General features: G+C 35.1%; 12 protein-coding genes and 1 long non-coding RNA gene across 17 annotated transcripts; 5 read left to right on the top strand and 8 right to left on the bottom strand.

Annotated features, from left to right (window-relative positions):
• Window positions 1-67,333: 67,333 nt before the first annotated feature.
• Window positions 67,334-68,474, bottom strand: LOC126752836 (uncharacterized). The gene is made up of 2 exons (XM_050463830.1): window positions 67,921-68,474; window positions 67,334-67,858 (listed from the first exon to the last, which is right to left on the bottom strand). Exons 1-2 carry the CDS (start codon window positions 68,243-68,245, stop codon window positions 67,389-67,391), a joined length of 795 nt encoding a protein of 264 aa, XP_050319787.1. The 5' UTR covers window positions 68,246-68,474; the 3' UTR covers window positions 67,334-67,388.
• Window positions 68,475-69,997: 1,523 nt separating this feature from the next.
• LOC126752807 (uncharacterized) lies at window positions 69,998-71,008 on the top strand. Its single transcript, XM_050463795.1, has one exon. It carries the CDS (start codon window positions 70,136-70,138, stop codon window positions 70,898-70,900), a length of 765 nt encoding a protein of 254 aa, XP_050319752.1. The 5' UTR covers window positions 69,998-70,135; the 3' UTR covers window positions 70,901-71,008.
• A 1,644-nt stretch (window positions 71,009-72,652) lies between these two features.
• On the bottom strand, window positions 72,653-74,762 carry LOC126752968 (phosphatidylinositol-glycan biosynthesis class W protein-like). The gene is made up of 2 exons (XM_050464021.1): window positions 73,655-74,762; window positions 72,653-73,585 (listed from the first exon to the last, which is right to left on the bottom strand). The coding sequence occupies exons 1-2, from the start codon at window positions 74,520-74,522 to the stop codon at window positions 72,906-72,908; spliced, it is 1,548 nt and encodes a 515-aa protein (XP_050319978.1). The 5' UTR covers window positions 74,523-74,762; the 3' UTR covers window positions 72,653-72,905.
• Window positions 74,763-75,901: 1,139 nt separating this feature from the next.
• LOC126752851 (phosphatidylinositol-glycan biosynthesis class W protein-like) lies at window positions 75,902-77,570 on the bottom strand. Its single transcript, XM_050463847.1, has 3 exons — window positions 76,667-77,570; window positions 75,997-76,140; window positions 75,902-75,942 (listed from the first exon to the last, which is right to left on the bottom strand). The coding sequence occupies exons 1-3, from the start codon at window positions 77,475-77,477 to the stop codon at window positions 75,902-75,904; spliced, it is 996 nt and encodes a 331-aa protein (XP_050319804.1). The 5' UTR covers window positions 77,478-77,570.
• An 89-nt stretch (window positions 77,571-77,659) lies between these two features.
• LOC126754056 (EGF domain-specific O-linked N-acetylglucosamine transferase) lies at window positions 77,660-80,245 on the bottom strand. Its single transcript, XM_050465927.1, has 3 exons — window positions 78,600-80,245; window positions 78,316-78,533; window positions 77,660-78,260 (listed from the first exon to the last, which is right to left on the bottom strand). Exons 1-3 carry the CDS (start codon window positions 79,641-79,643, stop codon window positions 77,834-77,836), a joined length of 1,689 nt encoding a protein of 562 aa, XP_050321884.1. The 5' UTR covers window positions 79,644-80,245; the 3' UTR covers window positions 77,660-77,833.
• A 53-nt stretch (window positions 80,246-80,298) lies between these two features.
• LOC126754058 (uncharacterized) lies at window positions 80,299-81,725 on the top strand. The gene is made up of 5 exons (XM_050465929.1): window positions 80,299-80,446; window positions 80,521-80,674; window positions 80,738-80,844; window positions 80,904-81,081; window positions 81,142-81,725. Coding segments are annotated over exons 2-5 (870 nt in total). The 5' UTR covers window positions 80,299-80,446; window positions 80,521-80,673.
• Window positions 81,726-83,268: 1,543 nt separating this feature from the next.
• LOC126754057 (uncharacterized) lies at window positions 83,269-85,449 on the bottom strand. The gene is made up of 2 exons (XM_050465928.1): window positions 84,585-85,449; window positions 83,269-84,151 (listed from the first exon to the last, which is right to left on the bottom strand). Exons 1-2 carry the CDS (start codon window positions 85,348-85,350, stop codon window positions 83,520-83,522), a joined length of 1,398 nt encoding a protein of 465 aa, XP_050321885.1. The 5' UTR covers window positions 85,351-85,449; the 3' UTR covers window positions 83,269-83,519.
• Window positions 85,450-86,251: 802 nt separating this feature from the next.
• Window positions 86,252-97,670, top strand: LOC126754055 (probable phosphorylase b kinase regulatory subunit beta). 4 transcript variants are annotated; one of them, XM_050465922.1, is made up of 18 exons: window positions 86,252-86,398; window positions 86,465-86,625; window positions 87,245-87,663; window positions 87,750-87,879; window positions 87,957-88,108; window positions 88,174-88,346; window positions 88,413-88,788; window positions 89,133-89,159; window positions 90,901-90,915; window positions 91,417-91,452; window positions 93,775-93,879; window positions 94,688-95,117; window positions 95,241-95,383; window positions 95,461-95,928; window positions 96,003-96,151; window positions 96,395-96,664; window positions 96,727-96,802; window positions 96,875-97,670. In XM_050465922.1, the coding sequence occupies exons 1-18, from the start codon at window positions 86,379-86,381 to the stop codon at window positions 97,061-97,063; spliced, it is 3,339 nt and encodes a 1,112-aa protein (XP_050321879.1). In that variant the 5' UTR covers window positions 86,252-86,378; the 3' UTR covers window positions 97,064-97,670. The 4 variants fall into 4 exon arrangements, with proteins under 4 accessions (XP_050321879.1, XP_050321880.1, XP_050321881.1 ...); XM_050465923.1 differs by lacking the exon at window positions 90,901-90,915; XM_050465924.1 differs by lacking the exons at window positions 89,133-89,159; window positions 91,417-91,452 and having other exon boundaries at window positions 86,253-86,398.
• Window positions 97,671-101,334: 3,664 nt separating this feature from the next.
• LOC126752137 (uncharacterized) lies at window positions 101,335-102,130 on the bottom strand. The gene has a single exon (XM_050462713.1). The coding sequence runs from the start codon at window positions 102,013-102,015 to the stop codon at window positions 101,629-101,631; it is 387 nt and encodes a 128-aa protein (XP_050318670.1). The 5' UTR covers window positions 102,016-102,130; the 3' UTR covers window positions 101,335-101,628.
• Window positions 102,131-107,524: 5,394 nt separating this feature from the next.
• LOC126752971 (uncharacterized) lies at window positions 107,525-109,507 on the top strand. Its single transcript, XR_007666073.1, has 2 exons — window positions 107,525-107,741; window positions 107,975-109,507. It is a non-coding gene; the product is annotated as an uncharacterized LOC126752971 (long non-coding RNA).
• A 7,403-nt stretch (window positions 109,508-116,910) lies between these two features.
• On the bottom strand, window positions 116,911-209,363 carry LOC126754009 (piezo-type mechanosensitive ion channel component). 2 transcript variants are annotated; one of them, XM_050465837.1, is made up of 39 exons: window positions 209,269-209,363; window positions 208,193-208,544; window positions 163,597-163,773; window positions 162,022-162,292; window positions 161,745-161,950; window positions 160,563-160,689; window positions 160,363-160,482; window positions 160,137-160,299; window positions 159,295-159,429; window positions 155,368-155,427; window positions 152,757-152,945; window positions 152,452-152,649; window positions 151,838-152,388; window positions 151,387-151,756; window positions 149,639-149,812; window positions 149,063-149,561; window positions 148,213-148,996; window positions 147,995-148,152; window positions 141,968-142,024; window positions 138,571-138,633; window positions 137,596-137,732; window positions 134,998-135,204; window positions 133,773-133,893; window positions 133,445-133,575; window positions 133,111-133,184; window positions 130,979-131,233; window positions 130,495-130,527; window positions 128,805-128,915; window positions 126,461-126,596; window positions 126,020-126,300; window positions 125,865-125,936; window positions 123,828-124,166; window positions 123,621-123,765; window positions 122,131-122,510; window positions 121,314-122,067; window positions 121,197-121,251; window positions 120,851-121,049; window positions 119,084-119,225; window positions 116,911-118,921 (listed from the first exon to the last, which is right to left on the bottom strand). In XM_050465837.1, exons 3-39 carry the CDS (start codon window positions 163,658-163,660, stop codon window positions 118,751-118,753), a joined length of 7,932 nt encoding a protein of 2,643 aa, XP_050321794.1. In that variant the 5' UTR covers window positions 163,661-163,773; window positions 208,193-208,544; window positions 209,269-209,363; the 3' UTR covers window positions 116,911-118,750. The 2 variants fall into 2 exon arrangements, with proteins under 2 accessions (XP_050321794.1, XP_050321795.1); XM_050465838.1 differs by lacking the exon at window positions 159,295-159,429.
• Window positions 209,364-218,994: 9,631 nt separating this feature from the next.
• LOC126754010 (galactose-specific lectin nattectin-like) lies at window positions 218,995-220,540 on the top strand. Its single transcript, XM_050465840.1, has 4 exons — window positions 218,995-219,211; window positions 220,016-220,068; window positions 220,154-220,262; window positions 220,317-220,540. Exons 1-4 carry the CDS (start codon window positions 218,995-218,997, stop codon window positions 220,538-220,540), a joined length of 603 nt encoding a protein of 200 aa, XP_050321797.1.
• A 1,640-nt stretch (window positions 220,541-222,180) lies between these two features.
• LOC126754011 (perlucin-like) lies at window positions 222,181-223,036 on the bottom strand. The gene is made up of 4 exons (XM_050465841.1): window positions 222,920-223,036; window positions 222,738-222,841; window positions 222,573-222,681; window positions 222,181-222,502 (listed from the first exon to the last, which is right to left on the bottom strand). The coding sequence occupies exons 1-4, from the start codon at window positions 223,020-223,022 to the stop codon at window positions 222,282-222,284; spliced, it is 537 nt and encodes a 178-aa protein (XP_050321798.1). The 5' UTR covers window positions 223,023-223,036; the 3' UTR covers window positions 222,181-222,281.
• Window positions 223,037-224,054: the final 1,018 nt, after the last annotated feature.

Below are 224,054 nucleotides of genomic sequence, written 5' to 3'. Positions count from 1 at the left end.
ACACTCAAACATGCACATATTTCGGTGAAAATATGGCGCCTGACAGCAGTTTATATAATAAATATACCAGCAGTTATATAACAAGCGTTATTTTCCACAAACAGTGTGGCATTCCAACAAATATACTCGCATATATATAGAAGACAAACACACACAGACACAAATATACAGTTATACACATATACATCCATTCATACACGCACACATTCACCCAGCCTTTCATTGAATGGCAATCGCGCGTGAAACATAGTTAGTTTGTTGCCAGGCTATGCGCATTGTTTCAGCTCCAACTTGATGCCATGCCACACTGGCAACTCGGCACTGATATATGAAATGCCACATTGTCTTGCCACAGCATATTTTTTGCTATTTTTTCCTGCCGCACTGCTAGACGTGCACTCAATCCCAGGCGCTGTTCCATGTCGCTCTGTTCGGACCACACTCGCTTCCCTTCCATTTATACTCGTGCGTGTGTGTGTGTGTGCGCTTGTTGACTTCACAGTCGGCCATTTTGAATGTGACGCTCACCTTCAGCCTATTACAAGCCACATACTAGTGTTTTTCATGCCATGAATTCCTCTACAAGCGCTCCCCGACTTGTTTATTGTTGGCTGTATGTGATTTATGATTCAAAAATAAATAACTGTTTATTTGTATGTGTGTAGTGTGTAAATGTGTATATTGTGGTTAATAAAACTAAATATAAACACGTAGTTGCATCTATTTTTAGTGGCTGTATTTATAGTAAATCGATAAATGCCACGCGCAATGTAACTTTTCTATGAGTTTACAGCAACTTTCTAGTTGCAAAGCGACACACGAAAGTTTTCAGTTTAGCGACAGGCTTTGAGGTCTCTGTGTACAAAATATTGATTGAAGTCGGTCCCTTAAGTGCTTAATACCATCTAGACAGCAAGGTAGTAGGGCGTCTAATAAAAGGACATCCAATTCGACGTTCCCTTCTTTTTAAAGAAAAAACACAAAAACTTCAAATTTAATGGGGAATGTTTATTATCATTCAAAGAACATTCTTTCGCATTAATTTTTTGAAGTTTAAATCTTTCAAATGTTGACCGCAGCTATGTCGCAGATGGTCTATTCATTGAGTCCAATTTTCGATGACTCGTTCGAGCATTTCGACTGCTAACTGGCGAATGACACGCGTGATGTTTTGCTCAAAGGCCTGAATCGAAACGGGATTATCCGCATAAACTTTAGACTTTACATATTCCCACAGAAAATAGTCTAACGGTGTAATATCACACGATTTTGGTGGTCAATCGATCGGCCCAAAACGTGAAATTATCTGCTCACCGAAGTCATCTCTCGATAAATCCATTTATTGATGCGATGTGTAGGAAGTAGCGCAGTCTTTTTTAAACCAAATGTCGCCGAGATATAAGCTTCAATTTCACACAAATAGCCAGTTATCACCAACGATCTCCAAAAAACCACCAAACGTTGTTTTTCTGGATGAAATGCCAGCTCTTGAATCTCTTCGGGTTGCTCTTTGTCCCAAATGCGGTAATTTTGGTAGTTTAAACACCCATTGAGGAAGAAATGGGCCTCATAACTGAACAAAGTTTGGGAATGCTGAGCGGATTCAGTTCTTGCTCAAGCTGTATTTTGGATATTTTCAATTTAAGATCTCGAATTTATCAGCTATGGCTGCTATCCGTATATATGTATTCTTCAGTACGTGCTGGACTTGGTCTATTCGGTGAAATATAATCTAATATATGACACTTACAGCAACGTTAACTCAGCTATTAAATCCCGGTAAGCCGGCGCAAATGGCAGTCATGCCCGTATTGCTGCTGAAGAAGGTTTGAGTTTGGTTGGATCGCTGGTGATCGAAATTTTTAATTCGGACTGGTACTGTCAACAATTGGACCATCTGAGGGAAGCAACTACTTACACCGACACAAACTCTTTACTACCTATTCCTGCAAAGTTTTTTACTAGACCCTATATAAAAATGGGTATCAATGAACCCTTTCAGGGATAATTCGAAGCATGTCGGAAGATTTTAATGATTCTCAAGCACCAATATTGTTTTTTGTTTTGTATTGGGAAGGTATCTTAATGGTCTTAAAAATATGTAGCGTAAGTGCCATCCCCAGCTTATCTGGGCCACGGTCATAATCCCTAAAATATTTTTTGAACCTTATTTAGCTGCATCAGCACCGAAATTGAACTAGTTAATCTTAGATGTCCACAATATAGAATTTAGCAATCTAACATTAAGTTGCTTGAAGACTTGATAATGACGAGGAAAGTAGAGCCAAGTCCTTCTCCACCTGGTCTTTCCAACGGATTGGAGGTCTTTCTTTTCCTCTGCTTCCCCCGGCGGATACTGCGCCGAATACTCTAAAAGCTGGAGTGTTTCTCAATTGCCTATTCAGTCCGAAGTGGTATCTGTTGGCAAGAACTATTTTATCCAGTAGTAGATTGAAAATGTCTCACGATAGGGAGTCGCCTTGTTTGAAACATCGTTTGGTATCGAACGGCTCGGAAAGATTCTTCCTCCCGGAGCTTTTGGTATTGCTTAACGCCAGTTTACACAGCCAAATTAGTTTTGCGGGGATAATCTTTCACACAATACGCTCGATAGAACCTTATCCTACCTCTTCAAAAGGCTTATCCTACCGTAGTTGGCGCAGATTGTGGGGTCTCCCTTTTTGTGGATTGAGCAAAACACAGTTCCATATTTTACAAAGAAGCTGATGTATGCTCCTTATTAGTTCAAATACGGCGGCGATATTTGAATAGCTCGGCCTGCAATCCATCGACCATCGCGACTCTTTTGTTCTTCAGACGGGTAATTTCTATTTGAACTTCTTCATAGACGGGCAATGGAACATCCGCTCCATCGTCATTGATTGGCTTCACCATCTCCTGGTGTTATGCTTTCACTGCCATTCAGCAGGCTAGAGTACTGTTCCCTCCATAATTTCAGTATGCTTTGGGCATTAGATTATAGGTTTTATTTTATCGTTTGTCCGCGGTCGGAGTTATCTCTTCTTTAACAATTGAGTTGGTTTCTAAAACACCATATCCGTTATTAAACCCATCTCTCCGTGAGTTAAGATCCTGAGTGAGACAAAAATATATACTATATTGGCAAGCAATATGTAATCTTCGAGAATTATCGTAATTTTAAAGTTTTTTTTCGATATTATTTCAATTGGAGGATAGTAAAGGCTCTATTTCCGGAAGAATTTTTTGCAAACCTGTCATCTTCCTTCTTATTCCTTCTTCCTAAAATATTTAATATATCAATCAAAGTTCGACAGTCTTTTTAGCCGTAACTAAGAATCTGTTAATGACGGTTCCCTCTTACCCTATCGACAGTCAATAACCCAGGATTTGTTTCAGATTTTTCGCAGCTTGACGACTAAAACTGGCATTACACTGGTTTCAATTTCAGTCCATTAGATAGCTGAAACTTCGTGCTTCAATGTGTTGACGATGGATTCTTCTACAGGAATACTTTTAATAGTAGTATACCTGTAAATATTTTGGTTGATATATCTAACTCTTAAATATTTATATCTCCCCCCTTAATTCACTTAATTTACTGTTACGCCCATTTCTACAACGCATTAAAAATCGAAATCATTGTGCTCATTAAATTGAGATGCAAATTTAGATATCGCACAGCAAAAGATCTCATTGACGTGGCCATCCGCAAATCAAATTAAATCAGCAGCAACAAAAAAGACTCAAAGTGCTTATATAGACCAGCGTCGTGCAGAGGGAAGATTCAGTAAGAGGGTGTTTCAATTGCCCTCAAATACAAACATATATATTCTTATGCCGTTATGCACTTATTGCAATGACGCAAACTTGCCTGGCGATGCTTGGCGACCGGATATTATCAGTGAATTACGCATATATTAATGCAAATGATGGCAATGCGGCCCCCTAACGCACTCAGCCATTGACGCCCTCCATCACTGTATACCCAACTACTCTGTGGCACAGAAGTTGAAAGTGGGCGTAGCATGCAACAACTTAAATGAAAATGTCTGCTAGTTAATTTACCGTTATGAAGTTGTACATTATTAACTTTTGTCCTTGAATCCCGGGCAACGGTTGCCACGCTACGCCATGGTCACAACCACCTGCGCTCAATGCCACACGCACAAACTCCCTCCTCCGCACACTTGTCTCTGTATCAATCAGCAAACTTTGTTAAGTGAATAATCAAGTTTTTTTTTATTTCTGCTTCTTCCCAAATTCTTTTGCGTTGTGGCGGACATTGATGGCTTGAAAAGTTTACGAGAAGTTCGGAAAATATTTATTAAACTTTTTTTACTTTTTTGGGAATAACAAAAATATTATTTTATTTAAAAAGAAATATTAAAGAATTGAAGATTAAATGTCATTTCTTCCTGAAAGTAGTTTCTAATGGTGTAGAAAGAGGAAATCTCTTTAGAATTGAATTTTTCAACAGCAAAATCATTCGGCATAGATAGGAATATGTAATAATCACTTGGTGACAGTTTCGGACCACAAAATGGATGCTTAAAAACCACCCAACCAAAGGCTTCTTTCGAGTCACTATCAATGGCTGTACCCTGGCGTTGTACTATTGGAACACGGTTCTTCTCCTATTGACCACCTCTGACTACTTTTTGGCGATTGCTTACTTCTGTTGGTCCAGTTATTATTAAGTCGGATCCAAATGAAGAGTTTGGTAGCAGCTAATACTTAATGATTCTTGGCCACTATTTGCACCAGCTTACGGCAATTCGATCACGACTGTTTTTGCTTGATGTTGTCACCTTCCTTTACCAGTAAACCATCCCTTTCAGAAATGCATGAATTCAGTTGCGATTCACCAGCTATTCGTCGGTGAAGATTCGGACCAATAGGTCTTTTTTTGCGTTAACTCATGAAACTATGACTGCAAGTTAGGTTAGGTTAGGTAAATTGGTTGTTTTCTCATGTGGACACGAATAATCCCACTTAAACTGCTAGAAGCCTTTGTCTCCTGAGATGTTCATAACTCCTAGCTGTTGGTCTAAAAGTCTTTCACATATCGACAAAACACCTGGAGTTTCTTTTTAACTGCAGTAGAAACCGCTTACGCGGTTATAGTCGAGTTATAACACCAGCTTCGTATTGCAATGTGGCGTCAATTGGAGATTCCAAGCGAAACCACCTGGTCTTCCAATTTTCCACCTGGTCTTTCCAACGGAATGAAGGTTTTCCTTATTCTCTGCTTCTCCCGACGGGTACTGCGTCGAATACTTTCAGAGCTGGAGTGTTTTCGTCCATTCGGACGAGATGACCTAGCCAGCGTAGCCGCTGTCTTTTAATTCGCTGAACTATGTCAATGTCGTATATCTCACACAGCTCATCGTTCCATCGAATGCGGCATTCGCCGTGGCCCACGCGCAGAGGACCATAAATCTTCTGCAGAACCTTTCTTTCGAAAACTCGTAACGTCGACTCATCACATGTTGACATGGTCCATACCTCTGGTCCAAATAGGAGGAAGGGAATAATGAGTAACTTATAGAGTCTTGTTTTTGTTCTCAATTGCCTACTCAGTCCAAAGTAGCACCTGTTGGCAAGAGATATGCTGCGTTGGATTTCGAGGCTGACGTTGTTTTTGGTGTTAATCCAGGTTCCAAGATAGACGAAATTATCCACGACTTCGATGTTATGACTGTCAACAGTGACGTGGGAACTTAGTCGCGGGTGCGACAACTGCTTGTTTGATGACAGGAGTTATTTCGTCTTTTCATCACCTGAAGTTTGCCTCTAATATATTGAGGCGGCTTATATCACGTTCCACTCTAGGCCAGAAGGCTTGCGCAATCCCATAAGTGCTGATTACTGACTAACGGTTGCTAAGTTCGGGCGAAGGCAAAGGGACCGAATGAACAAAGACAGAGAAACGCCTGCTCATTACGATCCCAATGGAATTTGGAATGGGTGCTTTTTCTTGAAAGCTTTACAATTTCCAACGATTCCGCTGTGACCAGGCATCCAGAAATTTTAATATGGAAGCAGCTTGATGCTACTGCTAGTGAGGTCATGCAATCTCTTACTAGCTTTGAGCTAACTACCAGTGAGCCCAAGGTCTGGATAGAAACTCTGCTATCGGAGTAGATGCATACCTTCCTAAACATCTTCTGCTACCTTGATGGCTACCACTTCTTCTGGAAAGACACCACATTTTGGCAGTGTTGCCATCATAAATCGAGCTTTTTTGTATCCATCCTTATTTAAATGGTTCCAAATAGTTTGTTGTGAAATATTTAGCTCCTCGGCAAAGGAAACATTACAATCGGATTCGGAAATTTCCATCATTTTACCGATAATGTTGAAAATTGACCTTCCAGATCTTTGATATCAAAATTACTGGAATTGGAATCGACGAAACCGCATGATTGGCTGGAAGATGACCATAAGCTTTTCAAATTCTCAGACACCTGTCTTGTCTTCTCGAACTTATTGAAAAAACCTGTAAAATATGGCGGATTTCCTCTTTGCTGTTGTCCCTCTTCGACTCGGGCTCAAACAATGCTGAGACAAGCAAACTGTCTGTCTGTCTTTTTAGTGCAAAATTCTATCCTTTTAACGGCAGATAGCGTAATCCGATCATACTGGACGATACCTTTTTAATAAACCTCTACCACAGTTCCATTCTCAGTCGAATTTTACGAAGAACCGAATAGAGCAATCGTAACTACATTCACGAATCACTCGTTTGCAGTATCGCTACGGAACGAAACATGGAAGACATGGTTTAGACGATATTTTAGGTTTGTAGTATCCTCATAATATTAATGAAGCCTTCTTATAATATCAGATTTCTCCATGGTCTCAGCGCAAGTCGTTTCCAGCCAGCAGTTTAACTCTAAATACCTCAGTTTGCATAATAATTTTATGGCGAGCTTAAAATTTAATGCACATAAACAGCTTTTATTAATTATCACTGAATGAAGAGCGCATTAAGACATTTTACCGGTATTCGCACAAATTAATAAAATGAGATTTTAAGCCTCACAAGCCTCCAGCTTTACAAAGACAACAAAACAACTTGCCTATAGCGCTTCACTCCCGCTCCAAACCATCAACAGTGATAATACATTTGCTAACACCCAACCAGGCGCGGAAGGCACATACAATTCTCACATCAGCGTGCAAAGCTACAAAAGCGTGTCGCTCACACTGCCGAGTGAATGATAGCTGCTTCAATAGCTAAAGGGTTGCACTCACTCAAACCAGCATTGCTGACACTTGTCAGGGACTTACACCTCCTGTGCCACCCAGTGCGGCGAATTGTCAACACCGCGCCAACACTCCACTAATTGAAGCCAAAGAATTACGCTAAATTGTATTGTCTTCCATTCTTCCGCGTTCGCGTATACTACCGTTGCCGCTGCCATTAGCACAGGATATTTGTGTTGCTCGAGGTAGTTCTAACGGTAGCTGCAGCGTTGTTGGCAGCGCATTAAAATGCTGGAAAATCTACGTAATCCTTGATAATTTCGTTAATGGCATTAATCACTCGGCGTTGAGTTGAAGCGACGTTCTTGCTAGCCGAAGTTGTTATTGTAGTTATATCAGTGAAAATTATACGCATTCGGCACTGCGCTGATTGTGATTTCAATTCTAAATTGCTGTTTCGACAAAATTTGACTAACAGGTTTCATTTAAAGGATTTCGAGGATTAAAAAGAGAGTTCTTCAAAGCAAATGTTGCTGAGTGAGCGTTGTAGGTTGTAAGCGATAGTAAATATACAACTACATTAGTGAGCCGAAAATCATCTCCCCTTCGAAGAGGTTATAAAAATCAGATAGATCATTGTAGATACTTGATTATTTCTACACTGCTGTTACTATAAACTGAAATTATCTGTTCTGGTTTGACAGGTGTTTCGTAAAATCCTGCGCATTTTCCCGTAATTGCCTTAATTTGATAGTATGTAATGAATTTACACTTAAAATTTAACTTCAAGGCATTCCTCAAAACTCACATTCCCGATGAAAGAAGAAAGTTCGGCATCATCGCAAAATTACGATTTTTATACCCTGAACAGAATCTATTGAGTTTCCACGAATTATGTTATCCCCAGAAGGAGGCGTTAGAGATCCTACAAAATTTATATGTATGAAGGCGAATATCGATCTGAAGTTTTTTACATGTCCTCTTCTTTCCAAGAAGCTGCTTTGTCGGTACCGAAATCTGACCAATACTGCACAAAGCTGACATATAAATGGACCGATCAAAATCAAGTTCTTTAATGGAAACTTTTTTATATATGAAAGGTATTATAACAGGACTTTATGATCGCACCGACATAAAACAAAGATTTAGAGGATTTCCTTCTTTTATTATCTGAAACTTCTGTAGATTTAATGTAGAGACAATTTTTTAAAAACATATTTGAAATGTTAAAGTGATTTAAAATCGTTCAAGATCCGAGCTTAACGTTTTTGAGATCTCTACCAGTTCTAGGTTAAGGGGTTGGGTGGGTTTTAGAGGCACAAAAAAGGTATTATTACGATTTTTTTTAATATAAATAATCATATATTTCAAAAATATAACATGGCATATCAAAGGTACATATTTGAACAATGTCTTTTGAAATTTTGATATAAAAATGTTGCAAATTCAGCCGTTGAGACTTCATTTTTTATATAAATAATCATATATTTCAAAAATATAACATGGCATATCAAAGGTACTGTATTTAAACAAAGTCTTTTGAAATTTTGATATAAAAATGTTGCAAATTCAGCCGTGACAGCAACCGATGAGTCGTTTGCGAGTTTTCGAGAGAAAAATTCTGCGAAAGTTTATGGTCCTTTGCGCGTGGACAGAACGATGAGCTGTACGAGATATACGACGACATTGACATAGTTCAGCGAATTAAAATTGGATGAAAAACCAAAAATATTCGACGCATTAGCAGACATATATATAAATCTCATGATTCAACAAAGGAAAAAATAATTAAAATTTTAATTTGTTCTTAGACTTTGAACAAAAAATCTAATTTTTTGGTAAAATTTTCGAAATTTATTCGCTTAAAAAACAAGTTGCAATGAAAAAAAAAAAATTCTACGTTCAATAACTAGATATTGTTATTTTAAAGATGTGTACACAATTCGAACTAAATCGGTCCATAACATCAAAAACACAGGTTTGAGAAAAACGCATTTAAAGGCGGCGCACTTAGCCCAGCTAGCCTCGAGTGTACAAGTTCTGAACGCTGTATCACCGTGAGTATTACTCAGATCAAGGACCGAGGATCAAAAAATCGATTTTTTGAAAATTTCAAACGCACCTATCTGAATCTTTTTCGACTCATTGTTAAACCTGTCTTGCTGAATTTTGGTATTATCTTTTAAACAATCGAAAAATGGGCAGAGTGCATTTCAAGAAACTGAGTTTTTATTGACAGCTCCAGCATTTTATTAAGGGTTTCTGCATTTTTATACTCTTGCAACATGCTACGGAGTATAGTAGTTCTGTTCACCTAACGATTGCTTGTAGCACCTAAAATTAATCGGGATAGATGTGAAGTTATGTATAAATGCTCAAAATGACGAGACGAGTTGAAATACGGTTATTTCTTTATGTACTGCCCAAATGAGTTAAATCAGATGAAAACCACGCCCACTTTTTGAAAACTCATATTTTGAAAACTACTAAAAGTGTGATAACTCCGCCAGAAACATGAAATCTTACACCCTGGCTGGTACCAAAGCGTCCAATAGGAGCCGGTGTCAAAATTGGACAATCCAAGGGTCGAATTCTATATCTCAGAAACTGCTAGATAAACTGGGTGATCCAATTTTGTACATACTATTATTTTGATTTTCATGTGTTTTGTTGTTTGCAAGACGTTCGTCTAAGCTTTTGCCACTACATTCATTCCTCGGATTTCCATATAACACCTTTAACAACCTCGAATGGGCGAAATCGGTTCACTTAATAACCTATAATTTTGTACACAGCGTTACTGAGTTGTCACATTATTATACTCTCAATGTCTTCATAGTTTTATTAGGGTTATATATACATACCAAACGTTGTGAAATCCACTATTTTGGGATTTCTGTCCGTCCGTCCGTCCGTGCAAAGATATGGACATCATGATGAAACTTGGTGTATTCCTTGGCTAGGTTAAGTTCGAAGATGGGCAAAATCGGCCCACTGCCACGCCCACAAAATGGCGGAAACCGTATAAAGTGTCATAACTAAGCCATAAATAAAGAATTATTTGTAGGGGCATAGGTGGGGTCGCCCCCTACTAAGTTTTTTAAACATATCTCGGAAACTACTATAGCTATCTCAACCAAACTCTACAGAGTCGTTTTCTTCAGGCATTTCCATATACTGTTCAAAAATGGAAGAAATCTGATAATAACCACGCCCACCTCTCATACAAAGGTTATGTTGAAAATCACTAAAAGTGCGTTAACCGACTAACAAAAAACGTCAGAAACACTAAACTTTACGGAAGAAATGGCAGAAGGAAGCTGCCCCCAGGCTTTTTTTAAAAATTGAAAATGGGCGTGGCGCCGCCCACTTATGGACCAAAAACCATATCTCTGGAACTACTAGACCGATTTCAATGAAATTCGGTATATAATATTTTCTTAACACCATGATGACATGTACGAAATATAGGTGAAATCGGTTCACAACCACGCCTTCTTCCAATATAACGCTATTTTGAATTCCATCTGATGCCTTCTCTGTATAATATATAGTACATTAGGAACCAACGATGATAGCGGAATAAAACTTTACACAAAGACGGTATTTGAAAAATATGTAAATGACGTATAATGAAATTCGATTATCACTTTATCAGTATAAAATGTTCGGTGACACCCGAACTTACTTGTTTTTTTAGTTTTTTCGAACGTTGCGACCACTATTTTGGAATTTCAAATTTATGTAAGCTGATAACTAGTCTGAATCATTTGTAGGTAAGTAGGTCGGCACTTTTACTTTCGAGCTCAATTAGCGACATTTTGTTACAATATTCTTAAAACCTTGTCTCCTTTCATTGCCCTATCTCATTTGGTGCCCCCAATCATCATCATATTTAATATGTCCTTAGTTCTGGTCTTGTCAAATGTCGGCTATATCTGTTTCGCTACTTTTCATTTGGCTGTAGAATTCCATTTGTTTGTTTAGAACTATTTTTTTTTTAATTGCATATTTAGCTTCCTCTTGATTCTTCATAGCAGGCACGGTATTGTCTTTACCTTGTTGCCGAAAATATTCCTGTGACCGGGAACCCAAATTATGGACAAGGGCAGTTGTCCTAGCAGTGACCTTAAAGCTTTCCTACATTTGGTAACCGCGCTAGAGACATGCCGCCTGGCTATCTGTGTAAATGGTAGCTCTTTGTATCTACCCGTAGTATTCAGTAAAACTCCACAGACCTTCTCTATGCCCAGTACTTCCGTTTGGAAGATGCTAGTTGAGTTTGGTAGACGAAAAGTGAGAGCGAGAAATATAAAGATCACCGGCGTAAACCCTCGCCCTACTAAGCAGCCCATTTTGGACCTGTCCATGTAGATTGAGGTAGTATTGTCCTGAGTTCAAACCACTTTTTCATTCATGTCTGGATGGTATTATTAACCGCAAGTCACAATTGAAGTCCAACCTTGGGAGGATATGGTCGGATCTATTTCGAGCTGATTCAAGATATTGCTATGTTCATAACTTGTTCCAACTTCCTGTCTGCTCGATTATTATAGCAGAGAATGTTGCTATTTTTTGTATGAAAACATTTATAGACAATTGATGCAAGCGCATACTAAGCGTATCAGTCGGGCATGGCCCAAGTATTCCTTGCAGGCTCTCTGTATTCCATTCAATTTTCTGATATTATATACTCACTTTACTGCTGGCCACCATACCAGAGGTTCATATGAATACATATGATAAGACTTCTTGGAAGTTACATCACAAATTTCGGATCCTAGTATTCATCCAATGTCGCTTCGGCGCCGCCAGAATCAAAGACGAAAAATAGGATACTGGATATTATTGCGTAACTCTGAAGACATTTTAATATTCTGCTATACCTCTATGTCTATGTATAAGCAATGTACTTCCGTAACCACGTTTCAAATCCCTAAACAGAGGTCTTGGCATTTTCTGATTCAGTATTTCCAAGTCATTTTATGTGGTGAATGGATTTTTTTATATTTTTCCAGTTTTAATGATACTAAGAATCGTTTGGAAATTTTTTTAAAGTATTCTTCATTAAATAATTCTGGGAAGAAATCTATTTTAAAGTATATTTATCGACGTTCTATAGAATGCCATGCAAATTTATTTCCAACGCTGAAGAGCTGACTACAGAATTGGCTCCTCCTTTGCATAAATCAAATCAAAATGTCCTTGCGCACCTACGCATACAACGTTATGAAAAAGGATACAGCTATAATTGTGTGCTATATAGACGACGTCAGTGCAAAGGTCACGCATACACAGCCAAAAAAGTACACACACGGGCATAAATACCGAATAAAAACACTAGTAAATGGCACTGTAGAGCTTGCAACCACCCAGTGGTGAACGTTTTCATGTCGAAATGTAGACATAGATGTGTATGTGCCTCCCTCAAGGGTGTGTATGTGTGTGTGCAAGCGCTTGGCTACATTGTATCCAACTGTGTTGGCGCTGCGCACAATCCTCTTGCGCCAAAAATGCTCAAGGCATGCATAACCGCACAAAGGGATGTTCTGCGTCGACGTAATTCACCACACCCGCTCCCCAAATAACACACACTTTTGTGGTGTTGGTTGGCAAAGCTTTGCCTGAAAAGAAAGCTTTCACAATTTTTTCACCAGCCATGGTGACAACCAGCCGATTCGGTATAAAAGGCGTTTGCCAATGCATGGTGACCGCCATTCCTACCAAAAAGGTTGAGTCACGCGGTCGAAAACAACAACTGGCAGTTTCAAGAGCAAAAGCAAAAACAAATCAGCTAACAAGGCGGTACTTTGCCGACGGCATTTCAGCAACAAGCAAGTTCTGCAACTTTTGGCGCGCATACTCTCCTGCAACTCGTCGTCGTCTTCGTCTTCGCTCGGAAAATGAATATCGCTGGGAATATAAAGTTTTATCGCGGCATAATCGCCTATAGGCTATCGCTAATGCTACGCACTCATCGCAAATATCGACGCATCGCTTAAGTTCGCTCAGCTGTATTGCGAAAGCTTCTAATTCGAATTTTGGTCGGACAACTCTTTTTGGTCACGGCTGATGTATCGTCAAATATCATGAAAATTTTAAAGCACAACTCAATAGAATATCATATAAAAACCATATCAAATATTTCGGTTTAAATGAATACGTAGTTATAGTATATATGTAGCAGTAAGTGGCATAAGTATGTGTAAGAATCTAAAAGAATGTAAGGATAAATTTTGGAGCAAAGTTTTTGCTTGTACTACCATTTCTAAGGTCTGATCTATTATGAATAAATATAGTGAACGTTTGGATAAAATAATGTACTTATAAAAGTTTTCTTTAACATGGGTTTATGCTGAATTGGTATTCAAAATCTTTGGTTGTGGTTGTTTCGAACACCCTTGAGAGCATTATGTGTTTTTATGGTGTATAGGTATCCAGATTTCATTAATTCAGTCATCTCTGCCAAGGGTTTGACTCAATTCGCCACTTTGTTAAGTACGTCTTGTTATACACTTTTCCAGTCGTGGATTCTTTGACAGCGTATTGGTAGTTAGACCGCAATTGATCACCTCTGCGGCTCATCAAGATGAGATTGACGTAGATCCATATCTCCTTGCACTAATTTTCATGTGAGTTTGCCGTAAAAAATTCAATTATTTCTGAGTTGTACCTAGTCTCGGTCATATCGACAATGACCGATGGTACGTCACTGGTGCAGACCAGTTAGTTTAGGAAACTCCGAATAAAAAAACGTTAATGGTGTCGAATATTAGACCTCTCTGAGAGAGATAACTTTAGATTCAAATTATGTTATTACTAGTGTTATTTTGATGTTCATCATGTCTCCGCTGCATAAAATGATCAAATATTTCCGAAGATCGTTAAATATGCTAAATCAGACCCAAGTTTTTCTTCTGATAAGCTCTCTAAATCAAAAAAAGCTTCCTTTATGGTTGGTTGGTATCGGCAGGTTAATATTAAATTCAACGAAGCTGTAACCACTACTTTTTGGCCACTGCAGTCATCTGAATCGACTTTGATTGCTGAAGAAATCTTCCTTAGTTTGAAGAGTTCCCTAAGGCTATATTAATTTAACTTCAATACAGAATTTAGACTTACTAGTCTCTACGATCCTTTACTAATCACTCTATAAGTTCACGATTACTAAGAGCTTGCATAATCGCTGTTTGTACGGCGCTGTTCGTCCTTGTACGTAATGCTTCCGAAAAAAAATTTCCTAAGAGACGAACTATAGATTATAGAGTTCTCGACGGGGAACTAAGCACATGAGTGAGTAAAAACTTTAGTGGCATGGACAAAGAGGTGGATTATGTCTGATTTCCAGTTCTGCAAGTTAGTCTTAAGGCTTATGTCTTAGTCGATTTATCAGAACACCATATATACCACATTCTTGCAATCAGGAAGTCACGTAGATAGAAATAAAATGAGAGTTCTACAAATTCCAATATTCTTCTAGGTATTATTGAGGCGTTATAATCTCTTTTCGGATTCAACCAACCAAGGACCTTGTTCCTGCGTCTACAGATTGCTGTGCAGCCCAGCATCAGGTGCTCGGGAGTTGCCGGCTCCATGTCACAGAACCGGCAGTTTGCACAAGAGGCTGTATCCGTGTTAAATACTTCTTGTGCTAAAAGTGTCCGGGATAAAATGCCAGAAGTAACCGAAATTTGTCTCTCGGTAGATTGATTGCGCTTTTAAACCCAGTTAGGTTAAGACTACCCACTAGAAACTTTGTCTGACCCATGCCTGTGAGTTGTTTCCAATACTTTTCCTTATCCATTCTCATCTTTTGTGGAGAAGCTCTTTTGTATTATGGATACCAACTGTGAAGAGGTGTACTTGGCTCCGAACTGATAGTTTGTTCAGCAGTTCTATGTACTGCTGTATCATTGCGATGTTATATCGTAAGCTGAGGTCGCTTAAAGTGCCGCTTGACTATCGCTGAGTATGGCAATATTTTTATTGCGACAGTTGCATTGGAGATTTATTTCTGCACACCGATTTATAATAAGGACTTCTGCTTAGAGAAATCTCATAAAACCTCATATAGATATGAAAAGTAGGCTGTCCTGCACCAATGTCTTCGGACGTTTTGGAACCACTAGTGTACTATTTAATAGTTCTATCCCTTAGTAGTAGGGGACGCATGGAATTACTCCATTTAGTTTAACTTCCCTTACCATTCTGCTGTTATTTGAAGCTTTGTATGTTTGTTGTTTGATTGATAACTAGGTCGAGCGTTGTGAATTCCAGCACGACTTCTAGTGCTGCCGTCGGACGTCTCCACATTGCACCAGACGCAGGCAAGCCCTTGCAGTAATGATAGTTGAAGTGCTACCGAAATCTGCGATGCCTTCTAAGCCTAAGGAACCAAGATTAATTCTATTCCCTATTGCTATATTCTCCAATTTTCTTAACCCTGAAGTATTTTTCCTGCAGTGCTAACAGGCTGCTTGAACAGTTAAGCAAAGAAGATGTTGGCGGAGTAAGATCAACGGAGCCTCTTCTTATTTCTGTTTCTTTTAGAATACTCCTAAGTCTAATTCCTTTGTAACTTGAATGGGTTGTGTCTCTAATATTTTTATTTTATTCTGTTAAAAATGCATGACTTTTTATAATCGGTTGGGAATTCTCTAGTAAAATAGGGTTTTAAAAATTCGATCGCGGAGTGAAGCTTCCAATTCATCTCCGCAGCTGTTGTATACTTCAAACACGGTTCATTATTCCTACCCCTTTGGGGACACAACATAAGAAACAATGTAATTTCAATCAAAAAATATATCCGCTTACTTAGTAGTAGAAGTGGTTAAGGCTAAACTGTTCAAATGATAAAATGGAGTTCAAGATATGTATATGGAGTTTTCCTATCTATCATCATTCTTGGAATCTAGGTTTCTCAAATTTATTCCCTTTATCTATTCTATATAAATATACTCAAGAGATCATAAAAATATATAGTACATACTTTCGCAGTTTCGCCTTTACATTTTACACAAAGCAAAACCTGCCATAACCCCTCAGCTCACCTCCTCTCATTTGGCCTTTTCCAACCCAAGCCCACTGCAGCTTCTCGGTAGCGCAAACAATTTAATAAAATGCCCAGACATAAAAGTAAGCAAAACATAAAATCTGTTTCGATGGCAAAACATTTGCATATGTCAACAAAAACAAGGCGGAGCTGGGGAAAAAGATTTATGTACACTATGTGCGAGTGGATACATTACCGAGCTTTAACATTTGAACTTGCAGCGTAAAAAACTTGAAATGTTGCAACAACAACAAAACCCGAATATGGGAGTAAACAAAAGAGATACAAAATTGAAATTTGAAATGTGAAAAGTTTAATTACAGTACACGGAGAGCCAGGGATGCGGTAGCAAAGCCGCAACAGTGAACCAGAGCGGTGAAGAGAGAGTTGGAGATAGAGAGAGGCAGGGCACAGTTTTAGGACGCACGAAGATAGATGACTGGCGGCTAAAAGGGATGACAAGTGCCAAGATATTTATTGACTTAGTGGGCGATGAACTAGTGCGTCGCATAAGTTAGACACAAAAATATATACTCTACATTTGTGCTTATGTATTCGAGAGCGCGATTTTATTGTTAGCTTCAAATAAATAAACAATTTAAATCACAACAAGCTTTGTTCGAAAATTGCTGCAGCAATTTATACCATTGATATGCATTTAACGGTATCTAAGTAGGTGTGTATTTATATATGCTTGTTTACCCTGTAGCGCTTTGCGTTGATATGTAAATTTTTGCGCCGCCCACTGAAAATGTTGCGTAACTCGCTGCCACCGTTTTGTTTGTTCGCAAACAAATTGTGCGCCGCACTTATGTGTTGACTAAGTCCTTGCAATCCTTCGAAGCCCGCCCAGCTTTCCTTTACCAGCACACAGCCAGGCGCACGTGTACGCTCCGGCCTTTGTGCGCCGTATTTGTCTGTTTGCTAATCTCTTGATCGAAAAATTATATGCCTGGCAGTTATTAGGCATGTCGATTGCGCAAAAAAATATTAATAAATGAATTCTAGAAATTGAAATTCTTCTTTTCAATTGGCAGATTCAAATATTCGTATTAACATAAGTAAATAAACACTTTCATTAAAATGATTTTTTTCTGTTTCTGTTCTTTCCTTTTCTGTTTCTGTTTTTGAGCCAAACGGTATGTAATTTCTTTTAAGTATAATCGATACATTTACAGTAACGAAAAACAGATCAGTCCGGTATTCCAACTCACAGCTAGTCGGTCAGAGCTCTTCGCTTTAAATATATATTGGAGGCATAGCACTGAATTACAACCATAGTCACTTCGAAAAGACCTAATCAGAGGCAATGTTCAACAAACTTTAGGTTAGGTTAAAGGAAAATACAGAATCCTATTGAATATGGTTCAGAAAAGCCGAAGAAAAAAGCTGTTCATATGATTTATGGTCAGTCCGCTATACCTACATTTTTATTCAATCCTAACAACGAAAGGAATCTTAAATACGAAGTTAAGTGAAGTCCTACTCCATTTACAGATCCAACTCAGTGTTCTCTTGTGTCTTGTTGTAACGAAGGCAAATATTACCTCAATAGTTTTGAGGAATACTGTCGTGTTAACAGTCCTTGAAATCCGGGTCCGTTTTAATAACGTTGAGCCGATTGCCGATAACGTTGAGCCGATCGCCGAGATCTTTTTGAATGTTCGCTTTTTTACTCCGAAGCGGCTTAAAAAAATTATTTTAGAACTTTTTCAAATCGATTATCTGCTAACCGTCTTTTCCTTTCGGAAGTGTCTTTTTCATCTTATTCAAAACGGGACTATCATCTGCTGTTTGCTTCCGATCTGCTACGTTCTGGACGACTGTGTCTCGCATTATCTATATATATTCGCAATATTAAGATTTTTCTGGCCGGGAATGAATCGCAAAAGATCAAGTAAGCTTCTTGTCCTTGTTCTTGTAGTATTTTTAAAGTTGCAGGGGTTCTATACGTATAGATAGAATAATCATGATACTACCTCCTTGACTTTCGTGCTTTTTTGAAACTGAAGTTGATACGCCTCGGCTCTCATCCGAGTCATCCGAGATTAATATTGAAACACCTTGGTTCTCATATAGGTACATCTACTCATCCAGGAAAATTATGCGGAATCAAACTCAAATTAGCGTTTTTGTTATGAAATGAGTCCGCTTTGTCTCTACGAGCGAACTGAGATCCATCCTTAAAATAATTTTACGCAAATGAGTTGACCACAACTTTCCTAGTTAAGCTCCGTATCGGAAAGTAACCTTATCTCCTAATCTAGTCTAACCTCTTACTAATTTTATAAGAACTCGTTCCGCGTCCGAAGTCTCTTTGGTGCTCCTGTGAAAAATATTCATGACTTATATTAAGAATCACTATATCTCGATCTATATCTTTGAAATTGTACATCGTATAACTCATTCCGCTCATTGGAATGCGATATTCGCCGTTATCAATCGCAGTACTTTTCTCTCAAAAAATTCGTAACGTCGACGGCGACGACTGTTTGTTTGGTAACGCGAAATATTTCGTCTTGTCCTGACTGAAGAAAGTAGAACTAACGGCGCGGTTGTTGAGGCCAATGATATCAATATCATCGGCGTACGAGAGCAGCTGTACACTCTTATAAAAGATTGTACCTTCTGTATTTAATTATGTAGCTCGTATTATTTTCTCCAGCAGTAGATTGAAGAAGTAGCACGATAGGGAGTCTGGGTATCGAACGGCTCGGAAAGGTCCTTCCGATCTTGACGGAGCTTTTGGTGTTGCTCAATGTCAGCTTACGCAGCCGTATTAGCTTTTCGGGGATACCAAGTTCAGACAAAGCGGCATAAAGGCAACTGCATTTCTTGTTGTCAAAAGCTGTTTTTAAATCGACAAAGGGGTGGTATGTGTCGATCTTCCTTTCAAGGGGCTTTTACATGATTTGGCGTTTAGTGAAAATCTGGTCTAATAAGGTCCACTCAGTTCGTTGACGGTGGTCTTCAGTCTTTCACATCTTATAAGCTATGTTGAGTAGGCTTATCACACGGTAATTGGCGCAGATTGTGGGGTCCCCTTTTTTAGATTGGGTAGAGCGCACTTACATATATTCCAATCGTTGGGCATGCGAACTATTCGTTCAGTTTTAGAGATATGGATCTGAAATCTTGCACACGTTTTTTTCTCGCCAAAAAGTTACCCATTTGTCGGAAACACGGATACTAGACCTCCATAGGTTATAGCTCTCATACAAATTGACCAATAAAAAACAAAGCCCTTGTATTTAAAACTTGTTTATTTTACGAAATATCTTCCGAAATTTTGCTAGATTATTGTTGTAGGCAACCCTACAATCTCCGAATATATGTAGTTTGAATTTCAGTTGGTAGCAAACCGTTGGCCGATTACGTATTTAGTTTTGAATATATAGTAGTTGCTATAAGAACTGCACTTTTGAAGGGTATTATAACTTCGTTCCAGACGAACCTAACGTTTTTTCTTGATTCCAGCAACTCTAGCGCTCATTACTATATATTAAATAAATATCTATCTTTATCGCAACAAAAACAACAAACACTTGTAAATTGCTACTTTTAAAATTTAATTTTGTTGCTTCGGTAAATATTTGCGTACACATTGTTTATTGCTGGTATCGCCGATAAAGGCACACCCAGCCGCACTTAACATAAAGTAAGCAAAGCACAACAACTACAACAGCAACAGCAAATGTAAGCAATCGCAGATAATCACAAGGTTTTTAATAAAGCCATAAAAAGTAAAGAGCTGCCGAGCTATAGCCAAAGTACATTTGAAAACAAATAGCGCTGACGATGAGAAGGATGAGTGGTGGGTCGTGGTGAAGGTGGTGGGTTACGCACTCGCCAAAATGAGGGTTAAACGGCATGACGATAGATGATAACGGAATGGAATTGATGGCAGGGCAAATGCATACATGAAGCTACAGTGCATACACACATACATAGTATATATGTATATACATATGTATATATGTATTGGTATGTATGTGTATTAAGTATCTCTATTTATACTGATTTCGTTGGCATTACACCGTAGCCGTTTACGGTTTTACACTTTAACCACTGTGTCACCGGCGTAACCAGTGTCTAGTGTTTGGTCGGTTTTTATTGTTGTTGTTGTTGTTTTTTGCGGACTTGACGTTGAATTGATATTGATGTTTTGTCATGTTGTTGCTGCTGGTAGTGCATTAGTTGTTGTTTTTGTTGTACTTGATGCCTCACCATTGAGGTGTGACTTGTGCCACACACCAATAAACACACACACACACACATACAAGCGACATAATTGAATTGTTTTGTTCTAGGCACAGCCACAACACTTGACATTAATTGAATTTCTCGCTCGTGTCTCGACTTTGCCGGCATTCACAGCTTTTACGCTGGCCATAAACAACTTTAGATAGCGAGTACCGTTAAAATGGCGCTTTTATCAGCAAAAAATCGTGCCAAATGCATCAGTCACAGGCGCTAGCAATATCAACGTCATAACATCATCATCATCAACTTGCTCTTAATCATCATCCTTCTAATCATCACTCTCCTCTTTATTCTTCATCTTTTCATCACCATCATCTCTTCTTCTTCGTCTTTTTATGCAATGGCCACTGACTTTTGGGCGCGTTCTTCAAGTTTTAGTCTTCGTGTTGCCTTTTCTATTAAATTTTTCCTGCTTCTTCTTCTTCCACGCCTCTGTAAATGAAATCAAATTTAATTGCATCTGCGCGTAATAGAAAAGTTTAGAATGCTGATAATTTAATTTACCTTCGTGTACCGAGCCAAAATTTGCGCCACGCTTTGCCAGCAGCTTTAACTAGCACCTGCAAGTATTTTGAGAGAAAAAAAAATTTTGAAGAAAATTAAATTCGAAACCTCAAGTTCCTAACATTTTTCGCTTCCAAACTCGTCTCTCACATTATCACCAATTTTGTTACGCTTCATTCGCTGCATTTCGCTTGCCACAACCAAAATATTTCGCCTTTTGAAGAATATTCTTTTGGCAGCCGCAAACTGTCGCGTCATATTAAGGGGATTTCCCGGAAGCGTGATGTTAATTTGTAGACCAAAAGTTTCTCAAGTGGATTTGCAGCGTCGCGTACGCGTTGTTGCGCTTGGCTTATTGCTGCAGAAATGCAGTAGGGTTGCCTATATGATGCAAAAATGGTTATTTAAAACTTTATGAAAATTTTTTTCTATATTTTTTGTTGGTATGTACATCAAATATACTGTACAGTATCAGCGTCTACTTTTGTCTAGCCATGTTTTGATACCCAAAATGACACGTCATCGAATGGCTGAAATTGGAAAAGCCGGTGAATACATATTTATATTAAAAAATATCAAAAGACCAAAAAAAAAATACTCTTTTCTTTTCTTATTCTCTATAAGGCCTTAAACTAACAATACAGCTTTAATTTGGATACCTTTAGTACCGTCAAAAAAGGTAATTCTTTCCAATTTTATTATGGAAGAATAAAAACGGATCACATCCGATTTTTTTGCATATATATTAAGAGGTATTATTGAGCTACAAACTAAAATTATTTTATGTCAAAAAAAAAATGGCGGAAATATCAACGATCCCGTTGATTGACATATTTTTGTGGCCGTCAACTTCCTGGCTAGGCTTCTTATCCGAAATGGAAAAAGTTAAGTGCATATGTAGTAGAGAGGTTTTGAGAATTTCGAAAAATCCGTGATGTAGGCCAGGATTTTGAAAAAAGTGCATTTTTACCTGTGCTTTTCGAGATCAAAATGTCAAAATGCCATTTTTCTCGGAAAAGCGCTCTATCAAGCACTTGAGTGTAAAATTGTCTACAAAATACGCTTTAGTTCAATAAATCGGTTAAATAATTCGCTTGCAATTTTGACGGCCGAATGAAAAAAGTTAGTTTCGAGGAGACGAGCCTCAAAGTTCTACTCTTGTATAAACCGCAGCATGAAGTGCAATGGTTCTAGGTCCTATTTCTTCGAAAATATTTAAAGTAAACCAATGAAACTTTGGGACTATATTTTTGAATAGTTTTTCAATTGATTAGAGCGAAAATATTTTTTTGTAATTTTTTGAAAATTTTAAAGGTATCTCCCCGCTTAAATATGTTATAAGACTACTCGCATTAGTTTCTCTCGTTTATCAAGACTAAATAAGTTGATAAACTTCGTTCGTAACTCTACACAAAAAACTTTAATGACCAAAGCGCCTAATTGTAGGCAACTTGTTTTATTTTTAAATCTTTCTGAACTGATTTAAAGAATTAACCGTGAACGTTTGAGTCGCTTATATTTTACTAAGACTCAAAAAGCCGCTGAATTGAAAAAATATTTGCTTTAGTACTGAATCGGTAATAACTTATTAGGCTGCCGGATGACGACCGTTTTTGGTGTTAAATTCGGTCACAATCATTTTTCGATGCAATATTGCATTAATATCGTATAAAAATCCATGACTCCGACCATTTTTGACGGATTTTCTCACGCAAACGCCTCAATGCGGCCAAATAGAACTCTTTATTGACCGTATATTTCTACGGAATAAATTCATGTTGCACCAAACCATGAATATCGAAAAAAAAAAAAAATGAGCATTTTGAGCGACTTTGGCGTTGTTTTTTTGGTTTCGGCTCGTTTTTTCCCTCTATTCCCTCTATTCTATCTATTGACTTGTTTACATGTCAAATCCATAAACCCATGTCTCGTCAGCAGGTATAATGCTCTCCATCAATATGGAATCGGAATTCGGCCGATCAAGCATGCCCAAAGAGACCACCATCAGTATTCTTTTTGAAAAAAAAATCAGCTCTATCGGGACGAGTCCAGCAAGAACACGTTTCTTACTCAAAATATCCACCAACATCATTCTAACGGACTCTTTAGCGAACTCGAACTCTTTTGCCATCTCTCTAACATTATATCCTTCACTATTTTTTAAATATTTTCATCAGTTGAAGAGGTCTTAGGTCGTCCAGAACGAGGCATGTCTTCAACGAACTCTGGACCGTCTTTGAAGGCTCTGTACCACTCGTAGGCTTGTATATTTGATAAAACTGAATCACAGTAAGCCTTTTCCAACATTCGCAACGATTCCACACACGAAATTAGGTTAGAAATACTTTGTTCGATATCGATCGCCATTTACAAATTACACACATATCACATTCTTAACGTTTGATATACAATAGGGGAATACTTTTTACGGAGTTGGTCTTTTTGACATCTGTACTTGATTTATATTCCGTATGTTTTGAAGTTTCATAGCAGACTTACTAAGGAACAACGTTTCGAATTTCTGCATCCAATATTCGGTCGACATAATCACCCAGCAGAATCGGAATCACGGATCGATTTCATACCACGTTTACTCTAATGGCTAATATGCATTCTCAGAGACTGTGAAGCAGAGCATTGAAAAAAAATCCAACTGACTTCGTCCGCCTCGCAGTAGATACGCTATATTCTTAAAAAGTCACTGGTTGGTATGTTCTAGGGTGAGCGGAAATCTGCGGTCCATATTTCTTCTAAAATGAAGCCAACCATAAAGTTAGTCAATGTGGTAATATTATTGCCTTTTTGAAGAAATTTGGGCTAAAGATAGTTATAGGTCTATGATTTATGATAGCATAGAACCATGATGACTTATTCCTGCCTCATTTGGAGGAATTCTGTATTTTTTGTAGGGTTATGTGTAGTCGCTTGCCTACGAGACGTTTAACGCCTGGGAAGACAATATTCAGCGCATTATTGCTAAAATACGTCCCAAATTATTGCCTCTTGTTTCGAATTTATCGGAACTAGTCGCAGCGGTCAATTTTATAATAAAATGGCAAAATCTTACCTTTATATTAAAGCTAAAATTTTTCCCGAAACATTAATTATACGCTCTTCTTCAAAACACCCTTTGTATCCGCATTGATAATAATTTTTTTTTATACTCTCGCAACAATGTTGCTAACGAGAGTATTATAGTTTTGTTCACATAACGGTTGTTTGTAAGTCCTAAAACTAAAAGAGTCAGATATAGGGTTATATATACCAAAGTGATAAGGGCGACGAGTAGAGTCGAAATCCGGATGTCTGGCTGTCCGTCCGTCCGTCTGTCCGTCCGTCCGTGCAAGCTGTAACTTGAGTAAAAATTGAGATATCATGATGAAACTTGGTAAACGTATTCCTTGGCTCCATAAGAAGGTTAAGTTCGAAGATGGGCAAATTCGGCCCACTGCCACGCCCACAAAATGGCGGAATCCGAAAACCTATAAAGTGTCATAACTAAGCCATAAATAAAGATATTAAAGTGAAATTTGGCACAAAGGATCGCATTAGGGAGGGGCATATTTGGACGCAATTCTTTTGGAAAAGTGGGCGTGGCCCCGCCCCCTACTAAGTTTTTTGTACATATCTCGGAAAGTACTATAGCTATGTCAACCAAAGTCTACAGAGTCGTTTTCTTCAGACATTTCCATATACAATTCAAAAATGGAAGAAATCGGATAATAACCACGCCCACCACCCATAGAATGGTTATGTTCAAAATCACTAAAAGTGCGTTAACCGACTAACAAAAAACGTCAGAAACACTAAATTTTACGGAAGAAGTGGCAGAAGGAAGCTGCACCCAGGCTTTTTTTAAAAATTGAAAATGGGCGTGGCGCCGCCCACTTATGGACCAAGAACCATATCTCAGGAGCTACTAGACCGATTTCAATGAAATTCGGTATATAATATTTCTTTGATGACATGTACGAAATATGGGTGAAATCGGTTCGCAACCACGCCTTCTTCCAATATAAAGCTATTTTGAATTCCATCTGATGCCTTCTCTGTATAATATAAACATTAGGAACCAATGATGATAGCGGAATAAAACTTTACAAAAATTAAATTAAATTTACAAAAAAACGTAGTATGAATTCTCGATTATCACTTTACCATGCGAGAGTATAAAATGTTCGGTGACACCCGAACTTAGCCCTTCCTTACTTGTTTTATTCTGGTATCCTTTCCTTTTTATTCATCATACTTATCTACTTTGATACACAAATATTAAATCCGGAAAGATTTATACTTATTCACTTTGAAGCTCAGCGCCGATGAGACGATTAATAAAATGTATTTTTAATTCAAGTTCTCTTTCTTTATAACTGGATACTCTGCTTTAAAAAAACAAAGTCATTTAAATATTCTTATCAGCTGCACTCCAACTCTCCGCCCCTTCTCAGCGCAAGTACAATATTAATTCGTGCGACAAATATTCGATTACATTTAATTGAATTTTTATTTATTACATTTCTTTTGAGTTTTTCTTATTTTATTTCTTTTTATTTTTTGGTTTCTTTTTTGTTGTTGTTTTTTTTTTGTAGGTTGGCTTCGTATTTACGTAATTGGCGCGTAGCTTGAATTGGCAATTGAAAAAATTGTATTAAATTTCCAAAGAAAAATCAGCCAACGATGCGCGACGACGAGTAAAGTAAGAAAACGTGACGAAGCAGCAAATCAGCAAGAAAACGGTATATTCAAATTACACGCGACTCACAGCAACCGCAGCATACTTTTAGGGGTAAAAGCAAGTTGGTCGTCAGAAATTTCTTTCTTTCGCCATTTTTCATTATTAGCCTATTGATTGCCAAAGAACGAGTGTTTTTGAAAAATTCGAAAAAAAATGTTAAGTGTCAGTTACAAAGAGGGAAATGATGATATTTTTATTAAATTAATCTAATGAGATTAGGTAGAGAAAAAATGCGTAGAGCTTTAGTGAGAAAAGAAAACGGATTATTAATTAGTTAATCATAACTAAAGTATTTACAAAGATTTTTCAATATATTCCCAGAAAATACATATATTAATAATGCATTAGGGTGGTTAAAAAAAAAAGTTTTTTTCAGATTAAAAAAGAGTTAGTAGATATCTCATAAAAGTTCTCTCCAAGCATGAGCTCTTAATATTGATAGAAATTTCGGAGCTTAAAGTAGAATAAATAAATTTTTTCATACTCACCCTGATGTTTAAGTTTTTTACCTCTATCTAACATAGGTCTAACTCTCTAAGTACGAGCTCTTGATATTAATACAAATTAAAAATAATTTTTTTTTTACCTACCCTAATGTATAAGTTTTTTGACCTTTATCTAACAAGAAATCTATTTCTCCAATCACGAGCTCTTGATATTAATAGAAATTTCGGAGTTTAAAGTAGGAAAAATAATAATTTTTTTCTTACCTACCCTAATGTATAAGTTTTTTGACCTTTATCTAACAAGAAATCTATTTCTCCAATCACGAGCTCTTGATATTAATAGAAATTTCGGAGTTTAAAGTAAAAATAATAATAATTTTTTTTCTTACCTACCCTAATGTATAAGTTTTTTGACCTTTATCTAACAAGAAATCTATTTCTATAAGCACGAGCTCTTGATATTAATAGAAATTTCGGAGTTTAAAGTAAAAAAATAATATTTTTTCTTACCTACCCTAATGTATAAGTTTTTTGACCTTTATCTAACAAGAAATCTATTTCTCTAATCACGAGCTCTTGATATTAATAGAAATTTCGGAGTTTAAAGTAAAAAAAATAATAATTTTTTTCTTACCACCCTAATGTATAAGTTTTTTGACCTTTATCTAACAAGAAATTTATTTCTCTAAGCACGAGCTCTTGATATTAATAGAAATTTTGGAGTTTAAAGTGGAAAAAATAATTGATATTTTCCCACCCACCCTAATGCAAAATTTCTTTAACCTTTTATCTCATAAGAAATCTACAAAATACTATACATGATATATTTCTCATATTTTCCTTCATTATAATCATATTTATTGCCAACTTATTTCTTTTATAACCTAACTTTTCATATTAACGGTGATATTTCTGTTAAAAGAAAGCTCTTTAGTTCGCTCTTCTAAAAGTGTCACCACAAATTTCATGAATAATTCAATTACGAACTCAAGAGAATCGCAATAGACACCGCACAAGTACATACAACAGACTGTCCGCATACTTAAGCACATGCGCTCACATAAACATATAAGCTTACCCACATACATTAACATATAAATAATATTACCTGTTGATTGCTCTGCCAGCACAAAAACAACAAAACTAAAATATGTCTGTTCGACCTTTTAGTTAGGGTGATTTCTATTTTGCTCACCAATTTCTCGCATAGTATTTGTTGTTTATATGTATACTTTTGAATGATATAAAAAGCTACTATTTTTACGGTGTAAGCAAGTGAATATTTTTGCATGGGTTTTTTATTTCATTTCAATATTAACAAGAAAACATAAAAAAAATCACAATTCAGTGCAAACAAAAGTATTCAGTCCATTAAATATTGAGTTGTCTCATTTTGATCGGGACACCCAAATAGCACACTTTTCTTGATCTGCAGCAAAAAAGAATGTCGTATTTAAAAATGAGATAACTTAGTTTGTACAATTATTTACCTGCCTAGTACTTTGTAGAATAGCCTTTACTTTTTAAAACTGCATCACACCTACGAGGTAATTCACACCTTTGGCATTTCTCCAAAGGAATAGAAAACATTTTGTTTCTTCCCAAAGTTCATTGCAGTTCTTAAATTTTTTTTGCCCAATACCTTAACATCGTTCCATAAACAATAAGGTCAGGGCTGATATGTGCCGGCCAATCAAGAACTGATTTTTTCTTTATTACTTTGGCTGTATGTTTTGGGTGTTATCCTGCATAAATATCCAGTTTAGCGGCATGAACTCAAAGGAATATGGCTCCATTGTATTCCTTAGTATTTCCAGATAAGAAAACTTATCCATATTACCGGTTATTTTTACTAATGGTCCGACTCCACGCCAAGAAAACGATCCCCAAACTTTCAAGTTACCTCCACCGTGTTTTACCGTCTTTGTAGTGTACCGGGGATTGTATGCTTGATTTCTTTCTCGGTGAACAAATGTCTTCCCATCAGGTCCAATCAAATTAATTTTTGTCTCATCAGAAAACAAGATTCTTTTCCAGAAATCTACGCCTTTGCATGTATGGGCGTTTGCAAATGATAATCGTGCTTTAATATTTTTCTGCGACAGTAGTGGTTTTTTTCTGCTGACACGCCCATATAAATCATTTTCATTAAGTCGTCTTCTTATAAGCCTGCTTGATACATTCAAGCCAAATTCTTCATTTATTTCCGCCGCGATTGTTCGAAGGACTTGAAAGGATCAAGCTTACTCTTTTTGACGATTACTTTGTATGGGCTGTTGTTTTTCAGGCATCTTTCGCATTTTCTTCCTAATTAGCATATTTGTCTGATAATACATTTGATGACGTTATACACCATCTTTCTAGAAGAAGCTAGAATTTCTGCAATTTCGGTTTGTTTTTTTCCTTTTCGATAAAGGTCCCAAATAATTTTTTTTTTTCAAGTGAGCAGTGAGGTCCTCTACCCATTTTCTTCCACAATAACGATTTTAACGAAAGAAATTATATTTTTAAATGCAATTAAAAAGAATTTATTGAAAGCACTAAACAGTAACTGTCTCAGTTGACGATGAAAACAAAAATGCGCTATTTTGGTGTCCAACGGAATAGTATGCAGATTGAGTAAAATAAAGCAAAAACAAATAAACACAAGGGATAAGAATTTTTTAAGTTGTAAAAACAGAGAATAACAGCACAAGAATGGCATAAGAATATGTACGACTATCTCTTAATTTTTTATGGGATAACAATTAATATAATGCATACTAAAGGTGCGCTATAAGATTGTCATAGCTGTATGTATATTTTTGCATACTGCACGGCGTACAAGCTGAATATTTGACATGCTAAATGCCAGCTGAATATTCGAAAATGAACGCGCACAATTCGTTAACATGTCGAACTCGTTACAACAACAGCAATAAACCGAAATTCCCACAGGTCATATAAAATTTATTAAGTGGTAATTCACACCCACTGAGGTGAGAAAACATTTTTTTTTCTTTCGAGGAGGGGAGTTGCTTGTTATGGCATATAACAAACAATAATATGCACTGTTATATTGGGCGCAATAAGTGACTTATTATGGATTTTTTGTATGTTTAGTAGTACTGGTGAAAATGGTGTGCATGGTCGGGAAAATATGTGACTACTGTCCTCGAAACCGCGAACATAATGAACGCCTGCCTTGCTTTTTAGATTTACATTTGTCTTTATACTTTGCTCTGATAGGTAAAATTTAGCTTAGATATTATGTATTGCTCTTGGATAAAAATTTAAAAGCAGCTACAGTAGAAGACTCAGGACTGCGCTTAAAATCTGATTTGATGATATCTTTTACTCTAACGAGCTAAGGTTCCATACCTTTTTGAAAAATCCACGCGATGCTTAGATACTATAGTTTCATACTAACTTTTTTTCTCAATATTAATTTGAAATCAGTCAGATGAGGCATTAACTACCGATTTCTGGAAGCTTTGTAAAGTGTAAAGTTTGCCGCAGAGCTTTGGAAATAGTCTAGAGTCTCATCTTGAAATAGTAAGACTTTTTAATTAAAATTTCGCACTAAAACTCATTCGTCGAAATATTTGCTTTCTAGGTAGGTCTGACTGTCAGTGACATCTGTGCTATTAGGTACATCAAAGTAACAATTAATGCTTAGTATACAATTGTCTTTTTGAAGTACTTAAAGCACATTAGGCGATTTTTACGATAACTAAAATTATTCAACAAAAAAGGTCCATTAAATTTTGTGTGAATCAAATTTCTGATGCCGAAACGTTCAGAATGTTGGAAAAGGCCTTCGGTGATAATAGTTTGTCGCGAGCAAGTGTTTTTGGTTGGTAAAAATTCTTCAAAGAGGGTCGGACGATCAACTGATGATCAACTTGTCAATAAAATAAGAAATGTGTACTTAAGAATCGACAATTAACAGTCGGAGATCTGCCTGGCATCGTTGAAATATCGCAAAGTTCATTGAAAACTATTTTGAAGGATCATTTGGCCCTAAACAAAGTGAAAACACAATTGATTCCAAAATCACTAAATTTTTTCGAAAACAACGTTTTGTTAACGTCTGTGAAACAATGTTTTCCGACTACAAGGTTGCCATAAAACATTTGGCTGGCGATGAGTCTTGGATCTATGTTTACGACCCGAAAACAGACGATCAACACGTTCAAGCGGGTTAAAAATCAAATTTACGTTGACAATTTCCTTGAGACCGGCCAAACCGATTTTGAAGAATAAATTGAGAATTTTCCCTCTAAAGTTCCGACTTCATTGTACGTACCACTCATAATATAGAGGATATATTGCTGGAAAAGTTCCTCATTGCTTTTTTAACTCCTGCATGGAAGATTATATGTATATATGGAGCCACCGTACTTGTTCTCTGCATAGGTAGGTGATATCCCTGGATATACAAAAGTCTGAAATTATTCCACAATTTTTAATTAAATGATAATGTCTCAATAAAAACTGGAACATACGACGTCTTCGGTTCGAATTTTTAACCTTACTGAGCATTAAAAACTAAATTCAAAGCAATTCAATTTCACTTACCAATTTTTAAAAATAAAACGTTGCCACCTTATTTACCGTTATTTTTATATTTGCATCTACTCATTCCCGCACTCTCTACCACTTTATTTGCAGGCTTTGCACGAAGGCGGGCGTCATGCCAACAAAACGATTTAATGCCACTTCACGTAAATTCAATTTGTTCGCTGATAAATCTTAATTTGCACCTGAGCGTGCTGCGCTGAGCGCGCCTTAATACACCGGGCGTGCAACGAGACACTTCACACCACAGGTGGCAGGTAACCCTTGGCGGCGGCGGCGTTCGACATTACACTGCTACAACAACAATAAAAGCACAAACTACTTGCCGAGCAGTGGAGCACACGCCAGCAGTGCCGAGCGTTGATCCATCTAAAAGCTTACCATAATGCCGCTAATGCCACAAGCTTTCATCACTCCACATCCAGTTATATAACAACAACAATGCACCAAATCGTGAGTACGTTCCTACTTTTATAAATATTTCTCACTACTTCAATTTCAATGTACCGTTTGTATTATTTTCTGCAATCTGCGCACCCTCACTCCTCAATAACTCAAGTGTTTAGGGTATTTTGAGTATCGGAACGTGCCACATAAATGTTTTTAAGGATTTTTCTGCATCCCCCCGCTACAACCCTCTGGCAACACTAGTTTGTGTTTCTCTGAAAGCTAGTAAAATATCTCCACGGTGGTTGGTTGTGTTAGACTTTGCATTTCCATTTCGATTTTTGTGTTTTTACAACACATTTCTTCTGTTTTATTTTTATTTATTTGCTGTTATTTGTATTTTTATTGTTTTTCTGTGATTTTTCCTTTGCCACCGGCATTAAACGCTGATTGTTTTCAATATTTTTCGATTTGTGTGTCAACTAAATAGGATTTCAAACATATTTGTTGGTTCTTACTTCCACTCTCTCTCTGCAGAAAAAATTACTTAGCCACTAACTCCCGTCACGTGACAGAAAATATATGTAGACTGCGCAGTTGAATTCCATATTTGTATGTATGTATGTGTCACGTTCCATTTTCATATGGTAATTGCGGAACAATTTGCCTATATTTAGGAAACTTTAGTTTTGATACCAGCCTAACAGTATCCCTCACAAATACAAAAGATTCCTTATAAACACTTTGATCGGTCAGTTTGCTTTAGTGATAACATCTACAATGCTATAGTAATCTGATCGTAAAAATTTCTTCGGAGATTACATTATTGCCTTAGGCAATAACCTATTTCGTTGGACTAGTGCACTAGAGATACGCCATTGTTTCCCTGGTGCCCTGCTCCAGACATTTCCTTCAGTCCTCCCGTTCTGTCAGCCCCATCCTGCGGGCGCGTGTCGCCACCAGACAGTGACCAGTCAGTCTCTTCTGTTGAATACCAATAGGAATTGTACGTATTTTCGATCTACCGTTTTGCACCCAGGTAGCTCTTTCCATCAGGCGATTGATTTTCTTCATCATGCTTCTGGGTTTCTTAATGTTGATCACGTTTTCGGATGTTAGCCGTACACCATTCTTGGCAATCTCCTCCTATATAGCAGGGAAGCTGTTTACTTCTGGCAACACTTTCCACTGCTACCCTGCTGCCCAAGACACTTCTGGCCGATATGTGATACGAGGTTACTGCCTTGATTGCTGTTTGGCTGTCTACATAGGTGTTGACTGTAGATTTGGCTGCAGGTGCATTAGAGGCCATCTCCGCGGCTTTCGCAAAAGCAAAGACACGAGCATGAAATATACTGCAGTGATTCGGCAACTTAAAAGGTTGCCTTATGCCTAACTCTGGACAATATTTTTCAGCACCAATTCCATCGCCCATTTTCAAGCCATCTGTATGGGTGTTTAGAGTGTTGCGCGTAGCTAAGATACCTTTTACGCTTTAACGATTCGGAAACCATCGAAAACAATTTAAATGAAAACCGCGGAAACATCTAAAATTATAGAAAACTTTGTCCAAAACACTGTCGTCTCTTAGATGATGGTCTCGAACCTCTGAATATATTTCTGGTTACAAATCTCTTTCATCGCTCAGAGTGGGATCCCAAACCTCTGAAGGTATTTTTGGTACTAAAAAAAGTTTCACATACGCACAGAATCACCTTAAATGTTTTGGTCCGCTCCAACTATAATACATATTTTTTTTATATTATCATTAGAAAGAAGATATCTCTCCCTTACTAATTTTTATTGTTTCAATGTTATGTGAATATCTTATTCCGAACTGCGACACCTAAAACAAAAATCCGTTCTTGCAACGCTGCAGCTCATCTCGGTCTCTCTTTCCTGCTGCGACAATATTCTCACTCCTTAGCGCCAAGCGCCATTTTACATTTTGTGTGGACATTTCAATTAGGCTAATGCATGTTTAAGCCATTTGCTTGATTGTCTAATGCATTGTTTGCGCTGTTAAAATGGTCACTCAACTGCCATGTGTTGGCCAAACTGGCCGTTTCGTGCCATTGGACACATACTTTCATAACCACTGGCGGCTTTTTATGCTCACACATGGAAAAAAAAGCTCAGCAGCTGTGCTAAGAATGCTCTCAAATATAATTGTGGCAAAGAAGTTCATTGCCTCTGGTCAGTATGCGACATTTAAAGTTAGATAAATGCTTGTATGCGTGAACTTTACACATAAAAACTTGTTTTACGTTCCAATATGGTTTTTATCAGTGCTGTGTGTAGACATTATTGTACCGTTTTTCGATATTTTTGGTGTGAAGTTATTTAAGTGATTATTTATCTATTCGGAATACATATTTTGCAAGGTCTCTAGATTATCATAGCCACTGGTGAGAAGTCTTCCTCTCAATATCTATGCAGGAAGTAGAATTCGTCACGTTTTGAGTTCTAGGTTGGTTAGTCATATGCTCGAAAACAAGTTTTGTGTGAAGGCTAGGGTTCTAGAATTACATTATGCACTATTTTGATATCTGTTTTGTAAAAGGCCATATATATTTCTATAGTTTGTTGTGACTTGAAAACTGTCTATAGATATATCGAAGATTTTGTAGCGAATAAATACCGTCAAACCGCTCTAAACTTCATATTTTCCATAAATTCACTTAAATATGTACCCAAATTCATGGAAAAAGCATAAAAAGCCTTGTAATATTAGACATAAATGGTATCACAATAATTTTGTCTATAATTCAGAATTTTCTTTATTTTTTTTGGAGAAATTTCGGTATAATTTTTAACTCCATATTCCAACACTGATTTCCTGCCTTTTTCACTACTTGTACTTTAAGTATCTCTTTCTTTTGTCACAAAATTGCAATTTCATTAGTTAAAGTAGCATTAAGTCTACTATTCTCTTCTATTTTGCCATTTCTGACTTACTTCACTGCACATTCAAGTGAACGAGTATTTTTTGGCGCATCTACAAGACACTTAGCAGCAATTGTGAAATTGGCTTTTCTTGAGCGCATCGACCACTTGGTTCAAGATTTTAAAAGAATTTACTTCAATTGCATGATGAGAGTGATAAATATATGAAATGAGCTCATATTTGCGGAGTCGAAAAAGTTGGAAATATGCTAGGAGGGAACATAATTTCTGGAGCACATTCTTTCGCTTCCAAAAATACTAACCTGGTATCGAAAGCAGCAAAATCGAGTTGTCTGCTTCAAAAAATATTTCTTCATGATTTTTAAAAGAGTCTCAAGTTTTTGATTGTCAAAAATTTCAAATCTTCTCACAGCAAGAAATTAAAAAAAGCATTTTTCAGCGCGTTTTCAACCTCATGTCATTTTCACTTACTTCCGCATACTAATCACTTCTCACTTTCCAAAAATTATGCCCCACCAAAATATGTACACATAAATTTTAACGGAAATCTGCCGCATCAACAATTTTTCATTGCAACAATTTAGCATTGCATAGACACCCACTGCGCTTCGGCTACCCACTGTTCTCGGCACAGCAGTCAGTTATAATACATGCATATAGCCCTCTCTCTGCGTCCACTTACGCTCGCCAACCTGCCGGCGTGTCTGCCTGCTGTTTGGGATGCAAAACCACAAGAGCAGAAAAAGCGCAATCGTCAACATAAAATTACAAATCGCTCTCTGGGGGGGCGCCATCGATACGACGCTTGTCGCGGGAAAGTGCGAGTCTCCATCACTCACCCGACAACCGTTAACAGTTAGTCACTTTGCTTGGCAGTTTGTCGCCCAGTCGCTGGCAGTTCATCGCTGGGCGGCATATTTTATTACCGACTTCAAGCGGCGCTTATTAAAATGCTCAATGGCACTGCTTCGCACGCTTTTGTGGGGGAGATATTTATCTACGCTCATTGATAATCGTCCCCAGCAATGTATGTACATATAACGAGTATGCAGCAAAACTCTATCGGCTTGTTGTTAGTATCTTGCTCTTCACTTTCTTCGACTGACTTATGCTCATTTTTAGCAGGCGAAACTGAAGATGAGCCATTCAAAGTGAAACCTTAAACAGCGCGACAAAGACAATCAATAAAAAATTTACTTTTAGCTGACGTTTTTCTTTTTTTTTCTGATTCCGCTTATCGACTTTTTTCAACGTCTTGCAACTTCCGTCATAAATATCCTTACATTTCTCTTCCCTTTCCAGCTCTCTTTTATTCTTTGTTGTTGAACTCGTATTATTGGAATATTTTGCATAGTCGAGTGGCCATATCGTATTCATTGTCTTACATTACAGCGTCTCTGTACTCCATAAATCAGTCAGTCTAGCCGCAATCTTGAAGTTAAAGGATGGTCGGGCGGTTTTTACTAGCTGAATATTTGCATATACTTATTATATGACTAAGTGGCGATCCGAAACCTCCATAGCATAACCTCACATATGTTTGGAACTTGTGTAGAAAATTAACTAGAACATTGTCAGTAGCTTCCTGTGCATCAGTCTGTTAGCAAAAGTCAAAAACTTTCAAAACTCAAGTCTCTAGATTATCCTGGACTCAAACGATCGAAAAAGACTGCCCGAAGCGACGTTATTTAGGTTTTTATCACCAAAAGTAAACCATTCACCGATAATAGGCCTCCTCAATCCAACCATGGAACGTAAAAGAAGACCCCGAATGTCTCTCAGACTCAAGTTTTCTCTAGCTTATTTTGAGCCTAGACGATAGAGAAAGCTTGTCCGAAGCGGCATTACCTTTGTTTTTAAAATCAAAGGAGCATCCACTGACATTAGTCCGACTTATTCCAACTATGGAACATAAAAGTAGGCTCCGAGTGTCTCGCAGTTTATTAAATAGTTAGAAATTTCGAAAAACTTAAAGGAACTTGTGGAAATAGAACAAATCGAAATGAAATAATACAAAATTCGGTAAACACTCATTAATCTATCAATCTACAATCCCTTGGTTAATTTGAAAAAGCCGTGAGTTCCAAACCAGGTCGGTATCGTCTTAAGGTGAAACATATATTAACGAATTTCTCGTAACTTCTTAAGAAACACGTATCAAATCGTAATAAGACCTGGCGGTTTTTCAATTCTATCATTGGAATATTAAAAATGTTTGCCAAACAAATTATTTATGCCGATTTTGTAAGGAGTCTCGAAGGAACTGAAAAAAATCGACCAATGATTTCTAAAAACTGTAAAATTTGTGTGATCTTTTTTGAAAAAATATCTTATACAAAAACTGCTTCTTAAGACCCTTAAACTCACTCTCTCCCAGCAAATAAAAAACTCCAATGCCAAAAATAGCTTCGTACTCTTCAAAAACTCCATAAATATCCTTTCCTCTCTGGCGTGCACCGTTTTTATTATCTTCGCCGTCGTCGCACATTTAAGTCGACATAAACGCCTTTTAATCTACTTAAATGTCTTTGCCTTGAATTTTGAATAACTCACCAACGCAGCTTTCTTCACTTACCCAGAAAGCATCACGTCTTTGCGTCCTGTGCCAGCGGGAATAAGCCTTGCGCCGCCTTGCCCAAATGGTGGTCGCTTAATGGGAATTTATGTATGCACAACTCCACGCAGCCGTGGTATCACTGACAGGTCGCAACGCGGCTTTTACTCCTGTCCTGACTACTGACACCCCGCTGACTATGGTTTCTCGCTTTGTTTTTGTGACAAATTCGTAAACATGTTTTGCGCTCTTGTAATTGTTTTACATGCGCCGGTGACATGAGTTCTTATTCGCTTTTATTTGATTAAATCCCCCGCACCGTTGCCGTGATACTCTTGTTTTGTCTACGACTTCTTTTCTCCTTTTGTTTTGTGGTATCTTAGTTGATGGATTAAGAAATACTTATGAGCTAAGTAAGAGATTTGTAAAGCTTTAAGAGGTAGTGCTATTTTCAAGAGCAAAAAAAAAATTTCTCTCCCACACATATTTGTAGTAAATCGGAAATAATTTTTTTTGTATAGCCTTAAAGAATCCACAAATACTTGAGTCATATGCTATAGATATTGTGTGCTCGTTGTCTTAAGTATGGCTGCTTGGGCAGTCTTCAATCTATAGCCAATCAACTTAGAACATGTCTCACACTTCTGCTATTGCCAATGACTATGAGTGATAAAGCTTTTGCTAGAAAACTCCTTCCTATAATATCTGTATATAGGTATAAGTGCTGCCATCGGGGACTCAGTTAGCGCTAGATGCGCCTGCACCTACAATTTTGCTATCCCGTTTCATCAAAGCGCTCGAACCATTTGGTGCTCGTAATGAAACTACTTGTATCCGTTATGCTTTTTGTGGACAACCATTCAAGGTGCAGCTGGACATTCACAGAAAAAGTTGAAAGCCGTCTGCGTATTCCGTTCTAGCTTCCAACTGCGGCACATACTGTTTTAAGGCAGGTCTATTTTTAGCACATGCTCTCCAAAAGACCAACGCTCCGTTATAGTAGCTGTAAGTCTGTATACATATATTGTATAGTACTTCTGGATCTAATTACTAGACCCTTAATTGTATTCTCGTCACAATAATCTGAATCTCAATGAAATTAGAATATTATTAAGCGTCTCCACAACGATAGCTGAGAGCTCAGGTTCTTAGAATAAATCGAGACGAAATTATTATTTGGAATTCAGCCGGTTAAAGCATGAATTTTAGTCCACTAATTGTGGGTGCCAATCAATAACTTAAAAACAATAAAAAAATACTAGTACATATACGAGAACCGATACCCAGAGCAGAATAAGCTTGACTAATTCTCTGGTTTGAAACTCCACTAAACTTAATACAAAAAAATATGTTCTACGGACCATTATCTCAACAAAGAATATAGTACTAAACGTATACGAGTTATGAGATGAATCCTTTAAAGAATCATTTCTAATTAGAACTCTCTTTAGACTTGATCCAGAACCAGTCAATCATTTAAACCAAGGTATTGTTGTGCAATGCCAAAGCTCTTACATATTTTGGAGCGATACTAACTAATCTTAAGACCCTACGACCAGACCCTTTAAAATTACCGTCGACATACTAAAACCTCCTAAGCTCGAATAACAATAGTGTTCGAGAATGTTATAAAAGTTCAGACCCAAAGAAATTACATAAACTTCAGGTATGCATTTAGGTAATGCTGCCTTAGTCGTGGTAGTGGTTAGTGTCAATCAATAATTAGTTTTCGCTGGTTTGAGTTAAGAACCAAAAGAGTTGATAAGTGAATATTTTCTTACCAGTTAGGTTCTTCTCGATACTGATTTAACCCAATGGTCGGAGAGATTTTGTTATGTTGAAATATGGTTCCTGAAATCACACGCTCTTTATCCCACCGGAACAATTTCTTAGCGAATTCGGTCGTTAGAGCTCTTTCAAAATCACTTTTTATCCAAAGATATCATTGATCTTCAAACGCTTGGACTTTCTTTCTGGATGAATGTTTCTAGAAAGAATTCTCACGGAACCTGTTAACTATCAGAAACCGTAACTGCTTAAAGTCTTACTAAGTCGACAAAAGAGGTCTTCTGAGAAGGAATACTGCAACGAAGTCTAGACAAATGAACATAATACTCTGAGTCGACTTAGGCGGTCTTTTGACCGAAAATTCGACATTATTTTTGGTACCTTATTGTTTAAATATTAATATTAAAAATGTTGAGTTCAACTAAAATATGTGGATCACTTCAAATTATAGAAAATGAGCGAGACATCGCTTACTTTTAAGTAAAAGTTCATACTTCCCAAACTACTCGACCGATTTAAGAGACATTTTTTCAAGCATTCATAAGATTTTCAGCCCTCCGCTGGACTTTTCGATCAGAAGGCACGTTATCTTAATTAAATTAAGCGAAAATTCAGTTAGCAAACTAGCATGTGTCGGTTCGAAGACTCTTATTTTAACAAATTATCGGCTTCGAATTTACATTTTCTTAATTGTTCTTCTATTTTCTCAAATATGAACTCTTTTCCAAGATTTTAACTCAATTAAAAGAAAAATATTTTCTCTATTAAAAAATCAATATTTTTAGAAATATCATAATTAAGCAGCGCAGCTGTGCGGTATCAGCATATTTGCGCTTAAATATGTAGTCCTCTTTTGTGGTTGTCATTTTGGCTTCCTCTCGAAGTCCTTTCATGGTATTAGCTGCGGTTTCTATTTCATTAATGATTGCTCGTGTTTGTAAGTATGTGTGTACAAAAGCTTTAGCAACGTCTGCAGGTTTCGCTCAAAGGAAATTTTCTAATTAAATTTACATAAATACCTTGCATGTGTGCGTTTGCTTGCTTGCGAGATTTAATTGCGTTTTTCCGCTTTGATGCGCTGCAATGGAGCCGGGAGAATATTTGGAAATTCAATACGATTGTAGGTATTGAACAGTGTTAAATGATAATTAAAATGTTAAAAATATATTTTTATAATTTTTTTAGAATGAAATTTTACTTTTTATCTTTTTATACCCTAAGCAAGGTATATTCAGTTTTCCACGTAATTTTGTACTACTCAAAAGGAACTACTAGTCTTATCAGTTTTTGAGATGTCGACCTGAAATTTAGCACACGTGCTATTCTCCCTAAACGGTTACTCTTGTATCGGAATCGCCGATATTGGCTCACTATAGGATATATCTACCATACAAACTAACCTATAAAATGAAGTCCTTGTATGAAAAACTGTTTTATTTTACAAGATATGCTCTCGAAATTTAGCATGAATTATTTGACATTGCTACAATCGCCAAATAAATTGTTCAGATTATTACCATAAGACATTACTACTTTGTATAAAAAAAATTTCAAAATAAATTGTTCAGATCATTGTCGACTAAATTGTTAGCATATATCTACCATACAAACTGATCAATAAAACTCAAATCCTTGTATGAAAAACTTTTTTATTTGACGAAATATCTTCACGAAATTTGACTAAGACATTGCTACAATCTCCAAATAAATTGTTCAGATCGGTCGACTATAGCATAAAGCTACCATACAAACTGATCAATAAAACTCAAATCCTTTTTAACAAGATAAGCTCACGAAAACATCAGCTTAAGACATTGTTACAATCTCCAAAAAATTGTTCAGATCGGACTATCGACTATATCCATATAGCTACCATGCAAACTAATCGGTTAAAATCAAGTTGCTATACGCAAAACCATTTTATTTGACAAGATATCTTCATGAAATTTGGCAAGGGTTATTGTTCAAGGCAACACTACAATATCCGAATATATTGTTCAGATCGGATTACTACAGCATATAGCTGCCATACAAACTGACCACTCAAAATCAAGTTAAAAATCTTTCTTTACCTTTTATATTATACGAAATGCACCTGTGAAGGGTATTATGGCTTTGTGGCAGTCAAAGTTAAAACTTTAACTTGTTTTTGTAATATTTTTTAACCACACTTTGACCTCTGACCCAGTGGCTGAGCTAAACAATATTGCTGAAAACTAAATCCCAAGCAAATAAAAGTCATCGTGATTATTCCCAAAAGTTCAATTTAATGCGGATATTAAATACCGTTGAAGAGGATAAACGAGTAATCACAGTCTTCGCCCGCCAGCAATTCAAGCGCTGCCGCACAGAGGCAAACAAGCATTACTTTGCAACACTGCGCCTGACTTGTTCATGCATATGTATGTGTATATGTTCGTCTATGTGTGTGTGTGTGGCAGCGAGCTTAGTAATATTGAAACTGTGTGTAAATAACCGCAGGCCACGCGTGTGTGTGTGCTTGCAACCTGTAGGCGCTGGAGAGATGAGAGTGTGTGTGTGTGATACCGTTGTGTGGGTGTGTGTGTGCACTTTAACGCTGTAATATGACCTGCTGAAGTTTGTTATTTTGTTGATTTAGCAGATTCATGCTGTCAATCCATCAAACCACCCACTCAATCATTCTGCTAAACGCTACAGCGTGCTGTCCGTCCGTCGGCAATCGTGAGCGTTGAATTCGTTGGCGCGGACTGTTGAAGAAATCTCGATATGTTGACAGGTTCATATGTTACACCCTCCTTTTTATACATAAATACCGCATACGTATGTATACATATGTGTTATATACAAAATAAAATTCTTTCGCGCGCTTGCAACAAGCGTTTACCGTTCACTGTCTCAGTAGCTATCGCGTGCGAAGAAATTGTGGAAAAAAGTGGTAAACACGTTTATTTGCACGTTCGCTCGAATTGTTTGGGTTAAAACAACTGGAAGGAGTCATGATAACAAGCAATAAGGTGCTGTGGTTGTTGTTGTTGGTGTGTGGGGTGGGTGCTGCAAAAGTGGTTTGTGATAGGCAATATGAGTTAATATCAATGCGATTCAGTGACTTTTAATGATTACTTTTTGCTTGAATGACCTTTGACACAGGCCACCCTCATCATTGCTTTGGTGATGGAGAAACGGTGGTTATTACGATTGACAGATAGACATTCATACAAATAGAAATTTATATCTGAAAATGTTTTAAATCTTTTTAGAAAAAATATACAGCCATTGCTATCAGGCTCAGGGAGTTTAATTTAGAATTAAATAGTCAACAAAACCTTGAAAAAAAAAATAGAGAAAAAATAAAAAACCTGGTATGTGTACCAGGACCATACCCAGAGCAGAATAGGTGTTGAGCTTGACTACTTCTCTGGTTTGGAACTCCACTAAACATAATACAGGAAAAAATATGTTTTACGTACCATTATCTCAACACAGAATATAGTACGAACGGTCCACGAGTTATGAGGCGAATAAGCATAATCTCTAATTAGGGCTCTCTTTAGACTTGACTGACTGACTTGGAAAGCGAATCGGTTAGCATTCCGTTAAGCATATTAACCAAAATATTAGTATGCGGTGTCGAAGCTCTTAAATATTCTGGAACGACAGTACCTTTTCTTAAGCTCCTACGACCAATCCTCTTAAAATTACCTTCGGCATACTAAAACCTCCTAAGCTCGAATGACAATAGTGTTCGACGATGCCATAAAAGTTAAGTCCCAAGAAAATTACATAAACTTTCGGTATGAACTCAAGTAGTGCTGCTTCAGTAGTAATAATGATGTTCGAGAGATCGTGCCACAAAAAAGTTCTTTGAAGAATTATCATAACTAGAATACTGCCGAAAGTTTCATGGTATTTCAACAAATCGTTCTCAAGGTACCGGTCTGGTACTGAAGACTCCACTTTGTATCTCTCTATTTTTTATAATGTGAAGAAGTTGTTCTAAAGACTGGTCCCCCATCCACCGTATTCGCCAGCTTTAGTCACCAGTGACTATTATCTCTACCCCTGACTCAAAAAGTGACGAGCAAGAAAAAGATTTCAACCAACTGATGAAGTCTAGTTAGAGAGGGGCGTCTATTTCGCAGGTCTCGAAGCTTAGCGCTATCGAATGAGCATCGAAAAGTTTGAGAGCCAATGCTACAAATGTTTCAATTATTTTATATGACAGTCATGTCGATAGTTTTTAACACCGTTTCTGCACAAATGAGCTCCCGATTCTCATACGGACGCGAACCAACCATAGTGAGTAATGTACTTAACTCAAGAGTTATGGACATCTTACAGTACCTAAGTTTTTTAGAATGGAAAGGATGGATAGTCTGAAAATAGTACGGAACTAACTTCTCATCATATATTAAAGCCCTAGCTGGTATCTTTCAGAGCCCAGTACGCTAAAGGAGGTCCAGATACGTGCCATACTTTAAACTTGACAAAATCCGAAGTAATACCGAAAGCTTAGCTATCCTATTATAATTTCTCAGCTACTTCATCCAATTGTAATATCTCTTATTTCAAAAAAGATGAGAGCTTAAAATATTTTGACGAGGCCTTTTAGTATTTGCAATGAATATATGAAATCAATGGCGCTTTTAGAAGTGGGAAGGAAGGTATCGTTTATGTCATACTTATGTAACTACGTTGTAAACCACTTCAATATTGTGTTCTCCACACATTTAATCACCTCACAACGAGCAACCCCGCGCTAAATCTACCGAATACAATAGAAGTACAGCTGAGTTGGATTTACAACGGGAAAGGGAGGTAGCAGAGATTAGACGGCGGTGTGGGTGAAAGGAAAAATCATAAAGTTATCTTCATTACGATGACGCAAACAAATTTTCAAAAACACGGCGATTACGTGCTGACGCTTTTGTTACGCTCGTCAAAAGGCAAAACGAAGACCAAATAAAAAAAATATATGTGAGCATGAGACTGCCTGCCAACATCCAAGGAGATCAAGCAGAGACGCGCGTCGACAAGGGGGGTTAAACATATGACTACAATGAGTTGTGGAACAAAGCGTAGACAGGCCGACAGACACACGAGCTGCTGGATCGCCAGTAGAGCAGACTGTTGATGAATAGGTGTAATGGGTGGTTGCGAGTGTGCGGTGCGGCTGGGTGTCTGGCTGGCTTGATGACTAGCTTGATGGTAGCATAATTGATGCACTCAAGCGTAAGTGATTAGATTCATTATGGCGGGGAATTGGACAGTTGATGGTTGTGAAGCCTAAAGCTTATGAATATCTATATTTATACTTAGTAACGCTACTTGGTGACGTCGTGTGTATGTATGTATGTAGTTTAAAGAGCGTTCAAGTATATGCAAATGTGTTTTTACGGACGATTGTTGTTAACTTTTAAAGGTAACGGCACGTGAAAAGTGGCTTTTCAATATTATTAGGTGTTGTTGTGGCTGCTTGAGCCAAAAGTGGCAATCGTAGAAGCTATTTTGACTGAGTTGCTTTCAAATCCGTATTTCGGTTCGTCACTGCGAAGGTAGACTATAGCTCGTAGAATACCTTTAAGTTGATTTTAATTCATTTCTGAGATGTATTATATTAGTTCCATCGAACAATTCCCACAGTAACCGGTTGTAAGGTTACCGGAATTAATCCGGATTTTATCCGGCCAAAGGCTGTATTTTGGCGATCAAACTCTGTTTGGATCGCTAATTAGTAATTTGAGTTTGACAACCTATGGTTTCTTCATATCCTCCTCATCCAAAATAAACAATAGTTCCATCGGCCGCCTTCATAAGCCTTTTTTACTATATAAGAGGATCTGAGAACGGCCGACTCGACCCAGAAACCACAAAATCGATCTTTTTAGCAGTTACATTGGTTCTTACCTCTGCACCATATAATATTCAGGGCCTCCAGACTGATAACATTTTCATGGTCCTTCTGATTTGACAACAAAATCTTAAGTTCCAAACGGCCAACAGTTTTTTTTAATACTCTAAACAGCAGAGTTCAATAACGGCACTTAAAACGTCCAACAATGTAAACTCAGCTTCAGTGTCAGCTCTCGGGGTGTCATCATCATCCATTCTATTGGTAGAAGTAGGGCTTCTTTAATAAAGTGGTTTCACGGACACTTTTCCTGTCTGACAGTTATAAATATATTACAAATTATAAAACATAAAGACTATTTTGATAAAGTTTTGGAATTTCGGTCTACTTGTTTGACTACGAATCCGACTCCATTCACCGAAATATAGCAGTCATCCGTTCAGCAACAATTACAAATATAAAATACTCAAACAGCACTCAATACTCCATTCCAATCCAACACCATAAAAGTCATCGAACGCCAAAGGACATTTTAATGTAACTTCCGGTGGCGCCGCTGCTACTCAGCACACACGGCTCATCCACCGCCGTCGCCCGGCATTGTGTCCAGAGCGCATTCTACCTTGAAAAATGATGGTACGGCGTGCGCTTGTGGCGCCACAGCAGATGCACTACAATAGCTTTTAGCGACGTCCTTTTGCTTTTTGTAACTCACTCCTTGCCGCTACGCTTTACTCTCGCCGCGCTTGCCGTTCGCCCGACCGTCTCATCGTGTGCATTTTGTGGCATTTTGGCTTTTGTGTCATTTTTCATTTTGCGTAAAAAATCATCACAGCAAAGTGGTTGCGAAGCGTGTGTTTTATGCATTAGGCGAGAGAGAAAAAATGAAGCGTGCCGCAATGTAATGAAAGCGTTTTAGAGAATGTATTTCGAAGGCACTGAAGCGAGTGGCAAAATATTAATATACACGCCAGGCAGGTGGGTGGAGGTAGCGGTGGTTGTAATGCCACGCGTCAATGCGGCCAAAGGCAAAGCAGCAGAAATATGGTGATAAAGAAGTGGGAATGTGGGAACATGCTCGTATGGGTACATATGAACATATACTGGGCAAAATGTATATTTCCTTGCGGACCGGACTTCTGAAGATCTAAACTTTACGCATGAGAATGGTTCGTACACTAGGACTATACTCTCTGTACCTCAACTGTATCTTTAAACAAAAAAATAAGAAAAGGATAGCATAGTGAGTTCCTATTTAATCTATAACAGGTCAATTGAAAACACCTCGACCTACCACAGCACACCACATTTTCTTAGAAAAATGCGTTTTTTTATTCAACATAGTTTCCTTCAAGGAATTTGTCCTTTGCTTTAAAATATCACTCAGTTTCGCCTATCACCTCTTCTTTTGACGAAAATTTCTTCCCAGCGAGCATTCTTTCGAGACTTGAGAACTGGAAATAGTCTCTGGGGATCAGATCTGAAGATTACGGTGGATGCTGAAACATTTTGAGGCCCAATTCATGGATTTTTGCCATAGTTTTCACTGACCTGTGACACGGTGCATTGGCTTGGTGAAACAGCACTTTCTTTTTCTTCAAATGCGGTCATTTTTCAGCAATTTCGTCCTTCAAACGGTCCAATAATGCTATGTAATGGTCGCTGTTGATGGTACTTTCCCGTTCAAGGCAGTCAATAAGAAGTATTCCATGAGAATCCAGAAAAAACAGACGCCATAACCTTGCCAGCTACGCTTAGGTTCGGATTCATCGTGTACAGTCCACTCGGTTGACTCTCGATAGGACTTCGGAATAAACTGAAGGAACCATATTTCATCTATTGTCACATATCTATTGAAAATCTCTGGTTTATTACGATTAAACATCTCTAAAAACCGCTCCGAATCTTCAGCTCGTCGTTATTTTTGGTCAAGAGTGAGCTCGCGGAGCACTTATCTTGCACCGAGCTTTCTCGTACCCAAATATTCGTGAATGATATGATGTCTATGATCAGTTGATATCTTAAGAGTGTCTGCTATCTCGAAGAACTTCACTTTTCTGCAATCCAAATTTATTTTGTGGATCTTTTTCGATGTTTTCGTCGGCAACAACCTCTTACCATACCAATCCTTGATGGTTCATTTTCCTGAATCAGACTGCATTTAATATCATCACTCAACTGCTAATAAAGCAACAAAAGTGATTTCTTTCATTCACTGCCTTTTTCTATCGTTTTATTCCTTTTATTGTTGGCAAAAAATTGAAATTTAATATGACGATTTGCTGTGCAGCTACATTCTATGCCATCAATGGCTTGTTTATTTTGCCATAGTTTTTCCTAACATTGTTGTTGCTGCTTGTAAATATGTACATATGGATTTGTTAAAGTCTTCTTTGATGCGTGTATCCGCATTTCGTGCTTATTATCGCCACAAAACGCCGCCTGTCTGTCTGCCATACTGTCTGCCGCATCTTTTTCATCCGTCTTGGCGATTTATTTATTTACTAAATCTGTTGTTGGAGCTGGAATGCTTGCTGGCGGCGTTCACAGTACACTTCCGTATTCATAAGCTGTAGGTGTGTATGTTATGCCCTGTAGGAAAAAATTGGTTCGAAGAGTTCAGAACTTTTATAATTTTACCGAACTTTCAGTTGAATATTCCATGTAGAACTCATGTGCCAATTAGAATCCCAGTACTCTTTCCTATAAGTTACTTAACAGTTTCAGTTTCACAATAGCAATATTTTTTACTCAATGTTGCTAGTGATATGTGACTGGATACCACTCGGCTGCACTTCTATTTCCATGAATGTGTAGGCGAAATAATAAAAACGAACTAGTGCTAACATAAATCTCCCAGAAATTATTTTCACAATAAATTTTCCTACAGGGCATTATAGAAGTATGTATGCAATATTGTATTTTGTTTGTTGCTGACTCGATTTTGTTTACATTCGCAAGTTTATTATTGCTTTTAGTAGCAGTTTGCCGCTTCTTGTTTATTTAGCGCTCAGCTTAGTCTATTAAGCAAGCTCAGTGCTACGGCATTAAGCGGTATTTAAACGTGTTTACGTGCTGTGTTTAGTGTTGGTGTCGAGTTTCTTGTTCCCTTTCTAGTATCTACTAAACATATTAATGAAAAGACTCATCCGAAATTGATTGACGGGAGCTCATACATACTAATATAATGCTGTGTGCGGTTTCAAGGATCCAAGTTCTCTTTGATAAAGACATGTTTCAAACTCTCAACCATTTTAGTTGTGTTCTGGGGTCTAGAATACTATTTTTCTAAGTAGCCGCTGTCTTTGAATTCGCTAAACTATGTTAATGTCGTTGTCTACTCAGTCCGAAGTGGCACCTGTTGGCAAAAGTTATTCTGCGTTGGATTTCGAGATTGACATTGTTGTTACTGTTAATACTAGTTCCAAGATAGACGAAATTATCTACTACTTCAAAGTTATGACTGTTTGTTTGATGACAGCCCTAGTTCACTACCAGACCCATTTGCGTCGCTTCCTTATCCAGACTGGAGAAAGCAGAACTAATGGCGCGGATGTTAAGGCCAGTAGCTGTGCACTCTTATAAAGGATTGTACCTTCTCGATTAAGCTCTGCAGCTCGAATTATTTTCTCTAGCAATAGATTGAAGGAGTCGCACTATAGGGAGTCGCCTTATCTGTAACATCGTTTGGTATCGAACGGCTCGAAGAGGTCCTTCCCGATCCTGATGGAGCTTTTGTTATTGCTCAACATCAGCTTACACAGCCTAATATTATTTTGCGGCATTAAGGGAGCTACATGATCCTTATCAGTTCTTCGCCGCCGTATTTGAATAGCTCAGCCGGCAATCCATCGACTCCCGCCGCTTTGTTGTTCTTCAAACGTGTAATAGCTATTCGAACTTCTTCATGGTCGGTCAATGGAACATCCGCTTCATCGCCATTGATTGGGGAATCGGATCATTACTTTGTGAATTATATCATTTTGAGTGAAGAGACTTTTTTTATGGTGAAAATATGCATAAATAAGACTTTCGCGTGTTCATAAAATATTGCTTTTTTTTGGCTTGATAACGAGATCCTGTAGAAACGGAGGTCATCTCCCAAATCTACTTGTCCCTTTATATTTCTTAAAAATGTGTAATCGAGTAGTTTGCGACATAGGTGGCCGGGTGGGGTGTGAGCTCTAATTCCGACCAATCGAAAAACTTCTTTTTTGTCGTCCTTTTGTAATTTAATGTTGATCCATCCCTATAATTGCATAAAAACTACAATAAATTAAGATTTAAACTATCATGAAAATAAAATAAGACTTAAAATGTTTGGATCATTAAAATCTCTAATGAAATGTAACATGATAACTATGAAGCGGCGCTGCTCTCACTTTTGTCACACAAAAAGAATTTTGATTGACATAAATGAAGAATAATCGAATTTCGCTCACCCTCCACTAAAGAGACACAGCTGAGTGTCTAACAAAACTGACTCAGCGTTGGCGCGTGCTACAATTACATGGCTGCTGTCATAGACCGCATCCTCCCCACACCGCCACTGCGTATGAGCGACAGTAATTAGTGCAGCGGCAAAGTGCTGAATCGGAAGCGTAAGCGAAACTTTATTTGGTTTCAGCTTTAGCTCGACAAGTCATCATAATTTTATTTCGCCTTATCCTTTTGATGCGTTTGACTAATTACTTTGTTGCGGAAAAAGTTTAGCTGTTTTGTTTTGCGCTTCTTTTTTGTTCTAGCTTACTCTTCTATCTCAGCGCATGAAATTTATGATTTTGTTTGGTTTCACCGCGGTTATGTGTGTCGGAGCACTTGGTTGTGCTGCTGGGAGAGGGGGAGCGATTTGTGGCAGCAAATTTCCGTGAGTAAGCGTAGCGGATTTTAGATTAATGCTGGTTTCATGTTGTTCACTGTAATCAGTTAAGAAAGTGTTGATACAAGAGTTGATTATTTATCATTATTGTGGGCGGAGATTCATTTCTCTCAATGAGGATATTAAATGTCAACGAAAAGAGTTTGTTATTAATGGATGACTGGCCTCAAGAGTTTCGTTATTGAAAGTAGAAAAATTTTGTTATTCTTTCCTGCATTATTTTAATGATTTTAAAATTGGAAGTCATTTGATAAACTGCATTAATGACTAAGTATATACAAGCTAGTTCACCTAAGGTGCCTTATAAGTGTGGTTTTAGACCTGAAAAATACACCATAGACCAGATTTTTACAATACGTCAAGTCCAGGAGAAGACTCTTGACTAAAAAATTGACACCCATCCTTCGATTTCAAAGCCGCTTTCGTCAGCGCTCACAAGAGCTGCCTATTTGACTTCATATCTAAGTATCTAAATAGGGTATACCTGCGAAACTTATACGGTCATGCATAGGTATGTTGAGCACAGCCATCAGCTCTGTCCAAATCGGGAATGACCTCTCCAATCTAATGCTGAAAACATTACAAGTACCGCTAATCTAAACCCTAGTGTTTTCTATAAGTACAATGCTAATGCGATACGCACATGATATTAACATCTAGGCCTTAACAAAAGAGCAAAGTTGGATTTGGTGGTGGGCGATGGACAAAACAAAGTACCTGGAGACCACACACAAAGTTTTCTCGCCTCTTTGAAACTTCATCACTCTTAGCAGCTAAAAAATTTGGAAAAGTTAAGAACTTCGTATTTCTCGGAACCAGCATAAATTTCACCAATGGTGTAAGTCTTGAGATTAAACGCAGTATAACTCACACCAACAGGAGCTGCTTTGGGATCGGTAGGTAATTGAGAAGCAGATTCCTGTCTCGACGAACAAAAATTTCGCTTTATAAGCCTCTCATTATTCCCGTCCTATTAAACGGCGCAGCACGAAGACGAACCGAGATGAGAAAGCACTTGAAGCATTCGAGAGAACTTTTCTCCGCAAGACGTTTGGAGCATATAAAATATGATGTTTCAGCGAAAAGTATCTTCCATTCGGGACCCATGGATAAACAACGGAAGCAAAGTGGACTTATGCTTCCAATGGAAGGACCAAGTTCATAGCGACCTTTCTGCACTTGCGATGTACAACTTGAGTGACCTCCGAAAAGATAAAGGCAACTGGGAGAGTTTTGTGTTCTGGTCCCAGACAGACCCAAGTTTGTAGTACTATAGAAGGAGGAGTAGTTCACCTAAGCTATACAATTCGTCGGCGAAGCACTGAAATCAGCATTGTCCTAAGCTGGTTGAACACTTTGAGTATAACTTTAGCTTTTATATGTACATATATACCGTATATATCTTTCTCGACTCGATATTTTATGTTCAACAAATCCTCTTGCCAAAAGAACCTGATCTATTGGACAAAACTCAATATTTTTACAGTCCGCGAAGGTACAATTTTGGATGGTTTTGGCAAAAAAAAATATTACTCGATAAAATTATGAAACCTTTTTTGCTAAAAGTAAATATATCAAAAAACAGAGAGGTGTAACTAGAGATCTCTTCGATTCCATGTTATCATACATATTATTTACGTTTGAGATTTTTTGATTTGATCCGAAAAGATTATTATCGTGGAAAAATCAGATTTTTTAGATTTTAAATTGAACTTTCTTCTTCTAAAACTTGATATAAAAACAACGGCGTCTTGTGAACATTAAAGTTTATGAGCTAATCAGCTCCAATGAGTTATTTTATTGTATCGATCTTTGATACGAAAATGCTATATTATATCGGAAAAAGCATTCCTCACGAAATAATTTTAGGGTTGGTACTAAAATATTTTCATGACATTTTCCACAGGTTAGGCGTTCAAAACCCTCTTCCCCTTTTGAAGTTATAAAGTATAATTTGCTACAAAATAATTGCAACAGATATACTAATTATATTTGAAGAAAAAAGCAATCAGATTTATTTAAGATATATTGGTCTGAATAACCCTTTCTAAGTAAAAACATACATATATATGCCACATTGATATAAAAGACCATTTACCCAGGGGAAGACAGGACAACACCCACAATAACAAATCTCCCCACCAAACTCGGCAAGTATTGCACGAAACATATTATTATAAGATACGAGTATTTGAATTCAAATACACCGAGTACCGCAATAATCCACAGAGAAGAAATTCCCTTAAAAGGTTTCGATATCAACGCCAAAGTGCCTTTTCACACATGAACGATTATGGGGTGAACGTATGAGTATTTGTATTAATAGCATATGTGTTAGTCTACCCTGTAGGAAATTTTGGCAACAACGAGTGGCTTTTGTATCGATTTACGCTAATTGTATACATACTCGATTTATATAAAAAAAAATTCGAATACGACTGACTATGAACTTTATTAAAGCATTTTTGTTGCGAAATTCCCGAGTAAAGTATATGGTTATAGTGAAAAAAGTTTCTGAAAATTCAACGTTAAATGTTCCAATGTTTGCCTTTCATTTAGCCCAATTTTTACCGATTATATATTGAAAAGTGTTGTAAGAATGCCCAACTCATTGTCAGCGTCATTTGATACTAAGTATATGATAATTATAACCACGAAAACACATTGCGATTATTATATTTCATTCGAATACCTTATCAGTTCACCGTAGAGAAAGTTTCCTCTCATACACATTTTCCAACTTTAGTTCAAACTATTGGTATAATAGGTCAAATTTCCGAAAATAATTTTTGGAATTTAATGGTAGAATTACTTCTCATCAGTTCAGTAAGTTAAAGATTATTGATTATCCATTATTTTTTTTTCAATGTTTTACTAAATTTGGAAGCATTAAATTCCCATTAGAATATTTTAAGCGGTCTCAAAGACTTCATCAACACCTTTACTGTTATTCTTGTTTATAAAACTAGAAGCATCGTTCCTCGCTAAATTTAGTTTTATCTGAAGATTAGTCAAGGTATAACGCTGGACATTAATTCTATTTATGATGTATGTCTCTCAATAAAATTTTCTATTTCTGAGAATTTTTTTCTTGTTAGAAACACTAGCTCCGCTATCAGTTCTTGGTGGGTTCTTCTACGGAAAAGCTAGAATTCGCTGGGCTATCAACGGTTCCTATGTTGTCGCAGGATCCTTTTGGCCCGAGACCGATCGTAAGAGTTCTAGTGCGCTCTTTGCCCTCAGTAAGGTTGGCCTTTTTCTTGATTGCCCAACGTTTGCGAATCAAGGCTAAAAAACTTGGGAGTTCATACTTTCAGACATCCCATTGAACCGTTGGGAACCGTAGAAATTAACACCTCTGTGCAAATTTGTATTGACTACTAGACGCTTTGCTGATTTATAAGATCGAACACAGGAGTTCTATAATATTTTTATGGCTTGATAAAGGACTTCATACAGTAGTCTTAATGCGATCTCTGATCAGTCATCTAACCTAATCTAACTAACTCTATGATGCGGTATTTTATGTGTGATAAGCTTCGATGTTATAATTTTAATAATTTTTGCTCAGAAAGGATGCTAACTGATTACAAATGGGTTGCTTATAAAGCAGTTCAAAGATTTCTAAGTTTTTATACGTTTTTCCTAAAGGGTAGTTACTGACTACTACTTTAACGATTGAGTGACGGATGAGTGACGTTTGGCATGGTGGAAGCTGGGCGATATATGTACATATGTATATGTATGTAGACATGCGTTGAGGTTCGTACGTGAATGCAATGTTTGACAGTCGTTTTTTTATAACGGTGAATCACGACCAAAGCGTGGAACAGTTAATGGTTAACGCGCTGCGGTTACGCTTACGATTCTTTTGGGGCAGCACGGAGCTAAGGAAAAACAGAAGAAAAAATTAAATGGATAAGTTTAAGGAATGAAAATTTAGAAAAAAATAAAAGCAAAAATGCTGCAGGCAACACAACAACGCGCTCATTTCATTTAACGGTATTAAATGCATACGACTTGTGATAGCGTCGAAAAAACAATAACAACAATGCATTTGAAATCTAATAGTAACGCACCACTAAGCAGCAATAACAACAAAAACAAGTAGAAAAACTTGCAACAACTAACTGTATTATGGGTTTTTGAGAATGCGAGACGTACATATGTATGTATATATATATGTGTGTGTGTGTGTGTGTTTGATAATAGACCTCTTTCTGTAAAAGGTTGTTGTGATTCTTGTTTGTAGATTGCAGCTTTTGTTGTATTCTTTTGGATTTGCCTTGTTTTGCGTCATTTTTCGCAATGTTTTGATACCGTTATATCAAACACGAACACTTGAGCGCCTGCCAACATTTGTCGAATTCGGCTTTGTTCGCAAAAAAAAAATTGCAAAAACGCGCTCCCCTAACTCACCCTCCCGCTCAAAAATGTTTGCCTTTAAAGTTTTCTATTTTTATTGCATGCTCGTTGGAAGGCAGAAAGAAAACACAAATCGATTGGCGGCATCACATTACTAAGAAATCTACACACACTACTCGTGGCCTATACAATACTGCAACAACAACAACAAAAGCCTGCAAAGAAAACATTAACAATGAGGGGAAGGGATAAAAGGAAAGATGGCATTGCTTCCGCTTTGTGGCAGGCTCACTTTATTCCGCTTTCTTTTGCTTTTTTGCAAGCATTGGCAGCGTTGACACAATCACAGTTATTTTTTATAGATATGTTTCTTTTTGCAATCCTATACTTCAGAGCGCAACCTTTGTAGGGGGTAGGGGTAGAAAATCACACAAAATACAAATTAATCTTCTTAATGTTACAGCTAAATTTATTACGTGATTTTTAGCCATATCAGCAGATTGATGACAATTTATTTATAGCTGTTGTTGCTTTCTTCCTCAAAGCTTTTAACACAATTGAAATGATTTGCCAGCTTCAAATGCGTTTTTGAGTGAAGCAAGTAATTTGTGGCGAAGCAAAATTGTGCGAAATTTACTTTTTGTTTGTGTAAATTATTTTAAATTGATTTCATTATTACTCGCTCTTTGCCATAAGGCAGTAAATTATACATTTTTTCAGAGACTTTTTGGTTTCAGCGTGGAAGAAGTGGGAAATAAGGAACTGGTGAGGAGGAAGGGGCTTTAACCGCTTGCCAAGTCAGAAATTCAAGTCGTTAATCAAAAAATGTACATTTACAAAATTTAAAGTACTTTAATAGCCGCTCATTAATTTTGAAAAATTTTGAATTTTCTTGATACCGTAAAAAAATAGTTTTTTGTGAATGAATTTACTCCTCAGTGTGGCTTAAAAAGTCGAAATTATTATCAGAAGTCGTATTCCTTCGGTCATTACCTGGCAAATATATCTAAGAAAGTCGTTTTAAAATTTCATGTCAAAACTCGTTTAGAGACTTGGGAACCGATTACACTAAGTTTAAAATCTTGCAAATAGCTTGCTATATCTGAAACTATGTGATAGATCAATTTCAAATTTTCGATTCGGTGGCTGGAAATAAACATTCACTTGAAACATGAAATCTATTATATTCTTTATATAATTTATTGCAACGTATAATAGTATTGTAGTCAGTTCGTATGGAAAATTTTCACAAAACAAAACGATGTGGGCCAAGTTTTGAGTATCTTTCGATAACTTCTTCTGCAGTGACTTCACGTTTTCAAGCGGCGAAGTGACGAAAAAGAGCGTCACAGGAAGTGTGCAGAATCGCAGTTCTTCAATGTTTCCAACGCAGTAGTCGGTAGCTTGTTGTCTTTTGACTTTTGCCTTTGCCCTCAATGGCACTGCCAGTGATAAAATTCACCCTTGAGCTTCAATTGTCGCATGACGTCATCATTGTCCAAAAAGCCTTTGAATCTATCTACCAAGTGTCAATAAGATTTTCCTTTTCTTTCGTTTTCAAAGCACATACTTTTTCTGGAAGCAGCAAACTCAGTTGAAATTCATCCAATACTTCTTTAGAAAAGCGCGTCTTGAAATCTTCGCTGATTGTATTCAACAGAGGAATGTACGCTGAGACCCTATAGTATTATTCTTCGCAAGTTGTCACGCAGAAATTTTTGCGTTTTGTTTGTAGGCCGCAGGTTCTTGGTTTTTCTCCGTCAACCTTTAGTCCTGCCGCTAATTTTTTCATGTCTGAATAAATGGATCGAAAATGCTCCTCAGCTTTTTGTCTTCGATTTCGGAACGGTACAACCAGCGTATCTATCATATTCGATGCCTTTGTCAAATCAAACGGTTTTTTCTGAAGAACACGCTCAGTGAATGAGTTAGAGATAGAATATCACATAGTCAAAAAATCCCAATTATAAAATCAAATTTGTATACGACTGCGAGGAATATCGTTGCTTTTCTTTTTACTTAAAAATTTTACAGCGTAGTATAATTATTAATAAGCCATTTCCCCCTTCTCAATCCCCACTGCTCCATATAAATGAACAATTCTTTAAGTTCCCAGTGAATATAAACCCCTTAAATCACCTATGTATGTTAAACCACAAGTTCTGACTCTTTCATTTCGAATTCAAAAATTAATAGCAATTATATAAAGCTTTAATCATTCTTTTAAAATCATTTTAATTATCTTTTCATAAAAAAAACTGTTTCTGCGCTTCAGCAATTAGTAAAGACTTTCACCTACAGGGTGAAACCTTGTCAGAATGCCTTCACAAATTTACAGAAATACCCCCCACAATTGTCCAACTATAATTACTCTAGAAAATAAAGTATTCGCGCTGTTTTTGAAAGAAAGTTCGGCGGCGCATTTACGTCACATTTAAAGACTTTAAAGATCTAACACCATTGAAAGAAGGATTTACCTACTTAACAGTAAGTGCCGTAGATCTCAAAATACGGAGGATTGAGCAGATCTCATAATGTTCTCAAGAACATAAATTTTGATACCAAATCTAAAATAAATAAAACAGTTTATAAAATTCGGTAGTATGGTTTATATTGAGCCTGCAGGCTTTTTTTTTTTAAATAGATGAAGTTAAATCGGAGATCAACATTATCAACACCTTTCGAGTTCTAAATAAGTAAAAATAAGAGTTGGCTACATTTTTTTTAGTATCCGACACCTTCCGAGAATTTTTACTTTGCTTTGATTGCTTTAAAGTAAAATGTATTGCTTTCTGAGGTTTGGTGAGGTCGTTGGTATGTTCCCTGCTCAGTATAAATGATCGGCGTGACGAGCCGACTCGATTTAGCTATTGCCGACTATTTACCCGTCTGTCTTTATATACGTGTACTATGTACTCAGTTTTTGAGATATCACTTTGAAATTTCGCACGCGTCCTTTTCTTTCCAAAAGTGGTTCTTATGATCGGAACCGCCGATATGGAACCACTATTGAATACAGCTGTCATAAAAACTGAAAGATTAAACTAAATATCTTGTATGGAATTGTGTTTTATTTAACGAGCAATGTCCAACAAATTGGACACGGATTCTTGTCAAAGGCGAAGTTGTTCAGATCGGCTCACTGTAGCATCAAACTGCCGGATAAAAATCAAGATAAATGTATTTTTATACTCTTTTATCCTTTCAGAAATACCCGTGTGAAGGGTATTGATTAACCTGCAGCCGAAGCTCACGTTTTTCCATGTTTTTCTTAGCATTAGTCTCAAATCCTTACATTTTCTGCTTTAAAATATTTTTACTCCAAACTGTTTCATCTACATAAACGATTTTAAATAAAATTATTGGAGAAGAAAACCTTCACGAATTTGTGTTCTTATTAATATTGATTTCCTTCTCATACGTATATGTCCCTAGACCTAAGTATATTTATAAATTTCTGAATACACGACAATCAATTCTTATTGTATCCACTTTTATATGATTTCCTGCTGAAGGTGAATTTTCATGCACAATTCATCTTCTGGCAATTTTGATGCGTTTCTATGGCCTCCAGCAATAAATTGGTTGCCCCTGCCTCACCGTTGCAGACACTCTCACACATCAATAAATTCACATACATATATGTATGTGTGAATTGCGTAACTATGCAGCAGCATTTATTGCAAAACGTTTGAGTAGTGCCAAAGCACCCAGCCTCTGCTCCAAGCGGATATGCCACCATAGCAACGCTTAATCATATCACCTTCCACACGATTTAACCCAACTCAAGCGCTGCTGGCGGGGGTAGGAGGCTCATAACGCAAAACGGAAATGTGCTCATAGAACAAGCAATAAATGTGTAGCAGCAGCAGGCAAGCAAAAAAATCAAATCCGCTAGGCAACTGGCCATTACAACACTTATTCCAGCTCAAACGTCATCTGCTCCCTGCTGAAGCTTCGACCAATCTTTTATTTTAGTTTCACTTATATACGTATGTCTGTCTCTACGCTGATCTTTGCTTTCGTTTTGCACATTATCACTTCACTTTGCTCGCATTTGCTAAGCGTTCGCACCGGAAGTGCAACCATGACGAAAGATCCAGCGTTAAACAACAGCTTAGTGTTGGGATGTAAAGTGTTGTATAATATTTTAGGTATTATCAGCTTGTTTGGAGTGATGATTTAATGCGTTTGTTTGGTAATACTTTAAGGCGTTTGCAGGCATACTTTTTAAAAGGGTTTTCGTGGAGCATTGAGAATAAGCATTGCCAAATGTGGTACGTTACTTGGTAATCTCCAGAAAATCAATATATAGCAAGAACTTTTGATTATTCCTCCAAAAAAGCTGACCGAATCTAGAAGAGTCAATCTCCAATTAGAACGTAGACAACTCAGTGACCGAATATAGAAGATAACCAAAAACTTTGCTTACCTCGGATTCTCCGAAATAACGCTTTTTCTACAAAGAAGGCATATTTCAATTTCAAATTTAAATCGAAAATCTAAGTGAGGACAGAACCTGCTTGACAGATTGTAACAATTTTTAGTTCGAGTCTTGAACTTAACACACAAATGGAGGGTTTCCTTATGATGGCTGTAAGTTTTATGGGTAGCTTTCTTATGTCATTATGTACAAAGAGACTTAGCAACTTCTATTGAGGAATAACCGCTATTAGAAATAAGCCTTTACGACTCTTATCGTCTTGAAAATAAAGTTTTGTGGTATTCATCTTGAACTTACCGAACTTATAAAAGGTTTAGCGATGATGATGGCTTTTATAAAGATGCCGTAGTTAACACGCGTCACCTTGGGCCGGCAAGACATTGAGAAAATGGTCTGAAGACTGGACAAGTTCTGTCGAGATGACACTGTTGTATCCTTAAGGTTTTGTGATATTAGTCGGGAATGCTCTTAAGCACCCTTTCAGGACCCGTAAAATGCTGGTTGTCAGTTCTAACGATTAAATGACGATTCCACCGTTTTGAAAAAGTAGAGTGTGGATGAAATTGACCTATTTCGTATCAAGGCGCGTAGTCTTTAAATAAGTTTCAGTCCTTTGCGTCACCAGATGGAGTTCAGTTCCTAGTCCAAGATAAGTAGTCATGCCTGTGCTTGAGTTTTAACAGACTCTGCGGCCTCACTATCGATACCTCCTCCAGTGTTTCATACCGTAGGGACCCCAGATGCTTATAGCGTAGTCTTGCCAATGCGTGACAAATGCACAAGAGATGCTCCACTGTTTACCTGGTGGCCTGCTCTAAACATTTCCTGCAGTCTTCGTTTGCCGCCACCAGACAGTGACCAGTTAGTATTCCGATCATTTTCGTACAGTCTCCTCTATCGAGTGCCAATAGGAGTTTTGTGTACTTCCGAGCTACCGTTTTGCACATGACTTATGCAGTCTTACACGCAGATAGCATCGTGTTTTGATTTTCTTTACCATGTTTCTGTCGAGATCATCGTATAAACAATCCATCCCAATTTTTATCACGTTTTCAGATGTTAGCCGCACAACATTCTTGTTAATCTCGTCCACTATTTTGTTGACTTCGAGGCCTTTGTGACGTGGCACCCAGTTCTTACTTCTGGCAACACTTTCCACTGCTTCCCTGCTTCCCAAGACACTTCTGGCCGATATGCGGTTCGAGGTTACTGCTTTGATTGCTGCTTGGCTATCTACGTAGATGTTACCTCTGCTCGAAATACATATACTGCAGTGGTCCAGCAACTTAAAAGGTTGCCTTATGCCTCACTCTGGACAGTATATTCCCGCATCAACTCCAACCTCCATTTTCGAGCCAGCAGTATAGATGTTTAGAGTGTTGCGCGTAACTAACATACCTTTACGCCAGCCATCTTTTCCTATGTTTACTTTGAACCTTATTTCCCAGTTGAAAAGTGGGGTCATGTTCAGTGTTTGCTCAACCGCCATTACCAATTGAGCTATGCCCGAAGGTTCTATAAGTAAATTTCCCCTGCAGGCAGTAGTCGACCCGCCAATTTTGCTGCGCAGTTTTCAGCGAAGAGTTCAGGTTTAGTACTAGTTCAAGAGCCGGCGTTGGAGTTGTCTTTAAAGCTCCCATTATGGACAACGCTGCGAGCCTATAAACCCTTTCCGGCTTCTGGTAGGATCTGAAACAACATTTCACATTCCTATAATCAGTAGATCTAGTTGCCGGCAGCTAGCCTTATTTGATATATTTGGCAATGACTGGCTTTAAAATATTTATGTATGTTATTCGATTGACATGCATGCATTCACCAATATTTGCTGTTTTGTCAAAATGCTTTGAATATTCATGTCTTTAATAGAAATTTGTCGCCCCAACTTCGCTGCAAGGCTCGTGCCGCTTTGACAAATATGGAAATACATACGAACACAGAGGCTAGCTACCAATGTACATACTCGTAATACGAATGTTCATTATGAACGGCTTAACAGATTTCCCTTGAGAGGCACTAAGCCTTTTCACATATGAGCATGAACAACAACAATAATAACAATCACATGCTGTCGTGGGGCGACAAAGAGTGCGAAGTTTGAAGGACACTCATATTCATACACCCAGTGGCAGCTACACAATACATAACTTTGATAACTTTCCGCTTTTTGTATGACATATTCTAATAAAGTCGCAAGAATTTGCTCCGAGTTAGTCAACAGTTTTGGAGAATGCTGAAGAGCACTCACAAAAAGCGTGTAGAATTGAGAAAATGTAAATTCACGAGTGAATTGGCTTTTTTCTTTATAAACGGACTATTCAGTGCGCTTATGTGTGTGTATCTGTGTGTATATATGTATTTTTTTAAGCCTCTAAGTGTGTGAGTATGTATGCATTCTCGTGTGCTTTGGTGCTGATTACTTCTAAGCCCTGCTTTAATGAGCAAAATCGGATTTAATGCGTATAAAAAATGTAAGGCAAAATAAATAAAATGATATGGTGATGCACACACGCATTATAGTATATAATTGCGAAAGTAATTGTCGACAAATTTGTTCATCAATCATAAAAGTGACCACCCCGGTGGATAGATGCGTTTAAATTTCAATCTTGTGAATATAAATGCATATACTTATGCACATATATATGTAATAATTTAGTGTCGATCCCGAAAATTCGGGTTTATAATTTCGGGATCCCGAAATTTTATTTTGCTTAAATGCACGAAAGTAATCATATTTTACTCACTTTCAATTAGTTTTGACACTTTTACCCAAACCCCATATATAATATTTCAGAACTCCAAGCTTGCTCTTCTTGAAGATCTCCTTCTAAGTCAAAAAGTTCACTTGTCTCTTTTTCACCTACATTTCTGGGACCAGTCCACTGGCTTCTTAAAGCTCATAACAGTTTCGACCCGTAAATATAGTTATTCACAGAAAACCAAAAATGTCGGATCTACTTAAGTCAGTTGAAAAATGTTCAATATAGTTTCGGCGTAACGCAACTTCGTGGTCTGTCTTCCGTTCAGGGTATTATTTAGCCTCTGGAAGGTCAATTTTTTGTAACTCCTTAAATAGTTAAGCACTCTTTCATTAGTTTGCTGTGAATATGTCGGGTCGTAGTCTCTATCTGCACAAATTTCTCCCTGGATATTTCTTAAAAATATCAAAAAAATATCAACTGATTTGGAACATATCCTATAAAGGTCGTATTTGCCGATGAAAAAAAAATTAAGAAATCATTATCCTGAGCTCGGGCCAAAAAGACTCTTCTAGGGAATGTTCAACTATTAATCCCAACATAAATCAAAAACTCGAAATATATACATATACTCTATAGGGTTTGAACGTAGAGCCCATTCCTCTTGTTTTCTTACAGGTGTCAGTAATTCAGTATTTTCAGAAAAAATGAGTGATTAGTGGCTGTGCGAGGACTGTTTTAGCTTCGGTACCTACCTTCGACCTTTCTGCCTTCAGTAGTTAAGACCGTACCATCCGCATGAAGCACGGCTAAAAACCTTGGAAGACAGTGAATTGGAGACGTTGCTCGATGAGCATCCATATCAAACGAAAGATGAGCTTGTTTCAGCATAGTGAGTCACCCGCCAAGCCATTTCAAAGCGACTACTTGAGCTGAGAATGATTCAGAAACAAGGAACTTGGGTTCCTTATGACCTCAATACTAGGAACGATAACATGCATGATAAGGCTCGGCCTCACCTTGCCAAAGCCGTTAAAGGCTACGTGGAAACGATTAAATGGGAATTCCTGCCCCACTCGCCATATTCCCCAAATATTGCACCATCCAATTATTATTTGTACCGTTCGATGGCACTTGGTCTGGCTCAGAAGCAGTTCTACTCAAAAGACATCGAAAAACGACTTGATTCTTGAAAAGCATGACAAGATGAACGGTTTTACCTAGAACTTAGTTGCGCACTTAATAATAACTTTCTAATCCCGAAAAACTCTTTCAAGACACTAAAGGTACGAGCTCAGCGTAGTCACCCTCCAAATCTAGTACACGACATAAATGATCGCTGGTAATTACTAGGTATTCATATTCATATTTATTTGTGGTAACTGGCTGTTGCCCATTTGTCCGTCCGCTACTATTATGTTCATTGTCATGTAGTACATAATGGCTAAAAACATCAAAATAATAATTAACGGTAATATGTTAACACAAAAAACGGTAGCACAGGGTTGCATTTCGCTGCTGCGTCGACAACTGACAAAAGGCATTTCCGCTTATCATCGGCAACCATCAGCTGAGAAACGGCCAAACGCACGCAGACGGGGCTAGACACACGGCTGATTTACTGATAGGTATTTATACAAGAATATCTTCTCTGTGTGTGCATGTGTGTGTGCTCGCCACTGTGGTAATGAAAATAATCTGTCATCAAAGTGAAAAGTCCAACAAAAATACCTCATTTCGCTAGCTCCATCCCCGACCCACGTCTTGACTACCATACAGGCAGTGCCGGCGTACGTTTTCAGCTCATTTATTGAGTCGTCTAAAGGCTGGGAACAGGTGGGCGTAACCAAACACACGAAAAGCAGCACGAGCAAACAACAACAATAACACAAAGTTACCAAACTCATTCCCCAAAAGCGTAAAAGATGGTAAAGACCGTTAAACAAAATTGCTGCTTAGTTTCCAAAAGCTAGCAATGGCAACAACAACAAGCAGGAGAAGTTGTTAGGCATAAATTCGCTCGCCCAACACACGACAATAAGTTAATGAATATGATTACGTATCTGTGACTTTTTCTATTAACTCAATATAAATCGTCACTTTGTTGTCGAGTGTGAGGAGATATGGTGGCCCTGCACCATGAAACCACCGAGCAGTGAGGGTAATGTAGTGTGCGTACAGAAGTGCGACAACATTTGAGGTGGTGTGTCACACAAAAGGGTTGCTTCCGCTGTCACTCTTTCTTTTGTACAAGTACATTCTGGTTGATGTGTATTTAGAGTTACGTGCCCCGGGTGGACCGAAAAGTGCTACGAAATTTGTTAATTTATTTTAAAACCAAAAGAAAACCCTGTAAGGACTGAAATGCGATTGGAAAAGTGGTTTCTACGGAAATGTTAGACCTCTATGTATAGTATGTTTATGAAAAAGATTTAGAGGTTCACTAACGAGAAACGGCTATGAACTTGCAGCAATTTCTGTGCGCTAAATCGATTTTTTACTGTTATAACCAATTCACTGTTAGAGGTCCAAAGGCTCGACGAAGAGAGAGAGTTTCCAAATCACACTTATTTTCAATATACTTGTATGTACCTCGTTTTAGACACCATTTTTGCTGAAAACTACAATCCTCGTTCTAGAGACTATAATTTGCCAGTATGCGTTTCAAATACTGAAGACTTTAAGAGATAAAAGTCTCGATCTTCTTACTAATATTATCCACTAAGGTACCCTAAGTTTTTAGTTTTGTAAAATCACCGAGAGTTGAAAAAAACAACGAAAAAAAAGAAATCGGATTCGTAATAAGATGTTATCATAGTTACTGTAGCAGCATAAAGCATTCCCCTAACCAGACAAATGCGGAATACTGGAATCGGACGGAGTTCGTTAAGGTAAAACTCACCGATCCAAAAACTGTTAGGTCGCCGAAACAGCCCTTGGTCGGCTAAAATCCGAGTCAAATTCAGTAACGTTGAACCGGCTGTCTTGGGAATTGGGACGTAGTCCGTCGCCTTGTCATTCAACTTTCTGAAAAAAATCGGAATAAAACCCTGACTCCTCTAGTTTTGATATCAATGTAATCGGCGAACGCCAACAGCTGTACACTCTTATAAAGGATTGTGCCTTCTCGATTCATCTCTGCAGCTCGAATTATTTTCTCAATCCTTGTCTGAAACCTCGTTTGGTATCGAACGGCTCCGATGGGATACCAAATTCAGACATAGCGGCATAAAGGCAGCTCCTTTTCATGCTGTCAAAAGCTGCTTTAAAATCGACAAATAGGTGCTGGGTGTCGTTCCTCTTTTCACGAGTCTTTTCCAAGATTTGGCGATTGGTGAATATCTGGTCAGTTGTTGATTTTCCAGGCCTGAACCAACACTGAAAGGTCCAATCAGTTTGTTGAAGGTGGGCTTTAATCTTTCACACTATACGCTCGATAGAACCTTATATGTGATGTTGAGGATGCTTATCGCACGGTAGCATGGTTGGCGCAAATTGTGGAGTCTCCCATTTTGTGGGTTGGGCAAAGCATACCAAAATTCCAATCGTCGGTTGCTTTCATCCGACCATATTTTACAAAGAAGCTGATGCATGCTCCTTATCAGTTCTTCGCCGGCGTATTTGATAGCACATTTATTCAATTTGGAATTTTTTGAACCACCCTTTCGACAAAACGAATAATTCCCAGCGAACAATTCTTCCATATTGCATGGTTGTTGCCTTCGGTTACTATTTACGGAAATTGCATTTTATACGAAATCAGATAAAATTATTGTCCGTACGCAACTCATTTATAATGATGACGCAAACTTAAAGGGAGTAGAGGAAGTAACACATAAAACCAAATTCATAGAAATCCAAAGCCATTTGAAGACAAATAATTGAAGATTTTTAATGCAGATTTCATCAGCCATTTGCAGGACATAAAACAAAGGCGAAGTCATCTCTGGAATTCGTTTTTTTATACACTCGTGATGCAAATTTTAAGACTTCATAAATAAAATCCAGCAAATGAGAGCCACTTACCTACCACTCCACCCACCTAAGCAAGTCAATCAAGGAGTTTAAGGCAGTCCAGTTTAGTTAAAGCAAAGCGTCCATTGTTTGAATTGTTCGTTGCCTCGGCGTATGCTGTGATTACATTTGAGATAGAAGGAGCGAAAGAAAAATCAAATAAAATAAATGAAGAGAAAATGCGACAAAAGTGTGAATTAAACGTCTTCAATGGTCATTTACGCCTAATCCGCTTCTTTTTTCCCCGCCTACACATCTTCATTCAATAGACTATGCGCCGTCTGCCCACGCCACTGAACGCTCTAAGCCGCCACACGCTGCCTCGCTGGGGAAATTGAATATCCTCTGCGCTTCCTTTTGGTTTAACCTTAACCTTTGCTGTTTGTGCTGCCTTAGAGCGCAAATCCGACAGGACAATAGCAGTAATTTTTGTCATTTCCTTAATAGAAATCTTATCTGTAACGAAGTATCCCAAACAGGTGAAAGCGGGGAGGCGAGAGAAGGCATGATATTGTCTGACTCGTAATTTAAGAAAAAAAATTGTAGAAGAAAGTATGGAAGAAGTGGACTTAAAGCAATTTTGAACTTCTTGGACCTTATTATTTCTAACACAACTTTTTCTCTGCAATAAAATCACAGTGATTTTCTATATGAAAATTTATTTCGAAAAAAATTCACACAATTTCGTAATGTTACAAGCCATGCAATCAATAATTCCACAGTGTCGACGGCACAAACTTTAATATACAATTATCCATCTCATGCCAGCACATCCACACACGGCTCCTGCGCCTCCATTTCCATGCCGAACATCATACAAATACAATAGAACAAACGATCGATAAATCCGCACACCGGCTCATCGAGAAACGGCCCAAACACCGAAGGCGTTATGCGCTCATTTTCATTGCTGCGCATACGCGGCGTCAACATATCCACCACACGTTTCGGCAGCAACGCGCTTATGCTCTCACAAATTTGCGTTTTCAGACTGCCCGTATTGCTACCGGCACGCTTCAGGCTGAGCGTTCGTTTCAACCAATTCTCATCGCCACCATTCGCCGCCACATTCATATCCATGCTGGCCGGTGTTGGGCCGAGCTTGCAAAGTGATTGCTCCGTTGCAGCCAATTTGAAATCCTTACCACCCATTTGTTGTTGCAATTGTTTGCGATGATCACGATCCAGAAAGACGACGTAACTCTCGCCACGTCGCACACACGAACAATGCTCTTTCAAATTCGGTTCGCCAACTTCATTTTGTACTTTATTGAAATTTTTTGCACATAAAATTTTTATAATTTGATCATTGAAAACCTTTCCCATGTCTTCTATAGTTTAGAATTTTTATTTATCGACTGACTGCTTGAAGGGAAACGCTTGCGCACAAGTGATTATTTTGGGTTGCTGCCGGATAAAAGTAGTAGAATAGTAGGTTATGGACTATAAGAAACGATTAGGAAGCTGTAGTCAACTTAACTTTGTTTAAACCTTTATTTATAATCTTAAAAAGGCTACATTATTAGTTGAAGAATTTCGAGATTTTTTTTTACTCATTACTTTTATTTTTAGGTTAGGTAATACCGAAATCTCAAAATTTTAGAATAGCATCACCTGAATTCGGGAACAAAATTGGTATGAGCGAAAAGAGGAGATTCTCCAGAAGAAGTCGACTTGTCTGAAGGCAGCTCCTTTTTGTGCGGTCAAAAGCAACTTTGAAATCGACGAAGAGGTGGTGTGTATTGATCCTCTTTTCGAGGGTCTTTTCCAAGATTTGGCGCACAGTGAATATCTGGTCAGTTGTAGATTTTTCAGGCCTAAAGCCACACTGATAAGGTCCAATCAGTTTGTTGACGGTAGACTTTAATCTTTCAAACAAGACGCTCGATAGAACCCTACATGCGAAGTTGAGGAGGCTTATCGAATCGGATTCACCATCTCCTGGTATAAAAGCATACTGCATACGTCTGGAGAAATGTTCCCTCCATAATTTTAGTATGCTCTGGACATCTGTCAGTAGATCTCCTTGGGGTGTTCTACCAGAGTATGCTCCGGTCTTAAAGCTTCTGTTAGTCCCCGCATCTTTTCGTAGAATTTTCGAGCATTATCCCTGTCGGTCAGCTTGTCAAGCTCTTCATACTCACGCATTTTGGCATCTCTTTTGCAGAAAATGCGTCTCGCTTTCCTCTTCAACTCCCGGTATCTATCCTATCCCGCATGTGTTGTGGTCGATAATAATGTTGCGAGGTACATACATAGACAGTCTGTTTTCTCGCCACAGTGACATGGCTCTCCTGGTCGCATCTTTTCCTTGCCATTTCCGAAAACTAGTGGTTTCGTTTACAGCTGTACGTAAGGAGCTTGAAATGTCGTTTTATACATATTAACGTATTACTCAGATATCAGCTGGTTGCAAGGCTTGAAGATCGATTGAGGAAACGATCTCGAACTTGAGCAAGGCAAAATTTTAGCATGAAATTGTGTTGAAGTTTCATGAGTCCTAAATCCTAAATAATTGTAAAAATACCTTACGTTCGTTAGTCTGTTCTTCAATCTTCGCAGAAATACTCATATGATCTCATACTTAAGCTCTCGAAAGCCACAAAATACACGTTTAACTTTCTTAAAAATACAAGTACATTATTTGTATATATTTTTAGTTTTTAGTTTTTAACATAATGAAAAGTAGTTATAAATACCGAAATACTACATATATAGTGGAGATATAAAATCCACCGGGTCTCTCGCACCCTTTTCGCTTGCTTCCTTAGTGTGAGGGCAAAATTTCGAATGGCATTATAGCGCCATTTTGTAGCACGACGAAGATGACTTGTGGCATCCGTTGCTTCTCAAACTCCGACGGATGTGTGCACACATTGGAGTTTTTGAATATCTCATAGACTTGACAGCCATTATCTGTGGAATGTAGGCGTGCCCACAACCATTTTGCCTTCTGGCCGTCGCTTGATGGAAAGGTCAACATTTGTTTTAACTTTCGGCAGGCCAGTGAGCACATCGAAAATGAACGTTTCAGCGGATTCATTGATTTGGGTGGTTCAAAGATTTGTACATGCGAAGCTAAGCTACTTTTCGACGAGCGTGCCGACGAGCTGCCACAACAACAACAGGGCTTTTTAGAGAAAGTCATCGTTTGTGCAGTGCTGGCCCGGCATTTGGGGCAAGTGCAGGTTTTGGTAACTTTCAAGCAACTCGGTAATTTATTTTTGTCCTTGGTATCTGTGAGCGAGTTAAAATAAGATCACTGAGTATCAAAATCTTACTTAAATCGCAAAACTTACCAGACGTTATGACCGTACTACATTTACGACACGGTCTATGTGAGTTCGGGCAAGACACTTGCGACACGGTAAGCGAAATATCGCTATTGCTCGAGTCCAGCGATGGTGTGGGCAGGTGCAGAAACTCCTGTACGCGTCGTGCGCCCATAAGATAGAGCGCACGATCGATACCCGACACAATAGTCTCATCTGGAAATGGTCCGAAGGCGTCGCAGGCTGGCGGTGAATTCTTTTTTAATGTGCGCGCTATCAGTGGATAGGCAGGCACCGGGTCTTCTGTCGCACATAAAGCTGTGCAAAGATTCTCAAGGTTCGCTTGAGCCATATAGCGCTTAAATAAAACTGTGTCACGACGACAATACTTAAAAAAATTTTGACTGTTAAAATATTTGTGTCCGTTCAGATGGTCTCAGCTGAGTAGTGGTGATTGCGGTTCCGTTCTTATATGCAGTTAAAAATTTTGGAAGATCTTAACATATTTTAATATATGTTGTGAAAAGAATTTTGACGAAATTTTGTATCCCAAAAGGAATGTGACGTTTGACAGCAAACGAGTTTAGAGAAAACATCAAAACTGGTCGAAAAGAACACGGATGATTTGCTGTTTATTTAGAAAACCGATTATGGTTAACAATGAAAACGATTGTTGGGTGCAAAGTGAATGTGGTTTCGGAGTGTCCTAAAGTCTCGTGTGTTCTCTTCTGATAAGTGGTATTGAATGATTTTACTAACGAATTCGAGTCTTGCATCTACTATAAGTAATTTTTAATTTCCTATCGTTTCATTGATGTTAAAAAAAGCTTCCAAAACTTGTTCGCTGACTCTGAGCAGATCTACTATTCTCTCTATGTTTTTCAAAACTTGCTTCTATAACTACAGTAAATACTCTCGAAACAACGATTTTTTGAGACTCCCCAAATATCTGTGGGATATTCGTGAGGCCATGATCTTCAACACTGACCACAAACTGCAGATCAATAGATTCAAATCTGGACTTCCAGCCGGAAAATCTTCTGTAGCTATGGACTCAGGAATATTGGTTTCAAGCCAATGCTGGATGGGTTTTAACTTGTGTGCCGAAGCAAAATCTTGCTAGATGATCCATTGCTCTCCATTGAAGAGAGTATTGCTTATATGTTTTATCATGCTTTCCAAAACATCTTACTGTTACTCTTTTGCCCCAGTTTTAACGCCTTTTTCACAGAGGAAACCATAACCATAACCCTTGGAATAACATTTTTTGCATTTTCGGAAGATTTTTTCCGTTTTGTTTATTAAAAACTTCCTGAAAAAGGTTTTCATCTGTAAAAAGGATAATTTTAAGGCCGTTGAGATTGTGCCACTGAAGAAGTCGCTTGGAGATGTTGAATCTAATTTGCTTCAAACGCGTTGTCAGAAGGTGACCAGTTAACCGACTGACCGACCGACCGGGAGGCTTTCATGTGGAGATCATCTCAAATAAGTCTTGACATTGATCTGGTCGATATTTCCAATTCCGTTTACTTAATTTTCTGTGTTCTTAGTATTTATGGCAAAATTAAGTATTTGTCCAAATTCTTATTATTTCTGCTCACTTATCCCAGGAGGTCATGCGGTCCCCCCGGTTGTGTAATTTATATAACAGAAACGAACCGTATTTAAATCCAAACCCCCCAGCAGTTCCAAATATTCATTCGGTGTTCAGCGGAAATTTTTATTTTGATCAGTACTATTTGTAAAAGCTATAAATTTCTATACCGTTATGCTAAAAGCCTTGAACGACGAACTTTTTGACATATTTAATAGTCCTTCATTGTTGTTTGACAACATTTAAAATCATTGTAAGAGAAATTAACAGTTACAGAAAATGTCGTAAGGCCAGCTGCTCTAAAAAGCTTTCGGTGGAAAGCTTACTTGTAAAACTTTTTAGACTTTTGGCGGAAGCGCATGCTGCAAATCCAAAAGCTTTTATAACTTTCGTAATTAAAACAAATTTTACAGATTAAAAGACGGTGGTATTTCCGAAAAAGCTCCTTCGCTGGCAACACCATGCTACCAAATATTAAAACAAGCAATGACAAAATAAAGAGACGGAAATGCTTTCAATATATAAACTTTCAATAATCAATATTAAACCGAGATTTCTTCGCTTGGCAACGTAGACCTTGCTTTTCACATTAGTAGTAAATGCCAAATATAAAGTAATTTGTTAAAAAAAAAAATTAGATAAAAAATAATGTTAATAGAATTGAATCTTCAAAATTTAACGCAAATCTTCTGGACCATCATCTTTGTGTTAAATTTGTATGTAGTATTGTTGTTGTATCGCATGTCAAAAATATACCGTACCGAGAGGAGAATTAAATTACTTGAGGTCGCCAACATCAAGGAGCACATCGAATTTATGCGTTGTCGTCCGGAAAAGTCCACATCGTCCGCCTTTTCAGCAACGGGCAATTTCACCACACGCAGCCGCTTTTTCGAACAATTTTTAGACTCGGAACCGGCGCAGCTGCGCTCATGCATGCCAATACGTTCCAACTTCCGTTCGAACTCCTCAACCACGGCAGTCGACGAAGACCCCGATGAACAGCACGAACAACGTCTCCGAACACAAAAGCAACATCAAAGCCAACGTACGAAACAATTGCAAATGGAGTTACAACAAAATTATAATAAAGCGCAAAAACAACGCCATCAGCAGGAACAACTGAAGACACAGCAAAGGCCGAATCAAACGCGTTACCGCTGTGAGGGCAGTATAATGAGACAACAAGCCATACCGCTAAGGGATCCCAAAGTATTTGAGGAAGCAAACACTGAAGACGCGTCTTACAACTCCAAAGTGGACGATGAACATACGCTCTATATATCGGACAGTTTCGGACGTGTGGTGCATGAGATCCCATTTCGGGAATGTGATTATATGGATGCACTGCAAGTGGTGTTGGGTGATCAGCGTTGGAAGATCAAAAAAGCATGGAATGAACGCTCCAATTGAGCATTGTTTTCTATCCGAAATAAATTCTGCGTCGTATATGTATGTTCTTTCCTATAAGCTTCTCGTTCGGTATCTTAAATTATGTCCTGTTTTGTGTGTTGCCTTTGCGAGTACTTGTCTCGGATAAGTTTCGGTAGTAATAAATGATGAAAGTTCAATTATTTATACAAATGTATTTAGTGAATACCCGCGATGAGATTAGGAAGTTGTTCTTGAGTTGTCTTCTTCTTCTTTCCTGGGTTGGGATGTATATAAATTATACAAAATTGACACAACGTATGAAATACACAGAAGGAAACGTTGAAGATCCTATAAAGTAGTTAGTCAATTTACACATGTCCATCTGTATATACTCAAACTACTCCCTTGGTTTTTGAGATATCTATCTGAAATTTTGTGCACATCCTTTTTTCTGCAAGAAGCTGCACATTTGTCGGAATCTCGAATATCGGAGCTCTAAAGCTTATAGCTACCGTAAAAACTGATCTCTCAAAATAAAGTCTTTGTATGGAAAACTTTTTTATTTGAGAAATTATCTTCATGAAAATGGGTACATACATATTATTGTACAAGCCAGCGCTATAGCGTTTGGATCGGATCACTATAGAATATGGTTGTCGTTCATACTGACCGATAAAAATTAAGTCCTTGTATGGAAAACTTTTATATTTGACAAGATATCTCCAGGAAATTTGGCAGAGATTTTTGTCCAAGCCAGCGCTACAATTTTCTCAGAAATCGTTCAGATCGGATAACTATAGCATATGGCTGTCATACAAACTGACCGACAAAAATTAAGTCCTTGTATGGAAAATTTTTTTATTTTGCAAGATATCTCCAGGAAATTTGACAGAAATTATTGTTCACGACTGCACTACAATCTTCTAAGAAATCGTTCAGATCGGATAACTATAGCATATGGCTGTCATACAAACTGACCGACAAAAATTAAGTCCTTGTATGGGAAACTTTTTTATTTGACAAGATATCTTCAGGAAATTTGTCAGAGATACTTGTATATTGTTCAAGCCAGCGCTACAATCTTCTAATAAATCGTTCAGATCGGATCAGATCACTATAGCATATAGCTGCATTTTAAACTGACCGACAAAAATCAGTATTAAATTCCTTTTATACTTTTTTATGCTACAAGAATGCGCCTAAGAAGTATTATAGCTTCAGTGCAGCCGAAGTTAATTTTTTTTTGTTTTAATTATCCCTATATTTAGGTAAAGTTTCTAAAACTACAAGACAATTGGGTTTCATTGACGGTGATAAGCTAATTTGCTCTTATCACCCTATCACTAAATCTATTGGCTGGTATCGTTATAATCGGTGTGTTGAAGTACACTGAGGGTATTGCCTGGTTTTTGTGTAATCGATGTCATAAATCTTAATGTATTACATTAACTTTCAAAAACAAACTATGTGACCGTAGGCTGGGGTAGATTATGAAAGTTATATAGGCGGATTACGGCAATAAACTTGTAATCTATAAATACCGTTGCCACGAAGTACTAAGTTAAACAAAATAACATCATGAGGACAGAGAAAACCATTATTATCGGCCCAAAAAGCTCCAACCGTTTCTCTTCAAATTTATAATTCATGCTTATTTAGATTTTTCAATACTGAAGTAATCCAGCTTTTATATACAGTTCTTGTGAATATATCTCACATTCCTAGCTAATTCAAACTGGAGCGAAGTGAAAAAGTATTCTTAAGCAGCAGAAATAAAAATTACTACGCAGCTTAGGATTAATTAAGCACAGTTCGTTTTACAACTTTATTAATTTAGAAGATTAGCTTTTCAATATTGTTATTTTCTGTCACTAAATACAATATATACAATAATTTTTACAATAGATATAAATACAGCCACAACTTTGTTCACAGATATAACGTAGATAAAATCCACACACATATTTATTTACATGTTAATATAACACAATTTTATTTTATATACTTAAAGAGTTCTTCTTGTTTGTGCACGATATGTAAATTATTATGCTAATCGAATATTAAAACGATATAGTAGTTGAACGAATCCGATCGATATCAGCAAATAAATGGTTAATATAAAAATACTTTCGTTATCATATCGTTCACTTGGCTCTAAAAACATATTTACAAAACCCGTAAGCACATTGGCTAATAGGAAAAACGTTAGACCGTTTTTATTTACTGCTTCCACTAGCGTGGGTAGTATATTTGCACTCGGAGTTAATGCAGATTCTAGTAATGGCGCCGTTGATGTATAAGTCTCGTCTGTTGTCTTACTGTCCCTAGTTGACCAACTTATATTTAAAACCAAATGAAATACTATCATGGAAATAAAAATCATAGTTAGCGCTATGGCTAAAATCCACACTATATAGCCCAAATTGCAGGTAACACGCGCAATTGAAATTGTAAATATACAGCTAATTACAATCAGCCAAAGTCCAATGCTCGCTAAGCCAAATGCTCGTAATTTATTTAGCAGTACTTTATAGCTCACAAGACCGTCGCTAACACGTAGAGCTTTACCAATCACAATTGATATCAAATATATAACAACGAAACCGGGCAGTGAGAAAATTCCTTCACGATTCGCTGGTACAAAAGCATCTCGGGGGATATGACCGTCCATAACAAATTGTGATATGTAAAACTGAAGACTATATTCGTGTATGACCGCGATTACTATAATATACAAATAATTTTTTTTTTTTTTAGTTTATATTACAAAATTTTTGCTAATGTATTGCTTACCCGCACCAGTGGCGATATGTGCCGAACCGCTCTTTACAAGCCCACTAAGTGAGGAACCCAATAACTTAGTGAGCCCCAATGTAAAGAAAGCGTTCAAGTGTTGTCCATATTCATGTACATCTTGATTATAATTTATATGTAATATAATTAGAGTACGCGAAAGACCCAAAAAGAGTAACGGCAATACAATGTACATAACACGTTGAAAGTCTGCAGGTTTCTTTGGTGGTCGCGATACGGCGCCCATTGCGAAAACAAATAATCCAATGCCAACGTCCATAAGTCCAGCACCATAACGTCGTGTTTTTCGAAAATCTTTCGGAAAGCACGTAAAATCAACTGCCAGTATACAAAGCGCTGTAAGCAAATTTATAATTGCACGAACTAAAGTCAAAACGTATGATCTGCTACCGCCCAAATTGTAACACTGATTTTTAAGTGTTTTTGTTTTATAATTGTGATATAATGTCACCAAAACATAAAGACCGAAAACTATGAGCACATAACCAACATAACTATTTAGCACATTTACAAACAACACTGTGGGTATAACAATTATTACGAATTCGATTATAAACTTCCCGAAAAAACCGACAGGCGTTTTCTTTTCCAACTGTTGGCAGGCAATGCGCGCAATCGCAAAGAAAAATACAACCGGCATAATCGTACATAGAATGAATAATACATGGTAAAATGTTTCCCAATATGGTATTTCATATTTTCCAGTGAGATGTTTAATTAATATTGAATCTATATTGACGTCGTTTTGTATCATATTCAAAAATTGTTGTTTCTTCGAACAGAGGCACTGTGGTTCTGGTGCGCCAATAGCGCAGAACTCACTGCCTGCTCTTTCAATTCGTGCCATTTTGTTAAGTGATAATAAACTGTTAGTTTACTTCGATAGCTTTTCACACGAACAATTTTGTTGTTATCGTAGAACTGTATACAAACAATCCGTATTTACATGTTTTATTAAAGTTGATGATATTAAACAATAAATTTGCAGCAACGAATTGACCAGTCCAACGGCTGAAACGAATCCCATTTCCTAAATGTAAATAAATACAGCTGATGAGCAGTGTGCAACAAAATAATTCGCTGATAATACAGCACAGTTTGTGGTGATTTTCACAGTATCGTGGTAAAATTGTCTTCGCATTTGTAAAAATGTTATATTCATATGTATTTCTTCAATTTGCTTGCTAGTTGTATTAAACAGTAAGAAATGATTGTAAAAATAATAAACAATAATATTGACCTATAATAATTAATTATAAGTAGCCAAATACGTAAACCAGTTCGCATACCTCACTTTTGTTTCAATAATTAGGGACCGAGGGAGCATCGTTTAACAACACTGCTCAGGTATTGCCAGACACGTAGGACTCTTATGTGACTGTGATTATATCCTCGGGAATACCAAAAATTTAAATTAACAGAATTCCGTTTTGTATCAAATTTATGAATTTATTTCAATTTTTATTTTTCACTTTTAAATCACTTGTTTATTTTGCCTTGATCTTTACTTACTACACAAACTCCGAAGAAATTATGCAGATCGGACCACTACAGCTGCCATACAAACTAACCTATAGAAATTGTGTCCTTGATGGAACCTTTTTATTTAACGATATACATGCATACTTTCAAAATCAAGTTTGAAATTGATTCTTTTGTATTTGTGAAGGGTATTATAGATTCGGCGCAACCGAAGTTTTTTCTTGTTTAAGTTTTTCTGAAATGCACATTGCAAAGTCAAACCATACATACTTACATATATGCATTCATATATACATACTTTCATACTTGTGAGAAGTCATACATCAAATTAAAAGTGTCATTTAGTTTTATTAAAATTTTGAACAAAGTTAAGCATTTTGGAAATGTTCCAGTTATTGTGTATAAAATAGTGCAAATATGTCATTCTGAAAGTATGCAAAATGCTAGAAAACCACTCAACTGTGCAAAAAATGTAAGTTACTAACAAAATTCTGTTAAAAAAATAATTAATCCTAAGACTAATATAATTTTAACAATTTTGTCTTTATAGCAAATATTTTACATTATTCAGTTTAACTTTAGGATAAACCAAATTAATAAAATATGCAAAATTTTTACAATTGCTTTGTATACTAACATCAAAATATTTATCTTTTCCTACGAGGAAATGAAATATTTTGATTTAATATCCGATATAGTGGAGCTAACATTTTATATGCTTCCAAATTATACAAAAATTAACAATTATATAGATATACGTAATTTAAAATGATGTAATAAGGAAACTATACCAGTTGCAAAAAGCAAAGAATTGAATAACATAAAGAAAGCAAATCTACCATCCAGTATCATGGGATTAACAATAACATTGAGGCGTGCGCTTAAAATAGTTAACACGAAAAATAAAAATCCATTCTTATTTATTGCCTCTACAATCATAGGCAAAAGGTCTCTATAACGTGGTATATCCGAAGTCTTCAATACTGTTCCATAATATATCTCATAATAAGTATCGTTTTTATCTAAAAACCACAATGTATTTATAACTAAATGAAAAACAACAATGGATACAAAGGTCATAGTTAGTGTCATTGCTAAAATCCATAAGACATATCCAGCATTACAGGTAATATGTGAAATGGATATTGTGAAGGCACAGCTAAACACCAATATCCAAAGTGTCACACAAGTTAAGCCAATTACTTTTACTTTGTGTATAACGTCATAGTAGGATAAAATTATATCTTGTACACGAAGACAGCGACCAATGTAAACGGATATAAAGTAAAGTGCTACAAAACCAGGAAGTGATAGCAAGCCTTCACGGTTCTGACTGAATAGATTGTCACGTACATAATCTGAATCCAAAACAACATTATCGGAGAAAACTCGTAGAGCACACTGATGTAGAATCAAAAGCACTGCAAAGTAAATATTTTAATAGTACATATTTTGTTAGATTATTTTAAATACATATGTATATTAAATCACACAATTTTCTAAACTTACCCCCTCCGACATAGAGCTGTTTACTGCGTGACTTAAACACAGAACAGTAAAAAGTGCCAATACATTTTGTCAGTGCCAACGTAACGAATATATTCCAATGCTCGCCATATACATTTTCATCATGGCTATATATAATATATTTTGAACCGACATACTCGCCTAACCACAAAAGCACTAGCGCCGTTAAAGTGCGTCTAACTCCATATATTTTATTCTTATTTCGCTCAACGGTCGCCATTGTAAAAACATAAAATCCCGCTAGCGCATCTTTTAAGCCAATACTATGGCCATGCGACATTTGAAAATATTTTGGAAAACATTGAAAATCCTCGGCTAATATACAAAGCGCTGTTATCAAGTAGATTGTAGCACGATTTAATGTCAAAATGAAGGGTCGGCGACCACCCGTAATGTACCAGCGTTGTTGTGCATTGGTTTTATAAATCATAAATAATGCGTATATTACAGAAATAGCGAACACGATAATTACAGCATAAACATAATGATGTAGCACAATTACAAATAACACTGTAGGCGCAAGAATAAATAGGAATTCGTAGAGGTATCGCTTAATGGAATCGGGGTGAATTATATGCGGCGTTTTCTGACCAAAGACGCGCGTAATCGCAAAGAAAAATATAACGGCCAGCAGGGACTCTAATATAAACCACACGTGGTATAGTATTTCCCAAGATTCAGCATGTGTTACAGTTATTTTTGGCGCGGGTGAATCGTAGTCCTCAAACGGAAGAACTTCGGCTTCTACATTCCATATTGGAACTATAATTTCATCATCATCCCCAAAGTCCATGATTTCTGCTTAGTTTTTCAATCCGCTTCCAATCATACGGTGATAACTAACTGTAACATCATATTTTCTCTCACACATTATATTTATGTCTTGCTTTTCTCACTGCTTACAGAATTTAAATATGAAAACACAATGTGTAAAAAAAGCAACTACCAAATTGTAAAAACAAAAATAGTGTTACCTTTACTATAATAAATTAAAAAAAAAATTTATTATAATGATGATGAGTCAGATAAAAATTTTAGTTAAAAAAGGTAAATTACAAAATAATATAAAAAAATTTATATTATTTTACCACTTAAATTTTATTCAAAATCACAATTACTTAACTTCGAAAATACTGCATATATAGACCTCTACAGCTCTTCTTTTGGCTGTAAAATCTGTTCGCCCGCACTATGAGTGGTTGGATGGTTGTTATTTTGCTGCGTTTGAAATTTCTGGTACTCATTATGTGTATATACTAGATCGGCGGCTTTTGTCACAAGTCGTGTGAATTCTTTTGTATCAAAACGATAATTTGTGAATTTTGCATGGGCTCCCCCCTGCGGATGATGACCTTCATCTTGCGGATAGAGTAGCTCTTCACGTTCCCATGTAATATAATTAACGCCACGCAGACGCGCCAAATCTTTATAACAATTAGGGTCTTCACAATTATACAGCTCGAAAATTGTAGCCCAATTCGGCAAGAAAAGCAGGTGGGTTAGTCCTGCACCATGCATGCCTATAAGTACATCTGTGTTCCGCGTTATAGCCAATTGCTGACTGAAGGAGAGACCCCTGAAAATATAAATGCATAATTAGATAATGCCTTAATAAATATTGTTTAAAAAACCTTTCAAACGAAATACGTTGCACGTGATAGCTGCTGTTCGCACCGATTTCTTCAAGCAACTGATCCTCATTTAAAACTTGTCTATACTTTGTGCGACGTGATAAGAATGTAATACGTAGTTTAGTTTGTGGTCTAGGTGGACGGAAAGGTATTTGTAAGCGATGTAAAATGAATTCGGAGAAGGCACGAAACAGACCGCTACCTTGACAGCCATGAATCTGAAAGAATTTATGCCAGTTACAGTAAATAAAAGGAGTAAAATTTCGCAAATATCATCAACTTACCAGAGGCGTGTTATAAAACAAGCCAAATATCATACGTGGTAAAAGAGGCAACACCACATTCCGAAAACATACACGTTTTCCTTTAAAATCATTTAATGTCCATATTGGATTGTCCGAAAATGCCTTAAATGTCTCAGCAAATGGCGAATCGTAGGGATATGTTTCCCAAATCAAAATGCGAGAATCTGTATGAAACGCTAGCGGGTGTGATTGATTCACGAAAAGCGATGCGTATAAATTGAAAAAATCGCAGAAATGATGATACATATTATAAGTAGCATCGATTTTCAGAATAAACGTGGGCGTATCAATGACTAAATCACACGCACCACTTGTCATTAGTGATGTGGGTAGTTCATCAAAATTTCGTAATTCTGGCGCCCAAGACTGCAGTGCACCCATGTGGTCCAATTCGGCCTCTAAACGTGTACGATTGAACTGGCAATGTCCTAACAACTGGTGTGGTTTCAGTACATCCATATGATATCGTATTAATTCCTTTCGTTGCGCTAGGTCGCGAAAGTCAAAGAGCAAATTGCGTCCGCGGCAAAAGCGCAGATACTTGCTACATTCTAGCGAGGAATCTGTGATGTAATGTGGCTCACATATAAGTGACAATTCGTTAATTTGATTTTGTATATAACCAAAATCGGCTTGATTGTAAAATGTATTCACTTGTGCAGTTTTGCTTTGCACCCAACCGTGGTGTTCGCCCGGACAAGTGGGCGTCTGAAAACGTTTATTCGCATCACAGTCGAGTTCATGACCCCAACACGCGGTTAAGGTGTCCAATGTGGGTATTAATTCGTCATTTAAGCTATTCGTGGAGGCGTTGCTACGGATTATGCGTAGACAATCTTCATTTTTTACACAATGTTCACGTACTTGCGGGAAGGTATTAAGGTAGCGTATTAAATGCTCTGCTGGTAAATTTGGCAAAGGTATTGGTGTATGCTGCATAGATCCCGGTGTAAACTCGGCATTTACACACGTATATGTGAGTTGACTTAGAAGCTTGAGTATTATAAGATAATTGAGATACATTTTTCACAGCTCTTTTTATATAACTTTCCTATTTAAGTACATTCGAAAAAATTGCCGCTAGTTGTTTGCCACGCCAGCTTTTACTATTGCTTTAAATTGTAGTTGCAGCAAAGCATTGTTTATTTAAGACGGTACACGATCCATACAGGTGAATGTCAATTCGCCAAGGTTATCGTGCATAAAAAGCCGGTTTCCTTGACCAGCTGTTGCATATAACAAATTCCCTGCTGCTGACTTCACCGCCAGCTGTTCTTTATGCTTTCTCAAAAGAATTGCACTGCGTATAGTTGAATTTTTCACTTTAAAATGCCTGCAAGTAAGCAATCTGCTTCTAGGCTCTCACCATCGTTCAGCTTAGTTAGATCTTCTTGTTGTTACTGTCAATCAAACTAAACTACTGAGTGCATAGAGCATATCCGATTTAGTGGAGCTGACTAACAACATCACCTTTAACGTGAAAACAGGTTTCTTATACAATTGCTTTTATTTTTTTTTTTGCTGTCTGTGAAATTTGCGTCGTTTTATTAGTTAAATTCGTTTAGTTGTTGAATCGTGTTTGTTTTTTTCTGTACATGCACGAAGCACAAATGCGTACAATTTGTTATTGTTTCGTTTGTTTACATCGAAAAAGATGAAAAACTTGGAAATCGGAAATATGCAGATAAAATCGGCGTTGCCAACTAATCTGTTGAAAATTTCAAAAGAAAAGTATTTGTCGAAGATTAGAAAATCAAACTTCACCACTAATTTCACGATAAGGTGGTTATCGGGTTATGTGGTTAAGTAAACAACAACAAAATGCGGTATGACAAAATAACCAAAGTTGACCAACCTAGACCCTTGTTTACAGATTATGTGGTTGTTTGCTTATTTCCAGTGTTAGAAAGTCGTTGCAATTTTACTAAATGGCAGCACAAAAAATAAATAAAAACTAAGCGAACGGCATTTCCATTAAAACCAGAATAAAAAGCATCCAAAAGCAACAAAAAGAATCAAAAATCTGCAAAAATCAACAAAAATCATCAAAGTAAGTAAAAAGATAAAGTACAAAACAAATATACATTTTTTGTCATTTATTTACACTATAATTTTAGTGTCTACAGAAATTCGAAAGCGCCGGCGAGAAAAGGAGGTGAAAAAATGGACGGAAGCCGAAATCAAAGCCGTGCTGTCCTATATGCAGAATCACCGAAACGTCGAGGTTAGTTTTCGACACATTAGTTATTTATTTTGATTTAATTACATCTCCTTTAATTTCAGAAACCAACAGCGAAAATCTATTACAGTAAGTTGCTTGCAGCGACAAAAATTGAAGCAACGTGGAACATCTTAAAATGTAAGATTCGCTATTTAAAAAGCCAAATGAAATCGGCAGACCACTGGCTAAATTCCACGGGCGCTGGAGTAGAGGATGGCGTTGTGGAGCGGACTGTGATGGGTAGATTTTATATATATTTTAATATCAACTTTGGAATTAAATTGATTTGCTTTATTACAGATAAAGTGCTTAAAAGTTGTCCGCATTACAAACAGTTAGCGGACATTTTTGCTACGGAGAGGGAAGCTGAGGTGGTGGTAATGAGCTCCTCTGCAATGGAACTCGACTCTATAGAAAATGTTGTGGATGATTTGGAAGACCCCGAACCCGAAGCGCAGGAAGAAAATGACATATCTGTATTGGCATCTGCCTCATCTGCGGCCAGCCCGATTGTAAAAAAAATTAAGCCAAAACACCAAAACACTGCCATTGACAAACTGGCAACATTAGAAGCTGAAAGAATGAGATTTCGAGAAAAACAGCTTCAATTTGAAATAGAAAAATTCAATTGGATGAAGCAAGTTGAAGCAAACAAACATGAAAATGAAAAGAAGAAGATCGAAAACGATTTCCAAAAACCGCTTCAATTTGAAATAGAAAAATTCAATTGGATGAAGCAAGTTGAAGCAAACAAACATGAAAATGAAAAGAAGAAGATCGAAAACGATTTCCAACTTAAAAAAATGGAGTTGGAGCAGAATGAAAGAATAAGGAAATTAGAAATTGAAATGAAGTATAAAAATAATAATATAAATAACCAATAAACAAATAAATAATTTTCTTACTTGTTATTAAAACAAAAATATGAATTTTTATTGAAAAATTAAATTGTATAGTGCTTGTCTTTTTAGTTCGGGGGTAGATACAACAATAGCATCATATTGGCATCCATGGCTTCGACACCTTGCCTTTCAAAGTGTGAAGAATCTCGTCCTTCCAAGAGTATGTTGTGCAGCACACAGCACACAAGTACCCATTTATTAAAAAATGTTTGACTCTCTCGGTCTTTTATTTTTATCCGCATTTGTTTCAAACTACAAAACTTTTCTTTAAGAATCCCGAAACAATTTTCGACTCTAACACGATACTGGCTGTGTACTTTGTTGAATTTAGCTTGTCTCTCAGAGTCTGCTAAAGAAGAATTGCTTCGGTTTGGTGTTATTAAATGTTTTGTCAACTTATACGCATAATCACCTGCAATCCACTCTTCTCCACTAAATAAGCTAGTTGTGTTTATTCCAATTTGAGATTTCCTAAACACTTTAGAATCGTGGTAGCTTCCGGGATTGCCCACTTCTGCATGTAATATGCGTAACTTATGGTCACATACGACTTGCAATTTGATAGAGTATATTCGTTGCCGAGAAAAATACACCTCATGATTTTTATTCGGCTTTTCGGCCAGTTTAATCTCGCTACTGTCAATGTATCCAATGCAATATGGTAATTTGCAGAATGTTTGGAAAACAAGTTCCCGGCGACCTGCCGGTCCAGGCCAATGAATGAATTGGGGTAGTTTATTTAAAATTGCCGAAAAAACTCTTTTGGTGATATTGGTCAATGTACCTCCATTTCCCACACCAAAAGTTGTAGCGATTTTACGTACAGAAGCACTTTCACCCGATGAACCTAATCCGAGCAATACGATTGCGAGTTGCAAATCTACAGGTATTTGTAAACTTGAATTAGTAAAGTTCATATCATTAGAAAATATTTCTAGGAGATGAGCGAATTGTCATTCGCTGACGCGCAGCATTTGTAAAAATCTTCCATCGTCAAAGCAACACAGAACATTTTCTCGCCAATGAATAGATTTTGGAACATGTAAAGTTATGTCCTCTAGCACTTCATCTAGTACTTCATCCAATGCATTATGACTCTGTTCAGGGCGCAAGATGGCTGCAAATTTTATACAAAGAAATTTTTGAACCCTTAAAATTCGGATTATTTAATAAGCACATACCTTCAATAAAGTCCATTTCCTGAATAGCAGAACTTATTTAAAATTCGATTATTTTGCTTTTTAAACTTTGTTTATGCATTTTATAAGTAGGAATTTCATTGAACTAAAAATGTAAACAATGAACAGCTGTTTGTGTAAAAATAAGCAAATAACCATACAACATAGGGTGCTCACGGAGCATAGAGGTTATTTTTAATCTAATAATCACATAACCCGATAACCACCTTACCGTGAACAGCCTAATTGTAACTTATAATTTTGCGCAAAGAAAATAAATTTAAATGTTGAAGTACAAAATATTTGCTAGCCCGTGCATCAAAGTTCATTTTGGAATAAAAAATAGATTATATCATTGAGCTAAAATCTTTATTAGTCTCTTCAGCTAGCAAAAAATTTAATATTTATTTGAGGTGTAATTTCTCGGATGTTACAGTCTTTTGAATAAGTACATAAAACAAGTCAAAAAAACTATCTTTTCGCCAGATAATGAAAGGATACATTTTGACACAAGCTGACAAATTGGTTACCCTTAAAACTTTACTATCATTTACTTAATACATAAATACTTAGAAGTCTAAATTAAATTTGAAAACATTTACAAATCGATAATGGTCACATTATTTATCAGATAAGAAAATAGTGCCATAATAAACATAAAAACCGTTAACATACAAAAAGCTTCGTTCACATTTCGATTTAGCGGCTCCAAAAAGTTCTTTATACTACACGCTACCAAATAACCCGCTATATAACAAAGTACACCGTTCTTATTTATAATCGTCACAAATTCCGGCATTACATTTAATTCTCTAACACTGTTATTTACGTCGTTGTACTCGAGTGCCTTGAAAATAAAACTGAAAACCAACATATGCATTAAGGTCATTGTGCAGCCGACGGCTAGTATCCAGGCCACATAGCCGGTATTGCAGGTAATACGTGATATGGAGGTTGTAAATATGCAAAGCAGTGTCAAGAGCCAGAAGGACAGGCATGCCTCAAGTATTGTTAAAAGTTTGTTCCTAAACATCTCGGCGGTTAAACGTTTAACTCGCGTACGCATTTTGTCACCAATACCAACCGATATCAAATAAAGCGCCAGAAAGCCAGGAACTGACAGATACACCTCCTTTTGTACGCCAATAAAATAGAACCGTTTAATTTTTGGATCCAGTATGTATTCAGCGGTGAATATTTGTAAAATGACTTCGTGAACGAACAAGATAGCTGCGAAAGACATGAGAAATTAATTTGTAATATCTATTCTTTCGAATATAATATATAATAAAATAATATGGAGTCATCTCGAAATCGTTAAAACAAAAAAATCAGCTCTAGTGCAGTTCAAATAATCAAAAGTTCACTAATGTTTAGAATCGTATTTGCTGAGATATGATCAGTGATCGAGACAGAAGATGGGATCGGGGATCGAGGACACTTCTTCTCTGGTCTGGAGTAGTCATAGCGGCCCGGTGGTCTGCAACAATTATTTACAAACTTTTTCTCCAACAATTGCTGGCTGATCCTATATCCTATCCGAGCGCCAGTCTTTCGCTGTATAATCTGCATTAACTATCTCAGAGATATACATTTCTTATCAACAAGTTAGAAGCGATTTATATTTGATCTTTCGGCATTGTATCAGTGTTCTGTAACTTACCTAAACCCAACTGTATGCGCCGCTTTTGTGACGTCACATATTCACAAATAATCGAGCCAATTATTACAACAATAGCAAATAGAAAATAATAATTCGCATGCAATCTTATTGGATTCTTATCATTTTCTGCATTTAGTAGTATGACTAGCATACGCACAAAAGCGAGAAACAGCATCGGCAAGAAAAAGCTTGGTGCAGCGGTCATTGGAGACCGCCCAACGCTGGTTCGCTTAACGGTTGCCAAAGCAAATAGATACAATCCAACGTCTATATCCAAAAATCCTACGCCATAACTATAGGTTTCTTTGAAGTATTCTGGTATCTCTAAGAAACGAGGTGCCCCCATACCCAATATGGCAATTACATAAATTATGGCGCGATTCAGTGCATAGGCAAACGGTCGACAACTACCCGTGACATACTGGCGTCTTGGCGATTTCGTTGTGAAAGTGACAAGGAGTAATATTCCTAAAGCGGCACTGCAGATTATCGCCACAAGTCCGGAGTGTTCGTGAAACTTCAACGAAATCAAAAGAGTTGGTATAACAATCACCACAAACTCAATGACATATCGCACAAATCTAGAGACACCGGCACGGTCAGTCAGCAGTTGGCCAATAAATTGTGCCAATGCTGTGAGAAATATCATTGGTATAATTATGTAAAACACACGAACTGCATTGTATAGTAAGTCCGTGCCGTATTTAATTTTTGAATCAAAGTAATTTTCTCCAAACCACTGCTCAATAATACTTGTGATATTCATTGTTGCTGCTGCTTCGCTCAATGATAGTTCGATACTGGCTTAGTACATGTACATAGAACTCACAGCTTCCATCAAGTGCTACGGTGTAGCATACTTAACAGTTAAGAATTATGCGTCGTCTTACCGCGTCCAATATTTGGCCGAGTTTCTTCGACTATTTGAGGGTATGAGCTCTTATAATTTCTTTACGTAGGATGAGCTGCGAAAGAACCGCTGGGAGGATTTGATGAGAAGATTTTTGATGTTTGCAATTGAGTTGAAACTTTGAGTGTTACTCGGCGGAGTGAAGCTCTAACTCATTACTTATGGAATTATAGTCATGCACTTAACGAACATGGCAAATGTAAACGACCGTACATAACAGTTACTTCCTGATATTATTTGTTTTTGTATTTGAGTGTTTTTATCGTACATTGTGACCCATGAGCCCTTGCAGCAAAAATTATGCGAGGGTATGAAGTTTGTTTCACAAGTTAATTGTTTTTCCACTAAAATATTATTCAAAATTAACGTTTGTTGTTTAGAGAGCAACGATTTCCGTTCCATATTAAAAAAATTGTTGATATTAATTTCCTAATTATTCAGCACAATAATAGAGGTGTTTCAGTTAAATAACAACAATGTAAAAATATTGATTTCAATATTCAGCAGCGTAACACCTGAGTTGCTTTTGTTATAAAACTATCATGTAATAAAACAACTCTTCCATTCGATTTAATGAATCCAAATTTATTTGCTCTTTACCGTTACACGTTATCTTTACCACACAGACAGTTTTCACCTCAGCTAACAACCAATATCCAATGGCCAGCATCGTTTCGAATAAATAAATATTCGATCAATACGGCAACACACGGAATTCCGCACATCAGCTGTTTGTCACTGATATGTCAAGTTTGACTTTTATATTTAAAAGCAAGGGTATTTTTTGCAATTTACAAGCAAATTTTTCGCGATTGTTTTCATTACTATTTAAGTGCAAGCAAAGTAAAATAAAGTGTATTAAAATATAAAAACACGCAATTAAAATGCGTGAACTACCAAAAACGTATGTTTAGCGCAAATGTTTTGATGGAGAAATGTATAATATTGTAGTAATTCTAATTTCTTGCAGACTCAGCATTACGGTGACCACACCAGGTAGTACAGTGCCATCGGGAGCGCCATCCTCCGCTGGTAGGCAAGCTAGCCTTGAAGATATACATTTAGATCAGTTCCTCAAAACATCTAACTATGAAGATACAGTGAAACAATTAGACATATACTATGGCATCGGTAAGTAATTGATTTAAATTTGAACAAACAAATGAATTGAATGTGCTTTTGATTGTTAATTACTTAAGTTATATAATTTCTTAGACAATTTGTCGCTGTCTATAAGTTCACACTAACATGCAACGCTGATTGTCAATTAGCTATTTTTATACAATTATTGGATGCAATTTGCCCCACTCTCCTGCCCACCTCTTATGACTTGTTGATTTGTTTACATGTAGCAGCTTGATCACAAATATATGTACATATATATTTATGCATACAAATGTGTGTATATGTACGTATGGATGTGCAGTTGATAGGCGCCGGTGCTTGTTTATTTATTATGGCTGCTTAATCTTGCGGCGTATTAGTGTTGTATTTTACTGTTTACACTAATACTTGTTGACAACGCCGGCTTTAAATTTATAGTGCAACGCTTTAAATATAGTAAGTCAACAACCTTTCGTACGCGAGTGTTTGAATATGCCATCTGCTAATGTTTACCGGAGCATTTGTTCACATGAAAACAATATATGATAATAGCTTTTTGATAATTGATACATAATAATAATTGATACAATTGATTGATACTTCATACAATATTGCAATTATTTAACTTTCTATTTGTTCTCCACAGTCAAACGACAATTACTGCGCTATCAAAGCCCCATAACAGGTCTATTTCCGGTTATGAGTACAGATCATGAAGTGGGCTCCGTACGTGATAGTGTTTACTGTGCAGCAGCTGTGTGGAGTTTATATCAAGCTTATCGTCGTATTGATGATGACCGCGGCAAATCCTACGAATTGGGTCAATCGACCGTAAAGTGCATGCGCGGAATTCTAGAGTGTTGGGTGAAACAGGCTGGTCGTGTGGAAGTTTTCAAAACGCGTCAATCCAATCAACATGCTTTGCATAGTAAATTTCATTTGCATACTGGTGAAGAAATTTACGCCGACGATGCCTACAATCATTTGCAAATCGATTTAGTGTCCCTGTATTTAATATTTTTAGTGCAAATGATCACATCTGGTTTGCAAATCATTTACACGCAGGTGAGTGAAGAAGCAATTATTAGTAAAAATTAGGAAAAGTAAAAATATTAACTAAAAAATTATTTGTTTTAATCTTTAATCCTCAGGATGAAGTTGCTTTTGTGCAGAACTTGGTTTATTATGTTGAGCGTGCCTATCGCACACCCGATTTCGGCATGTGGGAGCGTGGTTCCAAGTACAATAATGGCACGCCAGAAATACATGCTTCATCTATTGGTAATTAATAGGCTGCTATTAGCAAAAAAAAAAAATAATTTAAAATTTTGCAATTTTTTTTTATTTAAATTTTGCAGGCATGGCTAAATCCGCTTTGGAAGCAATTAACGGTTGCAATCTGTTTGGTGAGAAGGGCGCCTCGTGGAGCGTCGTTTATGTAGACATTGATGCGCACAATCGCAATCGCAGTATTTTTGAGACAATGCTGCCGAGAGAATCCAGCTCTAAGGTATCTACATATATTTATAAAGTATATAAATTTTCAAAAACTAAACTCTTATGTTTACTTCACAGGGTGTGGACGCCTCATTGTTATTGACATTATCATTTCCCGCCTTTGCTTCGCACGAGGAACGCTTAGTAGAGCAAACGAAGCATAATGTCATTACGCGTTTGCGTGGCAAACGTGGCTTCAAACGCTTCAGTCGTGATGGTTTTCTTAGCAAACTTGAAGAAAAAAATAAACGGTTCGAAAGCACTTTGTTTACCGCTTAAAACACTAAATTATATATTTATAAATGTTTTTTTTTCAGCTACTATCACAACGGCGAACTGAAAGACTTCGAAGGTCACGAATGTGAATGGCCGCTGTTTTATATTGAAATGATCATTGATGGCGTCTTCAAGAGCAACTCGGAGCAAATTGAAGAATATCAAAATGAATTGCGCAATTGCTTGCACACCGATGTCAATGGTGATCCCGTGGTCACTATGTATTATGCGCCAGATGGTGACGGTTCCTACGTGCGCTCACCCTCGCAATCACTTTTCCTTTGGGGACAATCCATGTTTATCATTGCGCAACTACTAACCGCTGGTCTACTACACATCAATGAATTGGATCCAATCCGCCGTTACCTGCCGAGCTACAATCGCCCACGACGCGGTGGTCGTTACTCAGCATTTCAGGTATGTTTTGTTAGTTCTAACGTCACATAGGCTTCATTAATACTTACCCGTATAATTACAATTGCTAGGATACGCTTTTTCTAGATATACATACAAAGTTGATAAACAATTTTATTAATAAAAAATAGTTCGTTTAAAGCCAGAAATTTTACTGACCCAATTATTGATTGAATTTAACAAACATTCAAACAAAGCAATTTGAAACTATTTAATACGTATATTTTTTTAATACAATTGGCTGTTCTATATATTTTTTATATGTTTTTGTGATATTCCTTACAAATCCTTTACAATATCCTAAATAACATGTAAATTGGTTACATAATACACGTACATAATGGCAGGGAAAAGCCACCGATGACAAACATGCCGTAAGTCGAAATCCTGTACATGGAAAAAAGTCTAGTTTTCTTCCCTTTTTTACTTTTGTAAAAAGTAGTAGCAACACACTGTACACTGTACTATTTTGAATCAACCACATTGTGCTCGTATTGATTTACATATACCTATGTATATAATAATGTACGAATGTAAAATCACAGATTTCCCTCTTGCTTACTCTACGACAATGCACTGTTATATAATAGTTTTTGTTGCATTACCACTTATTTTATGTCTTCTGCTACGAATAGTATCACACAATTTACATATTTTTTATAGAATTAATTTTTATGCACACATTACCGTTATATTCTGTTGCAACACGCTTGAAATTTGTGCCTAGCTTTTGTTTACTTAATCATAACTTTAGAGGGCGTACTTGAGTTAAGGGGTTATATACCGTTTGTTTTATTTTTGATTTAAAAAAATATCATTTTTTAATTTTGATTTTGGATTTAAAATTTTATTTGATTTCTAATTCCGATTTTCAGGTTAAAGAATTAAGTTAAAAAAGTTTAATTCCGATTTTCGGTTTGAATAACGAAAATTTACATTTTTGATTCCGATTTTGGGCTCTTTTTAATTTAAAAATTTGCAACCCTATTTTTGTTGTTGCAAAATTAAATATTTTTAATTTCGATTTTCGGATTAAATATTTAAACTTTCTACTTTTAATTCCGGTTTTCGGATTAAAGAATTAAATTTTCAATTTTGAATTCCGATTTTCGAAATAAATAATTGAATTTTAAATTTTTAATTCCGATTTTGGGATTAAATAATTAAACTTTTAAATTTTAATCCCGATTTTCGGATTAAATAATTAAACTTTTAACTTTTAATCCCGATTTTCGGATTAAAGAATTAAATTTTCAATTCCTAATTCCAATTTTCGGATTAATAATTACATTTTCAACTTTTAATTCCGATTTTCGATATAAAGAATTTAATTTTTAATTTCTAATTCCAATTTTCAGATTAAATAATTAAATTTTTAACTTTTGATCCCGATTATCGGATTAAAGAATTAAATTTTCAATTATTAATTACGATTTTCGGATTAAAGAATTAAATTTTCAATTCCTAATTACAATTTTCGGATTAAATAATTAAACTTTTAACTTTTAATCCCGATTTTCGGATTAAAGAATTAAATTTTCAATTATTAATCCGGATTTCCGGATTAAAGAATTAAATTTTCAATTAAAATTAAATTAAAAAAATTGATGTATATACATACATACATATGTTCATATGTAGTACATGTTCACAAAAATGAGCAGCATTTTCACAATTTTTTTGTTTTTTTTTTAATTAAAATTTCGAATTTATAGTAGATCTCTGCTTCCTGAACAACTTATACACACGCACATATGCATAAAAAAGGATGTTTGTCTCCTCTTTGTACAAATATTTTTATTCTTGGTGCTATTGTGACACGTCTCTGCCGAAATTGTGTAAATTAACAAAAGCAAAAACAAAAACAAACAAAACACAACTAAATTGTACAGCTTTTTATACCCTCTCTACTAATTTCACACACTTGGCGACAGCAAACAAAATTTATTACAACAAACAAAAACAAACTGAACATATTTTTACAATTTACAAACAGACAACAAAATTTTTAATACTATACTACCTTTCCCTAGCGCATTTTAGTTTAAATCTACTTACATATAATTTTCTATCTACAGAACTATTTTTTTTTTTTACTTTCTCATCCCCACTTAGGCCAAACCGGGCACTGTAAGTAACCAAAACAGAGAAAAAAAAGAAAGAAAAATATATTCCAAAAGGTTTTTCTTGGGTCCTTGCGTGGCTTACTTTTGTTTGTACATGTTTTGTTCAAAAAGTTTTGTGGTTTATTTTTTAGTTAACAAAGTTGCAATATTAATTACACTTCCTTTTAATACATAAATCATTTTATTTGCGTTTCTTTTCTTTAGAAATGCAATACATACAAACATGTACTGACAGCGAACATCACTTACCTGTACATACACACATACAAATACATATCTACATTGTAGCTTTCGAAAAATTTTTGAAATTTCTTTATTTTCGAAATACCAATTGGCCGACACTTAGCTTAGCGACTCAGCTCCGATATATAAACTAACTCTCTTATAAATGTATATACTAGCACTTTAGTATTAACACCAGCGTTGTCATTTGTAACTAACTTTAGTGTTGAAAACCACAATTTAATAACTTACTAACCTATAAAAATAATTCGTATGTGACTAGACACCGCGTGTACCATTAATACTGGATATCAAAGAGGTAATGTTGCTACACCGTTACATACTAAGTTCTTAGCATTTACTTACTGTACTTAATACAACTTAACTCACTTTAGTATTTTTTTTTTTTGATTATTTCTATGCAATCGTTCTAAAACTGCGCTGTAATATTCAAAAACATATATTGGTGTTATGTTTTAAGAATTGGCAATTACTTGCTTCCCTATTTGAGATAAAAAAAACTGACATACATTTTAATGATTTTGTATTTTTTTTAACATTTGAGCGATTTATCAAAATCGGTTAATTAGTTCAAACATTTTGAGGTTATAAATTCAGGGTTTGAGTTATAAAGAAAATATAAAACAGATCAGCCTTTTAAACAAAAACAAAAAAAACATTAAAACAGAAAATGTAAAATAGGTAAATTTTGAAAAAAAAAAAAATAAAAAATGTTGAGTTTATAAATTCGGTTTTTCTAAAAAAAAAAATTCAAAAAACTGATTTATAAAGAAAATTTAAACGAGAAAATTTCGCAAACACATTTAAAAACTTTGAGGTTATAAATTCAAATTGGTTTTTCAAAAAAAAAAAACAAATCCAAAAAAGAAATGATTTATAAAGAAAATATAAAATCAGTTGGTTTTAAAACCAAATTGAAAAATTTTGAGGTTATAACTTCAGTTTTTCAAAAAAAAAAAACCTTAAAAAAGTGAATGTAAAATAGCTAAATTTTGCCAACAAATTAAAAAATTTTGAGGTTATAAATTCGGTTTTTCCAAAAAAATTTTTTAAATGTATTTATAAAAAATATAAAATTGGTCGGTTAAAAAAGAAACAACAATACAAAATGTTGTGGTTATATTTATGATTTATAAAAAAAAATATAAAATAGGTCGATTTTTCACAACAAAAAATTGAGGTTATAAATTCAAGTTATATAAAATATGTCAGTTTTTCAAAAACAAAAAGAAAATTAAAAGAGAAGATGTAAGATACGTAAATTTCTCAAGCAAATTTAAATATTTTGAGGTTATAAATTCGGTTTAAAAAATTTAAAAAATGATTTATAAAAAAGTATAAAGTTGGTCGATTCAAAAAACAAACAATAAAAAATTGAAGTTTAAAATTGAATTGAAATTAAAAGTTTGAGGTTATATGTATGATTTATAAAAGAAAAAGATCGGTTAAAAAAAATAAAAATTCTGAGGTTATAAATTCAGGATAAAATTTATAAAACAAATTAATATATGTAGGTCGGTTTAAAAAAAAAAAATCGAAATGTTTGAATTGTGAGCGTATAAATTCGGGGTATGATTTATAAAGAAAATACAAAAAAAATAATAAAAAAATTTTGAGGTTACGATTTGCTAGGAAAATATAAAATAGGTTGAGTTTTCAAACAAAAAAATTTAAATTTGACGTTAAATGTAAATTTAGGGTATAATTTATAAAATTGAAAAAATTTGAGGTTATATACATATAAATTCGAAGTACAGTGATTTAAAAAGAAAATTGGCACAAGCGTTTACCGAACCATTTTTTTGTTAAAATTTTCAAATAAAAATGTATATTTATTTCATATTCGAATTTCGAATTCAAAAAATTTTAACCTAAAAAATAAGTTATTAGTTTTCAAAGCATAATTAAATGTGCGCAACAAAAAACTCAAAAATTTTCCTAATATTTTCAGGTATTTTTTCCACTCGATGCGAAAGGCACTGAGCTAACCTCAACTATTTAGTTATAGATTGTAGATTTTAAACAAAAATTGCTAGGCATTTCATCTGGTTTAGGGGAGCGCCATTTTCAATCTTATTTTTCTGGTTCCCCAAACATTTAATCAACGCTTTACCGAATATCCTACTGTTTACATATATTTTAGTGTTGTTATTTTTAAAAATACTCTATTTTAGTTTCCCATCGAATTGGTTATGAAACGAAATTTGCATGTTTTGCATAATATTTGAAATTCGAAATATTTTTTATATGAAAATCAACACCATTCAATAACTTTCGATATTAAATAATCAATTATTTTGTTTGTGTGTTTTCTCTACTTGCATGTCGTTAATGCACATATGGTTAATAATTTTTTATATTCTGACTCAACTGTTCAATAGTACCGTTAAATAATTTTTTTCCTTAACTAAACATTTTTTATGTCGAGCTTCGTTGCTCCGTAGTTGTGTCATTACTACCGATCTTACAACAATTATGACTGTAATTGCATTTAACAGTAAATTTTGCATACGTTTTTCTTTCCAATTTGATTCGAATTTAATTTGCGCACAATTTCGTAGGAATTAAATTTTTTTATTAATAAATTATAATTTTTTCTCCCATCGACGCCTATCGCCAGGGCACCGCCACGGATTTGGTCGTGCAGATTGTCTTGATTGCGGAATCGCAACGCTTGCAGGCAATGATGGCCACATATGGCATACAAACGCAAACACCGCACGAGGTAAGTTTTCCAAATTATATATACATAAATTAATGTACGAAGTTCATTCAGGTTTGAAATTGTCTATGTTTCTCTTTGAGTTGTTACTATGATTGGGTCCCTTACAAAACAACTGTTTATACTCGAAAGGTACATATATTAATTTTGCCACGAGGTTTGTAGAACCTAGAAGGAAACGTTGAGGGTCTCCATCTACTATATGTATATACAAAGTCAGCGTGACGAATTAAAGCGTTTTAACCAAGCCCGTCTGTATATACGCAAATTAGTGCCTCAGTTTTTGAGATATCTATCAGAAATTTTGCATACGCTTTTTTCTTCTCATGAAGCTTTTCATTTGTGGGAATTGCCGATATCGGACCACTATAGCATATAGCTGCCGTACAAATTGACCTATCAAAATAAAGTCCTTGTATGGAAAACTTTTTTATTTGGCGAGATATCTTCACTAAATTCGGCTTGCATTGTTGTATAAGATAATGTTACAATCTGCCAACAAATGGTTCTGATCGGTTCGCTATAGCATATAGCTGCCATACAAACTGGCAGATAAAAATCAGATCCTTATATGGAAAATTTTTTTATTTGTGAAGATATCTTCACTAAATTTGACACAGTGCATTGTCCAAGACAATGCTACAATCTTCCAAGAAATGATTCCGATCGGTCCACTATAGCATATAGCTGCCATACAAACTGAAAACATAGCCACTTTGTTTTTTTCATGTTTTTTAATATTTCTAACCTCAAAATTTTTAACTGAATTCTATCCTGCCATATCAATTTCTATATTTTTCCCTGCCTCTAGGTTGAACCCGTGCAAATTTGGTCTTCCACCGAACTGATCAAAGTCTATCAACATTTAGGCGTAAATAATAAAGTTGGCCTAACCGGTCGCCCGGGCCGTCCTGTCGGCTCATTAGGCACGAGTAAAGTATATCGTATCTGCGGCATGACAGTACTTTGTTATCCACTCATTTTTGAAGTGTCCGATTTCTATTTGTATCGTGACATGGCGCTACTGATTGACGATATTAAAACCGAGTTGCAGTTCGTGGGCAAATACTGGCGTCTCTCTGGACGTCCGACAGTGTGTCTGCTGATACGCGAGGAGCATATGCGTGATCCGCAATTCAAAGAAATGCTCAACTTGCTGGCTATGTTGAAGAAGGGCTACTGTGATGGCATGAAGGTGCGCATTGGGCGTCTGCAGAACTTGATAAGCAGCTCATGCATTGGTGAGTGGTTATACTCGTAATATATATTTTTAACATGATTAAATATTTTTTAATACTATTAATTTTTTTCTAAATATTTAATTTTTTTTTATATTATTAAACTACTGTTTTTTGTTATTGTAGAACATCTTGACTTTATGAACCAAACCAATTTGCCGGACAATGAAAACGCCTTTGTGCAGATTAATCATGAGTACATCGGCTATCAGTCGTTGACCGACGTGCCGAAAGCGCAGTCCTATGTAGAGCAGAAAATCTCGCTAGATGTGAGTCCTTTGCAGTGTTTTCATGTAAAATTTTTATTTTGGAAAATTTTCTCAATTTTTTTTTTCAACTTCACCAGCACTTTAAAAACAGACCCACACCCGAAATCATCGAGACCATGCGCAACACCGAGTCCGTTTATTGCCTCTGTCAGCTGTGGGGCATTTTATTGGAGCGCGAGGGTCCCAATTTCGAAGTGAATGGCCTGAGCGTGAATCAGGCGCTAACACAACTCTATCATCGTTCCGGTTCGTTGCGTTACTGGCGCGCTGTGCGTTATTGTTCCTCTCTTCTCCACCACATAGTCGATTCGATCAGTCCGTTCATCACCACGGTGTTGGTTAATGGCAAGGAGTTGACTGTAGGCGTCATCGGGCAAAAGGAGACGAATTTCGATAAACCGATGACACCGGCGGAGATACAGAATGTCATGTACACGACCGTACAACCCTACAATGTGATACAGGCAGTGTTGCAGCAAGAGGTGGTACTGTATTGTGGACGTTTGATCGCCACAAACCCTTCCATGTTTAGGGGTATATTGAAGGTGAGTTTTACTGCACGCTTGTTGTTGTTGTTGGTAAATCTTATATATTTGCATTTTTTTTTTCAAATTTTTAGATACGCGTCGGCTGGGTTTTGGAAGCTATGCGTCTCTACTTGCAGATGTCTGGGCAGGAATCGATTGATTTGGAAAACCTTTCTCCCTTCCAAGTGCGCATACTCTTGCAAAAGGTGCTGACTGTTTCCGAATGGGCTGCAGAGGAAAAGTAAGTGTGTTGAGGATCCCCAAGAGTTCTAATATCCATTTAAATTCAAAATCAAATTTGACCCGGATAAAATATTTTTTCCCCAGATAAGTACAACCCCATTTTATGTTTTTTTGAAGTTTGAGCTTACAGTTATGAACCAGTCCGGTTCAAATTTGATCCTGAGTGTGTATTTATTTATGGTTTAAAAAATTCTTTCTAACACATTTTAATAATTAATATTCCCTAAATTATCAATTACAGACTCACCACTTTACAACGCCGCCAATTGGAAGGCTGCCTCTGCCGCGTACCAAAACATTTCTACAACAAAATCTGGGAAATTTTGCAACGCACACAAGGTATTACCACACAGGGACATCTGTTGCCCTCCGCACCGACACTTGTGAATATGAGTCGTGGTGAGATCACTTTTTCATTGTTGGTGGAGGAGACTTTAATGTGTATAGACTGTCCGGAGAGGCGTCAAATCACTGTAGAACTCTTATGCATCATCGCCACAATCTTGAATCGGTATGTAGATTATAAAATATTTACACCTACATATATTTACCTTTACTTTCATTACACCGCAGCAATCCGGAGTTGCATTTCAAGCAAGCGCTTGATATCGATGACATAATCAGCGAGGCGTTCGGCATGTATTGCAAGGTATTTTTTATTTTCTCAACTCTATGCAATTTTGCATCATTATTTATATGAATTTTGCTTTGAATTTTGCAGGACAACAACATCGAACGTCAGAATGACAACAACATGCGGCCCTTCTATGCACTCATTTATACCGAAACCACCGGCTATTTGGCGCGCGCCGCTGTCAACAAAGTGCTGCAAGGCGGCGCTTTATCCACACTAGATGAGTTCTCGAATGGCACGGACCAATTGCGTTATGAGACGTGTCATGTTTCTTAAAGCAACAACAACAAAGCAATATCGTCGTTGGATTTTCCCACGCTTGCCAAAGTTTTGAACAGTCTTTAATCGCAATAAGTATACATTAATCTGCATATTTACAATTATTTATATATACACATATACATACATAAGTGTATGTAGGCCTAATTAGCACATTTAGTCCATATTAGTTGTGAAATCGTAAATTTACCCACCTTGCGCGACAATTTTTGCACCCTCAACATTTATTGAGTATAGCTCAACTGATTTTTTTTGTTAGCAGTTGTCTCGCTAAGCCTGCTCTCTCCGTATTTGAATTTATTAAGAATAATGGTTTTTCCCTCCAGAAATAATTATTTATATGGAAAAATCCTTGTTAGCCAAACCTTTTGAGATTATGTGTAACTGACTTCAGTTGTTTAGTATTTCAGGCCAGTTTCTTAAGGCTCGAATGTCATTCAAAAAGTCGTTCTAAATGCAAATGTTTTTTTTACTTTATTTAAAACGTGCCTTTTTTCGAAAGCACCCAGTTCAAATATACTTGTTACTTACGCATATTGCACCATATTAATTACCAATATCTTCCAAATGTGTTTACGAAATAAAATGTTATATTTTAACTGAATTATTTGTGACGAATTGCCATTATTGGTTAAGAAAAAAATTGCAGTCGCATGTCTTATAGTAGTTAGTTGTCTAATGACATTGTTTTTCAAGGGTTTTAAACATTTATAATTTGATTTGTTAAATTAAAATTTTGTTTATTAAATTATTTATTTCTTGTATTACTTATATTGATTTGCTTATTTTTATTAATTTGTTTATTTTAATTAATTAATTCTTATTTTTTAATTAATTATATATTTTTTTAATTATTTTTAATTAATACATTTTTTAACTAATTTATTTTTTTCATATTAATTAATTTTTTTTCTAATTTATTTATTTTAATTAATTGATAATTATTTTTTAATCAATTATATTTTTTAAAATTATTTTTAACTAATTTATTTTTTTGATATTAATAAGTAAATAAAAAAAAATTAAATAAATTTAAAAAAATAAAATAATTAATATAAAAATAAATTAATATGAAAAAAAATTTTATTAATTAAAAATAGTTTATGAAAAAAAAATTAGTTAAACAAATTATTAATTAAATAATATACAAAAATTAATTAATATGAAAAAAATAAATTTGTTAAAAAATTTATTAATTAAAAAAATAGAAAAAATATATAATTAAAAAATAATAAACAATTAATTAATTAAAATAAATAAATTAATAAAAATAAATAAATAAATTAATAAAAATATTAAAAAAAAATTAATTAAATAATTAATATCCTAATATTAATTAAAATTATCCAAAATAATTAATATCCTAATTTTGGAAAATTTTAATTAAAATTAGGATATTAATTATTTAATTTTTTTCTGGTTTATTTTTATTAATTAATTTATTTGAATTAATTGTTTATTATTTTTTAATTAATTATATTTCTTTTTATTTTTTTTAATTAATTATATTTTTTTAATTAATAAATTTTTTAACTAATTTATTTTTTTCATATTAATTAATTTTTGTATATTAATTATTTAATTAGTTTTTTCTAATTTAATTTTTTGTTTTAATTAATTGATTATTATTTAATTAATAATTTGTTTAACTAATTTATTTTTTCATAAACTATTTTTAATTGTTAAATTTTTTTTCATATTAATTTATTTTTATATTGATTATTTTATTTTTTTAAATTTATTTAATTTTTTTTTATTTACTTATTTACTTATTTTTATATTTTTTTATTTTTTTCAAAATTATAAATTTTAATTTTTTTTTACACTTTTCTCTACCTTTTTCATTTACATATATTCTTTTATTGTCGTAGTAATTATCATGTCCTTTTTTCATTAATTTGCTTTATATTGCCATTGCCTAATTGATTATTTTCATGTTTGTTGTAATTAGTTGCATATTTGGTTTTAGGAGTGTTAGGATTGTTAGGAGTTTTACTTCGTAACAACGAATTCAACGTTCCTTTTTCAGTGTATTACCCATTCACATATATCTCTTCCATTAAATTTAGCCTTGAGAACACTTTTAGATGTCTCTTTGAGTTGTGCCTTTTCGGTAGAGTCATTATTTCTTCTTCTTTCTTGGTGTAGACACCGTTTACGCGATTATATTCGAGTTGAGTAGAGTCATCAGTCTTTTTTTGTACGCAATAATATTCTGTTCAATATTCACTTGGTAATTTCCAGCCATGACTATAAAATTTTCTTGATTTTATTATAGAGTATTTTTTTTGAAAATTAAAATGTTGTTTTTCGTTGAAGTGCCTTTAGTTCACATTTGGCGAATATATTTCGATATTTTCAAAAATCCAAAAAAATAAAAATTACCACACTTTTTTTCTAGTGGGTTTTCTGTAAGATCCTTTATATCCCTTTCATCTTTTTCCCAACAAATAATCGAATTTAGCACTTTTTTTGCTGGTTGCCTCAGACAAACACAACACAACTTTTTTGTACGTAAAAACCAAAATGTTTTTATCGAAATATTTTCATTCTACTTTCATATCCCAGAAAGAGCTTTGTTTGTCCTAAGTATAGTATTTTGAATTTAAATAAATGTTCTAAAATTATCTGCTGCTTGTTAGGCGACATTTTATCGCGATCCACTATCATAATCGCATTCCAATTCAGCCGAATTTTTACTAAAAGCTTAAAACTGATTTCCGCCACTAGGCAAATTTTCGGTCATCGTCTAAAGTGTGTTATTATACCCTGAACAGTGTATAGTAAGTTTGTGACGACGTTTGTAATACCCAAAAGGAATCGTAGCAGACCCTATAAAATATATCGTCACCTAAAATGCAAAATAATGTAACATCACTTTTCATAAGTTTACAGGCGAACGAAAAACGATATAATACCAACCACTAATATTGAAACAAAATGTAAGTTTTGTTTATAAAATAGTTATAATATCTGAACGATTTTCAATTTTTTTGATACGATGTTTTGTATTTTAGGTGACGACATATGTATATAAATGATCAGCGTGATTAGCTAAGTCGATTTAGTAAATCTGCCTGCCTGTTTATCTGGTATCTGTCCGTCTGTATACATGCTAACTAGTCCCTCAATGTTTGAGATATCGATCTGAAATTTTTCACATGCTCTTTTTCACCAAAACGCTGCATATTTGTCGGAATCGCCGATATCGAATGACTAAAGCATATAGCTGTCATGCAAACTGACCGACCAAATTCAGGTTCCTGTATGGAAAACTTTTTTATTTGATAGGGCATCGTCACGGAATTTGGCATATATTACTACCCAAGTCATCGCTATAATCTCCCATCATATTGTTGAGATCGGACCACTATAAAAAAGATTTCGTATCCCAATTATAATATCAAAATGTACAGTATTCGAATAAGTATTGGACCAACCCAATTTTTTTCGAGAAAGAGAGCCATAGTTAAGAGTTAAATTAACTTTTTCCATTTCCATTTTTTCGTTTTGTTTACCCAAGATTGAAATGTTAGCCTTTAAATTTCGAAATTTAGCTAATTGAAAATATAATAAAGAATGGAAGTTACGAAAAAAGTAAATATTGGGTAGTCGAAAAAATATTTTCGTATTTTGTCAATAGTTGTTGTTGCAGTCGTATATCTCCAATGATACTAATCACATTGTGTCATACCATATAGTGTTGGAAAGGTGAGATTTTAAGCTTCATTTAACCAAAAAAAATTAAATTTGGGAAATTTAAAAAAAAAGTTACAGCTGTTCAAAAATTAGTAAAAATAATGAAGAAATTCGCTATATTTTGAAATTTTGTTTAAAAAAGGGAAGAATGCCACACAAGCCACCAATGAAATTTGTGTATCAGTTCGTTCGCTTCCGTTCTGGAAATTTCGAAATTTCGATTTGCACAGGGGAAAGTTTTACACTGATGCAATAATGTCTGTAGCGGAAAAACAGCAAAAAGTGGTACATATTTTTTATATATTTATTAGTATAAACATAAAAAAATAAGATGAAGTTTGATCGGAAATACGAAAAGACTTTTTCGACTACTCAATATATAGGCACCATCCATGTTTTCCTCTGTTGTTTTGTTGCTGTAGCGGCAAGAAACATTTCTGAAAAAATTTTAAAGAATGCTGCCGAGTTGGCAGTCCTTGGCCGAATCAAAAATCGGTCCGTTCGGGTTACGTAGACTCGACTGTTGAACTTTTTTTGAAATACCGACCAAAAATTTTGAAATATCTCCATTTTGAAATTATCATTATTTATTTCATAATATTAAACTTATGAAATTTCTTTTATTTTTAATATTTGTTATTTTCCTTTTTAAAATTAACACAGCAATTTTCAACATTTAAATATAAATGAATTCTTTTTGCAAAATCTCTACATTGTAAAAACTAATACTAAATATTTACGCGCAAATATCATGCACAATGAAAAGCGGCAGTGCTAAAAACGCATTGCTCTATTACATATGTATATACATATGTACACATATGTATGCATATAAATGCATATGTAGCTTATCCTTTTCGAACCTAAATTATCCTTGTCGAACAGTTGCGATAGTAAGCGAATTTTCGTTCCGCCTTCTTGCCATCTGCCTCACAATGTTCACTACGCCCAAACTGCACGGTCGGATAGACCTCCTCCCATTCGGCTTCCGAGCGACTCAATACACCTTTGGGACGCCCGTGTGCTTGCTGCTGTTTCTGTTGCGGCTGCTGTTGACTCGCCGCCGTCATGGTGCTGCCGATTTGATCCTCCACCGGCAATGGATTGTTCAGCATCTGGGTGACGCTGCGCGACAGCAGCACCGGCTGTATGCGGTTGTAGCCATTGCAGCTGGGCTTGTATCGTGCGAACTTCGTCGATAGACGCGCCATTTCGTCCGACATCCACTTGTGCACCGATTTTGTGGGCATTATGTGGCTTGTTTTCTATTATGTTTGTAATTTAATGCTTAAAAATCGCGTTGTCTGCACAGCGCCGCAGTGCTCGTTGTTCGAATGTTGAAAATGCACTAAAAGTGCAGCGAGGCCAAGCGCACCGTTTTATGCGATTGTCTAATGTGTGGCACATAAACTAATTGCTGAGTTTCTTTTGTAATGCAAAAACCCTTTCAACAAGAAAAATGATGCTTTGCTTAAGTGAAAGAGTCGACACAATTTTTGTGAGTTTTGCATGATTTTTGAAATTTTTGGAGACTCCTATACAAATTGTGATTTAAATTCTTTTTTTTAGTTTGGAAATCCAAATTCACAATTTGCTAGACTATACTGGGCCATTCGAAAAAAATATATATATACATACATACATATATGATTCTTATTCTGTTTGAAAGTCTCAAAAAGCTTGGTTCCATTTTATCTACGGTAAAATAATAATCTCTTCCTTTTACAAAATTGCACCGCATATTTAGTATAAGTTTCGCCATGTAGAGAGTAGACGGCTACTCTTTTCTATAAAAAAAAAAATCCATTTCACTAATTTAGTAAGATATTCTTTAAATCTTTAAAACCATATTACAAAAAATTTGTTCTATTCTAATTAACTTTTGGTGTAACCTGTTTTTTATTAAAACATTTGGTAACCCTACTCAAAAAATATTTAATCTCAAAGCTTTCTGCAACTAGTTTAATTTGATACCCATATCGCCATATTTTTTCACATTATACCCTTTTTACTTAAAGTTTTTTAAAAAGTTGGCAACTCTACCCAAAAATATTTTCAATTCTAAGCTTAATTTAACCTCTTAAGTGTGATACCCACGCCGGCATATTTTTTACCTTATTCCCTTTCACGTGAAGTTTTTTAAACAGTTGGCAACTCTACTCAATAAATATTTTAACTCTAAGCTTTCTGCAACTACTTTAGTTTGATGCTCATTACGGCATTTTTTTCACCTTATATCGTTTTTACTTTTTTACATTAAATAGTTGGCAACTCTACCCAAAAATATTTTCTATTTGAAGCTTAATTTAACCTCTGTATGTGATCCCATATCGGCATATTTTTTTACCTTATTACTTTTCACTTAAAACTTTTTTGAAAAGTTGGCAACACCACCAAACAAAAAAAATTCAGTTCTAAGCTTAATTTATCCTCTTTAGTGTGATCCCATATCCGCATATTTTTGTACCTTATTACTTTTCACTTAAAGTTTCTTAAACAGTTGGCAACTCTACTCAAGAAATTATTTAACTCTAAGCTTTCTGCAACTACTTTAGTGTGATAATGGATATCGGCATATACTTTCAATTTATATCGTTTTTACTGAATTTTTTTAAATAGTTGGTAACTCTACCCAAAAAATATTTTCTGCTCTAGGCTTTTTTGTTCTATTCTTATTAAAATTTGGACCAACCTCGTTTGCTTTTTGTTCCTAATCTCGTGGTTTGGGATCGTTTATATTTCAAAGGTTTTTTTTTCAACCGCTCGATAGCTTTATGGTTATAAGTGATTATTTTATTGCGCCAAATTCAATGCCGTAAAATTCTAAATTAATTAAAAAAGCACCAGAAATAACTCCCCCTTCAAAATATGCAACTTTTCGCCACTTTAAAATGTTTCCCAAACAAAAGTTCGTTGAACACATGTCGTTACCGATAACCTCCGCTCCCATTGTGTGCTTGAATATATTGTTGCAAAGCTTTTCTTGTACTTCTGTACAGTGTTCTAACAAAAACACAAACAACCACAACAACAATTATAGAAATGCATTTACTGCAAATATTGTGTGATGTCTGTCCGCTATCGATTGGCTGTGGAAGCCTTTTCACCGTTTTCACGCTTGACTTGTTCGGCGGGTGGCTTGGAGGTGTGAAATTGCATCAGCAGCTGATGTGCAAGCAGTTCATGAACATTGTGGCTTTTCCACTCGCCCACATACACACCTACATGCATACTATATGCGGCCGCATAATTGCAAGGCCGCCGATTGCAACACACTATTTATCTGTTTCGTTGGTTTCTACAAGTTCTTCTAAGTTTCTGCTTTACCCGCATTATATCAAAGGTCATTAAGATGCAAGAGACGCAATGCTTGTTAGTTCAAAACATATATTTTGTTAAATAATTTACATATCTGTATGTGTATGTATGCATTAGAAATCAATATATTTATATTCGTTATTAGGCGAGGTTAGGGACCGATTGACCTGTGTTTACAATTTCGTTATTTAATATTATTAAAGTTTAACTTTTATTTTGTAATGCCAAATGAACTGTTAGGTTTCATTTAACTAATAACGGTACTCCTATGAACCGAATTTATGGTAATTATTTGACTCTGGCAACATCTAGCTCATTTAATGATCGCCGACGTAAAAGTGCTCCAAATTTTATAAAACTTTACTGAAATTCTCAGGAAAATCGCTGGCGCCCTACACAGGGATGTACAGGATTTGTCTGAAAAGTAGTAGGACTGATTTTCTTCCGCCGCGACCGTACTTCGGACTGGATTCGGTAGAGGGCGTTCCTAGCTAACGAACAAGCGGCTGGTCAGCGGCTCCGAGCACATGGAGAGTCAAGTCAAACATTTTCGCGCGACGTGTTTCTGTGAGTGGTGCAAGCCGAAAAGGCAGCGTTCGCTAGAGCAGAGGTACGGGATTATATGCTGTGTGAAACTTGGGAAATCTGCGACAGAGACGTTTGATATGATCAAGCAGGCTTAGCCAGATGTTGCTTTAGCAAGACGTGGTGTGTTTCGGTGGCACCAGACCTTTTTGGAGGATCGGGAAGAGATCGCTGATGAATGAGCAAATCCAAAGTGAAAACGACGCTCGTTGTCTTCCTCATGGACAAACCGTCAACGCCAAGTTTTACGTGGAAGTCCTCGAGAGGCTCAAACGAAGAGTCAATCGGGTACGATAAAACATCGCAGTCGATTGGAAGTTGCAGCAAAGGTCATTAAGATGCTCGACTCTAACTGATTGGTTCAATTAATTTTTTAAATCGACTCAGTCCTATTACTTTCCGGACAAATCTTGTATATACTATTATTATTTTATATAATTATATTAAATGATCACAGTGACGAGCTGAGCTGAGCCACGTTCGTCTATCTGTCCGTCTGTATATACGTGAAGTGCTTGAGTTTTCGAGATAACGTTTTGAAATTTTTTATTTTCCCTTTTTTGCGCCAGCTTCTTCTCATTTGTCGGAACCGTAGATATCAGGATCGGGATCGGGAACGTTAAAATTAATATCAGACAACAAAGATGGACTACCGACTGACCCATTCATAAATTTAGGTAGATATGGGGGAGATTTAACCTGGAATCCCAATGAAAATGATTTAAGGCAAACAGTAAAAATTGTTTTTGAACGGACTCTAATTTTTCCGAGTGGACTTGATTACTAGAGTGCCAGAAGCTTACTCTAGTATAAGCCTCACCAAAGAAGTAAAAAGGATTTTTGCAGTAAGCGGATCCCTAAATTCTTTAGACCAACATTTAACAAAACTAAGAGCGGCTTTGGCTTTAAGATCCATGGAAGATGCATGAAGATTGAAATTCAGCTTGAGGTCATAGTTACTCCCAATCAACAAAGCTGCATACTTGCTCCAAGCTAAAGTTGTATTACTTTTTACCATATTATCACGACAGTCGGGTCTACGTAAACGGAACGGACGCGGATTTTTATCCGTCCAAGGATATATAATTCAATTCCATACGATGTTTTTTAAACATTTAGCTCCTGAGAAAGATAACTGAATAAGCGCTGAAAGCCAAATTCTCTAAAAACAAAAACTAGTGTTATTTAAAAACCCTCATATTTAGTAAGACTACAGTCAAATGTTTCTAATGTGTACAGCTGAAATTGTGTCATATTAATTGCGATTAGCATCAAGCTATGTAAAAGTATGAACATGTAATTCTTCGACCAACAAAATCCTTCGAAAATTTCAATGTTATTACTTCTTATATGTTTGGTGCAGAAGTGTGCATCGATCTAAAACTCAAACAATTAATATAAAACTACCTTCCAAATATTATATTGGCTCACCAGACGCAGTAATTCCTGGCAGTCGTTACACACACTGCCACGCTTCGCCAGCTTCCCGACAATTATGGTCAGCATTTCACGACAGTTTTCTTCTTCCGCCTGCAAGGAGTCGTTTACTATGGCCAGTAGGAGTATATTGAGTAGATGCAGAGCGGCATTCGGTAGACTCTTTCCACAGTTATTACACCCGGTAACAACACAAGTCAGCAAGTTATTGTATAGCCTAATGAGCTGTAGTTGGCTCAAAATGGCGAGCTTCACAAACCAATTGAAACGTTCCAGAAAGCATACAAGCAACTCATTGGTCTGTATATTCAAATTCAATGCGCGACACAAGGGCTCCGCCATATCCTTACATTTTGTCGAGCATTGTGTTTGTTGTTGTAGTTGCTCGCTATGCCGCCGCACAAAACCATTCAAAAGCTGAGAGATTTTCAGTAAGTTCAGTAGCCACATGTGATTGCCAACATAAACGAGCTCGAATAGCGGATAGCCGAAGAGATCGCTCAGCAAGAAACGGTAGTGACAAGCAGTCAATATTACAATCCAAATAATCAATATGAATTTGAATAAAAGTAAACATTTCATATACAACTCAATTTCAATACTTCGGAACGTCAGCACGGCCACCTTTTCCTGAATTACAAATAATTTGTTGAACAATTTCAGCAAGGCTTTGCTCATACTCATCGTGTGCAGTTGATATATGATGACGACGATGTTAGCGATAACGGAAACGTAAAATAGTACGTTGTAAAAGATGGTGGCATAATCATACATTGAGCATTTCCGAGCATAATAAGACAGGTTTAGCAAAAGTATGACGGGTATTAACGCTAATATCGATGAATACGTGAGGATAATCAACAACAATATGCGTCGCAGTAAACGTCGTTTGAGTGGATTGCGATTTCGTTGCTCCAACCGTTTTGTAGTGTTGTTGTAAGTGAAATATGTGATGTTTAAAAATCTCACCATTCGATAGTAAAACTGTGCGCAAAAAATAAACAATTTATCCATTGTGCGTTGTCTATAGCGTCGTAACGTAATAAAAATTGAGAAGTCGTCACTGAGAAATATTAGTAAAATTCACTAATATATTTGTAGTGACAAATTAAGTTTTATGGCATCAACATTAGTGGTAATGACAGGCATAATGAGCAACTTAGCCGTAGCCCTTGACCCGGTGCACATCGCCATCGACACTTAGTATACGTAATATTAATATTAATACCTATAAATATTAATTATTCATTTGAATATCTTTTAATGAATTATATATTATATTATTCATGTTTCAATTTTATTAATGACAAACTCAAAACTGTTTGATATCTATTAGTTTGATATCATTACATATTTTTATATACTTTTTCAATTTTTTAGAATGACAAACTCAAAAAAACTTTTTAAGAGTTCTTCTTTAATTTGATACCCATATCGGCATATTTTTCAGCTTATACTTTTTTTAAATTTTTTAGACAGTTGGCAACTCTACACAAAAAATATTTTAACTCTAAGCTTTCTGCAACTACTTTAGTTGGATGCCCATATCGTCATATTTTTCACCGTATACCCTTTCTTACTTATAACTTTTTTAAAAAGTTGGTAACTCTAACCAAAAAATATTTTCAATTTTAAGGTTTTTGAAACCATTTCAGTTTGATACCCATATCGGCATATTTTTTCCGCTTATATCTTTTTTAACATTTTTTTATGCAGTTGGCAACTCAACTCAAAAATATTTTCTAGTGTAAATTTTCTGAAACCTCTTTAATTTGATACCCATGTCATAATGTTTCCTTCTCTTTTGAAATTTTTCTTAAATTTTTAAACCGTTGACAACTCGACTTAAAAAATATTTAAATCTCTAAGCTTTTTGAAACCACTTCAGTTTGATACCCATATCGGTATTTTTTTCAGCTTATTGCTTTTTACTTAAAATTGTTTTTAAAGGTGGTAACTTTAAAAATAAATAAATTCAAGTGAAAGCTTTCTGAAACCTCTTTAGATAGATACCTACATATATCGGCATATTTTTTCAGCTTAAGGTTTTTTTTTACAAAATTTTTAAACAGTTGGCAACTCTCTTAAAAAACAGTTTCAGTTCTAGTTTCTTTCTAAAATATTTTCAACAACAAAGTCGATTCGCTTCTTCATCTTATTATTACTTTATTAAAATTGTATAAAAAGGTGGCAACTCTACTCGAAAAATATTTTCAAGGCCAAGTTTCTGGTAATCACTTCATAACTATATACATACATACATATGTATGTACGTACATACATATATGTATGTATATATGTATGTATATCTTTGTTTTATCAGTTTTACCGAATAATTCCATTTTTAAACAGTTGGTAACTCTAAGCACAAAATATTTTCAAATGTAAGCTTTCTTGACCATATTCAATTTAAACCTCATAATGCAATTATAAACTGTTCATCATATAATTTTTTTACTCTGAAATTTTAACACATGTGGCAGCACTTGCCTTTTCTGTTTTAATTTAAATGTTGCGGAAGCCTCCTCAAGTTGATACCCATACGAGTATATCATATACTATTACTTGTTTAAAAAAAATTAAACAGGTGGCAACACCCCTCTAAACATATTTTCAATTGATAGCTGTCCTTAATCCCTTTAGTTTGATACCCATATCTTTGTTGTTTTATTTAATAATTTTTTTATAATTAAAACCGGTTTTTGCTAGATCAAAATTTTTGGGTTTCTAGATTAATTTGTTTTAGTGTTATAGCTTCTTAAATACTTTTAAAAATACCTGTGCGTGGCAATAGTTTGATTTTCTCCATTTGCTATAGTTTGGTTGCCCAAGAATAACTTTGCTAAGTTCTGATAAGTCAAAACGTCGTGAAGTCAGTCAACCGAAAACATGGAGGATTGTAGTGGCAGTGGTTCTTCTTAGGGCTCGACTATCGTTGAAACGGTACAACTCATATTCTATTATTTTTATCTTTAATTTACTATGTGTATTATTTGGGAGATATAAATGTATCATGCAGCCTTAGATTTCTTTTTTATTTATTTATCCAAAAAAGCATTAAAAAATGGTTTAAAAATAGGTAAACCTGCTTTAAAGTCGAGAAAATGATTGATAGGACGCCGAAAAAGGCTTTTGATTTTTATTTTCAGAAATTGTATAACATTTTTAATATTCATAAGCAGGGTATAAATATTGTATTTGCTCACAAAAAGAGTTTTCATGAATGAGTAAGAACTCAGGGTATAACGAGACCCAGTCCCCGAGGTACTGTACTTCAACTGTATGAATACACGCAACTGCTAAACTTATGCGGAGTCTCAAAACCAAGTTGGAGAGCGTTAAAAGATGATATTCTTCATTTTGATCGAAATTTTTAATAAAAAAAGTTATAAAAATCAATAATTTAAAATGTTGTTTTATTATAAATTGCTCGCTATACTCACCTCTACTATTTTTATAAACTTTTCAAAAAAAATGTTTATTAAAACCACAGAAATATAATGCATAATTGAATTGATTTAATTTAAGCTCTTAAAAATGATTTTATTTTATTAAAAATGTTAATTAAAAACAATATATAAAACATTATTTTTATTATAAATGGAATTTATAAACAATTGGTAAGTACAAAATAGCATTTGAACCCAAAAAAATCTCTCTTAACAGCCGAAAATTCACGAAAAACTCACCAATTCACGCCGTTTTTACGCATGAAATACATAAGAAAATATATACTTTTCATGCACGTAAGTATGTCTAAGAACTATGTAAAATGTATATAAATTACAAAAAAGTTATTTAAAATACTTTAAAACCCGAATTTCGCGAAAAAACTCAGTCAATTCGGCACAATATTCATTAAAATATGCACATATACGCAAGCCACTAATAAATACAAAGAACACATGAGCACACAATACTTAAACGCTTCGAAAAAGCCCCCCCTTTGTAGGGGTGCGAGCAGAAAGCGTTCCATTAGCTCCGCTATGCCTCACGCTTTCATATGACACTTGAATCAACTCGATCGGTCGCCGCAGACCGGAGTTACAGCCAATTAAAATATTCAAACGTTCTTAACAAGCCCCCCCTGTGGAGGGGTAGGGGCGGAAAGCGTTCCATGAGCTCCGCTATGCCTCACGCTTTCATATGACACTTCAATCATCCAGATCGGTCGCCGCAGACCGGAGTTATAAGCATTTAAAATATTTACACACACTCACCCACACTCACGCACTCAGAAAATTGAAATCACAAAATCTGCAATTTTCCTGCATTTTGCCTGGTGAGGTACTAGGCGCCCAAAATCGTACAGCAAGTGGCTGCGCCAATTTTTTGTCGTCCTTCTGTTTTTCCTGTTCGCCTGGTAGCCCAGCCGGCGCATGGTACATTTGTTTCGGCCGTAGCTTCGCCGTGCGTGGGCCGATCTGGATGATTGAGGTGTCATATGAAATGAGGCATTTTGGAACCTTTCCGCTCATAGGTTCAGCCGTTTAAATTTTTAAATGGCTTAGCTTCGGTCCGCGGCCCGATCTGATGTTGAGTGTCATATGAAAGCGTGAGGCATAGCGTTCACACACTCACCCATAGAGTGGGGCTTGATCGGACGTTTAAAGAAACTTTTAAATACCCCGCCACAAAAATATTTGACCGGTCCGCGGCGACCGGTTCAAGTGTCATATGAAAGCGTGAGGCATAGCGGAGCTTATGGAACACTTTCCGCTCATACCCCGCCAGAGAGGGGGCCTTGTTCGGAGCGTTTAAATATTTTAAATGGCTATAGCTCCGGTCCGCGGCGACCGATCGGGTTGGTTCAAGTGTCATATGAAAGCGTGAGGCATAGCGGAACTTATGGAACACTTTCCGCTCATACCCCGCCAGAGGGGGGGCTTGTTCGGAGCGTTTAAATATTTTAAATGGCTATAGCTCCGGTCCGCGGCGACCGATCGGGTTGGTTCAAGTGTCATATGAAAGCGTGAGGCATAGCGGAACTTATGGAACACTTTCCGCTCATACCCCGCCAGAGGGGGGGCTTGTTCGGAGCGTTTAAATATTTTAAATGGCTATAACTCCGGTCCGCGGCGACCGATCGGGTTGGTTCAAGTGTCATATGAAAGCGTGAAGCATAGCGGAGCTTATGGAACACTTTCCGCTCATACCCCGCAAGAGGGGGGGCTTGTTCGGAGCGTTTAAATATTTTAAATGGCTATAGCTCCGGTCCGCGGCGACCGATCGGGTTGGTTCAAGTGTCATATGAAAGCGTGAGGCATAGAACGAAACTTTCCGCTCATCGCCCCGCCAGAGGGGGGCTTGTTCGAGCGTTTAAATATTTTCATGCTTATAATACGGGTTGGCGCCAGAGCGTGAGGCATAGCGGGCTAATGGAACACTTTCCGCTTGTTCGGAGCGTTTAAATATTTTAAATGGCTATAACTCCGGTCCGCGGCGACCGATCGGGTTGGTTCAAGTGTCATATGAAAGCGTGAGGCATAGCGGAACTTATGGAACACTTTCCGCTCATACCCCGCCAGAGGGGGGGCTTGTTCGGAGCGTTTAAATATTTTACATGCTTATAACTCTGGCCAGCGGCGACCGATCGGGTTGGTTCAAGTGTCATATGAAAGCGTGAGGCATAGCGGAGCTTATGGAACACTTTCCGCTCATACCCCGCCAGAGGGGGGGCTTGTTCGGAGCGTTTAAATATTTTAAATGCTTATAACTCTGGCCAGCGGCGACCGATCGGGTTGGTTCAAGTGTCATATGAAAGCGTGAAGCATAGCGGAACTTATGGAACATTTTCCGCTCATACCCCGCCAGAGAGGGGGCTTGTTCGGAGCGTTTAAATATTTTAAATGGCTATAACTCCGGTCCGCGGCGACCGATCGGGTTGGTTCAAGTGTCATATGAAAGCGTGAAGCATAGCGGAGCTTATGGAACACTTTCCGCTCATACCCCGCCAGAGGGGGGGCTTGTTCGGAGCGTTTAAATATTTTAAATGCTTATAACTCTGGCCATCGGCGACCGATCGGGTTGATTCAAGTGTCATATGAAAGCGTGAGGCATAGGTTGGAACACTTTCCGCTTGCCCCGCCAGAGGGGGACTTGTTCAGCGTCTAAATATTTTATGAAAGCGTGAGGCATAGCGGAACTTATGGAACACTTTCCGCTCATACCCCGCCAGAGAGGGGGCTTGTTCGGAGCGTTTAAATATTTTAAATGCTATAACTCCGGTCTGCGGCGACCGATCGAGTTGATTCAAGTGTCATATGAAAGCGTGAGGCATAGCGGAGCTTATGGAACACTTTCCGCTCATACCCCGCCAGAGGGAGGGGGCTTGTTCGGAGCGTTTAAATATTTTAAATGGCTATAACTCCGGTCCGCGGCGACCGATCGGGTTGGTTCAAGTGTCATATGAAAGCGTGAAGCATAGCGGAACTTATGGAACACTTTCCGCTCATACCCCGCCAGAAGAGGGGGCTTGTTCGGAGCGTTTAAATATTTTACATGCTTATAACTCCGGTCTGCGGCGACCGATCGAGTTGATTCAAGTGTCATATGAAAGCGTGAGGCATAGCGAAACTTATGGAACACTTTCCGCTCATACCCCGCCAGAGGGGGGGCTTGTTCGGAGCGTCTAAATATTTTAAATGGCTATAACTCCGGTCTGCGGCGACCGATCGGGTTGGTTCAAGTGTCATATGAAAGCGTGAGGCATAGCGGAACTTATGGAACACTTTCCGCTCATACCCCGCGAGAGGGGGGGCTTGTTCGGAGCGTCTAAATATTTTAAATGGCTATAACTCCGGCCAACGGCAACCGATTGGGTTGGTTCAAGTGTCAAATGAAAGGGTGAATAATAAGAAAGGCAACTACTTACCTTTTGAAGGATGTTCGTCCGTAGGGGGTGTGGTCCAAGAATTAATTATTTAAATCTTTGTAACCCTAGTTAGCGTGCATCGATCAGGTTGATTTAAGTGTCGTATGACAGAGCTCTGCTTAGTGAAGCTAAGATAATCGAATTGAATTAGAATTACCGTAGAGCAAATAGAACACGTTCTTTTACACATTTATTTTTATTCGTTTTGCATTGCAATGATAATTTCAAAAATACAATAAAAATCTTTCCTTTCCACTACACTGAGTAGTATGTATGTATTTGTGTATGTATGTAAGTTGTTAGTTAGTAAGTATTGTTGTTACATACACATTTACGCAATAAATTCTGATTAGTACACGTAAATATCGCTTGAAAGTAGGTACATTACTTGTGTTTTCACTTTACTAGTTCTTTTACTTTGCATCTAGGTTGGTTATATTTGTTTTTCAGTATTGAGTGTTTTTGTATTTAGTATAAAAATTTAAATTACACCGCAACTTATAATAAATTTAGTTTATGCTAATTTTTATTTTATTTTATTTTTTGTTAGTTTTCTTTTTTTCTATTATTTTTTCGCTTTTATAATTATTTTTTTTTTGTAGTGTGTATAAAAAATGTTTTTTTTTGTTTTACTGTATATAAAATAGTTTAAGCGAAACGTATTTATGCATACATAGAAGTGCGGTTATGAATGTTTGTATGTATGCGTAGCTTTGCTTGCCTGGTTGATATATCTAAATTTCAGCTTACTAAATAATTATGCGTAAATAAGTTTGATATAAATATGCGCATAGCTTTATGTATGTTTGTACATATGTGTGTACATATATACTTATTTTTATAAACTATTCAAGACATATGCATATAAAGCACAATAGGCATATAATAGTATATATAACTAAATACATATGTATGTATTGGATGATATTACGAGTTTCAAAGGTGTTTACAAAAATATATGTATGTACAAATATGTGTATACGCCTATTTCATTCTTTTTACGAATTTTCGAAGGTCAAAGCAACAAATACTATGTATATAAGGAGAAACTGATATGAGTTTAAAGAAAATGGAGAAATTTTGAATTTGAATAAAAAAGAAAAAAATGCTTATACGCTCTTAGCAGACACAAACAAATTATAATTAGATAATTAATTGAATTTTTTATTTATTTTTTTTATTTAAAAAAAAAAGTTTAAAAATTTTGTATATGGAGATTTCAAAATATTTTAAGGATTTTTAGAGATTTTATAATATTTTTACGAGCTTCAATTAAGTTGACCTACCATAAAATTTATTTTCAAATATTTTTTTTTTCAAGCAAACGTTTAAAATAAATGACATCGCATTAAGCACACATGTACATACAGTTTTATATATAATATTATCAACGCGCCTAGACTCCGCTAATTTAGTGCAATTTGGCAAACTTACTAAGTACCTATAATTAAGCTACGAAAATCACATGGAAATTTCTGCAAAGTCAAACTTTTTATTATTCTAGCAAAGTTTTCACCAAATTCTATCAATTATTCAAAAAACACGCTTTAGCATAAATTTAAGGCAAATATTCGAGCATTAACATTAAGTTAGTGTTATTATTGTAATTTCGTAATTATAGTATGCAAAAGCCTATTATTATTATTATCTTGCTAAAATTTATTATAACAAACTTTGAAAAAATTTAAAATTAATATTAGAAATACATAAATTTAAAATATTAATTTTATTAATTAATAATGCTAATTAGCAAACTGGTATTTTAAACATTGACCATGTCAGCGTTTTTCAATTCCAATTGTTTTCTAATTTATAGGTTTCGCAAAAATTAATAGTTAAAATTTTTTGCGGTTTTCGAAATTTGTTGCGTTTTTCAAAAATGTTTGCGTTAAATTCACTCGACTTACTTTTGTTTACTCTTTTATAAATAATATTTTATTTACTGACGAAAAATTAAGCATCAGCTGATCTTTTACATTTTTAAGTATGACAAAAATGTTAAGCTAGTTGGACAAATTTGAGATTTTTTGTAAAAAAATAATAGCAATAAATATATTAAAATATAATTATAAATAAAAATAAATAATTAATTAAAAAAAGCATTAAAAATAATAATAAGTAATTATATTAAATTGCAAAAAAATTTTAAGAAATGAATATAAAAAAGGTTAATAAACGTATTACTCAATACTTCTAAATATTGAAGATTTGAATGTTTAAAGAAAATAAGTTAAAAGAAAAATAAGTTTAAAGAAAATAAGTTAAAAAAATAAGTGGAGACTATAAAAACTTCTAAATATTGTCATTTATTAGGGTAATAAAAAAATATAATAAATCACTAAGGTACAAAGAAGTCAAAAATTAAGATATTAAATAAAAAATATAATCAAAAGAAACAAAAAACAAATTAATTAAAGAAAATTATTTTTTTTTATATAATAATTAAAAACAAAGGAACAAAACTTTTTTTGCTATCAATTTATATACGATTTTTTTGTTAATATTTTATATTTTCTGTTAATTATTTGATATATAATTTTATAAAATTTAATTTATTCATTTTTTTATTTTTCTTATTTCTTTAATTTTTGGATTTTATGATTAAATTATATTAGAATATGATTGGTTTTTAAAATTAAAAGAAAACATATTCTGTTTATTGTCTTATTTTCTTAATTTTTAATCTTCATAAAAACCAAAAATTAAAAAAAAAAAAAAACAGAAAAGCATAACTTAAATTTTATAAAATTAAAATAATAAACAAAAAATTTAAATAAAAAAAGCAAAAAAATATAAGATAGATTTAAAAAATAAATTTTATTTTGTTTATTATTTTATTTCTAAATTTTTAATTTTTTATATAAAAATAAAAAGTTTAAATTTTTTTAAGTAATTTTTTTGTTTCTTTTGATTATATTTTTTGTATTTATTTATTTTTTAATTTTAAACTTCTTTTAGTTTGTCTTAGTAATTTTTATATTTTTTTGTAAAACAAATTAAAAAATTTAAATTAAAATTTATAAATATTGTCATTTACTACTTCACTAAATACAAAAAAAAAAAAAAATATTAAAAAAAATAAAAATTAAAAAACATAAAAAAATTAAAATAAAAAAACGATTTTTTTATGCTTCACAAAGAAAATTTTTTTTTTTGAATTGTTTTAACTACCCACAATTTAAATTTTTGCTGTATGTAACTTGATCAATGTATTTTATATAAAAAAGAGGGTATGAATAAAAATATACACATTGTGAAAATATATATTAAGAAAAGAAAATAGAAAAAAAATTTACTAAAAATAAAATAAATAAATTCAGTATATGATTAAAAGATTTATGTACTATAGAAATCTATAAATATAAAAATAATTGTATTCAAAAGAGGTTAATAAAAAAACCTCAACCCAAAAAAATTTTTTTTGTTGACGTTAAGATATAAAAATCTTTTGTGTTTAGTGGTGAATCTTACTTAAGAGTTTTTAAAGTTAGCAAAAATAATTTGCATTTACACGCGGCGCACAAGTTGTTCTTAATTAACGAAAACAAAATGTTTTTTATTGTATTATTGTATAAATTACAAAAAAAGAATATAAAAAAATTAACAAAAAAACAATAATTCCAAAAAAATCTAAAAAAACAATAAAATTTAAAAACAAAAATATATGTACATACATATACATATATATATAAAACAATTATCTTATGTAGATGGCCATGTCATTTGTTGTTGCAGTTGGCGAAACAAAATGGTTTTCATTATTTTAAATTCGAAAAATTCGAAACAAAAAATTAAAAAAGACAATAAAAATAAAAATAAATATGTTTTTGCAATAAGTTTAAGTTTAAAAACAATAAAAACCAAAATAATAAAAAATTTTATTTATAAAAAATATGAAAAATATTAATAAAATAAAAAAATAAATCATTCATAAATTACACAAAATTGCCAGTGCATGCGTGTGAACGCAATTTTCTGTGCCTGTTTTTATTTAAAATTAAAAAATAAATTTTTGTTTTAGTTTTTATTCTGAATAATTTTTTTCTTAACACTAATCAATTCGTTTAGTTATTACTGTACTGTTGTTGTTGTTGTTTCATTTTGCTTTTATTTTCGTATTTCTATTAAGCATTTAGAAAACTAAAAACATAAATTCAGTATAAAATGCTAAAGATCCCTGAATATGACTTCTTAATATTATGTTTTTGTTGTTGTTGTTTCATTAATAATAGTTTTAAGTTAAATTGTTATAGGTTACTTTTGGTTCTTGCTTCGTTACTATTGTGTTTTTTACTATTGTTGTAGCTTATACACAGTTATACTACGCACGTTGTACGTCTAGTTAAGCAGTATATTCGCTTTATTTCGAATTGTTATTGTTGTTTCTATTTTTGTTTTATTTATTTATTTGTTTCATTTGTTCGATTTTATTATTGCGAAACGGTAAACGCTATTCTAAATACAAACATCAAAATTAATATGTTTCTGTTGCTTTTCGCTTACAATTACAAAATATGCCCCCGCCTACCCACCCGCTTCTTTCTAATCCAGCAGAGCTTTTTCATTACTTAGCTTATTATCCAGTTTTTGTTTTCGTTTTTGGTTTTTGTAATAAAAAATAGTTTACAACATTAATTAACGGCAGTTCTTTTGGGGTATTTTCATGTATGCATGTGTGTGCGTGTGTGCGTATATTGGGGTCTGAGTTTATGAATGCAACTGTAGGTAATGCTTAACCACAAGAATCAAAAAACAAAAAAAAACATGAACTCGAAAACGCTTTTGTATAATGTTTCCCAAAATTAAAAAAAAAAAATTAGAAATAATTTTTTTATTTTTAATTATTATTATTTTTTATATACAAAAATTATAAGTTAATAGCAGCAATTATATGACTAACATTTTTAATAATTTTAAGAATTCTCAATAAAGATTTTAGAACGGAGCTCAGCATTATTCTCTGGTTTATGCTTAAATATAGACATAAGGGGTTACAATATTCATGATTGAAAAATTAACTAAAAATTTATTTAAATATTAATAAAAAAAAATAATTTTAAATTTAAATTAAATCAATTATTAATTTAAAATTATATTTTTAAACTTCCTTAACCCTCTAAAGCACACTACGGTACTTAAAGACCACTTAAATATAGAAAAGCCGCCACTTACAGCGAAAATTTACTTAAACACATAAGCAATAAACTAATTTTGAAGAATGTACTAATATTAGAATTTCAATTCTTTGAGAGTTTTTCAAAAGTGCTGTGTTTGCTAAAGGGTTAATAGCTAGAATAAATGACAATAATTCAATTTCCAATCAAAATTTTTGTTTTTGAACTCAAGAATCTCAACTTAAGACTTTTTACTGGGCTTCCGCTAACAATTCATATAATTAATGTTAGTCAAATACCATTTTATATAACCCCAAAACTAATTAGGGTATTTTTATAAAAAAAATGTTGGCTCAAAAATTAACTAAATTCTTTGCAATTTTCTTTTTGGGAAACACTATAATCATGTAAAGATAAAAATCTTTATAAAAACGCACTAGCTGTGCCAACAAACAGTTCGATATGCTATTAACGGGGAAAAAAGTGTTTGAATATGCTTAAAAAACGACAAAATTGTTATCTTTTGATTGTGTAGCGAAATGTGGAATTAAGTATTGTAATACTTATGCATATGTACGTATGTAAATGGTGTGTAAAATATTTTCGAGTTTTGTTTGTTAAGTGAGAAAATCAGTGCGTTTAACATTTGTCTACATTTTATCTAGGCGCACGTCCACTGGCGCGACTGCGCATCGACTCCGAGTCGGTTTCATCGTCGGCCTCCTCTTTCGGGCGCGTCCACTTTATCATCGTCTCCGGCGAGCGATATAGGAAGATTAATTTGGCGAATAGATCCTCTTCAAGCGCAAATTCAAGCGCTTCTCTCACCTTTTGGGGGGAGGTAAATAAAAGGTTTTTGTTTGTTGTTAAATATTCGAGGGTTAATTGCATTTTTATACTTATACATAGTTATATTGTATATATGTACATAAACATATGTATATATTTAGATGTATGTATACAGGTATATGAACTTATTTTAAGACTTACCAAATAGATATCAAGGCACAATTGTAACACTCTATCCACATAAGGCATATCTTCGAACATAATTTTGCGATTTTGCCCACCGATGAAGGATTTGAAGAAGCGTGAAGCAACAATCACAAACGTTGTGTACACGCCGAGAATGCTGTGGAGAGGAAGAATAAAATAAAAAAAATTTCAAATATATACATATATTAAATGTATGTATATACATAAAGTCAGCTAGCTTTTTGTGACTATAAGGCTTTTTATGACTGTTGCGCTGCAAGTCTGAATATTCGACAATAAAGAGAATAATCCTCAACGTCACTCAAATTACTATTTTAATTTATTGTATGGTTTTACATTCTACCCAACAAGTTTTTTAGTAACCTGAAGGCTGATATCTTTCAATTAAATGCAAATAATTCACAACGCTTGAGTTCGAGCCTATTAGAAGTGGTCACCCTTATCCAACACTATTATGTTATAGTTGGTGCTGCATCTGTAAAATGTTGGACGACAGGAATACAACAACAATAATATCATATGTTCCCAACATTATTTTATGTCTCTAAAACAGCAACAGTGGTAAAAGGTTTTTCAATAGGGACGCCACAAAAGTAGGCCGATAGGGAAAGCAAACGACGGCATATTTTTTCACGCTCTTTTGACATTTTTCTTCAATAAGGTATGCCTTTCATCATGGAAATACGATACGATCCAACAACGATCGATATTATTAAAATTTACTACTGAAATTCGGAGTCAGTGACCTACGTCCAATTTATGGTCGTCATAATCATCCTGTCAGATCAACAATTGAGCGTCTAGTGGAAAAATTTGAATCCACAGGCACATTACAAACACAAAATGTTCCCGTGCCAGTGAGACTAAGCGTATACATACAGCGAATGTCACATTCGAATTATTGAAAACCAAGTTTGGTGAATGGCCCAGTCAATTTGCCGCCTTGATCGTGCGATTTGTCTATGGTCTATGCCAATAAGCCAGCGACAATTGATGATCTTTGCACGAATATACGTGAAATTGCAGCAGTATCGGGCGATTTATGCTAGAAAACCGTCGAAAATTGTGTTCAGCTTCCATACGTAATAGCATCGAGTGTACTTTCGCAAGAAAAACTTAAAACTTACTAAACTTAAAGTGAGGAGTGAGTGTTTTGGGGGCTCATTTTAATTTTTTGATGTTATGTAAAGTCGGGTATTCGAGACTTTTCATAATAGAAATATGCAAAGAGATTTTTAAAAATACAAATATACCCTAGATAATTACATATATTCAAAAAACTTACAGTTATATATCTTCCAGAAAGTCAAATATATTAAAAAATATATATTTAAGGTATTTCAAAACAAATTTTCAAATTTGTAAATATCTTCGAAATTAGGTTACCAAAAAAATATAGTCAGCTACTTGAAATATCGATCACACATACGCCTTTTTGTCCTATAGAAGCTGCTCATTTGTGGGAACCGCCGTAATCGGACCACTATAGCATAACTGCTATACAAACGACCCGATTCTAGTGTTTGTATGGAAAACTTTTTTTATTTTACAAGATATTTTCACGAAATATGACATGGATTATTCTCTAAGGCAACGCAACGAGCAAATTTGAAGATTGGACTATTATAGGTTATAGCTGCCATGCAAACTGAACTTTTTTTAGCCATTCAACCTCCAAATCAGATTTTTTTTAATTGTGAAGGGTATTATAGCTTCGGTTGAACCGAAGTTAACGTTTTTCTTTTTTTTTTATTTACTTACCCGCCTTTCGTTATAAAACTGAATGTAGACGGGAACTTCTTGTCATTGAATGTATATATAACGATGCCAGAATTGCATTTATCCAAAGGCAATTTTTTCAATATATCCTCGTGGAATTTATCTTCGCAAAAGTCCGCGATCTCCCACCAGATGCGCGCCGAAGAACTTGTGCGCATGCGTAGTAGTAGCGGGCGATATGCTGCAATTTCGACAAAGAAAATAGCGAAAGTTGAAAAATAAATATTGAGAAAATTTGATAAATTTGATAATTAGAGCTAACAGTAACTTGCAATTCAATATAGTATTAGATAAATATCTCATCTATGTTTACTATTTTTGCACTCACTTTGTCCAACTGGCATTAGTTGATGCACGATGCTAACATCACCAGAATTTAAGATCTGTAATTATGAAAATTTAATAATACCCTTCATCTCTGCACATTTTCACAGCAAAAAATTACCTTCACAAACTTCGGCACCAAATCGGGAAGCGGCACCACTTTCGAGGTGCCATTTGTCTCCAACATATTGATCAGATCCTCACGCCAAGCAAATGTTTCGTTCATCTGGAAGATGATCTCATCGGAAACAGTGCCCATCAAGCTCTTATCGGGCGGTATGCGTGTAATCGAGTAGGCAAAGCTAGCGACAATTGTGCCATTCTGCTTCAACTCCTCCAGCAAACGCATACGATCCGGCGGTGAGATATTCCACAGCGATGGCGAATTACCGGGTAGCTTAATAGCCGCAATATCAGTTGCATCATAGCTGCTAAGGAATGTTATCGCCGCACGATCTTTGTCATAGGCACCTTTCATGTCACTGTACATAGCCTCGTCGAAGGCGATAATATTATCGCGTGTATTCGTTTGATAGATCGGCGCATACGAGCCGATACGTATGGAAATGCTCACCTGCAGTGGTGTATTCGACTGACCCACTGCATTGCCGAGCGCAAAGATACACAGGGGACCCCAGAGCGCAATCACAATGGCGATTATGAAGAGGCCACCCATAATTAGTTTTGTTAAGATCGGTTTCTTCGTCGCGCGTATGGCAGGGAAATCAGTTTCCATTTGCCGACTGCACTTAATGAAATATATATCCGCAAATATGTCCTCCATTTTCAGCCAATCGAAGAGCGTCATTGTGCTGTCCGTGCAGACCCAGTCGAGTATTGTGCGCAGCTCGTATAAGAACGGTATCGCCATATAACTGTAATTAATTGAATATGCTTGTAATGAAGCTGTAGGCATATATAATGGAATGTAGACTTACACTTTGAAGGATAACATGTTTATTAGCGAGAAACTCTTGGTTAGGAAGTTGCCCAAGATACGTTTCGGATAACCGCATTTGATTTGATATGAAGATAACAGTATGTAGAAGCATTTGATGATGTAGAAAATGATCGGTGGCGCAAGCGAGTAGAAGCTGCGTTCCGTTACCGCGGGCACAATGAAGAACATCCAAATGTGTATGCCAATGACGGAGAGGAAATGGAATATGATTTTGTGCAAGAGCGCTTTACGCAAGTACAAGGCGCGATCGATGACGATCAACATGAATTGCACCAACAACATGATTAGGAAGGGTATCGGCACTTTATTCTCCTCCAAATAGGTTTGTACGCCGCCAGCGCTGTCTGATTGTTGAGACTGTGAGAGGATAAGAATAGAAGGTAAAGGTTATTTAATAATATGTTAATAAACTAAAATAATTATTTATTTTTTATATACACTGACGGTCAAATAAATAAAGAAAAAAATTTTCGACCACTATTTCTTATTGTTAAAGTGACAGCAAACATTCCGGAAATAATTTTGAAGAATACTGCCGAGATAAAAATGGTGGGATAAAAATACGACTCGGTTCCGTTTACATAAACACGACTGTTGTGGGAACGGCTCGATCACTGGCATTATTTGTTGGTTTCAACTAATTTTTTGGAGCTTAAGATGCTACTAAGCGATCCGGGTACCTTACCGAACGAATGCCAATTAAAATGTTGTGATAACGATAGATCGGTCGAACTTTACTAAGCCGCTATAGTCAATGTAGGGCAAGTATACTCCGGTGTTAGGCTGGAAGTGGTGGACAAACAGGACATCCCGTCCAGGTCTTTGGAAAGGATCTGAATCACGGCTACAACAATGCAGCCGAACCAGATAATAGAGTCTGTAAACCGAACATGTCTATGGAGGGGTAGAAATAGGTTAAGGCCTTCGAGGATCCCGTAGTAAAGTCTTGCGTGCAGACTAAAAGGGCCACAATGTCAGAACCATAACCTTAAAGTCTGACACTGATGCTGCAAACCATCTAGCACCGGAACCGATATGGGCGAAGTGAGTGTTCTTCGGGGTCTGACCTTGCAGATAGACTCTCGAAACTTTACACTGAGAGAGAGCTCTTGAGCGACGTCAGGAAGATGCAGATAAAAAAATCTACAAATTAATCTCCACTGTGGCAAACTTAGTATATCTTGTTCAGGGTATAAATACATTGTATTTTATAGTACATCGAAAACCGGATTATTTCAACTCTTGAGCTTTGCTTAAGTTTTGCCTATATTGTTACTATTAATGGGATCGAGTCTGTGTAACCGGAACGGAGCCGGATATTTATCCGACCAAGGATAAAAGTTCGGATCCGTTCCGGTTGCCGTACAACCCAACATGTCGTCATTGTCTATATCGTTACTATTTATATGAACATCAGTGTATATATTAACTACAGTTTATATATTCTTAAATGCAATTATAACTTACCCCAAAAGCTGTAAAGCCAAAGAGCAGCACGAAGAAATTGATAAAATCGCATAGGAACATTAATGCATACACATCGGCTGGCAGTCGCGATTTTGAGAGTAAATTCGAGAAGAATTTCCGCACAGATGATAGGTATTTGGCGCGTCTAAAAGTAAAAGAGAATTAATTGTTTTCAAAAAACATGAATTATTTGTTATTGTTACGCACTTTAGGTGTTTCAGTCGACGCTGATAAGTATTCGAACTCACAACACTGCTCCTATCGCTTCTAGCATCCACTTCATCTGCGTCAGTTGCCTTGACAATTTGCTTGTTATTCTCTGTATCGGCACCACCTTCTTTTCTATTGTCATTGCCGTTCTCTTTCTTTTCATTGCCACCATTTTCCTCATTATTCTCGCTGCGTCTTTCTTTTTTACTACGTCGTCGGACGCCATCGGCGGAGCCAGGCGTGTTATTACTGCCAGCTTCTCCTTCCAGATACTCTATCGTGTTTACTCTGCTAACAGTAGACTGTAACTCGTCCGTATTCTCGGGCTGCTCTCTCCTAGGAAAGTATAGTTGGGTGCAAGGAGTTGGAAACAAATGCAAAAAGAGTAAGAAAAATATTATTACATTGAAAAATTTATGTAAACAGGTGTGTAAAAATGGTAAGGTGAGTAATGATTATTTTTTTGAGAATGCTGTACTAATTATTTTTTCTAAAATTCCATTTATAGTACAAAAATAGAAATGCTTTTATAATAATACTCAAAATTAAATAAATTCTCCACTGGTTTATAGGTTTTGGTTAGGTTAGTTCCAGCTGTTTGCCAGTCCGGAATCACACTTAGAAAGAGAAACATGTTTTTATATCAAAGTTCGCGAAACGAAAGAAGCCTATAAATGTGGTCAAAAGAGAGGTTTTAAGAAAACTATACTTATCTATGTCTCTGGTTGATTTCAAAATATTTTTTTGCGATTTTTGAAGATTGTTTAGTATATGTTTTTAAACTTTTTTCATATTCTATCAAACTTGTTAAACTTGACTTATCTGTTGCTATTCTCTTACAATAAATTATAATTTATACGTAGGTTGCCTTTTGTATTTCGATATTTGGCAACACTAGTGTGGCAATCTGGAAACTCACAATTTTATTGTAAATTTTGATATTTTTTATGGTAGGCATACTCAGAACGTTTTGACATATAAGCGCTATTTCTGTTGTTTACAGTAACTTAAAATATTCATCTCGGACAAAAAATTAAATTAAATTGTGAATAAACTAAAAAAACTTGTGCGCTCGAAACTCGCTAGGCTAAGTGCGCCGCCTTCAAACGCGTTTTTCTCGAAACTGTGTTTTTGAAGTCGGTTGGCAAGATTTCTCGAGAACTACTTAATCGATCTTCATGAAATTTTACATACATATGTCTTTGAAATACAATTTTTAAAGACTTGGACGAAGGATTTTTTCGATTACAATTATTAAAAAAAAATGTCGCGAAATTTTCACAGAAAATTAATTTTTTTTTTGTAAATTTCAGTTTCGTTCCTTCATTCAAGTTCTAAGTTAAGGTTTTTATTAAAACACGTATTTTTTACTTTAGGTGATAATGTAAGGAGTTATCCTGCCAACGTGGGCGTATCTTTTTTCCGAAGGATCACCGGAAATGGCGTCAAAATGGCCGAGCTCAAAATATTTTTTTTCCAAAAATTTCAGAATTTAACAAAATAGTGTATGTTTAAAACAATAAACAATTTTAATAAAATATTTAATTTTTTATTTGAGAAAAATTTTTTTGAAAAAAGGCTGTTTTTTACCCGGAGAAACCCATGTAACCCCATAATGTGGAGTATTTTGAAAAAAAGTGAAACGATTTTCAATGATAATTTTTTTTTTCTCTAATCACGAAATATAAAAGGCCACCTAGGTATTAAAATTTTGTTTTCTGTTTCGTTTGCTGTGTTTGTGGCACCAAAGTGTTTTAGTACTAAAACAAAATACCTTCTGCTAAGTTGCACGGCATTATCCGCTTGAATTAGTTCATAGTCTTTTTGCGAAATTATAACGCTCACTGGATACACATGCATATATACAATATATATATATAAATTAAAATATAAATGTAATTTTCAATTCATGCGAAATGGATTTGGATTTAATTTTGAAAAAGTCCATGAAATTGCCATACCTCTTAAAATAAAATATTAGAAAAATTAAACAATTATTTATATAAATTAAAGCTTATTATGTAGATAACTTACGAGTCTATTTTTGCGGCGCCACGAGGGAATTTATATTCCGACTTCCAGAGGCCGTGCGACTTCAAGATGAATCTAAAATTATTTCAAAATTAGTTAAATATATTTAGGAGGCTAAAAAGTTAAAAATATTTAGGCGACTACAAAGTCACACCAACCTGTGGAAGAACAACACCAACAGCAGCAACAAGTCATAGCTTGCATAATTGGGGTTCAATTCCACGCCGAATATTTTTGCCGGCGCCAATGGTTCGTTCGGTAGATTTATGTAATTGGCCCAAATCAATTTGTACTGGAATATGCATTTGATGAGCACAATCGCTTGTGTGTAGGCGATGAGTGTGACCCAGAATGTTTTCGTCGGGCGCGGCAATGAGAGTGTGCCCCAAAGGAACACCATTAAAGGCAGCGGCAGCGAAATGATGCTGGCATTAACCACCTGTTAGCAGAAGAAAGGAGAGTAAGTTAGAGTATGAGTGGTTATTTTTAATTAAGCAAGGCTAAGCACACAGTGAAGTGATATGGACTAAGATCGGAAGGAAACTTTCATTATTCTTTTTTCATTTCGGATTACTGGAAAATTAGCTTGCATGCATTACCTGATTAATAAACACGACCAAATAGCAAATTATGTCCGTATTCGAGAGCAAGGCATACCAAAGTGAAATGAGGAACTCAATGATGATATTGTGCTCACGTGCAGTAAAGTCTTCCTCCAGCATCACCAAGCTGTGGCTGTCGAAATTCGGAAGGGAAATAAAAGTCAATTTAATACATTTTCTGTTATAAAAGAGATGTGCTATAGAAAACACATTTTTTATAGGTAAAGTGCACTTGAAAAAAAATAAAAATAATAATAACAAATATATACCAATAATAATAATATAATAAAAATAATAATAATAATATAACTGAAATAAACAGTAAAGTAATAAAGAACAGAATAAATAATTATAAAATTGTTAAATTTGGATTAATTTCAGTTGAAAAGTCTTGAAGATAAGCACTTCAAAAGCGTCTTAACTTTAAAGAGGACTTCGCTAAGATCTTGAATGGGAAAATACTGATACTGAATACTGATGGGAAAATTCTAAAAACGTACTTTGAGTGACAGATAAAGACTTGGTTTAGTAGTCTCACCGTTTTTGAGATAACGATCTGAAATTTTGCATACGTCGTTTTTCAATGAAGCTGCGCATTTATTGGACCACTAAAGCTGCTATCTATCAAAACTGTGGCAAAGAGCTCGACAAAAGATAATTTGGCTATGCTTCAAGCATTTGGCGGTTCCACCGTATAAAACATTGGAAGAGGTGTCGATAGTGAGGCCACAGAGTCTATTGAAATTCATTCCTAACTGAAGAATACTCCTCTCTTGACTTTGCAACGGAAATCTATCTGGTATCGCAAAGACCCATGCGTCGCTTATTAGCGTACTAGACTACTCTAACCTAAACTATACACTTCGGTGTAGGTTAAGTAAGGTTAAGTTACGAGGTCAAAACTAACAAGAATCTTATTTGGACAGCTTTGGCAGCGCAGACAACGTTGACCTACTTTTTGGACGAGTAAGCTCACAGATACTCTCTACCCATAAACAACTTCTATATATTGAATTATAATACAAAGCGCTCTGAGTCTATCATAAATTTATGTATATTATCAGTATCAATTTCGGCTAAGTCTTCTGGTTTGCCGAGGGTAAGGCTGCTGAGATATTTCAGTTTCAGTTGTACAAAGGCTGAACAATGAAGAAGAAAGTCTTTAGATATTTCCACCACACACTCATTCATACAACTTTGGCACAACTAGCGTCCTTCATACAATTTTGACAGCTAGCGTTCGCCAAGTTGCTTAGCCCTGCCGCATGGATGCCTATTGGATGGTGTCCAGTTAAAACTCTTACGATTGCGGCAAGAGAAACTTTGCTCAAGGCAAGTAATTCAGTAGATTTACTGCGCACTACTCTAGGCCAAAAGGGTCTCGAAGTCTGGAAGGTGGTCTGCGACCAGCGCATGCTAAGCGCAGGCGAGGTCCATTCGTTCAATGCTTCGCTGTAGCTGAAGTTAAGGTTTTTTCTCGTTTTTAAAAAGATTTGGTTAAAAGTCGAAATAATAATAATAATAATAGTAATAATAACAAAAATTATAGCAATAATAAATATCAGTAGTTCTTAATTCTTAAAAAATATGTTTTCTTTTTCGAAATATTAATTAAAAATTATTTAATAATAAGATTAAAATAAGGCAGTGCTTCGAGTAACTTGCTTCATGCTTGGTAAAATATCTTCAAGCAATTTTCTTGAACAATCGAGTGTGTTAAACCTTTTGTTGACACTTAGAACGCTTTGAGCAGGAATAAGCTACTTTGGTGAGTAAAGTTGAGAAAATAGTAAAAGCATATGCTACTAATGCGCTAAGGATTTGAAATACTAATAAAAATAAGTTTAAGGTTTCATAACTATTTTGAATAATTTCTGTAGCTAAAAAAATATTTATGACCAAAAAGAAATAAAAAGTACAATATCTACGGGACAACGAATTTCGAACTAGTTTGTAATTTGATGGTGTAAACGGAATACTTTTTACTTTTTTTTTGGAAAATATTGAATTTTGTGTAGTTCATAGTTGCCAATTTTTTTACACAAAAATCATGAAATTATTGAATTTTGTCAACTACTTTTGCCAATTTTTGGGAAAGCTATGAATAATAATTTTATGCCTTCAAGACAGAAAAGAAATAACTTGCTTTAGAAATACTGAAAATTCAAGGTTTAGGTAAAAAAACGTGCGCAATTTCATCCAATGAAAACTAAATATAATTTCTTTTTGGCAATTTTGCTTTCGTGAAAAATAAAATGGCACTGAAGTAAAATGTTATACTAATTACTTTGAAGGGTGAAAATTGGGATGATATTTGAAAAGTATATTTAATAATTAGTACCTGTCCATCTTTTCATATGACCATTGCTTACTCAACATCCCCACATAGTTGTTACTGCAATCGAATGAAGGTGCCTTAATGCAAATCTTTGGCAAGTCTACCGAATTATGACTGATGTTAGGTGGGTGGTTTTAGGAAAATAGTAGATAAAGGAAATGCGCACACAGCAGTTTACAGACATACAAACATACATATTGGTATACATATGTGAATGTATGGGTGTGTATGTTTTGGATTTGGTTTTCGTGTTTTTTGAGGGGCGGATATGATGTGACGTTGAAAATATTGGCAATACGAGAGAGTTTGAGAAAGTGAAACTTATAATATTTTTTAAATATGTTTACTAATTCGTTTAGAGTTGATATTTGGAAAATATTTTGCTTGAATCCTAAAAGTATGCTGCTTCAAAATGCGCATACAGCAAAGCGTTCATGCGAGCTTCAAATTGTAGCTTAAAATACGTTACGTTTAGCATACTTTTAGGTGAGATGAGTTGGAAATTTTTTGTAGATAATTTTTAAAATTTTGTTAATAATTTTAAAAATTTCGTAGATAATTTAAAATTTTGTAAATAATTTTGAAATTTTCGTAGATAATTTGAAAATGTTGTTAATAATTTTGAAATTTTCGTAGATAATTTTGAAAATTTCTTACATTGTTTGGAAAATTTCGAAGATAACATTGAGAAATTGAGAAATCTTTGTAGTTAATTTGGAAAATTTTGTAGAGATTTAAAAAATTTTAGATAAATTTAGATAATTTAAAAAGTAAATAATATTGAAATTTTGAAATTTTTTTTTTGAAAATTATTTTGAAATTGTTTGATAATTTTGTAAATCATTTTCTTTGTAGTTAATTTAAAAATTTTGTTAATAATTTTGAAATTTTCGTAGATAATTTTGAAAATTTCTTACATTGTTTGGAAAATTTGTAGATAATTTTGAAATTTTCGGAGAAAATTAGAAAATTTCGAAGATATATTGAGAAATTGAAAATTTTTTTGAAAATTTCGTTGATAATTTTGCAATCTTTGTAGTTAATTTGGAAAATTTTGTAGAGCATTTAAAAAATTTCGTAGATAATTTTGAAATTGTTGTAGATAATTTAAAAATTTTGTAAATCATTTTGAAATTTTCGTAGATAATTTTGAAAACTTCTTAGATAATTTTTAAAATTTCATAGATAATTTTGAAATTGTTGTAGATAATTTAAAAATTTTGTAAATCATTTTGAAATTTTCGTAGATAATTTAAAAATTTCGTAGATAATTTTGAAAACTTCTTAGATAATTTTGAAAATTTGGTAGATAATTTAGAAAATTTGGTAGATAATTTTGAAAAATTCTTAGATGATTTTGAAAATTTTGTAGATAATTTTGAAATTTTTTTAGATAATTTTGAAAATTTTTAGATAATTTTGAAATTTTGATTTTTTTAGCTAACAGCTATTAATATTAGCTATAAGGAAAAAATGTAACTTTAAAGCTTTAGTATAAAGGGAAAGTCTAAAAGTATTTATGACGTTCGGAATAGTATTTGGAAAAATATTAAGAAATAATAATAAAAAATAGTTTATCATTCTGCATTCTTCATATAGCTGTTCGATTCATAGTATATGTTAATATATTTTTGTAGAGTGTTTTATGGATTTTGATAAATTCGAAATATTTGTGGTTATGGCGAATACTTACGATTTTTGCATAGACGTACCATCCTCGTCGTAACTAAAAGTATATGAGAATGATGAGAAATGAAGAAAGTGTTAGTAGTGATATATGAGTACTTGTAGATACATACTTATATTATAAATATTATTTTTTTTTTTATAGCAAATGAGTTAAAAAAATATACAAAAAAATAAATATAAAAAACAAAATTAAAAAAAATATTGATAAGAAAAGTACAACAGAAAGACTAGAGCTTACAAGTTACAAGCATGGCACTTTTAATAAAACTACTTTAACACTAAATACATACAAACATGTAGGAACTAAGTGGCGGTGGTGTATGTGAACAAAAGTGGGTTTAAAAAATATCACAAACATTTATTTTAATTAAAAAAAAAATTAATAAATAAATAAAAAAAATAACATAATCTTCAAAATTATGCTCTTTTCTTTTGTTTTCTTTTTTAAACCCACTTTTTATCACTTTTTATGGTAAACTGCATTTTACCTATCATTTCGCATATCCACAGTATCCACTGACATATCAATAATGGCATGTGGATCCGCTGTTTGCTCTTGTTGTTGTTGCTCTTGTGTATTGTTTATGTGTGATTCTAAGGGTGACGGTGGGGTAGTGTCTGAGGTGATCGTATTCAAATCGGTAACATTCGTTATACTATGTGGTAATGGTCGTGTATTCGTTTCATTTTGTGTGTCAATCGATGCCGACCCAATCGAGCCAGCGAGTTGCGCATTTTCAGCACTAATGCAATAATATCGTATATAAGTAACGGTAAACATAAAGACATTCATAAAATACGAATAAAAAATAATAATGCACGTAAAACGTTGTAGTTGTTTTTTTTTTTGTTGTGGTGATGAAGGCAACATGTTGGTGGCGATTGGTGATGAACATGGAAAGTTGCGGCGCGACGCATTGTATATGTGGTGGCACAAACGAAACAAATATGCAGGTATATGCAAAAAAAAGAAACAAGAACAAAATAATATAAATAAATAAATAACAAAAAAACTAAATAATTATATATAAATGAATATAGGTTAGGTTAGGTTAGGCTGGTGGGCCATAAGCCACGCATAGACCAGTTTTGGTCATTTGCGATACCAGTTGGAATAATAAATAAATGAATATAACATAGTATATAACTTTTTTATATTTTGTTTAGCGTTGGTTTTAGTGGCACTAGCTCATTTATTGCACTAAAGTTAATGAAACAATATTTTATAGTTTTTTTTAATTAAAAATTAATGAAGTATAACATTAAATAAAATAATTTGTTATTAAAAACCATTAAGCCCAAAGAAAATATTACTTCAATAAATATATAATTAATAAAAAAATTAAATATTATATTAATACATGGAATATTAAGTAAAATAAAATATTAAACAATTAAAAAAAAATTATCAAAGTTGTAGATTTTTTTTTTGCTTAAGCATACTTTATATTTGTAATAAACTTAAATTGGAAATGCGGGGTCTAATAATTTTTTTTCCAGCTTTAAGGGGGTATTCAAGTCTAAAAATAAAAAAAATCGTTGTCTTTTACATTTTCAAAATTTAACCATTTAAGAATATCCTTGCAAGAGTATTTTTCAAAATTCAATTTTTTTTTTGGAGTTATATGTACATAGATATTTTGCTGACCCGGCATCCACACCGGTTTGGCCGGCACTGTAACTTTAAGGGGTTACCTGAGTTTACGTGTTTCAAAAAATCTATTTTTTATTGTCTGTTTAAATTCTACAACACCTCTAGAATATTGTCCTAAATTTTCAAGTTGTTCCGAGAAATAATTTCGGAGATACAGCCTTGAGAACGTGTGCGCTTGAGGCTAGCTAGGCTAAGTGCGCCGTCTTTAAACGCCTTTTTCTCGAAACTGTGTTTTTGAAGTCGGTTGGTAAGATTTCTTGAGAGCTACTCAACCGAACATCATGAAATTTGACACAGGTCTTTCGAGATACAATTCTTCAAGACTTGGATGAAGGATTTTTTTTGATTACAACTATTTGAAAAAAAAATTACGCGAAAATTTAATTTTTTTGTAAAAATGTCTGCCAAAAATCCAATTTTCAATTTTTTTCGTTCGTCCAAATTCTAAGTTAAGGTTTTAACTAAAACTTCTCCTGCCAACGTGGGCGCATCTTTTTCCCGAGGAGTCACGGGGAAATGGCATCGAAATGCCCGAGTTTAAAATATTTTTTTTCCGAAAATTTGAGAATTTTTTTGTTAATAGTGTATGTTTGTAACAATAAAAAATTCAAATAAAATATTTAATTTTTTATATGAGAAAAAAATATTGAAAAAATACGGTTTTTACCCAAGGAAACTCATGTAAACCCTTAATTGCCTTTTTTTTACGATACTTCAAAAATTTTCTGAAATTTATGTTTCTAGCTAGACTGTAATACTCGCTTAAATAAAATACTCATTTAAGCTAGTAATCAAATGAAAAGTTGAAGCAAATAAAATTACAGCACAGAACTTCGATTAATGCAAACCAACGCTTATAAAAACGCTAAACACTCATAAAGTTAAACGAAAACCAAACAATTAAAATTTCACTTTGCAAAAACAACAAGCAAAATATTGCTATAAAATAAATACTGATTTACATACTTTGGCGACAAGCCCTTGATGTCCACATAGACGGAGCTGTCGGTTGCATAGACCAAATTGACGCTGTGAGTTTCCTGAAAAAAAAACATTTAAGTGTAGATAAAGATATATTCTCGTTAAAAATTACATGATATATGTATATAGTTAGTAACAAATATCATGATATAAAGGAGAATGACGAGTAATAGGTTTTGTGAATTTCTATAAATTTTTTTCACTTATTAAAATCTTTTAGAAATAAATATCTAAGTATCATAGTCTCAGCAAAAAGTAGCCATTAGTTAATAAATGGAAAGCTTCTCTTTTATATCATGAAATCTAAGAAATATTTTACCTTCAACAAACGCTTTTCATTCGACATTATCTTATTAACATAACGGTAATTGCGTGACAAGCGATGTAAGCCAATTGTTACAGACACCAGAAAACCTTCGAGTAGACGAACGATTGGATTTGCTTCCAAATCTGCAGAAAGTAATAAAATAATTTTAGTATTTGAACCCGTTGTTTGATTAAAAGTCAGATTTGGCAGACAAAGACGACCAAAAATTGGGGAAAAATTTAGTTTTTTTTTTGAAAATTTTCAAAAATCGAAAATATAAAAAATAAAAATATTAATATATAACACAAAGCTTTTTTAATTTTTTAAAATATCGGCTTACCATCTTCAGACTCCTCGGAATCGACAACATCGCCCTTCTTTTTCTTTTCCTCCATTTCTGTAGCCTCTTTTGCTTCCTTGCTGGTCGATGGCTCTGATTCGGATTTGCGCTTAATGTCGGTCTGTTGCAGATATGAATGAAATTATTTATTTATAATTTTTTAATACGAAAAACGGTTTTTAAAAAAGCAACACTAACATTAAGGAAGGTTGTTTAATAAAATGTGGTTATGTGTGTGGTAAATATTTATATAGACATGTGATATATAATGTGCATTCAATACTTGGAATTTTTGGCATTTTATAATTTTATAGCCTATAGCTTAGGCTAAGCACGGTGGAGCGGAGAGTAATAGTTTGTTTAAGAGAAAATGAAATAAATGAAGAGTCAATCTGGTTAGCAACCATTTGTCAGTTAAGTTCTGGTTAACCTTACTTAACTGGTTACTAACCACACATTGGGAAAACGACCTTTTGTTTTTCATACTTTGAGTTTCACTTCGAAAGGCACTAAATTGCGCCTCACCATGTGCTTAGCCTTATGCAGATTGGTGTGTAAATTAAGTGTATTACTACTGGCAACATTAAATTTAAGTTTTAGGAATCTGCTTATTAAATAAATGTGTCTATATATATAATGTGAATACTTTTAAAATGTGTGTTTGTGTTAGTGATAAGAGAATTAACTGTAAAAGCATAAGTGTAGTAAACTAAAGTGTGTAAGCGTTCACTAAGTGAGAGATGTGACTTCTAATGTGTGGCATTTTTTTTTTTTGCTGCAGATTAACGAATTAATTATGTGCTCTTAGTAAAATATTTATGTGTATATGTGATTTTATGTGTGTATATGTGATTTGTGGGTAATTGGTGGGATTTTTATTTGAGACACTTATATTAGCAGCAGCTTAACGGTACGTAGCGGTATTGCGTAGAACTGCAAATATTTTGTGGTCGAAGGTAAACGCCTAACGCTCCGAGAGTCAAAATAAAATTTAGCATAAAAAGTGTTTAAAGCGAAATCTGATTGCATTTACACACTGACAAAGGACAGATGATACTAAAAGTTGTGATTCTTTTTTTTTACAAATGTTGTACGAATATATACAGCATTTTTTGGGGGGTCCATTTCGGTAAGTGAGTGGGTGCATCACAGCGAGACACATCGAGACACATCGAGACTATTTATTTATTTTTGTGTTCTAATTTCAGCAAATTCGTTAACTCACAAAGAAGCCGCTGGCCGAACGCGGCGGTACCGTGTAATCGTGCGGCTCGGAGAGTGTTGATGTGCGTGCGCCCGCCTCCTGACCGTCTTCATTCTCTAATTCTTCGTCGATTTTTATACCAATGCGTGAGCCAGGCGCCGAAGCGTATGAACGCTGACGCATGTAGACTTGACGACGAAATTCGGCGGTTTGTATGTCCTTCCAAACCTTTTTTTGGTATTTTTCAATGTGTTTGAAAGTGTTAGTGAGTTTTTGTGTGTGTTCAGTTTGGTAAAAATTTTGAAAAGCGTCCGAATTTGGGCAGCAAGTGTTTAAATAGATTAATTTAGTAGAAATATTAGCATCTTTTTTATAAAATTTGTACAATGAGTGTCAACTATATTCGTTAGTGACTACTTTTTGTTTTAATTAATAAGTAAAATTAGTAAAAATATAAACTTTTTTTTTCCTTTTTTGTATATTTTTTTTATAATTTTTGTAAATAAAATTTAGATTAAAAAAAAATGTTTGCCGTTGTATGAAAAAAAATAAAAAAAAAATTAATGAAAAAATTATTAAAAAAATAATTTATCATCATGAATTCAAAGGGATTGAATAGAGTAGTTATAAATTAAAAAAAAAAATTAACTTTTACCCAATTTCAAAGTATTAAAAAAAAGAATTAATGGGTAAAAAGCCAATCTATTTACAAAATTTTGTATTACTTAAGTCTTGTTCATTTTTTAAAAAACAAAATATACTGTCAGAATTGGCTATAATTATAAAAAAATGTAGAAAATGACCACGTATAAAAAAATTTTAAATTTTTTCTTTTTTAAATTGTAGTGTGCAAAATTCGAAAAAAATTTAATTAAAAAAATATTTTTTTTTTTTTATAAAAAAAATAAAAATTTTTATAAAAAAAGTTTAAAATTTAATTTTGTTTTTCGAAATATTTTCCCAATTGTAGTGTGAAAAATTCGAAAAAATTACAATACTTAAATTGTTATTATTTTTAATTATTCATTAAGGGGGAGTGCGGTTTTTAAACTTTTTTCTGTGTAAAAACACTATGTATTTGCAAATTTTATATTACATCAGTACCGTTTTTTTAGAAAATAAAAAATACAATTAAAATTGACTATAACTACCATAATAAAATTCGAAAATATTTTAAATTTTATCAAAAAAAAAAATTAATACAATCGTATTTTAAATTTTTAAAACTTCCTATAATTTAAAAAAAACTGTTTTTCGAATTCTTTTCCCAGTTTTGGTGACCAAATTTTGAAAATTTTTACGATTAATTAAATTATTACATTAAAAATCGAATTCTTTAACAATTCTACATTAATAAACATTATTTATTGAGCAAAAAACAAAAAGATCATCCCTTTTCCTAATTTTGTTCAATTTCAATCGCGTTTCTTTTTGAAAATAAAAATATAGTTAAAACTGCCTATAGTTACAAAAAAAATGCGAAAGTTTTGAAATTTTTTATAAAAAAAGATTAAAATTTATTTTTATTCGAAATCTTTTCCCAGTTGTGGTGTTCAAAATTCGAAAATTTTTAAAATTGATTAAATTTTCAAATGCAAAATTCCAATTTTTTTCAACAAAAAAAATTTAAAAAAACTTCAAAAATTTTCAAATTTTTTATAAAAAAATTGCCAAATTTTTATTTTATTTGAAACATTTCTCTTTTTTGGCCTGGATCATTTTTTTAAATATTTTTAATTACTTTTAATTTACCTAGTTTACCGTAAAATTTTAAAGAATTAAACATGTTACATTTAGCAAAATGATAACCTCCTTCCAAATTTTGTATTCGAAAGTCATTGAATGGTTCAAAATTAATTATTATTTAAAAAAAATCGAAAATTTTTAAATTTTTTATAATTGAATTTAATTTTTTATGGAAAAACCTTTTTTTTTAAAATTAAAAACTAATTTCAAACACGTAAATTAGTTTTATATATAAGGCAAGCGTTTAATGTTTGTCTGGAATAATGAAATATTATTTTTCATATAAAAAAATAATGCTCGAATTTAAAATTTTAAGAAATTTTGAATTAAATTTTTAACATAAATTTTTGAATAAAAAATTTCCCCCAAAAAAATGAATTCAATATTAATAATTATCATTTCAAAATGATTTACAAAATCGAATAAAAAAGCTCGAAATAAATATTAATATTTATTTTTTTTCTATAAAAAAATAAGGGTTTTTAAAAAATATTCGTAAAATTAAAAAATTTAGATCTATGTATATTATTTCAGTACTGTTGCTTTTAGTAAATAAAAATATATAATAGATAAATGTATTTCATTTAGATAAAAATTAACTAAGTCAATATTAATAATTAAATGTGTCCATAAACAATTAAATACAATCGCATGAATATTTGTGACACCCACTGTACTTTCACTTAGCCGTGTGTTACCAACTTTGCGGCTACAGCAATTACGTTGCATATGCTTAAATACTACATTTGTTTGTAGGCATGTCTTTATGTAGCACAAAAACAGTTAGCTCTTTTATACAAAATACAAGTTGAATACAGATATACTTATACATATTTATATATATGGTGTGATTTAATATTTTTCTATACTCACGTGTATGACCGTTTTGCGTCGCTGCAATTTCCTCTCACTCTCCTGCTCGGAGAGGAAATCTTGCTCATCATCGATCACGTCCAATTCGAACTTATCGTCAACATCCTCGAACATATAGTAATCGCCAGCGCGTACAGCTAAACGTGTTGAAGGATTAAATTGAAAAGAAAGTGGGCAATTAGTATAAAAGTTTCAGAGGCGTGCATAAGATCCAATAAATAGGTTTAAAAGCAATTACATGAGTATATAGGTATATATATTGTTAAGATTGTAAGTAAATATGTACAAATGAAGCAAAACATAACACCAGACAAGTATACAAGTAGTATGAACAGCCATTGAAAACTTAGATATATATAAAGTAATGTACAAATACGATTACTAATTACAAGTAATGTAAGCAATTGTTACACACACGCGATCAAATGATTTATAGAAGCTAAGACAGAGTATAAGTAGTAGTTATGGTTAAGAATGCCGCGGCAGTGGCCTTCGAAAAGCTACTCGAATCTAAATAATATATCAGGCTAACGATGTTAAGCTAGTCATTATATAGCTAAGGTAAATTACATTTGTAAGTAAATCGACACCAAAACTAAATTTTTAAATTTTTTAACTTTACTTATTTTAATTTTTACTCCATTTCTATATTAATTTTTAGTAAATAACTACGTTATGTGTGTATGTATGTAGTAGTAGAAGCGCGATTTGCAGAAATTACAGCGTAAATAATTGTTTTTTATAGCTGTATATGAAGTAATATACAGTTAGGTGCGTGATAAAAGCCGCTGGAGTGGTTTAAACGGTTCTTTGTTAGTTTGGCAGGGGCTCAGCCACCGGGTAAACGCGTGTGTTTAGTACTTTGCATGGCGATTTTATTGCTCATTGTTGTTTATTGGTTTTCAAAATTTATTAAACTTTCCACAACAACCAAAACTGTTTCATACATGAAAAAAAGTGGAACACAAATTAAACCTTTCTTATGTGGCAGCCTTAATTGTTCAACGACAACAGTACCTACAGGCGCATCGGGCGCATCTAAGGAAACAAAAATATGCAAAATAACACTTACGATTAAAAATACTGTTTTTAATGTGAAAAAAATACGGGGAATTTGAAGCTTAAATCAAATGGGATGATTGTGGTTCTAAGAAAATTTGGAGTAAATATACATAGAGTTATATAATTATACTAATATTATAAATAATTTGTTAAAGGTAATGTACGATTAGTAGAAATATTAATTACAATCGGATATAAATACATTTTCTGATAACGAAGAAATTTTCAAAAATGTAGTTAAAAAATTGTTATGGTACAATGAACCTTTTAATTGGTTTTCAGTAAATTTTTTAATGTTGAATAACTTTTTAAAAATATAGTTAAGAATTGTTGTGACAATAAGAGCCGTTAAATATTTATATTTTATATTTGCTATTTTTAGCAAATATTTTTTTTAATTTTTTCCTCTTATAGCACAAAAATGTAAGTAAATTTATTTACATTAATGCATAACTCATTAAAACTTTTCGAAAAAAATATATACTAAGCACACTTAAAAAACAATAAATGCTCAAATAACATGCCTAAACTTAATATATGAGTTAATTTTGTAACTTCTAGAAGAAAAAATATGATTATTTACTAATTTCAATACAAATTTACAGTTTTAGAATCTTTATATTATATTTTTAAAATTGCTAGTTTTTTAAGAATTTCAGCTTAAGGAGTTAAGTGGGTTTGAAAATTAAAAAAAAAATATTTTTTTGTTTGTCTTATTGTTTTTGAAGTCGATGGACACGATTTTTCGAAAAGTTATGCACCGATTTAGTTCGAATTGTGTACAGATCTTTAAAATAACATTGTCTTGTTATTGAACGAAGTTTTTTTTTTCATTACAATTGAGATTTTTTGTTCAAAGTCTGAGAAAAAAAGAAAAATTTTAAAATTTTTTTATTTCCTTCGTTCAAAAACGAGATTGTATTAACGAGATATGCTAACGGAATATGTTCAGTTTTTTTTTTTTTAATTTTAGATGAACCAATAATAAATTTTGCTGTCCACGGCGAGAGCACTTTTTGTGTGAGACACCGAGGGAGATGAAGTCTCAACGGCTGAGTTTTCAACATTTTTACATCAAAATTTCAGAAGACATTGTTAAAATATGTACCTTTGATATGCCATATTATGTTTTAAAAAATATATGATTACTTATATTAAAATACAAATCGTAAAAATACCTTTTTTGTACCTCTGAAACTCACTTAACCCCTTAATAACATTTTTATTGAGTAAAAAAACATAACTCTTTTCAACGCTTTGTTTTACTTCAGTCCGTTTTCTTTTCAACAATAAAAAATATAATTGGAATTTTCCATAGTTAAAAAAATTTTTTAATTTTGTTTAATTTAGTTGTTTTAATGTAAAAAAGAGGCAGATATTTAATTTGATTGGAAATCGATTCCTTTCTCATGGCGTACATCGCTAAAAAGTGCTTTAATTTCATATACGCAATATTAGATAAAAGGATGTTGCCTACATTTAGGCGAATAGCAGTTCGATTTGTCTCTCTGATGGGCTTTAAGTGGGTTATCCCGTGTGACGGTTTCTAAAAAGACTTTTTTCTTGCATAAATCCAATATAGAGCATTCATAGAATTTGCTGATAAAATAATTTTCTGAAATTTAATGTGGTTGCAAAGTTACAGGTGTGAGAAAACAAGGTCTTTAAAGGCCTATACAACTGAATTTTCAAACGTGCTTCTTTGAAACTACATTTTTTTTAAATTAGCGCCCACGATTTCTCAAAACTGGTTCAATTGATTGCTTTAAAATTTTAGTGGTAGATTTATCCAACGTGTGGCTATCGCCTGTACTAGGGGGGTACAAAGAAAAAGAAATAAATCTGACTCACTACCTAACCAATAGTCTGACATTTACAAAAATATATCCGCGGTGAAGTCAAAAATAGTTTGAAGATTGTATATACTATACATACATATGTATTAAGAATAAAGACAACTCAAAAAATTGAAATAAGCTAGACCTTTGACACCTATTTTTTGTGGGTGGTTGGTGGAAAACGGTAATAAACCGGTAATAGTACAAGCATTCCTCCTTGGAGTATAAGACACGACAAAGAGTTATAGAAAATTAAATTAAAAAAAATATTAAAGGTCACAAACTTATATTGGAAAGAACACTTTACAAAACAGACGTCTATTTTTTTACACATTTTTAAATTTAAATTTTTTGAGAAACAAATCATGAAAGGTTAAAATTTACACATAAGGTTTTGGTTTTAAAAGAAATAGTTGGTATAAATGGCTGATATTCAAGGGCAGTGCTACTAAAATATGTTTAGCTAAGCTAAAATAACTTGATTAGCTCTAAAAATGTTGTTTACACTAAGATGTGAGCTCATACGGGTGAATAGAATGATATCAAAAAACCATTAAAAAACGGAATATTTTTGTACCGAGTATTAATATGATGGCGAGATATCTTAGTTATAAGAATGATAAAGGAATATGAAAAAGTTATAAGAATAGTTATAGTTACTGGTATAAGCTAACCTAAAATATATGATGTCAAGTTTAATATTTGTTATACGAGTGATGAAGGAATATGAAAGTTTTGTATATTTGAGGGTCTTTTCATACTTTAAAGAAGTTATACTTTAAATGTTAGTTAAAATTATTACTATGATAGGTAGGCAATAATTAAAAGTATGTAACAATTATAAAAAAAAATACAAACAAGTAATATATGCGCATAATACATTATAAATAAGTTTTGAAACACTCTAGGATATATTTTGTATACAAAACAAAACAAAAAAACAAAAAAAAAACAATCAGAAAAAAATTGTAGAAAAAACATTTTCAGCTACTACCTAAGATATGTATATAATAAGGAAAAAAATCGGAGACACAAATATACATATGCATAAATCGAATAGAAAATAGTATAACAGACGCATACATACAAATATACGAAAGAGCATAAGGGAATAAGTAAAATACTCGTATAACACAAAAGTGATAAACTAGGAAGAAAGCAAGCTCATACGCATATACATATTTACAAGAAAAAAACTCGCATAGGTACATACATATATACAATGCATTAGCAAAAATGGTATGCCAATTTTTTTGGGAGAAAATATTAATAAAAATTTTCAAATATAAATATATGCGAATTAAGGTACATAAAAAGCGATTTGTGCATAAACGAAGAGGGGACTAAACTAAAATAAACATAATAGCAAGAAGTACATTGTTTAAACATATAATTAAATCAATATTTGTGTGTATATATAAAATGAATATTTTGTAATATTTTTAAGCGAGTATAAAATAAATGGGTTTTACCAGGTCCGTGTAACTTAATCTCTTTCCGTTTGTGCGGTTTGCTCGGAGCACCATGTTCTAGAAGTATTCGAAAAAAATAAATATTCAAAGAAAAAATAAACGTAATAAGCATACAAACAAATGAATTGAATATCAAACTTAAATAATTAACGTTAATTAAGATGCCGGAAAGCAAAAGAAAATGTGCTGACGGCGATAATAAAAGTACGCTACTGAAGCCAGGCTTATTACATAAATGGCGATTTAAATGCTTTTGCTGCGTAGTCACCGTTGTGGCAGACTAGTGGCAGCACTTTACTTTTTTATATAAAAAAAAATTATTGAAAAAGTCTACGCATATACAATTTTTATAATTTTTAAGGACATTTATAAAAAAAATATTATGAAATTCAAACTTTTAAGACGTTCACCTACGGTACGTTTCAACTACGTCACACTTGCGAGAAAAATGTTAGCATTACGCAATGCTTTAAAATATTTACACACTTCTTTTTACATTTGTACAGCATTTTTGTTAGTCAGTGTAGCGAAGTACGCAATAAAACGACGTTTGGCATTCGAAAAAACTTTCTTCGTGTTATTTACAAAATGCAGTGCTTCGTTTTTCGTTTGAATTAAGTGAACTTTATTGTCTGTTATCACACATTTTTCGCTAATTTATATACAATTTACAAAATTACTATAATTAAATTCGAAAAAATCGGGCAATAAGAGAAAAGAAAATGTTAAACTCCAAATCACATTGTCCATGCAGCGTCGTATCGACGGGTTCGCCCATCAACGAATCCAAATAATAGGCCGTACCAACGGGTCCCCAACTGTGCGGACGCATTTTGGTGCGCTGCGCCTCGGCATCACGTGCCCAAGACACATTGCTGTAGCGACGATTGCCATTCTGCAGCATACTCTCCTCATCCAACGGATATGTGGCATTGCCGAGACTGAGGTGACGACGATGCAGCGACTTCTCACGCATTGTAACGGGCACCTCCACCGAAGGCTGCGTGGCAAAATTGTGATTTTTAGTATTAACTTGAGATATGTCACAGTGTTTCGGTCAAAACTGGCAGTCAAGGGGAAAAGTGATTGACGAAAGGGATTTTTTTTTAGCTTGTTGAACGTTATTTAGTATATATTTCAACCTAAGTACGACCGTTCCCACGACAGTTGGGTCTACGTAAACGGAACGGACTCGGAATTTTTGCCTGGTCAAGGACTGGTAACTCGGCAGAATTCTGCCGCTACAACAACAATAACAACAGCAACCTATTTATGTAAATCTGAAAGACCTCTTATGACAATAACTAATATCTATGTCCCATAAAGTCGAGAACTACCGAATTAGACATAACCAACTAAAAGGTCAACAACTGATGAGTCGACGTTGCGAGTTTTCGAGAGAAAGGTTCTGCGAAAGATTTATGGTCCTTTGCGCATTGGCCACGGCGAAAATCGCATTCGATGGAACGATGAGCTGTACGAGATATACGACGACATTGACATAGTTCAGCGAATTAAAAGACAGCGGCTACGCGGGCTAGGTCATGTTGTCCGGACGGACGAAATTCCAGCTCAGAAAGTATTCGACGCAGTACCCGCCGGGGGAAGCAGAGGAAGAGGAAGACCTCCACTCCGTTGGAAAGACCAAGTGGAGAAGGACCTGGTTTCGCTTGGAATATCCAATTGGCGCCACGTAGCGAAAAGAAGAAACGACTGGTGCGCTGTTGTTAACTCGGCTATAATCGCGTAAGCGGTGTCTACGCCAGTAAAGAAGAAGAAGAACTAAAAGGCTTCATTGATCTCTTAGGATTTTTAGGTTTTAATAAGAGTTTAAAATGCCCTCGCACCAGATAGGGATCGTCATTTAAGTTAGTCGTATACCCGTTAAAACATTCCCCTTCAATCATGGATTTTCTCTTACCCAGAGATCGTATTCGCTTTACTTCAGGGCAAGGTTTCCAAGACGGACCCATTTCAGGTCTATTTCTACTCTCTGCGTTCATGAATGCCAACGCTTTCATAGTCAGCATCAAGATTTATTTCCCTCAGGATTTTAAAACCGATATTACAACAATAACGAAACGATATAACCTCAATAGGTCCACGAAACGCAATTGAACCGAGTTTCACGCCGACATTTTGTCGATAACTATTTACATTATGTGGCACTTTTAGGTATAAGAGACCGTATAATCTCTGAAACTCTCACGGCATTCTACATCGTAGTTTCACCAACAAAAATATGAGGGTTTTAGAAAGTCTAAAACCAATATTTTCACCGACTTGGCAAAATGGTATTAAAATAATAAATCTCAAAACATCCCTTTTGTCAAACACCTCTTCCTGCTGGCTACAGTTTTATATACAAAGCCTACTTCATCAGCGGGATCGGTATTTTCATCGGGTGCACATTGCACCGAAACCGTTTCATTCCACGACACAACATTAACCGATGATTGACGACGATGTCTACCAGTGCTACCGGCGGCACCATCCGTGACCAAATTCGAAGAGATATTTGAACTGGCACCGCTAACATTCACATTGAGGCTGGCTGAGGTTGCCACTGGCACCATTAAAGTGTGCAGCAATGTGGGCTGCTGTACGGAGTCCTAGAAAATTTATACACACAAACGATAAAAACGAGCATTAAGCCACTGGCAAGTGAATTAGTTGCAAGTTACATAAGTGGGCGGTGAGAAGACCTCATTCGAAATCTCCGAGTCCTCCTCGCGTATGGCGGCAGCTAAATCCGAATTGGGTCCCGAGCCGAATGACATGCGTTGCACGTCCAGAAAACCATCTAACGGTATAGTGGTGTGATCCGAAGTGGGTGTGGTGGGCTTCACAATATTAGCAGGTGGTTTTTGGATTAAAGTAATTGTAGGGTTTTGTTAAAGAAAATATGCATCATAGTGCTACTTACCTGCGTGTGTGGTTGAATATCGATTTCTGGCAAACGCAAGCGCATAGCAACCGCAACATCCTCGGCCAGCGCGTTGTCAGTGGCCTCGCTTTGTGAAAGCACATCCGCGTAGTCTGCAGCCGCCTCAGAGCCGCCATAGTCGGCGAATTCAATGCGTATCTTGTGCTGCACCGTATCATTATCGATAAGGTGCACGCACTCCTCGGTGCTGGTATCGCTGCCGCTGTCATCATCATGGCGCATGCGCTTATCGCGGCGCACCTTCTCACCTTTTTTCTTGCTTTTTCCGCTACTGGCGCTGCTGCTGCTGCTATGCGTTCGCGAAGTTGAACTCGAGTCGCTGGTATCGTCGTCGTCGGGTGTGTGATACCCTGAGCCCTGACACGAGGCGAAACTACTTTGATGCGCCAATGGCGCTACGTGTATCGTGGGCTTCAACTCAGTGTCGGCAGAGGCTGCGGCAGCATAGATTATTTAGAGTGTTTTTGTTGTAGTTGTGCTTGTGCATCCGGTGTGTGTGTGTGTTGTTGCTCGTATACACGAGTTTAGTTAAACTTTTTTGCATAAAACTTTTGAAATCAAACTCAGACGCATCAAGAAACATTTTTCGTACAAAAATGATTTTGAAAAATGCACTCGACAAAACAAAAATAAAATTAAAATTTCACTGACGGCAAAAAGCGCGCTTAAAAGTAGACGCGGTGGTACTTGGCGGTCAAAAAAACTACGGTGCGCAATACAGTCGAGCGATAAAAATTAGAATTTGAAGTAAGAATATTTGAGTTAAGTTTTAGAAGAACTTAAATAGATAATACAAAAGCCGGTAATCACTATATACATTTTTAACGATATGAAATTTCAATAATATAACTCCATTAAGACATAAAATATCAGTTCGCTTAATATGAAATCTCATTCTCACCGCAAAAAATATTACAGAGAGAGTATAAATGACTTTACAGTTATATTTACATAAATGTCATTCCAGACCTTTAGAGATTACATGGGTTTACGGGTTTCAAAAAATCGATTTATTGTCTTATTAAACTCTATAGCACCTCTAGAATACCATCCTAAATTTTTGAGTTGATGAGAGTAATATTTTCGGAGATACAGCCTTGAGAACTTGTGCGCTCGAGGTTAGCTAGGCTAAGTGCGCCGTTTTTAAACGTGTTTTTGAAGTCGTTTGCAAGGATTTCTTGAGAGCAACTCTACCGATCCTCATGAAATTACACAGGTGCTTGAGATACAATTCTTGAAGACTTGGACAAAGGTTCTTTCTTCGGAAAAATGTCGCGAAATTTTCACTCAAATTTAAATTTTTTTGTAAAAATGTCTTTCAAAAATCCAATTTTCAGATTTTTTTCCCTTTGTCCAAGTTCCAAGTTAAGGTTTTAACTAAAACACGTATTTTGTTTCACTTTAGATGATCCTGTAAGGAGTTATCCTGCCAACTTGGGCGCATCTTTTTCCGAGGGGTCACCGGAAATGGCGTCGCAATGGCTGAATTTAAAATATTTTTTCTCAAAAATTTCAGAGTTTATTTGTTAATAGTGTACGTTTGTAACAATAAAAAATTCTAATAAAAAATTTTTTTTTTTAAATGAGAGAAAAATTTTTTGAAAAAAATGCTGTTTTTTACCCGAGGAAACCCATGTAACCCCTTAAGAAAAAAATTATGCTTAAGGCCTTATTGGCCTTTTAATTTATTTTCAAAGCGCATCTATGAACCTTTCAGTACTAAAGATATTAGTTAATATCTTGAAAGCTATGGTAAGGAAGACAAATGTTGAATGCTTACATAACCTCAATTTTATAAAACTCATACGGCATGGAAAAGTATTTGCTTTCAGCATATTTTATATTATACTTTCTTCTAGTTTTCTAAATGAATAATATAAAATAGGAAAGTATTCAAAAATTTTTATCAGAACGTAGGTTTAGAATTAACCAAACACTTTTTCAATATGAAATTAAAAAAAATATACATACTATATATAATATATTATATTTTTTCAAAAAGTAGGTTTAGAATTAATCAATCTAATATTTTTTTCTTTATAAAATTAAAAAAAAATTATTAAAATATTTTTTCAAAAAGTAGGGTTAGAATAGCAAACTATTTTTTATCTCTATATAAAATTAAAAAAATAATATAATATATTTTTTCAAAAAGTAGGGTTACAAGTAATCAATTAAATTTTTTTTTCTCTCTATATAAAAATTAAAAAAAAAAATTATTTTTACGCCGATGGGTTAAATTCAACATCTTTAAATTTAAATGTACAAAAATTATAAAAATCTAATTCTTTTATAATCAAAAATATGTTTTAAATATCCAATGATTGTTCAAAAAGGAAAAATTAATATCAAAATGTATAATATAACCTTGAAATTTGAGGGAGAGAGAAAGAGCTTACTTTCCAAAAATTTGTTATAAAATGTTTACCTAAACACTAAATTATGGCTCAAAAATTATTATTGTAAATATTTTTTAGAAGAAGAAATATTTTTTATAATTTCAATATTTTAAAAATCGAGATGTACTTGTATAGTTGCAGGCATACAATTCCAGTTTGAGAGAGATTTTACTATCCAAAAAAAAAAAAATCTTTTATAACCTAAAATATGCGCTGAAAACTCAATTAGCGCTCAAGAAAACAAAATTAAAAATATAAATTTATAACTTCAGACATAACCTTAAAGTTTCAAAGAGTACTGGGTACATACTATAACCAAAAATGTTTTATAAACTCAAATATACGCTGAACACTTTGTTACAAGTCACTGAAGATATATACAAAATTATAACTGCAGACATAACCTCAAAGTTGAAGAGCCTTTTAAGTTCATATGCAGATGTAAACTTCAAAAATAGTGTACATACATATATATATGTATATGTATTTATATGTAAATAAATAAATATATGTACATATAACACTCTGAAATACTAAAGGAAATGTCATTACCTTGAATATATCATATAAAATCATATGTAAATATAGGACATATGTCTACAGTACATAAATTTCTTTTCAGTTTTAAAGACGGGCTAAAGATATTAATTTGTAAACATAAAAGTGGAAAATTCAACTTACCATCGAAATGTGTGGGTTTATCAATGGGTTTCAACATTTTTTGTTGTGTGGCGCGTATGCGCTCCATCTTACGCTTGATCTTTACCAAAATCTCATTTTCATGCTGCTGACGATGCTCGATTTGCTTCTGGCGCAGGTCCTCGATTATGTCAGCACCTCTGCAGAAATGAAAATTTCATAATATTAAGATTCAAAATATGCTTAGAGCACAAATTTACCTGGTTGCCAAAATGCTATTCGCCTTCGTGTCGATAATCAGATGACAGAAGTAATGTGACTTAAATATGCGCATTTGTAGTATAAGGAATGCGAAGCAGATGGTGTCCCACATCAGCATCGATGATTTATTTATCTCCGGACAGTCCGAGTCGTCCTTACTCAGTGGATCGTTCATGATGGGTTCCGTGGGAAAATGGCATGATACGCCCAATAAATGCACAAGCCAACAGCAATGCTTAGTTAGATCTTTCAAAAATAGACAACCGGCCATTTCGAGACACGTCTTCACAACAATATTGAAGACATTATAAGCCAGCAGCCAACGCCAACGGCCGATAATTTGCTGTATGGGACGCAAATAGAAATCGGAGCCCTCCCATAGGAAGATGAAGGCGCCAATCAGATAACCCAATGTGAGGAAATCGCTCATATTCGTGCCGGCCAAGAACACCGTGGCCAATGTGACCCAAAAGAAGCCACACAACACGGCGTACATGAATATATCCAAATAGTTGCGCACGTGCGATAGGAAATCGTTTGTAGGATTTACAAATGCCACGCGTCCCAAATTTTCAATATCTTTGACCACATTGCGATTTGAACCGCCGGCATATTGATCGCCGTAACGCAGCTCAATGCGGAATATACGTTTTTGGCGTGTCACGAATAGGAGTAGAATGAAATCGAAGATCAGCTTTTTCGTGTGGTCATAATGCATGCCGCCGGGTAACAGCAGCCAACCTTGTATGGGTGCGGAGAAGCGCGAGTTCTCCCAGGGGTAATCTGAAATTGAATTGAATGGTAGAGTAAATATAAAAAAACAGAAAAAAACATGCGACTTTCACCCACCGATACACAGACTCGGCGGCAATCCGAGCAAAACTAAATATTGCAGAAAAATGCTCAACGCAATGAACACCTGGAATATGCCCCACACGGAGCTGCGCCTGGCGCGGCTAAACATCAAGAGCACAGCCAACCAGACCACATAGAAAATCGCTACGACATCCTGACGATAAGCAATTGTCGTGACGAGCATTATCAACGAGATCTCTTGTCCGAATTTATAAAAACCATAATTGAAAAGATACTGTATCATTGATTTGAGATTCGTTTCGGCTTTGGCGCGATCCGTCGCCGGGAAGAGCACTTTCGTTTCCGCCTTGTCCTCATTGTCGGCCATTGCGCGCATTTGGAATTGTCTTAGGCTGACAACAGCGTGCAGCGTAACAACGATCATATAGATGATATACATTTTTATCAGACCGATTAAACCGTTTGTGGTATCATCGGCTTTCTGCAAGCCGAACCATAAGGCACTGTTGCCATGTATCGTGTCCTCATCTTTCTGCAAGTAAAAGAGAGAGAGATATATTTTCAAAATTAATTAAAAATGCTTTTAGTTGGTATTGTGTGGTTACTTACACATCTCACATCGTAATCCTCGTGCGTTAAATAGCCGATTTGATAGATCATCTTCGATAGTATTATTATGGAAACAACGAAGGAGATTATGCGACTGATGAATATTTGTATAGAACTTCGCGTTATACAACCCAGTACACATAATGCTACGAACACGACGTGAATAACGCAGACCTGGAAGCAGAAGAGAAAAAAATTAATAATAAATATATTTAGTTTATTGGAAAATATGTTGGGTTCGTATAAAGAGCTGGCCTCTTTCTATTTAATGAGTAACTAGAGTTGAAGATTAAAAAATTTTAGTTCAGAAGTGTGCTCCGATATTGTTCAATTATACCATTGCGCCGAAATGTAGGCAATATTTTGGCGATATACTCAGTTTTTATGGTTTAAGGAGTTACATGGGTTTACGGGTTTCAAAAAATCGATTTTTTTTATTATATTATTAAATTCTACAACACTCTTAAATTTTCAAGTGGATCCGAGTAGTCGTTTCGGAGATACAGCCTTGAAAACTTATGCGCTCGAGGCTAGCTAGGCTAAGTGTGCCGTCTTTAAACGGTTGGCAAGATTTCTCGAGAACTAGTCAATCGACCTTCATGAAATTTTACACAGGTCTTTGAGATACAATTTTTAAAGACTTCGGCGAAAGAAAAAAAAATTTCACTTTTGCCTAGAAATATCTGCCAAAAAGCTAAATTTCAGTTGCTTTAATTGAGAAAAAAATTATAAAAAAAGATTGTTTTTTACCCCAGGAAACCCATGTAACCCCTTTAGTAAAAATTGAGATATCCTAATGAAGCTTGGTACACGTATTCCTTGACAAAAATGGACGACAAGGCACAGAGGGATCTAAAAATTTTGAAAAAGGGCCGTGACCCCGGCCTCTGAGAGGTTTAAGATACAATAACAAAATTCGCTCAGAATAAATCTCTTAAGTGCTCCTATCGACAATGGAAAAATCTGTTCCCACGACAGTCGGGTCTAAGTTACCGGAACGGACCCGGATTTTTATCCGGTCAAGGACTGTCAACTCGGCACCATGCCTCGAAATTACTTCAGGAATATTTTCTGCCGCTACAACAACAACAATAATGGAAAAATGGATGAAATCGGATAATAACACCATCAACTCTATATACATATGTATGTATGTAATCGGTTATGTTAAAAAATACTAAAAGGACGATAAGTCAATAGATAAACACGCCAGATACATTAAATTTTCCATCACAGATGCTATGAGAGGGCTTTATACGAGACGGTGTCTAAATAAGACGATGGGTGTGGCACCGCCCAGAATTAGATGGAAAGCCATATCCCAGGACCTACTCTACCAATATCGATCAAATTTGCGAAAATGGGTGAAATCGGACTACAACTACAACCACAAATTTTTTCTGATGCTTTCAGTTTACAGTACACAAGCCAAAAAACAATCAAAAACAATGTATGTGTATGTATGACAATGTATCCAAATATAACTTTTCCGGATGAACAAAAATTTTCCAAATCGGTTGAAAATTATTTAAGCCACTAGATACCGAATATGTGGACCCCATTGCGAACTTTTATTAAATATTATAGTAATTCAAAAACAAATTTTCCGGGCTTGGATCCTCGCATGTTACGAGAGTACGGTATAAAATGTCCTGCTACAACCGAACTTAGCTCTGCCTTACTTCTTATTTTTTAACTAAAAAATTTGTTTTCATAAAAAATTCTATATCAACTAAAATAAAACTTACCTGACTGACGGCGCACACAAAAGCCGTAATATAAACGGCTTTTATGATGTGCAACTCCAGGAAACGCCAAAACAGCTTTTTCGAAACAATGAAGTAATGCTTTGTTATTTTGCGTATACGTTTCAGAGATGAAACCAATAGTTTGGCGGCTTCATTACTGCCACGTGGCTCTGTCTTAGGCGGTTTGCCCATCTCTCTATTATATACCATGTCGGGCAATAAGGATGGCTTGCGCTGATGCAGCGATTCGATGAAGCGACGATGGAAATAATGCACTTGTATGACGGTTAAGACCACAATCAGCGTGGGTGAGACGAGATGCAGGAACAGATCTTTCGTTTTATAACGCTCCAAACCGATATCATTTTGACTGAGAGAAGAGAAAAAAAAGAGAAAAGTTAATTAATTACACACAAACAATTCCAACAATTTCCGAGGTTTGTCTACTTACAGCGTTTGCGATATATTCAAGTACTCATACCAATACTGTTCGAATTTATCAAATTGATAGGTGTAGATAAGTATCAGCATGGACATGGCATAGAAGATGATGAACAGCCAGAAACCATACATAACTTTGACCCACACTTTCGAGGAGGATTGGAAGACGAGCAAGAAGAAAAGGAATAGCGCCATGTAGCATATGCGAAAACCGGTCATAAATTTGCCAGTCATAGCGCACAAGAAGATCACCAGCACCAGCATCCAAATCCACAAACGCACCAACAGATTTTTCACAATATCACCGATTTTCTTAAGGAATTTCGATGTATGCTTATTTTGCGATTCCACAGATGTCTCCGAATCGATAGTTTCCATTGGCATTACCACCGGTGCACGACGTTTTATCAGCTTCTCCTCGGCTTTTTCTTGGAAAAACTGCCTTGAGGTGACCCAAAACATGAGCAGAAACAGCGTTTTTACAATTAACGGTACACACGGATGTGTACCATGCTCTTGCGGACGCTCGAGACCGATTTGTTGCAAATTAATGCCGGCGGTCTGAAACAAAAAGCAACGGTAGTGTTAAGAGGTGAGCAAAAAGTGAAGTGGAAAGTGGTGTACCTCAACTTTGGAGGGCAATTCGTCGTTTTTCAGATTCATGCCGTAGACATATTGCGCTATGAGCAATAATTCAGCATAGCACACGATGAACGGACTGGAGCGCATCATGGCTTTGCGCTGATTCGGTATCATCCAGAGTATGTTGGCCCACAGCAACAGCACGAAGGTCAGCCAGCTGTGGTAGACAATGGACCAGGTCTGGAAAAAGCAGAGAGCGAGTGTTAGTATAAGAATTTAAACTAATTTCTTAAATTAAATAAAAAAAATTACATTTTTATTTGAAAAGGGTTTCTTCAAACACTTACCATCATTGAGATATTCGTAAAAATATAACTGTTTTGATAAATAAACTGTCCAATGCTTATAAAGCCATAGCATATCTGATCACATATGGTATTCGTAAAGACATCCGGCGAATTGGAGTCCTGCAGATCCATGGTAGCCTCATCACTTGAAGCTTCTCTTGCGTCACTTTTGCGCAAGCGCTTTACCAGCTATGCGAAAAAAATATTTTTAACAGATTAATTAAAAAAAAAATAATGAATAAGTAATTGGAAAAATGCAAAAATTCATAAATCAAACAGTTAGACCATAGACAAAGGGAATATTATAGACCGTTAACGCTCATTAATTAACGAACACAATGATGAGGTTAATTAATTGGTGATTTCAAGAGTTGCTAATTGGACAAAACGAATGTGAAACGATGAGTAGAAATTAGTTTGGGGGTAGTTTTTGGGTATGAATGTTAAATTAAAGTTAGTTAATTAATTGAATATTTGAAATAACTGTAATACCAACCCACTATTTTAAAAAGACGAAACTGTCATAATAATACGAGTATATATATTTTTTTAATTAATGCAAGATTGGAATTAAATACAGAGTACGCCAAAATTGAAGCAAGATTTCAATTCACCGCCATTTATGTAGTAAAGTGTTGGCAACCCTAAAAAAACTAAGCGACAGTTGACAGTTTAGGCTTAGTAAAAATAGAGCGTTACACGATAGAAATACATGTCTTCATTATTGCACAATATTTCAAAAATAATGACATCTTGGCGGCCGCCGTACGAAAATGTCATACTAAATTTGGTCGGTAGTGTTTTAACTTCGCCAACTTTGAAGAGATTAATTGAAATGGCAGCAAATTTTAATTTTGCGTTAGTTTTGGGACACCCTGTATTTTCTAATTTATTTTTTTTTTATAAAAATATGGTCAGAATAGTGTTTCAACTTCGTCAACTGTGAGCGATTAATTGAAATTACACAAATTTTAATATTGTTTTAATTTTTGGACACCCTGTATTTTCTAATTTTAATTTTTTTTTAACTTTTTGTTTGAATTTTCTAATTTTAATTTATTTTTAAATTTTCTAATTTTCTTTTTTTATATTTTTTAATTTTTTTTTCTCTAATTTTAATTATTTTTTCTCTAATTAATTTTAATTATTTTTTCTCTAATCAAATTTAATTGTTTTATTATCTAAGTTTTTTAATTTCTAGTGTATGTATGTATATGTATGTACAATGTAAAAGAATACGAGATTATGCTGTTGCGCTGTCATATTTTGCAAGTAATGCTAGAATGACGTCATATTAGCGTTGAGCTGGGAGAGAAAAGTGCGAAAATCTCGCTCTGAAAATATTAAGCTCCAATACTTTTACTTTGAAAAAAGCTTTTATGGATTAATATTCTTTAAAAACTAGTTTTTTGTATTTTTTGCATGAATCATTGCTATTATGACGTTAGAATGACAGCTATTACACAGCAAAATCTCTGTACTCACTATACATACATATGTATGTATGTATGTATATGTATGTATATATCACATTAAAATGAGAAAGTTTAACAAATTTTAGTGAGAGAAAATAACATGAGACTCTCTCTAAACAAGTTGAAATTAACGAAATTCTATTTATATATGTGTATTAGAGCGGGTCGAATTACATGGAGCCAGACATTGAAAAAATGGCGTATGCGGCAAATGTGCTACGGATCATTCTGAACAACTTTGCCTGAGACTTTATGGGTATAAAACCGTTTTTGAGCGATTTTTAAGGCGAAGTCTTTTAGCGATTATAAAAATTTGTTCGTCAGTTTTTGAGATATCGCAATGAAATTTAATACTTAGGTGTATTTTGATATTTTATTGATAATTTGTGGAAATCGGCAAGCTCGGACAACTATATCACATATATGCCATACAACCGATTATTCAGATTTTTTAAACTTCAGCTTAAAAATCGGCGACTCAAAACCGAATTAAGACACATAGTCTCTTAGGCAAAGTTGTTCAGAATGTTCCGCAGAATATTTCCTGCATACGCGATTTTATAGTAAAAAAAAATTTATAATAAAAAAAACGACCCGCTCTAATGTGTATACGCTATGTACAAATTTTCAACCGTGACAGCGCCACAAAAAATAATATTTAAAAAAAATATTTTGAAAAATAATTAACGCCGCTAAAAGCCTTAATCTTGATGTTTTAAAAAGCAAAAGCGCTTTTGAAAACTAATTCTAGTTTTTTTTTTAATTTTTTTAGACAAAATTTGTTAGTATAATTATTACTACAATAAAATAAAGTGCAGTGATTTTTTATGAATATTTACATGTACATATGTATATCTACGTCTTATGTACAGTTACTTAGTAGGAATACGTTTCTAGTTTAGTTAAAGGCACTGCAGATTTACTAAGTGTTAAGTAGTAGTCCTACAAGTTGTAGTATAACAAGGATAACATGAATTTTAGACAAACAGTTTGAACACTTAATGCTACTAAATGCAGAGTTATTAGTTGATTAGCGTTAATTGTAATGAAGTTTAAGTTTTTTTTAGCGAAAGGGTTAAATTTGGTTAACACAATTGATGGTTTTATTTATTTAACACACATGTTAGTTTACGTACAGGTGTCGTCTCAGTCGGTTCGATAGTAGTTTTTGGACGTTGGTCACGACGTAACGAAACCTAAAGTAAAAGTAGAAAAGCATAAACTTAAAATAAACGCAATTGAAAGCAATAAAACTGTGCAGAATTTATTTTTTTTTTCGAAAATTACACAATAAGTACTATTTTTTAGGTTAAGAAGAGTGTGCAGATAGAAAAGATATAAAGATATACAGAGCTAAGAGAAATAGAGTTTTTGTAGATAAATTGGAGTTAACAAATAATAATAAATAATACGGAAAGAGGTAAATTAAGCAGCTAAAGCATAGTTTCAAAACTAAATAATAATTATTAATTTTAATTTAATTTAAAAAATACTTTCAATCAAACTTACAATGTGTTCAAAATATTTAACATTTTTGAATTTCAAAATAACTTAAATTTTACAAATCTGTTTCGAACTAAGCCAAGTGCCCAAAAATAAAAAGAATTATGCTATTTTGCTTAAAAATAATGTTATATTCGTCACCTAAAATCCATAACATATCATCAAAAAAATTGAAATTGAATTGAATTTTTTATTGTTTACGATTCACTACTTTATATCACATACATATGTATATATAGCAAAAAATTTTCAGCTTCCGCTTTCAGATATAGAGAATATATAACCATTTTATAACCAAAACTCAAATTGTGGTTCAATAAAAGTGGTTATTTTTAATAAAATATTTTTTTTTCACCATAAACTTACGAAAAGTGATTTTACGTTATTTTGCATTTTAGGTGACGATATGCACATAAAATAGAGTATTGTTTAAGGGGTTACGCGGATTTTAAAATTTCAAAAAATCGTATTTTTTAATTTATTTTTAAATACTATGATATGTCTAGAATATTTTTCCAAAGTTTCAAGGCAATCGCAATAAAAGTGTAGGAGATAGAACTTTTGGGAGAGTGACCCGTCAGGCTGGACCGTTTGGCTACTACAATCTTTGATCGTGTTTTCATGATTTCTTAAAAACTATTGAAGCGATCTTATTGAAATTTTTCATAGTTCTTTTAAATATGATGACCACGTAAGCGATCGAAGGATTTTTTTTCGCTTTTTCAATGCAATTAGTGGTAAAAATTAGCCCAAAAATCATATTTTTATGTTTGCAAGTTTGCCAAAAATTATATTTCTTCCAAATTCTTCGATTAAACACGACATATACTCAACAACTAACCGATTAAATTTGATTTTTTTAATTTAGATGAATCCCACATCTGTTATATTGACCACCGCGCGGAGACGTTTTTGGAGGGTGCGTTCGGAAACCAACTGCGAATAGTTGAATTTCCAAAAACTTTAATGAAAAATTCACATAAAATTATTCAAATTGTGCGCTTTGTTAAGGTCAAAAATTTTAATAAATTCAGATTTTATTATAATATATGAAAAAAAACGGCGAAAATAGGCATTTTTTCGGTCAAAACCCACGTAACCCCTTAAGTTCAGTTAGGAATTTTTACGCGGAGTTAATTTTTGTATGCCTATCTTTCAAGCTTTAACCACAACATTTAATAATTAATTATAATGCATTAAACAATTTATAAAATGTTTAATAGTGTATAAATACAAGACATAATTACTTTTCATATAAAGAAGGATACCAGCTGAGGCTCATAAGCGAACTGTTTATGTCAGTGTTCTTAATCGTAAACTTAACTTAGATACCTGTTCGTTATGAACAGGGTTGCAAATTTTTTATGTACAAAATTCTGGATTAAAAAATAAAATATTCAAGTGTTGGATTTAAAATCAAATTTTTATGCCAAAATTTTAATATAAATTAATTTTTTTTGGATTAAAAAATAAATTTAAATTTTTTTTAATTTTGGTGATGGTATTAAAATTTACTTTTTATCCCAAAATTTTTATGAAATTATTTAATTTTTTTAGGTCTGGTGTTGCGATTAATATCTAATTTTTATGCCAAAATTTTAATATTGATTTTTTTTTATTAAAAATTAGATTATATTTTTTAATTCTGATGTTGGGTTTAAAATCTATGTTTTTATTCCAAATTTTAATTCCAAAAATTTAATTTTTAATCCAAGATGTTATGGATTACATTTTTTTAATCCCGTATTTGATATATTTTTTCACAGCCCGGTATTTAGGGTGACATTTTTTTCAAAATATTATAATCTCGTATTTGGCATTACAAAAAAGAAAATATATATAAAATTCACATGTTAATTTAATTATTTTTTTAATGCAATATTTGCAGCCCTGGTTATGGGTATTCATGGCAATTTTTAAGTATCATATAAGTTAATTATTTAATTCTTTTATTTTATTTTTCAAACTACGCGAATAAAAATGTAAGTTCAGACCTAAATAATATTTACACCTTAATATGTGAGTGTATATACAAATATATAATCATAATGTTAATTTATAGTATATGCTGCATTATGATATTGGTTTTAGTTCAAATTTTTTAAATTATTTATTAATTATTTGAAATAATTTTATGGGAACTTTATTATTGATTATCACTTTATTTTAAATGATTATGACAAAAACAATAACAAAAGTATAATTTTGTTGTTATTTTTAATTATTATGAATAATTGTACCTAAAGGAAAATTTTCTCAAAAGAAAATAAGGACAGTTGAAACCTAACTTTATGCAAGCTACGTTTTTATAAAAGATATTATAACACAAGACAAAAAAAACGATAATTTCGGCTGCACCGAAGCTATAATACCCTACACAGTTGCATTTCTTATAGCATAAAAGGGTATAAAACGATGTTTATCTCGATTTTTATCGGTCAGTTTGTATGGTAGCTATATGCTATAGTGGACCGATCTGAACAATTTGTTCGGAGATTGTTGTTTGCTTTGGAAAATAATTCATGCTAAATTTCGTGAACGTATCTCGTCAAATAAAAAAGTTTTCGATACAAGAACTCGATTTAGATCGGTCAGTTTCTATGACAGCTATATGTTATAATGATCCAATATCAGCGATGAGCAAAGTAACAGAAGTAGATTGGATAGAAAAAAACATATGCAAAAATTCAAACCGATATCTCAAAAACTGAAGGAATAGTTCGTGTATATACAAATAGTCAGGCAGGGGACATGGCAAATCTAACCAGTAAATCTAACTCCTTAGCAAAATAGAGAGCGTTAGTCCCAGCGGACTAATACTAATTTGAATTTTTTTAGGTGGCGGGGCAAATAGATGTTAACTGGAAGCATAAATCGCCTAGATAGATTTAACTGGGGCGTGGCAATAGCTCAAAAACTGCTTTAAGGTGCAAACGAGTCACACTTCGGCGCTTAAACTGGTATCTTGGATTACTTTGCCTATCTAATTCAAGTACCGGAATGCCATTTGGGAAACAAGAAACTTCTCATAACATCCATTAGCCATTAGGATGGGTCCTAAAACTGGTAGAACTCTATAAGTTACGAAAATCATCGAAATACATACAAGTAATGGAAAGAGAGAGAAATGTCTATATTAATACTAATATTATATATGATTAGTCTTTTAAGCAGAAGCATTAATCTGCGTAAATTTTGCTTTTTATTTTTGTACGATTGAGAAGTCTGAATATCATTGAACTCAGGTTGGGATAGACGGATATAGAGCAGTATTTGTACGTTAAGCCGGCAAGTAACAAAGAAACCTGAGATTTTCACATTGGCAATGTTTTTTTATGGTTCTACTATTGTTACTATCAATGTTAGGGTGTGTAAAGAAGTCGCGCAGATATTGAAAAATATATTATTTCATAGAACAAAATATTATGCATATATTTCTTACGCAGAGCGTAGTATCTCCTTTCTTTTGGGCAACTTCTTTTTTGTACTTTTAAGCCACGAAGAGAAAAATTTTCAAAAAAAAAAAAATATGCACATACATATATATTTATTTTGCTTACAGTCAGACGCTGTGCACGCTTCCAACTATCTTTTTTACTACCACGCGATGAATGTGTTGTTATGCGTGATATTTGACGAGCTAATTTACTGCCATTTTCTAATTGGGCTATGACGGGTTTGGGCTTTGCGGTGACCTATGGCATGTCAGATGCATAGTTGCCAGATAACACAGTGCACAAATAAAATATGTTAATTTTAGAATTCGATGTGAAAGGCAGTGGCATAAAGGAATATGCATAAGTATGTAAAATAGATATATTTTTTTAAATAAAAAGGTTTTCAGATGTTATGTTCGAATTTGATTGTTTTTTAAAACATATGTTTTAGATTTTTTTAAATTTTTTTTTAATTTTAAAATAATTTTTTTTTTTAATTTTTTTTTAAATTTTTTTAGATGATTTTTCCAATTTTGTACGGCGCAGCAGCAGTAGCATTTTAGTTTGGACGCAAAAGCAGCATTAAAAGAAAGAAAGGTAAAATATTTCAGTTACATTTTGCACTTTTTGGTTTTAGTCAAATTAGTTCACATACGAAAGTATTATTCATATAAAAATAATAGAGAGAAAATAATGCCAAAAGCCATTGGAAAATGTAGGGGTAATTTATAGTGTTATGAATTTTTTGTTGTTTTTGTTTGCTATGAAAATGCATTTGTTGTTGTTGTTTGTGTGCACATTCGACGATTGGTTAATACACAATAACCATGAAATTGGTTAAAATGCAAACAGAGCACCCCAAACAGGCGTAGTATTAGATATTATGTATGTAGGTATGTATGTATTTATAAACAAAGTGTACTTGGTATTGTTTCGTAAGGAAGATTAGAGAGTTTGATACTCACATTCGGATTGCTCAGGCACTTGGCGGTCAGCGCTAGCACAAAGTATGTTAACAGCATTAGGATGGGAAGAATAAACGAGTCGAAACTGTATTTCAGGTTATAGCTCATGACGCGTATGTCGCGATCGCATGAGGAGAGGACCAACGGTTCCAGACCGATCAATCTATAAGGAAAAAAATAAATTTTTATATCCTTTAAGGCACTTTAATTTGTATTATCAACAAACCTCGCTATTAAATTATCGCTGCTGAGATAATATTGCGCCCAAGGTGTCTGATAGGCCACTATACACACCGAATGCAAGGCGATCACCAGCATTAGGAAACGCAGCAGCACGGAGAAACCGCTAAAGTAAGAGTAAAGAAAAATTATTTAGTCACAGGTATATTTTTTATTTGTATTTACAAAAAAAGGAGTCGAACTCACCGACGCAGCGAATTATAGGTGGCCCAGTAGGAACCGCTCAGCAAGAATATGAGAAAATAGAAGCCAGCAGGCGCTGACGGTCGCAGCACCGCTATAACGAATAGCATTGCCAGGCAGAAGAGCGGAGCTGAGGTAACAAACAAATTTTTATTAATAAACAAATTTTTTTTATAAAAAATTGTTAAAAAATAATATTAAAAAAAAAATAAAATTGTAAAAAAATTATTTATAAAAAAATTAATATTCAATAAAATTATTTTAAATTTTTTATAAAAAAAAACTTTTGAAAATTATTTATAAAAAAATTTTTTTAAAAAATAAATAATAAATAAAAATATTATGAACAAATAAATTAAAAAAAGTGATTATAAGAAATAATGTAACAATAAATATTATTTATTAAAAATTATACTAATAAAAATAAATAAATTTTTATAAAAAAAAACATTTTCAAAAAAATAATTACATATTTTTCACACTTCAGTCAAATCAAAGACATATTCGAAAATTATTCATAAAAAGACTAAAAAAGAAATATTAATAAAAATATAATAGTATAAAAAATATTAATATTAAAAAATGTTATTATAAAAACTAGTATAACAAAAATATTATTTATAAAAATATATTATTAATTAATTTTTTTTTAATGATAATGATTTATTATAAAAAAAATGTATTAACGAAAAAAATAATTTTTTTCAAACTTCAATTGATTCGATTTTCAAATCTTTTTTTCACTCACATATTCGAATTTTTTTATTTACAGTAAAAATTAAAAATAAATCTTACTAAATAATTATAATATTAACAAAAAAAAAATAATATCTATTATTTTATAAAAACAAATATTATTAATAAAAAAATTAATGAGTTCATTATTCAAAAATAAAATTATTAAAAACAATATTAATTATAAATTATATTAAAAAATTTGTAAAAGATTTAATAAAAAATAATAAAAAACCTACAAAAATTGTGAACAAAAAAATGTTATTAATAAAAATATTATTACAAAAAATAATAAAAAAGTAATATTACAATAAATATTATTTATGACAAAATATTTTTACTAAAATGTAAAAAATCTTATTAATGAAAAAATAAAATTATGAGAAAAAAATACTTATTTTTCAAACTTCAATACAAAAAAATTTAAGTCAAATTTTATCTTTCACTCACATATTCTTATTAGACCATCGAAGAAGGCTTCATCGTCCGTGTTGTCGCTATCCGTTGAACTGCGTATTGGTATAATTTCGCCAGTTTCCAATTGCAATGTGATCGGCGGTGGTTTCTGGCTCAATTTCTTTATGACTATGAATGAAATCACCACTGTGATGAAGACCAGCACATCCGGCATATGCCATTCGGCGGCAGCAATCGGACTGCGTAAAGAAACAAATAATTTTGCATTATTAAAATTTAAAAATATCGTTATTGCTTGTTTTTGACTTACTGCAAGTCCTGCAGATTGATGAAGCCGATGTGTCGCAACAGCTGTTGCGTAAATGAACACATAGCGAAGATCGACTCGATCTTCATTGCAATTATTGTCACTTGCAGTACTATATGACATAATAATAGTAGTGAACATAGCGCGATGAGTATGATGTAAAATGGTCCAACAGAACTTTTGAAATTACGACTGTTGGCGATGGGGATAAAGGGCGTTATAAAAAACATTAACAGGTACACGAACGAAATACCGGCAGGACGAAATAGTGCAGCTGTAGATACAAAGGAAAATTGTTATTAAAATTTAGTTAAAATTGTAAGATGAGAAATAAAAAACAAAAACGAAGTAAGACAGCCTAAAAGCAGACTACATTTTTTCATTACTTAAATTTTATTGACTGCTGCAGTTACTTTATAATGTATAAAATTCTTGTTTGAATGTTTTGTAGTTTGCGGTAGGTATAGTAAAGAACACAGTTCGAGCCTAAAACTATACCTCAACCTTTTTCTTATTATACAAAAATTATAGAAAACTTTCGGCGGGGTCGGACCAAAGGGAGAAAGGAGTAGGGCGACGTTGTTGAGGAATGATCTCTTGATGATGACAGGAGGCGGTTCCAGCAGAAACTGCTTGGAGAGGAGTTCATTATGCTCCTTAACTAAGAGCATACGGGCCTCACTATGCAAGTGTTTGCTAGGAGACAACAAGAAGCATCTTGTCGTAGTTCGGAGTGCAGTGTTTTGACACGTTTGGAGCGAACTAGTTGCAGATTGCACAGCTGTAGAGGCTAAGGTCGCAGTAGTGGGTTGGTAGCATGGGGCCACGTAACTCGTAGTCCACTCCTTGTGTGTCTTAAGGCCTGAGCAGGTCTTAAGACCTCTCCATCCATTGGAAATATTACAGCTGAACGAGGTGAACTTTGAATGGAGCTTTTTAGCGCAAATGCAGCAGAAAAATTCCTCCGGTCCCGGATTGGACTCAATGCCAGCACGAGTCAAGAGAAAACGCAGGAAACCTTCTGCAAGACGTTGTTCCAATGTTGACAAACTTAAACTAAACTCATCGATCTAAACGGAGTTAGATCTCCGAAGTCCTTGGCCGGATAAAATCCGGGTCGATTCCGATGTGTAGAACCGGTTGTTGCGAGAATTGTATCGGTCGAATTGTATGGCAACTATATACTATAGTAATCCGATATCGGCCGTTCCGACAAATGAGGAGGTATTTGCCGTGAGAAAAAATTTCACAACGATATCTCAAAAACTGAGGATAGTCCTGGCGTATACATATACATACATACAAATTGTAGAAAGCGTAAAAATTAAGTCTAATAATTGAAAACCGACGCTTAATAATATGCCATTTGCTACACTCTTAAGCGTACGCATGTATAAAAAGCCTGAAACTATGCTTTAGTTATGTGACCCAAAGTATAGTCTTCTTTTAGGCACTATAATAAGCAAAAAACTGCAAATTTCAAAACAAAATAAGTTAAATCAATAAATTGCTTTCGTGGCATTAACTTGTCAACTTATTATAACCATATACGAGTGTAAAAAGTGGTGAAACACTTACCCAACACCAGCACCGTCGGCACCACCACATATTGCACCGCGAGACAGGCATAGCTTACTGCCATTTTGTGGAAGATTCAACTATGTTACTATCGAGGTTAATATACCTACGTTGGCTATTAATTGCTGTAGTCTTTGCGGCATCACCAGCCAGAGTTCTGCACACACATCGATTCAGCTGTGAATAAAAATAACAGAAAATTAATAAAGAAAAATCACGAAGGTGGAAAAAAATATATTTTAGAAAATATTTATTTCTATGAAAAAGTTGAAAACTAAAGAGCGAGTTCGTCGGTAGTTGATAGGAAAGGCAAAAACTTAAAGTAGTTTGCGGGCGTTTTGAGAATACGTTGATGTTGCTGATAGAGACTAGAGGCGCTAGTAAGCTATAGAGCAGCAAAGTAGACGGATTTACTGGGGTTTTATATAAAATTAGTTTAAGGATTAACAACTGAATGAGAAATTCATTTTTGATGTAATTAATTTTTTCTTGAACTTCGACACCTCAGTAATCTTATCTTCGACGAACCAGAAGACATAGCCGAAACCGACATTAGCTGTCTCAACAAATTTGTGATAAGCTCAAAGTGCTTTATCGAACTGTAAAGACCTTACGATCCAGTATATAGAAGTTTATAAGTACCAAATGGACCGTCGTTCTAAGCTCCACAAGTGAGATCCTTCTTAGGGACGACCTTTTAATTTAGCCTACCATAACATTGAGAAACTATTAAGATTAGGTATCCCTCAAGCTTTCGAGGGAAATGTTATTATAATTGTATCCTACGAGCCTTGTATTCTCAATTTATCAAACAAAAGAAGTTAACTTTTGAACTTCGACATGGAAGTCTTACCTTCGTCGAGCCAGAAGACATAGCCGAAACCGACATTAGCTGTCCCTACAAATTCGTGATAAGCTCAAAGTGTTTTGTCGATCTGTAAGGGTCTTATGAGCCAGTATATAGGAGTTTTTAGTTAGGTACCATAAATGGACGGCGTTCTAAGCTCTCCAAGTGAGATCTTTCTTTGGATCGACCTTTTAACTTGGCCTAACCAAACTTTGAACTTCGAGAAACTATTAACATTAGGTTTCCCTCAAGCTTTCGTGGGAAATGTGCTAACAAAAAATTACCCAAATACAGCGCATTCTTCAAAGATAAATACTATTACGCCTATATACCATCGTAAGTCTTCAAAATATGAGCTAAAACTAACAAGGAAGAAAACTGTGTGACAATAATAGGAAGAAAACAAAGCGCCAACATAAAAGTTGAAACAAATGGTGCATTCCACACGCCACTTACTTTACGCTGAGTGGCTTTCTCATAAAACTGACACACTTTATACACTACTTAACCTTTCCGGGGCAAGTGAAATGGGCGGAAAGTAAGAAAAGTGAGACAATGCCGCTTCGACAACAATGGGAAAAGGCCATGTGTGGCACGAACGGCCACAAACACAACAATTCATTGTACGTGCCACTTAGCGAAATGCTGTGGCATGGACAGCAGTCAACTCGGCAGCATAAAAGGAGAGCACACCCACCAAGCAAATCACCAAGCAAATGTGGCATAAAACAGTCTAACAGCAAACAAGTGGTGGTCTAAGGAAGCAGGGCTGCGGCGTTGCCATTGTCAGTGTCATGTGGTTGCATATGTATGTATTTGAGTGTGTGTGTGGATATGCTGCCATTTAATTAACAAAACTAATTTGCGGAAATAAACATTGGCACACTTTTAATTATAGTTGAGTCAACAACAACCACAACAAGCTGCATAACATGTCAGCGGGGAGTAGTAGTGGCAAGTGGCAACATGCTCGACAGGTTGCTGGAGCTCATTCTTAAAAAAGTAAAATGACAAACGAGCGCACAGCTGGGCAGCGCAGAAAAACGACACGAAAAAATAGTTGAAGCGTCGGCGCGCCCCTTTTTCGTTTATTCATTGTCAGTCTTCAAGTGTAAGTAGTTTTTGCTTTTTGTTGTTTTTTTCGTTTTTTTGTCACATAACGTGACTGCTCGTTTGGCGGTCAGAGCGCCGTGTTGCATAAACTTGGCACACGAGCTCGCATTAATTTCTATGCCACATCAGGACATCAAAATTCAACAGTGAAGTGCAAAATTGTCAGCGCAAGATTTAATTACTTTCAACAAATATAAAGAAGCTCCTCAATTTGCTAAATTTGGAGCGTGCAGTCCTTGAGGAGGGTTTGCTAAATTTGACAGCCCGTCAGAGTTATTTTAGGAATGCTTTCGATCGTAAATGGATAAGAACTTGTGAGTCGCTCTAAAAAATCGCTTTCGAACAACTTAGAGACCCATTCAACTTAAATGTGAGAGATCAGTTGAAACAGGAGATCCAAGTTTTAATACAATTTCAAAATCGTTAAATAACCGGGTTTTCAATAAGAGAACTAAAAAATGGTTTTGGGATATCAAAAAAATTCTTTATTCCTGAGAAAGCACATTCGATGCCATTATGTATGGAACTCGATTTCCTTTGCATGGCTACCATGGGCACGCTTACAAAACTCCAGGTGCTGAACCCAATTTTCGGCCAATACTGCTGCAATTTCACGATGTTCGAACGAAGTTCACCAATCTTCGCTGACTTGTTGGCATAGACCATAGACTTAACGTAGCCTCTCAGGAAATAGTCAAACGATGTAAAATCGCACGAACGAGGCGGCCAATTTACTGGACCATTTCGTGAGATATCACGTTCACCAAACTTGGTTTTCGATAAATTTATGTATTGTGACATTCGTTGAGTGGCTTGTGGCGCCATCCTGTTGTAACCACATATTGTTGTTGATGATATGGACATCCAATTCGGGCCAAAAACATTCGGTTTTCATTGAGAGGTAGCGATTCAGATTCACAGTAACGTGCCGGTCTTGATCATCATAGAAGAAGTACGGCCCAATGACGCAGCTGACTCATAAACAGGACCATATTTTCTCGGAATGCAACGGTGACTCGTGGAGTACGTGTGGAATGCTGCCTGACCAATAACGCATATTTTGCTTATTGACGAAGCCATTCAGCCAGAAATGAGCCTCAGCGCTGAAGATGTTTTTTTGGTGAAAATCCAGATCATTTTCAAGTTGTTGTTCAGCACAATTCACGAACATGCGACGATTCTGGTGGTCAAGCGGCTTCAGTTCTTGCGTTAATTCGATCTTGTAAGGATGTAGCCGTATATCATTTCGCAAAATTCGCCACAACGACGTCACAGAGATGCCCAACGCTTGAGAGACTGTAATATTCTCGACACTACAGGCACTTCTTTGTATCACTTTGCACGGGAAAATTTTGTATTGTGTGTGTGGTTTAAATTTTTTCCACTAGACGCTCAATTGTTGATCTAACTGGACGATTATGTTGACGGTAAATTGGACGTAGAAATATCAAAAGAGCGGTATAAAATATGGCCTTGTTTGCTGTCCCGTTGGTCTACCTTTGTAGCGTCGATTTGAAAAAAATCCTTTAACTTTTGCACTGGTGATGAAAAATGGATCCCTTCCGACAACCTTAAATGCAAAAAATTATATGACAGAGCCAAAAATCAACGGCAAAGCCGAATATCTATGACGTCTATGTAATGCTCTGTTTTCGGTGGGATAGGTCGTGCTGTATTATGAGCGTCTTAAACTGGGTGAAATCATTAAAGGCGGCACAACTTATCAAATTAAAGCGAGCGTTTGCCGAAAAATGCCTAGAAATAGCGACTAGACATGAGGCAATAATTTTTCATCATGACAACTTTCAGCCTGATGTTGGAAGCTTAGTTAAAAACCAATTGGAATACTGTGACTGGGAAGCTTTGCCTCAACCATATTATAGCCCAGAATCTGGACCTTGTGACTATCATTTCTTTGATACAGAACGACCTGACTGAAATACAGAATATCAGAAATTGGCTTGATTCATTCTTTGCCGCCAAGTTCTTTTAGGAAAATGTGAAATGTCCATCTTAGAATAATACTATTTTATATGTTTAATTAAAAAAAATACCACATGAAAACACAAATAGTTATAGACCCATAATATCGGGTTACGCCGCACGGACCGAAATGTTTACTTCCTTACGCTCAATGTGCGCAGCGGTTTCAGGATGTTGGCCCACTCGCTGCTTTCGCAATGCTAACACATCAAATTAATAGCTTAAGTGCTTATTGATGAGGAAAAAATTGTATTGAAAAAATGAATAAATGCAAATATTTATAAATTAATGCAGCATACGGTGCAGCAATCACAGTAGTGGCTAATAAGAAATAACACTTGTAGAATTTTACCACTGTGTTGTGCATATTTGAAACATTTTAAGTGTAAATACCAAAATGGTGAATAAAAATATTTTTATGTGAAGAAAATAATGAAGTCGATACAATTTTTTCCACATTGACAGTTTTCAAATAAACTTCTTTTTAGGTTAGTTTCTATTGATGAGTATTACTTTTAAAAATTGAGCACCATAATAAGATCACGAATGATCTGAAACTAAAAAGTGATATATATACATATAAAATTTTTGTTATATACAGGGTCCGGAAAGTAATAGGACGGAGTCGATTTAAAAAAATGTATTGAACCAATCGTTACAATTTTTTAAAACCTTTCAAAATAGGCTCCTTCTATGTCGATGCAGCGCTGCCAGAGCGATTGAAGGCGGCACGGAAGGCATTCTCTGGAATAGCCTTGAGAGCCGAGGTGCATGCTGCTTGGATCCCCTCTGTCGTCTCATCGGCCTTTTCAGGCAAGGAAACAAAAAAAGTCCGGGAGGCCAAATCTGGGCTGTAGGCGGCTGCCGAAACGTTGGGATGTCGGCCTTGGTTAGGTAGCTGTTCACAATAAAGGCGGTGTGTGTCGTGGTCAAATTCCAATCGGCTGCGATGTCTTGTCAGACCCGATTGACCCTTCGTTTGAGTCTCTTGAGAACTTCCACGTGAAACTTGGCGTTGACGGTTTGTCCATGAGGAAGACAATCAGCATCGTTTTCACTTTGGATTTGCTCATTCATCAGCGACCTGTTCCCGGCCCTCAAAAAAGGCCTGGTGCCACCGAAACACACCACTTCTTGCTAAAGCAATATTTGGGTAGGCCTGCTTGTAATAATTAGAGGGATCTCACTTGGACAGCTTAGAACGCCCGTCCTTTCTGTTAACTAAAAGTCCTATATACTGTTTTTTAAGACAATTGCAAATCGATAAAGCACTTTGAGCTCCTCATAAAAAAAAAAATAAATGATGGTACCCAGACGTAATGCTACAAATGGGTTAAATCGGGTTAATACTTCCCTTAGCCCCCGTATACCTAATAGAGAGATTTTTGAACCTCCGGATGACTTATATCGGGCAATAGGTGAGTTATCTTAATAAAAGTGAAAGAACGTGTTTTCTTATAACTCGACCTAGACCCCATGTAACTAACAGAAACTGAACGTTCGGAATTAAGTTCTTGTACGGAAAGAAATTCTATCTAACAATATATCTCCATGATATTTCGCACGGACTACTTTCAGATACATCTGTCATACAAACTGATTTATAAAAATTAAATTTTTCTAGGAAAAAATTTTTTATTTGACAAGAAATCTTCACGAAATTTGTTAAACAAAGCAGCGCTTCAGTGTCTGACCAATATATGTATATAAGAAATGTACCGTTGAAGGGTATTATAGCTTCGGTGAAGTCGAAGTTAACAGATTTTTATTTTAAATTTCTTCTCTTTGCCATTTTACAAAAAAAAAATATTGTTCGTAATATTTCTCTGCCCACCACTGTACCGACTGCTTGCAAATTGAATTTTAAAGATGAGTGTAAGGTTCAAGGATAATCCCCCTACACAAAAATACACTAACAAAATATGGCATATGCAAAAGCTGTTAACTTACAACGACCTGCAAAAGCAATGATAGCAATGCTGAAAAAATAAATAACAAAAACAAAGTTAGTAAAAAATGGCAAAAATCCACGTGGCGGCATTTGGCCCACGCCAAAAGCAGTGACGAAAGAAATTCATGCTAAATGTTTTTTATTGGCGAATTTCCTGCATTTACAACACCGCTAACACGAGTGAATGAATTTTTGCCTTTATCCATACTTAGCTATGCAAGTATGTGTGGGTGTGTTGGTACATTCACATGCATTCACCTGACTCAGCTTAAGCGCACACCTGCCTGCCCACATATTCTGTATATTTGTATATTGTAGTGAACAAGTTAACTGTTTCGGCACATTTAATTTACAGTAAGCATTTACTGTACTAGCTTTACTACTACATGCATAAAAACATACATACATACATATATATGTACATATATGCCTTTCAAAAACGAAATTAATCATATAAAATGGCGCTTCTTTTTAATTTAATAAATTGGCAGCAAAAAGGGTAGCTCTTAGCAAAAGAATTTCGTGGAAATGTGAGTGAAGAAGAAGAAGAGTAAAAATTGGGTAAAATAAAAGTGAAAATTCGCTAAAGCTTTGTGGCACTGTTGCTCTTTCTTTCACGGCGCACTCACATATAATTAATTCAGTGTAGTAAATGAACAGTTGCGAGCATAAAAATTATAGTGTGTGTGCTGCCTACAAAAACTACAACAACAACAGCGTAATTGTAATGCGTGATAATGGCATTTTATACGCTTATCAAATCAGCAAATTGCAGTGTGTGCGTATGCGTGAGGCAGCAAGGCGTTGCTGGAACTAATGAAAGCTTAATTGTCTAAAGATGGAAGGATGGAGGGGCTGGAAAAGTGTCATAAAGGCAGCAAGAATTGCGTAAGGATGACAAGCAACACACGACGGCACACAGAAAATGAAAGTGGCCTATGTTTATGACACTTTTGATGATGATTGCTCGCTCTCTCCGTGTGTGTGTGTGGGTGAATGTGAGGGTAGGCTGTAAGAATGTGTGGCACGTAGCTATTTTACGGCCTATAAAGTGTGTATATGCATATGCACATATGTACATATAAGCAAGTCTCCTCGCCATAATGTTAACACGCTGTTAAGTTGCTGTAGAATAAGGCGCAAATTAGCAGCAGTCGCAAATAAGCAACAAAACAAAAATGCAAAGAAATAAACATAGAAAAAAAAATGCCGCAAACATGCTCGAGTGACAGCGTCAAGCTGTTCGGTTGACATCATTTAGCGCGATGGCGTTTTTGTTGTTGTTTTACGAGCAAACAATGAAAGGCATTTGTGTATAGTTCTACATAGATGCATATACAAATATACAAACACTTTTATATCGTGTAGAAATGTGGCTTTGCATAGCCGACAGGTTCGTTATAACAAGCTAACAAACATACATACATATGTAGGTACATACTGTTGATAATGTGTCATTGCCGCTATTTAATTTGGTAAATTTGTACACTTTTTATATTTGCATGTGCGATATAGTTTATTTTTATGTGGAAATAAAGTTTAGAACATTGAAATTGAAATACCAAAAGTTATTTGTTGCAATACCAATGTATGAACCTGGTTAGACTCGGCGTATGAGTAATGTGAAATGGCTAAGAGGATAAAACAAGAAAAAACGTTAACTTCGGATGCACGGCAGCATGTATATACGTATATATACATATATATATATAGTATAATACCCTTTACAGCTGAATTTCTTATAGCATAAAAGGGTATAAAAATATCTTTAACACCAATTTGATCGATCAGTTTATATGGTAGCTATATGTTATAGTGGACCGATCTGAACAATTTGTTCGGATAATGTAGCGCTGTTTTTTATAATAATGTGCCACTAATAGTGTGATAATATCTTGTCAAATAAAAAAGTTTTCATACAAAAGCTTAATTTTGATCGTTTAGTTTGTATGGTAGCTATATTTTATAGTAGTCCGATCAGAACAATATGTTCCTAGAATGTAGGTTGCTTTTTGTTTTAATATCTGCCAAAAATTCATACAGATATCTGGTCAAACAAAAAAGTTTTCCATACAAGAACTTAATTTGAAAAGTTCGGCTTATATGAGAGCTATATGCTATAGTGGCCCGATCAGAATAATATGTTCCTAGACTACAGTTTCGTCTTGAATAATAATCTATGCTAAATTTCGTGAAGATATCTTGCTAAATAAAAATATTTTCCCTACAAGAATTTGATTTTCATCGTTCAGTTTGTATGGCAGCTATATGCTATAGTGGTTGAATATCGGCAATTTCGACAAATACGCAGTTTCTTGCAGAGGAAAGAAGTTGTGCAAAATTTCAGATCGATATCTCAAAAAATGATCAAAAAACGATTACTCTTTTACTCTTCTTTTTCTTTTTTGGTACTCTGAAAAATAGGTCCTTAGACACCTCTACGAAAATCTCCACACGTATGAGCTCTGATTTTGTAACGTAAAAGTCCTCTGCTTTAGTGAGTTATATTTTCTCTTCTTGACAGATAGAAAAATTCATAAAAAAACATTTTTCGTAGACGTAACCTTTTTTAAAGATAAGCTTGATTATTTTATGCGGTTACATGGGTTTAGTGGTTTCAAAAAAATCGATTTTTTTCATTGCCTTAATAAATTCTACAACACCTCTAGAATATTGTCCTAAGTTTTCAAGTTCATCCGAGTAATAGTTTCAGAGATAGAGCCTTGAGAACTGTGCGCTAGAGAGACTAGCCTTTAAAGTTTTTCTCAAAATTGTGTTTTGAAATCGGTTGGCAAGATTTTTGAGAACTACTCAACCGATCACCATGAAATTTTATACAGGTTTTGAGATACATATTTAAAGACTTGGATGAAGGATTTTTTTTTCGATTTCAACTATTTAAAAAAAATTTCACGAAATTTTCACTGAAATTTTCATTTTTTGTAAATCCAATTTTCAGTTTTTTTTTCTTCGCCCAAGTTCTTAGTTAAGGTTTCAACTAAAACACATATTTTTTCAGTTTAGATGATCTTGTAAGTAGTTATCCTGCCCACGTGGGCGCATCTTTTTTCCGTCAGGGGTCATCAGAAATTTCCAATTTCCAATTTTTTTGTTAATAGTGTATGTTTGTAACAATAAAAAAGTCTAATAACATATTTAATTTCTAATATATGAGAAAAAATTTGTTAAAAAAGGCTGTTTTTTACTCGAGGAAACCCATCTAGCCCCTTAAGAGATAGAAGAATTCAAAAACTCGCTTTCAATTACATATTTGATCACGTCAAAATATCACGTTTCCTAGTATTTGTACAAAATTGAATGCTCTAAAAATGGTCTTTTAAGAGTTTTTCGTACCGTTCAAAAGATATTAACGCTTGAAGTTTGATTATTTTAAGGCTATTTTTGCTTAGAAATTTTATAACTTTATGAAAAAAAAAAAATTTTAAATTGCAAAACTCAAAATTTTGCTGCAATTTTTTCGATTTTTTTGTGTCCCACTCTAATGTTTATTGTATAAAAACTACAGTCAAACCATGATAAAACTTTTTATTGCAAAAATTCACTAAACTCAACAGTTTTATGATCTCTCAGAAGCTGTTAAGGCAAGTTAAGGGTGCTAATATAAATATACCTGCAAAACTCATAACTAGAGAATCTATGATTAGTCATAAGATAATGACGTTCAAATCAAAGTCCAATCGCCTCAAATGCATTCTTTTAACCAATATTTTCTAACCAGTTTCCCCTTTCTTAAACAAAAAGTCCATAGAGTTGAAACTGTAAATGTCTGTGCACCGGAAAAAAATCTTATTTTCCCAAATAAATCAAAGGCCATAATAAACGCGCAATAATTTCCTTTATGTGATTTTCGCTTTTATTTTGATTTTACATTTTGCAGCCGGCAAAAGCTCAACAAACAAACATGTTGCCAATCCAACACAAACAGACAATTTACACGCTTGATGGGCGATAAAGCAAATAAATATACCGATTCGCTCGATGTAACGGCACCCGGCAACATGTTTGCCTGTTGATATATATTTAAGTGAGCGAATATTAAAAATTTATGACAGACACAATACACAATACGAAATGAATTGACTATTCGATTTAAATATTTTATTTAAACGAGAATTTCGCAGGGAAATGGTGGCGATGCTCAGCTGTTCGGCGAAATGGCGGTTGCCAGGCGAAATGTGTGTGTCTGAAAAATTCTACAAAGCACTTGAAATCATATATGTATGTATGTAGATATGCACTTAAAGCCACTCAATATTAAATCAGTGGGATGCGCTTATACATATATTTGTGTGTGAATAATGTACTATGATTGCCAAAACACCGTACCGAATTGTTGTTTATGAATATTTATGCCTAGAAATAATCCGCTCCGCAAGTGTGTGTTCGCATCTGTTATTTATGAAGCGGTAGCAATTTTCTCAGCATACCTTCAGTAATGAATAAATAACTACGCACATATGTACATACATATATGTATTTTAGCATGTAAATGTATATGAGGAAAATGAAAAAATAGAAATTCTACTGACACATTTAACCATTTTTGGCAACATTGTCTGAGTAGCAATTTCGCAATAGCTAGAATGACACTCAAGAGTCAAATGAATTTGCCAGGCGTCAAGCGGAATGTCAAATAAAGTGGTTGTGTGCTGTGAAATGATTTACAGTGACTCACAAGTGTGAAAATGAGCAAGCGAAGTATGTAAAATGAAGAATGATGGAATTGCGACAATTTCGTCCCTTTATAGTTTTGGACTTAAACTGACAGTAAATACATTAGCTTATGATGTCAAGAAAAAAAAGTAGAAACACGTTGACAGCAAATGAAAAATTTGACAGTTCGTTTCATTTATGACGTTACTGTTCAATTTTGAACATATGTATTCGACTGCGGTTGTCAAATATTACACAAACTGGTATTATAACTGTAACTGTTCATAAAAATGCCTGTAAAATTAGTTGTCAAAACTAGTGAGTAACGAAATGCTGGTAGATAATAGAAAATAACACATTCAAAGTCGTTCAAAATCAGTTGTGTTCATAATATGGAATCAACGCTGGGTATAACGAGTTATGTGTCAATAAATTGTGGGTAAAATCTGATCCAGAAGGCATTTTGTAAGCTCACTAGATCGAAACTTAGCAGCATTTAACTCCAAAGCCAACAAAAGGTGATATCTTTGTGAAGGTCATCAAATCAAATTAACCGACCTATGACCCGAGGTAAAAATTATTATAAAAATTATCGTCAGGTTTCGGAGTTAGTATTTTTTATAGATTAGTATTTTTATATTTTTAATTTTTTAATATCAAGTAAAGAGTGAAAATCGTAAAAAAAAATTAAAATAGTTAATTCTTCCAAGATATTGCATGCACATCGCGACAGAACAAACTTTTTGGCCGATAAGAAAAAAATTTAGTAATACTCCACTATTATCGACGTCAGAAGAGGGCTTCGAAGTAATTTAAGTGCTGAAAATTATTTTATCCAATCATGGTTATGGGATCTCGACTCGAAATTCTGAGCTATTTAATGACCAGTACTATTCACATACCCAAAAGTCGATTTCTAATATATGACATTCGTCTAATTGCACAATTTAACCATTCTTTTCTTTGGTCTAAAAATTTCCTAGATGAAAGCTTCAACACAGCTATACCATTGAACTCCATACAAGAAAGTAAGCAAATACCACAGTTTAGTGATATAACAGTTTTTTTTATATCTATTTTATTATGCCAGTTTTTGAGATTTATACCAATTGTTTGTTCTTTACGCCACTCGGCAATATTTAACGAATCAAAGACTTATTATTAGTTTATTTATAACAGTTATTTGTTCTTTACAATACTCTCTAAGATCGAAGACTTATTCATATTGATATCTTTTCGAGACTCTAATTCTAAATTATTATTTTTTCTTCTCTCCCGTATATCTTTGATTATGCCAGTTTATGCAATTTATACCAGTTATTTGTTCTTTTCGCCACAATCCAAGATTTGATTGACACTATATAAAATATTTTATAATTTTTGCTATTTTTTTCTTTAACGAGTAATTGCCAGTGTCACTATACTATAAATACTAAGCATATTTGTACAAAACGTGATCACCGGGCTTCTAGTATCCGCACTTACATATATATCCACACACTGTATACCTTATACTATAGTCATCATATTTATCTGGGCGTACATTGCATGTCGACGCTCGACCTTTGTGATGATGATTTCATTTAGTGAAAATGCCACGCATTCAATTGAAAATTCATAACCGATGTTGTAATAACATTGAAGTACTCGCCAACAAATTTACATACACAAACACATGAGTTCCTATGTATGTCTAATAAATATGTAATGTTGGTAGTGAATTTGCTTTGCTATGTTGTTTAGATGCACAAAAAGTCTATGCAATGAGGCAGTGAGCCGGAAAGTGAAAATACGTGATTTACAAACAATTGTTGGATGGTCTGTAAGCAAACACATATACTATTTGTATTTAATTTTTTATAATTTCTGAGGTTATTTGGATGTTTTTTTTTTAGTTTTTGAGGTTAGTTAAAAAAAATTAAAAATTTCCAACGTTACCTCTAACAAGAAAAGACGTTTACATCGACTGCAACGACATCTATTGACAAAATAGGAAAAGACTTTTCCGACTACCTTATTTAATACCCTTCTCGAATACAACATTTTTCCATACAAGGTCTTGATTTTCATCGATCAACTTGTATGGCAGCTATATTCTATAGTCGGTCGTTATCGGCGATCTCGACAAATGAGCAGGTTTTATGGAAGAAACGCAAGCCTAACAAATTTCAGTTCGATATCCGAAAAACCGAAGATTGTTCACGTATACACAGACAGACAATCTAGTTTCAAAAACATGTGCTAAGCTTTGGACTAATAGAGGCAGATTTTGAATACCTCTAATGTGTTTTAACGACACTATCAATTTCTAATACCATCTAGAGGACCAAATAAGTCAATTTTTTTACAATAAACTGGAGTTGTTTCTTATTTGAGGTCGAAGAGCTGAATAGAAGTGTAAAAGACGCTATGCTTTACCTGACGATAAAGAGTTCAATAGAGGATATACAAAAAATATCGTTAAGTTACTCAAAATACAATGAGGCTTCTTAAAGCTCAGCTCCTACAAACTCGTTAAGCTATTATAATTCGATTAACTTAGACATAAAAGTTCGGAAAACAAAATTCAACATAAACAATTCAAACGAACGCCTTAAAACATCGAAAATACTCGTTGAAACATATGTATATATACAACTTTTATTGGGAGTTTTTTTATTTATTTTTTTTACAGCTGTATTATGCATTATTTAATATGTTTGATGAAAATTATATGGAGAAAGTGATGAAAGTAGGCACAGGCTTTTTACTCGAAGAAGAATTGTGTGCACGGCGTGCAGCTACCTGGGTGAATGCTTGTTGTCTTCCGATGTGTACACTATCTTCAGCATGCTTCACAAGTCACTCACTAATCTAATTTTATATAAAGGAAATACATAGAGAAAGAGATGATGCGAGCCAACAACATGCCAATGATAGTGAAACAATAACTGACAATAACTTCATCAGGCAGTTAGGGCAGCCACAGCATTACCGGTTCTTTGTCTCGCTTTATTTCTTTCAAACAATAGAGTTTGAGTTTAGCAACAAATACATACATACTTGTAGCTTAAGTGAGCTCGAAACCAGACCAACTAAGGGCTTACAAACATTTGATTGAATTAATAGCTTTAACAATGTAAGACAGACTTTGCTGGTCAGTAAGTCAGCAGACAAGCCGGTTAACCAGCTAATCAATACAAATGATAACTAACTATGTTTGTGAATGTATAAAAAAGCCGCTCATTTGCTGAGGTGAAGATTCATGTAATATGTGATATGTATGTATATACATATGTAAATATCTGTATATATATAAAGCGTCCATGTATATAAAACTTGAATTTCAGCGCTTTTCAAATAGTCTTGCCGCGTGGTTTGCCTTCGAAAAGTACTTTTCTTACATTCGGCGATCCACAAGCGTGTTAGTATGTACACATATTAGAGTGGGTCGATTTACACATAGCCAAAAAAACGAAACCATTTTTATGCGAGAAATGCTCTACTGATCACACTGAACAACTTTGCCTAGCTACTATGGGTTTAAACCCGGCTTCGAAACACCGATTTTTAGGCCAAAGCTTTTTTGGGATCATAAAAATATGTTCATGAATTTTTGAAATTTTCGAAAAAAATTTAATAAGCAATAAGGTGTAAATTTTCGAAAAAAATTTAATAAGTAATAAGGTGTATTTTGATATTATATTGATCATTTGTCGGAATCGGCCAGATCGGACAACTATATCGCATATCTCTCATACAGGGTTTGTTTGGAAGGTAATAGGACTGAGTCCTTTAAAAAAAATTGATTGAACCAATCTTTACAATTCTTTAAAAACTTTCAAATTAGGCTCCTTTTGCGTCGATGCAGCGCGATTTCTAATTTCCCTTTCATCGGCCTTTTCAGGCAAGGAAACAAAAAAAAGTCCGGGGGGCCAAATCTGGGCTGTAGGGCGGCTGCGAAAGCGTTGGGATGCCGGCCTTGGTTAAGTAACTGTTCAGAAGAAAGGCGGTGTGAGCCGGGGCGTTGTCGTGGTGCAACTTCCAATCGGCTGCGATGTCTTGTCGGACCCGATTGACCCTTCGTTTGAGTCTCTTGAGGACTTCCACGTAAAACTTGGCGTTGATGGTTTGTCCAGGAGAAACAAAGTCATGGTGAACGATGCCTTTGATATCAAAAAAGACAATAAGCATCGTTTTTACTTTGGATTTCCTCATTCATCAGCGACATCTTTCCGGCCCTCCAAAAAGGTCTGGTGCTACCGAAACACACCACTTCTTGCTAATACAAATTCTAGCTAAGCCTGCTTGATCATATCAAACGTCTCTGTCGCAGATATACCAAGTTTAACAAAGAATTTAATCGCGTACCTCTGCTCTAAGGAACGTTGCTTCGGCTTGCACCACTCACAGAAACACGTCGGGCAAAAATGTTTGTTCTGACTCTTCAAATGCTCGGAGACAACTGACCAGCCGCTCGTTCGTTAGCTAGGAACGCCCTCTATCAAATCCAGTCGGTGCGCGCACCCGAAGTACAGTTGCGGTGGAAGAAAATCAGTTCTATTACTTTTCGGAAAAAACCCCGTACAACCGATTATTCGGATTTTTTAAACTTCAGAATAATCCGTAGAACATTTTTCGCATACATACGTGCAAGCTCTAATGTGCATATATATGGATAACTTTGTAATATAAGTAAAACAAATACCGGTTTTTATTCGATATTAATCCAAAATATATTTATACCCTGAAGAACATATATTCAGTTCCGGAGACCCTATAAAATATATACTACATAAATGATCAGCGTGACGAGCTGAATCAATTGAGCTATATACATCTATGTGTCCGTCTGTATATTCGCGAACTAGTTAAGTAGTTTTTGAGATATCGATCTGAAACATAGAACCTCCAAACAAAGTTTTCAGATTGGATCACTACAGCATAAAGCTACCGTGCAAACAAACCGATCAAAATCTAGATAGAGTTCTTTTTATACCTTTTTAGACTATGAAAAAAACTCTTGTGAAGGGAATTACAGCTGAGGTTCACCCAAAGTTAACCTTTTTTCTTGTTTTTACTTTATGTATTTTATGTTTTGAATATTCCTCATTGTTCTTTACACTTTATTTCTTTCGAATTAGGCTTGTGCTTTTTACTCTATTATTTTCTTAGTGCCTGTCTTATAATTTTCTCACTTTGATGTCTATGAATATACATATGTATGTATGTAAATATGTGTAGATACAAGTGTCTACTTTTTTTAAATCGTTATGCCATGTACGTACATATGTTCTTAATTATATTTGATTCCACTTCAACGCCGGCTTTTCATTCACACTGCTTAATCTATCAAAAAAAGAAAAAAAAGTGCAAGAACGGAATTCAAGCATTGAAAACAAAGTGTGGCCGAACATTACGTCATATTTCGTGTTAAAATTAGCCAAACTTTGTACATAAGTGTGTCAGTTCTGTTTTCAATTCAGTTTTGAGTGTCGGTATTTGGCAAAACATTTATTGTGTCCATTCGCACTATAAGCGAAAGCGATGTGTGTATGTATGTGGCAGATGGTGAGCAATAGGTTTGAAGCTAAAAGTGATTTTCAACCGGCCGGATTAATTTCCTGCCGGAATAAAATGCGATTGCGAGTTGTAGATTATAACTAAATATGCTAATATTTACAAGATAGGCTGACTTTTTTTATCGGTTTTAAGAGAACACATCACTAGAATTTAATGTACTTATGTATATATTTTTAATAATAGGAGACCATTTTGTAGAGCATTTCCTATAAAACTGAGTTTTCCGTTTTAGAATGATTTTTTTTCATTGAGTTATAAAATCCATAACCAAAAATAATTTGTCTTAAAATAAATAACCGTTAATATCTTTTAAATGGTTTGGGTTACGAAAGTTTTTTCAAGTAGTTGGAAGCAAGATTTGAATTATTCTATCCGAAAATAAGAAAAAAAACTGTTAGGCGGAGTATTCTTCCCGAACCCGTCCTATTAAACATATCGTTCATGAATATTTTGGTATTATATGTATTATGCAGTTGTCGCATTAGGCCCAGTATTCATTATTGTATACATATTCGACGGAGTGAACCGCGTCCAGCACGTAGTGAAGAAAATAAGATAACAGACGTTTTCGAGACGAAAATTTTGTTCGAGCGATAAGCCATTTCTGGACCAATGGTTATGTAAAGGAAAACTGCCGCATTTGAGACTTAAATTCAAAGCATACAAAATAAGATTCAAAAAAGACCTTCTGCCATTTCTTCTTGAAAAAAAAAAAAAACAACGTTTTGTGTGGTTTGTGAGGTCTGGCTCAATTATCGACCATATTTATTCAAAAATTATGACGGTGAGAAAGTAACCGTCAATTTCGACCATTAACACGCCATAATGACCGACTATTTGATGCCTGAAATAGAAGCTCGCGATCTTGGCGACATTTGGTTTTAACAAAACGGTGCCACTTCCCACACATCGCATCAACCAATGGATTTATTGAGAGAACACTTTGATGAGCAGATATTTTCACGTTTTAGGCCGGCCACTTGGGCACCAAAATCATGTGATATTACACCTTTTATATGTACTTAAAAGATGGATCCATTATTTCTAACCGAACATGTAAGTGATGAAATTCAACACCATCTGACTAAGTTATAACGCGGCCATGATTTGGGATGAGATAAACTTCAAAAAATAAATGCGAAAAAATCATAAACTATTAAACTGTGATACTGGAACGTTTGAAGTACGCAATCTCGGAAAATATCATCTCATTTAAAGAATAATATAGTACTGTTTTCACAATGGACGTCGGAGTTCGAATTTTTTACATCTACTCCCTGCTGATATTGTCACGCCTAATTTGGATAACCTTAGACCAAAAATAATTCTTGAACGAGAAAAAATATATCGTCAAAGATGAGGAACGTTTGAAGTCGGAGGAGCATATACACAAAAAAAATCAAATTCAAATGGAATATAGTGCTCTTTTACATGGACGTAAACGAATTTTTTTTCATTCTAAGAACATCGAGAATGACTCTCAGCATTTATCTTAAAAGTTTATCCCATGACTATATATATTCTATAATGATAGAATAGGGTTCGAGGAAGATCTGATATCTACAAGACACTTAGAACTCGCCAATGGCGTATTAGAAGCTTCTTCCATAATCAAACAATTATTATGTTTTCACCTCTCCAACAGTTATTTCATCAAATTTGGTGGGTATACCTGTTGAGAGTTAGCCCAAGACAAGTATATATTATTATTCCATCATAGGGTAATCTGCCGTTTTTTTAAAATTTTTTTTTTAATGAGATGCGTTTTTTCTTACAGTCTTCGAGCTCGATTTCTCATGTTTTATTATTATGTCGAAACCTTCCAAACCGTTATTTTTGTTAAATTTAATTTAGATTTTAATGGGGAATGTGGAAATGCAAAACAAAAACTTTTTGAAAAAATATCGACGAAAACATATTATTGTTTTCACCGTTATAAACTGTAGTACCAATGATCACACCTAAGGAAATTCCTGAGGAAATATGAGCAGAAAGTTTACAGTTTGCACTTTCTAACTAAATAAATATTAAAAGTAAAATGTGTAGATTACCATAAAAGTGAATATATATATTTTTTAACATAGTGTCTTTTTTTTTTGAATTCCCCCCAAAAATCTCGTAAAATTGAAAACTGTATGTACAAAGTAAACTCTCCCACTTATTGCTCCAATATTAAAGTGTCCCGACCTTGTGCTCAATGGCAAAATTCACTTAATAATTAAAGATGAAAATCGCCAAAGCGCAACGTTGCCACACCCGTGAAAAAATTAAAATGTAGAGAGTAAATGTGAACTATGCAGAGGGGAAATTATGTTAAGTGCCGTTAGTATACGGTATTTTAGCAATAATATTTTGCACAAAATGCCAATAGAAGTGGCGCACAGCCAAGGAAGGGCAGTGCATCAAGATAATGGCACGAAGTGCGCTTGCATTCCCCGTGTTGGCTAAAGCATCGTTATGAGGGTCTTACAAAAGAAAAGTGACTGTTGTGATCCTGCACCCTTTTTGGGGGAAAGCACGCTATCCAGTGCAAGCGATGTTAAAGAACAAGCGAAAATACCGAAAAGCGCGCAGTTGCTTGTATGTGAGTGTGTGTGTGTGTGCAATGCATCTTCGCCCCTAGTAAATGCAGTATGTAGGTCACTCCGGCCAGCAAATCGCATCGATCAGAAAATAAACATAGCCATAACCATTTGTGAAAATCAGCCAGCCGTAAACAAAAACACAGCTTTTCAGTTTAATTTCCCTCGTGAATGGCGTTGCCACTGCGTAAACAGCGCTCGCTGAAGTCTAAATCCACAAATACATAAATATATTTACTTATTTATTTTGGCTAAATTATTGTTAGCTCGCCTGCCTATTCGATTCTGAGTCAAATATGAATTTTAAATTGGAATAAAATTATGCATTCGATGCGGTAGTGAATCGCACTTATATGCATTTGTTAGTATTCCCATCTGTTAACAGATCTACAAAGCGAAACCAGCAGCAAAACAACAAATCAGTGAAAGCGACTAAACGAAAACATTCATCAATAATATATTTACACACATGTACACAAGTATGTCGCATTATTATTGACATCGACCCAATTATGTCTGGAATAATATTTATGATATTTTTCAGTCTGCGGCTTTGAGCTCAATCTTCCGGTGACTGTGGTTGAACACCTAATACCATGGATGGAGCGAAGTGACATTTTCTCGTCCGATTTCTAATAAACAACCACAACGTCGAATAAAACTACAAGACAAGCTAGCTATAGGTTAAATTAACGGTTAAATGAACGGTTAATTACCCAATAGTTATACCAGAGATTTCTGTTATTCTATTTTCTATAAGTTTCTTAAGGGCCAATAAGACAAAGAACCGCTCGAAGTAAGAAAATATTTCTGCCGTTCAGGCAAGTGTTGCTCAAGACCAAAATTTGTCGATTCCAAGACATTCGCATGGACTGTCTCAAATCACAACCTATCGGATTTTGAGAAAGGATTTGACCTTGCCTCCATATAAAATTGTTCTCTTTCAAGAACTGAACTTATTGGACCACTGTAAACGTAGTGAATTTGCTGATTTTGCCTTGGAACAACTTCAAAACGATAACGATTTTTTTAAGAAAATCATCCTATGGTATCGATATCGAAAGTGTAAGATTTTAGGAACCTTGGTTTCAGATGGTTATACAACAATGGACTTGGTATTTATGATGAGGATTTCTAAAAGTGATCAGAGATTGTGAACAAACGTAGGGCGTGAAAGGGACTAGGTACATAATACTTTTCTGGCTTCCCAGATATATGACTGCGAGTAAGTAAACCGAAATGTTGAAGAACTAAGAGGCTGAATCTAAAGCAATATTAGTATGCCGCTCTATGAAGATAATTAAGGAAGAAATGCGCCTCCTATTTGAGAACAAATAACAAAGTAAATCTGCTTTTCTCGGCAGGCGAGCTCCTGAAAAAATAAACGTGATTTAACAATTCCCGGCATTCAAAATAAAAAATTTGAAAAGGTATCATTCACTTCCTCTAGACGTCGGCACAAAATAATTTCAAGAATGACAGATTGTAGGCACAAAATGGTGAGGTGTCAAACGGGCAGACACATATTAAGACAGTAGGTGGCGTAACTTATTTCTCTCTTGCCTCGGTTCTCAAACTATTTGTAGAAGACTATTTATACAACAGTGAATTTTGGCAATTACTTTGTGATTACGAGGAATGGCAAGCAGCAAGTCTAATACATAATTTATAACTTTACATATGATCCAAATTTATTTAATTTAAACCAGAACTGGACATTTCCAGCGTCTTGAAACCCAAAAACCTACTTCAATAACGCTCCTAGAGTTAGTTGAGATCATAAAAACAAAGTTATTGAAAAAATTAGAGCCATGCAGATCGAGGCACAGAAAAGAAGTATACAACTTTGGGTTAATCGATAAACTATTGTTACAGATACGACGATTTAATAATAAAACCCTATAATTGGAACCACCCAGTACCACCTGGGTAATGCAAAATGATCTACGGTTTTCACGACCTATGAATCTTAATCCCCACCCGGTGCTAAATGACCTGTGATCATAAACTCGGATTCGACTCGAACTATGATTTTAGGACTGAAGCTTTCTTGGATTTAGTTGAAGCCTGGGGACTAGTGGTCAAGGTATTCCCTTACCTAAGTATGCGGGAGTGATACCCTGCAGAAATGCTGGTAGGTAATGCGGAGAATGTATCCGATTCGTTAAAACCCTGGTACGCCTCGGATTATGTTGCTCTCGCGTCATCATTAAGTTGATATGGTAGGTGTAGGTGGTGAGGACTCACTCTTAGCGCTGGTCGGCACTGAATGCTTTGCCTCATAAGAGCGTGCTTCAAGTCTTGCCTTGGCCTCTTAAGAGACATAAGCTTGGGACCTTTAAAAGCGCTGAGTGAGGACCCTATAGACTTAATAGTAATGAATGAAACGAAACGTATGTGGATGGAAGTAGGTCGGAATAAAAATTGAAATAGCACAGTGTCGCGGACGGGTCACTGCCTGGGGCAAGGGAATCGTTCTCCACGAAAGGCAGCAAAAAGCACCCAACTATTTTAATACCGGTTGAATACAACAGAGTTTGAGCACAACAGCTTTTACACAAAACAACAACCAAAACTCTCTCTCTGTTTCTGCCACACCCCCGCTTTCCATTGCCGCATGACCTCAGCACCAAAAGTTCAGCAGATTTTCGTTACTTAATTAAAACAGTAATAAACTGTGGATGCGTGTCACAAATGTATATATAACTGTACTAAAGCAGCTAGTTTGAAATGACAAGTTCAAGAGAGAGAGAGAGAGAGAGAGAGAGAGAGAAACAGAGCAAGCAGAGAGAGTGTGTTACAATAGAAGTGGCATGAAAACTTTGGGGCCAACACGCAATCATGCTGTTGAAAAAAATAATATCACTTGTAGTTTATGAACTTATCAACAGTGTGTGATAAAAGTATGAGACAACAGTAAAAAAGTGAATATTGTGATCATTTGGCTTGCGTGCCAAGAGAAGAGTTGGATGACTTGTGAATGGCGGAGTTTAGTGAACTTTGACAGCGACATTAGAAAATATATGTAAATATATATGTATGTGTACTTTTGTCAGTATATACAGCGGAAATGCTTCTCAACTGGGTGTGTGCTGCTCAATTAGTTAAAAAATATGTAACAAATTTACAATTCGAGTGAGAGAGTGGTAGTTGTGGCAAATGGAAATTAAAAAATTTAATTACTTTAAGCTCATTTATCTCACATAATTTTAATTTTTATGAAATTATTTTCTTTACTCGCATGCTAATTGCCTGCACATGCCAGGGTTGCGTGTGAAATAGATTATTTTTTGTTGCGAGCGCTAATTAGGTCTCCAAGTTGTGTGGGCGCTTGAAGTTAGTTAATTAAACGCATGCCATAGAACTTTTTACGAAATTTTATAATATGAACTTATGCACTTTTTTATGTAAACAAGCATTGTTGCATGTAGTCATCATAACAAGGCATTCGCTTGACTTTTACGACTTGAATTTTCCAATAAAGTAGAAATGAATATATGAAAAATCAACACGTAAAATGCTCAACTCAAGCAAGAGCGTGCCAGAAATGCAAGTGGCAGGGGTAGCAAAACGGATGCCCCGAAGAAAAATATTTTTTTTTCACTTTTTTTAAATTGTTTTATTTCATTTTTGTTAGCACTAGTTTTATTTCCTTTTTCCAATTTTTATTTACTTTTTTATTATAGCGGATGTTATGAAAATATTTTTATTTTTCATTCAATTTTTTATTTCTTTCATTTACTTTATATTTATTTATATTTTTTGTTGTTGTTCATTGTACTTTGCACTCGTTTGTGTATTTTTGGCTGCGACAAGTTTCCGTTGCATTAAATCAATTTTGCTGTAGATTCTCGAAGACGACGTAACTAAACGTCATTTCATTGATAGAAAAGTAAAGTGAAAATAGCAACAAGAAATTGAGCGAAAATAAAATGGCAACAATTCGCAAATACTGTTTGTTGTTACTGTTGTACTTTTTTGTATTGCACTAAATTGTAACAACTAGCAACACACCCAAAACCAGCGAGGCGGTGCACAAACAAAGAAGAAGAAGCAACCAAAAAATGTGTGTTTCCACAAGCAAACATACATACATATGTACATGCATGGCATGTAGCTGCGGATAGATGTACGTAGAATTGCAGTTGTTTTATGTCATACGCAATATGTGGGTTATAGGCATGTACAGGTATATGAAGACGTGGGTGTTGTACTAAAAAATATACTCAACACTAGGATCTAAGTATATTTATATATGTGTATGTATATGTATGTATGTATATACGGTCGCTAAAACAGAACAAAAGCTTGCAATACGTTCCAATTATTGGTAGTGAAGTGTGCTGAACTGATCTACATATATACATACCTACATCTTCACACCGCTATATCTGTATATTATAATGGGTGATCCAAGTAGAGGTACTTTTTCCAATAGCCTTTTTTTGACAGATCACGCGCGAGTAGGCGCCGTTCGAAGCCGCTCGATCTTCCCAAGCGACATCTCTTGAAAAGTTCCAAGAAGATCCGAAGTTTTCGAGCCACATTTTGTTCCGCGATAAGGCCCACTTCTGGCTTAATTGGTAAGTAAACAAACAAAATCATCGGTACATACTTTTTCAAAAATGATGCCGGTGAAAACGTAACCATCAATGAGGACCGTTATCGCGCCATGATAACCGACTACTTGATGCCTGAAATTGAAGCTCGTGATATCGGCGACATTCTGTTTTAATAGGACGGTGCCACATCCCACACATCGCATTAATCAATGGATTTATTTAGGGAGCACTTCGGTGAGCAGATAATTTCACCTTTTGGGTCGGGCGATTGACGACCAATATCCTGTGATATCACACCATTAGACTTTTCCCTGTAGGGATATGTAAAGTCTTAAGTCTATGCGAACAATCCCGCTTCGATCTTCGATTCCTTGTAGCAAAACAACACGCGTGTGATTCGCCAGTTACCAGTCGAAATGCTCGAACGAGTCATCGAAAATTGGACTCAATGGATGGACCATCTGAGACGTAGAACCACGGTCAACATTTGAAAGAGATAATCTTCAAAATATAAATGCCAAAGAATGTTCTGCCGAATGATGATAATAAACACTTCCCATTAAATTTGAAGTTTCTGTGTTCTTTCCTTAAGAAAGTAGGAAGCCTCTAAATGGATCACCCTTTATATGCATAGAGCTTATCGCATTTAGGGCTAAACAGATATACGTTCATATGTATCAACAAGCTTCGTTTTTTCTAGCGACTTCAGGTATTTTCGTGCTTCGAAGCTATCAAATATTTATTTTTTCGAAGGACAAATGGAGGCACAATATATTTATATAGGTAAGTAAACGTGGTTCGTGGAGAGCGCACTGCAGTAAGCTTCTTCAAGGGTGGTTCGAAGCGCAATGGGAATGTTGGTAAGAAAGGTGCTACTTAGAGCTTTCCGCAATTCACTCAGAAAGAGGTAGCTACACTAAAGAAGCGTTATATCTACAAAATGTAAGGCCAATCACTTCACCTTCACTTAGTATTAAATAATTTAGGGTCTCATGATTTTCAATATCGTTTAGAACAAATTAGCTGTTACTTCTTTAGTCAGATAGTGGCATTTTCTGGTTTTAATTGTATTAATATTTATGTTTTGAACTATTATTATGTTATGTATGCCGATCTTTAAGTTCCTTTATATTCAGAATTTATTGCATTACAACAGACATGTTCTGAAGACGATTATTACGGGGAAAAAGAGCTTCTACTACGAGGACTTTACTAGGCTTCTACTACTAGTAGGACTTTGTTTATAATTTTAAAATTCTTAATTTATTCTTCAAAATCTATCCTTCAAAGTAATCCTCCTAGCCCACAATATACTTGTGCCAACGTTGTTAACAATCCTCGAAACATTTGTTTAAGTCAATTTCCGGAATAGTCTTCAATGCGCGTAGCGATTCACGTTTAATGTCTTCAATTGTCTCAAAACGGTTTCCCCGTAGCGGTCGTTTGAGTTTGCTGAGTAGCCAGTATGGCGAAAAACTCACGAAGAATCAACGCAGTAGGCGTCGTTGCAATATCGGGATGCAAAAACCAAGAGTTATTGGCCTCCTTTTACGAATAGCTTCGCGCAAACGACGCTTAACACTCAAATAGTATTCCTTGTTAACAGTTTGCCCGCTCGGAAGGAACTCGGAGTGCATCACACCTCGATAATCGAAGAAAACTGTCAACATAACTTTGATTTTTGACCTGCTTTGATGTGGCTTTTTCGGCTTCGGCTCACCTTTCCCACGATATTCGGCCGATTGATCGACTATTTCTGGGTCGTAAGCATGGATCCAAGACTCATCGCCAGTAATAATACTTTTCATGATATCCTGGTGGTCAGAATGCATTGTTTGACAGACGTTAACGCGACGTTAGTTTTTCGAGAAAATTTTGTGAGTTTGGAACCAATCGAGCTTTTTATTTTCTTAGGCCCAAATTATCTTTCAAAATAGTTTTCGCTGATCCTTCCGATATTCCAACGATACCAGTGAGATCTCTGGCTGTTAATCGTCGATTCTCAAGCACCAATTTCTTTATTTTATTGACGTGTTGATCATCAGTTGATGTTGAAGGCCGTCCTGGACGTGATTCGTCGTCAACGTGTTTTCGACTTTCTTTGAATAATTTGTAGCAATCAAAAATACTTGCTCGCGACAAACAATTGTCATCGAAGGCCTTTTCCAACATTCTGGATGCTTCAACACCAGAAATTTGATTCCGCACATAAAATTTAATGGAACTTCTTTGTTGAATAATTCCACTTATCGTAAAAATCGCCGAATGCACTTTATGTACTTCAGAAAGACAAGCGTATACTAAACACTTATGATTATTTTGATATTTCGAACATATGTCACCAAAAGTCATGCCAACTTAGAAAAAAAATATTTTGACGTATGGGTATTTGCACGAAATTAAAATTAAAAAGTCTTACTATTTTTTGCCCACAGTAGTACTTCCTATATGTTAAATTTTCAATGAAATATAAAATAAAATAATATTGTCTCACAAGGCCTAAAATGTCAATACTCTCCAGAATATTAAAAAGCATAAATAATAATCATAAATGAAAGGCTAAAAATAGCACAAGCATCACAGACTACAAAGAGCTGAACTTGAATGGATGCTCCAATTGTTTAACAGACACAGAACACGCAACTATGAATAAAAAATATACGAAGATACTAAATGACTGAAATTTTGTACGTTTCTCTACTATTTGAAGAGAGAAAGTAAAAATTTGAAAAGACAATTAATCAAAATATATTTAAATATTAACAAAGAAGAGTGAAAAGCTATTAAAAATAGCAAATTAGTAGCTCATTTGGTAAACAAAAAATCGTCATAAGTCATTCGAGCTATGATAATTAACAGTAAATTTCAAAACAGAAATAGCAACAAATGGATGAATCAAAATAATTAGAAACATAAAATCGAAACTTCCACTAAACAACACATTTTAGATCCAACAGCCAAATTCTAGGTTTAAAAAGACTACTAATTCTATAATTAATTGTACGCTAATTAAGAGATTATCAGCAATTTACATTTAATTGATCTCAATTAAACGAATTACTCAATTAGTACTTAATTGACAGTAAATTATGTAGAGTTCGCATGCAACCTTGAGAAGTATGTTACTATAATAAGATGAGAAGTAAGAAAACTAGATGTCGTGAAAAAGAACTAAAATAAAATAAAAATCAACTTCTATCTAACCGCAAGGAGCAATTTGAGCTAAATTGTACTGCGTTGAAACATTAAAAACTATGAGACAATTAGCATCTTAATTGCCTCAGTTAATTGTACTGTTTGCAAGAGATATTGGTACAATAAATTTGTGTTTTTCGCAATTTTTTTAGAATTTCAAACTAAAAATATTTAATTTGACGTAGGAATAAATTTTGGTTGTAAATATGATTCAGAAAAAATTTGTTTAAATTTATTATACAAATATATTTTTGTAAAGAAAAAGATTTTAAAACTTATTTTAGTGCTTCTAAAACGTTAGTGCTAATTGTGTGACAATGTGTCAGAAAAAAAATATTGTGACAATTTTAACAACAGAAAATCAGGTTAGCAAAAGAAATAAAAAGGCAGCAACCCACACAGCGGCGATTTATGGCGCTGAGGCACACGTAAAGTTAGAAAACTTAAAGAAAAATCAAAGACAAACTAAATTGTCATAAATTTCCGTGAAAAAAAAAATAATGCGAACCACTTATTGATGTAAATGCATACAGGGCCTGAGAAATTTTACGTAGATATCTTAACATAAACTAGACTAGTTATAGGAAACAGTCGTTTAGAATAAATAGAAAATAGTTCTAACTGGTCTCTTCGAGGAATATTTTGTCAAACCAAATAAAACGGGGTAATGGTCCAAATTTCTACGAAAAAATGCGGCGACTAACAGAAGGATTCAAGACTGGGGCATAATCTTGTAGAACCACCGAGGTGATCTAGTAACAGATGCCCAAAACATACTAAAATTATGGTGGGAAAACTTGTCCAGCCTGCTGAATGGCAGTGAAAGCATAACAATAGGAGGTGTAGAACTTGATTCCCCAATCGATGACAATGGAGCAGACGTTCCATTGCCCGACCATGAAGAAGATCGAATAGCAAATATTCATTCAACAAAACGGCGGGGGCCGATGGATTAGCGGCCGAGCTATTCAAACACGGCGGCGAAGAACTGATAAGGAGCATGCATCAGCTTCTTTGTAGAATATGGTCAGACGAAAGCATGTTCAACGATAGGAATTCAAGTGTGCCAATCAACAAAAAGGGATACCCCACAATATGCGCCAACTACCGTGGGATAAGCGTCCTCAACATCGCATATAATATTCTTTCAAGCGTATTGTGTGAAATATTAAAGCCAACAAACTGATTGGACCTTATCAGGCCTGTAAAATCAACAACTGACCAGATATTCCCCATGCGCCAAGTCTTGGAAAAGACACTTGAAAAAAGGATCGACACTCACCACACCTCTTCGTCGCTTGGTCATGTCGTTCAAATGGATGAAAAAACTCTCGCTTTGAGAGTATTCGACACAGAACCCGTCGGGAGAAGCCGATAAAGAGGAAGACCTCCACTCCGTTTGTAAGACATTATAGATGGCGCACCCCGTATTTATGCACCATTATATGTAGGAAGAAATTTTCTAAATAAATACAATCTGAGTGGCGCGTACGTAAGAAAAGTGTGTGCTAACCTCTTAAATTTAGCACTTTTGGTGCGACACTAAATTAATATCAACAGAAATACACAACTACAAATATCTAAACCTGAAAACTATCCACAGAAATTCACATATTTTATTATTATAGCACATTGTTGGTATTTTTTGTATTTTTCTACGGGCAACTCGCTGTGATTTAGTCATCATTTTGTAGATTTGCGTCTTTAAGAGAATAGTTTTTAATTCGAACTATACATATATGTATGTGTGTACATATGAATGTATGAGTATATAGTATAAGAACATACACAGTCACACACTTCAACCGCCTTAGTGTTGTTGTTGTTACGCAGTGTGAGCCAAATGACGCCGGCAATCCGGTCGCGTCAAGTTTTTCATTCATTTTAGAATTTTATAATTTTTCTAATTTTTCATTTTATTATTGTATACTATTCGCAGTATTGTTGTTGTGGTTAAGACAAGCTAATGTATTGGACGTGAGACAATACTAGGCGTGTGAACTGGCCGGTCGTGCGTTGTTTGAATTCAAATATATATTTGTATGAAGATCTAGGTATATAATTTACATTTCTGGGTTTGTAATAGGCACACATACATATATACATATACATATATGTAAGTCTGTATTAGTAAAAATTTTATTAGATTGCTTGTATTTATCACAAGCAGGTAAAAGCTGTCTATTTCTACACAACCGTTTAAGATTTTTATATTAGAACACTTCTGAGACATTTAAATTGAGGAAGAAATGTGGTGGGTTTTATGATATTTAAGTTTTATCTATTTTAAAATATTTACGAAACATGTTGACGTCAGTCGAGATATAAGAATATATGTATGTAAGTGCCCTCAAGTGGCCATAAATTGTAAAACTGTACATTGAATATTCAACCGAATCGAATATCTTTAATAATACCAATCTTCAGATTGCCTAGTTTTTTAATTAAAACACTAAATTCATAAAACCAATGAGAATAGAAAACTGTTATTTCGAAAACTTCTGAATAATTGAACTATTGCAATGTTTTCGATAGAACAGAAAACAGCTGATCAAAGATCTTTCCTATTTTTAACTCGGTATGCCCCTTATAAACTCGCGAGTAAAGTTATCTTGGAAGTATTTTATAAGGATCTTAAACATGAGTCTTCTAAAATTCTTACAATGAGCTGATTTTTATATTAGAAGGAAACTTCGGACACCCTAAGCCTTAAATATGTCCTTTGTACCGGTATGAAGTGAGCATTAAGATATAATTATATCGGTAAGGAACATTTATTGTAAACGAGCCTTAAGATTTTTCTGTTTGATTGGCATGACATCTGTCAAACATATTCCGCAACCTTAAAGGCATTGAACAAACAACATCATCTTTTTCAAATTTTGTACCGAAAAGTGATGATTTGCGGAAAGCATTAATTTGTTGTTTCCATTCGAAAACAAGCGCTGCAGAGTCGCATTGAACGCTTGTAGAGCCATATGATGATCATGCTATATCAGAAACAACATGAAAAAGATGATTTCAATAGTTCAGAAATAATGATTTTTAAGTGAGAAATGAAGAACGTGGAAGACCCACAAACAAGTTTGAAGACGCCGAACTGCAAGCAACATTGGATGAAGATGACACTTTGAGTCAAAAGTAAATATTTAGCAGCCATGTTAAATGTTGCACAACAAACAATTTCAGACCGTATGAGAAAAATCCAAAAGTGTGGAAAATGGGTACCACATGAATTGAATAAAGGACAAATGGAAAACCGAAAAAACACTTGTGAAATTGTGACACGAAAGAAAATCAATTTTGCATCGAGTTGTCAGTGGCGATAATTTTTCATTTATTTTAAGAATCCTTAACGGAAAAAATCATATGTTAATCCTGGACAGCGATCAACATCGATTCGGTAAGAAGGTAAAATACTGTGCTTGGTTGGATCAGAATAGTGTTGTATATAATGAGCTTCTAAAACCTGGTGAAACTGATGATATTTATCCATACAGACAACAAATGATCAATTTGAACCATCGAAAAACGTTCAGAAGGAGCCAGAAGAGGCGGATATTAATATTAAAAGCTCATCTTTTGAGTGATTTTCTTTTTCACATTTTCGAAAGTTTTGTTTCAGTGTTTTCCAGTTGAAAAAAAAGGTTGACTCAGAATGACACACCCTAATCAGCACACAAAGCAAAATCGGTTCAGGATACAATCAAAGCACTTAGCTGGGAGCTGGCCGTACTCACCAGACTTGGACCCTTGCGATTACCATCTGTTTTCTTCGATGGGATACGCATTGGCTGAGCAGCACTGCGGCATATATTCGAATATATTGTTTAGATCGGACACTATAACTTATAAATGCCATGTAAGCTAACTCATCAAAATCAATAGAAAGACGTTTTTATACTTTTTTTATCCTATGAAAAATGCGTTTGTGAAGATTATTATAGCTTCGGTGATTTGAACAACTGTTGAAAGACTTCGTAAGCCAGTAAATTGTCAATATCCTAGCAAATTCATTGCAGAACTCGGCTATATAACTTTATGATGATTTGATGCTATAAAACCCCACTTTTTTGATCTTTTAATATATTTGTATTATAACGTATAAATTATAAGTTTATAAAAACATCTGATAAATAGAAAATTGATGAATTATAGTAGCTTGATGGTTATAAAAAAGAACAGAGAAATCCCAAAATTCAACAATAAATATAAAAAAACTCGATTCAAAAATGGCTTTAACATTGGTTTTCGTAAAGCTGCCTCTAAAGGATTATTTAATTTCACTCTTAAAGAGAATTTTACCCATGTGAGATATGAGGAAAATTAACAGAAGGCATAATTTTAACTATATATTTATGGTTTCTACTAACCTGTCCGCCTACTATAAGGTGCATATACTTAAATAAAAAAAGTTTGAACCGATTGAAACATAATTGGGTAGTCGAAAAAGTCTTTTTGTATTTTTAATAAAATTTTAACTTACTTTTTTATATTTATAATAATAAATGAATACAGAAATATGTACCATTTTGGTCGACGACTTTTTGCCATTTTTCCGCCAGAGACATTATTCATATCATTCTAAATCGAAAATTCGAAACGGAACTGAAACATCATCCTCTCCGTAAACTTCAAAAATTCCATTGGTGGCTTGCGTGGCATTCTTCCCTTTTTTATACAAAAATTTCAAAATATAGCGAATTTTTTCATTATTTTCACACATTTTTGAACAGCTGTAACTTTTTTTTAACTTCTCCGAATTTAATTCTTTTTTGATTAAATGAAGCCTAAAACCTCACCTTTCCAACACTATATTGTGTGACACAATGTGATTGGTAGCATTGGAGATATACGTCTACAGCGACATCAAGAAATACGAAAAGACTTTTTCGACCCAATATTTAATTTCCAAATTATGTACTTATAAAGAAAAAATGTTAAAAACAAACTGTAGCACCCTTTATGTGCGTGGTAGTGCGGCAGCTGTTCCATTTCTAATTTCATCATACTTTTATGTGCCTAATCCACCCTTAATAGCATTTTCCTACAGTTTTTTATCCGTTTTAATTGACTTTTGAACTGCTTTGACCCACCTTTTTCAATTCCTTTCCTTCCTTTTATGCCTTTCAATCTGCACGCATTTCTCTACGCATTCCATTCATTACACTAACGAGAACACAATAAAAACTGTCAAAGTGCAGGTAAGAATTCCTTAACATTGAAACATGACCAAGCCCAAGAGATACTGAAATGAGCACACCTTTTTCGAAACATTTCAGCGGCTCTTTGTGTGTGTATAGTGTATGTATATACATATATGTATACTATGTGTATGTGTGTGTTTCAAAGTTTGTTGGTGTGAGTATTTATGGGCATGACAGCATGACGGCGGCTGTCACTTCAACAACTCAACAGCTGCAGAAGCATGTTCGCCCGATCGCACAATTTCACTGAGAAATTCTTTCTATTTTCTAGTTTTGTGCGCCAAAAGTATTATTTCTACATAAACCCCTATAAACCAACACACACATACACATACACACAGACACTTACATGCATTGTTAATGCAGCATATTTCCATTTAATTTCCTAATTGCAGCCAATTAATAACTGCAAGCACTTGAAAGCTAACGGAGCTGCAACGTCAAAGAGTGAGAAGTCCACAACAACAAAAAGAAAGTGAAAAAACAACAAATTTCTTTCTGCACCCGCACCAGTGGACCAATGGCCCACTTTGTTTGGTGATATGCCGAGAGAAACTGGGTCAGTTGCGCGAATCCTTGGCCTTTGCATTTGGTTGTGTGGCTTCCTCTTTGTTTTTGTTCGTTGCGCGCTGCCTTATCTGAACTATAGCAACAATATGCACACACATACATATACAATGTATAGTATAGACGAGTACATGCAAAGCGTGGCCGAATACAAGGAAAATATTCAATGAACTCAACGTTGAAAGCAAACAAGCAAAGTAAATTTATTTTGAAACAACGATTGTCGAACAGATGCCGCCGGCAACAGCACCAGCGCACACACACACACACACACATACCCTCATCGTTGCTAACTTACAGCGAGGCAGAGGCGCATGGCATGGCATGCAAGCAACTTGCCGCTTCGTCCATTCACAATTTAGTGGCGACCCGCAGCTGGCTAGTGGGGGGTGAAATTGGCGGGCAAAGGGCGCTTACCACTTTGTGCTCTGGTTGGTTTTTGCGACCCAACGTGTAACAGAAGGGCTGCCATAAGATACTTGGTAAATATACATACATACATATGTATGTACATATGTAATATGCAATGCCAGTTCGAGCGTTCGTGGTTTAAATGGCGCAGATTTGAGTTATAAATTTGCGGATAAATATTTAAGTTCTGAGAATGTGGAAGCCGCTCAATGCTTTGTAATACTCTACTGAACCTTGAACCCATGTGTTGATGATTTCAAATGTAAATTTATTAAGGGGGTATTCTTGTCTAGGATTTTGAAAAAATCGATTTTTTTTTTGCATATCTTGAAAGTTTAGACTTTCAAAAATATGACCTTGGAAGGATTTTTCAAAATTCGACTTATTTTCGGAGATACAGCCGATTTTGTGTCGTGGCGTCCGTATTCACTAGAATTGTCTCCTAAACTTTAAACGCGTTTTTCTCAAAACTGACTTTTTCGGAACGATACCCACGATTTCTCAGGTTCTACTAGACCGATTTACTTGAAATTTTTATAGAGTCTTCTTTATAGGCTTGTCTATTGTTGGAATTGGCCCCATCCTCAAATTTTTATTTTTAATATTTTTAAAAAATTGGAAATAGTCAGAAAAAGTGATGAAAAAACTTTTTTTTTCAGGCAGTTGCCATTTTGTGAAAAAATTTTTTCCCACTTTTCCGTAGTTCCGGCCATTGCGACATTATTCTAGATTAATAATCTTTTTTTTTGGTTTCAGATAACTAGGAGGGTTGAAAACATGGGTATGGTCACGTGGAAATTTTTAGAGAGATGTATGGTAGCTATATGCTATAGTGACTCGATCTGTACAATTTGTTCGAAGATTCAATCATTGCCTTTGGCAATAACACACGCCAAATTTCGTGAAGATATCTTGTCAAATAAAGAGGTTTTCCACGCAAGCACTTTATTCCTATCGTTCCGTTTGTATGGCAGCTATATGCTATAGTGGCCCGATGTCAACATTTGCGACAAATGAGCAGTTTCTTGGAGAGAAATGGACGTGCGTAAAATTTCAGATCAATGTCTCAAAAACTGAGGGAGTAGTTCACATATATGCAGATGGATATGGCTAAATCGACTCAGCTCGTCATGCGATCTATATGAATGATCTATACATTTTTATTATATAGGGTCTCCTACGTTTACTTCTAGGTGTTACAAACTTCGTGCCTAACTTAATATACCCTGTTCAGGATATAAAAATACGAAATATTCACACAACATTCCAGAAAACTGCATGGGATCATTGAATGAATAAAAACAAAGTTCTAAAAAAACGGCAAACTGAAACTGTAGAAAGAGTCCCGAACAATTTTCGCAAATCTCAATCGAATTTCATTACCTTTTCACTTGTATGAACTAGCCAGACATTTACAATACCAATTGGTAGTGTGGAATGGACAGACTGAAGACCGAAACTACAACCAGTTGAACACACATACTGCTCTGGTCTGCTGACCAAGGGTTGGAACCCGTACACACCATGTGTATTTGACTTGCATCACATATTTGAAGCCGACCCCGTTCACCCAATCGACACGTTCACAACAATAGATGGACGAACCGCCGACAATGTGCCCTTAAACAGCATTGTCATCGTTTTTCCATCGATATATCCCCACACCTAAACCCCAAGTATTTACATTTTGTTAAAATTGTCCTCCCGACCGCTATAACTTAGACCACGAGTGACCTTCAACCACAAGAAGTGGCTTGAGCTGCCCAAGTAGAGAGTCCATCATGAGATTCCAAATACATATGTGAACCACAGATGGAACCCTGATTCGATCCGATCCCCACATTTTCATTCACACCGACTAGACAGACCTTTCTTTCCTAAAAATAGCTTCACCAAAAAGGAATTTCCGGATAGCCAAGCTCCTTCAGTCGTTGCACTACTCGATCTCAGCTTAGGTAGTCAAACGCCCCTTGAAGTCAACAAGTCATTCTCCCTAACAACATTCTGAATATAAAACCTTGCATCCTCTATACTGCGTCCTTTTATGAATCCATACTGCCTATCCGACCCCATACCCCTCTTTAGTTCCTGAAGCCGTTCCACCATAACTCTTTCATGACACGTTTCCAAGTACTGGAAGGAGACTGATGCCCCCATAAGAACGAGAATGGCTCCTGATCTTATCAGAGGGCTTCAGGCAAGGAACAACCCTATCGCTTTTCCACTCGTGTGGAAAGTATTCCTCTCAGATGCACTTATTATGCCTCCAGGTATTCTGCAATGAACTTTCACAAGCTTTTGCACATCTCCTCTGTTCAAACCATCAATACCTGGGGACCGCTTAGACGGCAAAGGCGAACCCCAACTCCCCAATATCTAATGGAAGGACAGGTAGCTCTTCTGCGTAAGGTTTCTGTACCTCCGACCTAGGAAAGAACTCAGCTGGCAGAACCCAAGCACACTCTCTGCACGACAATAACAGAGTGTCTCCGACTCGACGGGAGCTGATATCCCCTGCATACGACCCCGGCAGAAACTCGGCTTTTATGCTTAAACAACCCAAACATTATTCCAAATCATCAACCCGTCGTTGTTTTTGGTCAAAAGTGAGCCCGCTGGGCATCCACTTTTCAAAGAGCTGCACTGCGACCTATTGTCTATTGTGCCCTCTACAAAGGACCAGCACTCTGAAGGAGTGCTCCAGGAGCTTGCTGGGTGCGATGGAGGTGATATGATCCCTGTCCACGTAGATGGATTCTTGGGCTTCGAGCCTGCTTCCACAAATTGCTAGGCAATCTAGAATCAGGTGTTCTGGAGTTTTCTGTTCCATGTCGCAAAACCGACAGTTTCACAAGTGCTTCTTGAGCCTGCAGTGCTCAGTATTGCCTGGCAACTCTCACCCTTACGTTTTGAGAAGGGCTGAAAATGCTGCACTTTTTCCCGAACCTCAAAAAATGTGGAAAAAAAGAACACGAAATTTTGACAGCACCATAATAAGGCCATACGAGTATTTTTGTGAGAAAAAGCTTTATTGGCGAAAAAGAATCGAAAAAATGTGCTTTTTTCAAACAACTTCCGAAATGAAAAGAGGTAAATGAAGAAATGCATCCGTACGCATACATTCACATCCACATACATATAGTATATTTATAGTACATATCTTATACTATGTTGCTGGGAAGCAGAGCAGCAGTGTCTGAGCAAGGCCTCTGGCAAATAAATAGTACAACCGATGCTTGCATGTAAATATGTACATATATATGCACTTGTTTAAATAGTTGTTGTTCAGTACATAATATGCAGCCAATTGGTAAACAAGTGTAAATAGCACACTTGTAGCTACCGATAATCACCTGCAAATACTCACACATAGTTATATCGGGTGATTTTTTAAGAGCTTGATAACTTTTTTTAAAAAAAAACGCATAAAATTTGCAAAATCTCATCGGTTCTTTATTTGAAACGTTAGATTGGTTCATGACATTTACTTTTTGAAGATAATTTCATTTAAATGTTGACCGCGGCTGCGTCTTAGGTGGTCCATTCGGAAAGTCCAATTTTGGGCAACTTTTTCGAGCATTTCGGCCGGAATAGCCCGAATTTCTTCGGAAATGTTGTCTTCCAAAGCTGGAATAGTTGCTGGCTTATTTCTGTAGACTTTAGACTTGACGTAGCCCCACAAAAAATAGTCTAAAGGCGTTAAATCGCATGATCTTGGTGGCCAACTTACGGGTCCATTTCTTGAGATGAATTGTTCTCCGAAGTTTTCCCTCAAAATGGCCATAGAATCGCGAGCTGTGTGGCATGTAGCGCCATCTTGTTGAAACCACATGTCAACCAAGTTCGGTATACGGTTTTACACCAAGATCTTTGCGTAAAATCTTCCATGTGGTCGAATAACACAAACCCAATTGCTGCGAACGGCGACGAATCGACATTTCACGGTCTTCAGCCACACTCTCAGAAACAGACGCAATATTCTCTTCTGTACGCACTGTACGCATTCGTGTGGTTGGTTTAATGTCCAATAAAGTAAACTGAGTGCGAAACTTGGTCACAATCGCATTAATTGTTTGCTCACTTGGTCGATTATGTAGACCATAAATCGGACGTAAAGCGCGAAACACATTTCGAACCGAACACTGATTTTGGTAATAAAATTCAATGATTTGCAAGCGTTGCTCGTTAGTAAGTCTATTCATGATGAAATGTCAAAGCATACTGAGCATCTTTCTCTTTGACACCATGTCTGAAATCCCACGTGATCTGTCAAATACTAATGCATGAAAATCCTAACCTCAAAAAAATCACCCGATATAAGTGTGTGTGTGCAAACAATAGAGCAGCACATATGAGGCACATTGTCTGTACGTGCAACACGTCACTTGCGTATCGATTGCGATGTTTAATTAAGTTGCAGCTGACGTTTACGTCAACCATTTGTATTTGCACATTAGGATTGAACTGAGTCACGCCATTTGCTGGACGGCCAATGGACGGTGTCACTGCCGTATCGTTGGCTATCAATCAGCGGTCATAAATAAAAATGCAACAAGGCAAAGGCGTGTGGGCGTTTGTGGCACACACACACACAGACATGTTGCTTAGATTCTTCGCATTCAATAGCGCCGCAAGTGTTGTTATCGCTCGGCATTTTGCCATTTTTAGCCCATCAACTCATCGCAATGGCGCTCAGCCCGGCTCAAATTAGTCCAGCCTCAGTCTGTGCGCCGCTACGCTGCCGGTTTGTAAGCACGCTTGTGCACTCTCAGCTAATAAGCGTGATAATGAGGCAATGATGAGACGGCGCGCACTCATATATGCACACACTCACGCGCATACATGCATGTATGTATGTTTGCTTGTAGACATATTGCGCTTGAATTGCGGTAGGCCTCACCCACGCCACCCAACTAGCGCTGCTTTCTACACAGAATACTTATATATATATGTGTGTGTGTGCTCAGTGAGCCAAGGCGCTGTCAAGCCTCTAAAATGATTTATGACACCAAACGGAAAATGCGCGGTTGAGCAACTGGGAAGGTACTGCCACTAATTTTAATTTGCAGGCATTGTATACGAGAGTATGGGCGTGTGTGTGTGTTTGTAATTAGGCTTTTTGTACTCAGTTCTTAATTTCATGGGTCTGAGGTTATCAGCGGCGCTGAAGATGATTTCATAGCGCAAAAATAGAATTCCATGAGCATTTTCAACAACATTTAATTAGGTTGATTTTTGTTGTTATTATTGTATATATATTTTTTTTTGCATGTGTTTAAGATATGAAATATTATACTGTAATTATCAGCTAATGGGTAGGAATGCTCAGCAACAATATAATCGGCTTACAGGATGAACAGACTGAACTATTAAAATAATGACAGTAAAGGAACTGACAAATTAACAACGTAGATGCGTTTTTTTAAGGACTTAGCTTGAAGAAAGTCTGACTATCGATTGAAATTTATGCTTGATCTTGCCACAAACGGGATGTTCCCACAATCTGCTCCGAAGATTTATGCACAGCGGTAATGAAATGGCTGAAATCTTTCAATGCAAGTTGAGATCTCATAAAAATTAGTTCCTGAGAAAACCAATGACCTGATCTTCCGCAAAATCCAGTTATTCATTGGCAATCTGAAGACTAAGGCAAATCGCTTCTTGTGTCCCATATCAAAGTCTATAACTCTCTCTTCGTAGCATTAGAAATATTCATGCAGCTTGAAACCACCAACACAACCGCTAGAAATCTTACATAAAATATTATTTTAAAGAAAAACTTATTTGAACTGGGTAGATAATATATAGGTTAGGTTGAGTTAGGTCGTAATCCTAATCGATGGATCTCTCTTGGACAGATTTTCGTTCTTTTGTGTTACCTCGGAGGTAGGTCTAACGAGATATTGTCAACTCAGGCTGGCAACAGAGGAGGAAAGACAAAATGATTCCGTCCTCATTAAATCTTTACTAAGAGTCTCCGAGTGTTTGTGTTTCCCCCGGGGGAAAATCTTTTCAAAAAGCGTTCGAACACCTAAATTTCGGCGAAATTGACTTTGGTTAGAGCAAGTAGTTCGGAGGTCCTCTTACCGTACACTCTGACTTCGAACAAGTTCGGGTTGTTGACCAGCGCTTTTCGAGCTCACCAGGGGTTCGTACGGACTACGCTAGAACACAAGAGGACATCGGAAAACCAACTACACAAAGAATGAAATTGGAGTAAGTGTGCATCCCTAGGCAGGCTTTGCACTTTCTGGCACCTTCGCGGTGAGCCGGTGCAGACGGCGACTAAGCGAGAATTAATTGTCTGGAAGGTTTTCAAATGTGTTTAGTGGAATGGGTAGGGAATCATCTAATATAAGCTGCACTCCTACAGCCAACACTTAATTCGGGCATTTATTTTCAACATTTGGACGGTTCGAAGAAAAACAAAAGCACAAAAGGGACCAGCTTTAGTCAATAGAAGAGAAATTGGTTCTATCAGGACAACGCTAGGTCAAACACAACGATGTGGACTGGACAGAAGCTTCGGGAGCTTGATTAGGAAGTTCTTATGCATCCACCTTATAGTGCGGACTTGGCACCAGGTGATTACTACCAGTTCCTGTCTATGTCGTATGATTTTGTTTCTGAAAAATTCGACTCAAAAGAAGCTTATGAAAATAATCTGTGCAAATGTTTTTCCAATAGGAACTACGAGGTTTGACAATTAAGTAATGAGACTGATTTTATTGCCGCGCTTGTGGTAAACCTGCGACCTTGAAATTCCCTTTCTCTTTTTCCGGCATTCCTCCCCTCTCCATTGATATATGTATGTACCATCGCTCTAGCTTGTTTAGTTCGCCTGCTGCGTCAAGTTGAGTAGACGTGTGTTTGTAGTGCTCGTCACGAAAATGGAAAAACGAAATCAAGAGCAACGCGTCGCGAAACAGCTTCGGAAACGTACGCTAAAATTGTAAGAGTGTATGGTGGTGCTCTTAGTCGTGCCCAAAGCTCAATGGTTGTCTCCGCGCGCCCCCCGCCCGAAAAAAGCTGGCATGAGCAAGTCGAAGGTGAAAACGATGATTATTGCCTTTTTTATAGCCGTGGAATCGTCCACAAAGAATTCGTTTCACTGGGGAAAACTGTTAATCAAGTCTATTATTGCCAAGTACTCAAAAGATTGCGAAAACGAGCCAACAGGGTGCGCTCAGACATCGCTCGTAACTGGATTTTTTCACGGCAACGCGCAGTGCCACAACCCTCAGCGTGTCCCAGTAGCCTCTAAAGGGATCGCCGTGTTGCAACAGCCGCCTTATTCGCCCGACATGTCACCCTGTGACTTTTTTTTGTTTCCTAAAACAAAATCGGTGGTCAAAGGAACCCATTTTGAGTCGATTACGGACATCCAGGCGGCCGTAACGAGGGTATTCGCGGACATCCCAGTCGAAGCGTTCCAGAAATGTTACGAAACATGGAAAACGCGCTGGAATCGCTGTATAGCTGCCCAAGGGGACTACTTTGAAGGGGATGGCAGAGTTGTAGAAAAATTTTCAAATATACGGTTTTTATGGAATCAGTCGCATTACTTAATTGTTATACCTCATAGGGTTTCTAACAGAGTGACATTATGAAATTACCTTCAAAATGGCGACAAGTTATCGAAAAACAGTGCATATTTGACAGAAATCAGATTAACTATGCTAAATAAAAACTTCTTTTCAATACAAAATAACGGATTTCTTCTTAACAGTCTTTATAGCAGATAATTTTTATAATGGAACAGAAGTAATATTTCCTAAGTTTTTTCATAAGAAACACACGCATGATTTTTACTTAACTGCCTCGAAAGAACTGCAGAACGTTTGTTGGCCTAAGGGCAGGTCACACCGGCGAACTAGATGGGCATAAGAAACGACAATAGATGCAGAAAGTGCAGGGAAATAGGCAAGAGAGAGGCGCTGGAATACATTTAATGCTTCTGTTCAGCATTATAAAGAGCTAGTTTTAGATATCTAGGAGTTTCGCAGTTCAAGGGACTAGATGAAGTATGAAATTAGATAACAAGTCACTCTTATAGTTCGGAAGAGCGTCATACGAAGAATACTTCAACTCAAATTAAACCGCATCCCAATTTGACATTACTAAGGACCAGTAACATATAAGTGTATATAAATGTTGATAAAAGTAAATCCATAATACAAGCTTTATTTACGAAGCTTATCAATGGTGCCGAAGAACAAAAACTCAGAGCTTCTTTAAATACTTTGTAGAGTATACATTTGCACATGTACCTATTGTGTATGTAATATACATATATATATGTAAGTAGGTATATATATACATACGTAGCACATATGATTAATAATATTTAAGAAATCAAGTAAAATAATTCACCAAACACCGGACATACTTATACATATGCAGAGCTCAACATATATTTATATGTATTTGTAGCTATATTTGTATGTATTTTCAATATAGAATTCAGCGAATACTCATGAGCTTAATGAATTAATTACGTCATGCTAGTGACTCTAGAAATATTTTAAAAGTTCAATCGATGTGAGATTTGCAATAAAAGCCACAACGGCTACATAAAGCGGTTTTGGATAATCAAAAAAATTGGTGCATAAACAATTATCAAAATACAAAAAAGAAATAACCGAAATTTTCCTTTCGTGGAAAAGTTTAAAAACACATTTCGACTGTAATGAGTGTACAGTAAGTAAATGATATTATTAATTTTTTTAATTTTTTATTTTGAAATAATATTTTTGTTGGACGTGAAGCGCGCGTGCGGCCATTTATGGCTCTCCCAGCTGGTGTGGAATGCGAATTACTTGCGTATAACTGAATTTCATTTAATAAAATAATATTTTAATAAGAAAGCCAAGGCGTTAAACCAAATAAGAGCAACAAAAACAACAACATTTGTAAGTGTTTATCGACAGACCGCCAAAAACTATGAGCAGCGGCTTTTTGGCAGCCAACAGCAACAAGTGTAGGCAAAAATACGCCAGAATATGGCGAAAAAAATATGAAAAACAAAATTAATATGTATTGCAATGTGGCACAAAGCCGGCCCAAAACGATAGCATTCCGATACGGCCAATTAACGTCAGCCGCACTGCGTTGCGTAGCGTTTGCACGTTCGCTAGGCGGCCGCTAGCTGTCTAGTTGCCTGGCTGACTGCTTGGCGTGTAGAAAATATTAAACGAAAGCGCATAAATGTGGGAGCGTTGTGTTGATTGTCTAACTGCATACATACAAACATACAGAGATATAAATATATAGACATAAATATATAAAAATATTCACATGTTTAGCGGTGCGAAAGTGTAAACAGTTAGTAATTGCACACTGAAGGCGCCAGTGCAAATCCGATAAAGGTATATGAACAAACATATACATATGTATATGTACATATATATACATATATATGTATGTATATACATATATATTTGGATATTTAGTTGGTAGTGATAAAATAAATATCACTCTGTTTGGCATTCATTGCCGTTATCAGTTTATCTGCGGAAATATATATATACATACATATATGTTTGTATACTGTGTACTTAGCTATTAAATCGTAATCAAACACCGAGCAGTCATGGTAATAATTGAATGCTTGTCGCAGATGGATAACAAAAACGGAGACAAGAAATACTAAAACTAATTTATATAAAACATTATAGCTTCTATTCCTTCACAAATAAACAAGCTTTTCATACAAAGCCTTGGTATTGAGCGATCAGCTTGTATGGCAGCTATATGCTATAGTGGGCCGATCGTAACAATTTGTTTGGAGATTATAGCGGTGTATTCAACTATAATCTATGCCAAAATTTCGTGAAGATAGCTTGTCAAATAAAAAAGTTTTCCATACAAAGATTATAGTTTGATTGATTAGTTTGTATGGTAGCTATATGCTATAGTGGTCCGATCTAAACATTATGCCCGGATATTATAGCGTTGTCTTGGACGTTAATCTATGCCAAATTTCTTGAAGATATCTTGTTAAATAAAGAAGTTTTCGATACAAGGACTTGTTTTTGAGCGATCGGTTTGTATGGTAGTTATATGCTATAGTGGTCCGATCTGAAAAATTTCTTCAGATATCATAGCATTGCCTTGGAAAATAATCCATGCAAAATTTCGTGAAGATATCTCGTCAAATTAAAAAGCTTACCATACAAGCATTTGATTCCGATCGTTCAGTTTGTATGACAGCTAAATGCCATAGTAGTCCGATATTGCCGGTTCCGACAAATTAGCAGCTTTTTGGGAAGTAAAAACACAGACGGACATGGCTAAATCATATCAACTACCCACGCTGATAATTTATATATGCATATATTTTATCGTGCCTGAGATATTTCTATCTGGGTGTTACAAAATACGTGGTGAATGTAGTATACTCATTCAGGCTATAAATGTGTAAGTTTTGAGAACTTTGGCCGAAGAGCTCGAGTTTCTAGTATTTTAAATTTTTTTCCTTGTATGTACATATTAATTTTTTTATCTATCACGTGTTAAAACGTCTCGACTGCGCCGAAAACTATGCTAAAATTTTCCATAAAGGCACGTTTTAAGTACTAACTGATCATTATTAACCGGACTGCTAATTTTTTTTTACAGCTAAAGTATTTTCAAAAAATTACGCCAGAAAAAGTTATGGAAAATATTACAAAAGTGGTTTCGTGCGAAAACTTAATCAAATAAAACTATAAAGAGGTTTGTGAAAAGGCGTTGTACGAACTTATTCATACGAGTAGTGGGCTCACTCCTGTTAGAGACATGAATATAGGGAACGTAAAGATAAAAGCACATTAAACTGGAAAACGAGGCTTTCAACTTCTTGCAATGATCGGCTCGACCAATTTTGTCTCTGTTCCCACGGCAGTAGGGTCTACGTAAGCACGGAGACGGTCAACTCGGCAGAATTCTGCCGCTCCAAAAACAAAAACCAATTTTGCCTGATAATTTTAGGTATGAAGCATGTAGCATGTGTTTCAAAAACGAAAGTACACCCTGAGTATTAAAAATTAAAACAGTAATTGCTTTCCTAAAAACAGTGAAAAATTTTTACCAAAAAAAAATTGCCTACATTTTGGCGCATTGTTTAAAGTAAAACGAGACTGTAAACCACGAAAATTAAAAAATCTTTCCATTTTATTGAAAATAAACTTCAAATAGTAAGAAAAATTCCGTCTCAAATTATTTAGTTAAGATAATGAATTTTAATTACATTAGCAAAGTGCCGATAAATCCAATAAATTACAAGTAAATATCAAATGCTCAACGATTCAATGACAGCATCAATTAAATATGTCACACTCAATTGCCCGCTGGGCTAAGTGATAATTGCATAAATTTTTGCGAAGCCACTTCGACAACGACGCTGGTCTCAATTGCGCAAAAGGCAACGAGTCCACAATTAAATTAGTGGCAAGGGCGTAAAGTAATAAAGAGTAATAGTACGATGTCTTGAAATAAATATGTATGCACCTATTTATCATAACATATTTATATAGTACTTCCAAGCAAACATATGTATATACATTATGTACTTATATTAAAAAAAATTAAGCCAAAAACTGCGATAACAGAACCCGTTTCCGCGTGAGTTGGGTCTGCGTAACTCGACAGATTTATGCCGCTACAACCACAATAACATAGCAGAAGTCTTTATAAATTTTCAATTTTTTTAAATCAATTTCTTTATTATTCAAGCTAACTGATAGGTAATTCCTTAGAAATTATAAACAAATGATAATATTTACGCTCGATGAGTCAACGTATGTAGTTGCAAACTGAATTAGAATTTGTACATATGTACATACTATGTACATGCATATGTATGCATGTATTTTTGCCAATACATACATATGTATGTATGTAGTTCTTTAGCCATAAACTAAAATTGTTGCATTTAATTGAAGTTGATAATTTTTGCTCACCTTATTTTCCACGGCCCTTTTGTTTGTTGAACTTATTAGGTATGTATGTATGTAAGTTATTCTTAGTAATTTCCTTTTTTTTGCGTAAACTTTGCAGCAATTTGTCACTTCAACTTTACAGCTTAACTAATTCGTTGTAGCTAATATTAACAAATCACTACAGCGGCATTCCACCAGTTTTCATTCATGAAAACTAAACAACAAACACTGGTTTCACTTTTTTATTAGTGTATTGCACAAAAGAAAAAATTGACAGCTGTCACCCACACCTGGTTAATTGCTTAGGTACGTTATGTACATCGTTGTATGGCCAGGCGGCAGGTGGATGGGTCAGACAGCGATCAAAAGGCGCCTTGAAGAAAACAATAAAAAAATATGCATATATTTATACTTTTGGAAAATTTACAGCAAAATTGTTATTTAATAGACCAAAATGTTGACAATTAATTAAAATGGAATTTGCTATATTCAACGTAATAAATCAAAATAAAATCAAAATATTTTATAATATCCTATTTAATTTTTAATTTAACAAACTATGCATTTCCCTAGCCAACAAAATTTATTCATGCGCGGCTTTGTTTTCATTTCAATGGAATGTCAGTTACGTCTTTTATCGTTTCTAAACAAATTGTTTTTGTACATATTCACTTTTCACTTTCTTTACGCTTTGCAGCGGCTTACGTTGTCGTTTATTTATAAATTTTGTTTTTGTTTTTCTATTTTTACATTTCACTTTCATTATTATTGCTCCCGGTGCAGCAGATTGTACTTTATTAGCATTTTTCATTAATATCGCATTCACAAAAGTTTGTATTATAGGTTCCGACTTTATCTCTGGTTTACACTTTGCCGTTGCCCCCCGGGAGGAATGTGTTGCGTTGTCGAGGTGCTTGCAGCTCAATGGAGGAGCGCCCTCGGCGGCGTCGCGTCTTATTGAATTTTCAAAATTTCATAAGGTTTTGCACAGCTGTGATTGCATTGGCACGAATTTTTTTTAGCTTTGATCACACACATGCACTTTCTGCCACGCCGTTTTGCATGTTTGTACATGCACACTTCCCGTTGTTACTTACACGAATTGCACTTCAATTTAGCTTGTTTTCAATATTTATTTTATTGAATATAAAAAATAATTTGACTAAACCGCGTACACATCCAAACGCGTTGAAATTCTTCTCGTTTCTGACAAAAATTTTGTGTTTTTCCAATTGCTGACATTTTACAGCGTTGCCAGATGTGGCGTTAAGTGTTGGCAAATGAGTGGTTGGGTGAAATATCCAATTGCAGAGGCGGCTGTTAAGCGAAATAGTTGAAGTACGCGGCGCGTAGTTGACTTTTTCGTGCATTATATAAAAAAAATACTTACAAATACGAGAATACTTAAATTTAGTTTGCTTTGTAGAGCTAAATTATAAGCTTTTTAGATAAAAATTAAAGTTTTCTTCTATTTTTAAGTTAATTCAACTCATCGTTTCTGAAGAGATTTTAATTAATGCTAGATATATTTTTTAAAATAGTTATGAATGTTTATCTATATTTCTCATCGAAAATATCTCAAGCTAGATATAAGCAAAGCAACTCTGCGTGTTTGCTATTTATTTACTTTCTCACCCCTTCGTCGTTAATTCCTTAGCTCTGCTTCGTAAATATTTACGAAAATGGTTTGGCGACATGCTAAAAACAGAACGTCAACAAAACAAAAGGTGGGTGAGAAATGAAAACAACCGTTAATTCAACACGTGGTGATTACGAAAATATTTACCATAATTGTATTGCAAATGGGGATGTGAGGTAAATTTCGATGGTTTGTGACTTGGCTTAGTATGGAAAGAACTATTTGCGGTTTATGTATTTGAATGGTGACAACTTTTCTTTGCTACGGCCATAGAGGTGGCGCAAAACTGCAAGTTATCAATGGCTGTCAAATGATGAGATAATCGAGCTAATGATGATTAGATCAAATATCATGTAATGATTTACAAAGAGCGATCATGTGATGATCACATATTATTAAACAGGAAGATAAAGTAATCGTACTAATTTTGTTTAGAAGATACATCAAGTGATGATTTGAAAGAATGATCATATGATGATCTTAAACCTATAATAGTGATATCTGACCATCACATCTGAACAAATGATGTTCAAATAAGCTAACATCTGGTGTTTTAGAATATCATTCATATGATGGTCATATAATGGAAAACATGGTCGGATGATCGGGGAGATGGTAAACAGAATATAATTCTTCTGATAATCACATAATGAAACACATGATGACCAGATAATCTTTAATATATTTAAAATTCTTTCTTATAATAAAAAGACTTCTGCATAGTAGTTTTATATATAGAAAAAATTATGTGGCCTAAACATTTACCTGACTTCTTCGACCTTATACGTACCTACAGCATACAGAGTCTGTTTCAGAAGTAACTCTTCGATGAGATGTTTTTTACATAATATGGGGCCCGCTTTTCTGAAAATATTATTGGGCTCCAAGAAGAGCCCGAGCAAGGACAAAAACCAATAGCTAATAAAGGAAAACTAAGATTCCTGATGTCATTGATAACCCACAACCTCCTTTCATAGCCGAATTTTTGGAAATTATGCCTTATGCTGTCGTATTACTTTGCAAAAATATCTTAAAAAGCTAATTTTATAGACCAGGATATATCATTTTTGAAAAAAGAAATCATAGTAGGATGAAAGCCATCGGAAATTATCTTCACTCACGTGAGAAATGGTTGTTGACTTCGCTAAATGCCAACAAAGGGGTCATTGACCTCTTTTCTTGACCTCAAAAATGATTTTGGCCCCACTAAATGTAAAAAAGAGGTTAATGGCCTTTGTTAAGGTGAAATTAATGAATAAGAAACGGCCGCTGACTTCGATAAATGTAAGCAAAATGGTCATTGATCTCGTGGAGGGTTATGAGCCTAATGTAAATAATGTTACTAAATGTAAACGCAGGGTTCATGGTTCTCACCAAAGTTCATTGACTTCATAAGTGGTTGATGTCTTCGCTAAATGTAAAAAAGGGTCCATTGACCTCACTAAAAATTACTAAAAGATCTAAGTAGTTACATTTTTTGTATTGAAAGATCTTTCCTTTCCGATGGCTTTCATCCAACTATGATTTTTAAATAACAAACATTAAGGGAAAACTAATTTAAAGGCAATTTGAGGTCGGAAAAAGGAAGAGGAGGGTTGTAACTTAATTTTTTTTTAGGGTTAAAAATGGTTTATCTAGATTTCCAGCAAAACTAACAGTCCTATAGAAAAAAAAATTTTATATAAAAACTTTTTTCACATAACCTCAAATTTTATGTGAAAAATTCAAATAACGAAGTTTTTGGATTTCTTATTTTTACATTGTATAAAACCTTCTGTATCAGTATATTATTATTAGAAGACTATTTTACAGATATTATTTCCAGCTCAGAGAAAAGCATGGATAAACCTTATGGTAGTCAGAGAAAAAGTATGGTATTTGAGGTACCTTTGCACTGAACATTTGTGTGAACATTTTTTAGTAGAGATAAAAAATTAGAGGAAATTTTTAAGGAGCAGAAAATCGAAAGAAATAACATGAAACAAGTTGAGAAAAAATCGAGTGGAATATAGATAAATTTATTAAAGAGCAAGTACGACTTAGAGCCGAATTTTTTCTCTCCTCTTCATGCTAGAGTATTTACAAATTGAGAGCAGACCAAAGAAAGACTGTAGTGAAAGTGTGAAGAGTATATGAGAACGTGAATTTTATGATTTACCTGCTTTTATAAAAATTTGGTTTCAAACCTTTTGCCCTTTATTGCTTTGATTTATTTTACATCCTTTTACATACTTATACTTGACTTCAACAGCTGTTACCCATCCATATCAAAAAAAATGCTTCTTCCTCCAAGTATCAAAGTTGAATTTCTTCATTGTTCAAGTTTTTCAATTTTATATTTATTTTATTTTCCCAAATTGCACATTTTGTCTGCCATCAATCGAGACGACTTTTCGGACAATAAATGATGCGAGCACAATGGCTCATTCATTCTCATTTCACGCAGCTGCTTCCATGGAGTTCAATATAAACATACATACTTATATAATTGGTGTATAAGGATGAGCGCTTCGGATAGCAGAATGACAGCAAAAGAAGCCAGTATCTGCATAAATTGGCAGTGGGGTCAAATACTGAACTATTTGCTATGCAAAGCATCTATATTGACCTTTTGAGACTAAATTGACCATAACGATTTTTTAGTCTAATTTATTGTATTGCGTTATTATTGAGAATATCCTTGCTTTTCCGATCTGCTACTTAAGAAAACCTATGTTTATTATGTTTTGAGTACGAGAGCATATGAACCTCACAAAAATTTGCATTAGACGCATAGTAATGTATAAGGAAGAGTTGGTAGTGTTCGATGGCAAAGCCGTAAGGGTTCTAAGTGTTCTCCGAACTGCTGGAATTAAACTAGAGGGCACTTGATATTAACACGTGACCTCAATGAAAACCCTGAGCAAATTTCGGATGAAAACTCGCTACTTTTGAAAAACCCATATCTATAAGGTGAATCCAATGAAACTGCGAGCTCCAGAAGAATGCGAAAGAAAAGAAAATTGTAATTTTGCTGTCCTCAAGAGAATGGAAAGAACAAATTGGCAGCCACTATACAGTTTAGAGGTATAAAGCATTTGAGCTAAATTAGTGAGCCAAAAGAAAAACGTGTGAGAAAGCTCAGAAACTTTACCCAAGCCTCAATAATCCTTAGACAAGTAGATAAAGAGGATTTGAACCTCGATCCCAGACCTATAATACTCAATGATTTCAAATTGTTTTTAAAGCCTTTAGAAAATCTACATAGGCTTGAGGGTTTAGTGAATTTAATGTGACTTAACTTCGACTGTTTGACTCCTAGATGCGTCAGCCTTCTGCTAGCCATAGCATCGCATTCTGATAATACATGCGCTGGCGTCTCGGATTGACCTTACCAAAGGACACTGAGCTCAAAAATGGTTGTTGACCTCGCTAATTGTGAAAAAGAGTTCATTGACTCCTCTAAATGTCAATAACCTTAAAATTGGTTGTTGACTTCGCTAAAAGTAAAACAAAAGGCACATTGATCTCGAAAAGGGTGGTTGATCTAATGTGAATAATATTGCTAAATGTAAACTAAGGTGTCACTGATCTCACGAAAAGTCATTAACGTCAGAAATGGTGGTTGACTTCACTAATTACAAACAAAGGGGTGATTGATCTCATCGTAGGTCATAGATCTCATCGTAGGTCATTGACTACAAAAATGATTGTTGACCTCGCTAAACGTAAACAAAGGGGTCATTCATTGATCTCATCAGAAATGGTTGATGTCTTCGCTAAATGTAAACAAAATGGTAATTGATCGCGAGTAGGGTTATTGACTTAATGTAAATAATGTTGCTAAATGTAAAGTCACTAAAAATTAACAAAAGGTCTAAGTAGATAAATAGTTGGTATTAATGTATTACCCCAGAGTTCCTTAATTATGTTCTAACTTGCGGTAAGCGTCACATTTATTTCTGCGGGATTCTTAGTTTATTTGTGCGGGATTCCAACTGTCATGTATTCAGTAGCCCATAAATAGGCATTATTGCCAACTTCAGGCACGAGATCATTGGCTCTCTCAACAAACAAAAGAGAAGACTCTTCCCATCATATTAACCATAATGAAACCGCCACTCAGTTCCGCTAACTAATCTGCAAATTGAACTGTCGGCAGAACGATTTTTTGCGATTAAACCAACAAAAAAAGCAATAGAGAGCTGGTGAGAGATAAGTAGAGAACGCGACGAAAATGTTTTGTTCTTCTTTCTTTGGTTACTCATACGCCCTGCCCTGTGCGCTGCCAATTTAATGCTCGATTGCATTTGGCGCGCATTGCATATGCCAATGACAACAATTCAACGATGTAGAACGACCGCAGACGACGCAGATAACATGAAAAGAATCAAAAACAAAAAGGAGAAAACAAAAATGCATTGAGGTAAGAGAAGCAGCAAAGAGATGCGAGAAACTTCACTAGAAAAACTTAGTGAAAGTGCTATCTAAGTTAAGTTGTCGTTGTTTTTTCTTAACTTGTACTGCATATGGTTTGTGTATGTGTGTGCAGTGCAAAACACTTAACCCCAATCGGCTGAGGCGCTGGAGATACTGAAAAAAATTCACCACACCCCGTTGGTTGGCGCGCAGATTTATTGCCAAAGAACGCCTTTCCACTTACAAGTGGCATCAACGCATGCGAAGTTCAAAGCAAGCACAACTATAACAACAACAAACAACGCAAACTTTATGCATTTCCACCGGCCGGCGAAAACATATGGGCACGTCGCGTTGCCAACTACTTTAAGATTTCTTTTCCAATTGCAAAGATTTGCTACAGCAAAACACACACACACACACTTCACTCTACTTCGAGGGATAAGCGAGCGAAAGCATATGTGAGTGACATGCCGCCATATGGCATACATTTGTGTGTGTGTGTGTGGCGACTAAACGAAATTCAATTACAACATTGGCGTGCAATGACAACAAGAAGAAGAAAAGCAGCCGCAACAACAACAACAACTACAGCAAACACAATTACAAATACATACATAAATATATTGAATAAAAGTTTCGCAAATAAAATGCGGCATTTTTCGCCTGATTGCATGCACATGTGTGTGTGTTTGTGTGCGTAACTTAAGTGAAAAGCATTGCGACAAGCAATTGCGGCAAAACGATTTTCCACTGCTAAATTGTCACATACACACACACATAAGCATAGAAAACGAAGTCGGCAGCACAGCATTGAATGAGAAAACTTTTGCCACAGTGCGTTTCTGCAAATGATGTCGCCGACAGCTACTTCTCTACACACACACACATACGCTATCACGCGATAGTCAATAGCGGAAAGAGAGTCTTTACTATTGCCAAATTTGACTTGTAAATTTCTTGGCTGTCAATAGAGTTCGGTAATACCACACTCAAATAACTGTAATTTTGTAGGCAATTAGCTTAATACTCGTAGAGGAACGCTAGAAAGACAGCTGCTTAAGAGTTAGATGAGCTCCGCGTAGGGTTATGTCACTAGACGCCTTCTAAAGCGGAATCAGTCGCTAGCGCCGTTCGTAATAGAAGTAGAGAGGTGCTCGGAGAGCCAATGAAGTTGACAGAAATTAAAAACAAAAAACAAGAAAAAGCGTTACCTTCGGTTGCACCGAAGCTAGAATACCCTGCAAAAAAACAAAATAGTTTGTAACCAAGGTATTTATTTTATTCGTTCGGTTTGTATGGCAGCTATATGTTATAGGGTTCCAATCAAAAAATTTTTTCTGAAATTGTACTGATGTTTCGGAAAATTTACCGCGGCAAATTTTGTGAAGATATCTCGTCAAATAAAAAAGTTTCCTTTACACGAACTTGATTCCTATATGCTATAGTGGTCCGATATGGGCAGTCCCAACAAATGAGAAACTTATCAAGGATAAAAGAGCATGGGAAAAGTTTCAGATCGATATTTCAAAAACTGAGAGACTCGTTCGTATATACCATATACAGATGGACAGCCAGATAGACGAACATGGCAAAATCGACTCAGCTCGTCACGACGACCATGTATATATATTTTTTATAAGGTCTGCAAATTTTTCGTTTTCTATGTGTTACAAACTTCGTGACAAACTTAATATACCCGGTTCAGAGTACAACAAGAGCTTATACTTTATCAGCAACATTTACATTATCTCTCTGATCGCTGCAAGTCAGTTGATGGCTTTCTGCCTTGTCATGGAGTGTTCAAAAAATAACGGGAATTTTCGAGATTTTGAAAAAAAAAATAATAATTCAACATAGTTTCCTTCAAGGGTGATACACTGATTAAAGCCGCAGTTTCGGCGATCACCTCTTCATTCGACGAAAATTTCTCTCCAACGAGTATTCTTTGAGATCTTAGTGAAACAGCATTTTATTTTTCTTTAAATGCGACAATTTTTCGGCGATGTCGTACTTCAAATGGTCCAGTAACGCTATGTAATAGTCGCTGTTGCTGGTCCTTCCTTTTTAAAGGTAGTCAATAAAAATTATTCCATACGTATTCCAAAAAGCACACGCCATAATTTTGCCAGCCGACTATTCGGTTTTTCTACGCTTTGGACCATGTCCAACGTGTGTAATCCACTCGAATAACTGTCGTATCATGGAATGATGGAGCCATGTCACATATTAATGCGCAACAACTCGGGTTTTTATGCTTGAACATCTCCAAACACTGCTCCAAATCACCAACTCGTCGCAGTTTTTGGTCAAAAGGGAGCTTGCGCGGCACCCACTATGCACAGAGAGAGCTTTCTCACACTCAAATATTCGTGAATGATATGATGCACACATTCAGTTAATATCTGTAGGGTGCCTACTATCTCGAACAACTTCACTTTACGGTCATCCAAAATTAGTTTGTGGACTTTTTTCATGTTTTCTTCGGTGACAACCTATTTTGGGCGTCCACAGCGTTCAGCGCCTTCGGTGGTTTATTTCCAAGGGGCAGTGTTGGAAAGCTCGCCTTTAAATCAAGTTTTTGCTTCAACTGTATTTTTTCCCTTCAGAAATCAATATTTTATGCCTCACTCAAAATGATATAATTCACAAACCAACAATCCGACGTTCGCGCCTTTTGCAAAGTTAGGGTTAACTAAAATTTTCAATTATTATGTACTTATGCCAGCACTTCTTCCAATCTTTAAAGCACTTAACAAATATTTTTTGTGATCTTGTTTAGCTCCTCCATCGATAAAGTTTTTGTATCCTTATTTGTAGCTAAGCGTCGCCCTTTCATGGGCCTCTTCAGTTTTGTGCACAAAAAAAAGGTCACATGGTCAGATCTAGCGAATACGGTGACTTCGGCACCATTAATTAATGTGTTGTTATTGGCCAAATATTCGGGCATAAGAAACGATGCGAGAGCAGGGGTGTTATAATGGTGAAAAAGCCAATTTTTGTTCTTTCGTCAATCGGGGCGTTCCTAGCAGATTGCTTCTCTCAACTTGCGTATAACTTGCTGGTAATATCCTGTATTGATCGTCCAACTTTTTGGCAAGAATTCATGATGCACGACACCCCTGAAATCGAAATTGTTAGCAAACCCTTCACATTCGACCAAACTTGGTACTTTTTGGGTCTTCGGCTCATGCGGCAAATTTCATTTGGATGACTGAGCTTTGGTTTTCACGTCATAGCCACATGACCCTCTGAGTCTAAAATCTTCTAAGCAGTGTTAACGCGAAGCTACATATTTTTGGTCGCAAGTGAGCAATCGCAATCACAAAAATCGAAGACGAACCAAAACGTCTCCAAGCAAAACAGTTATCAAAACTTAACTAATCGTTCAAAATGGACGACCTTGTCAGCATAATTAAGAAACAACGAATACATGTAGACTGCGAAAGTTCGTACCTCGTACTTCTCCATATTCGAATGCGGAGCTTATCAGTTTCCGATAAATGTATTTCAGAAGTGGAACTTTCAGCTAGCCTATGGTTAGTGTGAGTCTATTCGCTTTGAGAAATGTTTCCCTCCACCTCAAACCAAAAGTGTTCCACATCTATTCCACAGTATGATGGTTTCGCTTGTTAAGCTCAATTATAGATTAGATCATAATAGGTTGTCAAAAAAGTCTTGCGGTATTTGCGCTAGTTGGCGCTGAAAGCGGGTAGTTCTAGTTTTATTCGTCGAATCGGGTCATGCTATACCTTTTTGGAAAGCTCATTTCACGCGCTAACACGCGTTTGATTGATTGTCGTTTCTTTTAAGTCGTTCGTGAGTTATAGCGTCGCAAACATGGAGCAAAATAAAGAGAAAATACGGCATATTTTACAGTACTAGTACGATAAAGGCAAAAATGCATCTCAAGCCGCCAATAAAATTTGTGCAGTTTATGGACCCGATACAGTTTCCATTTCCACTGCACAACGATGGTTTTAACGTTTTCGTTCTGGTGTAGAGGTGGCCGAAGATGCGCCACGCTCCGGAAGGCCTGTCGTCGAAAATTGCGATAAAATCGCTGAATTGCTCGAAAGAGACCGGCATAGTAGCAGCCGTAGCATCGGTCAAGAGCTGGGCATGAGTAATCAAAAATTCATTTCAATTTCAATAGAAAAAAAAATTCAATAAAAATACCGCAAGACTTTTTTGACAACCCATTATATCCCAGCAATTGCTCGACTAATTTCAAGCAATCTTATAATTCATGTAATCTTATCATTGTCCGTTTACGTCCTTTTTTGACGGTTTGTAAATAGGTGATATCGGCACTATTTTAAAGTAAACCAGTTTCGTTTCAACACCAAAGAAAATATTGTTGTACATAAAATGAAAGCAGTGGCAGTGATTCTCAGCTTTTAGTAGGACGCAGTAGAAATTTCCACACAGCTCATAACAGACACTGTCGGGCTTCAAGTTTAGCCCTGTCCACATAGAGATTCAAACAATGAGCAAACAATGAACCTTTGACTTTGGAAAGTGACTTAAAAGTGCTCGGGATTATCAAAACCATCTAAATATACGATATAAATATAAAGCCAATTTCAATTAAGTTCACAAACAAAATAAAGTAAAAAGTCCCGAATCAGCGTTATCTTCGTTTAAACGCAATGAACAAGCTATGCTCTAATTAAAAAAATATCTCAGACCAAATAAAAGATGAAACGAAAGAATTTGCACAAATTCAGCCATATAAAAGGGAGCTGTTTGCAGTGGAGTATTAGTTTGAAATCACTTCGCAAAAATGTTGCAATCAACGAAGCTTGTGCTGTTCACAGTACTATTCTTGGCTATCGGAAGTAACCAGTTGATGGCGAAACTAATTGGTCCACCGGTGAGCAACAATTCCAGATATACAAGTCCAAGTCCAAGTACAAGTATAAGTACAAGTACAACTACAAGTACAACTCCAATCCCAAGTACAACCAGAAGAACAACTACGAGTACAACTACAACTACAAGTAAGTTCAAGTTGTTATGTAATATATTTCTAAATATTATTTCGAGATTTGAGAGAACTTTATCTATTCGAAAAAAATAACTTTCTGCGGCTCACCCAAAAATACCGTTGATAAAATGATCTGTTGCCCACATTCAAGACATGACTAAAAACATTTTAGACATTTTTGAGTCGTGGAACCCGTTTCATTATGTTCCACAGTTGAGAAAAGCGCCTCTAAATAGTCTATACCATATGGAAGGAGCTTTCAAATAGAGCGAAAATAATGTTAGGATCTCTGGCTGATTTCCCTGAAAGAGAATCAAACTTGGACTGATTAAGACAGTTCTTTGTGAAGCCGGAACAATGTCTGTAGTTGGAACCTATCAACAACCTACTTCAGCTTTTATTTCCATTTTCACAAATTCAACTGGGTGGTTATAGTTAAGGGATGCAAGGTTTTTGAGCTTGATCTTGAAAAGTAAGAGGCTGGAGATCTCATTACTCTACTTCCGAGTGGACAGTGACCAGTTCAAACTCCTATAACTATGGAGATGTTGACTTTGTAACCTTTATCACCTTGAGTGTCCAGACTTTTTTGGCTAGACCTGCTCGGAACCAACGAAGGGCTCTAATATGGCGGGGCTTGTATAAATAACTCTCTTAAAGAGCGCAAAGTTGTCACTCAGCATCGATCTTTCGACGAGTAACGTCTTTCTCTCTATATAAAGTAAGGACAACGAAATCGGCATAAGTCCTTTAAATTCCGAATTGCTCAATACAATCATATTATTTTAAATAATATAAGTTTTATGAATTCTTTTAGCGGAGGCTCCAAATGCTTATAATCATCCGAAATTTCACTTAGCTACCGAGAAGGTAAGAAAAGTCAAGAATATAATATTATATATAGTATACCATATATATATATACAAATTTCGATACATATGTCTACAAATTTCAGCTGAATTGGTTTGGCGCAATTGGTTACTGCCTCGAGAGAAATTGGAAACTCATCGTTTTGGACTCCGAAGCAATCAGAAAGGAGTTCGAAAGTTTTCTTACTAAATACCGTTAGCTCTGTAATTGTATTTTTTTTTCGAAGTACTACATTTTTGTTTCTGTAGAGTTGAGAAAACTTCCCTTCTGGACAGCTGGCAATCAATTGGGCGATATGAAAACCTGGCGTTGGGGTCTTGATGGACCGAAACTTGGTTATACCTATTGGGCAAAGGGTCAACCGGATAATTACAAAAACCAACAACATTGCCTCAAACTATTTGCAAATAGTTTGCAATGGGACGATGATTATTGTGAGAGGGCTATAAATTTTGTATGCTTGAAAAATTGAGTTACAAATAAACGCAATTGAAATACCAATTGGTAATGGTGTAAAAGCAAATTAAAAGTAGAATTTATTCGATCATAATAAAAAAGTTTCTTGTCAAAAAAAGTAAACTGGTCGTTTGAAGTTCCGTCTGGACATAAAACTAGCATTGTTTGGTGTACCTTTGAACTACTGGCATAAGTTGCCTGTATGCTTTTCATGCATGAGCAGCCTAAATACTAGTACTCAAGGGTCCACAAGGACTACACAAAGTTTCAAAAGGAAGCCGTGAGCTTCTTGTTGCCTGCATAGCTTCATAGTTATACCCTGAAAAGCTTAATATAGTAAGAATGGCTGATGTATGTAAATTTTTGGTCCATTTTTAGAGTAGATATTAGATTAAGGACAGTTTCTTTCGGGAAACATGGAGATCTTTGGCCCACAAGTCTAGCAATGATGGACGTTTTTACCAAGGTTTCATTCGAATTATATTAAGATGAACCATAAAATAAGAGGTCATACTATTTTTTTGAAAAAATTTGTTTTAATATTCAACATATTAGGGACCCTCCAACTCTTCGATACCATTTTTGTAGTACGATTTATCATTTGCCTATTTGGATCCTCAGTTTCAGCGATGAACTCTTTATTAGACGAAAATTTCTTTCCAGAAATCATTCTTTTGAGATCTGGGAACAGATCTAGGGCCAGATCAAAGATCTTTTCAAATTTTAATGTATCTGGCGGGAATATTCCTTTCTAGAACTCATAAACCTAATTTCAGTATTTTGATGGAGAAAATTTATGGAGTAAATAAATCGTGGAGCTCAAACTTTTTATAACGCATACGTTTTTTACTAGATCGAAACATTTCTTCAATTTATTTCAATACAGAGCAGAAGTGTTTCCTACAACGGTTTTTTTTTGGTTAGGTTCGTATTATATCGTATATAGGTAAGGTTAATCTGAAAGGTTAATAAACCACGCGTAGGCCCGCTTTGGTTCTTTGCGATACCAGATGGAGTTCAGTTGCTAGGTCCCTGAGAAGTAGTTATCCTTTAGGATGCCTGCGCGAGTTTTAACAGAGTCTGCGGCCTCATTATCGAAACCTTCTTCATTGTATCATACCGTGGGGACCGCACTACATTTAGAAATAATAAATCTGTATCAGGAGTAAGTAATAAAGTAGTAAATAAGGAATAATTGGTGGATCTTTCTCTTAACATTCGCTTAATTTATATAAAGACAGCAGGAGCAGGGTTTTCTTGATCGATTTTTTAGGTTAGCTTTGAACTATTTCTGCACACAATATGCGCGTAAAAAGAATAAGAAAAAAAATAGAAAAAAAGCAATGAAACCCAAAGTTTGGTTATGAATTGGTGAATGTTGAGAATAATAGCAACGAAAAGAAGATGAGAGAGAGGAAGGCAACTTATGAGAGGTAAAGAACAAATAATGTATAATTATAAGACAACTTGAGTTTGAGTGTCTAACTAACTAACTTTTAATGAAACTTCGAAAAGACGTGAATTCTGGACACTCTGAAGCTGAAGCGAAAATGACGATTCCGCTCAATCTCATTATTTGCGGTAGATTTCAAATAGGCTATAAGACACTGGAAGGAATTCGAATAAGTAACACAATCTGTTTTTATTTATGTTGGATACGAATAATCCTTGCTTTATTATTAACACTCTAATTGGCATTTCTAATAGATTTTACAGGTTTAAGGTGAAATATATTTGTAAAATTCAAAAGGGTTCCATTATTTCTGGCACACAAAATCCATTTCAGTATTGCAATCATATGTATACCATAGTTCGCGCTTAAGCACCGCAGCCAAACAATTGTTACTGTCGGTAGCGTTACGTGGTTCAGTGTCGGCCCAGTGATTGATGTTGAAATTGTAGCCATTCAAGCCCCACACCCAGTTCTTTTGTGTAGTAAAACGATTGCCAGCGGTCCAGTAGTATTTGTTACTCAAACCTGCATATAAAATATAGATTAAAATTGAAGAACACCAAGCTGGGAGCGTACAAGAAACGCTTAGGCTCACCGTAGAAACTTAGAAAACCCTTCAATTCGGCTTCTATGGTTGGCGAATTGAACGACACCAATTTCAAGTTGGCCAAACTGCAATAATAATTGGCTTCATACCAATTTAACTGTAAATATGTGTTGTTATTGTTAAGCATTATTGCTAATTCAAGATCTCACACACCTTTACAGGACTCAAGAAGAATTTTTGATGCATGGGTATGGCAACTGTGATTCGACTGCCGTTAGCGCTGCGATCATCCGATGGCTGCAAGCGTAAATAAGGATCTGTGGTGCAGAATTACGATAGGTATAAAATTTACATTTTTCTTGCAACAAAAACAACACTAATGCGTATTGACTCACCAACCACTATCTGGACCTCATTGGCTGTTTCAGCGTTGGGGGCGCTCTGTGTGTAGGCTGCCAGCCCCAGTAGGCTTAAAGCGAATATATTGATTGCTTTCATGTTATCAAAGTGGCGTAGTTTGGAAGACTGTACTTTCTAACGATTTTCTCATTGCTTTTATAGTGAAATTAACAAAATTAACGCAGCTTATCGCTTAACACTTGTGGGTTGTTGTTTCGAAAAGATAAGCAACAACATGCCACTGACAACAGCAATTAGCCGATTTAAACATTTGGCAAGAGAATTGTTTGTTATAATTAAATATAAATTGGATAGACGTAAAAATTGAAAGAAGTTTTTCCCCCAACCATGTTCTGGCGACGTGATTTAGTGCACATAGTTCACAGTTACTAACTCAGTGAGCCTCAGTACCTTGTATAGTTGGGTACTACATTTTACATTTTTCAGAAAGGAACCTTATTAAATGATAAAAATACTCGATTTGAGCGGTCAAATTTTTACGCCCGAATGCCGGACCGCTATGAAAAAAGCTTTCCAAAAAATCAACAGCCAACGAAGAAATGCTAGAGTCCACTACTACTTAAGGGAGCACAATAATACAACCGTACCGTTATTAAATAAAAAAATACCGCGGTATTAAACCCTAAACTCTTTAGCACAGTCTCAATCCTTTGCAGTTAAAATTTTGAGAACTGTTTTCAGAGCCTCAAACTCTCAGAGCTCTAACCTGAGTTTGAGTTAATCAATGCAATTTTTGGTTCAATTTAGCTTTACGAAGCCAAGTCCTACTTTTTTCGGGTAGAGATCTAATTGATATCTTATTTATATGAATAGCTAGGGAGATTAAAGAGAGTTTTGCTTCTAGCATAAGCTCTTTCAGAAAATCTACAACAGAACTCTTTTCTCAATCTTAAAGTAACCTAAACTAGATTTCCCAACCATTTTTTGGGGTTTCTCATCAAATTTTCTAATAAATACTTGTGATAAGTGTTCCGGTTTTATTGCTGTTTGCTCAGTACAACTTTTAAAAAATAATGAAGGGAGATATTGAATATTTGTTGCCACACAGTGCGCTCCCTCATTATACAAAAAAAAAAGCGCAAAAGTAATCCTCCTATCAGAAGATGCTAT

Source organism: Bactrocera neohumeralis, chromosome 3, assembly GCF_024586455.1.
Source record: "Bactrocera neohumeralis isolate Rockhampton chromosome 3, APGP_CSIRO_Bneo_wtdbg2-racon-allhic-juicebox.fasta_v2, whole genome shotgun sequence".
Classification (NCBI taxonomy): Eukaryota; Metazoa; Arthropoda; class Insecta; order Diptera; family Tephritidae; genus Bactrocera; species Bactrocera neohumeralis.
Note: the sequence above shows the minus strand (reverse complement) of the source record. Positions and strands in the feature narration are given on the sequence as shown.

Excerpts from the sequence above, each read along its gene's own strand:
- LOC126752836 (XM_050463830.1), bottom strand. The coding sequence starts at position 68,245 with ATGGCTCAAGCGAACCTTGAGAATCTTTGCACAGCTTTATGTGCGACA. Across the intron at positions 67,859-67,920 it reads TAGTACGGTCATAACGTCTG|ATACCAAGGACAAAAATAAA; the intron begins GTAAGTTTTGCG and ends ACTCGCTCACAG.
- LOC126752807 (XM_050463795.1), top strand. The coding sequence starts at position 70,136 with ATGTTAATAGAATTGAATCTTCAAAATTTAACGCAAATCTTCTGGACC.
- LOC126752968 (XM_050464021.1), bottom strand. The coding sequence starts at position 74,522 with ATGGCACGAATTGAAAGAGCAGGCAGTGAGTTCTGCGCTATTGGCGCA. Across the intron at positions 73,586-73,654 it reads ACATATCGCCACTGGTGCGG|TAATCGCGGTCATACACGAA; the intron begins GTAAGCAATACA and ends TGTATATTATAG.
- LOC126752851 (XM_050463847.1), bottom strand. The coding sequence starts at position 77,477 with ATGGACTTTGGGGATGATGATGAAATTATAGTTCCAATATGGAATGTA. Across the intron at positions 76,141-76,666 it reads ACAGCTCTATGTCGGAGGGG|TATTGAAGACTTCGGATATA; the intron begins GTAAGTTTAGAA and ends ATTATGGAACAG. Across the intron at positions 75,943-75,996 it reads TAATCCCATGATACTGGATG|TTTCCTTATTACATCATTTT; the intron begins GTAGATTTGCTT and ends CAACTGGTATAG.
- LOC126754056 (XM_050465927.1), bottom strand. The coding sequence starts at position 79,643 with ATGTATCTCAATTATCTTATAATACTCAAGCTTCTAAGTCAACTCACA. Across the intron at positions 78,534-78,599 it reads TGTTTTATAACACGCCTCTG|ATTCATGGCTGTCAAGGTAG; the intron begins GTAAGTTGATGA and ends AAATTCTTTCAG. Across the intron at positions 78,261-78,315 it reads CAACGTATTTCGTTTGAAAG|GGGTCTCTCCTTCAGTCAGC; the intron begins GTTTTTTAAACA and ends TTATATTTTCAG.
- LOC126754058 (XM_050465929.1), top strand. Across the intron at positions 80,845-80,903 it reads AGAATCACCGAAACGTCGAG|AAACCAACAGCGAAAATCTA; the intron begins GTTAGTTTTCGA and ends CTTTAATTTCAG. Across the intron at positions 81,082-81,141 it reads TGTGGAGCGGACTGTGATGG|ATAAAGTGCTTAAAAGTTGT; the intron begins GTAGATTTTATA and ends GCTTTATTACAG.
- LOC126754057 (XM_050465928.1), bottom strand. The coding sequence starts at position 85,350 with ATGAATATCACAAGTATTATTGAGCAGTGGTTTGGAGAAAATTACTTT. Across the intron at positions 84,152-84,584 it reads GCGCATACAGTTGGGTTTAG|CTATCTTGTTCGTTCACGAA; the intron begins GTAAGTTACAGA and ends TGTCTTTCGCAG.
- LOC126754055 (XM_050465922.1), top strand. The coding sequence starts at position 86,379 with ATGCGTGAACTACCAAAAAC. Across the intron at positions 93,880-94,687 it reads AAACGCAAACACCGCACGAG|GTTGAACCCGTGCAAATTTG; the intron begins GTAAGTTTTCCA and ends CCCTGCCTCTAG. Across the intron at positions 96,665-96,726 it reads ATCGCCACAATCTTGAATCG|CAATCCGGAGTTGCATTTCA; the intron begins GTATGTAGATTA and ends ATTACACCGCAG.
- LOC126752137 (XM_050462713.1), bottom strand. The coding sequence starts at position 102,015 with ATGCCCACAAAATCGGTGCACAAGTGGATGTCGGACGAAATGGCGCGT.
- LOC126754009 (XM_050465837.1), bottom strand. The coding sequence starts at position 163,660 with ATGGCAGTAAGCTATGCCTGTCTCGCGGTGCAATATGTGGTGGTGCCG. Across the intron at positions 160,300-160,362 it reads AGCGATAATTTAATAGCGAG|ATTGATCGGTCTGGAACCGT; the intron begins GTTTGTTGATAA and ends TTTTCCTTATAG. Across the intron at positions 137,733-138,570 it reads AAGGCTGCCACATAAGAAAG|CTGTACGCGCTGGCGATTAC; the intron begins GTTTAATTTGTG and ends CAACACGTTTAG.
- LOC126754010 (XM_050465840.1), top strand. The coding sequence starts at position 218,995 with ATGTTGCAATCAACGAAGCTTGTGCTGTTCACAGTACTATTCTTGGCT. Across the intron at positions 219,212-220,015 it reads GAGTACAACTACAACTACAA|CGGAGGCTCCAAATGCTTAT; the intron begins GTAAGTTCAAGT and ends GAATTCTTTTAG. Across the intron at positions 220,263-220,316 it reads AAGTTTTCTTACTAAATACC|AGTTGAGAAAACTTCCCTTC; the intron begins GTTAGCTCTGTA and ends TTGTTTCTGTAG.
- LOC126754011 (XM_050465841.1), bottom strand. The coding sequence starts at position 223,022 with ATGAAAGCAATCAATATATTCGCTTTAAGCCTACTGGGGCTGGCAGCC. Across the intron at positions 222,842-222,919 it reads TGAGGTCCAGATAGTGGTTG|ATCCTTATTTACGCTTGCAG; the intron begins GTGAGTCAATAC and ends TCTGCACCACAG. Across the intron at positions 222,682-222,737 it reads TCTTCTTGAGTCCTGTAAAG|TTAAATTGGTATGAAGCCAA; the intron begins GTGTGTGAGATC and ends ACATATTTACAG.